This window comes from Rhipicephalus sanguineus, chromosome 7 (assembly GCF_013339695.2).
Source record: "Rhipicephalus sanguineus isolate Rsan-2018 chromosome 7, BIME_Rsan_1.4, whole genome shotgun sequence".
Lineage (NCBI taxonomy): Eukaryota > Metazoa > Arthropoda > Arachnida > Ixodida > Ixodidae > Rhipicephalus > Rhipicephalus sanguineus.
In genome coordinates, this window is record NC_051182.1 from 128,445,323 (window position 1) to 128,733,680 (window position 288,358).

The 288,358-nt window shown below is 46.7% G+C and overlaps 8 protein-coding genes across 15 annotated transcripts; 3 read left to right on the forward strand and 5 right to left on the reverse strand.

Annotated features, from left to right (window-relative positions):
- Positions 1–21,314: 21,314 nt before the first annotated feature.
- LOC119399890 (uncharacterized) lies at positions 21,315–55,650 on the reverse strand. Of its 2 annotated transcripts, XM_037666769.2 has the most exons (13): positions 55,524–55,650; positions 54,693–54,853; positions 52,208–52,290; positions 51,904–51,987; positions 36,601–36,647; positions 35,766–35,807; positions 35,103–35,141; positions 33,583–33,682; positions 32,736–32,848; positions 28,988–29,035; positions 24,290–24,325; positions 23,290–23,458; positions 21,315–21,459 (listed from the first exon to the last, which is right to left on the reverse strand). In XM_037666769.2, the coding sequence occupies exons 1-13, from the start codon at positions 55,620–55,622 to the stop codon at positions 21,443–21,445; spliced, it is 1,038 nt and encodes a 345-aa protein (XP_037522697.1). In that variant the 5' UTR covers positions 55,623–55,650; the 3' UTR covers positions 21,315–21,442. The 2 variants fall into 2 exon arrangements, with proteins under 2 accessions (XP_037522697.1, XP_049273834.1); XM_049417877.1 differs by lacking the exons at positions 51,904–51,987; positions 52,208–52,290; positions 54,693–54,853; positions 55,524–55,650 and adding an exon at positions 38,921–39,148.
- Positions 55,651–64,128: 8,478 nt separating this feature from the next.
- LOC119399891 (uncharacterized) lies at positions 64,129–114,980 on the reverse strand. Of its 3 annotated transcripts, XM_037666770.1 has the most exons (9): positions 114,900–114,962; positions 89,128–89,331; positions 86,540–86,624; positions 81,139–81,194; positions 76,006–76,146; positions 74,835–74,863; positions 72,087–72,148; positions 65,634–65,720; positions 64,129–64,414 (listed from the first exon to the last, which is right to left on the reverse strand). In XM_037666770.1, exons 3-9 carry the CDS (start codon positions 86,601–86,603, stop codon positions 64,233–64,235), a joined length of 621 nt encoding a protein of 206 aa, XP_037522698.1. In that variant the 5' UTR covers positions 86,604–86,624; positions 89,128–89,331; positions 114,900–114,962; the 3' UTR covers positions 64,129–64,232. The 3 variants fall into 3 exon arrangements, with proteins under 3 accessions (XP_037522698.1, XP_037522699.1, XP_049273841.1); XM_037666771.1 differs by lacking the exon at positions 89,128–89,331 and having other exon boundaries at positions 114,900–114,980; XM_049417884.1 differs by lacking the exon at positions 65,634–65,720.
- Positions 114,981–119,129: 4,149 nt separating this feature from the next.
- On the reverse strand, positions 119,130–141,263 carry LOC119399892 (uncharacterized). Of its 2 annotated transcripts, none has more exons than XM_037666774.2 (9): positions 141,080–141,263; positions 139,030–139,114; positions 136,843–136,898; positions 132,315–132,455; positions 128,901–128,932; positions 127,800–127,861; positions 126,194–126,280; positions 120,409–120,462; positions 119,130–119,362 (listed from the first exon to the last, which is right to left on the reverse strand). In XM_037666774.2, the coding sequence occupies exons 2-9, from the start codon at positions 139,091–139,093 to the stop codon at positions 119,193–119,195; spliced, it is 666 nt and encodes a 221-aa protein (XP_037522702.1). In that variant the 5' UTR covers positions 139,094–139,114; positions 141,080–141,263; the 3' UTR covers positions 119,130–119,192. The 2 variants fall into 2 exon arrangements, with proteins under 2 accessions (XP_037522702.1, XP_037522701.1); XM_037666773.2 differs by having other exon boundaries at positions 120,409–120,474.
- A 6,763-nt stretch (positions 141,264–148,026) lies between these two features.
- On the reverse strand, positions 148,027–162,076 carry LOC119399893 (uncharacterized). Of its 2 annotated transcripts, none has more exons than XM_037666775.2 (8): positions 161,886–162,076; positions 161,059–161,114; positions 158,410–158,550; positions 153,690–153,721; positions 152,378–152,439; positions 151,320–151,468; positions 150,416–150,460; positions 148,027–148,191 (listed from the first exon to the last, which is right to left on the reverse strand). In XM_037666775.2, the coding sequence occupies exons 1-8, from the start codon at positions 161,950–161,952 to the stop codon at positions 148,096–148,098; spliced, it is 648 nt and encodes a 215-aa protein (XP_037522703.1). In that variant the 5' UTR covers positions 161,953–162,076; the 3' UTR covers positions 148,027–148,095. The 2 variants fall into 2 exon arrangements, with proteins under 2 accessions (XP_037522703.1, XP_037522704.1); XM_037666776.2 differs by having other exon boundaries at positions 151,382–151,468; positions 161,886–162,073.
- An 8,341-nt stretch (positions 162,077–170,417) lies between these two features.
- On the forward strand, positions 170,418–215,537 carry LOC119399896 (uncharacterized). 2 transcript variants are annotated; one of them, XM_037667787.2, is made up of 3 exons: positions 170,418–170,551; positions 171,418–171,734; positions 172,600–172,806. In XM_037667787.2, the coding sequence occupies exons 1-3, from the start codon at positions 170,540–170,542 to the stop codon at positions 172,715–172,717; spliced, it is 447 nt and encodes a 148-aa protein (XP_037523715.1). In that variant the 5' UTR covers positions 170,418–170,539; the 3' UTR covers positions 172,718–172,806. The 2 variants fall into 2 exon arrangements, with proteins under 2 accessions (XP_037523715.1, XP_037522712.1); XM_037666784.2 differs by lacking the exons at positions 170,418–170,551; positions 171,418–171,734; positions 172,600–172,806 and adding exons at positions 213,320–213,397; positions 214,371–214,630; positions 215,371–215,537.
- On the forward strand, positions 204,357–207,373 carry LOC119399895 (uncharacterized). Its single transcript, XM_037666780.2, has 3 exons — positions 204,357–204,452; positions 204,777–205,237; positions 206,974–207,373. Exons 1-3 carry the CDS (start codon positions 204,441–204,443, stop codon positions 207,089–207,091), a joined length of 591 nt encoding a protein of 196 aa, XP_037522708.1. The 5' UTR covers positions 204,357–204,440; the 3' UTR covers positions 207,092–207,373.
- A 7,615-nt stretch (positions 215,538–223,152) lies between the features above and the next one.
- On the reverse strand, positions 223,153–271,236 carry LOC119399894 (ubiquitin domain-containing protein UBFD1-like). Its single transcript, XM_037666778.2, has 9 exons — positions 271,222–271,236; positions 269,393–269,732; positions 267,861–267,896; positions 265,786–265,935; positions 260,206–260,234; positions 258,505–258,570; positions 258,282–258,387; positions 257,165–257,247; positions 223,153–223,264 (listed from the first exon to the last, which is right to left on the reverse strand). Exons 1-9 carry the CDS (start codon positions 271,234–271,236, stop codon positions 223,253–223,255), a joined length of 837 nt encoding a protein of 278 aa, XP_037522706.2. The 3' UTR covers positions 223,153–223,252.
- Positions 241,371–251,898, forward strand: LOC125759352 (uncharacterized). Of its 2 annotated transcripts, none has more exons than XM_049417890.1 (3): positions 241,371–241,394; positions 250,998–251,243; positions 251,779–251,898. In XM_049417890.1, exons 1-3 carry the CDS (start codon positions 241,383–241,385, stop codon positions 251,833–251,835), a joined length of 315 nt encoding a protein of 104 aa, XP_049273847.1. In that variant the 5' UTR covers positions 241,371–241,382; the 3' UTR covers positions 251,836–251,898. The 2 variants fall into 2 exon arrangements, with proteins under 2 accessions (XP_049273847.1, XP_049273848.1); XM_049417891.1 differs by lacking the exon at positions 241,371–241,394 and adding an exon at positions 248,702–248,729.
- Positions 271,237–288,358: the final 17,122 nt, after the last annotated feature.

Here is a 288,358-nt window from a genome sequence, read left to right on the forward strand (position 1 = left end):
CTGCAGATGTGAGGGCCGCCGCCTGCGCCTTGTTCAGCTTGTCGCTGGGAGGAGGGAAGGTTCGACAGTCCTGGTAAAGGCCTTGGTAATTTCACTGTAGCTCGCCAAGCGGTCTTTGGGGTTGTCCCATGGACGACGGTCGCCGGTGGGGGTCGCGAGCTCGCGCGCCTTGGCGTGTGCCGTCTCGCTTAGGTTACGATGTGTCTTCGATACTTCTCTATGCGCGCCGAGAACTCTGGTTTGAAATTCTATCTTCCGCCAGATTTCGCCGGAGCCAATCGCGGAGGCCGCATTTACAACGACGAAATCCAAGCGCGAGACGCGCGGACTTGCCCATTTTGCCGACCGAACTTTTTGCATAGCTTCCGCAGCGTTGCACCTGATGTGTGAAACGGAGTACACTTCGATACGGTCTGCCGCACCGCATTTTTTTTAGATAAACTAAAATCCGCACAGTATTGTTGGAAACTCGCCCCGATTTTGTTTCCACTCACGCTGACAAATAGTTATAATCGATAAAATTTGTAAACGTGCCTTTTTGGGCTAGCTGGTCAAATGCATCAGAAGGTACCATATAGCGCTAGCAAACAGGGACGAGGAAGACGCAACGGGACAGGCGCTAACTTTCAATTGAATGTTGAATCCCAGAAGTAACAGTATATGTAGATCGGCACACAAAAGAAGGCCCGATCACCGCACATGGAAACCTGCCGCGTTCAGAAAGGCGAATTCACTTGCCGTCAGCGCCACCGAAGGGCCGCTGACACAGCTATTACCGGCCCTCGCTATCAGTGCGGCTTCAACAATCTCTCGCGTATTTTTATCGGAATTCCTGTACACTACGCTGAGGCAAAAACCAGTCAAAAAGACGCCGGACAAGGGGAAGAAGTGACACACACAAGGTCCAGTCCTTGTGTGTGTCACTTCTTCCCCTTGTCCGGCGTCTTTTTGACTGGTTTTTGCCTCAGCGTCATGTACCAACTGACCCAGACTTCGACCTTATTTCCTGTACACAACGGCGTACTTTTTTTAACAAAGCTTCGCATCCACAATCACTACAATGTACAGACACGTGGCAATCCCGATATCGGCCCAGCTTCTGCTTCTGTTCCCTTAGTCTATAGCGTTTAGGCATCGCCCCGACCGTCCAATGTAAGCTTTCCCACGAGAAAACGGGAAGCAGTACGCCACATTGTTTACACACGGGACAAAGGGGACTGATGTTTCTTCACACATCTTGCACTTTTCTCGGCTAACGGGTCTGTGACCTTGCGAATGCTAATTAGTTTCTGTGGAGCAGAAAATAGCACATCTACCTTTACCTTTCGGTCGATTTTCTTTAAAGCATGTGAAATATTTTGCATGTACGGCACGACAACGTTTTTCATTCCATGTGCGGTGATTGGGCCTTCTCCTGTGTACGGATCTCCATATACTGCTACTTAATTCTGGAAATAAACATTCACTTGAAAGTTAGCGCCTGTACCGTTGTGTCTTCCTCATCCCAGTCTGCTAGCGCTATCGTACCTTTCGATATACCGATAAATGGGAAGCGGAATTTGCCGAAATAAACCACGGTATAACACGAGGGTGCGCGCGAGGCTCAATTTTTCTTTTAAGCCTCTGTATCAGCGATTTTTCCCCAACCCTACCATTTATGAGTGTCATAGTATACGCAGAGCGAGGGAGTGGACCAAAGGCTGGTTCCTTAGTTTTCATTGTCTGATGGCTTCACTAGACAATGTACGCAAACTATACAGTACACTTGTATAAACTGGCGAATCACATTTTGAACTGCGGGGTACATGCAATAAATTATCACTTGCATAGCAGTATCCTATCATTTTTTTTCTCTTCGAAATGAATCTATGCGAAACAGTATAAAACAAAGTGCGTGACATTTCATTCTCAGAGGGAAAAACTTGACTCAGCGTCATTCATCCCAACTTTAGACGATCGTTTGCTGGAGAGAGCTGACACTTTTAAGTTTTAAGTATCTGAGGCCAAGTTTAGGATGTCGCCTATATTGGAAAGGGCAAGTCTGCAGTTCGTAAAAAAAGGACTTTCTGATAATTTCTACATCCATGGCCACGCCCACAGATATATTCCACGCGATTTAGGCTTCGAACTTTGTATTTTTTTTCTTCTTTTCACTATTACTTGACTATTAGGACTCTTGTGAAAACATGAGGACTACCAGTACACAACTTATATGACAGCGCCTTCAGAAATGAGCTCTAAGAATAACGTCTTTTCGAAGACGAAAGCCTTAGATGCCTCATCAAATGCTAAAATTGACCGTCGACATCCCTCTGTGTCGACGATTGCACGAGTGATGCAAAAGATCATCATCACGTGAAGACGTCACCAGATGACCTCATCATGACATCATCATGTGTGTCGTCGTCATGATGTCGTCGTGACGTCACACGATGACGTCATGCATGTGACATCGTCTCTTGGTCAAAGGTAGGCGGATCACGGAGGCAGTGCAAAACCAGATGAGGCACAGAAGGCTTTCGGAGGTGGGGCGGTGGAGAATCAATACACCGACTGAGAAGGAAAAGAATAAGGTGGCTTTCACGCTCGAGTCGTCTTAGGCTTATTCATACGGGACCCTTGTGAGTTTTTTAACACGAAAGTGTTTTATGCCGGGGTCCACCAAGACTTCAGTGATGTATTTCCGTCACGGAAATGACGCCGAAAAAATTTACACGATCATATGGCAAAGAAAAAAAAAAGTTCCGTCAACGGGCATCAAACCAATGACCGCTCGGTCTGCAACAACAGATGCTGGGCACGCTATCCACTGCGCCACGGTCACAGACTCTGCAGGCTTTACAAACGCGCCTTTTATATCTACCACTCTACCGGTCGGCGGGGTGGTGTTTCCCTCTGGGAGCGGTAAAGTAATTCGTGATTACTGTGGCCTCCACGATTAACACCAGCAACGCGTTACACGTCCGTCCCATTCGGCGCGTTTTCAATAGAATTTCAATTTAGTCAATGCCTTAACACACCGCGAGGTGGCGATCTTAGCCCAAGCGTCGTGAAAGTGTCGGCCTCGCTCATAGCATCACGCTAATCCAAACCAAAAATAGCTCTGCGACGCGCGCCTGCCTCACCTGGCTGTAACACCGCGTTCTCCGCTCAGGCGCTCACCCCGAGAAAAATCGCGGCCTGGCTACCGGGGCGGCACGACGCGCTTTGCGTTTCCCTCTAGTCCGGCCGTGGTGGTCAATCACATTCTAACATGTCGCAGGGATGGCGACCAAGTTCTGCGTCCAATATGCGACGCTCTTCTGGCTATCACACATCGTTCCTATGATTACGCTTTCACCGTTAACTACTACAGCTACCACAAGGTTTTGTGTAATCATTTAACATTGACGTTAGTCGTCGGGATGGAGATGTACCACCAATCATCAAAGTGGGTGCATCCACGCTAAACGGTGTTATAGCTGTCAGACATCAATATACATTGTGCAAACTCTCTTATATCAATGTACAATAAACATTCAGTTACTTCTGTAAGGGCACGCTTTACTTTCGTGTTATTCCGATTCCTATGACAGAGGGATCAACCATCTTTTCCTAGTTAGCATCCAAGTAACATTCTACACAATGGTTTTCTTTATAGTCCCCTTACACGTCGCTACATGCTGAAGGACGTTATCTGAGAAGAAAACCATGTCATTGCGAGGGGTGGGTTACTTGTCGGTGTTTTTGAAAAACTAGAAAATATGGCCAAAGACAAGCGTGGGATAGCCTTTAACGCGATAGCGTTAAAGAGCTCGTTCCGCAGAAATTCCGGTGTTGGTGTTGGCGTCGTTAGTTGTGAGTTTCTCGTCCTTGAATTGCGTAGTGATCGCAAGTACCCCAGTTTGACGGAAGCGGGAGGAGGGGGGCGTTGCCACGGTAAAGGCCTCCCCCCCCCCTTCTTACATATGGAGAACCCTGCGCACACCTATGGGCAGAGCTGCGCTTCCGATTTCGCACCAACCCCAAAAAATCACAGCATATCCACGTGGTGAATGATGATGAGTGGGGCGAAGCGAACTCGCGCTGCAGCACGGCGATGGCATTGGCGCGAGCGTGGTCCTTCTTGATGGAAGATATTGTAGCGCGCGTTCTGGTATGCAGTAGAAGAAGAAGACGACGTTGACGAGTGCCAACACGCACGAGAGCCTCACCCGTCAACGTCGTCTTCTTCTTCTACTGCATACCAGAACGCGCGCTTCTCACGAGCTAGAGGTGGCCCCAACTAGGTGGTTACAAACCGGTCACAGAGGAAGGACAGACCCACGGCTTTAGGAGCTTCGCCCCTAAAAGTCAATACAGAGGCAACAAATCGCCAAAGCTACGTTTAATTCGCTCGAAAAAGAAGTTAATTGAACAACACTAAATGAATTAACGTCGTATATAATCGAAGCGGCACCTTCCTCTGTCGCGGCTGCCCATCGACCTGTCGTACTGCCACATTCGTGCATGTGTGTTTCTTGCTCCTTCGTGGCACTGCGATTGTCCTTCACCACCGATGACTTCCGCGGCTCAGCGGCTTCCAGGCGTTAAGACGAACCTGCCGAGCACTGAAGGCCACGGCTCTCCAGAAGTGTTTCTGGCCTTGCTGGAGCTGCATTACTTCTGCGTCGACTGCCGCTCGGAGAAAACCAGCTGGCGGCGTCGCATCCTTGCAGGGCATGGCGCCTGTGACGACTGCTGGGAGAGTGAGTGGCAAGGAGATGGCGGTACCTGGCTCCAGGCGTCCTTCTTTCGGAGGTGTTGACGTCTTCTTCCTCCCCTCCAACCGCTAGTGACTCGCGAAGAACGGCTGCTCGTCGACCACGAGGAAACCAGACGTGGCCTGCCGTCACCGGGTATCTGCATCGGTCGCCGTTGGATGCAAAGCGGACGTGACCCGACGGTGACTTCGTCCAGAAGGAAAGGTAAGCAGCCGCATGCGCCTTCGTCATCGTCGTTGTGGCGGTTGTAGTAGACGAAGATGTACAGGTCCTGATGCGACGCTCGAAGTCCTGGCGACCGGTCCGTAAAGGGGCGCCTTCGAGGATCACCAGGACCTGCAGCGAAGCGCAGAGCGTGTACTCCGGCAGGACTCCTCGCATCTCGCTCACAAGCACGTCCGATTCGGTGAGAGCCCCCGGCTCTGGCTTTCCCCTCACGACGACTTCGTCTTCTCCCGTGAGAACTTTAGACGCGCTCGACGCTTGGCGTTCCTCGCTCTCCGAAGAACTGGCAATGTCCGACGACGGTGGAGCTTTGATGTAACTCGGCGTCGTCACCGGAGCCGCCGGAAGCTTATTACTTCTAGAAGAGCGCCGGCAAACGAGATGATCGCGTCGCGTTTCGGGGAAGGTCGCACCGACGCTCATGTTGATCAGCTTCCTGTTGCGTCGTGTTAAGAAGGGCGAAGAGTTCTGGAAGGTTTGCGTGCGTGTTGGACGACGGCAAGCTGCTGGGTCCGCTGCTCTTCGGAACGAAGAACAGAAGCGGCTTCGACTTGAAGTTGAACTCCATCCTTCTGCGACGCTTCGGAACAGCGACAACGGTTGACATACCTTGAAGCTGCAGGCCAGGGCTGCGTTAATTGGAGTACGGGCGAAACACGTTCCGCGAGCGTTGGTACTGACAGGCAGATTCCGATGGCAGACGTGGAATGACTTCAGCGCGAGCAGGACACGCACCCACTGCCTCACGGAGCTGAAGCACGACTGCGCATTACAAGAACGAGCCAACGAATGCTGACAGTGCCACATCGAAGCACCAAGGCACGTGGGCACGCACGCTCGTGGCACAGCTGCCGCTCCTCAACTTTCTCTTCTTCTGGAGACGCCAGCACTATCTTTGTTGCTATGTTCCGGGATTTTCAAGCGAAGCTTGTATCGACTGAGAACTACTGGTGCTGTTCCAAAAAACCCTCCCCACCCACAGCTGGCGCGCACGCACCAGATAAATAATTGAACAAAACAAAATTTCTTTCGGAGCTGGGGTTTGAACCTGTGCCCCCGAGGTATGATAGCGAGTTTCTTTATTACTGGGCCACGCGGACATGCTTGCCACTGTGAACTGAAGGATATGAATGTGTTCTACTGACCATGTTTGTACACTTGCTGTGGGCGCTTCATTGCAATATTTCGCGTTGACGGACTAAAAAGTCGCACTTTCACCGCAAGGGCGAAGCAATGTATGCGATAGCAACAAATTGTAGTGTTATACGAAGTGAGGCTGGCAGCTAACTGTTTTGTATCCGATCTCGCGTAACTACAAAACGCTGGTGTAAGAGAATACGGCCGCTACAGGTAGAGGTGCTCTCCGCATAGTCACTTCGCGTTGAGAGTGCAGCACGTAGAAGGGTATATGAGCCGCCCGCTGTGATGGCTGTCTAGATAACACTCGCGCCAGCGATCGAGACCGCGCCCTTAGGTTCAAAGTTAAAGTTGCTGCTCGCGCGACCCCCCCCCCCCCTGCGTCTTTTTATGGTCGTTAAAGACGGGCGGGGCGTTTCCTGTCTGCTTCGACGGCATGCCTCCCGAGCGGGTTGATGTTATCGCATGCATCCTCCGAGCGACGGAAATGGGCCGGCTCGTTTAAACTCTGCTTCGGCCGCGTTCGTCGCCCACGCTCGCGCGCTTTTACCCGCGGTAGAACATACGATGCGCGGGGAGATCTTATCAATTTGGACTTCATTCGGGAGGGACATGACGGCGACGGCGACGGCACAAACCCGTCGAGACTCTCCATATAATTGCTATCGCAATGAAAGCGATCTGTTGGACGCTTAAAGGGACACTAAAGAGCAAAACGATTTTTCTCGCATTAGTAAAGTAGTCTTCCACGATACCAAAAACACCACGCTTGCTGCGAGAAGACGCTTAATAAGCGAGAAAACGCGCAAAAAGAAAATACAGGTGGCGACGCAACCTTGGAATTCCCGCACCATTTGCCGTGACGTCACATATTTTTGACGGCGCCTGCTTGGGCATACGTAGTTCCTAATCGGTTAAATCGAAGTACATTGTCCTCTGAGGGGGCCAGAGACTTGACATAACGAGTTTGTGGAAATTTAGTCGGGCCAGTGGCGCTAAAATACGTTAAATGCTCTTTGAAATCTTTTACGTCATGAATTACAAAGTTCAGCTCGAAATATAAAAATGAAACTTTGAACTTGGTTTTCTCCTCTAATAATAAACCTATGGTGGTGAAATAAGCTACACAAGAGTTCTCCGAGCACACTTTATCAATCTAAACCAATTCATTGTTTCTCTTTAGTGTCCGTTTAGGGTCGATATCAGAAATTGCACATCTCAAGAAAATTCCGACTTCGAGGAAATTGAATTCATTAGCAGCATTTATATGATCGCACGATGGTCCATTCGTTGGAGCGTTCTACAGGTTGGCGAACGCTGGGCAGAACATGAAAGACGCCACGATGTTTCCGCCCGAAAATAGCGTGCTGGGGTCGGCCGCCGCCGATAAAGAAAGAAAGAAAGAAAGAAAGAAAGAAAGAAAGAAAGAAAGAAAGAAAGAAAGAAAGAAAGAAAGAAAGAAAGAAAGGAAGAAAGAAAACCAGTACGTCAAGCACGCCCACGCCAAGCTTCGCTTGCCCCCATTTTCCTGTTTGGAGAAGGGCTCCTGAATTTTTTTACAGCGGTACTTTATATTCCTGGGTTCCGACGGGTCGTTGAAAACACGCTTAGAAGAAGAATTTTTGGCGAACCGATTAACTGAGCACGACTAATCCAACGTTACTGCGTCAAAAAAAAAAAAAATGGACATGGTGTGCAAGCATACATAAATATGTATGACTTCGCCTACACGGCAGAATGACGTGAACAACTTTGCCTGAATGAGAAGACCGCTTGCATAACAGACGAATGTCATGCCATTTTTGTACTTTCGAAGCAGCTTTCTTAAGTACTACAGTATCTAATTTTGAGACCACCGTTGATGAGATGAGTATGCGTCATGCGCGAGAGAAACGCTAGGACCTTTCAATGTGTCTCCTTGTTCGCTCAATATATATATATATATATATATATATATATATATATATATATATATATATATATATATATAGAGAGAGAGAGAGAGAGAGAGAGAAAGAGCTCTTTATTGAAAGGTAGAGAATTTAGCCGGCGTGTGTAAATTCGCTGACTTGCTCCTCTGCGTGGGGATTGGGGACTGAAAGACACAAAGAGAGAGAGAGAGAGAGAGATAGAAAAAAATATAAAAAGTTAAAGTAGAATAAAAAAGAGGTAAAAACACAAAATGAGTTTTTTGTATCTTGGGCGGGGACGTGTGCTGACAGTGACTTAGCTCTCAAGGTGCCATTAAAGTTTGTCGAGCTGACCGATACTCTCTAAATATCTGAACAGTAGTTTCATCGCTTGCCTCTGTTGCGTGGCGCAGGGTAAAGGACCCAAGACACAGTCAATTGATAGAGTTCTTTTGATCAGCATATGCATGCAGTGTTCATAGAGCGCACGCTCTTCGGCATACGCTCGGCACTCAAACAAAATATGTTCGACAGTTTCTATGGAGCCACAGTTATTACAGTACGGACTTTCGGAATATATTAATTCACTATAGCAATACTCACTCTACCAGAGCCACCATAGTTACAGCTTCGCTGGCTTTCATCATCGCAGTTGTGGAAGGGCTCCGAATAGTTTTTTGGACAGAAAAAAGAAACCTTGCAGGAAAACCAAGATGTTTTTTTTTTGCAAATCGATCACTAGACGCTATATAATCAGCCTGCTCCAACCACTGCCGCATATATGTGTACACCAATTGACACTTCACGAAATAAAAAGGGCTCCCTAGAGCACGCTTTGCACACATCTGTGTGCAAAGTTGCCTTTCATGTAAGCATGTTTTCCTCACGAAACCTTCCGTTCCCAGAAAGAGCCACCATCTACAGCTGCGATTCGAACCCGGGCCTTTTGAGTGGGAAGCGAGCATTCTACCTCTGCGCCATTTTGGTGGAGCCGCGCGCAACTCTTAAACGACGACACATTGCAGACTACCGATCGCAGCGCCACAGGCGGCTTGACCCTGTTTGGGCCTCACTTTCTGTACATTGGTGCTGCGGCCGTTCCGAGCACTCCCCTGTTCTAGTACACTCTACCCGAAGTTCGCGGGATCGAATCCCGGCGGCGGCGGCCGCATTTCTGTGAATGTAAGATGCGATAGAGGCCCGTGTGCTTAGATTATGTGCACGTTAAAGAACCCCAGGCTGTCGCAATTTCCGGAACCCTCTTCTACAGCGTCTCTCATAATCATGTCGTCGTTCTAGGACGTGAAACCACGAGAATTATTTATTATATGCTGCTTCCGCTTCTCGATCCTTCACCGCCGCAGTTAAATTACATGATGCAGGTTCAAGTGGGCTTATCTTTTCTATTTGGCGGCGCTAAACTGAATTCGACGCATGAAATGAATATTCGCGAGGCAGGCGGCGAATGCTGGTTGCTCTGATAATATAATTTGTCGAGGAAAGTACACACAAAAAAAGCTTGACCCAGTTTTGCTTCATGCATAAAGTACTGCAGAGTTGCTGATAATTGGTCCCATAGAAGATTCCGCACTGCAAGGTCACTGTCCAAAAGCAACGGACTGATGGGACGCAAAATTAACGTTCGGTGATTGCTTGAGGGAGCGCCTGAATATCGACACTTTCACCTTCTTGAACACAAGCTGTTTCATACACTCACGACAGGTTGTAAAAAAATTATTGTAGTAGACGAACGTGAACATGGACGTCCAAATAAAACTATGGCTATATTTGGCGACAAATCCTTTTGCTCTATTTTGTTTTTATCTACATTTGGGTTACAGTTTATCTCGCTTTTGGCTACGCCACCTCGTCTGACCTGGCAACACTGCCTCTGCACGCCTTGGTTATCTTTAACGTGACTGGAATCGCAAGTGTGGTACGGATTATTTACGTGATTGTCCCACGGGAACTCAAAGCGCTACAAGAGTTGCAGCCGCTGCACGCCCTTCATCGAACACCGAGCACAGGTAAGCCATAAAAATTTTGTAATTTTTCGAATTTCGCGTTCGGCATCCTCCAAGAACCGTTTCCATTCCTTTAAGAGCTACTCCCCGGTCCGCTGTTTTGCATTCCATATGAATTGCACCAGGGCTTAAAGACCAACTCCGGCGATTTTCCGAGGTCGATGGATCTCAATGAAATTCGCTGGGTACGTTCCTTTGCACGTTTCCGTCATTTATGCCAAATTACAGGCTTGAGACATGCGCAGATTATTTGCAAATGAATTTTAAAGATTGTCTGCAAACGCCCTCCTGGCTTCCCACAATTAGTGGCAACATTACGTCCGTGACGTCAGTATTGGGAAGGCGGCGGAAGTGACGCAGCCGAGGGCACCGCTAACTTCGGCCGCTACAGCGAGCGTCTGCTGTGCTGGCCGAGACACTGTCAGTATCAGACGCGGCACTGTCAGTCGCAGACATTACAGCTGATGCGCGGCGTGCTCACCTCTACACTGTGCGCCTGCTCGTCCCGGCTGTCACAGTTTTCATACTCCGCGCCAGCGTGACCGGCATGCCTTGCACGACTTCCGGTTCGTTCGTAACAACGTCTACGTCATACGTAGACAGTACACTCGGTTGGGTTTCGGTTTTGGTGTCGCGCTTTTTAGGGGCGAAGCTCCTTAAAGCGGCACCCGTTCGTCCCCGTCGTAGTGCGTAACCAGTCTTAACGCTAGTATCAGATCTTGACCTCCAAGGTGGTGCCGGTGGGAGATTTCTCCTGTGCGTTGTTGAACAATAAAAAATTCGCAGCGTGCGCGTTAACTAAAAGCCGAATTCTTCTGTCTCTCATTCCCCATTAGCAGCCATTGGCATGTTCCAGTAGGAAACGTTAGTAGAAGTGTAAGTGTTAGCTAAAAGCCGACTTCTTCTGTCTCTCATTCCCATTAGCAGCCATTGTTTACGTCCAAGGTAGTGCCTGGTGAGATTTCTCCTGTGCGTGATTAAACAATAAAAATTTTGTTCAAAACGCCGTTGATTGATGAAATAAACCAACGAAAGACGCCAGATGTTTTCTAAAAGCAAAACGAAAAGACGCCAGATGTTTCTAAAGCTAAACGAAAAGACGCCAGCTGCTTAACGAAAGACGCCAGATGTTTTCTAAAGCAATGATTTTCTAAACAATGAAAATTCACAGCGTACATGTAAAATTAAAGTGAGCTGCAAGTCGTCATAACTCATCGAACCTTTAGTATAAACGCGCCCGATCTTACGTCGGTGATGATGTACTGGGCAGAATTCACGGAAGATTCACGGTTTACCGATGAACCTCCGCAGCTTCGCGCACTCATAAATCATGTCGTTATTTGGAACGTAAGACCGCGACAACTGTTACACAGTGATTGTAAAATCGACATTACGAGCTGTCGAGCAGAAAGAGGGCAATCGACGCCCAGGAAACAGTGTGTATGATAACAGACGCGAAGACACGTGCGGCGATACAATGCGGCGTAGTTGTTCATTTGTAGCCACTGGCATATGCTGGTTGCACTGTAAGCGGCTTTTGTTAGACGCCATCGATTGCGTATACGAGACCGTTTCTGTAGGTTTCGCGGAATGTGTGCTCCCACTTGCGTCAAACACTGCAGTTATTTGTGCTGTTTAAGTGCGGAGCACTTTATGGGGCCGGGCTGACGTAGTCTGTGATCGTAATCTGTCGTCGTAGCTTGGCGTAACGCAGGCAAAACCACATATAGCACAGCCATGTGAGCGCGAGAGTATTCTTCCTCTTGTTCTTCGAGCCCCTTGATGGTGATATTATTCCAGACAAAACCACATATAGCATAGCCAACTGTAGCATACTGAGCGCGCTCTCGCGCTAAATAGAAGTCTTCTTGCCATAGGCGTGCGCACAGGGGGGGCAGGGGGGGGGGCGGCGGCCCCCCTAATCATCTAAGAGGGGGGGCGCAAAATCCGACCCGTACATTGACCCTTCCAGTCACCTAAGAGGAGGGGGGGCGCAATATCTTCCCCATACATTCACTTAGTAGGGTGGGGGGGGCGCTGCGATGAACCTTTGCCCCCCCCCCCTGATGGGGAACGCTGCGCACGCCTATGCTTCTTGCCCTTGTCCTTCAATCTGCTGAGTCAGCAGGTCTGCAGTGTGCGAGGCCCTGCCATCAGACTGAATGTGGAGGCCTAATACACAGAGTCGAGGTACCTGAGGGTTAGAACGGCCTTCAAGAAACGGGTACCAGAACGCGCTCTCTCCCTCCTCTTAATCGTCTTCTTCGTTCTCAAACTACGTGCGCCGATTTGTACTGGCACGCCTTCTCTTCGTCCTCTTATCCTTCGGTGCCAGAATACGTGCGTCGATTTCTTCGGGATTGGATGCAACAACTCTGATGGACGAAAGAACGAGTATAGAGAGAGAAAGAAAGAGAAAGAGCGAAGTTCTTGGAGAGGCGGGATTCGAACCCGCGTACCAACGATCCGAAGGCGGGCGTCGTAACCACTCGGCTATCCAGGCACGCTAGGAGAGTGTATAGCATAGCATTGTATAGTATAATATAGCGAGGGGGTGGGAAATGGAAGTGAGGGTGAGCAGGAGGGAAAGGTGGAGGTTAAAGAGTAAAGCATAGCACAAAAAAGTCACAGTTTCGCCTCAAGGGTGAAGCGATTAATGCGATAGCAAGAAATTGGAATGTCTCAGGAAGAACGGCAAGCAGCTACAAACCTGCTGCGCGCTGCTCAAGCACAAAGGACGCAGGAAAAGAAAACGCACAAGGAGAGTGTGAACCAGCAAGCGTCGCTGCTCCGCACTTGCAACGCGCAGCTCAAACACAAAGAAGGAGGCAAGAAAAGAACGCACAGGTATACATAGGACGAGTGCGAACTGTTACACTTGTTACTTCAGCTAATCCCTACTTTGGCTCTTCTAGCTAGCAGATCACTCCTTTCGCAAACGCGGCCGCGGTAGCGAGCATTGTGACCTTTGTGTGGTCTATAGCTTCAACGAAAACTTTACGGTGAAACCACAAGACGTACAAGACTACCCCTCCAAGAGGTAATCGCGCGAGCACAGTCGATCACGCCATGTATGTCAAAATACAAGTGGAGGGCGGACGTCCCAACTTCGGCGAAACACTAGACTGTACTAGAATTGGGGACGCAAGAGATTTGCGAGTCCCCAGGACGCATACGCAGAACGCAAGCCACTCTCGGACTCTTGCGCTCACGTTGTCCCAAGAGCCTGCAGCGCCTTCCTTTGGGCTGCAATAAAAACCGGAGGGCGCACGACCTCAAGAGAAGAAAATAAAGACGGCGCTTTGCAGAGGCACTTGAAGGCACGCCTCGCGTTCCCTGCGGGCGTCGATTCTGGTCACTAAGATAAATCTTTATTTGACTCTGTAGTTGGTACATATTCCTGTGGCTAAGATTACAGCGCGAACGCACTTCTTTGTCCTTATTCCTTTGTACCTGCATCCATCTGACCATGATTTGATGTCTTCGCATGTCTAATACACTATATATCATCCTTGTTACACGTTTTGGTTTAAAGCTATTGTTGCGTGCGCATGTGCAGTAAGGTTGCCTTGGGCTTATATATGCATTGGCGTATGAAAGAATAAAGCAGTTGTTAGACAGCGCTTGTATCGTACGTTTCTTTTCTTCGTGTACGTGTCTCTTGTGCGTTTGCGCTTTAATTTTAGCCTCAGGACTCTGGTCGCGGTGTAACATATATACTGCTCGATTCTGGTTCAGCCGTCTGGTTTCTTCCCTCCTGTGGCATAAGTCTACAAGAGCCAAAGCGTTCTAACTAGCTCGCGCCATCACGAGCCACGGGACGCTTTTCTTTTATGTGCTCAAAGCATCTTATAGCGGAGTTCAATCCGGTGGTGGTGGTGTGCGGCGTGACCACCCTTACTACGCATGCGCACACCCACTCCACTTCTCCCCTCCCCTCCACTTTCCCCTTCCCTCTCCACTACCTCTCTCCCCTCCCGCTCTCCACATCCCCTCTCCCCTTCCCATTCTACCTCCCTCTCTCCTCTCCCCCTCTGAAACGCGGGCTCTACATGCCGAAACACACCTTCGCATCGCCTCATGGTCCCCTTTAGCGGGAGATGGTGCGATTTTTTTCCTGGTCGACTGGCCACGACTGACGTGGCGCTACAACCCCAGAGTGGAAAACTAGCACGGGTCGCCAGCATAGGCGTGCGCACAGGGGGGGCAGGGCCCCCCCTAATCACCTAAGAGGGGGGCGCAAAATCTGCCCCTTACATTGACCCTTCTAGTCACCTAAGAGGGGGGGCGCAAAATGTGCCCCATACATTGACTTACGGGGTGGGGGGGGCGCTGCGACGACCCTTTGCCCCCCCTAATGGGGAACCCTATGCACACCTATGGTCGCCAGCAATACAACGCAAACCCAGCGCGGGCAACGATGCGGCATGGCCCGCGTCTCACATAATCTTAATTTCGCCACGTGCGGCGTCCCGTGCGTTACACCCAACGCCTCGTGCGTTTGTATTCTGCCTTTAGTATCCTGGAGAACGAATGAGGCATGACATAATTGTCTAAGGCAGGGAGCTGCGAAGCGAGGGGTCGCACGTTCGAAAGCCCGGTCGAGCGCTTCGGAAATTTTTTTCTTCATTATATTTCTTTGTGGCTTTTTTTGATATATACGTAAATATACATATCCGGGACATGACGGCGACCGCAAAAATCCACCGAGTGCCCGTATAATTGCTATCGCAATAAAAGAATGAGAAAGAGAAATAGAGAGAATGATGGAGAATCTAAGAAAGAGAGAGATAGAAATGGAGAGAGTGGAAGCAAGGATATAAAGACCCAGAAAGAGAAATAGATAGATAGATAGATAGATAGATAGATAGATAGATAGATAGATAGATAGATAGATAGATAGATAGATAGATAGATAGATAGATAGATAGATAGATAGATAGATAGATAGAATTATTTGTAAATAAACGGAAAAGAGACAGAAAAAAAGAGAGCGAACAGAGAAAAAGAAGGAAAAAGAAAGAAAGAGAAAACTAGAGAAACAAAGCATGCCGCCCAGCTCCGCACTTCCTTCAGGCTTGGCACACCTAGTGCGAAGTTGCCTGATTCTTTTACAGCAAAGCTGTGTGTGGCTAGGCGAAATGAATGCGTCCCCCCTGTTTATGCAAGCACTCCTAGCGCGTATGTGGCACATAAATTGGGCAAACCCAGTACTCACCACTGTCCACTAAACATGAAGGTTTCGCCCGTGAGCAAAAACGTTTGTGCCACTAAAATTGGGCAAATCCCGCCACTCACCACCGGTCCACAAAAGATGAGGAAGGGAATACACGCGTGTCAAACGTCCTGAATTAAGAATTCTGGACAGACATGGCTAATAACTGAGAAAGGCTTTATTGAACCATCGAGATCGAGCCAGTGATGAACATAGCGTCCAAACGTTTCAGCTTCGGTGGTTACCCATCTGCGCGAGTGCCTCGGCTGGGATCTCTTAGTATTTCTACTTATACTCGTGGGGAAGTCTTCGTGTAGGGTTAACTTGTGGCGGTGATCCCGGTTAACAGCGAAAACTAGTAGCTTTTTGGACATCCAGTAGTTATCATTGATGCTAAAGCAATCTCTCATGGATGGAGTAATGAGAGGTGCTGGAGGAAGAGAGGGAACATCCAAGTGTTGCGTGAAGCCAGGGGCGTAGCCAGAAATTTTTTTCGGGGGGGGGGGGGGGGGGTTCAACCATACTTTATGTATGTTCGTGCGTGCGTTTGTATGTGCGCATGTATATATACACAAGCAAAACTGAAAAATTTCGGGGGGGGGGGGGTGTTTGAACCCCCCAGCCCCCCCCCCCCTGGCTACGCCCCTGCGTGAAGCGGGTGCCATCGTGAATCCCTTGATGTCTTGTCTTCATGTCTCTGAAATACACGCGTCTTGCAAGTGGAGTCGTCGCAGCCAACATAAGACGCACTGAAAGAAACTGGAGGACACTACTGCGTCTATTGTTAGCTGCAGCCAATATACGTACAAGTTAACCAACAAGCCCACTAATGTCAACTCTAGGGTTTCTGTTCACGTCAGGGTTGTCAGGTATTGCTATTTGGCTGCTTTTTTAGGCCGGTGTCGGTATAAAAAACGTTTTGGCTACTTGACTGCTTTTTGGCTTCTTTCTTGTAGCCTGCACTCGAGCAAAATATATCAATATCCGGTGACGTCACAGCCGCGGGCGTTTAAATATGTGGTGTGAAAACGTGGGAGCCAAAGAATTTTTCCAGCTTCAAAATTGAATTTCGAACTTTCATAGCACCTACAGTGAGCTGTAATGAAAATGTGGTCTGTGGCCTAAGCCAGAGTAGGGGTCAACGGTGGGGCTCCTAAAATAAATATTAAAGATCAAAGCCAGGTCCGCCCCAAGTGAGAGCTGTACGAACTGAGGAGCATTGATTCGCCTATGTTTCCCTAGTTTTTTTAGTTTATTTTCTCTTTTGTGTTCTTTTCGTGTCTTCATGTGATACTTTATATCCTCTTATGTTCTTTTCTTTCGATTATCTGATTTGTTTTGCGATGATGTATTTTTTGTTCTATGGTCTCATTTCTACTGTTTTCTGCTGCGAGCGCGGTGCGTCAAACCCCCGGAGCTGGCGATTCTCCTCCGCTTCTCTCTCCCATAAATATGTCTAACTCCCTACGCTGACGTTCTGCTGTCGCTTCGCTGGCTTGGACAGACAGATTAGCCGTTCAGCGACGCTGGCGTTCCAAACGTGGGACCTGCGTGGCGCCAACGCTATTCATGAGACTGGCGTGACAACAACGCTAGACATGAGATGATGACAGGGCGGTCCCTTAAACTGCTCCGCAAATAAAAACTGCACGTGTATAACCTGCCAGTCAAGCAGCCCTCTCGCACAAAAACGAAAGAAAAGCCCTTTGAATAAATCCATGGGTCTCAGGGAAAAGTGTCGCATGGTGCCTCATTTTACAGACCACCTATTGCTTGACGCGACTGTAAAGAGCAGTCGAAAGTGAACAGGAATCGAAAGCACTCCGCATGCGTGCAGGTCGTTCGGCACTCATCGACACTAGACATGGGATATCCGACCAACTGCTTGTGCCATTTATTTATTCAACAATACTGCCGATCCCATTCGAGATGATTGCAGGAAGAACACACATTAAAGTGTCACATACTAAAAGTCATAAAGGAGAGAACAAAACAAAAATTGAATAGTACAGAGAAAGTTGGTTAGTACAATACAACCTGTAGAGACTGCAGCAATGACTATACCATAGCGTCCGTAGAAAACAGCAGCAGCTCGAACAACAGTAAAAATGAAAGCATTTCGCGCGATCATGCGCATTTTCAGATTCATGCACATAAGCATGACGGAAAACAACGCATTCAGTCGCAGCTGATACATTTAAGTACAGTAAAATAAGTACAGTATTATAATGAACCCTCGCTTACGCGTTAAAAATGCGAGAGAAGAGAAGAAATAGTAGAGAAGGAAAGGCAGGGAGGTTAGCCAGTATAGGACAACCGGTTTGCTACCCTACACATGGGGAAAAATGCGAATTTGGTGCTAGTGTTATGCAGATGCGTTGGAGAAAAGAACAACAACCAAGAAAAGAAAAAAAAGGAGAAAAAAGGTACATATAATGACTCCGATTATGAACATTGCACAGTAAAGCAGAATTGCTAAGAGGAAGAAAAGAAACAGAAGAACTATTGCGACTGCGTGGTAATCGGCACTTTTTGTAATAACTTTACAAAAGTGGTGATGGTCTTAGTATTAGAGAGCGATTTATCTAATTCATTCCATATTCTCTAATAAGAAGAGGAAAATAAGAATATTTGAAGGAGTTTGTGTTCTTTGAGTATTAATCCGATGTTCGGGAGTGTTTGCGTCGTCTTGGTCTAGTAGTGTTAATTAAGATGAACTTAGTGGTATCAATAATAATGTCTCCATTCAGACATTGGAGTAGGAACTTTAGTCTCGCTATTTTTGCTGTGTTTTCTATGGTTAATAATCCGGCTTTTATTTGCAGTTCCGTTGGTGAATCAGTACGTTTATATTTATTAAAAAAAAGCGCATCGCTTTTCTTTGTGCGCCATCCAGTTGAGATGTAAGTTTCTTGGTATGTGGAAACCACGCGACTTTGTCATGTCTTAGCCCTTTCAGACGCGACCTGTGAAGAGCTCTCGGTAAATGCGTCAAACTTACAGATCATTATTGCAAGGTACTCCATATTCTATTACAACAAATTGTCATAATACGTTGATTTACGTGTCTTATACTAATTAATTCTAAGCAAAATGCAAATAAGCTTATCTTCATCCTGAAGTCACTCATGCTTTTTTTTTACATAAATAGAATCTCATATTAGGCTAGAAATATAGTGCAAATTCGTTGTCGGTTATGTTCGTTTAAAGTACAGAAAAACTGCGCTTTTTGTACGGCTTGCAGAAAGCGGCACGTCGAACGACACGTCAAACATGGTGGTGCCTTTAGCAAAGTGATCATATGAAACAGAATACTGCGAAATGAAGTTACATGAAGATACATTTATTACACAGGATGTCCATTTCATCCAAACATCAATGTATTTTGCGCTTTCTTAGTAAGCTGTCGACGCAACCGGCGAAAACAATTGATGTACACATTGTGCACAATGCGTGCCAAAGGGTTAGGATTATGTACTGACTGTGACTCAGGAGTATTAACTGCACGGACTTCGTCATCAAGGAAGAAATGATTGTGAATGTGACTACAGCTTATGCTTCAATCACAGCAACTGCGATTTTGGGCGCACTCCTGCCGTATACTGATTTTATTTGTCGTCAGTTATAGTGAATTTTAAAAAAGTTGTGCAAGACGTGCGAATAGAGTGTCGTTTTTTGCAGTACCGCAAAAACATCGTCATCCTGCACGAAAGGACCGCTAAAGTCCACAATTTATGCTTGAATTTCAGCAACTCTGGATCTGAAGTGTTCATGTTGTACGTATTCACATTTTCCCAGAAGGCTTTTGCAATTAGTCATTTCAGTAAAAACGTCGAAGTTGTTTTCACCCACGCCTGGCTACTTTTGCTACTTTTACCGCCCTTGGCTCAAGTTGGCTACTTTTTGGCTATAGTTCTTCCAATTTTCTGGCTATTTTCGTCGTTTTGACCTGGTAACACTGGTTCATGTTGTTCGAGGACATTACCTCAATTCATAAATGTACAGTGTCTTACATCACAGCCATTAAGTTCTGACAAACACATACCACGATCATATATTTTCATTTTCTTTTTTTTTTCTTCTGGTTTTTCTCCTGCCCTCCGCCTTGTAGGGCATTTCTGTCCTCAATTCCCTTCCCCTATACAGGGTAGCATGTCGACGCATTTATATACCCTGGCAGAATGCTCTGTTCTTCGGTAAGCAGCTTTCTCTCGCTCTATACACCAGAGCACGCCTGTCTCGCACCCAGGCTGCTGGCGAGCCGAGCGGATACTCTCGCACCCAGACGCCGGGCTGACCGGGCTGCCGAGGCGCGCGTGGGCTGCACCAAGTAAACAGGGCAAGCTGCAGTTCTGAGGCTTTAAAGTGCGAAAAAGTACCCGTTCACGCCGCTTCGGCGTGTAAGAGCTCGTCTGGGCACTACTGCGTTGTCTTTGGATGCCAAAACAAGCAGCGCAACAAGAGGATATTAGCGTTGTCTGCGACGATTACGACGCGCCACGGAAATAGTGCCGGTGTGGTGTTTTCAGCTTCGCCGCGAGTGGATAACTGTGATTCAAGCAAAAAAAACTAGGAGCCGAGTGAAAATGCGCGAGTAAGTACACTAATTGCGTGTATTCTGCAGTGTGATGCCCACCTATTTCATTTTGCGAACCTAATTTGCGTGACACGCAGCTGGGTTGAAGGCAGGCGTGAGCTTTGTGTGGGGGTGCACTTCATACCTTTGAGCGTTTCCTTTGACGAAAGTCTCGTGCAAGGTAGTGCTTTCAAGCCCAAGCAATTTGCATGCTTTGCCACTTTCAACGTAGTATTAAGCTTTAGTGATTTGATGGCATCCACGCCTTCGAGATTTCGTCTTCAAAAGGTAATAAATGGCACGGTGCTCCTCAACAGCTGGTCAGAATTTCGTGCTTTCATTGCAGTGTTTGATGTCCCCAAATTTATTTGGACACGAGGCATCCAGCTGCACATAATACATATATTGGCACGTAACAGTACTCGCGCCAGTGTCCTTTACGTCGCAGGCGTAGCTAACCGGCTTAACTAAGAGTAGCGCGGTTTCGCTTGTAAAGCATCATCGTTACAAGAATAAAATCGCGCAGGTAGCTTCCAAATGGGATCGCTGAACGATACTGCAGGTTATACTCTCTGATAGCACGCTTTTGTGAGCAAGACGCATTATTGTAAGAGCGCTCGTGAAACAAAAAATTACGTTCCGCGAAACTACCCGTAAAGCGTACTCTAATTATTACGCGATGCATGCTGAAATGATCACATTCCACGTAACTTTGTGCACAACTTGTAATATGGCGCAACAAAACATCGTTTCACTCTTTCGCGAGCTGCACTGCAATTACGATTCACGCGTACCACAGTGAGAACGTTTTTTTTACAAATGTAACAGCGTACGTATCTGACGAGGTTGCTTCCGCAGCCCACTCAGCACGTACTATATACATTGTGGACTTTCATGAGCAAGATGTTCTTGATGTTCCAATAAAATCAGCGAAAATGTCCAGGCTAGAAAAGACGAGAAACACGCTCTCCGACGGGCTGAATTTCGGGAGTTTCACATTTGCTCTGTGTAGCGTCTGCTGGCGTGGCAGCCCGCGCATGTTTTTCGTCGCGTGTGCGATAGATGGCGCGACGCGCGATGCAAATATGGCGATGCGCATGGAATTCTCTGTGTTCTGGTCTATAGCCCAGATGCAAAGCAAATATCTTTCGTTACTTCAGGAAATGAAGGCTGAGTTAACCGTTGGATTCGATTCGATTAACAATTCGATTTAAAACGCACTCGATTAATTGGACGTGTTCACGATTCCTCGATGTGCGATGAATACACGTACTTAAGAAAGATGGCCGCTTGTGCATTCGCCTAAGACGACCCGAAAGTGAAAGCCATATACTTTGTGTTCTTTTTCTGCTCAGTCTCTTGCATTCAGTTTTCCTTTCTTCCATGCTTGCGCTTCGCCGGCGTTCACGGTCTGAAACGTCACTTTGACGTCGCTGGCGTGGTGGCGTTACAACTAAATTGTATCCAAGCACAATCTGGTCAGACGTCATTTTAATGCTTCATTTATTGAGAACGGCCAATCCTTCATTACATAGATGTCAGCCATTAGTAGGCGCAGTTAGAATTCAATATTCACACCGCTTCTACGTTGGTGTCCGGGCAACGTTGCCTTTTCAGCCAGTGGTCGAACCTAGAAAGTCAAAGAAAAACAGTTGATTAGATTATTTGACAAATAATTCATTCCTATTTTTGTCTGTTTACAGTTGTACTGCTTACTTAACACAGACGCTGCCAGAGGAATATCTATCTATCTATCTATCTATCTATCTATCTATCTATCTATCTATCTATCTATCTATCTATCTATCTATCTATCTATCTATCTATCTATCTATCTATCTATCTATCTATCTATCTATCTATCTATCTATCTATCTATCTATCTATCTATCTATCTATCTATCTATCTATCTATCTATCTATCTATCTATCTATCTATCTATCTATCTATCTATCTATCTATCTATCTATCTATCTATCTATCTATCTATCTATCTATCTATCTATCTATCTATCTATCTATCTATCTATTCAAATGAACAAAGATACTCGCCATGATTGATGCGCTGATTATTATTGAGCTGTTGCATATTTATTAACATAATATTAATAGTGGCATAATTAACATGATAGTATAGTAAAGGGAATCAATTTTTGGTGCTGATGAAAGAGCCCTGATTAGGAGCATGGAATGCAGAGCAACAGCTGTAACCTACAGCGTGAAGCCACATAGTGCGCATTTTAAAATACGAATTTTCTTGCAGCGGGGTCTGAGTACAATAGTTTGTGATGCAATGAATAGTTTATGTGATGCAACCACCCGTTTGTAGCACGAAGCCACAAGGTAATCCATACATGATATCTCGGAAAGGAAATTTCTCCTAGTTGAACAAAGATTCTTCCTGGTTCGGGGATCGAACTCGGGACGAACGCCTTTCCGGGGCGGTCGTCCTGCCAATTAGGCCAACCAGGAGCCTAGCAAGTGGCAGCGCGAGGGTGAATTAGTCAAGCACTCGAACCATATGGACACAGAATATTCAAATGAGTGGTGCTGAGTCGCGCAACGTTTGTTGTGTTCTTTTCAATTCGCACGACATTACGTTTTTATTCAATGGCACGCTCTAAATATTATCACGTCCTCATAGATAGGAATAATCAAAAATAAGTGCTGCCGATAAATGCAAATTCTGGCTTTCAGTGCTTCAAATATATTTTTAATATGATTCCCAGCGACCAATAACATAACTTTTGTTGTTCTGCAAATATTATTCGCGAAGTTTTAGGCCTAAGCAGCTTAACAGTTAGGCCTAAGCAGCCACGCGCTGTGCGACGGCCGTTTTGTTTTCTATGCACACCAGCCGCTAATGTTGACTTCGGTTTTTCACTCTCGGAGTATGGGTAAAAGCATAGACGTGTGCATGAGGTGGGGGGGGGGGGGGAGGGGAGGAGGGCAGGTGGAGCTGTTGCCCCGCTTACTCACCTGAGAGGATGCGCAATGTCTTCCCCATAGAGTGTTAGTATGTGGGACCTGTCCAGTCATTATCTAAATAGCAGGGTTATGTCCACGGAGGTTTAACTCGATATTGGTGGCCAAAGACCCCTGATGTTGCATTCCAAGAACTCTTTACCTCCAATTTTCACTCCCGGAAAGCCAGGGATTAAAGGCAGGCCGTTGTGAGAAGCACGCCATTGCCTACTCTTTTTATTTTAATACAATGTGAAGCATGCTGTCTCGTGGACTCGACCAATGGAAAGGGAGAGCGGGGCGCTGCGATTAAATTTTGCACACCCCCCCCTCCCAAACGGCAAATCGTGCACACGCCCATGGGTAAAAGACACTCTGGCCGACAAAGCGCAAGCTTTGAATGACACCGAACGGTTTGCTCTTGTGTAATTTGTTTAACAAGTCTTGTCCAGGAACACGCGTAGCGAACATGCTAAGACCGGACAGCGTACTCACAGGTTGGTACAATGAGGCGGAGAGCTGTGCTGAATGATCCGAGGGCTGTCTGCAGAGTGAGGCCCAGTGAAGCATCCCTCGCAAGCGCGCTCAGTATCGTGATCAGCTGACAGCCGATGCCCATGATGACCTGCCTGAACTGGTCAAGCGGGATCTGGCTCAGGAGACACTGCAACGCGAGGACAGGGAACGTTAATGGCTCTGGAGTATTGAGCGGGTAGTCGCATCGCCCTCTGCGTGGAAATGTTCCAAAACCAAATCCTGAACAAGCATTGGCTTTACCGCAGCAGCCTTACAGGTGATGTTCACGTGCAACAGACGAAACAGGTGACATATGCGTGAACAGTTTAAAATAAATTATAGAGCGCGGAGGCCCCCTTTTCGTTTCCATTAACATTAGTGATGGACCAGTGCTATTATTGTTCACTACAAATCACCAAAAATAATAAGATTGTAAAGAAAGAGTGTAATCAAATACGCATGACTGGTGTGGTCCTACTAGTGAAAGGCTCTTACCAACTTAGTTAACAATACATATTAGTCAGCTACCTTTGGATGCAGCTCGATTATATTTTTCTTTTGTGCGTTTGTAAATGCGAAGCATGACAAGTTGACATCTAACAAGTGCTGCACGCATTTGTAGTTCGAAGTGCCATAACAACAAAATACACCTCACCAAGTTTTTTGCCATGCCGCGCACAACTTTGTCAGCAAGTTGCAGAGCAAGTCCTTTCTTAGATCTCGCGGCACTACAGTCAATTCAACAACTATATATGAAACTTTACCAGTTTTATTTTAAATAGCCTTAGTAGGGGACTTTAAATGTGAGGTAGGTCAGTCCACACATCTGGTAAGTCTCCGTTTTTTATGGCATTGAATAGAAGCATCCGCATGAGGACAGAAAAGGAATAGTTTTAGGAGTAGGTGTACGGTCGCGTTCCGCATCCTTTGTTTTCGTTCTATCGAAGGAAGAATAGATTTACAAAGAAGCCGTACTTACAGTCAAGGTTTGCACCAACTGCGTAACCTGAGCGGTCTGCAACAAAGAGAAGTCACAAATAAATTACACTCCGTCATGAGACATACGTTTGAACTGCAACAGTGTGTAAAATTGGGCTAGTTGGTTTAACTTCATTGTTTAGACAGCGCAAAAAGACGAAGACACGAGAAGGAGGACTACACAGGACAGGCGCTGGACTACACAGGACCAGCGCCTGTCCTGTGTAGTCCTCCTTCTCGTGTCTTCGTCTTTTTGCGCTGTTTAAACAATGGAGACATACGTTATTTGTAGTACTTCTGCACACACGGTCACTGCAATAATTAATGTTGCGATTTCAAGCGTAGAAATGAATAAATTTTATGTTTGTACACATGTCTTGTTGCATGCGTTTTATGTCCTAGGTTGGTGACATGTAGACTTTTTAAGTGCGAAGCGTTTCTTAGCGAACCTCAGGCACTTTGGCCGTTTCTATCTACGTATCTATCTATCTGTCTATCTATCTATCTAGCCGCCTACGTCTGGGCGCTCTCCTGGTCGTCTCCATAACATGTAATATACCAAAACTGGCATAGCAGGAGATCAGTGTATGACGATCACGATCTATTGTTCATGACAAGAATAACGCAAAATGCCTGTCGCGTACGTCATGAAACCCTTTCTCTCAGTCGCGTGTGGCACATACCCGTATACCAAAGTTAATGTTATGCTGGTATGTGCCACAGGTGATACAGAGTCTCAACCAACACAGTAACAGCGAACATATACATTGACATGCAAGGAAAGTGATAGTAATAACAATAATTGTTGGGGTTTTATGTCCCAAAATCACGATATGATGATGAGAGACGCCGTAGCGAAGGGTTCCGGAAGTTTTTACCATCGGGTATTCTTTAACGTGTACCGAGATCGCACAGTACGCGGGCATGTAGCAGTTTGCCCCCATCGAAATGCGACCGCCGTGACCGGGATCGAACCCGCGACCTGCGGGTCAGCAGCCGAGCACCGTAACCACTACACCACCGCGGCGGACGCTAGGAAAGTGAGGTAGCTGAAGACAACACCCCTGGAAGACGCCCAACTACCATCCACTCGTCGACGTGGTCCGCAACGTGGACCGCGTGGATTACGCGAAAACCGGGACAATGCTTTCCACGATAAAGCTGCTGAGAGAACCAGGCCTCTCATCATTACATTGATTACATTACATTGATTTATCAAGACCCAACAACGCTTGGTCCTTATACTGTGTGAAAGACGGCTTGGATGTGGACAGGGCATCAAAAGACCCCGCTTCCACGTCCACGACAGCAGGCATCATAGATCATTTCATCGTAAGAGGCATCCAGGATTTCCACCAGCTGCACTATATCTGGCACTTTCATTACACTTAGACTGCCCCTAGCCGCGATCACGAACGGATTCGATTAACAAGTCCGGTCCAGCTGCTGGTGCTCACTGATCACGGTGATGATCACTTTTTTCAGCAAGTGTCAAGAACCCCTTCTACACATACACTCGGGTTCGTAAAACGTGCGTGCGTTCTCCGTCATAACGGACAAGTATAAGCATAACAACTGTAACTGTGACTGTAACGTACGGTAGTGCGCCTGCGCGTGCCACTCGGCTGTGTATATATCTAGGACAACTTTCCTGAATGAAGCTTAGTTGCATGTAACGCCTGTCCTGTGGATCTGTGTTCCTTCTTTGTCCTGTTCAGGATTCGCGCTATCCAGTATTGAAGAATATAAACACTACGTATCAGCTTACCGCGCCTGGTGTTGGTAACACCCATGTCTGCTGTTGGCATCGTTACGCAACTGTAAAACAACTGGTTATATAATACATATGCGACTCTTCAACATATGAGTGTGAGTATACCACTTCCACATTTCTCTAGCGTCATTCCGTAACGTTTCGCTCAATGTGAAAAATTACGCCACAGACACCATCCCGCGCATGCTTCGCATAGAATCGATTCCCACGGTACGTGGGATCTGCCGAATTTAGAGGCACGAGGCCCTTTTCAGTGGCACGAGCAGCGAGTGGCACTTTTCATTCTCGCAACCACTTCCGGTCGAGCACGTACTTCCGGTTTCCTGAATGTTCCGAAAATTGTTAAAAAAAATAAAACTGGTATGAAATTGATGATTCTGGCTCAACTTAAGTGTTGTATTGGATACACATGATATCGTAGTAATAGTTTACTCAAGATAACGGCCAAGTAAGTGTCAGGATAATGAATGAAGATTATTTGAATGAGTTCGTTCAAGGAGCAGCCGGCTTTCTTGTGAGCAGCTCGTTGCGGCACCTGGAGGAGCAGATCTCTACCACACGCTTCTTGATACATGGCCTCTGAGATCCGCTTTGGCGGCTCGGCGAAACGCAATGTTAACCCAAGGAATACACCGGGGCAGACGAATGCCCAGGTGTGAGTGCGACTTCCAAACGCCTAAGTGAAGGATTATAGGGACGTCTCCAATATTAAAGCCTCGTTGCTTTGTTCTCCGTGTGTTTTCTTTGCCATTTGTGAATACGACGCTGTATCATCGGGGAAAGCTGTCTTGCTTATTTTGATATTTCTCCTGCATCGAATTTTCTGACTAGACTAATCTCAACTTCTGTTATGGCGTGGTAAACGTGTCACGACTCATTTAAGTGTGGGTGGGGCTCCATTGAAGTGTTCCTTAAATTCAGGCGAAGTGGAAACAGTAAATCCGCAGTGACCAATAAATCTGGAAGAACTGCGTTTTTTTCTGTAAATTTAGAGTTATACATTCATTATAAGAAGATGAAATAATGAGAAAAGTGCTACTTCTGGCTCTTCATCCCAGCGCTCGTGTATATGTTAAAGGGACACTAAAGCGAAAGAATGAATTGGTTTGTATTGATAAGTTGTAGTCTGACAACTTTAATGCCATTAAGTTCCCAATCATATGTTTATTATTGGAGGAGGAGATCGAGGCCAAAGTATCAATTCTAAATTTCGCGCTGAAATCGCCGCATCTGACCTCACGGATTTTAAAGTGTACTTGTCGTATTTTTGCGACATTGACGCAAAGAAATTTCCTCAAACTTCTTATGTTAAGTCAGTGGCCCCCTCAGAGAACAATGTACTTTACCTTTACTAATTAGGAACTACGTAGGACCTAGCAGATGTCGTTAAAATTTATGACGTCATGACGTGTGGTGCTCCATTTTCAAGGTGGCGTCGCCGCCCACATTTTGTTTTTGCGCGCTTTCCCGTTTATCGAGCGTATGCTCGCGACAAGCGTAGTGATCTTGCAATTGTGAAAGGGCAACTTCCTAAAACGAGTGGAATCGTTTTTCTCTTTATTGATCCCTTTAAAGGGGTACTGACACAAAACTTTTGGCCTCGCGTTTTTTTTTTTTTTTTTTGCCGTAATGTGTTGCTGGGGGCCTGTTAGTCATAACACGGCGCATCGTTTGCTGCAGCGCGCGACAGATAATTAATTACAGGCTCCTCATTACCGACCAGTGTCAGTTTCGGTTTAAAAAACTACAAGCCTCCGGGTGCGACTATCACCACCTAGCGGGTGCAGCGCTCGATCACGTCAGCACACAGAACGTGACGCACTTCCGCGCGGTTTGCGAGCAGCCGCCCAGAAGTAGCCTGCTGGAACGAACGCGGCAAAAAAATGGCGGCTATGACGTCATCATAACTTGTTGCAGCGTGGTCACGTGAAGGAAGTAGGGGGTCACCAAGGGTCACCTTTGAGGGTGTCAATAGCCCGAGGGTGTCGATCGCTCACGCAAATTTCAAAATTCATTTAAAATATCTCCAAGCTATATTCGCTGTTGATATTTTGCAGATGATATACGCATGTTCACGGGAATCGATCCGGCAGGCGATCTCCGGCACGGCAAACTTGAAACATATGTATTTAATTTCTTATCTCCTGGGTTCTTAGAGCTCACTGAGAGCTCGTAAGACTTCTAAGGCTCAAAACTGGACCAATTTCAGACACACAAAAAAATGGCGTAGCTTGCACTAAGTTGGGAAAGGCTTGAAATAGCTAAGCCGGACGATTCTGGAGTCTAATGGAGCTTCTAGGTTGTTGCTGCTTAAGCTAGGTGATGCTAGGTTGTTTATAGGTTGTTTCTCAGCTCAGAGAGGATTCGAGTTAAACCACAGAGAGTTACAGAGACGACAGGGATGTCTGATCTCTAAAGACAGTAACTCGCACTGAAACCGAGCGTACGCCCTTCCCACAGGTCTACGGACACGTCGTCGTTTGCGTGCGGCTTCCATCGTTTCGGGGTCTCCTTGCAGCCGCCATTGCCTTTCCCGTTCCCTCGTGTTCTCTAGTAGTACGTACCGCTGAAGCACTGCGTACGGTTGCTTCAGCGATGCTGAATGCGCGGAAACATTGTCTATCACTGGGTTAATCCCGACGGTTTATTAAAGCTTCTCTGAATTGCTGGTTACGTCAGTCTAGAAAACTTAACTGGTGTTTTGCCGCCCGTACGTGGAATAGCGGTGGGCAGTGAGATTTGCCTAATTTATATGGCACATACCCGTTTTAGATTTTTTTTTGTACACGCCCTTTTGTACACACCAAAGCTTTTACGGCCGGTTTAAACAGCGTCATTGTTAATATAAATATATCCTCTGCGAGCAACGCCTTAAATTATGTAGTCGCTCTCGGCGTTGGCTGTTCTATAATAGGTGAAACTCACGGTGGTCGTGGATCCGGCTGTGCAGATGTTTGCGGTGTTTCCAAGGCACTGCGCGAAAGAAATGAAAAACAACATCGATTATTTAGAATAAAAGAACGCTTGTTTCTACACCGTTACGCAAGAAAAGAACGTAACATTGAAAGAATTGTAAAACAAATAGAGCATATCCACGGGTGAATGATGAAGAGCTTGGGCGAAGCTCCTGAAGCAATCATGGTTACAGCGTGAAATGTTCAGTGGTTTCGCCCAGCAGTAATCAAAGCGATACGCCGCTTTGATCACTGCACGCCATCTAGCGTGCAGGGTGCCGCTGCTTCTTTTTCTGTTTTTCTTTTTTTTTTGCACACATATTGCACACATCTCTATGGGACAGCGCCATCTAGTATATCGTCACCCAACTGCAGTTTGCATGCATCTCTATGGGACAGCGCCATCTATTGAATGATATGGGAGACGTGACGGCGGGGGCACGCCGGATGGAGTGACGACCAACCAGGTGATGCTATAAGGAGCTTCGCCCCTAAAACGTAAAAGTACGCCTAGGAACAGACACAGTAAGGAAGTGGGCAGGACCAGCGCAGACTAACAACTGATTTACTGGAGCGACGCCTCTTTCTCACAACAGCAAAGCGCGTGCGTAACATTCATACATAGCCTGTTGTTGGCGATAGTCAAATGGTTTTCTGAGGATGTACGGCTATGTATGACTTTTGCGCGGGCACCTTGGTGTTGTGAGAAACAGGTGTCGCTCCAATAAATGAGTTAGTGTGCGCTGGTCCTGTCGACGTCTTTCTTACGTTCTGTTCCTAGGCGTAGTTTCATGTTTTTTACAATGTCTTACCAACTAGCCCCCCACAGCACGCTCCTCGACGTCACAGAAATGTGTCCTAAAAATTGTTCGTCAATGTACGGCAAATTAGCAGAGTTGCTCAAATTTGGATTGGTACATGCCGCTCTTTCCAGCTTTTCTCCTCTTCGCTAAAATAACTTCAGTTTTGTTTAAAAGGTAATCTATCATCATCTATCACGGGCAGGCTTTGGAATATCGTTTTTCTTCCCCAGTGAATTGCACACAATGGATGCAATCCGCAAAAGCTTTACCGAGATTCCCAAAATTTTACAACAGGCATTGTTTGATCCATGGAGTTACTCGCCGAGATGCCACCGTCCTGCACCGCATTAGCGCCAACTGTGCTTGTGCACAGCCACTAGGCCGTCGCAGTATCATCCACTGGCGCGGTGGGGGGGGGGGGGGGGCGGGGTTAATCCTCCTGCACCCGATGGTTGAGATTTAAAGAAATTATGCTTCGCAATGAACGCAAATATGAATGTGAAGCGGCGACGTGGTTCTCACAATGGCGTGCCTTTCGAATCTAATATCAGGTGCTCTCGGCCGTCATTATCTCCAAAAACATGCGTGGTCATAACCCTACACATTAAACAATGACGGGACAGGTCTCAATGAGTGAAAGTACGGGGCAGACTTGACGAGCCCCTTAGATGATTAGGGGGGGGGGGGCAGCACCCTGTCTCTTCGCAAATTCACCCTGCCGAATGGGATCACGGACATCAGAGTGAACACGCGTAAGAACGTCTTGGCTATCGACGTTTCAAATGCTGCCGCACTTAACCCACTGCGCAACGTCACCGAGCTGGATGGAATGAAGGTTCGTTCCTTTATTCCGATGGGCTCTAGCGTCGTCACTGGAGTGATCGACGACGTGGATACTGCCATTCCCAGCTCCGACTTCGATATTCTTGTCAAGCCGGCAAATGAAGGCAGCGTCGTCGCAAAGGTTGTCCGTTTGGGCAACTCACGCTGCTTAAAGATATAGTGTTCGAGGGCGACTCCCTTCCTTCGCACGTAAAGGTGGGCCATTTTCGACTTGATACCGAAGCCACTAGAGTGTCATAATTGCATGAAGATAGGCCACGTGAGAAGCGTATGCGAAAACAAGACAGTGTGTTCTTGCTGCGCCGAGGCACATTCCGCGGATGACTGCAAAGCAACTATCCTCAAGGAAGGAAAACGGGAGAGAGGAAAGACAGGGATGTTAACCAGTTTGGCATAACCGGTATGATATCCTGTACAGGGGGAAGGGATGGGGGAGATTGAAAGAAGAGTAAAGAAAGAGAGAAAGAGAGGTGAACACACACGCACACACATAACTTCACAGCACAGAGCGGCAGTCTTGTGCGGTATGCAGCATCATTAAAAAGTCTACTGCCGCTCGTGTAAGCCTGTTGTCCTTAGGAATTTGAGCAATGCTTTGGTTGCTTGAATTCTCGATGACTTATCAGGGATGACATTGTAGAATTGTTTCTAGTGTCAACGGTCTGTTGTGAAGACGAGCGAGAGCGAATATGAGGGATCGTCTCTGAGCATCGTAGCGAAGACAGTCGCAGAAGATATGCTGCAAGGTCTCCTCGGTGCCGCAGGCGTCGCAAAGAGCGTTGTCGGCCATCCCTATTCGGAACGAATTTGACTTCGTGAAAGCCACTCTTAGCCACAAGCGGCATAGCAGAGTGGCCTATCCTCAAATGTTCAAATTGCCATGGATCTCATGCAGCTTCGTCAAAAGGATGCCCAAAAATTCAAAGGGAAATAACAGTATTGAAACAAATGGCGAGAGACCATTCTTCGCATCGGGAGGCTGCAGAGACCGTCAGAAAGAGGAGACATCGTCGCCGCAGTTACTTAAAGAATGCCACAGACTCTGTCATCGGCCGCGCCCCTCCACCCCCCTTCTTCTCCACCGCCCTTGCCTCCCAGACCGAAGGCGGCCAGGGAACAGCATTGTTGCTGTTCTTTCTTTCTCTTAATCCCTTCATCCCTTTCCCCCAGTGTAGGGTAGCAAACCGGACGCGCGTCTGGTTAACCTCCCTGCCTTTCATTCATTTCCTTCCTCCTCCTCCTCCTCCTCCTCCTGACCCGGCCTTTGTTCTTTAATGCAAGAACAGTAGCAGTGATAGGAATTTTTTGTAAAAAAGGGTCAGGCTTCGCGACACGCACACGACATTTATGTTGTCTCTTCTCTCTTGTGTTCGCGTGCACTGCTCACTTTCTTTGATGATTATTATCTGAGTCTGGACGATGTCCCTCACTGCTCTGTGCCCTATGCTGGCGAGATCGAGGACATCGAAGATCAATTGGCCTATAGTTATTAACCCTATCGGACCTGACTGTGTCAATTGATACCATCCCACAACATTTCCCCTAGCACCGCGGAAACGAATCCAAACCTGCTGATTCTTGGGGGAATAGTTCCCCAATGATTCCCACTGCAATCGATACCAAAACTGTGGCATTTTTGTGGTGGTGGAAGCCGCAAAAGAGACGAAGCTTGACAGAAGTGATGGGTGACGCCGAGGTGGGTAAGCTGAGGCGGTAAACGCCGTTTTTGAAACGAAGTCCCGAAGTTGTTTCAAATACTTCCACACTGCCGAATAAGACGTTGGTCCAGATTTCGTGTACTCTAGAGAGTAGCAGGACTAAAGAAGCCATTTTTCTCATTTCACGTCCACTGAGCCCTGATGACTTAATTTTACATCATGTTTGCAAATCTAAAAAGCTTGCACCACTGGCCCAGCTTTTTGTTTGTGGTCTTCTGAGGTCATAGCTATTAGGAAAACATGCACAAAAAATTACGCGACCAAAACAAAAGTTCTAATACTGAAAAGGTCAAAGGCCGTATGGCTAGGCCTAGAAAAGTTGGCCAGACTTACGTAAAAATTTCTTAATACTTACACTGCTAACGTTTTGAAGGCCGGGAAGCTGGATGGTTAATGGACCTTGACAGGTGTCATTCCTGGTGAGGAAGTTGACGTTGCTGGTGTTGCCCAAGACAGGAAGGTTGACGGCTGAAATATTCGGGAAGAAAAAACAAAAAAGGAAAAGAAGTTGAGCCCAAAAGTTGTCTTTTCCATAATGGGATTATCACGTGGTTGGAGTGCTGGACAAGCTCTACACCGGAATTACACCGACGCGTTTTCGTTCGCACGAGCAGCGAGTGATGCTCTAGTTTCTCTTCCGAGCACTTCCGGTCGAGCCCTAACTTCCGTTTTTCCGAATATTGAGAAGCAAAGTCTTGTAAAAAATAAAACTGGTCCTCAATTGATGGTTCTGGTTAATTTGTTATATTGTATAACGGATACCGGTATGATAGCGGAGCATAAGTTTACTTAAGGTAAGGACCAATTAACCTCCACGATTATTACGAAAAATGATTGAGTTCATTGAAAGAAGAAACGATTTTCTTGGGAGCAGTTGGGATTGTGGCGGCACCTGCCGGAGCAGCTCTCAACCACGAGCCTGTTTCTACGTGGACTCTGAGATTCGTTTTGGCAGCGCGACGAAACACAAGGTTAAACCAACATATACACCGAAGCAGAATAACGCCTAGGTGCGATCGAGGGCCAATACCAGAAACCTATGTCAAGGATTAGGATCGCATCCAATTTTTTTTACTTTTGTTTCTATTATTTTTGTTCGTTCCGCATATAATGGAAATGCAACCTGCCCTTGCCGAGTATCTAACCCGCGTCTTCAAGGTTAGCAGTATAGGGCAAATTAAAGAATGTCACAATGAACTTACAGGGGAGTGAAAGGCGGCTGACTATGAGTGAGAGTAGAGGTCCAAGTGCGTTGACAACGCCCTGTGGGGATCCGTAGTTGTAGATTCCTTGTAGGACACACTGGAAAAGAAATTATGGCGGGAGATTTTGACATTGCGACCATGACAACTCGCAGTGTTCGTTCTTGTATAAAACGGACGACAGGCGAAGAAGGGACGAGACGTGAACATGCTCGATGATTAGGCCACTCCACCATGCCATTAGCGTTCACTTTAACTACTTACCGCCATATACTACTTCTATTGCGATAGCAATTACATGGACCCTCGCGATGCGTTGATGCCGTAGCCGTCATGTTCCGTATACAACGTCCAAATGCATAACATCGCCACACTTGTCTTATGTTTTATGTGTGAGCGATAGCATGCGGTTGTTGCTGACGGCTGCGGCTTAATCAGAGATGAAACGCGTCGACAGTATCGGTCGCGCGAAGGACCATGAAGGGGTGCTAGTGGGGGGGGGGGGCTGCGTCGCTCGGGCAGCAAATGCAAACTTTGTTCAAAAGGGCGTGGTCGCACACACTATCTCGACTGAGACCGTAGACGGCTCATACACTTGTACGTGTGGTGATCTCATCTCTTATTTCGCGATGTAAGCTACAGGACAGCACGAAAAACCGTTTCGCTCTCTGCTGCACCCGCACTCCCTTATGCCAGCGTTTAGTAGAGTTACGCCGGATCGGATCCTTATGAAGTTGGCTGCAAGCCGTACTTTGTATAACATCCCGATTTGTTGCTATCGCATTCATTGCTTCGTCCTTGCGGCGAAACTGGGTACAATTTTATTAAGCGTTTACTAAATGTGAACCCGAAGTCGACGTGCACCGGAAGCGCTATAGCCTCGTAGTTAATCTTTTCGTTGCATTGACTGGAAGAGGTGTATTATTAGCGGATTCAGTCCGCGTTATACACAGCTTTGTAAAAATATCGTATCGAAGCAGCATGGCCTGCAAGACCAATCAGCGCCGCCGGCTGATCGCGGAGGCCACGGCAAGAGGTTACAGATAAATGATGTCACCAAAAAAAGCTTCGTTCTCTACTGGCTGTTCACGTAAGAGGATAAGTTTGGAAACTTGCTAGTTTAATTGTATGCTCTTTAGGATGTGTTCTACTTACATTCCGGCAGTCGGTTACTTAGACCTCAGCAGAAGCTGTCAGTATCAATGACATCAAAGCGAGCTTTTCGGTGCATTGTCACTCATTCCTCTTTCGTCTTCGCATCGTACTCAGGCTTGCCAAGACAATATCGATGATTTTTGCGCAAACTTTACAAAAAGTGACTTGCCAAGACAAGTCTCGGCGTATAAGTGGTGGCCTTGATATTTACGGAACGTTTTTTTACGATTTCTGAACCCCTATGTATTCGATGCCACTGCGACCGAAACGACTGAATACGCCACCGCTCCTAATATCTCCGCGATCGTATATGTCCCTCAAGAAATTGAAGAAATGTAAACAAACATTTCAAGAACAATACTTACAGTGAGCACTCTGACGAGTCCTGTCACCAAGCCACTTGCCTGGCGAAGGAATGAAAAGTGATCGTTAGAGAAATCAACAGTCGTTAGTTCTATCAAAACGGGACAACTACAGATAGCAGTTTCACTTATGTGGGTAAACTGTACAGTGTGGAAGCAAGATTTTTTAAATTCCTGGCTCCGGGGCGTTTCATGCACTAAGAATTTCGGGTTGTTTGTAATGAAAATTTCGTTTGCCAGAAACCAAAGAACTTCACTCATGTGCGAAATTTTCATTGAAATTGGCCCCAAGGTTGTATTATAGAAACAACTTCAGCATTTCACGCGCGTTTCAATGTAGAAACCGTGGTTGCTCTCGAGCTAAAGTTTCTTCTTACCTGTTCAAGTGCTTTCCACGATATCGCAAAATTACATGTGATCAGAAAGCCGAATGGTGGTTAATAATGGGAATTAATCGGAATTAATAATTGGAACTGTAGAAGGGTCTTAGGGAGACACATAAATTAATATGAGCAGCATGTAACTTCTTTTTTAAAATTTTACACGACTCCTTAGCTAATGGATTGGAAAAAATATTTGGTTTGGTTGATTGAAAGCTATAGAGCAATCGAGAGCTTGTATGCTTCAAAAACCTCGTGATTGCTGACGAGAACAATGAAAACTCACTGATGTGCTGCCGGTGCAGTAATTCAGGTTGCTGCCCAGGCACTGCAAGACAAGAGACATCGCATAAAAATAAGTTAATATCAATTGTGAAAAAAAAAAACACTCCACGCAGAATCTCCTTCGTCAGTTGTCTAAGCGATGCGTAAGCGTAGATCTCTATTAAGGCGAAAGCCTTATATGTCTCATCAATCAAGAAGTTTTCGAGATTTGGCGAGACCTGACGATACGTCGCGAGACCGGTGTCGGAGTCAGCACGAATTATGCAGAAAACAAATAGGTAATAAAGTCGGTCGAAACAGACGTGATACTCGAGTGAATGTGTGTACGCAGTCGGCATATCAAAAGTCACATGACCTTTATGTAAAATTACGCTACCAGTGACGTCACAAATTGCCATAATTTGTGATGTCATTGTGACGTCATGATGGCTTCACTGCATGACGCCGCATGATGACGTCATCGAATGACTGTATCTGTATTTATTTAGTTTATATGGTAGCGTAGTACACATTGTCATTGCTGCAAGTGCTTCGCTCATCGGAGAAAACTGCGCCATTTCCTTCCATGAAAAACGTGCTCGATCAGCCGAAGTTAAGGCTAAAAACTAACACATCATGCTGGTTGCATCAAGTCAGCTCACTGTACTTCCTGTGGTATCGTGTGTCAATATTGCACACAAATACACATTCGGTATACATATATGTATATGTGCAGCTGATTTAACGCCGTACAGATATAACAGAAGTTTCCTCTTGCCGCCAAGAGTGACGCAGTTTTCATATTGCCAAGTTACAGGGTAAAAATATAAATCAGAGGAAACATATGTGTGACTTACGGTGCTGATGTTGAGGATATTGTTGATAGTGACGTTGACGCAAGAGGCTGAAAGAGCAGAACATTAAAGCAGATGATTCGCTCGTTTTCAGAAGCGCCGTCTCTCTTAATTTTTATTAAGCAAGCTTGCAAATGAGTTGTGAGAAATTCCGCGAGGTAGGGAAGGGTTGTGAAAGGGATAATTGACAACGCCCCGTTTGTAGCACGAATCCAAGAGTAAATGGACATGTATTTCTCAGAAAAAAGATGTCCGTGGTCCCTTCTGAAAAATCTATATGGATTTCCTGATGGCTTCGTGCTAAAAACGGCAGGTTTGTCAAGTATCCCTTTCATAACTATTTCGCCACCTTGCGAGCTTCCGCAGAACTCATTTGCAATGTTCTGTGTCTACGGGCTTCGATTTGTTGCCTAATCCACCCTGGCACTGCCATTTGCTAGCATACTGGTTAGCTCATTTGGTAGAGCGACCGCCCCAGAAGGACGGTGGTCGCGGTTTTGATACCCGGACCAGGGACGACTTTTTCAAACAGAAGATTTCCTTTCTGATAAATCCGTACGAATTGCCTCGTGGCTTCGTGCTACAAACAGGTATTGTCAATTATCCCTTTCATTAAGTATACTTCCAAGCAATATATGGCACAGTCGCATAATAAGTTAGGTTTTATATCACTCCTGGGTTATAAGTCTCCTATAGAAGGATTGGCCATGGTTCCTAGGTAATCTGACTTTTGGGAATCCCAGGTCATCGCACGTACGGGATCCACTGCAGGCCGTTCGCTAGTCACGTTTGCCGCGTCACTTCATAGCCAAGACAGCTGTCGTGCTTAGTAAATGTGTAGGGGTGGTAACTATAAAAACACATGAATGTTAGAGTGAGGGAGAGTTTATTAGACAGAGGCAGATAGGTGGATGTCAGTTATTGGGCTCCGGCCTGCTTTTCTGCGGAGAACGAAAATGGAAAGAGGAGTTGGTGTACATATCTATGAGATCTAAACATTATTAAGGCTATAATTTTCCAGCTTTTGTGCGCATTTATTGATAAGGACCTTCTCTTTTCTCACTTTACCCCCGCGTTGAAACTGTATAATACAGGAAGGCGTAGAAGCAGGAAAGCTTTATGGTCCAAATAATGACTCGCATGCGCCTCCAGAGCCATGATTGGCTCTGGTTAACATTCGCACAGCTAATCTTGCTAACAGTTGAAAATCCAGCAGTGAAACATAAGTAAAAGACATAGATGCCTATGGGACTGGTAAGTAGCGTCCAGTTTTGTACACATACTCATATAACCGAGAAAGCAGCGAGTAAAAGTGTGGTATCAGCTAAATTGCTCAAGAACCGCGCGTACAATGCGCAGAGACGTGCATTGGTTGGTTGTTTTGTGGGGTTTAAGGTGCCAAGGTGACTCAGCCTATGAGAAGCACCGTAGTTGAAGGCTCCGGATAACTTCGACCACCTGTGCTTCTTTAGCGTGCCCTGACATCGCACAGTACGCGGCCCTCTAGCATCGCGCCTTCATCGAAATGCGACCGTCGTGACTGGGGTCGAACCCGCGACCTCCGGGTCAGCAGCCCAGCACCGTAACTACAGAGCCACCGCGGCAACGGACGTGGGTTATAGTCACACGTGCAGCGAGGCAACTTTATTCTCATTCTGTCTCATTATATTTACATTTCACTGAAGCGTGAGAGTAATTTTCCCTTAACCTTTCCGTGGCTTCGCTATCCAATCGATCGCGTCGTTTGGTTAGCCATTCTTTCCTTAAGCGGATTTATGCTCTTTGGCGCTGAGGCGTGCGATCGCAGCGTTCGCGCTTGCAACCTAAGCGATTCTGAGACTCATTCTGTCACCCACGTATATCTATAAAACATTTTTGGAAACACATTTTCAGAAGCACCGCGTCCGCTTAGGTAGTGCAGACCATACGCTCCGGTGTTGCCCCTCGTTACGAGGTACGAACCGAATCAACCAGGACAAGTGGCTATCTGCTATCAAGAGCACCAATTCCGGGACTCAACTATGGGCTGTCCAGAGGGCGCACGATGTGGCAGTCGGACTTGTGCTGACCGTCCCATCGCGGAAGCAGCCCACTGTGTGCCGAGTCGCGCACCTCTTTCAGTGAATTTCAGCATCCATCCATCCATAAAGAAGATACCATTTTTTTAAGCACTGCTCACCATTACTGTACCTCTTCCCCAATTTAGGTTATTCAAGAAAGCCTCTACAATTAGTTTCGTAAGGGAAGCTCACTTATTCAAACAGACTTGTCGATAAAGAGCTGGAATATTTGGAACACAGCGCTATAACGAAACTATACTTACTGGACGTAGACGCTGTGACAACTGACGTCATCGCAGCAAGAACTAGCAGACCGGCGAATGCGTACGACAGAGCCATCTCGGACTTCTTTCCTCGGAGAGGGTTCAGGAGTGCGATACAAGCTTGACTTGCGCAGTCAGAGTTGATTTTTGAAGCGAAAGCTCGCGGGTTTTTATACCCGAACCAACGTCCGTATCCGGATAAAAATAATGAGGTTATTAAGGATGTGAATTACACTGTGAAGCCTAGGGGTCGCTTATTTGGTACAAAGTGGTGATACACGCACACATGTTTTTTTTCCCTTAGCATATCCGGGTATCTGCATTGTGGCGTATTTAGACTAGATTTTTTTCCCTTGGACCGGAAGTAGCTCTGTACCAGCCTTCATTGATTGTGCTCTAGAAACATACAGCGAACACAAAAACGAGAGCTTGTGATGGCGTCAACGAGTGACTAAAACGAGTAAAAAAAGAAAAATACGAAAAAGACAGACAAGGTCCGCGTCCGGAAGCAGTGATTGGGGAACGTATATTCTTTCTCTGGCATCATTCGTTTTACGAAAGCTTAGCGTTATTCACGGAAGTGGCTCAAAAAATATTTACTGCTACAGCTGCGCGAACATGCGGAGTTTGTAATGCGAACCGCGCGCTTCCGTTTGGAGTAGAAGTGTTCGACTGTTATGTTCGGTGTGAATGCTTTCGAACTTGCAATAAGAAGGACCTCGATGATTTCTTTTCCTAGTAGTACTGGAAAGCAAGGATGAAAGAGAAGTAAATGACATTTGCCTGAATGAAGAGCACAACCTCGTTTTTAAACTAAGCTCGCTAATAGCGAACTAACGCTTACAGTGAAGAGAGTAGTAGATGCTGGCCACATTTGCACAAAAGTCCGTGTACATCTCCGCGTCCTTCTGCAAGGGTGCCACTTGAATACGAAATGAGGCAGATGACAAACCATCTTCTCAACAAAGCACTAAAACATTACTACCTAGCTATAGTTAACTCGCCTGAACTGAAAAAAAATGCTAATTGTGAATAGTTCTTGGTAAGGGAATGGCAGCAGCACCAAAAGAAAGACGAAGAAATTGGCTGCCACTCCCTTACCATAAACTGTGTACCAACTTGGCCAACAAGCCAGCCTAATAATAGTGAACCGTCCAGCGAGTGGCAAATAGTCCAGCGAATCGGCCATCGGTGGACATATGTATATGCAGGCTCTGTTTCATAAGTACTGCATGAAAAGGAAAGGAAGGCCGGAACAGAATCATCCTCAGTAATAAATACAGTCCGGCGTCATCCTCACAAAAGCGCCTTTATTGAACCACTGTTAATGGTGAAGGACAATAGATAGATAGATAGATAGATAGATAGATAGATAGATAGATAGATAGATAGATAGATAGATAGATAGATAGATAGATAGATAGATAGATAGATAGATAGATAGATAGATAGATAGATAGATAGATAGATAGATAGATAGATAGGATGGCCTGAGATGTAGCTTTTGCTTCTCCATACTGGTGAATAGACACTGTGAAAAAAATAGTTATGAATAACGGTGATTAGTTAGGTATGCGAATATATACAGTCCCGTCACCTTGGGGCAAGTCTCAAGTCATGCCTCCAGTCCAGTGGCTAGAAGGAAGGCTACAGCTGCTCCTGTAAGCACAGCTGCACTGTTGGCGTCAGGGCAAGGACCTATAACTGAAGCTTATCTGTTTATCGTAGTTTATCGAATCGCGAAGCGAGGAAATCAGTTTCTGCGAAGCACAAAGCTCCCACATGTGTCTATGTACGTTTTAACGCCCTATTTCAAGAATGCTAAACCAAGAAAAAACAGAGTCCCTCATGTATTCGCCTAAGACGGATCGAAAGCGAAAGCCATCTTTTTCTCTTTAGTCGCTGTTTTGATCTTCCCCCACCACCCTCCGAAAGCTTTCTACACGTAACGTAGTATTTGCTAATAACACAATATTTGTTAAAAGTCATGCATACAATATTTGTTACGCGATACACGGAATTTCAGATGTTTCATGTTATAGATTTCAAAACAGGAGAAAGTGCCTCAGATCAGGCTGGCCGACGTTTCGATAGGGGACCTATCTTTGTCAAAGGCGCCTTGTCATCCCTGGCGTGTTAGTTTTATGGGGTTAGTGATGACGTCATGTCCAGCGGCGGCGCGTCTGTTGCTGTTGGTAATTGATGCCTGGAAAGAGAGAAACTCGAAAGCAGAGAAGTAAAGCCCTTGCCACATTTCAAGAGAGTTTGCAAACACGTTCGGGTCTGCCATGTCAGAGTTAAAGGTAGCTGCAAAGAAAGAAAAAAAAAAAAGAGAAAAAAAAAGGGGGGGGCGGGTACAACCAAGCGAGAGGGCGAGTGCAGCCATCACAAAGAGCTGCAGAAGGTGGTGAGGAAGGGAACTTCAGGCGGGGAGAAAAACCGGGCGGCTTAAGTTTAAATGTCCGCCAAGGAGCTGCAGAAGGTGGTGGGGAAGGCAGCTGCACCTCAAACAACCTGATCTACTGCATTGAGTGTGCCACCTGTACAAAACAGTACATAGGCGAAACTGGACAACCAATTCATGTAAGACTGAACGGCCACCGCGCAGACACAAAGCACAACTTACCAAAAGCAGTAGCCAGCCACTGCAATCAACAAGACCACAATTTCGATCAAGCCAAACTTTACATTCTACAAACAAACTTCCGGTCACCACGTGAGAGGAAATACATGGAATCGTATTTGATACACAAATTTCAATCCCTACACCCATCAGGAATAAATCTAGCTCGTGGTAATTTGGAATCGTTAAAAGCCATAGCATGATTCCTATAATATTAAGAGACATGAAGTACGCTCAGCTTTCAAAAACCTTAACCTATTCGCAAAATAAAATCCCGACCAGCTCCCATAATACACTATCAATATTCTTTTTTAATATCTCTTAACCTTGCATGTATAAATGTGCACATACGTGTAGATATTGTTCTCTTAAGATGTTTTCATTTTCTAGTGAATCCGTGCCACGGTTTCCTTCCCCCTTTCCGCGCTCCAAAGGCCGCTTCTGGCCAGCATTGTCACAGCCCTCGCTTTCTCAGGAAGTTCTACGAGTCTTATTCCGATTGTTCACCCCCGGCCGCCCCTCGTTCCTTTCAACTTTTTTTTTCCCCTCTTAGTTGACGGGCGCCCAATTTTTGGAAGCCACCGACGACACTGGATGCATATGCCAGCCAATTACTTCACCCATCAAGCAGGAGCTTGCTTTTCAGGCAACCCTTTCAATATCACTTAAAGTAGGCAGGCGGCATTTTAAACGTACGCCGCCCGAGTACCTTCCTTTTTTTTTTTTGTCGTCTGTAGCTGCCTTCCCCACCACCTTCTGCAGCTCCTTGGCGGACATTTAAACTTAAGCCGCCCGGTTTTTCTCCCCGCCTGAAGTTCCCTTCCTCACCACCTTCTGCAGCTCTTTGTGATGGCTGCACTCGCCCTCTCGCTTGGTTGTACCCGCCCCCCCCTTTTTTTTCTCTTTTTTTTTCTTTCTTTGCAGCTACCTTTAACTCTGACATGGCAGACCCGAACGTGTTTGCAAACTCTCTTGAAATGTGGCAAGGGCTTTACTTCTCTGCTTTCGAGTTTCCTCTCTTTCCAGGCATCAATTACCAACAGCAACAGACGCGCCGCCGCTGGACATGACGTCATCCTAACCCCTTAAAACTAACACGCCAGGGATGACAAGGCGCCTTTGACAAAGATAGGTCCCCTATCGAAACGTCGGCCAGCCTGATCTGAGGCACTTTCTCCTGTTTTGAAATCTATAACGTGTATCCATCCGTCGGCTCCCTTCTTGATCTTGGACTAGATGTTTCATGTATACTTCAGTAAGCAAGCTTTGGCTTCGACAGCACGCATTTCTCAGTCGAATGAGTACTCGGGAAATGCATTAGGTGACGAATGGCATTAAGGCGAATGGCATTTAAATTGCTTGTATGGCACCACGTAAATGACATTATATCCTAAGGCCTTAAGAAGTTAATGTCATTTCCGTGCCCTTGTAGCACGGGTATGACTTTGCATAACGTTCCAATTTGTCGCTATTGCATTCATTGCATCGCGCTTGCGACGAAGCTGTGACTACTCTTCCAGTAATCAAAGCTGTTTCGCCTTGCAAAAGTGTTCATATCTATGTATACTTTGCTGTCGAGTCTGTCTTTTCTGGAGTTGAGACCTTTGTCAGGCTTTATGCCTGTAGTCTCAGCCTATCCTCATTTGAATGAGCGAGAACAAGTAAACTCGGTGAATGAATGAGCTAAAGCAACATATGAGAATTGATTAAAGCAACACAAGGGCATAGGTTGGTGAACTGGCTCATGAGTTGACTGATTCAGACTCAGATCCAGCTCTAAGTCTAGTCTGAGTAAGTCCGGGTGAGTAATTCTTTCGCAAGATCGAGTCCGACTGAGGAAAATTTAGTGACTCGGTGTGAGTGAGTCAGGGTGAGTAATATTTTGGTGATATTGAACCCGAATGAGTCAGAGTGATGAATATTTTGGTGAGTTTAGTCCAAATGAGTCCGAATGGCTGAGTCTTGGTCCGAATGATGTCCGACTGAGGAAAATTTTTGGTGAGACTGAGTCTGAGAGAGTGTGGCTGAGAGAGTGGATGAAACAACTTTATTGGGTACCCAATAGACGCGAGTATAATAAACGTAACCTGGCTAGGCCCACTCGGAGACCATCAGGTTAAACCTGACGGCCCTCGCGCGGGCCCTCTGGACGACCAGGATTTCAAAGATCTGGTCATGGGCCTTAAGGATCTTCTTCATTTCCTCTTGAGTGTAAGGGGGACCGGCAGAGGCGCAGCCCACAGGACATGCTCGAAGTCCACACAACCACCACACAGGGGGCAGTCAGGGCTTGGGAACCGCTCAGAGCACATAGTGCCACAGGGCTTAGGTAAGTGCTTGTTTGTAGAAGTCTGAGAGTAATAGATTGGCGCCTGCATAGCGAGGAGTGCGACAGAGGCAGCAACCTTGTTGAGAGAGAATGGTGCTTGCATATCTCGTTGTACGAGCAGAGAGGCTCGGGTCACCCAGGAGATGACGCGTTACCCGGCACACGGTCAGTCAAGTCTCGAGCAGCCGAGTGCGCCTCCTCGTTGGGATTGAGCGAGACACCCTCAATGGCTCCAAGGTGCGCAGGAAACCAGATCAATGAGTGATTGCTGAGGTCTTTGGCCTTTTGAATGATCTCTAGGACCTCGGGAGCCACCACGCTCATCTGAAAGGCCTTGATAGCGGCCTTGGAGTCTGAATAAATTGTCATGTACACCGTCCGTCAGTGCAAGAGAAATGGCAACCTGCTCTGCAACGCTGAAACTCGAAGTGTGGATGGTAGCGCAGCTAATGACCTTGAAATCAGAGTCGACGACCACTGAGGCAGAGGCGTCTTCTTGAGGGTACGAAGCAGCGTCTACGAAGCATACTCGATCCTTGTCCAAGCGGGCACTGGCGAGCAGAGATTTACCACTGGCTCGTCTTCGTGCTTCGTTGTAGGTCGGAAGCATATTGCGCGGCATCCGGTGTATGGAAATCTTGGACCTTTCATCGTTGGGCAGCTTCATAGCGTCAGGACCGACGACCGTGGGGTTGCGTCCCAACATGCCGAGTTGATTCTACCCGCTGCGGTGTCGAACAGGCTGACAAATTGTGAAAACTCTTAGGCTTCTACAATTTCTTCAAACGTGTTGTTGATTCCTAACATGAGGAGGCCTTCCGTGTGCGATCGAACGGGAAGGCCAAGGGCCAGCTTGAAGACTCTTCTTATTAGGGCATTGAGCTTGTTGGGCCGTGACGAGCCACTTGTGCATAGCCGCCGAATAAGCCAGGTGGCATAGCACGAATGCGTGGATAATCCGGATCACATTGTCCTCCCGGATTACACGGTGCCTGTTAGTGATTCTTAGAATCATCCCGAGGGCGTTTCCGGTCTTGGAACAAATGCGTTTGACGGCTGCTCCATTGGATCAGTTAGACTCGATAAACATTCCTAGGACCCTGATAGTGTCCACCCGCGGAACTGGGGAACCTAATGTGGCTCTCCACTGCTGGCTTCCAGGACCGGTCTGGGCCTCTTCTTATAGAGTTCTACCGCAGAGCCACGCCCTTGCTTACCTTCTTATAGAGTAAGAGCTCGGACTAAGCGGGCGAACAGCTTAGCCCGGTGGGGATGAGATAGCGCTCCGTCACATCGATGGCCTCTTGCAAAAGAACTCTTGACCTGATCCTCACATCCACTGAGGCACCAAATGATGATCTCGTTGGCGTAGATCGTGTGGAATGTTAGGGATCTCGTTCAGGGCCCTCGACAGGTTGATCATGCAGATATCCAATAGCGTTGGGGAGATTAGCACCCCCTGAGATGTCCCCTTCGGCCTAAGGATAATTTCGTGGGTCAAAAACTCGTCAACCTTCAGTCTGGTGGACCTCGAGGAAAGGGAGGAGCGCACAAAGCTTTACGCCCGCTTGCCCACGTGAAACTCAGTCAAGCTGTTGAGAATAAAGGCGTGCGAAATGTAGTCAAAAGCCTTTTCCAATTCCAAGCCGAGAATCGCCTTGGTGTCGGCGGAGTCGGAGTCGGTGATCTGGTACTTCAGAAAAAATTTATTGAGTCTGAGTCCGAGCGAGCCCGATTGAGGAAAATTTTGTGAGACAGTCTGAGTGAGTCCGGTTGACAAAATTTTTGTGAGTGAGTCAGAGCGATTCCGACTCAGGAAAATTCTGGTGAGACTGAGTTTGAGTGAGTCTGGCTGAGAAAAATTTTATTGAGTCTGAGTCCGAGTGAGTCCGACTGAGGAAAATTTTTAGAGAGACTGAGTTTTAGGTGAGTGTGGTTGAGAAAAATTGTGGCCGACTGCAGTCGGCCATTGTGGCCGACTGCTTGATATTCAGTGAACTGGAGCCTGGTGCAACGGAGGTTACGCCTTGACCCCACGGGGAGCTCCAAGTGCCGGCCGCGCACTAAACAGGATTTGTGCTGGGCTCTCAGATTTTAACGCGAGAGCGTTAAAGAGCTCGTTTCACAGAACTTTCGGCGTCGACGTCGGTGTCGGGGTCGTCGGTTGTGAGCGAAAAATCAGCTTTTTCCGTGACCGAAAAAGCGAGAAATATGCAAATAAAATAAACACTAAAAGTTTTCGGTTTAAATGGCAACCAAACCCAGGCCTTCTGCGTGGCAAGCAGGTGTTCTACTACAAAGCCACGGGACTGCTTCAAACTGATTCGAAAAAGAAAAAAAAAAACACTATATGAATCTCATGCGGCGGGAGGAGTCTCCTTAATACATGTAAATTGCGTGGCAGATGCGTGGAATTGCGCCAGGCGTCAAAACATGTGAATTGCGCTAAGAGGGGTATTTTAAAGACCCATCTTTTCACTTCCCTTCTCTTTCCCCCGGCGTAGGGTAGCCAACCGTACTGCTGTCTAGTTAACGTCCCTGCCTTTCTCCCTTTTGTATTCTTTCCTTCCCATTACAAAACGCTCAGGCGTATTTAATCATCATCAGCAGCAAAAGTATCAACACAGTGAGCAGCTGCGTAGGTTCGTGTGTGGCCTTACGGACGCGTAGTGGGCCCTTCGCTGATTCGCAAAAGGAAAGATTATGGCGTAGTGGGCACTGCGCAAGTGTACTTGCAGTAGGCATTCTAGAATAGTTTGAAACGGCCAATGTTACGCGCACAGATGTTCGTTTCCTTGCAGCGCGGTTGAGGCATGCACCGAGGGACCGATGCTAGGCTATCAGTTGAGAAGGTCACGCGCACGGCTTCCAATTACGTGCCACGTTCTACTCTTGGAGACGAAACTCAAGCGTCCTCCAAGTTTCTTTTCGTATAATTTGCGAGTTATTTAGAGCACTGAACTGTATCATAGTGTGCTGGGCGGAGAAAAAAAGTCAATATTTTCACCGTATTTTGTCCCAGAAGCTTTCAGAGGCAGAAAAAAAATTTCGACGTTTGTTTTGACATTCATAACTAACGGACTCCCGACATTTGAATTCGATTTAGCTTGATTATCAGATAAGAAAGCAAGACCTTAAAAATTCACTCGCTTCCCCGTATTTCCTCTAAAAGAATTTCCCGAGATAAAAAAAGTGCGGCATTTCCTTTAAAGGGGTCATGAAGCACCCCTTGGGCTGATTGAAAAAACACATCCTGCGGAAAGCTGACACGGCTATGAACTGCTCTGCCAAATATTACAGTCGTGCGCGCCGCGTAATGGCCACAAGCGGAGCGCGAAGTTGCCGTTTCCCCAGGCACCCTCTTTTCAAACAGAAGCCGGTTCTCACTCTCGTCGGTGGGCGGGGCGTCTGTCCGCTGTACGTCGCAAGAGACATAGCATGCTTATTGGCCGATAGCCGACGTAAATCGAGAGCAGCGTTCGGATCAGATGCGCTTCTTGCCGCGGGGTGCCGCCACTTGCCGGCGCCGCACTCCTCAGTACACGGTAGCCGCACTCGCGCAAGCAAATCACAGCGGGAGAGCGATCGCGTTTCATGACGCGCGCTGGCGTAACTTCTTTCCCCCATGCCATCCCTCCCTGTCTAGCTTCCAGTGCGCTCGCCGGCACGAGAAAAGAGAGAAAGCGCTGGGAGCGTGCGCCAAACCCCCGTAACTCCGCTGATTCTTGACGGATTCGAGAAACTTTTGCGGCAATCGATTCGGGAGGCAGTACACTCCGATGCTGAGGCCATTAGATCATTACTAGGAAAAGTGGTTCATGACCCCTTTAACATTCGGAATTAACATATTGTGAAAATTCGAATTAGGTTAGTCTTTCAACCGCCACGGTGGTACTGCAGGTTACGGTGCTCGGCTGCTGACCCGAAGGTCGCGGATTCGGTGCCGGCCGCGGCAGTCGCATTTTCGATGGAGCCGAAAAGGCTAGAGGCCCGTGTACTTTGATTTAGGTCCACGTTAAAGAATCCCAGAGGAACGAAATTATTCCGGAGTCCACCTCTAAGGCATGCCTCATTATCCTGTCATGGTTTTGGCCCGTTAGACCCCTACAATTGTTATGAATTCGGTTAAGCTTGAATGTTAAATGTAAAAAAAAATAAGCCCGTAACGGAAACAGCTACTTGAACTGTCACCGCTCGCTCTTCGTCACCTGTTTTAGTTTCTTTATTTTTAAATGTTTTTGTTATAATTGCATGAACGCAGGTAGGAAATTATCTGCGGGGACGTGCAAATTTATATTTTGTTGTTTTTTTTCATCACTACGCAAGTACCACCTGGTTGCAGTCAGAATACAGATTACAAGCTTCCGGAAGCTACTATATATATGCATTCGTTAAAAAAAAAACGAAAAGTAAGTCAACAAAAAATGGAGGGGGGAGGCGAATTGGCGTCGCTACACGTGGTTCAATTTAATCGGCGATCACGTTGTTTTCGCACGGATGTCATACAACGCACGTGCAGATGGCTCTCACGGCACCCAGCCCTGGTCTTTGACTGTTTTTTCGCCCTAAATAATCTGTCTGTGACGGAAAACCAACTTTCCTCGTATGCCGGAAAAATTGAGGGGGGGGGGTATGTCGGTCTACATCCGCCACCTGCATCCTGGTTGTACTTGGTCGTACAAAAAAATATAAAAAAAGGAAAGCAAGTTTGGAGGTGCAACAGCGGTAGTAAAGACGTAGGTGGAAGCGCGGGAACTGCGACAACACTCTTAAAAAAAAGGTTGTAGTACTTACTAACTTCGGTTTACTAACTACTTGTCACATATGTTACTGCCCTGTTAGTAAGTGCGGTTAGTAACGGGGAGGTTAGTAACCGTTACTACCCTCGCCATTACAAACGCACTTAGTAGCGGTTACTACCCTTCTCATTGCTAACTGGTAAAATAGGTAGTAACGGTTACTACCAAAAAAAGTTAGTAACCGTGACCCTTTCGCCTCACGAGTCTCTTGTTCTTATAACGGCCAAATTCGCGAGCATCAACATTGCGATATATCATTAGGTAATTATGCACAGTATTTCATGAATCAGAACAGCACACATACACAACGACAAGGCTACGCGACACGTATAATTCAAAAGTGTTTCCAGGAGTATATATAGCCCTACCTCTGGGGTACGCAGCTGGTGCCGGTGGGCAGCTAGGCTTTAGGATAAATAGTTTAAGTTATGCGCCTCTATTTATATAGCGTACAATTTTATTAGGTGGGCGAGGTAATGTAGCGTAGAACTTTTAATCAAGCATATTAAAAAAGTCAATATGTTATGTCTATTTTGCGTAATATCGTCTCAACATGATCTAATATACAAGACCCAAAATGGGGTACTAAGCTTACTAATATCGCCTCAATGAACTTCAATGGATCCCCGTGCTAGTGAATAGGTTGTAAAAAGTTCGTAATAATAACTTCTCAGATTCTTAACAAGTTCGTTTAACAGGAGCATGGCAAAAAGTTAGTAACGGTACGCAAGAGGTAGTAACCGTTGCAACTTTTAAGTTTTTGCTAACGTAGGTAGTAAAAAGGTAGCGAAAACTTAGTAATGACCCAAGAAAGCTAGTAACAGCTGCTGTTACTATTTGCTCGTGGTTACAAGCTTTTTCCTAACTTTTTTTTAAGAGTGAACAATATACTGATGTCCGGGTTGTTGGGTATTCAGCTCCGCATGAGCAAAAATGAGGATCCTAGGTCGTGACGTATGTTGGCAACCCATACCCACACTGATAGCTTTATGAGTCACTGTAACTGCTCATTCTAGGGTATCTCTGGTTGTTATTTTGGTCTCACGTTGCCGTCAGATCCTTTGAAATGTGTTATTTGGGCGTCTTATTGTACTTACTCGCTTGGAAATTTTGCATGCATGGTCGATTTATGCTGGCGTCTAATATAGATCGTGAAAACCAAGTTTTTGGGCACGCAGCAGTTATCATTGATTATAAAGCGATCTGTGTTGAGGGGGAGGGCATGTTAATGTATGAGGCGAGGAAACATACAATTCTTGTGTGTAGTGAAGTCCATCGCAAAGCTCATCGTAACAAATGCAAATATCTTACAATGCTGCAAAACCTAATGTCTTAGTACGTGAGGGTTTAATGGTCAGCTGCCAGCTTCTAATAAGTTCACGTGGTACGTAGAGCCAGCTGGAAAGAAAGAAAGTGTTCCACAAGCACACATACACTCACACATGGCAAAATACACACGCATATAATCACACACGCCAAAACGTTTTCTCTGAAGTGGCCACAAACAGCGAACAAAGGAAACAAAGTTATATTTCGTGTGATTGCAAGTTTGCCACGTTTGTGACGGTCCACTTTCAGCAGCACCGCTTTTGGCAGGGGTCAATATGTCTTTGTCAAAAGTGATGCTGTAGCAAGGGGTTTCATCGTATCATCGCGTCGTCGTATCATCATCATCGTGTCGTGTGTGACGTCATCACGGTCCCTCCCATAGAGTTTCCTACAATACTTACTAGAGGGAACTCTGGCGCTAGTGTCTATGGGAGCTGCAATGCATCGCGCTTCAGCCAGCATGGGAATCATGGGTAGTACACGAATTTGTCTAAACTTCGTTTTTTCGGCTCCGTTTGGCTTCGCGTCGCCTGCATCCGCTTTGTCGCAAAACGAAGTTCAGCAAAAGTCAGCAGTTCCACTTCACCACTTTAACTTCTTTAGCCTCACCGATTCAAATCTGGTCACGAAGTTCACAACGATCCATTCTTTTATACGAAAGAAAACCAAAACATAGCAATAAACAAAGCCACAAGTGCGTTCGAAGCCCATAAGCACGAAGACTAGGCAAATCCGTGTACTACCCATCATTCCCATGGTGGCTGAACGATCGCAACGCCAGAGTTCCCTCTAGGTCATTTTAGGAAACTCTATGGTCCCTCCCATTGCTGCGTCTTCGTAGTCCTTGCCATCGTTAGACGTGATTCTCGTTGCTTTCTTTTCTTTCTTTCGAATGGCGCTATCTAACCTTTTGTTTCGTCACACTACCAGCCTCTTCCAGGTAATCGATTGGTAACGTCTGTAAATGTCACTCTCTTAGCCGAGTCGTCGAAAGTACGAGTTATTTATTGTTCCGCATTCAGCAATCTTTCGCAGAGAGGTACAATCCGTCGCCACCACATTTCGAATGAAAGGTGGTGTTGCAGGTGGTAGGCACATAACGCGGCATCTCAGGAGTCTTCGTCCTCAGCCACAAGAAACATTCTGAAAAGGAGAGCGAAACTCTAGATACTGCTGGGCCCGTATTCACAAAAACGTATTTCAGTAAAAGTGTTCATAAGAGGATATTTTAGCCAATCACGAGGCTGAACATATCATTAGTAAAGCCGACTAGCCAATTACAAAACGCACATAGGGAAGAGAACATATGTGAATTCGGCCCCAGGAGCTTGAGTGAGAAGAGATCGCAAGTGGGTTCTCGTATACTTTTCTTTATTCGTCGCTGAACCACGTTATGTAAAATTAACGGTCACGTCAGCGCACTTAATGCCTTTTGGCAATTCTGCCAAATTATATCAACTAGAAAAAAAAGAAGCTGTTGTCCGCGCGCAAGCAGAGTGCTCTTTTATTTTTCTCGATGCCAAAAGCATCGGCATGTTCATGCGCAATCTGCGCAGTGATAAGGTGCTTGTTGTACACCAGTCGCTGCCTAAATTTAAGATATAAATCAAGTGGTTTTGCTTAAAAGTAATGAAAAAGCTTGAGTAAAACAACTTGAACGAAAATCAAAACAAAAGCTACAAAAAGAAACAAACCAAAACTGCAAACGTTTTGGCTGTTCATGTCTGTTGATGTATCGACTCTAATAACTAAAAAAAAATTAAAAGAAACATGCCAAATCAGACGAGCCCTGCCTTAGTAGAAAAAGACCATAACTTTTAGCTTAGATCACGACTAAATACATATGTTCAGTCAATATTTAAAAATCGTTTAACCAAAATTGAGAAAAGCTTGTGCGGCTTACCTTTCGTTCTAGGTTTTCTTGAGATCAGAACGAAGCAGTTAGTATAATCAGTATCGACAAGTCTGTAAACTGGCGTCGTTGGAACTGCAGAAGGCACGGAGGCAAAAAGCGACCGTCGCTTTAGAAATACAATTTTTATTGATAATATATAGCTTTGTGATGCAATAAATGCATAAAGAGAAAGCATTTTATTAAAGTACATAGAATATATAGGCGCCTAAATGTACTACTGTGAGCAAGTGGTCGGTATATTATGCAATGTAGAAGTCGGAGAAATCCTCAAATGAACATTTAGCTTACTCACCGAATAGTGTTCCATTGTCAGCGTCTACTGATGTGAAGTTCATTTGGGAACGATTTGTACTTGCAGTAAGCAAATCTGTAAACCTTTAGAAAGATTAGCGAGACATTTGAGTTCTCGGTATAGCTGCGCTTCGCTTGTGCCCACGCATTATAGTTTTTTTGCAAATTACTTTTTAAAGAAGGGCAACGACAACTTCCAGACAAGAGCAGGCCTAGCTGCGTGCTCTGTGACGTCTTGTAAGTGCGTGCTCTGTGACGTCTTGTAAGGAAAGACCAACACATAACCACGCTTGATAGATTAATTGCAAGCTTTGTAAAGAAGAAAGACATGATCTCCTCTGAGGTCAACCATCATCCGACGCTGAAATAAATATGCACGGTCTGTTTGTTTTTCAAACTTGACGTCGTTTCCGAAAAACCTACACGAATCATGATATTAGAATGTACTGCTCAATCAGTGCCGGTAGTCATTGTTCTGCAAACGCCATCTCCAAATTTGTTGAACTCCGGTAATGTAGGACGAAAATGTCACAGCCATTGCAGAATACACATACCCTTATAGCAAATCAGGATGTTTCCGTGTGTTTCGCTGACGTTTGCATGAACAGTTCGAAATTTTCAATGATCTATAGGAGCACCACATGGTAGCGTGTGGCAGCTTCCATCAAAAACAAGGACGACACAGAAACATTGAAAATAGGCAGAAAGCCTACACGCTCAACTTTAACTGTAGTTTATTACTGATCCGCACTCGCACCAACCTTCCGGCCAAGTTTTCGAAGGCTGTGTGATAAGGTGCGGACGTAGGAAGTGACACCGCACCAACCGCGGTGGTCTCGTGGGTGTGGTGTGACTGCTGACCCGAAGGTCGCGGAGTCGAGTCCCGGCCACAGCGGCCGCATTTCAATGGAGGCGGTATGCTCGAGGCCCGTGTGCTGAATTTTGGTTCGCGTACAATCGATTTTTCCGGACCCTGTTTTTTACAACGCAACGAAAAGCTCCCTCTCAGTAGTGGTTAAACCTGCAGCAGTTCATTCCAAAACCACATGGATATTCTGTAAGCAGAATTTTTCGATCAGAGAAGCCACTAAAAAGGCACGAGTTCCTCCTCCAGCATTGCTGGGAAGTAAGAGCAATTCCGATAGCCCTCCTCGCAAACTGCTCATTACGCTAAATGTTCTACTTTCACAGGAGTGAGTGCAACTGTGGTTAAAGGAGACCTGACACAAAAATTTTCGCCCCGCGTTTTTTTGCTGCAATGTGTTGCTGGGGGCCTGTTAGTCATAACACGGCACATCGTTTGCTGCAGCGCGCGACAGATAATTAATTACAAGCTCCTCATTACCAACGACAAGCCGCCGGGTGCAACTATCACCACCTAGCGAGTGAAACGCTCGGTCACGTGAGCACACAGAACAGTGACACATTTCCGCGCGGTCTGTCGTCGTCGGGCTCATTGTCGTCTGATGGCGACGATTTTCTTTCGGCGGGGATGGAAGGAATTTTCGACGTGGCGAATCATTTCAGGTTTGACCCGCTGGCGAGGAGCGATTCGTCGGGAAGCGCGTCAAAACAGAAATGGCGACTACGACGTCATCATAACTTGTACCGGCTGAAACGTTTACGTAGGGGAAGTAGGGGGGTCACCTCGGGTCACCTCCGAGGGTGTCAATGCACCAGGTGCAGCCTATAATGCTGGATCGCGCTCGCGAACTTCAAAATTCATATAAAATACCTTCCAAGCTTTATTCACTGTCGATATTTTGCAGATGGAACACACACGTACACGGGAATCGATCCAGCAGGCTATCTCGGCCGCGAAATTTTGTGTCAGTACCCCTTTAACCACCTCCATTTTTTTTACATTTTCAACCGTTTTTGAATATAAAAATCCTATGGAAAAAAGTTTACCGAACGCTCGTCGTCACTAAAATCCGTTTACCGCATCGCGAGCGAGGCGCTCCTGGTACTTCTCCAACTCATCCACAGGTGCCGCCAGCATGATTTACATGATATGGTCTCGGGGCGCTCGCGGCCGTTTAATGAAATGGATATACACCAAAACTGGCTTGACGAAACATTTCTGTATGACGAACATAAATGACAGGTGGTAACACGAAAATCCTGACATGTATGTCATGTATGGCACGACTTAGATGACACTGTCTTGGTGCGCTTCCGGCCGTTTTGTTAACAGGATATATGGCAAAATTGGTATGGCATGGCAGGGGTGCGTGATGACGATTTATCATCGCTTCAAGCTTCCACCATCTCCTCAACATCTTTCGTGTCTAAACTGTAAGATGATTCTCATCGACGTGGTACAGGAAGAGCAACGTCCCCATAATGTCGGCAGTATCAATCGTCTGAACATGCATGTTAGATTATGTAAGATCATTTTTTTGTAACGTAGGAATTGTTGCTATACGGTAACGTCAGTAGAATCGTAATAATGAGGTTGATTAAATTCGGCAATGTTTTCATACCATGTCTCGTCAATGAGATAGTCCAGAAAAGCGGTATACACATCCGTCCCTCCGAGCAATTCTATGCTCAAGCACTTCGAGCTGGCCGTGTATCCTAGAAAATTTGCTCCTTTTGTTTTCTGTGTCAGGATAAACTTGGGCACTCCTGCCATCGAAAGGAGCTGAAATATATTGTTACACCCATCATACAGGGGAATTAGGCAAGTCTCTCGATAAAAAAGCTATGTTAGCAGCCGCATCTCCATCGAAAGGCAATTAAAGAAATCTCCTCGCTGTATTTATTTTAAATTAACCAAACGTTATCCTTACATCCGTGACTGCCTATTTATTTAGAATAAATTTTGGAAAGGGTATCTGATGAAGGTGATTTCCATACCACGAGAAAGCGGAGCTCCGCGTCACAAAGTATGCCTAATGTTTTTCGCATCATTTAAAAAGCTAATCAATCAGGAGCCAGTGCCGAAGTGCGGCGTTACTTAGATCTCATTTGAAGCTGTACAGTGCGGCCCAGAGTATGAAAAGATTAACACGAACACACACACACACACACACACACACACACACACACACACACACACACACACACACACACACACACACACACACACACACACACACACACACACACACACACACACACACACACACACGCACGCGCGCGCGCGCACGCACGCACGCACGCACGCACACACACACACACACACACACACACACACACACACACACACACACACACACACACACACACACACACACACACACACACACACACACACACACACACACACACCACGTTATACCCAATATGTCAATAGTAATAGACAAACCTACTTGCGTAGCATTGCGGCCTTTCCTCGGCTGTTTTCCGACGGCACAGTTGTTGACAAAGAGAATCGTTAGAATCGCAGCGAGAACATGATTGGACTGCATTCCTAACGAAGCTGGCCAACGCTGACCGGCAGAGTTCATTTGAAATACTCGGTTATATTTAGAAAGTGCGGAGGTTGCGTTGTCGTCACGTTTAGTTTCGCCATAATGTGAAAAGAGCTCAGACTGTCATTAAACATTGAGAGGAAATATCACGCCGAATGATAAATGTCGAGCACTTTCTGAGTGCTCGCTGCCTTGCCTCTTTGAAAAGTACAAGTCATTGAACCGTAGCATGTTCAGGGCGGAGTTTTTTTTTTTTAAGTTGCTTTCATCTATATTTCAAGTGCGTAGCCTTTAGGGGCCCGGCGTGTCGTCCGTCCACTGTTTCATGTCGCAAGGTCACGCAGTGGTCAAGGCAGGCATAAAACAAGGCTACAAATGCTCAACACCAGTGCAAAATAAGCCTACAAGGTCTAAGATCATATAAAGAACAGAAATAACCAATAATTAATCGCAATAGTTTACCTAAATTTGCGATAAACGCTTTTGAAACATCCGGCTGATACCCGCCCCACGCAAAAGAGGGAACCGCCGCCTCGGCAAACGCGCAATTGCCAAGGGAATCGCTGGGTTGCCCGCGCTGCGCACTTGCTCTGGTTGAACGGTAGTAGAGGTGCATTAGGCGCAGGGTTTAGAAATACACCAGGGCCTACACAAGAGCGACACTAGAGCACGATTTAGTGCGGGACTTCGTATTTTGAATTTCTTGCACCGTGCTACTGCTACGTCGTACTCCGGTCTTTGCTATTATCCTTTTTTTGGCGGTTATGAACATCATGGCCCCCATTGCCTGCAACATAATTGAATGGCTAGAATAGGTTGTGCTTGGGCAAGCCACTTCTCTTTCCTCCCCGTCGGCCCCACCCCCACCAACGCTTTGAAACGATTCGTAGTAAATGCCAGACCACATGGACCTGATAACTGGCCGGATCTCTAACGCCACTACAATAGTGTAATTGTAACCAAGACAACACCTCATTGCACGTGCTTCTCGGCCGCGTCGCCCACGGTGTCAGGATATTTCAAGGAATTACCCACCGTTGCTTCGAAAGTTTCTTCTGCCGGCTGCAATTGCTAAGACCAATAAGATTATTTATTACAGAGGGCGTGAAAACAGGCTACGGTCATCTACCTGGCGAATATGCCTTAGCTGTGAGGATAACCAAGACGTTTGCAAGACGTCACGAGGCTTCAGCAGCCCCAACTAACTGTCGCTGAGATTCATTGTACTGGCCCTGCACCGAAATATGAGCGCATTGCATCAGCACCGTCAGCCGAACAAGCCTTACGGCTTTCCTCTGATTAGGCCAGTCGTCACCGTGACATCGCCCTGGCCTTACTCTATCGCTCAACACGACCTTCCTCACTGCTCACTAACGGCACTGCATGCATTTGAAGCTGTGCGCAAGGGCAGACGCTTTCAGAAGACATGTCCTGAACCTCTCAAGCGCCTCAAGCAGTGGTCATGTACGCTGCGACGCGTCGCAGTTCAATTGCCGTCTGCAAGATGCGAGCCGGGAAGCGCAACGTCACGCGCTAATGCGTCCCTATTGGCTCCTACATTTCGTCACATCACCTGTCTTCCTCCTTTACACACCCTGCTACCACTGCTCCCTAATGTGTTCCGCCTCGTTGCCTCTGACATCGCAAACTGCCCTCCTTTTCATTTAGCAATACTTGTACTGGGGTTTTTGGTGCATATTCAGGAAGTGGAAGCAGCGCAGGCTGGAACACGGACGAAGAAAAAGTATGGGACGAGCACTATCCCATACCCTTTCCTTCCCGTGTCACAGACTGCGCTCCTTAACTGTTCACTATTACCACATGTTGCATGCCCGTCCCATGCCCGTCCCATGTGTCCTGAATCATCATCGTATGGCGCTGTTGTGCCATTCTGCACCGCTAGTCTTATCGGCAATAGGACCATACTATGTGTTCAGTGCTGCGGATACGCGTTTTTGTATTGCAATAGCAATTGTATGGACAATCTGGACAGGTTTTTTGCCGTCGCCGTCGGTGTCATGTTCGGCATAACGTCCAAACCGATAATATCGCCCGCCCATTGTATGCTCTACCCTCGGGAAAAAAGAGCGTGAGCGGGGGCGATGAACGATGTTGAAGCAGAGGTGAAACGAACCGGTCATTTCCGTCGCACGGAGGGCGCATGCGATGACAGTCACCGCGCGCGCGAGGCCTGCCGTCGATTGTCCCCTCCAGCAGAGAGGAAACGCCCCGCCCGTCTTTCCCCAGGTGAGGTAAGCATGGACGCCGGAGGAGAAGGAGAATGAGAGGTGGGGGGGGGGGCTGCGTGGCTCGAGCAGCAAGTGTGACCTTTGACCATAAGGGAGAGGCGCGGTTCCAAGCGCTGGCGCGCGCGCTTTCTCGGCAGAAATCACCACACGGCTCGTGTGCCCTTCTATGTGCTGCGCTCTCGCCACTTCGCGTCGAGACAACCCAATGCACGAACACCTCTTCTCTCCCCGGAGTGGCCGTAGTCCCTTATACCAGCGCTTTACAGCGGCGCATGTTAAAGCCGAGCTCAAACGTACGAAGTATCGTTAGCAGACAAGTTTAAACTGCGCGAAGACAACACTGTGAGAACATAGAAGCACGCACACACGCGAAGCGCAGAAGTATGGTATGTTGTTGGGCTAATTGGTTCATATGTTCAGCAGACAAACTTAAACTGCGTCAAGAAGACAACGCGTAAAAACAAAGAAACAAGCACTATGACATACATAGCATAGCCGTGCGTGGTATAGTATATCAAGGGGTGGATAGTATATCAAGGAGGTACCTTCAGTGCTAAACCGTGCCCACGTTCGCCCAGCTGTGCATCCCTTTGCATTTCACCGTTGAGGCTTCCCCTCAGCTCCGCTGTGCATTGGCCTTTATGACGTTGTCAGTTAAAGCCACGCATAAATTGTAGTTACGCGAGATCAACTCCCAAATAGTTAGCTTCTAGCCTTTCTTCATATAACAATATAATTTGTTGCTATGTCATCTATTGCTTCGCCCTTGCGGCAGAACTGTGATTTTTTTTTATTGTCCACCGGTCCCACGTTGCTCCCAAATGCGGAAGCCCGGCATCCCTGGAGAAATTACCAAACGAGAGTTCAAACTGAAACAGCGACAGGGCCACGTCAGCCGTCACTTCGCAGAATGCTCCCACGGCATGTACTATATGCGCGGAAAGAAACACCCTATTCTTCTTGATTTATGGGACATAATCTTAGATGTCTCCGGCGGCGTACCATTACCGCAGCACTGTAGAAATTGCCGGTACAATGAAGCTACGGGAGGCCAAAATGCTCCCGGCCCATGGGAGAAAATGCAGAAAGGGCGGCGCCATAGTATCTCTCTACAGGAGGATGCTTCCATGCGATACGCCGCTAAGAGGAAGAACATGTCCCATCGCCTACGTTGTCCACTAACACGATAACCAGTGTGACTGCACACGAACGCTACGGCAATCTCTGTGGGCCTAGCCGCCAGTTCTTTGATAAGTGCGGCAAGGTTTAATACAAGCGCGAGCATTCGGCACCGCTCTTGTGCTCGTGCTGCGTGCCTTTGCAGCGCCGGTTACCAAGCTGCACCTCGCACTAGGCGTGTAAATACCGTGCTAGAATGTTGAACATCTACAATTTTGAAACAGACACGGGACACAGGAAGAAACGCAGAAGAGTTCATAGGCGTACTCTGTGCCTCCAGCGCCGTCGCGTTTGTTTGGCGCTGTGAAGAACTATGCTCCGTAACCGTTTGGTGATAATGGAAGTAACAATAGATAGACCAGAAAAAAAAGCCCTTCGTATTGCATTTAATGTTCATTTATTGCTCTGCTGGTGGCACTTACATTTCCCGTAGCGTCTGGTCATCGAAACACGGCAGTATTTACCTAAACGGGCGTCAGAGTATGAGAAAACGATGCGTTTTATCAGTCCTTTATTTATATATATATATATATATATATATATATATATATATATATATATATATATAATATATATATATATATATATATATATATATATATATATATATATATATATATATATATATATATATATATATATATATATATAGAAATTTCCCTTCTCACATAATCGGTGCTCTACGTCGCGCCTTTTGATCTCGTACCTTCAAATACGAGTTATCAGTGGTTACAGTCCACTAAGAAAATTTTTGAGAGATGTGACTCGCATGAAACATTTTTATCAAGAAATTTCCGTGAAAGAGCTTGCTGAGAGATGTCAAGGCCCCTTTCCTTTCTTAAGCTTCTGATCAATAATCACTGAGGCGGCGTATGAGCGCTAGTGCGTTAATATATGTGTGAGTATAGACGTGAGTATAAACGTGAGCCGACATAAGGCTGATAGCAACGCTAGATAGGACCATGGGTCGGCAAAAAAAAGTGGATCTCACTCAGACTCGCTCAAGAAATACATTTAAAGGATGGCACCCTCGGCACAGCAAAAGACAGACCGTAAAATACGACGCGCCCGCCCTCTCCTGCAAGCGGCGGTTTCAAAAATTATCTAAAGGCATCACAGCGCTAGCAGACACAGACGAGAAAGCCACAACGGGATGAGCGTCCGCGTCTGCTAGCGTTATGATACCTTTTTATGCATTTAATCAGCTAGCCCCCGAAAATTATGGCCGCTTTGCACAAGTGGTACCAAGCGTGAAGGAAGAGCGGAGGTCGATGGCCTTTCTTGTTTCTGTTTATTTTTCTGTGTCGTTCTTGTCTATTTCTTTCTCTTTCTCTCTGTTTCTTGTATGGCAATTTTGTATCTGTTTCTTCATTATTCTTTCTTTCTCTCTCTATCTGTTTCTTTCTCTATCTTTCATTTCTTTCTTTCTTTCTAGCTCTCCCTCTTTATTTATCGCTTCCTCTTTCTTTCTATTTCTTTCTCTCTACTCCTTTAACTATCTTTCTTTGTTTTCCCCTACTTCTCTCTTTGTTTGTCTTTCTGTCTTGCTTTCCGTTTTTTCTATCTCTTTTTCGTGTGTTTCTTTCTATGTCTCTTCCTCTCTTTCTATGTGTTTCTTTGTCTTTCTATCTTTTTATGTCCGTGTTCCCTTTATTGCTCTCTATTTTCTCTTTCTTTCTCTCTCTCTCTTTCGCGTCTCTCGCGTGCTTCACTACGCCTTTATTCTCTCTCTATCTCTTTCTTTCTCTATCTCTTTCGCGTGTTTCCAGTGCTCCCCTTCGCCAAGCAGAGTGTTCGTTTAACGCTCGCAGCTACTGTTCTCAGTAGTGGAGGTGGTCCAATTCCTATGGCGCATACGCACCTGACCAGTTTTGCACGACGGAGCACCAGTTACGGATAGCTTAAACAGCTTAGCTGTTAAAAATCCACTTTGTCAAACTTTAAAGGTTAAACAAGCCTAGGGGGTTCGTAGCTTCGTATGACCATTTCTGCCAGCATCCCCGGACTTCCGTGCACCAAATATTGGAGCTCGAGTTATCTCAAAGAGGCAAGAAACAACTCAATACGTTTGCTTACTTTCCGTTTGTGGTCTTCGAGTGACCGAGTTGTCTTCGTGCAAGCCGGGGCGCGCGTTTATGCGAGGCTCGTTAATTTAATTAGTACGCAAACGTTTACTGTAATATGTCGGGCCTAAAAAATTACAATTCTTCAAGTGGCGCCGAGCGAAAGGCGCGAAGGACTAACGACGAATAAAACGGGGCAAGTAGTGCGCACTACTTGTCCTGTTATTTGTGTCATTAGTCCGTGTTTTCGCTCCCTGCCTTTCATTCATTTCCTTCCTTTCCTTTGCTCAGCGCAACTACATTAGAATGTCGCACCAACTAGCCCAAAGTGAAGTTTGCTGTAAAACTACCATCCTACGAACATTTTTATATGAGGACAACTAAAATGGAAACCGAAAACGAATGTTCACAAAAAAAAGCAAGACGTTTCGACTCCTGCACAGGAAGCTTGTTCACAATAAAAAATGAAAGCGCAGACTTTCCGGTTATGTATGTTTTAAAAGACATGACTTAGGCAACGTACGTGCAGGTGTGGGAAGTTGCCGTCATTACGATTAAGCGTTTGCGCCGCATCGGCGTATACATCGCACGTATTCGAAATCAATGATTCAGAATCGCAACACTGAGGTTTAACAAATTCGGCAATATTATCTTCGGCACCTCAAGGCGGTACCTTGGGTGGCTGCGCATTATCATTAAGACAAGTGCATTTTTTGAACGGCATGTTCGTCCCTCACTTTATCGCGCTTATAATAATATTCATTTACCATACTGTTTATTATCACGGGGTAACACACGCCATTCATCTTAAATCACTCCAACGTCTTCAAAACCAGGCGATAAAATTTATCTTTTAGCTGATTCCGTTGCCATTTCCTGCCATTAATTTCCTGCCTATCTATGAGCATCTTCGCATAGTGCCCATCCAACAGTTGTGTTATCATAGATTGTCGCTCATTACATTCCGTCTCATTCATCATGACATATCATTGAATTGTATTGCTTTCCATATCCTCGTCAATAAGAAAAATATTTGGTTTGCATAGTGCAACAAGCTTACTTTGCCTAAAATCGGGTCGAACTACGGCAGATTTACCGCTTGCTTCTACGGTGTTCGTTCCTGGAATTTCTTTCATTCAGTTTATTTAAACAAAAGGAAAATTTGCCTGAGTTGAAGGGACTAAAGGCAGATTACCTCTGCCTGACTAGGGTCCCTCCACCCATATATTTGCTGACATGCAGAATCACATGCAGAATCACATCACATCACACGCAGAATCACATCTCTTTTCATGTGAACTCGTCTCGTTCATTGCAGTCTTTTAAACGAGCCTTTTCTTCATTTGTAATAACTGTATTTTCATCACGACTTCATTCTTTTGCATTCCTACTTATGTACATTTTGTAGTAAACATATAACTTTTTCCATTTCACTACAAATTCTTCTGTATTGAATGTATATTTCTTTTTTTTTGTCCGCACTTTTAGCTCTTGTTGCTGTTACTCACCTTTCGTGCATCCCAGTAATGATAGGAGGTCCCCCTGGCAGTTCAATTCCACACTTTAGGACCTCCTGATGACGCATGTAATACGTAAGTCCGTATTTTACATGCAACTACAACGAATAAACTTGAACTTGAACTTCAACAAAGTTTTTCAATCCATCCATCCATCTCTCGCCATTGAAGTAGTCCAGAAATGCGATACTATCATTCGTCTTTCCGAACAATTGTGTGGTATCCACAGAATTGCTCCAAGCTCCATATAAACCATTCTATGGTTTCTCTCTCTCCCCCAGCACCGCCAAGAAAAATTATTTTATTTTATACATTTATTTATTTCTCGATTTGTCTTACGTGACAGATGGACTGACAAACAGTTTGGCTCGTTAAGTCGGCATAGCAATTCCTAGGCATTCAAAAACGTTCTTCACGTCCTCACAAGAGGTCAACAAGCGTACTCGTCCTTTTCCAATGCGACAGCGATTCAACGTCCAAAACTGTTACAGGACAGGGGCGTAGCCAGAAATTTTTTCCTGGTAGGTGGGGTTCATCTAACTTTATGTATGTTCGTGCGTGCGTTTATATATTCACATGCAAAATTGAAAAATTGCGGGGCGGAGGGAATTTGAACCCCTCCGCCCAACCACCCACTCTTCCTGGTTACGCCAGCTTAATGAAATATTTATGGCGCAACTGAGAACGAGGAAGAAAAACGAGAGAAATCAGGATAGAGCGTGTTACAAGTCTTACCGCTCGGCTCTAGCCCTGCCTGAATGCGTCAGAACATTCTCGAATGCTTTGTATCGTTCTAGTCGGATTGCTTAGTCGACGGGAACCCTGAGGTACACTCTCCAAAACGACTGCTGGAATACGTGTAAACAGCCGAGGAGTTAGGTCCGGAGATCAAATTTTCAACCACAGACCACAGAATTTTCAACCCCCTTTCTCTGTTCGTGCGTGTGTTTGTATGCGTGCGTGTATATGTACACATACAATAGGAAAACATTTCGGGGGAGGCTGGTCAAATTCTTCAACTACCTCCCCACCTTGCTACGCCAATGTTCGAGCTCAACACTTAGCCGCGGGAAGAAGGCATGACGGCGCAGAGCAACTGCCGCGGTACAATCTTCAGCTGTTATGGCGCTGTGTTCTTGTGTCTTTCGTCGGCGTGCGCCATTTCTGCTGGCTAAGCTTCCAAGATACCAAGGACGCTCGCAGTAAACACATATCGCTCCAAGTACTAAAGGGGGGCGTGGTTGTTTAGACGCCTTGCAGATGACACCTATATAGAATTGAGATGTAGTGTGTCAGTAAACTGCTTGAATGCTATCTGCACTATGCGTCGCGAAAATGTATGATGAAATGAGTTTTGATTTTTGGTGTCTAATTCGTCGGATAAAGGGGAACGTCTTGTTTCTTTTTGTGTGTGAGATTTTCACTGAACAATTTGGTCTGATGGTAGCAAAAGTAGCTGACAGATAAAAACAAAACAAACAAACACACAAAGATATTCGTTCATCAATATTCGTTTAATGTTGTACCGGCAACGATGAAATTGCGGACAGCATCTGGCACCAAGACTCGGCCGAATTTAATTAAATCAGCCTCAAGTGATTATAAAATGCTGACTTTTGGTGCTTCGTCGGTGTTTGTTAAATTGCACTGCCGACGTCCACGATGATACAGTGTATCATTTACACCACTACAGTTGAAGTTAAATGCTTCTTCGCAGTGCTTCTTTATAGTATGGTTATGACCCCTTTGCGCCCACAGTAAGCATGTTGAATTATAGTTATCTGTAAAGACAGGAGAATAACATAAATATACCCAAACTAATCTAGACCAGAGCTCACTTCGACTTCATCAATAGCACACTCTTTTCTTTTTCAAGATGCCTTTTGTAAATTTCAGCTCATTTCTGAATAAATACTTTCTGCGGCCACCGATACAATACCAATGTAATTGTACAGCCCTAAACTTTATGCTTATTAGGACTTATACTTCACAAGCGCTGTTCTCGTGCTGTTATTCGCACCTGTGTGCGCCATTCGCGATGTTCTTTCTTCATGTATCACTCCTCCAATTAATTTATTTTGCGTCTTGACCTGCTGGAGTGTTTTACTGTTAGGCGACTTCGACGTATAGTGGAATATGCCTCGGCAGCAGTATCACAAAACGGTACTGCGGCATAGGAATGCGTCCTTCAAAAATCTTATGCTATTCGGGGACATGTTACGTGGTATTTTTTCTGTATTTCGCTGACATTTGCAGTAAGTAGAAAAAAAAACTACTACTCAGTAGATACAAAGTTAGGGACTTTTTAATCGGATGTTTTACAAATCGATCTACAACCTCCTCAACGGAATTTTTTGCATAGCTTCGTTGTTTCGAAAATTGTTTAATAAATCTTGCCTAACTAAGCAATTATGGAGAACACCAATAACAGCGTGAATTACTCCATGCAACAGTGAGCATCATGCATTTAGTCGAGCAGCGACAGAGGGCGACAGAATATTTTTTTAACTCAGGCTAAAGTTAGTTGGTGCACCTGTGTAGGTCGGCAAAATATGCGGAGCTCACTCAAAGATCCCCTTTCCCCTTCCCACGTGCAGGGTAGCAAACCGGAGACTGCTTCTGGTTAACCTCCCTGTCTTTCCTTTCTCCCTCTTCTCTCTCTCTCTCTCTCACTCAAACTCACTCATGAAATATATTTTGCCCTTATGGCTCGCTCAGACTCAGACTCACCAAAACATTCTTCTGCCGACTACCTCGGCTTCATACTCGCTAAAATATTTTTCAAACGGACTCCATCGGACTCAAGCTCACCAAAACGTTACTCACCCGGACTCAGTCAGACTCAGACTCACGGCTAGATCTGAGTCTGCGTGAGTCGACTCATGGGTGAGATTGCTGTCCTATATGCGCCTGTATGCCATTAGTGGAAATTACCGGAGTTAGTGGCAAAAATGAAGTTATAAAATGCATCTCGAAAAAAAAAGCAGGTAGATATCTTACCTCCTAATATACCCATAACGAAGCAAAAAGGTGTCGCAAAGAGAAGTGTGTAAACACCGCTGGTTTCCGGGTCGGGTGTTGCTGAAACTGAGAAAAGAAAGTCGGTAGCAGTCAAATCGTGTGCATGCCGGCAAGGAAATTCTGTACATTAACACTGTAACTTGCGTTCAGTACTCAAGGCTGTGGACCGCACCGGCACTGTCTTTAAAGAGCGCGAGGGTACACTCTGACGTCATGAAGATCGCCATGTTGTAGTGCGCCCACCATGGTTAAAAGCAGCTCTCCTACCTTCAGTATCACAGTGAAAGCTGTCATACCGATGTCATACGGGCACTTTCGAGCGCAATCAGGACCGGTACAGATCGAATTTCTCGATCCCAATCAACAATGGTCGCTGCTGATCCGAACTGCGATCCAACAATGATTCGAACTGATCCGGATCGAGTTTGGTGCAGATGTCACTCAAGCCGTGATGTGGGAGACAGATCGCGATCGCCTCGATCCAGATCGGACCTAATTGCAAATAAAGGTGACCGTGTATCAGCACCTCATCTGTATCGAGCCTGATCCGGATCGGCCCTGAATCCGATCAAAAGTGCCCGTGTGACATCTTTATAAGATATCTAAAGGCTATGCAGATTAGCAGTGTTTAAGTAGTGTGGCTTGCATGACGCGTGACGTCTTTGATTTGTGAAATGTCTTTGTCATTCTTTATATTTATATATCCGAGCGCTTTCTGCAATAAATATCACTAGAAAAACGGTGGCGCTTTCGGCTCGTGTTTGTGTCCCCGCAAAAAAAAAAAAAAGAAAACCCACGCCGCTACCACATGGTATATTTCACTTTCCTGGCACCCGCTGCTGGTATGAAGGACCACGGTTACTCTTTCCTCAAGCACCCGCCACGGTGGTCTAGTGTTTATGGTGCTCGACTGTTGACCAAAAGGTCGCGGGATCTCCCTTACAAAAATTCGTTTCACCTGTCTGTCACCTATGAGTCACCACCCAGTCACCCCAGTCACCTCCCTGTAGACTTGACCTTTCTGCGGACCTGGTCTGCAGATTTTCTGCAGACCCCTAGGAGACGGCAAGCAGACTTTTCTGATAATGTGCACCCAGAGTGTGTGCGTGTGGATGTATATAATATATATGCATGTATCTATATATTCTGGACCATGACACATTTGATAATAATGATTAAATAGATTTCACCTTTCACTCACCCACCAGTCATCCCCATATAGACCTAGTCTGCAGATTTTCTGCGGACCCCTGCAAGCAGACTTTTCTGATAATGAGCGTCCAGAGTGCGTGCGTGTGTATGTATATAACATATATGTATCTATCTATATATTCTGGACCATGGCACATTTGAAAATAATGATTAAATGAATTTCACCCACCAGTCACCCCCATATAGACCTAGTCTGCAGATTTTCTGCAGACGGCAAGCAGACTTTTCTGATAATGAGCGCCCAGAGTGCGTGCGCGTGGATGCATATAATATATATGTATCTATCTATACATTCTGGACCATGACACATTTGATAATAATGATTAAATGGATTTCACCTTTCACTCACCCACCAGTCATCCCCATATAGACCTAGTCTGCAGATTTTCTGCAGACCCCTAGCAGACGGCAAGCAGACTTTTCTGATAATGAGCGCCCAGAGTGCGTGCGTGTGTATGTATATAATATGTATTTATCTATATATTCTGGACCGTGACACATTTGATACTAAAGATTAAATGGATTTCACCTTTCAGTCACACACTGACAGGGGGTGACAGAAAGTCTGTCACTTGTCTTCACGTGCTCTGCACTTGGGTTGTTCATGGTCTGCAGAATTTCTGCAGAAAGGCTGCAGCTTTTCTGGAGCACCATGCGACAGCCTGCCAGCTGGTAATTGGAATTCGCTAATTAAAGTAGCGTTGCGCATTTGGCGGATGTAGATTAACAGATCTGTGTGTTATATGGCTACCTAACATCCAGCATAAATTTACATGCATTCCGTGAATGTGTAAATTTAATATCTTGAAGCGTAAGAATTTTCCCACCGGCACTGAATGGCAGGTCAAGATACCACGGCTATATATACCGGGTAGTCGGTGTTAGGTTGTGAAGTACGAGTGTGCGGTATTTACTTTGCTGTTGTTGCGTGTACGCTGTGATCGTGTGTTGGTGGGTGTATGTACGGTATTCTACCCCTGGACGCTGCATGTTACCTGACTCGTGGTGCTAACGCAAAGGGTAGCTCTTATTATTTTTTTTCATCCGCGACAAAGCTCCGTACATATTCTGCAGAAGTGCTGCAGACGCTCTGCAGATGTTCTGCAGACATTCTGCCGACATGCTGCATCCTGGCGGCTACAAATGCTCTGCAGACTTTCTGCAGAAAGGGTGTTCCAATTGCCTACTGGGAGGTGACAAGGGGTGACAAAAAGTCTGTCACTTTTCTTTCCGCATTCCGAATCCGGGGTGACTCGTGGTCTGTAGAATTTCTGCAGATAGGCTGCAAGTTTTTTTGTAAGGGGAATTCCGACAGTTGCGGCCACATTTCGATGGAGGCGAGATGTTTGAGGCCCGTGTCCTTAGATTTAAGTGCACGTTAGAAACACTAGATGGTCAAAATTTCTGCAGCCTTCCTCTACGGCGTCTCTCATAAACATATCGTGGTTTCGGGACGTGAAACCCCAACAATTATTATTATACTCTTTCTTCAAACACTGAAGTGCTCTTTGCGCGTAGTCAAGATTTTGGTTCGTCTGTAGTGCTGAACATATAAAAGTGAAGCAGGCTGTGGGAGAAGCCGTAGGGGAGGGCTCTCGATAATTTTTGCCACCTGGGTCTCCTTAACGTGCATGGAGATCACACGTTGCACTGGCCTCTAGCATTTCGCTCCCATTGAAATGCGACCGCCGCGCCCGGGATCAAACTCGCGTTTTTCGGTTCAGCAGCCGAGCACCGTAACCGCCAAGCCACTGCGACAGCAACGTTCTTGTTCGACGGGGTGTATATCTGCAGTGTACGATATAAAGCATCGGAACGGTAAATTCGAAGATTCACAAGAAATAGGAATTAATTTGGTTCCAACAGTCTAGAAGTAGGGTTATGAAATGTATGGGCGCGTGTGTAGAAAGACTAAGGGTGTAAGCAAGAGCCACTTTACTGCTGATTCATACTTAATCGATTCGGTGCTGCTCAGGGTACCGTAAAAAATACTGCACTGGATGACTGCTGAATGATTTCGACAACGAAAAGTTCTGTGCAGTGAAAGAACGGAGTTTCACTTGCCTTCTTGAAATGTTTAAGCGTGCATGTTAATGTTTGCTCCTGTGAATGAAAAGGACAAGACTAATAACAATTATGATTGCTGGGATTAACGTCCCAGAACCACGATATGATTATGAGGGACGCTGTAATGGAGGGATCCGGAAATTTTGACCACCTGGGGTTCTTTAACGTGTGCCTAAATCTAAGCAAACGGGTCTCAAGCATTTTCGCCTCCATCGAAATGCGGCCACCGCAGCCGGGATTCGATCCCACGACCTACGGGTCGGCAGTCGAACACCATAATTACTAGACCACCGTGGCGGGTCACTAATAATGGCAGATGATTTTACACTTGCCTTGTATTAAACGTGAAGACCTTTCAATCGGTCATATCGAGAATGCTAGTACTAGTGTACAGATAACAGTTATTTTGTTTTTATTGACAGCGTTAATAAACATATGCATCCAAATTATCAAACGGTACGAGAAACAACTTTTCTACTCATAGAATTTCTCAACATCGAAAGACCGTTAGCTCTATCTACCGAATTTTGCACCTTGTCTAAGAGAAGATCTTTTTTTTTCTTTTAAAGCGAAGCTGTTTAAGCTAGCCGTAATTTGTGCAGCCTGCGGGTACGTGCCGTGCAGCCTACGCGAAAGCTATCATCATCTTAAACGGGTTTTTGCCACAGAAATTGGGTAAGACCCACTAGTCAACTAAAGATGAGGAAGAAAACTGTCGTCATAAAGCAGATATGTGCCACCATATGGCCTATCAAAAAACTATCATCACCATAAACCGGTATGTGCCACACAAATTAGCTAAATACCACTACTCACCACTCGTCCACTAAAAATGAACTAGGCAACAGTTAGCCCAAGAAATGGCTGCGAAGTGACTGCGGCGAGCCGAAAGATCTCGTGTACGTACAACGAGAGAATAATAGAGAGGGGGAGAGGTACTGGCGGCTGCGAGAAGACCGCGAAGCGACGGAAGGCCTACGCCATGGCCTACACCACGACGACGTGTCCCTAGATCTATGAGAGGTGCGAACGCTTGGTCTCAGCGCGAGTATCTGTCTCTGGAGTTTGGACATCCTTGTCGAGTCTGTGACTCTGTGGTTTAACTCGAACCTCTCCGTGCTGAGAATCAAAGCAGAAACAACCTAGCATCACCTAGCTAAAGCCTATCAACGACCTGGAAGCAACCTAGAAATAACCTGCATCACCTAGCTAAGGCCTAGGAACAACCTAAAAGCAACCATGCAGATTAGTCTTCAGAATTGTCCAGTTTCGCTGTTTCAAGCCTTACGCGGCTTAGTGCAAGTTTCGCGAATTTTTTTTTTTTTCACCAAGGCTATTTACCGTTTGACCATGTGCGCAGGGCAGCACACGCCGTGGCTCACTTTCAACGGTTCGTGCCCGGCATGACGATGATAAGGCACCGTTAACACTAAGGAGGTTAAAATAAACCTCCTTGGTTCACACAACAGCTTGAAGCAGGCGAAAGCGGCAAAGCTCGCTAGAAATCGGCTGGCTTCGCCGTCTAAGCAGGGGGAAAACCAGGCGGCGAGCTCGATCGGTCTCAGACCGATCTTTTTGCCACGGCAACAGCGGAACGCCTTTCCACTTCGCTAGAAGCAACCACGTGTATAAATATCCGGCTGCAAATTCAAGATGGCGGTTAATGAGTCGGCGGTGATTCACATCGACGCAGTGGCAAACTACCCGTCCTGCGCGACAGAATTCACGGCCTCTACAAGGACGCGTCCCTCGAGAAGCCGATTTGGATGAAGATGGCTGAGGAGACAAGAATTAGCGGAAGGTGCAGCAGCAGCGCGATGGCGTGCGTTAGCATGTCTTGATTTTGCATAGCCTAGCGAATCCACCACGGCCGTTACAGAGGTGCGCGCTTATGGAGCTTCTGCTGGTGCACATAGATCGGCAAAGTCCCTCATGAGTCGACTCACTTAGGCTTAGACTGAGTCGTGAGTATGAGTCTGAGTCTGACTGAGTAATCTATTGGTGAGTTGCAGTCCCAGCGACTCCGGCCGAGAAAAAGTTTTGTGAGTCTGAGTCCAAGCGAGTCGTGCTGAGGAAAATTTTAATGAGACTGATCCTGAGTCCGGTTGAGTAAATTTTTGGTGAGTCTGAGTCCGAGTGAGCCCTAAGCCCAAATATTGTTCTTATAATTAGGTGAGTCTGATTAGGCTCGACTTTCTTTTCCGACCTAGTGGTGCATCTTCTGAAAACAGCAGCTTGAAATGGTCGAAACTAGTCGTATTTATTCTCATTGTTCTGCATGTTTGACTAAAGTTCGGTATGAAAGAAGCTCAGAAAACAGGCAAAGCGGCATGCATTTACATAATTCGCTATCGAAGAGCAAGTAGAAGTGGGCTAAAGCGGCGGCTGCCGAAGAACAAATGTGAACCATCTCTAATAAGCGCGGAAAAGAATTTCCGCCCGCTTTGGCGTTTGTGCTGTCTTGCTGCTTCCGTAGTGTGTGAACGAGGTCTGAGGACTTCGATGGGCTCCGAGAACCGCTTCTGCAGTTTAAGCTGCAATTTTATGGCGTATCTTTGGTAGACTTGATGCATTTCTTGGTTCTGCGATTCACTGATCTCAATGTTATTTGCATATGGTACAGTTGTCTGTATTATAAAATATACAAAGATTTAGCGGAAAAAGCAACTCTTAGGTCTTATTTTTCGCTACCTCACTGCAGGACACTGGTTAACTACCCTGCTTTTCTTTTTCCCTTATTCTCCTACTCTCCTCCTCCTCACGGACCACTCGTTGTGACAGCGCACATGCACCATGCTTCTTGGTGTGAAGCAGGAAAATTATAATGCATACGTTTGCGACTGTGAAACCACGAAAACGTGCGGAATGACACTGTAACCGTGGCCGCCTCCGCTATTAGCTCCGGCAACGCGCTGTAGCAACGGGGCGTCACCGATGCTAATCGCGGAGGCCACGTTACAACTAATGGGGCGCTCCGAGCACGTGCGCGTGCTACGGCAGATCTTGCCGTTCACATATTCCAGGACGCCGATCCTCCAAGCAGTGAACGCTCGCGCCTTCCAGGAGGTTGCATATACAAATATCACTGATCATGTTCATATCTGTGATGGCCTGGAGCTTAGGCAGATAATACGGCTTTGAAGGGGATCTTACTGTGAGAGCTCACCACAACTTTCGGCGTATAGTTGTCTGCTCCCACGTAATAATACGTATCCCTGAAATGAGAGGTAGTAGCACACAGCTGTCACTTTTGTTGGTACTGCGATAGCACGCATCTCATAGTAAACAGTCGCTGGCTTTCAGTGTACCGTATCTTTTGAACAAATATTAGAAGCATGCAATTGATTTAAAAGCGTTTGTGAAAAAGATGTGCGCGAATAATTTATTTCAGAGCTGTACTGAGCATTCCCATCTACTTGTCACTCACGCCTTTTATCAGTGCACCTGATACATTTTGACTTGCTACTTTTGCCGTAACTATGTAATGACGAAACCACGTTGCAACCATACATGTTAAATTTATGTATTGGTTTTGTATATCACGATTTCATGTCATTGCGTTTATATGCTAGCATAAACATCCGTTTATGTATGCACATGCATGCAATGTATGTATGTATCGGTTATGTTTCAACCTTTTATCACATTATAGGTTTCTATATTACTCAAAAACAAAGGAAGCTGCTATAGCGCTAGCTATCGCCGAAACAATGTCACTTACATACTTAGAGATTCAAAAACAGCCATTCTTAACTTCACCTGCGGTCGCGTTGATCCTACCACGTGGCAAATATTCAGATTGTGTACTGTAAATTCCGATCGGCTTATTGAACTCGTGTGGGTGCCGGTTCATTCTGGCAATCCCGGAAATGAGACCGCCGATAACATAGCCCGAGCAAACATTTGCCCGGATGATACCATATCATCAGGGCAAATGGCGGCCCCAGCCGGGATTTCGCGAGAGCGGGCGTACACGTTCTCTGAACTGACATGAAAAGCACGTCTTGCCCGTCGCCTCTTATTTACCCTCACTTTGAAGAAGTGAGAGTAAATAAGAGAACTCAAACTGCACTTGGAACGAGACATCAGAGTAGAAATAGGCTGTACGAACGCAGCCTGTGAGCGTCCAGCGACGCTCACGTTCACGGGCAATCGCGCCGTGGCGTTGCAACCATGCATCCTGCTAGGCCTCCATGGCGGGAAACGAAACTTTCATTTGTGATGCAGTGGCGAACTCTCCCCTCCTCATTTCCCTCCTATTCTCTATCACATTACTTCTTCTCACCCTTATTTCACTTTTCCGTGCAATTGCTATACTATACACGACTATGCTATGATCTCCCCTCCTCCCCACCCTCACTCCCTTTCCCACCCCCTTGTTATAATTGGCTATGCTATACGTAGTTTTGCATGCGTGACGCCAAGCGACATAAGATGACAGCATACGATGAGAGCATACTCCATTCCTTCTTTCCTTCCTCCTCACACTCACTTTCCTTTCCAGCGCACTTCCAATACATGGCTATGCTGTAGGTAGCTGTGCTACACGTGGTTCTGCCTGCCTAACGCCGTACATGACTATGCCATGCCTCACCCTCTCCCATTCTCCTTTCCCTCCTCCTCACCCTCACGTGACTTTCCCACCCCCTTCCTTTACACAGATATGCCATGCATATTGTCTGCCTGGCTAACACCATGCATGACTTTATGCTATGTTTTACCTTCTCCCTTCCTCCTTTCTATTCCCCTCACCCTCACTTCCCTTCCCCACCCCTTGCTATACATGGCTGTGCTATACATGGTTTTGCCTGCGTGACGCCATACGTGACTATGCTATGCTTTCCCTCTCTTTTATTCTTGTCCATTTTCCTCACTCTATCATCACTATTCCTCCCTTTCACTTCAATTTCCCGCCCACTTTGTATACATGGCTATGCTTTACATGGTTTTGCTTGCCTAACGCCATACATGGCAATGCAGTCCTTACCCTCTCCCTTTCTTCTTTCCATCCTCCTCAACCTCATTTCCGCTTCCCGCCCACTTGCTATAGATGGCTGTGCTGTACGTTGTTTTGCATGTGTGACGCCAAGCGACATGAGACGACGGCAGCACACGACATCGCATCATGTTTCGCATCATGAACCGACCCGCCCAAACAGCACGCGACATCGCACAAATTCTCGCATCATGAACCGATTCGCCCAAACCTACAAGTTGTTGCTAACACACGACAGAATACGACAGCATACAATAGCATACCACAACCCGGGCCCCTAAAGTGCTGCGCACTTTAAAAAGAAGCAAAAATTAGGACAAACCACATTGCATAAAGTCTGTCTCTAAGACCGGTTGTCCGCAAGAAACGCATTGAAGGTTCTTTTCTCGGCTCGCTGAAGCGAGGACAGTCACAGAGAAGATGCGCGATTGTCTCCATGCAGCAACAGTTGTGTTCTGTTTTAACTGGCTTGCTGGGAAGAAGTTGAGGTTTGTATCACCTCGCCTACTCCATATCTATAAGTTCTGCAGCGAAATTTTTACCATTGTATAATTAAAGCAGGCCGAACGAGACGACCGGGTATTTTTCTGCATTCTCTGTCGTGCTTCAGGAATAGCTTAACTGCCCAATATTTACGAAATTTTCATCGGTCATATTTTTGTATCATAGCCTGGTTTTTGACTGCAGCATGCCTCATAATTATATCGCGGTCATGCCACGCATAACTACAGCATACTATTGAATTAATTTCGTAAATATGTGCTTGATCTGCGAATTTTTCGCTACATTATCCCGAGCGTCGGAAATGACTTTGGAAACAAGAGCGAAGTGTAGTAACTGTGGCTAGCGCACTTAGCAACAAGTGCCCTAAAATAATTAAGTTAAACCCTGGCTGTGAAACCTACCTTGTTTTCCAGTGATTTACGAGGTCGGTCTGGAACGAAACATTGAGCCTCATTAGAAATTATAGCGGTACACATGCGTTTAAGTGTCATCAGAACTAGCTTTGTTCGAATCGTAAACCAAGAAAAAGAAAAAGCTTGTCGCCTTCTTAACATAAGTAAGACTAATCTTACGATAACAGCCGAAGAAAATTTTCAGAGAAAAACGACGTAATATATAATGTAGAAGGACGTCTTTTTTCTGCGATCCACACGACGATGGCAGCTGTTCAAGAGAAATCCCGCGAAGAATTGAAACGGGAAAGAAATCAATGGTTGGACTTTTATGACTTCGAAATACGATAGCGCTACGATGTTAATTATAGTTATGATAATTCTGATCATGCTAATTAAGACCACGCTAATTTAGACCGTGCGAATCGACATCCTGCTAAGCAAGACCACGTTAATTAAGACCTTCTTAATTAGGGTTCTCCCTAAACGAAACCGTGCTAAGTAACATCATGCTAATTGGAACCATGCTATTTAAGAGCATGCTGATTAAGACCTTGCTAATAATCTAGGCCGGCCACAAGCTCCACTCTTAGTCCTGCCTTCAACTACTGGTGCAAGCTGTCCACATTTTTTTTTTTCGGTTTTCGCGTCTTTTGACTTGACAAACATTTACAGATTCATGTGTCGGTGCTGCGCGCTTTTCAGAAAAGCACTGCGTCATGAAAAGTCGCGCACACGAAGAGCCATTCTGCTGTAGGAGGCGCATTACTATCTTTTGTTCCTCTTCAAATGATCAGAGTAAGAAAATACGCCATTGATCTCTCCACCAGATACACCCACAGCACAAAGATGTGCCTACTAGGACTGGATGTTACTCTCAATTTTTATAAAGAGATGCGAGAGCTTATATTTTACGCGGTCAGTGGCACTTATAGCAGCAGACCGACACTGCACTGAACTGTGATACTCGTACAATGGTCGTACTGCTTAATTCTTCAGGAAGAGCATAATTCGCATGGGCAGCTCATGTACCGTTAAGACAAAATTTGGCAAACGCCTTTACCTCAATATAACTTCGATGAATCGTATTTCGTCCCCACCCATTTCGTCAATGTGCATTTATGTATATAAACGTCATGCTTTTTAGTGATATTTTATTGAAGCCTCAAGTGAGACTTACCTTGTTATAGAAACGAACGGTGCGACGATATCCAACATCATCATCTCCGTTCTTATTGGAGAACCAGCAGATTAATGTATTGTTATGCATCGGCCCACCTACGCCCCATTTCAAGAATAGTTCTGTGTCTCCGTTTAACATCTGGATTGGAAAAGAGGTGCAAGTGAAGGGCTGGAATATTTTTACCTTAGGTAGAATAATCGACAGCGGTACCTTTTTGAGTATTACCGACTAGCTGTTCAACGACTATGCCGTTGCTAGCATATGCTGCCCCTAGACTGAAGACAGTATTGTGCTTGGAAAAATTGTTTTCTGGTTTCTCTGACAGGAAGTCGCCCTTTGTATAGACGTGCCAAGACGTACATTCCGTGGTATTCGGGTGATATTGCAAGCAAGTGATCACAATACGCTTTAGCTCAGCAGCCATCAATTAGAACTGGCTAAGTAAAATGCCTACTGCACACGAGGGACAACACTGCTTTGGCTTTCCTTCAGCCGAAATAGATTGCTTTAAAGATAGCCATTTCAGATTACGAGCATCAAACCCTCTTTAACCAAGAAAGCGGCAGCCTCGCCGTAAGTAGATGGCAATGATAGGGATTTAACAAAGCAGTAGATAACTACACAAAGCAACGTTCATAGTTTTTAAAATTGCACTAACCATTCGCTTAATAACAGAACTGACTGGCGTGGAGCAGGCGAGCACAATGGAACTTGAACCGAAGTCACCTGATGACAGCGAACGCTCGCTATCACAACGATGGCGCCATGGGGAGCGACGCCATAAGGGAATGTACGGGTCGTGCTTCCTTCAAATTCAGCGCTTCTCTGCAACTTGTGATTACACGACCTTCAACACATCGCACGTAAGAACGGAACATGCATGGACACACAAAGCGTTTCGCCATGCATGCACCGACCAGCCCCAAGATACGTCACGTATGCACAGGTTATCACCAGCATGTGCCATACTTGCAAAGCGAATATTACCTTCACGATACGCCATGCGCGCGCGGATTACCTTCAGCATGCGGCACTCTAACACTGGACTGGAAAACCTTTATGTTCTGCAGGACGCACTTCGCGCGTAGCGGGCGTATCCCACGTAGGGACCGGCAGGGAATACGTGGTGCCCGCTTCGTGATAAAAAAATATTCGAATATAGGTCGACCCATATTTCTTGCGAAACGGAAGTATTTGAACATAACACCTTTATTTAGAATAACCACGGCTCGTTTACGATAAGCACGCACAAAGCCCATTAGGCGTCAGTTTTCAGCGAGTGAAGGCATGGCTTGGAGGTCTGCATTTCCCGAAGAGTTGGTGACAACGGAATCACACACGGTCATCATGGTTCTGTGTGCGACTTCCCGTTTGCACGTTTTTTTAATGAAAAAAAAAACATCTAGGCTTACTGTGCCGGCGTGTGCAGCTACGGTGGTTGACAGTGGCTGTAGTGGGCAGCATTCACGGTTGTCTTCGAACGTCTTTTTAACATGCCGGGGCACACCAAGGCTTTGCTGACGTATGTGCGTCACGGATATGACGCTGGTAAAATGCACAGTAACGGATAAGAAAAAAAGAAAAGTTGATCCCTCCGTCATAGGAATCGGTATAATACGAAAGTGCAACGCGTCTTTGCAAAAGTAATTCGATGTTCATTGTACATCGATAAATGAGAGCTTGCACAGTGTCAGCTGGAGTTTGGCGGCTATAGCACCGTTTGATGAGGACGCACCTACGTTGACGCCTGGTGGAACATCTCCATCGCGACGACTAACGCCAATGATGAAGATTAAACCTTTCTGGTAGCTGAAGTAGTTGAACGCGGACACAGCGCAGGCTAATACCAGGCAAAGATGGCACCAACAAGCACTCAATAAACACTAATACTCGATATGCGCTCACAGAAAGCATCCTCATTCGAGGATAGAAACGGCAAGGTGTGCGCTGTCCCGTAATTGAGTAACGTACACTTCTGGTCATGCATGCACTACCACACAGCGCTTCGGTAACGCCACAGGCAGTGCTCGTAGCTTGAGCCGTGAGCGCCTGAAGGCGTCCCGCTGCCCGCTGGCGTGTCTCATTGCAACAAAACATTAACTCAATCTTCATTGAAACAAAATGGAGTGTAAATCAGGGAGCCAGCCTCAGCGGTGAGGAAGAGTGCGTCTCACAGCCATTGTTGAAGGAAGGAGCACTGCCTTGGTGGAGCGAGACAGAAGTCAACGCCTTCACGCGTTCACGGCTCAAGCTACGAACCTCTACCCCCCGTGTTGATGAAGCGCAGTCTACTTGTTTATGCATGAGCACAGGCGTAGGTTAACCTATTGCTCGGGAGTGCACACCGTGCCGCTGGTCTCCTCAATTGACGACGCTTTGAAGAAGTGCATATAGAGTACCAGTGCTTATTATGCGCTTAATCTCGGCCGCGGCGGCCGCATTTTCGATCGAGGCGAAAATGCTTGAAACCGGTGTCCTTAGATTTAGGTGCACGTTAAAGAACCCCAGGGGGCCGAAATTTTCGGAGCACTCCACTGCGGCGTCCCTCATAACCATACCGTAGTTTTGGGACGTTAAACTCCAGCAATTGTTATTATATTATTGTGTGCTGGTTGATGCCATCTTTGCGCGGGATTCACGATATGCTGTGTCCAGGTATATGTAAAACTTCAGTTACCACAGCGGTTAAATAATGATCATGAGCGTCAGTCGTCGCGATGGAGATGGACCACTAGGCTGACGTCAACGTGGGTGCATCCACGCGAACGGTGCTATAGCTACCAAACACCAACAGGCATTCTACAAGCTCTCGTATATCAATATGCAATAAACAATCAACTTCTTCAGTGAAAACACGTTTCACTTGCGTGTTATGCCAATTCCTATGACGGAGAGCTTGTTCCGCAGAAATTCCGGTGTCGGCGTCGTTGGTTGTGAGCGAAAAATCATCATCTTGTGTAAAATAAATAACTAAAAAAATCTTCGAGTGAAAATCGAACCCAAGCGGTCTGCGGGGCAAGCAGGTGTGCTACCACAGAGCCATTCCATTTATTCGAACAGCACTTAAATTAACTTTAATGTTTCACAAACATGATCGTGCTGTGTATAGGTGTCACAGTACGAGATGTAATAAGACCACGCAACTGCGCTCATGCGCTACCGTGCCGTGGCGCTCTCAACCGTGCTTCGAAAGGTCCACAAGGTGCTCGAAAACACGGCAAAGCGAGTGAGCTTGTGACGCGCAAAGTAACCGTCGAAGAGTTCCTGTATCAGAACGCACACACAAATGCAAGCAGGTGGTGTTTCTTTGTGTTGCCCATTGTAGCGTTACTAACTTGTAAGCTGACGGCACTCGTTCTATAGCACCACGTACTGCGGAAACAGACGTATGGGCCAACACTGTGAAGGCCGGTTTCCACCGTGTGACGCCCCGTGCATTGCCCTCTTAGGAGCCACGAAAGCACACCAAGCCGACAAGGGGCGGCTACAGGGTCGGCATCAGGTCATTCCCTCTTGGGTCTTAGACCTATGTAAATTGCTATTAGCTTTTGCAATGCCAACCTGGACCGCACTCGAATCGGTAGCGAGACTCGCGCATGCTACCTACCAGTCCTGAGAAGCTGAGCATCTTGAAACACTCGCCCACAGGACTGGTTACATGTGAATCATTAGAGGCAACATATATCCGTGTCAAAATTGGGGGACGCTTAAGCTTCGCCTTTAAGAGTTGAACGCGATAGCGACATCCGGCCCCATCCTCATCGTGCTCTGTTTCGCTTGTAATTATGTTCGGTCGCCCGGTCACACACACACACACACACACACACACACACACACACACACACACACACACACACACACACACACACACACACACACACACACACACACACACACACACACACACACACACACACACACACACACACACACACACACACACACACACACACACACACACACACACACACACACACACACACACACACACACGCACACACACACACACACACACACACACACACACACACACACACACACACACTCACTCACTCACTCACTCACTCACTCACTCACTCACTGACTCACTCACTCTCTCTCTCTCTCTCTCTCTCGACATACCTATAGTAAAGATAAAGGTTTCCGCCCTCTTCAACAGCACTTTTATGACAACAGTGTACCCACTACATGTGCGTAAGAGAATGCGCGCACTAATGTGTATGCCCTTTGTAATGGGTGGAATGCTTTAAACCAACTGCAATTACGCGCGTGATACTTTTTCGAAGTTGCGATGCACCCACTACGTGTTCGTAAGGGAATACGCGCAGTAATGTGTGTGCCTTTTGTAATTGGTGGCCGGCTTTAAACCACCAACTCGTTATGTAGTTCACATGGTGTGACGCCCGATGACAATATTCGCTTGTGCCCCTTTTTACTGCGATATTACATCTCGTACTCTCACACCAGTACACAGCACGCGTATGTTTGTGAAGCATTAAAGTTAATTTCAGTGCAGTTCCAAGCAACGGAGTGGCTCTGTGCAATAAAGAAAAAAAAAAACGGAGTGGCTCTGTGGTAGAACACCTGCTTGCCACGCAGACAGCCTGGGTTTGATTCTCACTCGAACCTAAGATTTTTTTTTATTTTTTAAGTCGTAACATTAGTCTTTGTTTATATTCTTGTGGTGTATCAATTTACTACAAATGCACATGCCTAATGTACCAGCGTAGCTGGCGCTGATTGAAGAACGGAAGGCGTGCCTATGAAACTCGATGAGCTAGGTATTTTTGCTAGATTTGATCACGAATATTGATCGAGCTTCTTGAGTGACGAATATAGGTCGATAGCTAATTATAGGCGACATTCCCGGAAAAAAAGGTTGACCTGTATTCGAATAAGTACGCTACTCAGACAAGGCTCAAATCCATCTGCCTTGTTGCCGAAGCAGGAATCGAGCAATAGCCTATCTCCCGTGACCATTTCATGGCATATTTTGGGGACAGCTGTGGAGACATTCGTCTTTTTGCTGTCATAGTCTTTAATCACACCGCATGACATCGCACCTTCACCTGTGTAGTTGCATGAAAAACGCCTGAAGAGACCAAAAATATTCACTGGAATATAGCTTACCTCCTTTGTGTAGTTCATATATTGTTTTTTTTCCGGATCAATTTTTGAATAATCCGCTATAAATTCAAGGAGAGAAAAAAAGAACGTTCTAAACACGAATTGGCACACCGTTTTAATGGAATTACAGGACGAAAGGCACAATTTCGTTATACATCATCACGATGCCCCTTTTCATACCTTTACGCTTACTCTTCGAAATTTCCAGAGGACAATCTAGAGAACCTAGATATCAAACAGTGAATGCGATCAAATAAATCAGCAGATTTTGTAGATTTTTCCAAGAATCAAAGCAGCGAAAATAACAAAAGTAAACACTAATGTCTTCTCAAGAACAAACTTCATGAAATTTTGACGATGTCGTCACAGAGCGATGCAGTTTTGTAGAATCTGCATAACCAGAAGAATGTTCAGCGAAAATTCTTGGTCGCGGGACCTGGTACTCGAGATTGTTTTAAAATTTCGTTTTGGTCGGAACAACCCATTACTAGATATGATGGGCTAGTTGGTGAGCCATGATACTGACGAAGCAGCGTACTTAAACAAAAGATGTTAACTCCTGTATGTAAAAGGCACACGCAAGCGCTGCACTGTGTCAGCAAAGTGCCGGGCTGCAACTTCATTAATGTAAACCCTTTTTATTATTCAAAATGAGCGCAAAGAATTGGCTTGAAAGTGCACTGGTTGGTAAAAAATGGTTTTGATACCGCGGCAACCGACTGAAGAAGTTGTGTACGCTTGATTACAAAGTACTCGTAAATTTTTGGTCAAGTGCTTCAGAATGATTGATACCAGATTTATGCAGCACAAACGGACGCATCGTCTGAATAGCGACTTCGAATGCGCAAAAAAAATAAAATTTTAAAAATGTGCAGATCCCCCCACCAGTTCTGGAATATTGCTCTAGCTATTGATAGCATCTACTTAAGACAGAACTTTGCAGGTCTAACGCTTTCGATTGGGTCTCGTATACCTTATTACTTTTAGAGCGATAGTTTAGCTCCAGGGGCGTAGCCAGAAGTTATTTCGGCGTAGAGGGAGCGGGGTTCAACCTCTGTTTACGTACGCGTGTTTGCATGTATATGCCTATATACACATGCGAAATTCAAAAATTCTGGGGGGCGGATTTTCGCTAATTACCTTACTTCTGTAATAGAACAACGAGACACGCAGACAACACCCGTTTCTGGGCCAGCTGTTCTCTTCTTTGCCTTTTCTTCCTCCCCTTCGTGTCTCCCTCCGCGATCCTCCCGCAAACAGCCGAACCCCGGGGCCGTTCTTCCACACCACACTCCGTATAATATTCTAGTTTATTGCTGTCGCAATCACTGCTTTGCCCTTGCGGCGAAAGTGTGACTTCTTATTATTGCGATTGCAGTTACGTGGACACTCTCGACGGGTTTTTTGCCGTCGCCGTCAGCGTAACGTTCAGTATAAAGTCCAAATAAATAACACGTGAGCGGGGGCGACGAACGCGGCGAAAGCGCGTGAGCGGGGGCGACGAACGCGGCTGAGGCATAGATGAAATGAGCCGGCCGTTTCCGTCGCACGGAGGGCGCATGCGATAACATCGCCCTGCGTGCGAGGCCTGCTGTCGATTGCTCGTCAAGCAGATAGTAGACGCCCCGCCCGTCTTTCCTCGGGCGAAGGAGAATGGACGCCGCAGGAGGGTGGGCGGAGGAGCTGCATCTCGGCAGACATCACCACACGGCTCGTATGCCCTTCTTATGTTCTGTGCTCTCACCGCGCTTCACGTTGAGACAACAGCCTGCACGAAAACCGCTTCTCTCCCTGGAGTGGTCGCACTCCCTTAAACCAGCGTTTTACAGCAGAGCTGTTAAAGACGAGCTCAAACGGGTGAAGTATCGTCCAGCGGACAAGTTTAAACTGCACGAAGAAGGCAACACCTAAGAACATAAAAACACGCACTAAGCCATACATAGCATAGCCATGTATGGTTTAGTATAGCAAGGGTTGGAAAAGGGAAGGAAGGGTGAGGAGGAAGGTAAAGTATTTTCGCCAACGAAAACGTTAGCACAGAGTCCAGCCTGTGGAGTTCCTGTTCGTGTCGCTGTCTATGCGTGTCGTACTTCGGACAGTCGAGCAACAGATGATGCACATCCTCGTCGTCGTGGCCGCACGAACATGTTGACGATGATGCACGCTGAATCCGAAATAAGAAGTGCTTTGTGTAAGCCGTTCCGAGTCTGAGGCGATGAATGAATGTGTCGAGACGCCTTAGGAGCTGAGGGTTTAATTGGCACTCTGAGTTAGGGTCGACAGCGTACAAGATCGATTCCTTTGGGCTGTCTGAGAATCAGGAGTATAAGCATAATTCACGTTTTGCTGTTTGTAAAATTCGGTGTATGTCGCATTGAGATATAGGAATGAGGCGGGTTTGTGTATAACGATGAGCGGCTTTCACCAACTCGTCTGCCAATTCATTTCCCTTGAATCCGCAGCGACTGGGAACCCACTGAAATACCACGTGATCTGTCTACGTAGCTTCTGAACGCTCTTTTAAGATCGCATGTACTATACGTATATCTACTTTTCCTGAAGGACCATTTTCCACACAACAGCCGCCAGGGAATCGGTGATTACGACACACATTCTTGGCGTCGTTGAGTTTAATAAAGCTGATGGCTAACAAAATGGCTACAAGCACCGATGCTGTTGAAGAGGATAGATGACCCAGCCGACAACCATAATATTCATGTAACTCCGGAATGACAAATGCTGATGTCGCAGTCTCTTTGGTGACGGAGCCATCAATTCTCACGTGAGTGTAGCCTTGGTACCTGTCAAACAGGTGATGCGAGGCCAACTGCAGTGCGGTAACGGCTGCTACGTCATATTCACTTCGAAGTCCTCCTATTGACGTTTCAATAGTTGGTGGCTCTAACAGCCAAGGCGGGTAGTTTAAGTCAGGTGGCCAATGTGTCCACGCAGGAAGCTGCGAAATGTACTGTTGGTACACACGGTGCAGTTGCGTTCCGGGACTTTTCTCAATTTGTGATATCAGTGAATGTGAAGGGTCTTGCGTCACTAGGAGAAAGAGGTTCCGACAGGTCTCCACATTTGGAATCCCATTAAAGTTGGAATCTCGTGCCTCTGCTAATGTCAGGCAACTTGATGTTGCCTGTAGAACGCGCAGGCGTCGGGCTTGTAGCAGCTGAAGTCGGTGTAGAGACGTCTGAGATATGTTAGGGAGAACTGGCACGGAGTAGGCAATCTTCTGTCGGATAGGATCGCAATGCACGTGGAGTAGTGACGCCGATGTTCCGCCCCACTTTGTTCCCGCTTTGCGATGGAACGGACAAGTCTGTTCACTTGGTTTTCGAGATCGGCTATATGTTGACTCCATCTGAGTTGGCGGTCTAAAGTAACACCAAGGAAGCGATGCTTTCGTGCGATTTCGATTCTCTGGCCGTCCGCAAAAAAAGTTTCAAGATTTCACTTTCTTTCTCGTGAACGGTAGAACTACAGATCTGGCGTGAGAAATCTGCATGCCTCGCTCCTTGAGGTAATGGCTTATTGCATTTAGTCTTTGCTGAAGCCGATGCTTGATGATTTCAAGAGATTTGTGAGACGTCCATATGCATATGTCGTCTGCATACACAGATATGTTAAAGGCTTCTGGCAGCACTTCTGGAAGACCTGCTATTGCAGCGTTGAAAAGAAGCGGACTTAGAACGCTTCCTTGGGGTACACCTCTGTTCACGTTGAATAGATCGCTTTCGCCATCAATGGTAGAAATTTATATCTACCTGTATGTAGGAAGTTGGCGATCCATTTAAAAGTACGGCCATGTACCCCATGTGAGGCAAGCCCGTACAGCTCAGGTAGGTGGCTGACGGAATCAAATGCTTCTCTTGTCTCTATGAACACCGCAACAGCGATTTTCCCAGAATGCGAGGTGACAATGGCTTGTCGGGTAAGAACCAAAGAATGACACTGCCAAGTAAGCGTGGTTCTGCTGAACCATCTTGATGACGGAGACATTTAGTTTGTCTTTTGACTAAGATTACACCACTGTCTCTTAAATATTCAAGCAGTTTATATTCACAGTATTGTATAGGCACTTGTCTAAACCTTCAAAGGTTCTTCACATACGATTGCGGTATATACGGTGCCCCTTCAAGACCAGCAACATACGTTAACTAAAGGAGTCTGGAGACACTTACGGAGAAGTTGCCACCTCTGCTGAAGCGGAATGAATGAAATTTCTCTTTAGCAGCGGTCACCACTTCACTGGTCAGTTTGTTCGAATTGACTCTCCAGAATGAGGCACCAGTGTCCGTTAGCTTGAATATTATGGGTATCCCCGCTGAACGCGCTTTTTTGTACGTAGCTGTTGTGAAAGGCCAGTCATCTGCTTCCATGTCACACTGCATTTCTGCTGAGCCGCTAATCCTTCCCCATGAGTTCCTTCCAAGCACTGTAAACAAGCGTTAATCACTCTGGTAGCGTCAAGTCTCAAGCAAAGAATGAATTTCAACGCGCTAGCGTTACAGAGCCCGCGTACCAGAAAAAGCGGTGTCAGCACCAGTGGCGTTGTCCGTCAGTGGAAAATCCCGGTGCATGCAAAGAATGAAAATCCGAGTTTGAACGGGAATACAGCGCGAGAATTCTGCGTGGCAGTCAAGTATCCTACGACAAAGCGATGCCAGTGCTTGAAACTTCTTCGACAAAGACGCTATACAGGCGTCATGTCGGGTGAGAAGTCAATTTATCAGATGTAATATTGCGTGGCAGAGGCGAAGAATAACACCAGGTGTCAGACCATATGAATTGCGTAACGAGTTAGTGGTTTAAGGTGCCCACCCATTACAAAGAGCTCAGCAGTGATTTATCATCATCATCATCATTATCATTCACAGAATCAAGAAATTGTGCAGCTACGTAGGTGCGCTTATCGCCTTAGAGACACGTAGTGGGTACTTCACTGCTTCGCGAAATCGTCAAGAATGGCGTTATGGGGTTCTCGATACTGCGTTTGCAGTAGTAGTCCTACGATAATTTACAACAGCAAATGCCATAGCGCACAGACGCTTCTTTTCTAAGTTCATGGTTGAGGTACCCATGGGCAAGAGAAGCAGCGCAATCGAATGAGAAGGGGATGCGAACGGGGCCCGACACACCATAGCGCTCCACTCTTAAATGCGATGCTTAAGCGTCCTGCCTTTCTTTTTTTTTATTTTGCGACATAATCGGCAATTTTAGCAGTTTAGTTATAATTTCCATTTTGGTGACGGAATGACTGGCAGTATTGTTTGCTATGATATCTTTATATTTACTGCTATGAGTCTCTAGGAGAGAATGCTTGACAGTGCGGTAGCCTACGGATACATCACACTTGTTTTGGTTGGCTTTTGAAGAGTGCGTTACAAATGACACTTACTTTGGCCTTCGCAGAATGCCCAGTATGCGATTAGAAGCAGAGAAGAGTGCACGATAATGTTCATTGTCGTTGTTCACTAAAAAACCTGAAATAAATAAAATACGAAAATGCTTTTACAACGTTCTGTAAACTGTCATTTCGACTTGGTATGTTATTGTGGCAGGTTTTTCTTTCTAGTGCAACTAGCCCACAGACAGAGAAAAAGAGGGCATCTGAGACACACATAGCGCTTATCTTTAGCAATAATTTGGGTGTTGAAAAACAACACTATTTGTGTATCTGTTTCGTTATTTTGCGTCCTTTAGCTGTGCAAAAACACTTAGGGCCAAACAACGAAACGTTCCTTTCCTCAGTAAGGAAGCCTTCATTTTGGTGAGGCCGCCTTATGTCACTCTGAAAGCTTCCTCACTGAGGAGCCCTCGGTGAAGGCTTCCTTGGCGCTTCCTCAGCTTAAGGTTGCTTTGGGGCTACCTTCGTGCGCCCTTAGGTCCGCTCCTGGCCCTGAACGAGTGCTTCACCTCACAGCTAGCCCACGTGATGAGCTAGCCCACGTAATGCTTGTTTCCGAGGCAACCCTCCCACCCCACCTCTGCGGGGAGACGCGAGCGTACAAGCGTGCGTGCACGGTGAAGCGCGTTTAGACTGGCAGCGTTTAAAGAGGCGGGCGTTTCAGTGTTGCTAGAACGCACCACGTTTTGCGCTCGACTACGGTGACTTTTCACATTTAGTAATCGCAGTTGGAAGAAAGCGTACACGCGTCTCTATATTAACACTTCACTTTGGAAGTGATGTGGTGACCCAACTTTTTTTTTACAGAATAAACGCTTGTGAGCAAAGCTTATATTCGATAATCTCGAACACAGGAGCGCGGCAACCATTCCTCCCGCGAGGACGGGTGAAGGGAGCTTTCAGAGTACGCTTGCTTCCTCCGTCGGTACTTGGCTCTAAGGAGGCCTCACGTAAGGTGAGGACGCGGTCGAAGGAAAGGAACGTTTCGTTGTTTGGCCCTTACTCTAGTTCCACTAAGTGTGAAATCTGCAGAAACAGCGGTTCTGCGGTGTTTCCCTTGTGATTTCCGGCGTTCAGACGCAAACCGAGGACGCACGATGCCATTTCTATTGATTGACAGGCGGATCATTTATTATGCCTGAACCACAAATTTCTTGGTATAATCTCGGATAGAGGCCTTCGCTGGAGCCGCTGTTTAAGATTCTGGGTGGGAAAACCTGGGGGATGTCGGTAGACGCAATGCTGGAACTGTACAGATCACTGTTTCTCGGTTTTATTGCGATAGCAATTACATGGACAGCCTCGACGGGTTTTTGCTGTCGCCGTTGCCGTCGCCGTCACCGTCATGCCCGTCCGGTATGAAGTCCGAATTGATAAGATCCCCCGCGCATTGTTTTTCTACCTCGGGTAAAAGCACGCGAGCGTTGGCGACGAACGCGGCCAAAGCAGAGATCAAACGAGCCGGCCTGTTTCCGTCGCTCGGAGGGTGCATGCGATAACATCACCCGGCTCGGGAGTCCTGCCGTCGAAACAGACAGGAAACGCCCCACCTGTCTTTAACGACCATGAAAGAAGACTCCAGTTGGGGAGCGGGGGGGTTGTCGCGCGAGCAGCCACTACTTTGAACTTTGGATCTAAGGGCGCGGTCGCGATGGTGGCGCGCGCGCTATCTCGAAAGTCGTCACAGCGGGCGGCTCGTATAACCCTTGAACGTGCTGCGCTCTCAACGCGAAGTGACTATGCGCAGGGCATCTCTTCCTGGAGCAGCCGTATTCTCTTACACTAGCGTTTTGTAGTTACGCGAGATCGAATAGAATACAGTTACCTGCCAGCCTCACTTCGTGCTGCAATGCACGAAGTGAGGCTGGCAATGAAGGGCTAAGTGCCCGCTGTTCATTTGTCGAACGTGTGACTTTGCTGAGTACAAACTCCTATTCGAGAGGTGCCGAGTGGTGGGGCGATGTGCTTCTCAATTAACGCGTGAAATAACTGAGGCTGCAGAAATCGCGAAACTTGGCGATAAGTGCGTGAGTGTCCCGTCCATTGCCTTGATGGAAAAAGAAGTTCGGTACATCTCCCGTGCGCATGACCACCGCAAGTGATATGGGCTGATAACACTGTGTTGCTTTTTGCAAATAGTGCTTTGGAATCTTTTTTTGTTCACGTGCCGTTTCCTTATATTCTGTCTCGTTTCGGAAATAAAGTTCAGTTGTAAGTCAGCGCTCGTCTGTGCTTCTTCCTGGTACCCTGTCCTTTTTTGCGCTGTTAGTCACATAATGGATCACCAACTTGCCCAAAGAATTGCTCTCTTAATTTACTTTCTAGTTCGCAGTGACGTTAACGAAACCTAACTTTCTTAACCATGACACTGCGCACAGAATATGTCGACTCTGAAAAAAAAAAAACCCAAAGCTTTCGACTACTCGTTTTAATGTCTTGAGCACAGAGCGCACTTTAGCGTTAATAAAATTCGATAAGACATGCTTGACACGTTCCGTAAATGCGTCGGTCGGTCCTTTCGCTTTTGAACGCGCTGCACACGATTGATTGTGAAGGGTACAAGAAAATATGATACGAACCTCTCTTTCTTTCAAATCGTGATTACGATGGGACTAAATGACTCGTAATGAGTATTGCTCGACACCAGATATAACCGTCAGCAACGCTTCGAAAGCAGCAAGCAGCCGTCTCTGTCAGCACTCTTAAGTACTAATAGAGTATTAGCACTGTCGAAGTAAATAGCTGATGGGGCTCGTTGAGGAATATGTGTGCTGAGGCTGAACCTGCGAAAGAATGTACGGGACAAGCAAGAAGATGGGCGGACAGGTGTTAAAAGTGAAAACTCTCGTCAGCAGCCGTTAATTAAACCATATTCTCAAAATATCAGTCATTGGCAGGCTGCGCTCTTCGCGTCTTTTCCGTTCATTCCCATCTTCTGTTTTCAATGAACCTGGCGTTCAGTTTTCGGGGTGGGCAATCGAGTCCACGGGAAGAAATGTCGCTTTATGATAGATCAAGTGTGAAAAGCTGGCATTTTACTAATTGTCCCACGCGTGTGGATCCTCGTGCAGTAGGCGCTGCCCATTTCCATTGATAAACGAAGAGAATGCACGAAGAGGCAGCAGCCGTGAAAGGTTGATGGGGTGCGAGGAACGACGTGAAGGCAGCCGACGTGTCGTCGGGCCGTTGGCCTCGGACAGCGTAGCTACGAGTACTCTGGCCGGGAGACAGGAGAACATTGAGACATGGCTTGAATGACGCACACCTTTAGTGACTGATTATCCCCACAATGAGTACAACAAAATCCCCAGTTCACCTGAAAAATTCCCATGGTTCCTTGTATTTTGCTATACTTATGTCATGTTGTCAGTTTGCTCAAAATGTTCGCGCCTAAACAAAGCCAACAAATGCTATCAGGGCTGTTATGCTTTTTCTTAAGAGCACGGGACTGGGTATCAGACGCTAGCGAACCATCTATGGCATGTGGTTATTGTATATACGCATAACTTCTTCCTCTCCCCATCATCACCCTTCATCGCTTCTTTTTCTTTCATTTCGCTTTTCCCCTGTGCAGAGAGACAGGCAAGAGCGCACTAGCCCAGGCCGAACTCTCCGCATTCCAATAAATTTTCTCTAAGCCTAAACATGGTGGTCATGATCATCGTCGTCGTCGACGTACCTTATGTCGGCTGCAGGAGTAAAGCTTCCCTAAATCATTTCCAAAGTGCCCATGCTATCCTGCGCAAGCTGATTCCCTGATGTTGCATGCAGATTTCTCGATTTCGTCGCTCCAACTAACTCTTTGCGTCCTTGGCAACGCTTTCCATCTCTTGGCATCCATTACGACGCTCTAATTGGCCATTGGTATTCAGTCCTTCTCGGGACGTCTTCTTAGGTTATATTTGGGTAGTATGGTGCAAGAACAAGCACTGCAAGCGCTGCAAAACTACAAAATTCGTACGCGAAATTTTCTGGTATTGTGAAGGCTACTACGAATCGAATCAAACTTCTCTTTCTTCCTCCATGACGCTATATTGCTCAAGTGCTTCAGCTAGAGGTAGTTCATTAGTATTCCAAAGATTTTTATTGGTCAGCAGCGCTAGAACCAACCGTAAGAGCAGGGCTTTGACCTCCGATCCCAAGCGGCGCTCCCGAACCAAGCGTTGAAGACCTTGACCACAGCGTAATATAACAGTACATATCTTACACCGTGACTTCGACCCCCTAGCGTTCCCCTTCGCTACAGTAGCTTCAATTATCGAGATGTCATGTATTCCTCTGCAATCACTCCTTTAGGTGAGGTGAGAGCCGTTGACAAGGAGTTACATATATTGAGCTACAGCCGTGCTAAAGGTGGCGGTGTGCGTTCCTTCTTTCGCGTCACGTCTCCCGTCTAGCCCGGCCGTGATTGAGCATATGATTCTCAACCATAATCATCATCATCATCACCATCAACATCATCATCATCAATCTAAGCCTGTTTCAGACCAGTGCAAGGCAAAGGCCTCTCCCAGTGACCTCCACTTTACCCTATCCTGTGCGAGCCGATTCCATTTTATGCCTGAGAACGTCCTAATTTCGTCAATGCATCCATCTGCGTTCATCGACTGCGCTTCCCATCCCTTGGTGAGCATTCTGTTGCTCTTTCTAATGACTATATCCCTGACCTATATCCCTGTATCCCTGGCTATATCTTTGACCATCGAATGTCTGCCCTACGCAGTACGTGGCCGGCCCAGATGCGTGTCTTTCGCTTGATGTCAACTAGAACATCCGGTATACCCCTGCGTGTTCCCTGACCCATACTGCCGTCCTCCGATCTCTTAATGTTATTCCTATCACTTTACGTTCCACTGCACGCTGCATGGTCCTCAACTTTTTCTCTGGCTGTTTTGTTATCCTTCTCGTTTCAGCGCCATATTTTAGAACTGTCAGTATGCAGTAGTTGTATACTTTTCGCTTTATTGACAGTGGCTGATTTCCTGACATTATTTGGGAGTGCCTGCCGAACGCCCTCGAGCCCGTCATAATTCTTCGGTGATTTTTGTTCTTTTCGTGATTAGGCTCTCCTGTTAGTAGTTATCCTAGGTATGCATATTCTTATATACACTCCAACGTACGGTTTCCAATCTTGAACTCTTTCTTTCGCCGGGCTCTTCAGCATATTCATCATCATCATTTGTCTTCGTCATATTTATTTCTTGGCCTTCTTTAATAATTCGTCGGTTTAATACCTCAACCATTTTTTTGCCATTCGTTGCTATCATTACTGAAGAGCCCCATGTCATCTGCAAACCGTAGGTTGTTGGGCCATTCTCCGTTAACCTTGATTCCTATTTCTTCCTAATCTAGTTATTTAAATACTTCCTCCAAGCACGCAGTGAACACCATTGGGGATATTGTATCTCCTTGTCTGACTCCTTTTTTTATCGCAATTCTATCGCTTTTTTGTGGAGAAGTGAGGCAGCTGTGGAGTCTTTCTTGATGTCGGCTAAGTTATTGACATATGATTTAGGTACTCCTTGTCAGCTTAGTGTTTTTAAGACTGCAGATATTTCTACTGAGTCGAATGCCTTATTGTAGTCTAGGCAGGCCAAATAAAGGAGTTTGTTGCATTTAGTACCTTTCTGCATTACCTGACTTATCACATGAATGTGATCCATCGTGGAATAGCTTTTCCTGAACCCACCTTGTTCTTTAGGGTGGTTAAGTCATGTGTTTCTCTTATCCTTCTTTATGTTTCATATTTCGCAGATGAGAAAATTTTGATTATAAGTGTTCCTCGGCATTTTCTTCGCTACCATTCCGTGATTAGACACTCTGACCTGTAATGTTTCTATTGCGCTAAACACAGCAAGTAAATGTTGGTTACTGGTCCCCTTAACCATAGCATTATGTATTTTTGACCATGTGAACTAAAACAAATGCCAGCCCGGAATCACTAGTCTAAGGGTGAATGGGGAAGTATGAATTCGTTTTTTTTTCACCATCCTACCCACCACGGTGGTCTAGTGGTTACGGTGCTCGACTGCTGACCCGAAGGTCGCGGGATCGAATCCCGGCCGCGGCGGCCGCATTTTCGCTGAAGGTGAATATGCCTGAGGCCCGTGTGTTTAGATTTAGGTGCACGTTAAATGACCTCAGGTGGTCGAAATTTCCGGAGCCCTCCACTACGGCGTCCCTTATAAGCATATCGTGGTTTTGGGATGTCAAACCCCAGTAAATATTATTATTATTTTCACCATGCTACCGAACACAATTGTGACACAGTGGAATACAATTAAGTCAATTGACTTATCAGAGAACAGCAATGCTTTCTTACGAGCAAACTGCCGAACACAAGCATCCAGGCAGGTGTCATTTAAATCAGATGACGTATGAAAGAAAGGTGTTGTGGTTTATTGTCCAATAGGCTACCGAACACAAGAGTCAGGGCAGAACGTACTGAGGTCAAACGACGTATAGGATATGGAGACACTTGTTATTTACCAGCCTTCTGAACACGGAACACCAGTGCAATTCCAATACTCATTCAGGCCTAAGGGCGTATAAAGAAAGGTTATATGGCTGCTTTATTATTAACCGGTCTACTAACACACATAATAGCAGCCCATAACTCACTGATCTCATACGAAGACAGAAAAGAGCATATGAGGAAAGATCGCTGAGCAGGGAATGTCCCGCCAGCGTGCTCCCTGTTCAACGGTTTTTTACTACATAATAATAATAATAATAATAACAAGAAGGATACTGATAATAATATCTGCTTGGGTTGTTCAAGCCAAAACCAAAATATCACTATGAGGCGCACCGTAGTGTCAGAGTACGAATCAATTTCGACAACTTTTAACGGGTTTCTTTAACGTGCGCCTCAAGTCTAAGCACGCGGGTTTTGTTGCATCTAACCCTCTCAAAATGCGGCCACCATGGCCGGCACTCACTGCGGCTGTATAAAAGGACTATGGAAGATCAGCACATGTTGTGTTTATCGATGTGCTGCCGAACGCAATTGTGTCAGGCCAGAACTCATTACAGGGACACGAAAGCGAAAATCGATTGGTCTCGTACTAGTAAATTACAAATTCACAATACCGAAGCACCACTCTTACCGCGAGCAGACACGTGGTAAGCGAGAAAACGTGCGAAGAGAAAATACAAAAGGCGACACCACTTTGAGGTTCCGGCACCAGCTTGACGTGACGTCACATATTTTGACGGCGTCTACTAGTGCCTACGTAATCGTTTATCAGTAAAAAATTGCTTACACTGGGATCTAAGCGACCGGAAGTCGTAGCATATACGAAGCTTCAGAAAATTTCATTGAACCGATGTGGCCGAAATGTGCAGAAAGACTTTAAATTTCGTGACGTCACAGTGACGTTAATGCGCTGAAGTGTCGGCTGGAAATTCAAAAGTGAAACTCTGACCCTCATTTCTTCATCTAATAATTAACCTATCATCGGGAGATTAATGACAATAGAGTCCTGAAAGAATAGCTTATTAGTCTAAACTGATTCACTCTTTCATTTTATTTGTCACTTTAAGGTTAAAAGGCGCGTATGAAAAATAGGCTTGTTTATTTTTTCGTTAGGCTACTGAGCACTAATCCTAGAACGATCTGCTTATGTCAAAGGACACGTAGGGAAGGTACAGGTGTTTCTTTTCTTTTTTTTTCTGTAGAATTTCGCTCACAAGAACCAGATCTCATACGGGCACAAAAGGTGACGTATGTATCATTTAAAGGGGCCCTGCAACACCTTTCTTAGTTATATTGGAATAGTCTCATTATTGACGTATGACTCTTCACGAGTCATATGCCGCAAAAATTTTTCGAATCCGTCAAGTCTAAGTGGTGTTACCAAATTATAGAGATCACGTTCCCCAGCTTTCTCTCTCAACTCAACGCCGCGAGCGCGCGGAGAGCTAGGCAGCGACTCGAGGGAGGGAGCGCAGACGAGCGAGGCTCCGCCCAAGAGCGCCGGCGGAAATTTTTTCTTCATTTTTTTCTCTCTGACGTCTGGGCGCAACCACGTGGTCTGTGCCGCCACTTCCGGTCGGCTTGCGTCGTTCTCGTCGAGCGGAGCCGATGTGTATCGCGCGTGCTTGAAAACTGCGCGTCGGTTTGGTAATGTTGGGTGTGCACCTCGAACGCCGTAATGTTTTCATCGCTCTGCCAACCATGGAAGCAAACCTGCGCGCTCGTTTGGAACGAATGACAGCTGAGATCGGTTTCGGCCCATACTCCGATACACCGCCTCGTCAGACGGCACTGGCAGACGGCCCCGAAGCGCCGCCATTACCGGACGCCAGCATTGTTATCGGAGACATGCTGCACGGCTGCCTCGGTCAGTCGTGAGAACGTGCCGACGATGCAGTTCCCAGCTGACGAGGCAACACTCGAACGGCTGCCACTCTCAACGGCAACCAGCGATGGTCAAAAGCACAGAAATATTCACGTTTTCGGCACTGGGCATGGCGAAGAAAACGGAACCACGCAACTACGAGCAGACGAGCTGTCGGTGAGACCGGAAGTGCTAATATTAATGTTTGTTCGGTGTTTTTAACGCGATAACAGAATATAAACATACATATTATCTACTTATTGAACTCAAAATTAACAACGAAAGTAATAATGAGGGTGTTATCGTGATTATAACATCAGCCAATGGTGGAACTGCCGACAATCGCGTCATATTTTGCGGACTAATACATCATTTGTCGAGAGAAGAGGGAGCGATTTTCAGCTGACTTTGAGAATTTATTGTAAATTCCAGGCCGTGCGCATCGCTATAATATTTGGCTCGCGTGTTCTCGGGAGCCTCGACTACCGATCGGGAGCGCTTTTTGAGCATGCTCGAAAAGTGTTGCAGGGCCCCTTTAAGAAACGTTAGCTGACATAAGTGTATTCGACAGTTGCAGGCACACTGCGGCGCATTTAGACAGCTGGTGTTACAACAGTTACAACAGATAAGTCATTGGCACTGCTGAGTGACAGGTAATGGCTCCGGCCCACACGCACACACGCTCTCGTATGCAAGGAATGTAGGATACACGCGCATCTGCGCGCACACCTGCACGTGCGTGTGTGCGTTGGTAAGCACTGCAGCTGTCCTTTCATACTCCACAATCAATTGAGAATCCTCAGTGCTCGGGAAAATGGGAGATATGTGGACGTCATCGCCTAGAGCTGGGACTTGATATGGTTCAGTCATTCTATTTAGGATAAGAGTGGTTGTAAACACTGATTTATGAACCCCCAAATGCACCATACCCACAATCTGAAAAAGCGCCCCACATCCGCCCTTTCTTAGAGCGATAGCCCCCATCGAAATTGGGTATGTTGGCCGTGCTGTCTGGCTGCCATTTCACAGGGGCCTGTCTATTCTCGCTTCTTTTCCTTTCAGGCTTTTAAAATGTGAATCTTGGGCCAGTGGCAGGTCCAACAAAAGATGGAAAATGCCCGTCAAAGACGGGCATTTCCATCTTTTAGGGGCGAAGCTCCTTAGAGTGTGGGTCGTTCCCTCCTCTGTAGTAGTATGTATGTAGCCAGCTCTAGTTTAATAAATTGCTCACTAGATGGCGTTTCATGTATTTGCTCAGACATTGGAACACGCGTGGAGTTCGTCAGTGTCACAAAGGCTCTCCAGGATAAGATGAATGGAACTTCCTACAGTGAATACGTCGCCGAGCAACTAGGGCAACGATTGGGACGCAGGCTATGTGCTTTTTTAGGGCTTCGCCCGTCAGGCAACCACAAGCACAGGGCATGGAGTGTGAAACCAACAACCTCCATGATGACTGCCCTGGGACAGGCAATCCTACAAATGGCCAATCCACAAAGGCGGCAGAAGCGCTCCTGGCACAGGGCGTAAGGAAAAAGACGGCCCGCCGTCGCCGCAGCCGCAAAAAGAACAAAGACATACATGTAGGCTTCCTTAACCTACATGGTGCTCGAACGGCGAGCAAATGGGAAGAACTGTACCAGATGATGGGTGAAGAAGACATAGAGATATATGCCGTGGCTGAAACACACCTTCGAGGCATGGAAGAGCCACCAGTACATAAAAGTTGGCAGTGGGCTGGCTTGAACCGTTCAGGTGAATCGAGGAAAGGGGGAGGAATCGGTTTCCTGTGGAAAACTAGGTCAGCTTGGAAGAAGCTGCACAGTCCGTGTGTTGAGCACATGTGGGTCGAGGGCTACCTGCAGGGTCTGCCAGTCCTGGTAGGGGTGGTCTACTTTGCCGTATCTGCTGGAGCCGATGCTGGAAACTCAAATATGGTGCAGTGCATCAGGGAAGACGTGGCAAGATTGGCAAGCCAGCGAGAGGTTCTCATTATGGGCGATTTCAATGGGCACCTCCAAGCTCTGGATGGGTTCCAAGATACCAATGGGGAACTACTGCTGACACTGGCACGTACACTTGCCTTAGAGGTGCTAAATCTTCGTCCAGAATGTGAAGGACAGTACACCTGGAGCGCAAGGAACAGCCGCAGCTGTATTGATTACGTGCTTGCGACACCTGCTTTAGCACGGCGTCTCACCCACATGAACATCGATGAAAATGGTGAATTCAGCATAGGAAGTGACCACAACCGAATCAAGTTGAGCTTTTCTCGATCCTCCTGGCGAACCATTGCGAAGGAACATCGCAACCCTGCTGAGAGGCACCTCCCGCAGTCGGAGTATGCGGCAGTCGCGGAAGCATTCGAGCAGAACTTTCAACCGACGGAACCACCAACATATGATCAATTTGTGCTCGAACTGAGACGCATCATGAAGAAGCATGAAATTCGTGTAAATTCCCGCGGCGGTCTACGGCGCAAAGGCTGGTGGGACGAAGAGGTACAAAGGGCCCTTATTGCAAGGCGAACGGCGAATCGCCTACACAGAGCGGCTGTTAGGACATCACCCGGAGAGGAGTGCATGAGTACCTGGGAGGAATACCTCCGCCTCAAAAGAGAAATGCGGGTCCTCGTACAAAGCAAAATAGCTCAGCATAATAACGAACAATTGCGAGCTATCACAGAGGCAGGACGTAACGGTGCAAACAAATTTTGGAAATACGTGTCTTCGTTGGATCGCCAAACTCCGGCACCTGAAATTCGACACCACTCCAGCAACCTACCGGTCACCGACCTCGCAGCGCACCTCACGACCCACATGCAAGAGCTCTTCAATCCCACACATGACGAACCGACCTCAGCAGTAAACGGCGACCCAGATAAGCCTCACCAACCAAGTGAAGAGGACCATTGGCAGATAACGAGGATCGCTCTTGAGCGTGCACTCCCGCGTATCAGTGCAAGTACTGCTACCGGACTGGACGGCATACCGGCGGGCCTTGTGAAATGCGTGGGGAAGTCTGCTCGTGAACACCTCGCGGGAATCTTCAATACCATCCTCAAGAACGGCCCAATTCCATCCGACTGGCAATGCGGCAGAGTAAGCCTCGTGTGCAAGAGAGGAGGCGACGCTGGACTGCTGGGCGACTATAGACCAATCACGGTGACGAGCGTCCTATATAGACTCTTCGCTCAAGTCTTGAAGGGCTGGATGAGCGGCTGGGCGGAGAAGAGGGGCATACTGTCTGAACTCCAGAATGGCTTCCGACGGAACCGACGCTTGGAGGACAATCTTTTCGTGCTCACCCAGACCATCGAGGTGGCACGGAGAGAAACCAGGGGTCTGCTTGGATGCTTTCTGGATGTCGCCAAGGCTTATGATAGTGTGCCACACGAGAAGTTTTTCCACCAGTTAGACCAACGACAAATGCCGAGCGTGTGGACAGACTTTCTCCGGCGGCTCTATGCAGATAGCTCAGTGGTAGCATGCTTCAGAGGCACCAGAACACAGCCTGTGAAGGTGACAAGAGGACTCAGGCAGGGCTGCCCTTTGTCTCCGCTGCTATACATGCTATATGTGGCGGGACTCGAGCAGGCACTCGTGGAATCGGGAGTTGGCTTCGCGTTCCGACCCATGATTGGTGGGGTGGCGCAGACATGGACGCTGCCCGGCTTGGTGTTCGCTGATGATCTAGTACTACTGGCTGAGCGCAGCAGTGACCTTCAGAGGTTGGTAACACTGGCGGCCGACCACCTGAAGAGTCTGGGCCTTCACTTCAATGCCAAAAAATCGGCCATATTGCAGTTTTCAGGCGTGGAGACCATTGATGTGCAGCTCCCCGACGGAGGAAGCATTCCGGTATCAGATAAGTACCGGTATCTCGGTGTCAACCTTTGCACCTCCGCAGATCTCTATGACAAGCAAGAGGAGCACGTTCGACAGGCTTCGGTGAGGGCCGCCAACGTATTGCGACGGCGGAGTCTGTGGGGGTGCAACCGGTTTGTACTGGTGCGCGAACTGTGGAAGGCAGTACACGTGCCAGTGCTGACATTCGCCAACGCCGTCGTCTGCCTTTCCGCAGCAACACGCCAGTGGTTGGAAAGAGGTCAGCGGGAGGTTGGGCGACTGGCGCTGGCGTGTCATGGACGTGTAGCTGTCGAAGCTGTACAAGGTGACCTCGGATGGTCAAGTTACGAGGCACGAGAGGCAAGGAGCAAGGCGGCCTACGAAGGCCGTCTTCGCCTCATGAACGACCAGCGGTGGGCCCGTCGTGTATTTAGATACACAGCTATCAAGGGCATGAACACACCATGGCGCAGGCGTCTCCACAATCTGTGCCGCAAGTACTCCCTTTTTACTGACCCAGTCCAGGAGGACAGTGAGAGAAAATGGGCAGTAAGAGTACGGAATAGAGTGCAGGAAGCTGAGACGTCGATGTGGCAGGCGGCTATGGAAAGGAAACCTAGCCTGGCCCTATACAGAGCCCACAAGACCACCATCTCCGCCGAACGATTATACGACAATAGTGTCGGCAGTGCGCTTCTGTTTGAGGCCCGTGCTGGAGCGCTCCGCACTCTGGTGTATCGGCGTCACTTCGACCCGTCGTTGGCTGACGGCACTGTACAGTGCAGGACATGCGGGAAGGACGAGGAGAGCATTGAACACCTGGTGCTTCACTGCGAATGCCTGTGTCCTCGTCAGACAGATGGCGCCACACTACCGGAGGCACTCGGCTTTGTGAAAGACTGTGGCGCACCGGATGGAGGCTGCAGCCGCGATACCAACGTGCACCCCCTGGCAGCGACAGCAATAACAAAAGCAAGGCTTCTACAGTGGTGGTCAGGGAGACAGTGAACAATTGTGATGTTCATGGACCTGGTGTGATTTTTCTTTCTCTTTTTTTTTAAATTTATCTGTTTTTCGTTCCGGTCAGGACACTAAAAGGCGCCCCCCCGGTATAAAGGGGAAGACCACAGACATCATCATCATCATCATCAGAGCTCTAGTTTAATGAATTGCTTACTAGATGGCGTTTCATGTATTTCTTATAGTTGCTGTTTAAAGATGACAGATGGCGCTTGTATAATGCGAATGGCGCATGTCATTGGATGCCTGCGATTGTAAAAGGCGCTCGCTCTTGGCGCGCTTTCTCTCGCTCGTCGCCGGATGGAGGCAGACAAGGCGCTCGCTCTTGGCGCGCTTTCTCTTTCGCTCTGGAGCAGATACTTTCCCTGCATTTCACCGATCACAAAGCAGTGATAACGAAGGGACAACGTAAACCAACAGTACAATAAAAGTTTGATGTTTAATATATACACGGTGTTTCACACTCTTTGTATGATGTACTGGGCGAATTTCACGGAAGAGTTTCACGGTTTACCGATGATTTCCTCCGGAGCTTCGCCCCGCTCATCATCATTCACCCCGTGGATATGCTGTGATTTTATTGCGATAGCAATTATATGGACGGTCTCGGCTGAATTTTGCCGTCGCCGTCGCCGTCGCCGCCGTCATGCACAGTATATGTATAAGTATGTATATATATACAAAAGCCCCAAAGAAAAATAATTCAGAAAAATGTTTCCGAAGCGCGGAATCGAACCAGGGACCTCTTCCTCCGCAACGAGTGGCGCTAGCCACTACGCCACGACACGCAGATCCTCCAAGTAGGTAACGGCGAGCGTTATATACACACCGCTTAGCGCTGGACGGACTCAGAGACGGCTGCGCTTATAAGCGTTTCTTCATTACCAGCGAGATGGCGTTAGGAGCGCGACAGGCGCATTTAAAAGTCGTCGGCGAGCTCGCTCGCTTCTTCTTATACTTGCACAGGGAGAACCTTGCCCTTCCGCTGTCTGCTCGCGCGGTTTTCTTGTGCTGAGGGGAAGAGGGGTATTTCACGCTTTCACCGTGATGTCCGCGCTCATGTTACGGAGCGTACGAAAGCCACCCGAGCTCAAGGGACACCGCTAAACGAACAAACAGAAGATGAGCGCGAACTATCAAGTGTCACAGCTCGACACTTGAAGCACGCTAATTTCCTTCGCTGCTTCGGCCGCCTTTGCGACAGGAGCGCTGTTCAAACTGAGAGTATCCATTGGCGAGCCTCACTTCATATAGCATTAGTTTCTTGCTATCGCATTCATTGCTTCGGCCTTGCGGCGAAACTGTGACTTTTTTTTTTTGTTGAACCTGTCACTGGCCCAAGATCAGCGAACAGCGGCACGAACAGCGGCACGAACCCCGGCGTCAGCGAACAGCGGCACGCCTCGTTCCGTGAATCTGACCTTCAAGCTCAGCCAAGGTCGTGCGAGAGTCTCTGAGCTGCGTCAGAGTCACAGAAATATGCTTACACATTTCCTGCGAGATGGCGAAACGTTCTCACGTATAATAGAAATTACAAAAAAAAAAAATTTAGGGTATCGCAAAGATAGGGTGCATGCCGGGAACGTTGGGCCGCAGCGCTCATTTCTCTTCCGGCCTGTCCGGTGCGTTGCTAGCATGCGCTGAGATCGATCTTCTCACCTCGATACCGTATTACGGTTGCTGGAACTGGAATATGTGTGTTTGTGTTTCTTGAAGTGGACATTGGAAGTGATTTCTAGTCATCTATGGTTACGAGTGGATGGTGTGGTAAGTGGCGTGACTATGTATGAAATGGGCGGCGATTGTTGCCATGTGCTCGCGATCTCTCGTCATGGGTTCATTGGTCTCGTTTCACGTCACGGGTGCGTTCGCTGGGTCCGGAGCTGTAAACATAGTTCCATGCGCTCAGTGACTTCGTACAGGACGCCGTTTACTTGGACACTAGGTGAATCTCGAGTGTTTGCGCTAGCTTTGCCGTCTATTGAATGTGCAGTTGGTATTCAGGTTCATAGCGATCGATTGCTTCCTTAGAGTGATCCTCGAAGTATACCTTGCTTGCGCACCTTGCTCGCTGTTCAGCTGCTTGATATGTGTAAGCGGAGTGGCGTGGGTTCCGTGATTAAATATTGCGCGCCATGCATTTACTTCTCGCGTTGGAACGCCAGTGGCCGAACGTACGGGGAAATCTGCGTGCGGTAGCTACTGACGTATTTTACTTGCGAATTTGCTGGTGTTTTCTGATTCGTAGAAATATAGACCATTAAAGGAGTGGCTGGTATCACTTATTTCACGTGAGATGCGGCATGTTCTTGAAGAAAGAAAGGCGGACATAAGTAAATGCGTCTTTATTATAATGGTGTCGTTTGGTTTCTTTTTATTGTCTCCTTAATATTCACGACCTGGCAGTGTACGTGCACATGTTGTACTGTGTTCCGAGAAACTGTTTTATTGTTGATGTGGTGAGCGCGTAAACAGGAGTGCGGTTTCTGCTCTGCCTCTAATTTCAACGCTTTTTTTTCAACACCCACTGGTATTAAAGCTTCCTCGGTGCACTGCCTGATGTGGTCTTAGTCCCAAATTATATAGTCCGGATATTTCGAAAAAACATGTTAAAGGAGGGGAGGGAAGAAGAGAAAGACAGAATGACAGGGAGGTTAGCCAGCTCTCAGACCGGCTGGCTATCCTGTGCTGGGCAAGGGGTAAGGGGAATAAAATATGATACAAAAGAGACGTTACATGAAAAAGAAGAATGATAAAAGGAAAAAAAGGAGAACAGTATGATTAACGACACATGCTTAAAGTCTCTAAGACCAGTTGTTCGCAAGAGAAGCGACAAGGCTCTGAAAGCCTTCTGTGCCGACGACGGCCTCGGTTAGGGGCCTAAGACCCTTTCCTCCGACAATAGGCGACAGTCAAGTCTATCTAATACGTTTGAAAGTTCTTTTCGTGGTGCGCTGAAGCTCGGACATTCACGGAAAAGTTGCGCGATTTTCTCCTCGTCGCTATGGTTATCACTTGTCGGGCTGCCGGCCATTCCGATCCAAATTGAGTAAGCAGTCGTGAAGGCCACCCCAAGCCACAGGCGGCACAGGAGCGTCTGCTCAGCGCTAGTTATTCTCGAAGGAAGACAGAGCTGTATACTCGAGTCCGCATTGTTAAGACTAGAGTTGGTAAATTCCGTCGAGTTCCACTGTGCAAGTGTGAGTCCACGTGAGAGCGAACGAAACCTTAAGGCAGAGGTTAAATCACATCATTTACGTGGTGCTGGAGGTCTCAGTTAAACACATTATGCACAGGAACAGTCTCTATTTACTCGACATGCTTATCTGATCAGTTGGAGTAAGTCACAAGGCTAGAATATTTGCACGAAAAAAAAATGCCCGGGCCGTGAAACGCACGTATCGTTTTTCTTAATGTGATATATAACTGTGTCAACTCCAAGAACGGCGGTAATTGACAGCGAACGCACATAATATATTTTTTTTGCTGTGATCATTTCTCACCTAATTAATAGTATTATTAGGGTATGCTCTGCGCCATATAACGTGGCAGTATCATTTGTTCGCAGTACATATGCCTAATAACATTGTGTCATCACCAGAGTTTCATGCGGATTCTATAAGCCATGGTTCGGTTGCACACATTGGCAATTCGTCATGCCACAAATGCCGTCAAGGTCTTCCATTTCGCTCTCTTGCGTGACACGCTTGCTTGAAATATATGCACGATCTTTTCAACAGATACAGAGCCGAGCGATATTGAAATGTATGTAGTACGCCGTTTTCAACATCGCTGAGCAAAGCGAGCCGAAAGCCTGAAGTATCCTGTCGCATGAGAGCTTTCCGAGCAATCTTCGCGTATATTCAGGTTACTACAGAAACAAGTGTTCTTCGAAATGCTGTTTTCTTCGTGGCCGACTTATGCAGTCACGTACTTTTACGTTTTTCCAGCTCGGAATGAAAAAAAAAAGATAATAAAAGCGGTGAGGTACTCCTAGGGACCGTGATGCTGCTAAATGTCCGGCCACGCTGTGCGTTCGACGCGCGCACCCAGAGCGCTTAGAAGGAATATGGCGGTGAGAGGTCATGTGAAGCAAGTCGGCCAATCGCATAGGCGGCGGCGTGCGAAAAACATTTGCGATACTCTGAAATTTTTCCAGTGGTTCTAGGGGATGAGATTGCGCCATAGAGGAAGAAAAAAATCTGAGAGGGCCTGCCCCACAGAGTTATAACAGACTCTAAAGCTCCCCATAAGGCCCAATCATTAGAATCTCGCACCACAAGGACGCCGCCGTTGCCGCCATTACACTACCGTGCGAGCGTTACCAGCCCCTGAGACGCGTGCTGGGCTAGGGGCTGTGTTCAGTTTTCATCGTAGTTACTGAAAGTGAGCTCACGCGAAAAGGAGTTGAGTGTACGTGTCAACAGAAACCGCAGACATCGGCGCACTGCGACTCAACTCGGTCATAAGTCACGTTATCGGCTACGATCTCGAACTCAAGTGAACGCGGGGCGTCGTCAAGCAAAAGTGCCTTACAAGGCACCTTCCTGCGCCATGTTTCCTGTCCACAGTAAATTGCCTGAATAGCCTTGAATATTTCCTCAAAATATTCTAAATAAACACCATACACTGTCAACGCGTTTCTAATGCATAAAAATGCCCGTGTTTGATTTATATTACTAGTATTACAAGCGTTGAATAGCGCTAATTTTAGCGATTTGTGAATAATTACAGAGGCAACAATGGTATTGGTCGCTGCACAGACCAATAGCCTGAATCGTGCATTAATCTTCAGGTCAACTGTCTACAAGTTATACCACTCTTTCGTTTCCGGCTGTTATCTGTTCATATAGCTGTTCATATAGCTACTGCCAGCAATCCTAAAACTAGTCGGCAGGAAGGATACTTCGTGTTTCCTTATTATACAGCCTCTAGATAGAGCTCCGTGGAGTGAAAAAAAAATGTCGATATTCCAGCTTCCGTTTATTTCAGATGAAAGTCAATGTGCTATCAGTAGCAAGTGTTTACAGATATGGCAGGCAGTGTAAACTAATACAAACATTAGGCATGAGATGCGTTTAGCTCCAGTTGTCCGCGCCGCTCCGCGCCGCTCCGCGGCCTTCAAGTGGCCTTGAGCCAAATGCCACCGCCGTTATCCGGGCACTTCAAGCGAGACATCTGGGCACTCAAATGTACGGGCATTCACACGAGATCATCCGGGTATCGTGGCAACACTTCCATGAAACATCCGCATAATCAGTCCAAAAGGTTTTGAAAAGTGCGTTCTGTCGCATTCACACCCTCTTACAACACCGCATGGCATACCCTGGCAGCGGTCCAAACAAGTTAGAAAATATATTGTTTCACAGTGTCTGTTCACACAGTGTTTGTTAACACTGTCACTGAAGCTTTAACTTCTTGTACGCTGAAATCTTATTTGCCATATACCGTATTTAGTCGAATCTAAGCCGGCCCCGATTCTAAGCCGACCCCCGAAATTCGCAAGGCCAGAAAAGAAAAAAACCTATTCATTGTACTCGAATCTAAGCCAACCCCCCACTTTCGCACATCGTTTTTGCGATAAAAAAAAAAAAACATCCGCTTAGATTCGAATAAATACCGTACAATGGCGACGTTCCAAAGGCAGCTGGGGAACCATACACTTCCCCTTTTAAACGCCAGCGCCAAGCCTCTGTTCTTTTTAGCGCCAGCGGTGGGCGAGTGAACGGCGCGCTGCCAGAGGCAACCTTGGAGGCGCGGGTTGCTGCATTCATCGAGAGATGGCGCCATGAGGCGTGTGGCAGTAAAGTCCCTATAGGGGCTTTATGTGGCAGGGACTTTATGGCAGACGAGCTTGCCGTCGCGCCGTGGCCAGCCGTGACCGCTTCGGCCGCTTACGCTAGGCCAAACCAAAGATTTATCTCGCACAGTGACAGGAAACAATGACGTTCACGGCATATATATATATATATGGCATATATATATATATATATATATTATATATATATATATATATATAATATGAGTTGCGCTAAAGTGAGAGGGTTTGCCTCCCCACTCGAGAGCTCGTTCATACGCCGCTGCCGTATATATATATATATATATATATATCTATATATATATGTATATATATATATATATATATATATATATATATATATATATATATATATATATATCTACATATATATATATATATATATATATATAGTCATCGACAACTGGCCGAACTGAACTCTGTGCTCTGTACTTATATTTGATGGCACTAAACGCGCCACGCGTTTTTTAAATGCGAAGCATTTCTTAGCGAACTTCTGCGACTTTGAGCGTATCTATCTAGCCGCCTACGACTTTGTGCTCTCCTGGCCGTTTCGTTAATCGGATGTATATCAAAATTGGTGTGGCATAACATGACCTTATTACGAACATAAAGAAGAGGTCATAACATGAAAATCATAACATGCATGTCATGAACAGCATGATTTAGATTCCAGGGCATTGGGGCTCTTGCGACCGTTCCGTTAATTTCATATACAGGGTGTTTCAAGAAATGTGTCCAACCTTCTCAAAAAATCAGGAAAATGCGATATTTGAGTGCTGCCTTCAGAATTGGTTTTTCTGTAGTGGCAGGGATTTTAAGATGGTTAAAGAAATTATTTGGGACTGTAATTAAAAAAGTTAAATTAATTAAGTTTTTAATTATTGGAGTTAGGTGGTTTTGTCAAATGGGAGAATCGAAGTTCTTCATACCAGAAACCCAACCCAACTTTGAGATTTTGAAAAAGTGGCTTCTAGTAATAGTTACGAAGTAATGAATTTCAACCAAATTCAATGGCGAAACCTAAACAGAAACATGGAAGAAAGGAACTACCATATTCTTCTGAGACGTCCAAAATAAGGGAATGACAGAGAGAGAGAGAAGGAATGTAGGAAAGGCAGGGAGGTTAACTAGACAATGCGTCCAGTTTGCTACCCTACACATGGGGAGGGGGAATAGGGGAGTAAAAGAGAGAGAGAGAAGGATAGACACATGTCACATCACACACACAGTGCCGAGTTTCACAGGCGGTCGCTCAATAGGGTTCTTTTCAAGTGCCGCAGTAGGGCTCGTGTGGCTTTCTGGGCTGATATGCTGCGCGACCAGGCTCCTAAGATCTTTGCTTCATTAAAGGGACGGTCATCCAGTCTATCCAAGGCACACTGGAGAGTCCGGCGATCTTCATCAAATTGGGCGCAGTGGCACAAGAGATGTTCAGTAGTCTCTATACAATTGCAGCTTTCGCACATGGATGAATCGGCCATGCCAATGCGATGGCTGAATGAGTTAGTAAACGCTACACCGATCCACAACCGGCACAGCATACATTTTCTGTAGCGCTAGGCATCTCAAGATGGTTAGAGACATGACTTGATACAGTAATTAAAAAAGTTAAATTAATTAACTTTTTAATTAGTGGAGTTAGGTGACTGTGTCAAATTGGGGAATTGAAGTTCTTCGTGCCAGAAACCCATTCCAACATTGAGATTTCGAAAAAGCGGCCTCTAGTAATAATTACGAAGTAACGAAATTCAACCGAATTCGATGGCTTTCGCTATTGAAAGCCGTTGCATTTGGTTGAATTTCATTACGCCACAACACTTGTTTCCTTAGCATGGTATACGTACCACATTGTGCATGCACGCGTGCATGGCAAACATGCGATACATGGTGAACTAGAGGACGCTTTTTCGAAATCTCAAAGCTCGGATGGATTCCTCGCATGAAGAACTTCAATTTTCCCATTTGACACAATCACCTAACTCCACTAATTAAAAAGTTAGTTAATATAACTTTCTTAATTACTGTCCTAAATGATGTCCTTAACTACCTTAAGATTACTGCCGCTACAGAAAAAGCAATTCTGAAAGCCCCGAGCAAATATCGCATTTTCCTGATTTTTTGAGAAGGTTGGACACATTTCGTCAAACACCCTGTATACCAAAAAATTGGTATGGCGTGACAAGAGTTCATGATAAACATAATGACAGGTCCTAACATGCAAATCATGACACGCATGTCATGTGCAGCATGATTTACAAGACATGGTCTCGGGCACTCGTGGCCGTTTAAATGAATGGATATATACGAAAACTGGTATGACGAGACATTTCTGTATGACGAACATAACTGACACGTGGTAACATGAAAATCATGACATGCATGTCATGTATGACATCGTTTACATGCCACGCTGATGGCGCAGTCGTGCCCGTTTCGCTAAATTGATATACACCAAAACTGGTGTTGTGCGATGTGACTGTATGAAGAACATGAATAACAGGTGGTAACATGAAAACCATGACAAGCATGTCATGATTTACATGCCACGCTCATGGTGCATTCGCGGCCGTTTCATTAGCTTGACATACGCCAAAACTGGTATTGCGCGACGCGCCTCAATGACGAACCTAAATGAGAGGTGGTAACATGAAAATCGTGACAGGCAAGTCATGTATGACATGATTTACATGCCACGCTCATGGTGCGCTCACAGCCGTGTCGCTCGCTTGATATACACCAAAATTGGTATTGCGCAACGTGACTGTCCGAGAAACATATATGACAGGTGGTAAATTGAAAATTGTGATATGCATATCATTTACGGCATGATTTACATGCCACGCTCATTGTCCGATCGCGGCCGTTTTGCTAGCTTGATATACACCAAAATTGGTATTGCGTGACGCGAATGTATGACGAACATAAGTGACAGGTGGTAACATCAAAACCATGACATGCATGTCATGTATGGCATGATTTACATGCCACGCTCATGGTGGACTCGCAGCAATTTCGCTCGTTTGATATACACCAAAACTGGTATTGTGCGATGTGACTGTATGACGAACATAAATGACAGGTCCTAACATGCGAATTATGTTATGCATGTCATGTACAGTATGATTTACATGACACTTTTATGGTGCGCTTCCGGCCATTCAGATAGCTCGATATATACCAAAATTGGCATGGCATGACAGGAGTGCGTGATGAACATAAATGGCCGGTCATGCAATGTATATACCAGAATATACGTTTCCTTAGCATGGTATACGTACCACATTGTGCATGCACGCGTGCATGGCAAACATGCGATACATGGTGAACTAGATGCCACGGCATGAATGATTTCATTTGGCTCAAAGACAAACAAGGCGATGTATGCAGCTCTTTGCAGGCTGCTTGGCATTACATCGATTCCCACAGTGCGTGGGATCTGCCGGATTTTTTTTTCATTTTCGCTTTCGCACATGGTAAAGAAAGGCTGGAAAAAGATGGACTCTTAGCATACATGAATAAGTCCGATGTTTCTGAACAAGCCCTACAACTGTTGTATCGAAAACATTTCTCTAGTTTTACTATTTAATATGTTGATTAAGCAATCTTTGTTCATAACCCAGCTTCACAGGATGCAAGAAATATCGCGATGTGCTCTATATGCCTCTGATCGATAGTGTGCCAATCAGACGCACGTATGGGCTAGGTTTGTTTTAGGGGCGAAGCTCCTTATAGCATCACCTGGTCGGTCGTCGCTCCATCCGGCGTTCCCCCGCCGTCGCGTCTCCCGTATCATTCAATAGATGGCGCTGTCCCATAGAGATGCATGCAAACTGCAGTTGGGTGACGATATTACTAGATGGCGCTCTCCCATAGAGACAGGCACGTAGCCAGGATTTTTTTTCGGGGGGGGGGGGCCCAAGGCCTAATTATTCGAAAGAAAGTCTTTTCATGGCAAAAAGAAAAAAAAATGTTGTCCGGGAATATAAAAGGCTGGACAAATTTCGGGGGGGGGGGGGGGCCCGGGCCCCCCCCCCCCCCCCCCCCCCTTGCCTACGTGCCTGCATAGAGATGTGTGCAACATGGCGGTTGGGTGAATGCACGCTAGATGGCGTTATAGGTGCCGCTGCTCTATAACACTTATAACACTTGGCACCTTGGCACTTATAACACTTGGCACCTATAACGCCATCTAAAAGGTCCCCCAGGGGATTCCCCCGGTGAGTAAAAGTACGCAAAGGAGTGCAACCGACGAAGATGTAGTATTAGAGAATTTCAATTGGAAGAAGGCCGAAGGAAAAATTCCTAAGCGCACTACTCCGGGCTTAGATGGGGTTCCCGTCAGCCTCATTAACGAACTCGGACATAACACTAAAGAAGCACTGCTGAAAGCCGTAGAAAAGTGCTTACTGGAGAGGGAAATACCAGACAGTTGGAGAAAAAGTAGAATGAACTTAATCTATAAAGGCAAGGGAGAAAAAGATAACATTCGCTCGTATAGACCGCTAACAATTACATCGGTGCTATACAGGTTGGCGATGCAGGCAGTAAAATTAAAAATAGAAGCGTGGGTAGAACAAAATGATATTTTGGGAGAACTTCAGAATGGATTTCGAATCGACAGGCGGTTAGACGATAATCTGTTTGTTCTTACCCAGTGTATAGAAATATCTAAAATAGAAAACAGGCCCTTATACGTAGCTTATCTAGATATCACCGGGGCGTATGACAACGTTAATCAGGAAATTTTGTGGGATATATTGAAGGAAGTGGGCATAGGTGACGACTGTGTACAGCTTTTGAGGGAAATATACCGAGGAAATACAGTTTGTATAGAATGGGAAGGAATAAGTAGCAAGGACAGCGTTGAAATTAGCAAGGGGCTGAGACAGGGATGCCCTTTGTCCCCGCTGTTATTCATGCTGTACATGGCGAGGATGGAAAAAGCGCTAGAAGGTAGCAACATTGGATTTAATTTGTCACACAAACAGGTCGGAGCGATGGTTGAGCAGAAGCTTCCAGGTCTATTTTATGCTGATGATATTGTCTTATTTGCGGACAGTCAAGATGATATACAGCGACTGGCAGATATATGCGGAAGGGAATGTGAGGCTCTAGGACTAGGATTTAGTGCAACAAAATGTGGATTGATGGTATTCAATGATCACGGAGACCATACGGTATTAATACAGGGCCAAAAAATACCGAGGGTAAGCGAGTACAAGTACCTCGGAGTATGGGTAAATGAGGGGGATAGATATATGGAGGTACAAGAGAAAGCATCGGTAGCAAAGGGAAAGAGGAATGCTGCAATTATGAAGCACAGAGCTTTATGGGGATACAATAGGTACGAGGTGCTTCGAGGGCTGTGGAAGGGTGTGATGGTTCCGGGGCTTACATTTGGGAACTCAGTGGTGTGCATGAAGTCACAGGTGCAATCAGGAATGGATGTAAATCAAAGGACGGTGGGCCGCCTCGCGTTGGGCGCTCACGGGAAGACGACAAATGAGGCTGTAAAGGGTGATATGGGATGGACAAGCTTTGAAGTGAGGGAAGCTCAGAGCAAAATGAGATTCGAAGAGAGGCTGAGGAAAATGAAGGAGAGTAGATGGGCAGAGAAGGTTTTCAGGTATTTGTATAGAAAAAGCGTTGACACGCAGTGGAGAAAAAGAACTAGGAGGCTCACCAGTAAATATACGGCTGGCAGTGCGGGCGATATGGCAACAAGGAGCATTAAGCGGAAGGTCAGAGAGGCGGAGAGGACTTATTGGATGGCAGCGATGGAAAAGAAGCCGGCTCTGAGTAACTACCGAAAAGGAAAAAACGAAATAAGGAGGGAAAGGTTTTATGATAATTCAAGGGGAAGCGCTTTACTGTTTGAAGCAAGGTCGGGCTGCCTTAGAACGCGTAGTTATAAAGCGAGATTCAGTAACGAAGAAGAACAATGTACATGCTGCGGGGGAACTAAGGAAACGATGGAACATGTACTGATTGAATGTGGCGATATTCACCCAGATATACGTGTGGGCACGAGTCTACATGAAGCCTTGGGTTTTAGGGACAACAATGGAAAGCTGAACACGTCCGCGATAGAAATAAGTAAGAGACGGTTAGAGTATTGGTGGCAGAAAAGTAGAGATAAAGTACAAAAATAAATAATTGGGGAAAAGAAAAGGTCATTCTGCCTTAAGAGGCAGAGAGATGGACCGTGAATTTATATTTTTTGGTATAATAACATAGATTTAATCAATGTAGATAAGGCATTAGGACAACATGAAACAAGGAAGTTTTTTTTCTTCTTTCTTTTTTTTTCGCCTTCGAGCCTGGTGGCAGACATGTCACCGCCCCGTTTTAAAGGGGACGCTCATAGCATCCATCCTTCCATCCATCCTCTCAGATTGGCTGCTGCGCCCGTTATCTCTCATTCTCATTGATCGTCGCCGTACGTGGAGGAGTGCGCTTGCCGGATCGTGCTGCTTGGCGGACCATGGACGACGAGGAGCGCCGGGTGCGGAAAGCCGCTGCGTCTCGTGCTCGTCGGCAGGATCCCAAGGTACGAGCTCGAGAGGCTGTCGCCAAGCGAGCGCAGCAGTAATCAAAGCGGCGTATCGCTTTGATTACTGCTGGGCGAAACCACTGAACATTTCACGGTGTAACCATGATTGCTTCAGGAGCTTCGCCCAAGCTGTTCATCATTCACCCGTGGATATGCTGTGATTTTTTTAACAGTGCGTGCAAGTTAGGTGTATAACAGAAGCAGTTTGGGCGAGTTGGTATTTCATGACGTTCTCAGTGTTCAGCGCAACTCAAACAGAGTAAAAGGAAGCAATTGTAGGGGTAGAAGGGAGGGCAAAGCGACAGCGTAAGCGCTACGCTGTCATCTTGTCCTCCCTTCTACCCCTAGCTGCGTTCCCTTTTACTCTCAGCTTCGCTAAACATTGAGAATACCCTCCATAAACCGGCTTGTGGTAATAGTGTTCTTTCCAGCAGTACATTTCGTAAGCCATTTGATTCATTTGTTTATTATCATAAAGTTGTTTCGGGCATATTGTGTTTAGTAATGGAGGTAACGAAAACTGTAGGGTTTGTTTTCCACAAATAATAAATACGTTCTTTACTTGCCTGTATTCAGCTTTGCATAAATTTTGTCCTGTTACTTTCATGCGAGCTAGTGAATTTTGCACGTTGAAATTATTGCGTTATGGCGCCCAATTAGGCCGGGCTTGTATTTTCCGCACAAGTTGTATTTATAGATCAAATTAATTTGAATACTACGTTTATTATAAAACGATGTCTTGTGTGAAATTAAAATTACACTACATATTACGCGAACAACGCGCTTTTTGACGGCGTCAGCTTAATATGTTTATAAGTAGTTGGCCCTCAAACGAGGAAAGCGGAAATTATAGTTGGGGAAAAGAGTGCGTTGTAAAGAAGCGTTTTGACAATTGTAGAAAAAACGTACTTAAGAAATTTTGCGTGTAATACAATTCGTTTTAGAGAATTTACTGACCATATGAGGGACGTGTTCACATCCTGTCGTGTCTTCTCCAAGGTAGATTCAGCCTATTGCTCTGGTTGATGCTACTAGGTCTGCTACTTGACTGAGCTTAATTGACTCAGAAGTGTTGTTTCGTGATGAAAAGAATACAGTCTTCGTTTTTGGGATATAATTATTTAAATGTCTTCGTCTAACTCAACAATTTACACCAGTTAGGACTTGATTAACTGTTGTATGTACCGAACTTTCCCACAACAAATAAACCGGTGTCATCTGCATCGATCATAAATCTAGCTGTTTTATCATTCTTTGGGATCTGGTAATGTTAAGTACAAACCGCAAAGGTCACGAAATGCTACCCTAAGGAAAGCCGTTATAAAAAAGTTTTCATTGAGCATTCACCTGCAATCATTACAACCTGAGCTCAATGCTGCAAATATGAAGAGATTAAAGAAATCGATGTGTATCTAACACCGTAAAATTATAACTTTTATAGCCAAACATTGTGATTGGCAAGGTAAAAACTGCTTTGGAGAAGCTTAAAAATCAGCCGACTACGACATCCTGACTTTCAAGGTTTTTATTACCTCCTGAGCGAGAAGAGAAAGCTCGGTCGATATACTTTCACGGAAGCCATGGAACTGGTCACAGAAACCGTATGGAACGGGATTCTAGCGTAACACTGCAAAGTTCTACGAAAAGTACCTAGCACCCTCTGTGTAACGATTTGGCCGACTACTTTTAATAGCGAAAAAAAAAGGCAAGTGCTCCTTTGCCACGCCCACTTTCAGTATATATGCCTATGCAAGCGGCTGAAGCGCGGATTTGTTTTCACGAGACCTCGGCTGGCATAACAAAAAAGGTCTGACGTATATAAGGTGAAAGCCTTATATCCCTGATAAGACAAAAATTCCGGCGTGATCACGAAACTATACGTAAAATACCACGTGTACTCTCAAGCGCGAGCTGCGTCGTTGCATCGTTCGCGTGGCTAAAATTTTTTTAAAAGCTGTGTTTCCTTCAAGCGTGGTTCGAGGCTTGCGGGCTGTACATTCACTTCGACTTTGTGTCTTCCGCGTGATTAAAATATTTAAAAAGTGCCGTTCGCGTGATATAAAATGCATGTTAATCTAATAACACCTAATGACTTTCGCATTTTAGTCATCTTAGGCGGATTTGGAAGAGATCATGTTAGTTTTTCTTTCTATTCGGTATCGACCATGAGTTGTTTATGATTGGTCGAAATATTTCTACCCACAGCATCTGTTCGTAAGGCGACACTACGAAAGGCGCGCAAACGTCGCACCGCGTAATTACTGCCCATGCACTGTTAGGTAGAACTTATACGAAGCCAATAAATTATTTCCGATACTGCATCTTTCTCGTCATTAGTCATTTGCCCTTAGTTAGAAATTTTCGACCTGCGCTAAGGTCGCCGGCCTGTGCCCTTGCGAACATGCACAAGATTGTGGCTAGCGAACCCCAAGCGACCTGCTTTGCCGGTGGACATTTCATGCTTACATCTTCTCTCGATCGTGGGAGAGCCTGCCATTCTTTTGCACCTTTGTAATGAGCTGGTTCACCAAAGCAAAGCATAAGTCCAGAAATATAGTGAAAAAATGTCACATGTGATGAATAATCGGAATACTACTATTGTAAATGTTTCTTCGAAGTCGAGTGTTCAATGAAAGTTCGTCAAACGTGACGCTATTTTAATTTGACGAAAGCTCATCAAATGTTTCTCGATTAGTTAAAAACAAGATATAGTAATTTGCTTGAGCTACAAAAATGCTCTGTGATATGTAGTATAAGATGAACTTACTTAGCTTTTGTCCTCAGGTATCAGTACACTGAACCGCCTAGCAGCTGAGCGGCTGAAGTGTCGGGCAGCTAAGCTCCTCGATGAGGCGGCCGTTTTACAATAGCGTCGACGGACAAAAAACAAACAAAGACGAAGAAAATACGCTCGATTCTTTTTTTCATAAGAATCAGTATAGCGAAAAACTGACACAAGTTCTCACAGAAGCATGTGCATTGTACGTTGAGAACAATTGCAGTTGAAACTCGATTTAACGATATCATAACAATGCTCCAATTATATCGTTAAATCGAGACGTTCGTTGGATCGAGAATAAAATCTTTCGCTTCTTCTAAATCTGAAATTGGAACCTAGCGACACTTTAAAGATACTGCAGCATTGTATTTGCCGCTAACCCACACCTGCGCGTGAGAAAAGTCCGTGAAAGCGGCCTGGACATAGAGCCTCCCAGTCCGGCCAGGTCAGGCGGTCACGTGCAGACAAGGTAGTTGATCACGTGTAGTTATGACAGCCGGCTGATTGCAAAGACGGGGATAACGAATGCAGTGATTGTGCGATATGGCCGAGCAAGAAAGCAGCGGGTAGACGATCGGTGCATCTGTGGCATAAACCGTGACATAAGGAAAGCGACTGCCGTAGTGCTCCTGTGGGAGCATTTACAGAGACAATGAACCACCGCTGCGCCTAGTGCCATCTCGTAATTCGCTAGAGCGATACCGACTGTTGAGGCCGTTGTTCCGTGCATGGACGCGGCTTGCAGCCTCGTGAAAATAAAACTAGGAATGTAAATAAGGCGGCGAGATAGCGTTAGAGCGCACGCTCAGAGAAAAACGCGTCTGTGTCAAATTTAAAAATAAACTACCGCTTGTTTTACTCATTTAAGGAGAAACTTTGTTAATTAGAGGTTGGTACCGCGTTAGTTTTGTTATTTCGGCTTGATCACAACACTGGACAGTAGGGGTGTACCTGCCATGGAAGGAAAATTTCTTCGTTAGATTGGGAACTTCGTAAAATCGGGTTTCGTTAGATCAAGATTTAACTGTATAACAGGCCATGTTCGCACTATATGTTTATGGCTTTTTGGCCAGCTTGGAACCGTTTGACGTGGATGCACCCACGTTAATGTTTAGTGGCACATCTCCTCCATCCGAACTACTAACGTTGACGAGCGTGATCAACCACATGTGTTTGCTGAAGTAGGTAATTCACGTGATACCAGGCCCGCGGCCGGCTGTAGCGAAAGGCGCACACTTCGCGGTCTGTTGGCCGTCTTGTTGGTTTCCTTGGCACGTGGCATTCTCGGACGACCTATTTTGTAGAATTATATCGCTTTCAATACGCGCCGATCGGCCGGTTGAGGAAAGGCGGGTAACCATGTCTCTCCAGTCATTGAACAAGCGAGATTCTACGTCACGAAAATCAACACTGACGCCGAATTTGATCGCCTCAGAATACTATCCCTGGAGGCGAGTCCCTTCGGTGACAGTCTGAGCATTTTGGTCCGACTCCGTAGTGTCTTTGGCAGCCAGATTATTCACATCCGAGAGGCACAGTTCGTAGCGTGCGCCACAAATGCGCTAATGCATTCCGCCTCCTGCTGGCGCGTTCCTCGCTGGACCAGAGCGCCCACTTTTTAAAGACGATAGTCTTTCTTGGGATACTTGAATGCAGAAATTTTGGTCTGTCTGTCTGTCTTTCTTTCTTTCTCTCTGTCTGTCTGTCTGTCAGTCACACGATTCAGCCACCCGGCAAAAGTTTAAGCACTTGCTGAACGCCCAGCCATCTTGAACTGGTAGCTGCGTTCATACTTGTGAACATTGTCGATCAAAAAGCAAGTATTATGCATATCTGAGGCACAGCATCAATAGGCAAGTATTAGGTGGTGTGTTCCTTTACTAGAAAATACATAGACACGTAATTCTAAGGACCCTAGTGTTTCTTAGGCTGCGCTGAAAATGCTTGTGTTTTTTAGGCTGCGCTGAAACGGTGCTGAAACGGCCGGCAGAAAAGAAATGGCCGGCAGAAGACTATCGAGAAGCACACGTTGTTGGGCTAGTCGGTTCATGTTCTTTCAGAAGCCACGGATGTGGCTATTTCGCGCAAAGAAAACACAAGGGGAGGGTTAAGGGGAGCGCTCCCCTTAACCCTCCCCTTGTGTTTTCTTTGCGCGAAATAGCCACATCCGTGGCTTCTGAAAGAAGACTATCGTCTTTCAAAGACATCTGCAGTGAAGCACGCAGATACGCGGCCAACTTTTTATCTTGGCCCGCCGACGTCGTTACCATTGTGCGTCGCTTGGCGTAGCGGTATAGTCTTTCAAGGCAAAAGTCTTAGATTGCCCATCAAACGCGGAAAGTGACCGTAGGCGGCGGCGTCGGCATAAACACGAAGTGATGCAGAAAGTCATTATTTGATGATGTCATCATCTCTTCACAGATCGCCAAAATTTGTGACCTCATTACATTACATCATCGCTTGGTCAAAGGCGGGCCGATCCCGGAGGCACTGCAAAACCACGTGAGGTGCTGAAAGCTTGCCACGCATCCGATCCCGGAGGCAGTGCGAAACGGCGTTAGGTGCTCAAAGCTTTCGGGATGTGCATGGGATGATCAGTACAGTCAACTGAGTAGAAAAAAAGAGAACAGGAAGAAGATGGCTTTCGCCTTCGAGTCGTCTTAGACGAATGTATAAGGGACACTGTGACTTTTCTGGTGGCATCACACACACACACACACACACACACACACACACACACACACACACACACACACACACACACACACACACACACACACACACACACACACACACACACACACACACACACACACGCACACACGCGCGCACACACACACACACACACACACAGAGAAACGCACGCGCGCACGCACGCACGCACGAGCGCCACACCCCGGTGTGGCGTGTGTGTGTGCGCGGGTAGGCTTCACTTTTCCTCTATATATCACGTATCTTTCCAGCCCCAGTTACTATGCCTCCCTCGGTGATTAAATGTGGAAAGTGCACGGTTATTTCCACTGATCTCCACTAGGAGGAGCTGGAAGGCGCAGAGCCGTAGGGTGCCTTGATGCCCGCGCGCGCATCGAGGCACTCTAATACGGCTCTGGGAAGGCGCATCGAGCACGCGGACGTGAAGCCACCGGAAGCCGCCGTTTTTGTCCCGGAAGCCACCGCCATCACTAGTCAATTGCTGCCGGCGCGAGAGCTTTTCTCTTCTTTTTTAAAGAAATGCCTGCCTGCAGCGCAGTAAAGTGTGCGAATCGACCGGAAAAGTCGTCAGGGAAGACATTTCACGCGTAAGTACCTCAAAGTTGCATTACTTTTTACGCGTTTTGTACGTTGCAGCACTCCGCCGTATTCGGACGGTGTCGGCACGGCGTCTGTCATCTTTCGTGTAGCGTTCGTCGGCGTCTAAAGTGAGGCGTAATCGCAGAGTTTGAAAAAAAAAGAAAAACGATCATAACAACAGTTGCCACCCGAGAATATTTGAATTACGCGACTAAGACGTACGGAAGACGCCAACTTCCAGGACAAACAGGGGACCTTCCGGTGGCTTCACAAGCGCCCGCCTCGCAGAGCGGGGATGCGCCGTCCAGCCTTTTTAATGGAGGTCAGTGGTTATTTCAGCCGCCAACTCCCTGACACCTCCCCCTCCCCCGCAACCCTGCTGACGCGGCGCAGGGATCGTTTCAATATCGCGCGGCAAAACGGGAAGCTGCCTCTGGTTAGAGGTATACTGCGGAACGTTATTTTTAGTTTTTAACGGCGAGCGAACCATATACGCGGCATAACAATACACGGGAATGTTCCTGGTTATCTTCTGTGCATCGCTATCCAGTGTATGTTTCGCTGCGTAAAATCTACGTTCCGTAATTGTTTGGTGACGCTAGGTATCACAGTAACAACTGCTGTTGGACATTAATGTCCCAAAACCACTATATGATTACGAGGGACGCCGTAGTGAAGGGCTCCGGAAATTTTGACTACCTGGTGTTCTTTAACGTGCACCTAAATCTAAGTACGCGGGCCTCGAGCAATTTCGTCTCCGCTGAAAATGCGGCCGCCGGGGCCGGGATTCAATCCCACGACCTTCCGGTCAGTAATCGGGCACCATAACCACTAGACCACCGCGCCGGGTTTGATATCACAGTAGATGGATAAGAGAAAAGCGGTTCGCTTTGCAACATTCTTTTATTGCTATTCTCGCGGTGGCAATCGGTTATCAAAACACTGCTACAATTAGCTAAACGGGCTTTAAAAATACCAAAATGGCGCAATTTATAAGTTGTCTGTGTCGTCTGTGTAATTGCAGATCTTATGTCCACGTCTGTACCATTTGCCTTCTACGAGTATGCTACTGCAGTTTGAGGTGAATGCTTTCTCGCACTTCTCCCTGTCATCAGTTTGGTTATTGTGTCTTTGGGCCCAGAGGTGACATGTTGAATTATCTGGAAAGGCAAAAGAGCAACGTTAGTGGGACCGCACTGTGGTGTAGAGCTCAGTTTATCTATACTCAATCCATTCGATAAGATGCAAGATACCTTTGGTAAATTGCAAAGCCTTTGCAGAAAAAAAATGCTTCATGAAAAGACCATGTTGAACGACTGCGCTGTAGATGAAGCGTATGGTTGAGTCCGGGAGAATGATGGCTCGTCGCCAAGCGTTTGGTCGTCACTCTCTGCGCTCTTCGTGACGCCAGCGTCGCGACAGTGCTTTTTTCTCAAATCATTCAAGATAATAAAAATTCGTGAACCGCAGGGTGTCGCTGGAGCCGACGTTTCGACAACCGAACTTGTCTTCTACAAGGCTGCGACCGTCACCGTCAGTACATTGTTGCAGCCTTGAAAAGGACCAGTCCGCTTGTCGAAGCGTCGGCTCCAGCGGCACCTCGTGTTCACGAACTATTCATCTCTTCAAGCTTTCATCTCCTCCTGCACTTCTGTCTTTTTTGGATTTTCAAGTCATTGAGTGAGATCTGTTTATGTTCCGTTCTATAACATCGTGCTTGCTCATTAACAAGTAGGCGAGTGTTTACTGCAAAAACTATGGTCCGAACTACGGAATGTAGTAGTACAGCGCTGTAAGAAATTTCCATCGCTCCAGTGCTTCGCGGTTTGGGATAAACTGTCGCTATCTTTGTTTCTTTTTTTTTTGCTTATTGCTATGCAACCCTGCCCCAGCAGCCCTATACCGTGGTGGTCTATGAAGATCTGTGTACGAAAACAAATATGGCTCCTCTACGGTGACGATAGCTTTCTTTCAACATAGGGAAAATGAAGGTTTCGCTATTTTGATGCAGTTGGACGTATTCAAGAGGTTCCGCTCAAACATCTACGCAGAAAATATTGTTCAACATCTTTTACACAATTTCTCAGCAAATTGTTTTCGAAAGTATCTTAAACTAACAATATGGGCAATTGGGTGGATAAAGAATCAGAGTTGGGTCATTGCGAGCGTTGTGCATTTAGGACAAGTAGTTATGTAAGTAACACACCTGTTTCACCTGTAGGCGATTGTGTGGGTTTCACTGACTCCGTGGACGCCGCACCTGCAAGGTAAACTGAAATGAGCATGGTTAAGTAGCGGATTATATTTAGGCGAAAGCCTTAGACGCCTCATCAAACGCGAAATTTGACCGTCGGCATCCCGCGTCGTCGGGGACGAGGGATACAAAAAATTATCACGTGGTGAGAGAGAGAGAGAGTACAACTTTATTGAGAGTCCAGTGCAGACGCAGAGGTTGCCCCGCGCCACCCGGCTACTCCCACGTTGGGACCGGCAGGTCTAGCCTAACGGCCCTGTCGCGGGCGCACTGGACGGCCAGGATTTGATCCTGTAGGTTTGGGCTGCGCAAAAGCGCATCCCACTCGGCCTTGCTGTAAGTCGGGCCGAGCGACCCGCACTCCCAAAGCATGTGCGCTAATGTAGCGGCCTGCCCGCAAGCGGTGCGTGGTGACATCACCATATGGCGTGCAGATCGCCAAAATTTTCACGTGATGACGTCACGCCATGAAATATCACTTGATGACGTCATCACGTGACATTGTAGCTTTGTCAAAGGTGGTCCGATCACTGAGGCAATGCAATACCAAGTGAGGTCCCTCCGATATTAAAGGTAGTATAAAAGCACGTTCGGTGCAGAAAGCTTTCGGTGGATGGCTGGACAGGATCGATACATCGACTGAGAAGAAGAAGATGGCTTTCGCCTTCGAGTCGTCTTAAGTGAATGCATAAGGGACCCTGCGAGCTTTTATATTAAAAACATGCTAATTACGTTAATCATTGGCGCAATTTCAAGGGGAGTTCCCTAACCGAGTGCTAAGTTGTGATGGCGGAAAGTGACCGGGCTCTTGATCACGCGTACCAAGAAATCGGTGCCTTTGTAGGCGCGCTTCTTGAATTTCGAGGCCCAAAATTCGTCTGCTACACGTGAAGTGTTAGCGAGTTCTAGAAGTAATCATGCCCACCAAGCGCAGCGACAGCCCGTTCATTCTCAATGTTTACAGTTCCCCTCGTGCCCGTACACACAATTTTCATTATCACTTTACAGAATATAGCAAACTCGGGGACAAGTTACTGATGATGGATGATGGACGAAGTTGCGCACTCGGTTTGGAGCTTTCCCAAGAGCACAGGAAAACGAACAACGCTGTCGGACAACAAATGTAGTATGCGCTTCACATTACTTTCTGACTCTATACAACCCACCCGCGTCGGGAACAGCGTCTCGCGAGATACGTGTCCCAATCTCACGATGATTCGCGGTACTGGAGCGGTCATATCTAGTGGACCCTTAGACGAGACTCTTGGTAGTGACCACTACATCGTCGCAACCACCCTCTTGCCATCTAGCGCCATCCAGAGCGTAGAGTTCGTATAGTAAATTGGGCTAAATTTTGGACAACTTCGGACTACCAGTCCAGAAGTGAATGACTACGACTGGCTCGCGGCCCTTACGGCTGACCTCGAAGCCAACACGCGGTCGATCTCCACTACACCTATCAATTCCGACGTCGACCCGCACCTGCTTCACTTGTGGGACGCTAGAAGGGGATTGACGAAGCGTTGGAAGCGGCAGCGTCTGAATCGCAGATTGAAACTTCGGGTTGCGCATATCAGGCCAGAAGCTCGGGAATACGCCCAGACTGTCACGAGTAACAACTGGAGGGAATTTCGTAACAGTCTGTCCGGCACCCTCAGTACTGCTAAGACATGGAGCATTCTCCGAGCACTTATAGACCCGTCGGGTACCAAGACGCGGACGCAGAGGCGGTTGCACGTCCTTACCCACTCGTTTGGAGGCTCTCCCGACCGACTCCTGCTATATCGCTTCTGGAGCGAGTCCCCAGTACCACCCGTACCCGTACGTCACAGACACGCCCAACGCTCTAGACGCCGAAATCACGATTCAAGAATACGGAACTCGTGATTCAAGAATCACGATTCAAGAAACACGAGCTCCGTGTTTAGAGCATATCCACAAGAATTCAGCTCCGGCTATGGACAACGTCCGATACACGACACATTGAAACCTCAACGATGAGATCTTATGTGCCTGGTGAACGCGTTTAACGAACACGTTTAACGAGCACGCTGCCCCAGGCATGAAGAAATGCGGATATTTCCCTCATCCCAAAACTGGTGAAGCCCATCTCCATAAAAAATCTGAGACTGGTGTCACTTACATAGTGTAAAGGCAAGCTCATGAAACACGTTGTCCTGCGACGCTCGTAGCCGTTTCTGGAAGGCCAGTCTTTTTTTTTTTCTCGCATATGCAGTTCGGCTTTCGCCCACACTTATCAACGCAGGACGTGGTACTCCAGCACGCATTATCGGACTTTATGTTCAAGCAGATGGCAGGGCTGGACACACCATCTCTCTACTGTCACGCCAGACGGAACGGATTTCACTTCAATAGCTTCGTTAAACAGGTTTTCCAAAATGTGAGATAGGTCTTGCTTAAACCTAGGCTGATGTCGATCCTCGACGAGCTATAGAATACGTTCGAGAGACCATGTCTTCGTTTATAAAATTGCAAAAAAAATGCAGAAGGATGTACCCAATTGGGTACCTCGCATGGTATCTCTACTGCACGTGAGACAATTGTAAAAAGTCTGTACTTGCTTATTGCTGTTGAAAACTAAAACACACATAAAGACACATAAAGGAAAAGAAAAAAAGCAGCTTGGCTCTGTGGTAGAATACTCGATCGCAACGCCGAGGACCCGGGTGCAAATCCCATTCAGTCCTAGAAATTTTTTTCTTATTTCAATTTTTCTTATTTCGCGCGATAGCGGTTACGGACACCGGTGGCGACGGCGGCGGACAACTATGGCGCCGAAAACGGTTGTTGTGATTGTTTCCTTTCGTGTAGTAAAAAAAAGTGGGCGTGTCGCTTATAGTGTTCAAGGCACTCGCTTTTCTCGGGATCAAAACCCAACCCAGGAAAGGGAAGTTTTTTTTTACTTTTATTTATCATTTTCTTGCTGTGCGCCAGCAGTTGGTGAGGGTTTCTTTTTTTTTTTTTTTTTGAAACAACACCATCGCCAGCTTCACAGGTCACTCAACGCAAGCTTCGCTTGAAAATTTCGAACCCTTCCAACTATTTGTGAAGAGGGAAGGGCGGCGACGCTGGGGAAGCGTTCCGACTACGAGGCGTCGTGCGTGCGTTTGACTTCACATGCCCGATCGTCGTCGGTGGCGTTGGGTTGAACGGCGACATGCACACTCGCACTTCTGGGCGCCCTGACGTTCCTCGTACAGCCACTGCTCCTCTTCGTAACATACGACAGGCGTCCGATCCATGGCGAGTCCAAGGAGCATCTGGACACGTCGCTAGCGCGATCTTTTCGGTCACGCTACAACGGACAAACGCGATTGGTTGATGAGCAGGGTGTCGGAACGAAATGTTTTTCGTTTCGGTTTTAGTTTCATTCCACCGCAAAAAGTTCCTTTCCGTTTCTGTTCCGGAGCGGCAAAAAAATGTTCCGTAATTGTTTGTATGCAAAATTTTGAAGTTAAAGTAACGATAAAAAACAATAGATTTGTGGTATAGTTACTTGCCCTCATGTTAATTAAGAAAGTGGGACAGGGGTAAAACATGTTCTTCCCACGTTCTTCAGAGCAGAAGTAACAATACCACGAATTCCTACCAACTAGCACAAACCAGTACCCTTCAAAGTCATAGTAATTATTTTCACAAAAGTCAAATACGAATATTTTCTGAGCAGGTACAGTGCTTTGTGTCAAGAGAGTGAGCGCAATCTCAGAAGGAGCACGTAATGGAGTGTACTCTCTGATGTGCGAGGCCGCTGTTCTGATAAAACAAACTTCAACTCCGAGAGTGCCCTCTCCACGTTGGCCCGCGTGACAGGCACACGAAAGTCAACGTCTCTGGTTGCCACTGTTTTTTTCATTTTTCGCAGAATTTGAACACATCTTTACTTTGGAATTCCTGCCTAAGGTACGCGCTAATAATCTGCCCTGAGATATGCATTAGTGCTCAAGTTGCATGACCTCGGTTGTTCCGGATGGCCAAGTTCTCCCGTGAACCGAAAAACGATTGAAAAAGTTTCGTCGGTTTCACTCCGAAACGAAATAATAGATAAAGCATCGGTTACGTTTTCGTCGCGGTCAAAGATATGGTTTTTTTCGTTTTTCGTTTTTGGTGTTCGTTCCGTTCTGACACACTGTTGACGAGACTTATCGAAGAAAGACCATGACGTCTTATTAAAGATGACTACGCCAATCGCAGCGCGCGTACTAGCGCGGACGCGCTCAAGTGACTGCTAGTGTGAGCTACGTCATGTAATGAAGACTGAAAACCTAAGGACCTGCGAAAAGCGGGGTGTACTGCACGCTTTTTACAATCCCGTGTGAAAACGGCGCCAACCCGGCGTTTCATGCGACGCCACGAGATGGCGTGTCTGTCTGAATTAGTGCAGAATTAGTGTCTCTGCCATGTATATGCTCCCGCATTTGCTACCTGCGGTAGCATGTAGAGGGATGCTAGTCTGAGGGATGCTAGTCTGAATGTAGAGGGATGCTAGTTTGAATCATTTGCTCGAGCTGCACCGAACCACACGCTGCAGACTCCTGTGATACCACGGTCCTCAAGTACCGCAACTGCCTCGGGTCCCATGACGCTTCGTCAAATGAGTGCCCCAAGAAACAGAAGGAAAACAAGATCCTAAAGCAGATGGTACGAGATCGCTCGTCTCGTCGGGAAGCTGTTGCTATCGTCACAGTGCGACGCTCTCGACGCCGTAGAGGTTCAAGGAACTCGGTGAAGTGCAGTTCCCAGGTGACACCTCATCCTCTGCTGCCTAGACTAGACACGCCCGAGTCGATTTCTGAGAACAAGACCGCACCAGAGCACATAGACACTGAAGCATGGCCGGCATTGCCAAAGCTGCAGCCAGAGCCACAGCCAGAACCACAGCCACATCCAAAGCCACAGCACCATACACAGCGACTCCAATGGTCGCAGCAGACACAGACCGAGTCAACAACAGCGCTGGTTCCCAACGACTTGCCGGAGAAAGACAAGGACATTGCTGCGATGCTTCGCTCTCTTCTGAACACCATATTCATGCTTTTGAATAAGCTAAACACTCCGACAGCCCGAGCTGCCCTGCAACTGCTGGAGGTTCTCGATCCAGTGTTTTCAGCGCTGCAGTAATCACAACGGCTCGCCCACGGCCCTCTCAAAGGCCGCGATTCCCCAATGGAATGTCAGAGCGCTGATGTCATGTAGGTCAGAGAAGCTCCAGCCTCAGTGACTGATTGTACCCCTTTGCACGCGCAGTGCTCTCCTCCTCTCTCTCTTTTCCTCTTTCTATTCCCCGTTCCCTTCCCCCCAGTGCAGGGTAGCAAACCGGACGTTCGTCTGGTTAACCTCCCTGCCTTTCCTCTTCTCTTTCTCTCTCTCTCTGTCAGAGTTGTTGCCGTTCTGAATCTTGCCTACATGTACTCCTTTATGTACTCCTTAACAGCTTCGCTGTAAAATAAGAAGACGAAGAAGATGACTTTTGCCCCGTAGTCGTCTTAGGCAAATGCTTAAGGGACCGCGTGACTTTTTGACAAGTAAAACTGTGAGAAAGGAACGTATTCACGCAGCCATGAGACGTTATCAAGACCAGCAACGCTTTTTCTTATTAACTAATTTGCATTTTGTGCCATCGTCCAATGTACAAGAAATCGGAAAATGCTGCAGCTGATTGAAACAAATGTTTCTAGTATGCGTTTCAGAAAATAGAACGAAATCTGGTGGGTCTTACCTTCTAACAAGCCCATAACGAAGCACGTAGGGGTTGCAAAGAAAAGTGTGTAAAAAATGCTGGTTTCCGGGTCGTCCTTGCCTCTCACTGCGAAGACAGAGTAGGCGTACGTACTTATGTAACATTGTTCAGGCTTACTGGCAAGATTGGTGCACTGCGAATCACACTTTCTACAGTTTTCGAGTGGTAGGCTGCGCTACCATTTGCTATTAAAGGACCCTATGAACACGCGATCAAGGTATTGTTGCGCAACTAACACAGTGAAATGCTGCGCTTTTCTTTCAGTCTGATTTGTTTTCATCAGAACGGAGGGAGCTGTAAATCTCATGGATTTTAGTTCAAGGGTTACTGTATGTAACTGTGGTTTTGCAATTGCTAGGCTCCAACGGGAGTGATGGTTAGAACTCTGATTAGTTTAATCTGCACGCTCGTAAACTTGCATGACGCATCATATATTACGTGCTAATTCTGCTATTTTCAAGCTCTAGTAGTTTTATAAATATAGTATTGTTCAGAACTTGGAGACCCCGCTAGGGGGCCACGAAGTGCGGATGTACTTCGCGTCGGCTCAGCAACGTTCCTCTGTTTTTCGTGGATTGTCGATCTTCTCGTGGAAAACTCTTCTCACCATCGATCGGCGGAAGTTTCAAGGACTTCCCTGAAACTAAACTTCGTCAGGTGGGCCCACCTTTCTGGCCAATTATGGGCGCCTCTTATCCCGCCATGTAAGGAGCTGAGCTCGGTAAGTCCACCTAGTGGACTGTCCATTTCGGCTGGTGCTGATTGGCTGGAGCACGGCGATCAGCGCGTCCCGTTTCCGTCTGTTCTTCCGGAACGTCATTTTGAAGTCACGCAGCTTCCACAACTCTCGACACAAATGAGGGGGACGGAATGCGCTTCAGCTCAACGAACGTAGCATCCAGAGATCCGCTGTTGTCAGCGCGAATCTGGGCGGCCGGGCATTAACCCTTCTGCGATCGCGTTAGCCCCTCGAATTAGGCTTAATCCGGGCGCCCGTTTAACGCATCTGTGAAGCTCGGTACGCATTCCCGGCGTCGTTGTCAAGCATCTGGGACACCCTCATATGCAGGACAGACTTGTAAAGTTTGTTTAAGAGGTATGTGCCTCTACATTTCATACACTTTCTTCTACCGCTGCGAGTGTGCTATGTGAGTGCGGTGCATCACCGTGGTCAAGAGCGCGATGGCGTCATGACTTGCTGCTTTCTTGAGTAACTGAATGCGCTCCGCCGAAATAGACTTACCCATGAGATGGACACTTTGAGAAAAGCTCCCCAGATGTCTGCTTTTGTAAAATGTAAAGAATTCTGTCAGAAAACCAGCTCCCAATTATAATTTATTCGCTGAAGGACCGCTCGTTGTGTCCGTGCATAAGCGCGTCAAGCGACTATATTCATAAGTCGTGCGCTTATTGCGCTTGCGCCTGCTACTGGTGATCTCACCGTTGTCACATACTAAGGCTCTGGTATATCAATTGGCCGACGCAACAGCCGTCAGAGAAGCTGTACATATAAATACAATTGATCATAATCAGAAATGCAGTGAGATTTCGCTTAAACAGAGAATACGGCTTGAAAGGTCCTTACGTTTAGATATCACCCGAACTTTGGGAGTGTAGTTTACTGCTCCCGCGGCCCAATACGTATCCCTGAAACAAGACGTAGTAGCATGTAAGGTAGCATTGGTGATTCATCTTAACATCCACTTACTTTGGCCGAGTAGTCTATAGTCGGTTACAATATGAGAATAAGCATAAGCTCTGGCCCCAGAAAGGCGACGCACCTGTCATTCATTTGTGCAAGAGAGTCGTGCTAGGTGGTTTCCGTTGTAAACGTAAGTACTTTTTTTGTCCTAATGTAGACACTACGCTTCTGATATTTAAAATTTCGTCGTCTCTCCTTAAATTAGTACGTTTCCCCGAGCAGTGGTGTCGGAATCTTTGCTGCAGTTTGACCAAGGAAGTTCTACTTTTCGACTTTCACGTCATGATTAATAGTTGTGCTAAGTATATACAACACAAATCAAGAAACAGAAGACATGACGTTAAGCGCAAACTACCAGCTAGCCCACCTTGTAACTCTACTCTAGGACTTTCACATCCAGGGTTATTTAGTATTGTGACGCGTTTGAACCAGCTACAGATAATGAAAGCGACATCGTACGGGCCGGAGGATTGCTGAAAGAAGGGGAAGAAAGGACAAATTGGAGTTGACGCTATGGGGTGGCGTTGTGTGTTCTGCTGGTCGGACGTGGTGCTATTTCAAACGTTATGACAACACTAATAACTTATTTGAAGAAAAATCAGATTGAAAAACTTCAACATTTACCCAACAATGAAAATGGTCGCATCGAATAGTACGCAATGTTAAAATGGCTAAAAAACGCCCGGTACATGTGCCCAGAACTTGTCAACCGGCCGAAACCGCCCAAGAAGTATAGTGATAAAATAATCATGTTGATCACGGATTAAACGTAATCGATGATTTAAAAAAAAATCATCAAGTTGCAAGAAAACGGGGTATCGTACTACGTTGCGAGAAGCCTTAGTACTGTGTTAGGAGGATTCATTGAGCGTCGAGAATCATTTTCGTAATTAACAAAGAGCGAAGTGTATTAACTGCTAGGTGCACAGTTATAACAACACGTTCACTGAAAATCTGAGAGAGAAACACGTCTGTCAGACGTACCTTTGTTCCCAGTGGCCACTGTCTTTAATTGTCTGGAAGAAAACATTGGAATTCATGAGAAATTTTAAAGGTAAATATTAAAAAAATCATCGTCAGTACTGTCGATGTGAACACATTGTAAACGAAGATAACAAGGAGGTTGGTCGCTTGTTTAACAAAATTAGGGAAAACGTTAGGACAGAGGGGGGGGGGACATGTTCCATATATATATATATATATATATATATATATATATATATATATATATATATATATATATATATATATATATATATATATTGAGCACAATATTCACAGCATTCCCCCTTCATCTTCTTCACCTGTATATAATCATCATCACTGTGAGCGTCTTCTTCGTTCGAAAGGTTGGTCGGGCGACTCCGCCGAATAAACGTCGTCAAGACCGCAACTGTGCTGCCGTCTTACAGAGTGGTGGAGGTGCTTGTTGTTTGTATATATATATATATATATATATATATATATATATATATATATATATATATATATATATATATATATATATATATATATATTTATATATATATACACTGTGTGACAAAAGTAACATATACACATTCAACGAACAAAATGAAACAATTCGTTTACTAACGTTGCGGCCGGCACATGGGCCGCAACGTTAGTAAACGAATTGTTTTATTTTGTTAAGAGTGTGTATTTTCATTTCCTCAGATTTCTTCGGTTTCACCAAGTATTGTTTCTTTCTTTATATGGTTAGAACGACCGATATGAGTTATCGACCACGGGGAAGACTTCGATATTCACCTCGTTCCCACCCAAGAAAGAAACAAACAAACCAAAAATTGGGGGACCCTTAAGCTTCGCCTTTAAAGGGACCGACAACCAACTTTTGTGGTACCCGTTTTCTTGAGTGCAACGGGAAGCTTACCGGTCATAGCTTCTAATCACGGAGTGGTAACGCGGAGAACGCCGTAAGACATTTGTAATCAGAGTTTTTCGATCTGCAGCGATTATGCAGTCTTAATATCACATGCTGCAAACAGTGAGAGGTGAGCGCGATAGCGATTATACGCCAGCAGTGGTGACAAGTTATGCCCTAAGTATAAAAAGGCAATGTTACGTTTGCAAAGCCTGCGGTGCCGCGACTACTGCTTTCTAGCCTATTAAATTATTTTACAATAGTTATAGCGTTTTTCTGGGGCTTCTTATAGGAGTACTTTGGCCGTACACAGGTCGCGTTACCACATTTTAGTCAAGCCAAGCCAAGCTAAGCCTTCGAAAACGAAACGACGCTTTAACATGTGATTTAACATCTTGGTACGCTCGAAGATGGTCGGCACAGCTGTGCGTTTGAGTCGTGTTCTCTGCTGATTATCCGACGACGGCTGGTAGTCCGAGGGACGAAAATGCACTGAACAAATGCGAGCATGGGACGGCAACGGGTAACCGACGGCCTCTTCCCATTGCTTCTTTCTGTTCGCGTTGACGGGTAACAAGTGGTAGGATACACCAGCAGTGCTGTTCATGAAGTGGTAGCAATCCTCCACAGAACAGTAAGTCGATGGCATTTTGCGAGCAGCAGCGCAAACTCGCGTGCTACTCTTCAAAAGTCCGATACAACGAGAGCAGACGAGAGTCGTGCTACGCGGGAAACGCCGCCGGACGGCGCGCGCATGCGCCGCAGCCTCCGTTTCACTGGAAGCCACGAAAGCAGCGCCACATCTCATGCTTTACTTCTTTTACCTTAGAAACAAACGGGAATTGACAATAACATACATATTCAAATTTTCAGCCCTCGTTCTGGTGCGTGTAAAAGCATTAGACTACGTACAACAAAGTGCTTAAGACTGCATACGTCTGGTTCATGGCGCTCGCGCTAGGCTGCGCGACATACCGGGTTTTGTTAGTTTTAAACGCGATTTAAAAATATAAATCCTACTCAGATCGCGAAAACTATTCTGGAATCTGTCACTATAATTTACGGCCTTTTCAGTTCCAAAAGGATCTAATCACCCGTTCTGGCCAGTTGTCGGTCCCTTTAAGGGTTGAACGCGATAGCGAAATCAGGCCCCTAGTGCGCACTTCAACCACTATGTACATACTTATTAATGTGTGTTGTTACACACACACGCACGCGCGCACAGAAACACACACACGCGCGCGCGGAATATCTATAGTAATGGTACAGGTTTTCGATCTAAAGCACTTTCCTGTTCTAGAGTCGAGACATATTTCTCACAATGCCTCACAGATGGCAGCACATTATCTAGCGTCTGCTGTTTGCTTGATCAACGCCTCCTCTAGAAAGCAGGCGTTGGCTTGATATGTTTTCCGCTAGATGGACATAGTTGTCCATTTTTGGAGCTGTTTGAAAGCTCGTGTGTGTTTTTAGCGGCGATTGCTGCACTATCCTGGCTTTTTTTGAAGAATGGCGTCGCGCAAAAAATGTAGTTTGACGGCCTTGCCAACGCGCCTACAAATCGCCGAATGGGCTCATTTTCGTCGTGACACCTGCCGAATAAAATGTTTTAAGGAGACTCCTTCCACTACATGGCATTTGTGTGGTGTTTTTTTCCGCAGCCGTTGCAAGTACCGTCGTGGCTTTGCGGAAGGACACCTGCTTGCCACGCCAGCGGCTCGGGTTTGATCCTCAACGGGACCGAATATTTTTATTGGTTACATTATTTGTATCTTTCTCGATTTTTCTCTCACGGACGATCTTTGCTCACAAGCGACGCCGTCACCGACGCCGATGGCGGAATTTCTGCTAAAGGAGCTCTCTAACGCTATCGCTTTAAAAGAATTCTGGCTATGCCACTGCTAGGGACTGCAATTTCTTTTAGAGAGATGCGAAAGCTTAAATCTCGGACGGTTATACATGCACTTATAACAATAGTCAGATTCAAACACTTGAATGATAACGGCACAAGGGATGCCATTATGTCGAATCGTTTCAAGCGCATTTACCGTAATATATCTCCGATGCAGGGCCTCTAGCGACCACACATTGTGAATGCACAGTGATGTGCATCAATGTAATTTTATATTTTTGATTGTGAGGCGCGACAACAATAAGGGATAGAGGGAGAGTCACACACACACACACACACACACACACACACACACACACACACACACACACACACACACACACACACACACACACACACACACACACACACACACACACACACACACACACACACACACACACACACACACACACACACACACACACACACACACACACACACACGCGCGCGCACACACACACACACACAGAGGGAGTGTATGACCTCCCTTTTGTCCGTTGTCGTTGCGCTTTACGATTCAAAATATGCTGAACCAACACGCCCAGTCAACTACTCTGACATCGTAATTTTCAAGCGCTCGTATACTTCATGCTAGCTTCATAAAACCTCTGATGAGACTCACCTGGTTAAAGAAACGTAGGCTGCGATGATACATAGGGGTGGAAGGTCCGCTCGAGTTGGAGGTCCAGCAGATGCATCTATTGTTATGCAATAGCCCGCCAGTTCCCCACTTCAAAAAGAGCTGCGCTGTTTTGTTAAACATCTGCATTGAGAAGGAGGGGCAAAATGAAGGGTCGAATTATTTTTACGTTAGAACGTTATCCGGATATATATGAAACGGACAAGTGCAAGAAAATGTGAATATGGAGCCACTCTAGAGCATATGTTATGGGAACGCCGAGGGATTAGTCCCTCAACAGTTAGAATAACGAGAACGCGGCCTCTAGCCTTCGCGCACGCTGGGAAGCTCCGCTGCTCAGCCCCGCCCTCGGAGTATCAACTCTGAGCCGTCCAGCGGGCCGAGGAAGCCGCCAGCGTTCAAGGACTCCTGGCCGTCACCTAGGCAGAGCCATCGGCCCGCACCCACCAACTCCTAGGACTCACATTAAGGTATTTCCTTCCTTAGAATGTCTCCTTAGAACGTCTCCTTAAAAGACGATTCGAAGGCTTTCGGAAAGTCATCTTCTCAGTCGATGTTCTTACCCTCCCCCGCTCCCCTCCGAAAGCTTTCTGCACCTAACGAGGTTTTGCACCGCCTCCAGGATCAGAGGCACTGCAAGGTTTCTGCACCTCGCCTGAATTTGCAACGCCTCCGTGATCGCAATGCCTCCGATGTCATGCGATGACGTCATCATGGCGTCACTGACGCCATGATGACGTTCCACATTTTCGCGATCTGTGACATCATCACGTGATGGGGATTTTTAGCATCACTCATGTTGACGCCGACGGTCAATTTTCGCGTTTGATGAGGCCTCTAAAGTGCTCGCCATAATAATCAATAACAATTGACTAAGCGAAATGACTACTTCAGACGAAGGACATTTCTGTGCGCTTCATTAAGAAGTTCACGGGGATAAAACGGAATCAAATACGGTAATTTGGAGATCATTGGCAGATATGACTTCGTCCTGCAGTGGACCTGGTATATGTTGTCAATATATAAATAGATATGTGACGTCATGTGCGGGGCTTCGCATAATAGCTCGGGCTTCGAATTCCGAAGGAAGGAGAGCAGGTGAATAACCTTTCGCTTGTAAGTTCATTTGCGTCAGCAGAGTCTTGTCAACAGTGTTGGCGTGGACTGGTCTTTTTGCAACAGAGGTCAGCAGCTGAGCCATGCCTTTAATGGCATTCACATTCAGGTTATCAAGGAAGGAAGCTTGTACACGTTGGTAGAACATAATAAATACGACTAGCGAAGATCAGCGCTGTGTGTCTGTTCTTCGCTAGTCCTTGTCTCTAGCGCTATTCCTACATTGATTGTCCACCTGTAAAGGGCTTCCACGCCTCTTTACACATGGATGCCACAGAAACGTATCTGCCTGGTTAGCGAGGCCTAACTGAAGCATACACACGTAGCTCGTCTACTCTGTAAACCACTCGGTACGCTGTAAACTACATTGCACCCTTAAAGCGACTTCAAACAAGCAAAATGCCCTTTCCGGTAACCAGTGTTGGGCAGTATCGAAGATACATGTATCTTCGATACTATTTTAGATACTCTTTGGGTATCTTGTATCTGTATCACGATACGTCTCGCAAGACGTGTATCAGTAACTGTATTTCCGATACATTAAATAGTGTATCGTGAATCTTAAGATACAAGATACTGCTGTTGCAACACCACCGTGCGAAACAATAATCTCTGGCTGAACTCCGCTTCTCAAGCTGATTCTGCTGCAACTAAGCTACCAGTAAAACTAAAGCCAGCGATATTTTATCTTTCTGCCAGTGTCCTCCTGCGATGGCAGACGATATGGTCTGCGCGTCTCTATTCGTGGAGCACAGTCACAGGGTGGCGATCGCGCCGCCTCGAGAAAAACAAGTGCGCGAACGTCTACGCTCAGTCGAACTTTTGTTTTCTCGATTTTTTATCTTTTTACTTGTGACAATGCCATGACACCACCTCTTAGACGCTGTGCTCTGCCGTGTACTCCATCTCGCAAATTTTGATGCCGATATAGTGTCGTTATCGAAGTTTCTCTTGTGAGGTGCTTCGTTATGACATCTAAAGAATGCAAGACTGGGTTTGCTTTGCGCCTCGTGGCTTTCCGAAGACAGTTATTTGAAGGATCTCGTGGATTTAAGTGTGACTGGTATATAAGGAGACTAACCAATGTATAAATGACATTCTAACAACTATATATATCACCACCGGTACCGATGCCAGGTATAATAGAACAAACATTTCCCTAACAGAAGATATCGAGGCGCACCGTATATTTTCCTTCCTTCTATCTTTATTCAAATAGTTTTAAAAATATTTGGTTGTTAGCACAAGTGCTTTCTTGGGTGTGCTTCTTTTGCATACCATGCATTAATTACCCGAGACTCTGCACTGTTTTTGTTTCGGTGTGGTTATTCCAATGCGTCTTCTGCTAAAATAATATCTCTGATTTACTGTTAAATGTGTGCGTCAAAATTTCTACTACTGTTTAGTCGTTTACGCTTTTCTTTAGTCGCTGTTATGCCGAATCAATTTTGAGGACAAATATATAATAATCTGGGCGTACCTGTATTATACAGTACCATGCATTCTGTTGGCTACTTAGTAAAATAGCCAAGTTCAATTCGCACTATCATAAAGGAAATTATTACGAGCCGTATTTCAGGAAGGGGATTCGAGGAACATTGTTATACCGAATGTGCCGTTTTTATCATGAGCGTTCTAACAAGCCGTTTTAGGCTATTTGCCATAGGCACGAAAATTTCTATTGCCTTACCATAATAGGTAAGTTGACGATACTTCATGCTTAATTGTCGTAGTTATTGAGGGTGCCCTCTGTATCGGGCTTCTATACTTATTCGCTATGAATGTTTGATACTGAAACGCCTTTCTATTTTACTTAGATATACTTGTTTTCCTTCTTAGGTCTCCCTATACATATTCTACTGTTACTAAGTACCAGGTAATTAGAGCTATTACTGGCAATATTGCCGATAACGGTGGTGTCCTGCGACGCTGTGTGTAACTATGCAATAAGTCGTAGCCATTTCTGGGTTGCACGTGTTCTCTCGTAGAAGAAAAATTGTTAAAATATTGCATGTTAGTGGGTGTGTCGCTAACGACCGCTTTACGCCAGCTCATAGGTACAACATGAAAAGTCATAGCTGTTTTGTATCACCTATGTATACATGATGAGTCACAAAAAATGTCGCTACCAGCGTTCTTGCTGCTGTACATCTGTTCGGTGATCTGTTATTGCGTAAACGGCAATACGTTTACGGAGAAGGTAAAACTCCACCCCTGTATTTGCACCAGCTTGCGGAGGCTTCTTCTTGAAGTTCTTGTAATTACATGGCAAACTGCTGCTGGTCGGCATGTAGAGCAGCGACTCCCATCATTTACAAAAGCGAGAGGCGAAAGCCGCTGTCAGCGAAGTGTATAAAGAGCTGACATATTATTAAGCAGCTAAAACAACCCCAACTGGTTGTTTCGGAATGGAACTAATGTATTCTGAGCAAGAAGGGCAAAGCTTTTCAGATGCGAACAGACATTTCATTCAAATGAAACCCTTTGGGAGCTAAATGTGTTGTCTAAACACATGTGGTCCATACGGCAGAGTGCCCGCTGATAATTGCAACTCGCTAATTAAAAGAGCGCTCAATAGTAGGCTGGTCTAGATTAACACATGTCTGTTTTAAGGCTACCTGCTAGCACACCATATATTTACGCATATTCTGTGAAGGTTTATTGTTTAATTATGTACAACAAGGATACCCCCACGTACCTGAATGGCGCCTCAAGATACCATGGCTACACATATGTCAGACGGTCGGTGTATGGTTGTGTGGCGCAAGCGGTCTCTCCAGTTGGTGTTTTACACTGCTACGTAGGCTGCTAGGTTGGGCGTATATGCGTGCCTTCTATGCTGATGTAATTGAATGTTGCCTGACTGGTAGTCATTAAGAGTACCAATATGGGCTTGTTGGTTCATCGTAACCTGGCTAGTAGCATAGCGCGGGAAGACACAAGGACAAAGAAGAAGCACGAGGCGAACACAAGCGCTTCAGGGCAGTGGCCTAGCCAGGGGGTGGCACACCGGGCCGTGCCACCGCCCCCAATTCTTTTTTTTTTTTTTTTGCCGTGGCGTAAAGTGCACAAAATGACACTCGACCACATCTGCCTTCCCGGCCCCCACTTCAGATCAAGGAGGTGCCCCCCCCCCCCCCCATCCCGAAAAAATTTCTGCCTACGCCCCTGGGTTAAGGTGTTAGTAATAGACATGATATAACCCTCTTAATGGTTTAAGCTGGCTTACTTTAATAGGGGCCTTTTTGAGGGCGATTTTGGTGATAGTTGTAAAGGACTTGTCATTTTGTCATGAGAGCCGTTGAACACGGTGCCGGAGATAAGACCTTCAGCTGTGTAGTTGCATAAAGGCGAACGCCTTAAGAGACATTAACTATACTGCAGCATAGCTTACCTCATTCGTATAGTTAATATATAGCAGCTTTTCCGGATCCATTTTTGAATAGTCCGCTATAAACTCAGAGAGAAAAACAAAGAATGGTATCAATACAGATTGGCACGTCGGCTTCAGACAGTGTCAAGAAAACAAGATTAAAATACGTGTATGTTTATGCTATACACGACCACAACACACTTTTCGGATGCCTTATAGCTTATACCTCGAAATGGAAATTTCCGGTAGACAAGGTAGACAAAAAATGTGTGTGCAGTAAAATAAATCAGTAGATTTCGGAGTTTGTTTACCACTCAAATGATTTAGGTCAACAGCGCCATAAAATCACAAGGAACATTGCCATCTTCTTAGGAACAATTTTCCCGACATTTTCACATTGTTGCCATCGGAAGCTATACCGTCTTTATAGATTCCACTTGGTGATAATTCTGTAAATATTTATATTTGTGGAACTAAAGGGCGATGGAGCTTTTAAAAGCTTGTTTTTGTCGGCAAGATCATTTTTAAGTTATCCGAAAGACGTCACGAAGAGCTCGCTTCGAAGTGTATCGAGTGTTAAAAACTACTTTTAGTCCGTGGCTACCGACAAAATAAGTGAGCTACTCTTGAGTATATATATATATTTAATTTCCTGTCAATAAGCACATTAGAAATTGTAGTTCCGGATCCCTGTGGCACACCCGGACGCGTCGTTGGAATGACGGATCAAACGCGTACAAAAATAAAGTAATACATACAGATGGCCAGTACAGTTCTGAATTATTGCTCTGGCTATTCTGAACGTCCATCCATTTATGATTCAAGTTCACTTCAAGGTATGTCACCACTTTTTCAGATTAGGTATATTTTTTACATGGATTTTTATTTTTGACATTGTAAGAATGTACGGACGTTAAACATTGTGTTGCAGAAACAACTGCGCACCTATCAGATTCTGCTCGAAACTTATGGTCTTTTTTGTGACTGTGTTGAAACCGAAAATGACAAGTTTGAAAAACTTAATTCTTGTTCTTATCGAAACCTGATTTTGAGTTGTTCATCGAGCAAAAGCTCGTAACTATTGAACAAATCAATACTTTCGTATGAAATTTTCCATTCTCCTTGCTTAGACGTTAACCTATGCAATGAACGAGGATAGTTGAAACAACGAATTAGTTTTCATGTTATAGGGTTTTAAGTGAAATGCAACCTCCAGAAATGAAATTTTTGTTTCTAGGCTAAATTATACTTATTATTGAGGACAGCGAAAGATCCCAGTTCGTTGCACAGCCTACATAGACCTACAATGCTGCCAAGCCGGTTTCTTCTCGTGTGGTTAAAGTGGTAGTGAGGAGCGTTGGTGTGACTGGCGCATTTAGGGTATTTTTGGTAAATATAGTTCCTTTCATTTTTTTGCTCGAAATACTTGGAGTGTTTTTAAAGTGTCCCCTATAAGGCTGACACAAAGCAATGAATTTCGGGTAAAAATCCAAGAAGATTTCTAAAAAGGTGGCTTCCTAGCCTAAGACGAAGTATTTTTTGGCTCTTGGCCAAAAAAACTTCGTCTTGAAATAAAGACGCGTTTGCCCATGGCGCACCTCTTCGGGCCTGCCATGGGCAACGTGTAGGTGGAATGGGAAGACCATACGTCTAAGTGCGTGAAAGGGGCTGCTTGCCAGGCGAGGGGTTTTACTATCTGTAAACCTTGGCTGTGATGATTGGTGGAGCATCATTTTACGTCGGAAGCACATACTAATAACTGGAATTGAGATGCCTTAGAATTTGATTATGCCTTTTCCACAAGTTTTATCATTCCTCTCCTAGCACCTCGTTAATCTTGCTTGCTCATCGTCCCTCCTGCCAACCGAGCCGCACGAAAGCAGAGTACGCACCACCGGCACAGACCACTGAGTACCTACGCTCCTCCTTCGTGACGACTGCAAGGGACTAGAGCACACTACCCAGAGACGCTCTGCTCCGCTTCGATCCACATACCTTCAAATATTCCGTGGAATCATTGTCACTAAATGACAGCCCATTTCTCATGTAAACCACGCACTTGGATATTTCAGGTGTTAATAAATAAATAATGCATATAATATGTATCACGTAGAATCACTGAAATAGATGTTTCACGATACGGGAGCTAGCATATAAATTGTACTCTCCTGGTAGGCTTTCGATGAGTGCATTACGAAGTTCACTTACTCTGGCCCTCGCAGAACGCCCAGTACGCTATTAGAAGCACAGAAGAGCAAACAAGAATGTTCATTTTCGTTGTCCTCTTGAAAATCTAAAAATAAAAAATAGACCGAAATGCTTTAAGAATCGCCCGCAAACGAGTGTATAAATGTGGGCTTGTTCGTATTTGGCTGTTGCAGGTCTATCCGTGCAACGGAAGTGTCACAATGACGCTGAATCCTTCTCTGTGTGTGTGTTCATGCGTCTCTATCTACATGTGTGCGTGTATACACACAGATCCAAACTGAATAACTTCAGGGCTTGAAACTCCCAACCGCCACGCTGATGACCATGTATTATAATAGCAAAACTATTCATGTGAATATAGTGCTGAACACTAGAGATGTCCCTAATTGAATGACATCTGCTTCAGGAACGGAAGGACATATTTACAGTCCGTGGGAATCAATGTTATGGGAAGCATGCGCGGGATGGTGACTGTGGCGTAATTTTTCACATTGAGCGAAACGTTACGGAATGACGCTAGAGAAATGTGGAAGTGGTATACGCATACTTTTATGTTGAAGTTGTTTACAGTTGTTTACATAACCAGTTGTTTACAGGAGCGTAACGATGCCAACAGCAACGTGGGTGTTACGAACACCAGATGCAGTAAGCTGATATGCAGTGCGTGCTTATATTCTTCAGTACTGGATAGTACGAATACGAACAGGACAAAGACGGAATAGCGATGCAGAGGACAGGCGTTACTCGCAACTAAGCTTCATTTAGGAAAGTTTCCCTAGGTATATGGTACGCAGCCCAGTGGCACGCGCAGGCGCACTGCACGTACGTTAAAGTCACAGTTGCTGTTGTTGCAGTTGCGTTAGAGTTGTTATGCTTATACTTGTTCCGTTATGACGGCGAACGCGCGCACGTTTCACGAACCTGTGTGTATCTGTAGAAGGGGTTTTTGACAGTTCTTGAACAAGGTCATCATCACCGTGATCAGTGAGCACCAGCAGCTGGGCCGGACTTGTTATCGGACCCGTTCGTGATCGCGGCTACAAGGGGTCTGAGTGCGAGGTATAGTGCAGGTGGTGGAAACCCTGGATGCCTCTTACGATGAAATGAGCTATGATGCCTCCTGTCCAGGAGGTAGCAGTGAGGTCTTTTGATGCCCTGTCCACATCCAAGCCGTCTTTGGCGCAGTATAAGGACCAGGCGTTGTTGGGATCTTGATAAGTCAATGTTGAAGTCACCGGTAATGGTGAGAGGCCTGGTTCTCACGGCAGATTTAATGTAGGGAAGCATTCACCCTGGTTATTTAGTAATCCACGTCGTCCACGTTGCATACCACATGGACGAGGGGAATCAGTGGATGGTAGTTGAGCGTCTTCCAGGGGTGTTCTGTCTTCAGCTCCCTCACTTTCCTTGCGTCGGCCGCGGTGGTGTAGCGGTTACGGTGCTCGACTGCTGACCCGAAGGTCGCGGGTTCGATCCCGGCCACGGCGGTCGCATTTCGATGGAGGTAAAATGCTAGATGCCCGTGTACTGTGCGATCTCGGTGCACGTTAAAGAATACCAGATTGTCAAAATTTCCGGAGCCCTTCCCTATGGTGTCTCTCATATCGTGGTTGTGGGACATAAAACCCGAACTATTAGTATTATTATCACTTTCCTTGCTGGTCAATGTGTGTGTTCGCCGTTAGCGTGTTGGTTGAGACTCTGTATCGCCTGTGGCACATACCCGCATAACATGAACTCTGATATGCGGGTATGTGCCACACGTGACTGAGAGAAAGGGTTTCATGACGCACGCGACAGGTATTTTGCGTTATTCATGTCATGAGCAGTGAATCGTGTTCGTCGTACATGATCCCCTGCTATGCCAATTTCGGTATATTACAAGTTATGAAGACGACCAGGAGAGCGCCCAGACGTAGGCCGCTAGATAGATAGATAGATAGATAGATAGATAGATAGATAGACAGAAATGGCCAAAGTGCCCGAGGTTCGCCAAGAAATGCTTCGCATTTAATAAATGGGAAATAATTCTTGAAAACATGATACTCACCTCTTTTTTTTCCGAACGGCGATCACACTGGCGCTGAGTAATCCGCAGTGAGTACTACTCGTCACCAGATATAGCTGTAATCAACGCTTTCAATGCAGCGGGCGCCTGTCACTCTTAGTAGTGGTAAGTGGTGACAGAGTAGGAGTACTGCCGACGTAGAGAGTAGGCAAGGTGGGCTGGCGGATATATATATAAGTGCCGAGATCGAAACAGAGCGGAAGAATGTGCGCGACAAACAAGAAAAGGAACGACTAGGTGCTGAAAGGCAAGACTCTTGTCAGAAGCCGATTGCTAGGTCATGTTCCGAAAACATCACTCGCTCGCAAGTGTTGCTATTTACGTCGTCCCTATCGATTCTGAGATTCCTTTGTGTTGTTTGGCTGAATGAACGTATATTGTTCACGAGATTTCACTGCGTGCCTTCGAGTCCATAGGAACAAATAATGCTTCGCGATAGATCATGTGTGAAGCGATGGCATTTTACTTAACGATACGTCGTGAACCTGGTACTCTGACCGCTAGCCTTTTCCATTCACTGACGAAAAAAAAAAATACTCGAAGACGTGCGCCTTCGCTCAAGGTTGGTGGGTGTTAAGAACGACGTGAATGCAGCCGACGTGTCGTCGTGCCTTCAGCCTTGAAGAGCGGTGCGGCAAACGGCCTGGCCAAGTGGCAGAAGGGGCACTTTGACGTGGCTCTAGTGACGCACATCTCTAGCGATAAAATATTCCTGAAATAAGCGCTCGAAAAATTTTAGTTCGGCTGAAAGTTTTCCCATGACTTTTCGTGTTTCCAATTTGAATCAGTCGATAGTCAGCTTATGGTGCTCGCGCTTAAAGGGCGCCTAAACGACTCCGAGTTAAAAGACGAGAGTTTTGATTTTTTTCTCGCCTTCACTACATCTCCTACAGGCGCTATCGCCTCCTCGCCATTTATTTCTACACAAAAAATCTTGGAGGGTGCCTGAGCTTCGCTTTCAAGAGTAGGACGCGATAGCCCCGTGTTCGTATCGACTTCCCTCGCTATCCTGGCTTCGCTTTTCGGTCGACCTAACCATGTTATCTAAACCGTGCCTCAAAGAAAGCCAAGGTGCGGACGCCCTCCGGCTGCAATATCCATGCATGTTGCGCGACGAAACACGGCCACCCGGCGTGGCGATGCCGTTTAAAAGCGCGCCCCGTGGGCCCTTTGCGCCATCTCACGGGGGATAATTGAGCCGCTGAATAACCTCCGAGATGTGCATACCACCAACCCTAAATCGTGTATGTAAATAGCTCGCCGTTAAGAATGCTGGATGATGTATGTGTGGCGGCCGAGTGGCTGAACGAATCGCGCCATGGAGCGAGGGGTCGCAGGTTCGAATCCCCGGTCCCACTCGAGCCGAAGATATTTTGTTATTTCTTTATTTGCGTTTACCGCGAATTTTCGCTCAATGACAACGCTGGTTTTTCGCTCACAACTAAAGGCGCTGCCGCCGACAGCGGCACATTTGCAAAACGAGCTCTTTAACGCTGTCGCGTTAAAACACGTAGACAATGTCAGCACTGAGCCTCGAACCTATCAGGATATCCCGCTTTTCAGCTACACGCTGTTACCTCCCCTTGCGCAGTCGAAAACGCACAGAACATAGTGGAATCAGCTGATTGCACGCGATAATCGTGCGAGACAAGGCCGAACGGGTGTGTAACTGCGTGGCAAAGCAGGGTGGGAGACAATTCACGACAGATATGCCTCGTATATGGACCAATCGAGAGCTTATTTCCTCGTGACGTCGCATGAACAGACTGCTGGCGTCAAATTTTCTGCCGAAACGACAAGAAACGCCGGGAGAGAATAGCGCGCTCGTTCTTTGTATTTTCGGAGTTTGTTTCGGCTACCTTTAAAGGTTCGGGGCCCTTTAAGGCGCTGCAAAACATCAGAGCACACTCTAGCCTTTCATACGCGAACTCTTTTATCATGCTGTGAGAGCTACCACGAATCAAGTCAATATTCTCAGACCTTCCATTGACGTTGTGGAAAGTTTTCATTGAGTACAACAAACAAAGATTAAAGGGTGGAAGGCAAACACTCGTTTCTCCCCTTTAGTCTTTGTTATGCGCGCTGAAAACTTTCCCTAATGAATCCCTACCAACGTGCGCAGTTTCTGATACTGTTACGTTGCATGTATATTGACGCTTTATCGGTCGTATGCTTCGAGTGGCGGTAGCTTGTTGGTAGTTCCAATTAATCGAGATGTCACGTATTGTTCTACAGTCACTGCTTCGGGTCTCGGCCGTTGAAAAGCACTGACATACATTGAGCTTGATTGAAAGAGGGGCGATTGATCGACGGCTCATTTCTTTGTTACACACAGCCTAATGAAACCAACAGACAATGAAGCTAACGAAGGTATAGGAGATATTTGTAGCTTTTAGCTGTAGTCTAGTAATTATGACATAAGTGGAAAGTATTTAAAATGGATGAAAAATCAAATTGGCGCAAGTAGGGACCAAACCTAAAACGTGTGGCTAACGTGTCCAGTGCTCTATCAATTAAGCTACAACGGCGGTCCCTTTCCCATCCACCTTATTGGGTATTTATGTTTATGTAATCCTGGGAGCGTTAGCCAGCACCTCTCACCGCCATGACGGCGAGTGTGGAACGCTCTTTTATTGCCAGTTGGCGTCACTAGCACGTGATTTTATTATGAGCTGGATGCTGACCAATAAACCCACGTATATTACCTAAGAGCACTGATCATATGTCGTAAATATACTGATGTATCATCACCGGGATCATGCCCTCAAACATGACTTTTATTACTCTCTTTCAGAGCAGTTGATTATATGCCGAGAAGCGTCTATAAAAATCTGTTTTTTAACACGAAAGTGTTTTATGCCGAGGTATACCAAGATTTTCATGACGTATTTCTGTCACGGAAACACGTCAGCAAAATGAACGCCATCAAATGGCAAATAAGAAAAAAACTATAAGAAAAAGTTCCGTCGACAGGAGTCGAACCTATTACCTCTTGGTCGGCGACGATGGCTGGTGGGAGTTTAGCCCACTGAGCTACCGCCAAATATATAACGGAGGCTACATGAACGCGTCTTTTATCGTTCACACTTTCCTCTCGCAGTGCTCTTGCATAGATGGATGTATGAATGCTATGAGCGTCCCCTTTATTACGGGGCGGTGACATGTGTGCCACCAGGATCGAAAAAAAGAAACAAAAAAAAAACGCGCCGTTGCTGCGACCGCCCATTCGGTGCGTTTCCAATAGAAGTATAATTTTGTTTACACACCGCAAGGTGTTGGCTTCAGCCAAAGCCTCGCTCATAGCGTCCATCCATATCGATAAATAGCTCGCCGACGCTCGCCTGGCTGTCGCACCGCTCGCCTGGCTGTCGCACCGCGTTCCCCGCTCGCCCTGTAAGAATTAACTGCCAGGCTAGAGGGAAGACAACGCGTGTAGCGTTTCTCTTCGCGTTTCACGACGCTTTGGAGGAGTGCATACCGAGTGTCAGTGTTTATTATGTGCTTGTTAATGCCATATTTGCGTGGGATTCACCATATTTGCGTGGGATTCACCGTGGATTCACCGTGTCCACGTATATGTTAAGAACTTCAGCTACCGCAAGGGGTAAGTCATGATCATGGGCGTTAGTCGTCGGTACGGAGATGTGCCACGGCGTCAACGTGAGTGCGTCCACATCAGGCGGTGCTACTTCTACGAAAGAACAATATACATTATACAAGATCTCATATACCAGTGGACTAAAGCAATCAACTACTTGTGTGACGACTCGTTTCACTTTCGTGTTATACCGATTCCTATGACAGAGGAATCAACCATCTTTTTTTATATTGCAGTAGTCTCATGACGAAATACTATAATCGGCCAAACATCATGCATTTTTCTTAAATGCTGCAAGTTTTATTCCTGTTTTCTGACACGTCCTTGATTTGATTCTGTGAAGCGCTTAGGTGTAACAGTTAGTGTTGCTTCCCAACAAAACGTTTCACCAAGGGCAACTGACTTACTGAAAAGGATTAAATGGTCGGTTTTTCATTTAGAACCGAACACTAAACGCAAGGACATCGTAACTCGGTCACAGTTATACAATTACCAATGCAAATGCCAGCCCGCAATCACTGGCAAGAGGGTGAACAAGAATCCATCAGTTCATTTGTTTTTCACCATGGTACCAAACAAAACTGCCACAAGAGAACTCGGGAGAACTCAGTACTTATCAGATAATAAAGGAAAAATTTCTGTTTGTCGTCAGTTTACCGACTGCAAGTCCCGAACTCATTTAGGTGTATGGATAATGAGTATGTTATTTCATTGCTACTCACCGGGCTACTTAACAGACATATCCGTCCAGAAATCACCTATATCATGGTAAAAAAAAATTAAAAGGACCCCTTATGCATTCGCAAAAGGCGACCTCACCAGGTATGCACCAGGTATGCACTGCCTCCGTGATGGACCCACCTTTACAAGCACGATGTCTTTTGATGACGTCATCGTGCGACGTCACGTTACGCGACGTCATATTGACGTCACAAAATTAAGCGACCTGCGACCCTCATGACGACGTGAAGTGGTGACGTCGTCACGTACGATCCTTTGCATCACATTGTGTTGACGCCGACGCAGCGCGACGACGATCGACGCCGACGGTCACTTTTCTGCTGTGATGAGGCATCTAAGGCTTCCGTCTTAATAACTGCTGAGGTTTTGCGCGCCAACAACACGATATGATTATGAGGTACGCCGTAGTGGAGGACTCCGGAATAATTTCGACCACCTGCGACTTTTTTTTTTTTGCGTTGAACTAAACCTAAGTACGCGAACATCTTAGCGTTTCGACCCCATCGGAACGCAGTCGCCGTCGCCGGTGCTCACTTATATCAAAGGACCTGTAGAAAAACAAGGCATGCTTTGTTTATCAATATGCTACCGCACTCAAATGTCAGGCCAGAACTCATTAATGCTGAATAACGTATATAAGAAGATGAACTGATTTATTTTCATTATGCTAAGGAACACAAATCGTAGGACAATTTACTCAAGGTATGTCGCCACCTCTGAAAAAAAAAAACAGTTTTAATCCAAAGTATTGAGTTGCATTTTTCTTCTTGTAACGATTAGTTGTTTAGGACGAATAATAATAGAACAAATTACTCATACTGTAAAAAATATTTCTGTAATAATTAAAACTTATGAAAAAGTGGGTGTTACGCCATGTCATAACTAAAAACAGATGGCCTAAATTTAAAAAATTGGGGGACCCTTAAGCTTCGCCTTTAGGAGTTGAACGCGATAGCGAAATCCGGCCCCTAGTGCGCACTTCAACCACTAAGTGCATACTTATTAATGCGTGTTACACACGCACACGCACACAGACAAACACGCGCGCGCGTGCTACGTATCTATAGCAATGGTACAGGTTTTCGATCCAAAGCACTTCCCTGTGCTAGAGTCGAGACATATTTCTCACAATGCCTCACAGATGGCAGCACATTATCTAATGTTTGGTGGATGCTTGATCAACGCCTCCTCTAGGAGGGGTTGGCTTTATATGTTTTCCACTAGATGGACACAGTTGTCCATTTCTGGAACTGTTTGAAAGTTAGTGTGTGTTTTTAGCGGCGAACTATCGCGGCTTTTTTCGAAGCATGGCGTCGCGCAAGAAAACTAATTTGACGGCCTTGCCAATGCGCCTACAAATCACCGAATGGGTTCATTTTCGTCGTGACACCTGTCGAACAAAATGCGTTCAGGAGGCTCCTTCCACTACATGGCATTTATGTAGTGTTTTTTCCCAAAGCAGTTGCAAGTAACAATGTGGCTTTGTGGTAGGACACCTGCTTGCCACGCAAACGGCCCGTGTTCGATCCTCAATGGGACCGAAGATTTTTATTGGTTATTTTATTTGCATCTTTCTCGATTTTTCGGTCACGGACGATTTTTCGCTCACAAGCGACGTAGCGACGTCCACACCGACGGCGGCATTTCTGCGAAAGGAGCTCTCTACGCTATCGCGTTAAAAGTGAGTTAGCAGGAACGTCATGAGCACAGTCAGCTGTGTGATGGATTAGGATAATTGCAATATATGTAAGCTTCATTTAGCTCCTTTCGTCGGTGAGTCTACTACAACTTGTCTCATTGTTTAGGTACCATTGCTTACTACTAAGCTTTCTTTAACAGGCACTACTGATATGTTTTTGTAATATGCTATCATTTCATGATCAAAAATATTGAACTACTTTCTATATCTACTATTCAAACTGCTAGACATGCACATGCACGCTTAGCACATGAAATTAGATACACTAGAAGTCTAGAACCCCGCTCTTACGTTCCTCACTGCTGCGTTTTCCCGGCTGTACTTCGTTTTCCGCTGGTCCCGGCATAGCACCCATAGTATCCAATGTATCGGAAACGCCGCTGTTACGTCGCAACTGCGGGATCGTTCCCGTATGATACGTCGTGGAGTGCGCTCCGAGCCGGCCGAGTGGCCACGCAAGATAGCGGCCATGTTTACTCTTCACGCAGCTTGGCCTGGGAATGGTCGGGGTGCGTAGCATTCGTTTATTTATTCCATATCCATTGCTTGCTAGTCTTAAAACATGTTAGCGAGACGTCGAAGGTTAACGTCCTTCTGCTGGTCCCTCTCTTCCATTTAGCAGTCGTGGCATAGTTGCGTCTTATGACTCCTGTGTGCCACGAAAGCTAATGCGGATAATGTAGTGGATATCACATTGTGGACAACCGTGAATCCTGTTGAGGAGCTCGCCACTGCTCGTCATGTACGACCTGCAAGTAGTGCTAAATTGAACCGTACGAATCAATATGCGCGGAAGTAATTCAAGACAATGACAGCAGTTTCTTTTTTCTAGCAGGGAGCTCTAGTGACATGTGTGATACATGAGCGCAAAAAAAACAAAACAAATGAAGCAAACAATTTTGAGTTTTTATTTGTTATAAGAATTACACACACCCTTTCTGTATCTGTAATATGTACCGCTTATTTTACTGCATTCCCTGAAAAAGGCAGCCATGCATTCTTCCTGGTCTTCCCAATCGGCTCGTATTCGATACCACAGCTGGCATGTTGACCGATCTGTAGATAGAAAAGAGTAACCAAAATTAATGGGACTTGCGAGGGTCTCAGCTTGTATTATGTATGTAGATTTTTGCACTTTGCAGTTATCGGAGCGTTGGTCACATATCTGAACAAAGATTCGTTGACATTTGTAGAACGAATTGACACTCAAGAGAGAGTTCCAGCTTTTCCGCCTATGTAGGGCTGGACTTCTGACTTAAACCGCCTTTTCTTTCGTGCTCTAGAAGTATTGGAGCCGTTGCACAGCTACATAAAAGAGCGATTGCTAGCGGTATTTTTAAACATAGTTTGGAGGCTCTTGTTAACTAGGTGTGTAAGCACATCTAAGGGCTTGCTTGACAATAGGCGAATAACTAGTATATTGGAAGGCGCAAATCAACTACACCGCGTCCAATAAAAGCAGAGACTTAAAATATAGCAACAGGTGTAGTGAAGCCATGATCCAGTAAAATATGTTCAGTGAATTGAAAGTACTTCTTCCGAGCTGCTCTAATCCGTATTGTATTCTCCTGGAGGAACAACAATAACTCAGGACAGCAATCTGATAATTCAGCGGTCCAGAGGCGAATGTTTGAGTAGAACAGGGAGAAAAACGTACAATATCGCGCAATCGCGGAGGCCCAGTGTGCCCGGCAGCACGCCGTCTGGCAAAAAAGACGAAGCTTGCGGAGTGGTTGATATCTGCTCCGACAGGTGCCGCCACACTACCAGCCGATCTTATTTTATTCTCCTGTACGACGACAACCTGCAAAAGCATGCGCACAAACAAAAAGAATTCGAGAACGATCACCGATAAGCGTAAACTCGGGCAGTGTGGTTGTGTCTTCAGGGGTGAAGTTACAGCCGCAGACACGTGGATCGTGGCATTGAACGGATTGCGAGAGCCAGATGCCTCGCAAACATTGCATGATGTCGCAGCTTTACAAGTCACCAAATGATAGATATGTGGTACACAACACGGCTAGGGCAATTCATTCTGTCCAAGAAAAGAAACCTCGAGATAAACACTGTCGCTCAGCTCACGTACACACGGAGCACGTTGTAACACAGGCAGACGACGCTCGCTGCCCACAGGAGGTTCGGTGACGTGGACTGGACATATCCAATCAGATCAGCCGCCTGCGCGTGACGTCGCGCTTTCAAGACGACGTGCACTGGAAGTGAGCGGTTTGAAAAGGCGTTTGGCTGAGCCGCTGTGATCGGTGGCGATTCGCAGCTTTAAAGCCTTGTAATAAATTATACAGTTTACGCACAGAGCTTAGATCGGTCTGTAAATGATCGTTAGGACTTGCTCTACCGGCCCAATGTGTTCGTACAACATCGTCAAAGCCGTTTCGGGGTCCCTTTAAGTTACGCGTCTGGTAGAAATTTAGGCAGTGAGACGAAGACTTTGAATTATGTCAAATATTCCTCATTTTTGCACCTTGAGCTCTCTTATTCGGACTGCCTGCTTTTAACGAGTCACCACTACAAGGAAGTCAAGCAATTTAACACGCATGACTGCAGGTTGAGACACGAGGGTTACAGGCATATACAAATCAATTTGGACGTCATCCTGTTTTCTAGCATGAACTAGCTCGATAAATAATCAAGTCTGAAAAAATGAGTTATACATGAAAAAAATTAAGGCAACTTCGCAGTAGTGGTGCCAGGCCTGAAGGAGGTGCGGAGCTAGGCGGCCTTCTTTGCTTATCTTTAGCTTTCGCTTTCTTTCTTCCTCTTTATCTTTATTTTTCTCTCTTCTTTCTGTTTCTTCTATTTCTTTTCTGTCTCTGTGGCAGAAATACTCCCCAAATAGTTGACTTTTTCTGAGAGTGTGGGTTATCTTTGTGCTTCGTCTGACTGCCGAAGTGGATCTCAGAGGCCACGAAGAATGAAGCGCGCGGTTGAGATCTTCTCCACCAGGTCGCGCAATGATCCCTGATCCTCACAAGAAAAGTTTTATTTCAATGAATTTGTTCAGTTAGCTTCCATTCATTATCTTGACAGTTAATTGGATCTTATCGTAAGTAAACTCATGCCCCGATATCGTATGTATACAATATGTCTCTTAACTTCGACCGGAACCATCGACTTCGTATAAGTTATTATTTTCTTATACGCATTCTCTCAACATTTCGAAAACCGGAAGTAAGTACTCGATCGGAAGTGCTTCGAAGAGAAACAATATTGTCACTCGTTGCTCGGGCCAATAAAACACTGGAATTATTTATTCTCTCACCTGAATATACCTCCGAAGAATCATTTCGACTTGTTGGGGCTTGAGCTGGAAGAAACATGGATATTTCAATATATCTGGGCAGAAGCTTGCTCAAAGACATTGGGTAATTGTAGAGCTCACCCGAAACTGTTACAACGATTGCTTCATTTTCATGATGTGTAACCAAGTGCTCGTAGTTTATTGAGACGGGCATCTTTTTTAAACATTTACAGGCATTATAATGAAGAAATGTTATGGTTAGCTAACATAAAGATGGAGCAGAATCTCGACTGCTACCACATAAATGGGATAAATTCATCTTTGACAATCGATGAGAGTCTTATTGCTTGGTGTAATGAATGCATAGATAATTGGACATTCTCACACACTACTGATGCTAAACTGGGCGCGGTACTGAATTAAGAAAGCAAGATTTTGAAAACGTTAGAAGCGTCGCCTCGGTGGTCTAACTGTTTATGCTGCTTGAATGCTGACCCAAAGGTCGTGGGATTGAACCCCGGCCGCCGCGGCCGCATTACTAGACAAAATGCTAGAGGCCCGCGATCTTGAAATGCGTGTATAATATTTTTTAGAAAAAAAAACTAAGAAAAAATTATGGCCAGTTTTTACTGCTCAATAAAGAACTAACATGTCGTAATGATGAACTACTTTGTTTTAATGAGAAAGCTTGACTTGTTAGTAGGCGGTGCCAGTTCATTTTATTACGTACAAGCGATAAATATTTCGTAAGCGATGCATATTCCGAGATTTATGCGAATCCTGTATATAGGAACTTATGTAGTGGTTACAAAGGGCACATGAGTTGCTGACGAGCGAAGTAAAAAAGACGCGTTCGTTATAGTGTCTGGACTTTTCAATTAGCGCCGCTGCATTTAGAATTCGTAAAAGTCTCTGCTCTACTCACCAGAAATATTAAGACGTTTCGTATACGGCTACTCTTCGGTAACTTTGTCTTTGCTTTCTTACCTGTCTCGTTCCCCACGAGGAAGCATGTTGGACGAGCAAAATAGAGGATGTAATCGCCGCTGACTTCCGGATCAAGTTTTCTTTTATCTGAAAAATTTAGTTCGCAGATCTTATCACCCAACTGCATCGATGCATGATGCGCGCGAGATGCGCCCGCTTCTCGAAAAGGGACTACGCTAGTCCTTTGCTTATCTCAGATGATCATGTATCTTTTATAGCGTGAAAAGTGGGGAAGCCCACCGTTATAACGACTGGAGAGGTTTGCTTCCATCGAACTTCATCCATAAGTTTAGGACTTGCAATACCTAGAGTGACGCCCTAACAGGGAAAAGTAAAAACAAAACGAAGGAAAACAATCTGCCTTTGGCACTTCGACTCGGAAAACAGGCAAATGACAGTATACCTAGATATTATAAAAATAGTTGTAAAAATAGACGCTCCGTGGCGCAGCAAAGACGCAGTGCTAATTCTTCATTACAGATCTCGCTACTTCAGTACGTGTTTCATTACCAAGTTGTTAAAATCTTTTAGCTTTGCGATCACTGACAAATTGACCTGGCAATATTGAATTTCGATGGAATTATAAACTGATACAAAACTGCATTAGCATGACTTTAGTTGCCGCTTTACCTGTGACCCCATCAACTGGATTTATTAGCACAAGGCATTATAGAATAATTTACGGAGGGGTTTCGGTGCCGCGATGTTAACCTTGCCGTTTTGAATTTTGAGCTACTAACTAAATAAACAAAAACAAATTGACATATGCATATGAAAACGGTTGGGCTGGGGCATTCGACGTTTCCTGACCTATCAAGTCACGTCACGAGATACAAAAGTAAGAAAACATTCCATTAACATCCCAAGGTGGTGGCAACTGGCACCCACATGGCTTACGTAAAATCGTCTATTGACACAGGCGTTATAATATGCACTTAAATTGTCCCTGTTTACGGCACGTAATCCTATAAAAGAGCTGTTTTCACTGTCTCTTACCGTAAGCATTCACCAAAACTGACGGAATACTGTCCTTCAACCCCACGTACCAGTAGGTATCCCTAAAATATAAAGGTACGTTAATTAAAAATTATTTTTCGGTCACTGAAAAAAGTCACAGTTTCGTCACAAGGGAGAAGCAGTGAATGCAATAGGAAAAATTGGAATGTTATACCAAGTAAGGCTAGCAGCTCACGCCTTTAGCATGCGATATGGTGTAACTCAACAAAACGTTACAATTATATCTATAATTATAGAAATTACAATTCAGAATTTTATTACTATAGCAATTATATGGACCCAGTTGGCGCTTTTTTGCCGTCGCCGTAATGTTTCGTATAAAGTCCAAATCGATAAGATCACCCTGCGCGTCGTATGTTCAATGTGCGAGTGAAAGCGTGTGCGGGCTGCAGACGGTCGCGGATCAAGCAGAGATGAAACGGCGTTAGGAAACGCGGCCGCTGCAGCAAATGAAGCGAGCTTCGTTCTGCCTATGGCTTCAAGGCAAGGTTTGCAATGCAAGCACAACACGTACAAACGTATGAGCTCATCCCCTCTAAAGAGATACGGCGCGTGGGACCCCCGGCCGCTCAAAGTACCCTTTATTGCCAGAGCTACGCAGCCCTCTTTCTGGCACCCCTCCATGCGTCTTTCGAGCGACGGAGATGACCGGCGCGTTTCATCTCAGCTTGAGGCGCGACCGTCGGCAGCCCGCGCACGCTTTCACTCGCACATAGAAGATACTCTGCGCGGGGCGATGTTATCAATTTGTGCTTCATACGGAACATCGCGGGTCGGCAAAAAATGCGCTCGGCGTGTTCATATTATTGCTATAGCAATAAAATTTTGAATTGCAATTTAAACGTCGATTCCTGCCGTTCTGAGGAAGCAGAAATGCCGACGGCACATCAACACCATGGCCCCCAAGGATTGTTTACCGATATGACCGCGGTTCAGCGAATAAGTACGATGCCAGTAAGACCTCAGAACATTATATAATGCAAGGTGTCCGTACTACGTAGATGATGCGATCATCCTTGCTCCTTTCTTATCCTTATGAGCGAAAAAAACATATAGTCTTGAATACTGGATAGCACCGATTTGACATTGGACAAAGGAAGCGCTTATCCTTTGCATCAGTGTTCTTTCTTTGTCCTGTGTCGATTCCGTGTTATAAGATTTGAGACTATGAACCAACTCGCCCAGCAGCGAATTTCGTTAGAGCATAGCGTGCTGTATTTACAACTAGGCGTCCCCATAACAAGTAACTACCGTAAATAATAAATTTGAAAATGAAAATCCTAAGTCTCACCTTTTTTGCTTGCGCTCGCTTCCTTTTCCCCCCTAGAAGGAAATTTGGAGCCCAATTACAAGGAAACGTAACGAGCGCTATGTAAGTACAGTCATAAAAATGACGAGTGCTGCTGAGAACTTTCTAATAATGTGAAGACGAAAGCTATAGTTTGAGCTCACGCGGCGACGTATGGGCACTGTGCAATAGAATTTTCGAAATTTGACAGCAGCGCGAGAACCCACAGCCTAAGGAGCACAAAATGGGCTCTGCTCCGACCAGCAGCGAACTCGACTAGCGCGTCTCCTCCGTCTATACCATGCATGCTCGGAAGAGCCATCGCCGCGCAGGACCGGTGTGGAGTACGCGTCTCACCTTTCTTCACGGCCCTACTGCGCTGCTTATGTGAACGGCGCAATGACGAAGTAGACGCGCAGTTCGCACGCCCACGTGTTTTAGCAGCTCAGCTGTTCAAGCCGACCGTTAGTCCGTGCAGAGCGACCAGAAAACTATCATCATCATGAACCGGCACGCGCACTCTTTGTTCTCTTCTTCATCTTCTGCTTCGCTCCCAGAACACGTGAGCCGATTTATCCGGCGTGGGATGCAATAACTCTGATGGGCGAGAGAACGAGTACAGAGAGAGAGAAAGAAGGAGAAAGATATAAATTCTTCACGAGGCGGGATTCGAACCCTTATACCTACGATCCGAAGGCGAGCGTCGTAACCACTCGGCTATCCAGGCACGCTAGCGGAGCTTAGCATAGCTGGTATAGTGTATTATAGCAAGAGGGGGGGGGGAAGGGAAGTGAGGATGAGGAGGAGGGGAGAGAGCAAAGCACAGCATTGAAAGAAAGAGAAAGAGAGAAGTAGAGAGAAAGAAAGAGAGAAACACGAAGAATCAATGAAAGAGAAAGAAATAAACAGAAAGAAAGAGACAAAAAGAGGAAGTCATAGATAGAGAGAGAGAAAGAAATAGCGAGAAACAGAAAGAAATAGATAGAGAGGGAAATAAATAGGAATAAACACAGACAAAAAGGTAAGAGAAAAATAAAGGGACACAAGAAAAAGAGAGGAGAGAATTTGTTTATTTCATATTGTACTTACTGATAACAAACACTTATCGGACCTGTAGCCAAAGGCTAGTTGTCGGTCCGATACAAAAGAGTAGATAGGAAATCCTACCCTAAATAGGAAAGGCCGTCCAGCTCCACACTTCCTTCAGGCTTGGCACCACTAGTGCGAACCTGCCTTAATTTGAACAGTGAAGCTGTTAAAATTAAGGTAGCCGTAATAAAGGTAGCCGGAAAATTAAGCTAGCCCTTAATTTGTATGCCATATCACGATTCATAAAGGGGTATGTGCCACAGAAATAGGGTAACTCCCACTACTCACCATTGGTCCACTAAATAGGAAGAAGACAACGGTTAGCCCAACATAGGGAACGAAAAGATTTAAGTTATAACATCTACTTTTACGAATTTTTATTTCTAGTTTCTTTTCTTTTTTTCCCAAATTCTCGGTTTTATTGCTTCAATTCTATTCTATATTAATATTATTATTAGAACCTTAATTCTAATTCACTTATACTTTTTCCGTATTAAACAAAGTTTGAACTTCAATTTCAAATTTGACTTTAAAGCTAACCGGTTCTTGGCCAATCCCCCAGTGTGGGTATGAGCCACAGCTTCCAGGGTCTACTCTACTCTACTCTACTAGGGGACGGCAAAGGCAACGGCGGCTGCGAGGAGACCCCGAAGCGATAGAAGCCCTACGCCAACGACGATCTGCCCGTAGATCTATGAGAGGTGCGAACGCTTGGTTTCAGCGCGAGTTAATGTCTCTGAAGTTTGGACATCCGTGTCGTGTCTGTGACTGTGTATGGTTTAATTCGAACCTCTCTGCGCTGTGAATCAACGTAGAAACAACCTAGCATCACATAGCAAAAGCCTAGCAACGACTTAGAAGCAACCAAGAAGCAACCAGATTAGTCTTCAGAATCGTCCAGTTTGGCTGTTTCAAGGCTTACGCGGCTTAGTTCTTAGTGCAAGCTTCGTCTTTTTTTTTTCACTCACGCGAACGCCGCAAGCATGAATTGGACGCGACGCTTCCGAGCTCACTTTGGAGCGCATTTTCTGTACTTCCAGTGACCTTGAAACAGACATTTAGGCTTTAGCCTTAGAACTGCTATGAGCATCGGGTTACTCAAGAGCCTTTGCATGATGTTAGTGATAACGAATTATTTTTAGGGGCGAAGCTCCTTAAGGCGGCACCCGTTCGTCCCTCGTAGTCGTCGTCATCGTAGTAGTGCGTAACCAGTCTTACGCTTTGACCTCCAAGGTGGTGCCGGTGGGAGATTTCTCCTGTGCGTTGTTGAACAATAAAAAATTCGCAACGTGCGCGTTAACTAAAAGCCGAATTCTTCTGTCTCTCATTCCCCACTAGCAGCCATTGGCATGTTCCAGTAGGAAACGTTAGTAGAAGTAGAAGTGTAAGTGTTAGCTAAAAGCCGACTTCTTCTGTCTCTCATTCCCATTAGCAGCCATTGTTTACCTCCAAGGTAGTGCCTGGTGAGATTTCTCCTGTGCGTGATTAAACAATAAAAATTTTGTTCAAAACGCCGTTGATTGATGAAATAAACCAACGAAAGACGCCAGATGTTTTGTAAAAGCAGAACGAAAGAACGCCAGATGTTTTTCTTAAAGTGTAGTAGTAGTAGTTGTATGTAGCCACCTCGCCCGATCGTCAACGGGCGAGGTGGACCGGCAACGGCGCGAGGACCCTGCCGTACGAGAGTTAAATCACACTAAAAGACATACTTTGCGGGCGATACACTCTAGTGAGCTTTCAACTTTTCGTCTTAATGTACATGATAAAGAAATTATTTCTACGAAAAACGCAAGGCACACCTTGAGCAATATATTTGGTTTTGGGACGCTAAATGGAACCATGAGGCGATGCGAAGCCGGAGCACTTGCACGATCGCGTTCCGTTGGCTTTCGTTGCTTTCTGTTTTACCATATAATGTGCATAAATATACCTAGCTTTTTGTGACATATTATATGTGTGTGTGTGTAAATGTGCTAAAAATCAATTGTACGTGTTGCCTCCGCGTCATTCCATGTGTTTATTTATGTCCATGTTACTGAATTATGTTTTGTCTTTCTCGTGAACGTATTTCTAGCAAGAAAACGTCATGTTCAATTGTTATTGATGTTAACCGTTTGTGATACAATAAATTTTTCTAAACACGCATGCTACCGACCTCGCGTCGTGGAACGCGCGTCCTGTCTTCCCTCTAGCCTTGCCTTTAATTCGCACAGGGCGAGCGGGGAATGCGGTCGCTCTTGGCGCTCTTTCGCTCGGGAGCGGACTTATTCCTTGCATTTCACCGATCACAAGTGATAATGAAGGGACCACGTAAACCAACAGTACAATAAAAGTTTGATGTTTAATATATACACGATGTTTCACACTCTTTATATTATGTACTGGGCGCATTTCACGGAAGAGTTTCACGGTTTACAGATGATTCCCTCCGTAGCTTCGCCCCACTCATCATCATTCACCCCGTGGATATGCTGTGATTTTTCTTGCTAGCTGCGTGCTATGTCCATGTTGTTATGACATTTTTGCATGGAGTTTGCTTGAAAGCGTACACTTCAGGAGGGTGGTTAAAGTAGTACTAAGCACCCAGAAAAATATACTGAAAATTCCCCCAGTGCAGTCAGATAATTGGAACATAATGCATGGCTGCGCTAAAAAACACGGACAAGGAAGACATGTATACAGGACGGGCGCAAACCGCATGTCTCTTAGAATAGCAGCGGCAACTACGCAACGAAGAAATAAAAAGTAATATACTCGTAAACATGGGTCTACTTCTCATCAGAAAAAAAAGGAAGCAATGTACCGGTTATGATTATTATTTGGGCGGATCAAACTGCATAAGAGCCTCAGTTGACAGTGTATTCGGTTATTTGCATAAAAAAAACCAGCGCAGTTGATAATTTCATAATGTTCATTCTCATTATTGTTGGCATAGAGTTTCATATAGATACAACAGAGGGAACTCTGGCGCTAGTGTCTATGTGAGCTGCATCGCATGGCGCTTCAGCCAGCATGGGAATGATGTGTAGTACACGGATTTGTCTAAACTTCGTTCTTTCGGCTCTATTTGGCTCCGCGTCGCCTGCATCCGCTTTGTCGCAAAACGAAGTTCAGCAATAGTCAGCAGTTCCACTTCACCACTTTAACTTCTTTAGGCTCACCAATTCAAATTTGGTCACGAAGTTCACAAAGATTCACTCTTTTATCCGAAAGAAAACCAAAACACAGCAATAAACAAAGCCACAAGTGTGTTCCAAGCCCGCAAGTACGATGATTAGGCAAATCCGTGTACTACCCATCATTCCCATGGTGGCTGAACGACCGCAGCGCTAGAGTTGCCTCTAGTTAATTTTAGGAAACTATGATGGGGCGTTACGAACCATAACCACGATATGATTATGAGAGACGCCATAGCGGAAGGGTCCGGAAATTTCGACCCCCTGGGATTCTTAACTGTGAGCATAAACCCAAGTACAAAGGCCTCTAGCATTTCGCGTCGATCGAAATGAGGCGGCCGCGGCCGAGATTCGATCCCGCGACCTTCGGTTCACTGGTCTAGAACCATAACCACATGACCACCTAACCTGGTTGCGATTTCATAATGTTGTTGCATCAATTCCACCCGACTCACCCTGTCAAAGAACTGTAAAGTGTGATGATATCCAAGTGACGAAGGCACCATACGTTTGGAGGTCCAACAGATGCGTTTATTTTTGTCTATTATTCCATTCACACCTCTCTCTAGGAAGAGTTTTGCCCGCCCCTCGAGCAGCTGCACTCAAAAGAAAACAAGAACTAAATTAGTACGTTTCTGCTGTTCTGTCTTGCCTTCTAATAAAAGGGCCTCGATGTTTTCTTCGAAATCAAAATTTTAGTTTCAGTTTCAGTTTATTTATTTACCACAATAAGTACGGTGCCTGTATGAGGTGTGCTGGGGAAGTCGGGATAAAAGCTGCGTAAACAGCAGCTTGACTAATCCTCTCCCCACCAAACGCACAACATGGCAGCAAACATGACAGCTAGGAAGCAATACAGTAATACAGTACACAATACACAATACAGTACAGTAATAAACGGGAATAATAGAAGAAACAAATTTATATAGGAAAACATCTGCACGGTGTAAGCCAAGCAGTAATAACGCAAACAACAATTTTATATTGGAAAGCATCTGCAGGATGAGACAAGCTATATACAGTAAGCAATATTTCTATACAAATACACTGAGAATATACGGTATGTTAGAACATGATTTCAAGTAGTTTTCTCATCGCTACAACCCGCAACTGCTCTTCTGTCAGCTCATATTTGTTTGGTATTCTCGGTAGGATCTTTTTTAGCATCTGAAAACCGCAGTTGGTACGAGGTCGTGGAACGTAGTCGCGGAAGTTAGCACTGTAAGTGCCAGAATTTTCTTCATATGAAAGGAAAAATTAGAACTTTTTGTTCTTCTTTTATAGCCGTTCACGAATGTTTTCCAATTTGATGGCGCATTGCCTGCATGAAACAGGGCCTTTTAAAACAGGTCCTTTAAACATTTGAAAGTGCATGCATGAGGACTGTTCCGTCGAATTTCGAAAATGAAGTGCTATTTCACTAAACAACTAATTACTACAGCGCTCATTTAGCAAAACGGTTCGCCTGTCTTCCACTGGTTGGCAAACCCCGAATTACAACAAACCTCATCCTGCAAACATTACTGCAGGAGCGTTTTCTGCGTGGTACTCCGAGCACTACGTCGCCTCGTGCGTTAATTAAGGAGTTGTGTGCAACAACCACAACTCATAAATCAAACAAAATATGTCAGTAACGTCTTCTCGCTACAGAACAGTAATCACTGTAAATTACTATAGTCACTACAACTAGTCCGGGGCAGTTCCTCACAGTGATGTCTAACACGCCTAAACTGTACTTGTCTGGTTGGTGAAGAGGCTACTGTCCTCGTGTTTCCCTACAGTGCATGGGGTTCTGCAAAAGCACGTAGAGCATCAGCCTAACCAGATTTATAATATTGGGGACCTGTATTGGTCAGCAGACTAATTTAGAGGCTCAGCTAAAAGGTTAACGTGGTAGAGGAGTCAATCCTCGAGTACAGTTTTCTTAATGATGGATATACTGTCAGCAGGCGTGAAGCTTCTAAAGATAAATCCTTTGGTTTGAACTCCCGAACATCCATGGTGAATGCATAAAAAATCCTTTTCTACGCCTGTGAAATCTGAGTGAACTGCGGAGCTTGCCAGCAAGCGCCACCACTTGGCGAACGCAGATTCAGCTCTTTCTTTATCTCTGTTCATCTCCTTCTTTCTTTCAACTTTCTTTCTTAATTTATTTCTTTCTACATCATCGTCGTGTTCTTCTTCTTTCTCTCATCATTCTATCTTTCTTCATCTCTTACTATATTGCTCTCTCTCCCTCATTTCCCTCCACCTCACCCTTACATAGTACACATCACCCCCACTTCCCTTGCTATACTATATTATGCATGGATATGCTATGGTAGGAGCTACTTGGCACATATTCCTTGTCTCTGGCACATAAACTATACTATTCAAGGTTATGCCATGTTTTGCCCTCACTCGTTCTCTTTTCCTTCCTCCTCACCCTTATTTCTTTTCCCCACCCTGTTGGTATACTATACTATTCATGGCAATGCTAGGCTAGGAGCTGCTTGGCATATACCCGCTTTCTGTCGGCGCGAGTTGCGCTCCCCTTGACCTCTTCCCTCGTTATTTCCTTGCGCAAAAACAGCGATACTTTCGTGGCTTGTACGTGGGAATGGAGCTTAGCGAAGGACAGAGCGAAGCGAACGGGGGCCGTTTTTGGGTCATCAAATGTCTGTAACTGCGTTCTTACGGCAGCATTTCGAAATATCCTCGCGGCTACGTGTTTGTTGAAGACTCGTGCACACCTGCAACGCCACAACTAAATCTCGACCTCTGGGTGGTTTAGGGTACGTAAGCTTGCGTGCGTATGACTACTGCCTCGATGTACTCGTCCCGTGAAAAGGGAGGTGCGTGCCATCTGTTTAAAATTTCGATCTTTGTCGCTTCACGCAGGCGCTCCATAATTTTCAGGCACGATCGAAACCGAGTAGGCTACGCCCCACGCTTCTTTGCTCGCAATGCTCGATTTTAGTGAGGGTCCCCTTCCGCCATCACGGGAGGTGCGATTGCCGCAATTTTTACCCACGTTGAAGTATACGGCGATGATCGTATGTTAAATATAGCATAAGTAAATTAACGCCAAACCAAACAAGTTATTAATTTCGCGGGTAGCTTACCCGGCGGGCATCTTCCATATACTTTTGGTCTTTCGTAGGTATCCTGGAGTAATCACCTATCAAAAAAAGCAAGATACGCAAAAATTCAACCGAAAATGCCTTTTTTACTATCTATACGCACAGTGAGACCATAGTCGCACCTCGATTTTTTTTCCCCATCACCTTGAACGTTTACTCAACGCATTTAGAAAGCGAGGGGTACAGGCTACTATGAGTTGTGAACGAAATACCTTCGTGAAATTATTTATCCTGTCCGTGCTGTGCTCATAAAGCAGACCCTGAATGGGTTATAATAATATATTGGGTCTTACGTGCCAAAACAACGATGTCATTGTGAGGAACGATGTAGCGTAGAGCTTCGAAAATTAGAGGATAAAGTAGAGGATAAAACATTGCATAGCCATGTCTAGTACGTTATAACAAGGAGGTGGGAAGGGGAATGGATGGTGAGGAGGACTGATGTGAGGGTTAGGAGGAGGGTAAAAGGAAAGAAAACGTTATCGGCTACGCTGCTTCCTCAATCTCCTCACCACTAGTGGGCAGCTGTCCCAATATTTTTTTGCGATGTTAAATAAAATCGACGTTTTTGGTAATATGGACAATTTAAAAAGTGGCCGAATACGGAATGACGCCAGAGTGAATGTTCCCACGGTTTGCCAAAAAAGGGGCTTGTCTGCACTGATGTCGCTGCCCCTGACGACGACGACAATTGGGACACTTCCTCGAAACATTGGTTCCAGCTGCGAACCTTCTTCGATGACTAGTCATCTCATCAGCGTAGCGATAGAGCAGAGATTCCAAAGAAAGTTATAGCAATTGCTACTCACTTTGACCACTACAGTGTACCCAGCACACGTGGGCAAGCATGAGAGAAAGGGCAACGTTAGTCGTCATTGATCTCTCGTGAGCCTCAACAAAAGAGGACTGGAAATAATTGTACGAATGAACAAATCTGATCACAAGTTCCTTCCGAACCTCTATCTAGTGCTCATCAGACGCGCACTAGACTCCAGTGTACTACATAGAGAACTAACTGCAGTTATTTATACTTTATATGCGTCGTAGTTTATACGCTTATTAAAGAAAGAATGTGGCTAATGAACTAATGACGTAGCATGACGTGACCTCAGCGAAATCACCTGAGGCCTTTGTTCGTACGCGCCGGCTGCCCTTTCAGATTTTACAATATTTTTTAGTATAAAGGTTATGAGCGCAAAGGAATTCGTTTTGCGGGACAAGATCCGGCGCGAGGCGGGCATATCTTGCAGGCAATGACTCGACTCGCAGAATAATTAGCGATAAGTGCGTTCAGTAAATACGGAATAGCATTATGACAATCACACTGGCAAACAACGTTTTAAATGGAGCACTTTTGTTCAAGTAAAGTTCAATGTACCCCTAATGAAAGGAACTTTTCAATAGCGCAGATGAATCTAAATATCCATTAGTGAAGTTATATGTTCGATCTAGACACGTGAAATGCGCGTGTCTACCACATGCTACGTCAGAGGGCGATTCCCTGTGACGAAGTGTGTAACGAGGATTGACTGATAGCTTGTCGAAGGCGGGCAATGGTTATTCAATACGTCCTGACAGATGCTTTTCAAGCAAACCGTCGTGCACAATGACATCTAAATTGTCACGTGCATGACATGCATATTATGCTATTTATAGTACGAACTTTTCTTCCTGCCCTACATGCAATTGTATCATTCGATGTCAATTTTTTATTATTTCTTCTATATTCAAAGATTACCCCGCATTGCCCGATAGCGTTACAGCAGTGACATGAACAGTTCTTCCTTTTTTACAGCGCACTTGCATTTCAGACAACTTAATCCACTTTTTAATGGCTCTAACAAAAAAATGATTTTGAGAATAGGTTCGTCCTGGTACGCAATTCTCTTAATTTGAAAACATGGTCAGTACTAGATGAGTGGTAATGAGGTTCCTTAGGGTATTTTTCTTTGTTAATTCCTGTTCTATTGTTATATATCTGAAACAGGAACTTCAGGCGCAGTTTTTGCTGACGCGAGGAAAGCAGTTCCCACCCAAGTTCATTTTTCATTTGAGTGCAGCTCTCCGCTCTCTTGTACCGTCCCACGACGAATCTGGCCGACGAATCTGGAATTTTCTCAATATCATCAATCAATGTGACCTGCGAAGGATCCAATCCGGCACAAGCATAGTCTAGTATAGATCGAACACATGTTAAATATGCTGTCTTGTTTTAAGTTCAGTTCCGAAGTTTTTAAATTTCGTTGAATAAAGTTTAGCACCCTTCCAGCTTTTCAAACCACATCGCCTACATGCGCATTCCGTGAGCAGTCGGATGAAAAGACTCACCTAGGTATTTATATCGGACATGCTCTTTCAGATATATATTTCTTCGTAACATACACAGCTAAAGAAGCTACTATGAGCGCACCGTGGTGCTGGATGATAGATAGATAGATAGATAGATAGATAGATAGATAGATAGATAGATAGATAGATAGATAGATAGATAGATAGATAGATAGATAGATAGATAGATAGATAGATAGATAGATAGATAGATAGATAGATAGATAGATAGATAGATAGATAGATAGATAGATAGATAGATAGATAGATAGATAGATAGATAGATAGGCAGGCAGGCAGGCAGGCAGGTAGGCAGGTAGGCAGGTAGGTAGGTAGGTAGGTAGGTAGGTAGGTAGGTGGGTGGGTGGGTGGGTAGGTAGGTAGGTAGGTAGGTAGGTAGGTAGGTAGGTAGGTAGGTAGGTAGGTAGGTAGGTGGGTGGGTAGGTGGGTAGGTGGGTAGGTAGGTAGGTAGGTCGCGCACGGCAGTAATAAACGAAGAACTAGGTGAACCAAATTAAGTTCCAAAAATGAGAAACGCGATATGCTCGACGATGCATTGAAAGTAAAATATAGTTGGAAATACTCAGAATACTAATTCGCGAACGATTCAAGCATTGGTCGAGATATGGAAATCCGCTATCTTATTTTGATACTTCATATACATGTGGTTATAAATGAGCTCTTCGCGTTTGTTTTGAAGGCTTTAAAGTTCAATCTATCACCAAGGTATATGGGATTCTTGAACTGTTCACGCGATACCTCATATTTCATTTATTTATTTGCAAACACCTCGTAAATCCTCGTAGCGCATTGTGTAGTGGGGACAGTAATAATGAATGCGCTCGCAAAAATTTATATAGATAAATACACTTGAAACTCGATTTAACAAAGTGATGACCGCGCTGGAATTGTTTCGTTAAATCGGGAAGTTCGAAAAATCGAGAAAGGGATTAATCGGTCCTTTGAAATTTAAAATTGTAACTAAGCGACACCCTAAAGCTACTGCGGTATTTTATTTGCTAAATCAGGCTGCCAATACGCAAAGATGTATGCTGGGAATGTATGCTGGGATTATCCGAGCAGACAGAGCATGAAAGTTGCAAGGAGGCGATCAGTGCTATCGCTCGCATAAATCACTAAATAACTAAAGTAACCAGCGTTTTCCTTTGAAAGAAATCGCAGGAACAAGAAACCATCAGCGCCCCTAACGTCATTAGGTACGTAAAAGCGCTACCGACTGCTAAGTCCGTTGTTGCGTGCATGGGCGCGGCGTGCAGACTCGTAAAAATGAAACTAGTGTCAGGACTAGGGGGGGGGGGGGCGGGGGGCTAGATCTTTTAACGCGATTACGTTAGAGCTCACGCCCGAAGAAAAACTCGTCTGAGGGGAATTTTGAAAGAAATCCCCCCATCTCTTACTCCTTTATTTCCCGAGGAACTTCGTTGAATTGGAATTTGTGCCATGATAACTTCGCTAATTCGAGTTGATTAAACATTGAACCCTACTGGCACCTTCTGGGGAATGGAAATTTCTTCGTTTATTTGGAAATTCGTAAAATGGGGTTTCGTTAGATTGAGTTTTAACTGTAGCGCAGGAATGTCCTTCGACACGAACCATCGGGCACCGACCTGAGTGTAATACATCAAGTAATTGAAAGGGCACTATCTTAATTCAGCCATTGTTTTCACACTGAATAAACTATGCAGATAGTTCGACATCTGTACCCGCGTCAGTGAACCTAGGACCAGACGAGCTGAGGTAACAAAAATAAATAAAAATAAGCATAAATAAGTTGAACAATTGATCTCCAGAGATAAGCTTGTTACAAAAATCATTACCTAGAAATGTCACTAAGTACTCTTTGGAAGCATACTAGGGCAATAAACAATTCGAATGTGCGTCAGCTCATATCGAAAATACCTGCATATATGTATATATAATATATATATTTCATCGTTGCAACATTCATCTAAATAACCGCTGTCCGTATCTCAGCTGCTAAAGCTTTCAAATAAAACGATCAAGCGCTGCACCATAAGTTACGATGAGCCCTTACATGTGTTGAATTTATTGCTTCTAAATAACTCCACAATACATATTTTAGTATTTTAGATAATGCAGGTACCGCTCACCTCAGGGACATTGGAAACAAATTGGGGCAGCAACGCACTAGTGGTGTGAAGACTGAGGAAACAGTGGAGCTAGTGGCATTTCCCTCATTCTTTCTCTCCCTCAATTTTCAATTCAATTCAGCTTATTTTTCGCCATCAAACTAAACTTTCCTTTCCCACCCCTTGCTATATACTAAATACTATGCATGGATATGGCATGCTTTACCTTCTTCCCTCCACATTTCCTTTCTCCTCACTCTCACATAACTCCTCATCACTTTCAATTCGATTCAGTTTATTTTTTTCCATCGAAACGAAGCTTCCCTTTTACCACCCCTTGCTGTGCTATATACTATGTATGAATATGCTATACTTTACCCTCTTCCTCCTCCTTTCTATCCTCCTCAACCTAACATGAGTCCTCTTTCCCGCCTCTAGCTATACTACGCTATATAAGGCTATGATATGCCCTCTCCACTCCTCCTTTCCCTCCTCTATAGCCTCACGTCACTACTCGTAAACCTCACTTCCCTTTCCCCCCTTGCTGTACTATTCAATACAAGGCTGTGTTATGCTAAGCCCTCACCTCTCTCCCCTTCCCCTCCTCACCCTTACATCTGTCCTCCTCACCATCACTACCATTTCCCACCCCCTTGATACAGTATTTTATACATGGCTTTGCTAGCGTTGAAAGTTGGACACAGTTTGTTAGAAGATGGTTATTCTAGGTTTTTACTTCCCTTTGCACAGCTGCGCCGAGTTTTGAGCGGTCGCCGTCCACGGCTGGAACTCAAGTTTAAATAGCTCCGCTGTTAATAAGCAGTTATTCAGGTACTCTCAGTTTTGTTAGGAGAAAATGTCCATTAAAGGGACCGACAACCAATATCATGGTACCTGTTTTGTTTAGCACAGCGGAAAGCTTAACCATCGGAGTGTCTAATCACGGAATGGTAACCCCGGTAACGCGGCAAGCGCCACGATGCATTTATCCTCAAGATTTTTCTATCTACGGCGACTATGATGTGCGCAGACACCTTGTGCTGCAGACAGCGGCAGGTGCGCGCGAGAGTGGTTCGTGTATGTGCGCGGCGGTTTGCTGCTCATGCGCCGCCGCTCGACATGTTCCATTATAGTTTCCACGAAGACAGCGCCGCTTCTCAGCGTGCAACTCCTTTTACCTCGTAAGCAGCAGAGAATAGAGCGGGGATGAATGGCGAGTATACAGGCTCTAATTTTGAGCCCTCATTGTGGTGCGCCTGAAAGCGTCAGTCTACGTACAGCAAAGTGGACGACTCCATAATCTGCAGCTTCAAGGCTCTTCCGCTAACCTGCTCGATATACCGGGTTTTTTGTTATTTTTACACGTGATTTCAAGACATAAATGCTACTCAGATCGCGAAAAGTATTCTTGAATCGGTCACTATAACTCACGGTCTTTTCATTTCCACCAGGATCTAGTCATGCGTCCTGGCCAGTTGTCGGCCCCTTTAAAGGTAAACGCTGAAGTATATTAATGTGTATTTCCAGGATTTTAATATCAGTTTCCTAGGCTGAGTATTCCGGACAATGGTAAGCTCTTTGGGTGTACCACGCTGTGTCGGTGTATTTGCTGGCGAAAATAGCATCAAAGACAAGACAAAGAAGAGATCAAACAAGCCACAGCACGGTGGTTTGTCTCCTCTCTTCTTTGTACTGTTTCACGCTATTTTCCAAGCAAGTATGAAGCAACCAGCCGAAATACGCACGCTTTTACAATGTCCTTATCAATCCGGTATGTCAGGCCCCTTATATAATGAAAATCTTCATCGAGACCTAAGCCGCCAGGATGGTCTAGTGGTTGTGGTGCTCGAGTGGTGACCCGAAGTCACGGGATTGAATCCCGGGCGTCGCGGCCGCATTTTCGATGGAGGCGAAAATGCTTGTGACCCGTGTACTTAAATTTAGGTGCACGTTAATGAACCCCAGGTGCTCGAAATTTCCGGAGCCCTCCACTACGGCGTTCCTCATAAACAATTGAGACGTTAAACCCTAATAATTGTTAATCTTCTTGTCGTTTTAAAAATGTAAATACCATTCGCAATGGTTTTTCAGCGACTGGGTATACACGTCCTTGAGCTGTGCTACAGGTGTCACTTGGACAGCAGCATCACAGTGGACACGACTGAAATTCTAAACTGGCAGCTCATGCAGCGTTCGGCAACCTTTTGACGCTGAAGTAAAAAAAAAGAGAGACGTGTAGTGAAAAGAGTAGACCGTTACGTAGCAAAAATTATTTTCAAAACAACCCTTTCGAATCAAAACAAAACTTAAGTATATACCCCATGCAGTCCGGGCGCGATCAATTTCGTGTGTCGCGCCAAGCACCCTAGCTGTGCCAGCATCCACATTGCAGTGCAAGCCTCGTGACAAAACCCCGGCATACATGCCGCGCCTGCGCAATGGGAGTCAACCGAGGTTCCTGGAAAGTGTTAGGATTGCGGCGCTTCAAAAATGTGGAGCCGTGTGCACTAGCGTGTAAGTAAAACCTGAGAATTAAAGGCGACTTGCATGGAATACTGTCCATAGGTCGGCGAACTCACTCATGAGTCGACTCACTCCGTCTTACTCAGACTCGAATGGGGCCGTGAGTCTGAATCTGAGTGAGTCCGGTTGACAAATATGAAAAATAACACGTGGCTACGCGACCAACCGCAATAGGTGGGAGCACTGGGGGCGTAGTCTTGACTTGCTACCTCACAGTAATCCTGTTTGAGGGCGCTGCTTCCTGATTGAGGGCTCCTGTTTGAGTGATCCTGTTTGAGGGTGCTGCTTCTATAGAGCGCGCTGCACTCTAGTCAAGAATCATTTTTCAAATTTAGCGGGCTTTTTTTATTAGCAAGAAAGCGAGCACGAAATTAGTACGTTGTTGAAAATAGCGCAGTTACATATCATTTGAACATGCCTACATATGTTTCATTGCCATTTGACATTGACAGGCATATCCACGCGCTATGGTAACCATAAAGCGTGCGCTAGCTGAACGGCTACATTTGAAGCATCCGTAGGCACCATTGTCACGTTTGTAGCCAGTGATTTTGCTGGGAAACTATATCACTACATGATATCATGAACGAAAGAAAGGCAATGCATCAAGGCCTAGTTTCCTTTGTTAGGAGCAACCTATAGACTATTTTACGCATGGGTTTCGGTGCCGCCATATTTGGCTGTTAACCTTGCCATTTTGTATCATTAATTAAACGAACAGCGCTACGGCGGTGGACGTGTCGCGTGAAAACGGTTGGTTCGGTGCGCTCGGCGTTTCACGACCTTATCAATTCAAGTCGCGATATACAAAATTAAGAAAACATTCGTTTAGCAGCCCAAGGTGGCTGCGCCCATACGTCTTGCGTAAAATCGTCTATTGAAACCAACATACAATGAAGGCCAGAAAGGCATAGGGCACATTATATGTAGACTTTCATGTGTAGCTTAGTAAATATGATATAAATGCAAAGGAGTTAAAGTGGACGAAACGACAACTTACCGCCGGTAGGGACCGAACCTACAACCTTCGGGTAACGTGTCCGATGCTCTACCGCATGATTGAATGCGGTATATTTCACAGGGATCGAACTTTCTTTACGTATAGGCCTACATACGCAGTAGAAAATGTACAACCCTGCGTGGCTACGAAACAAACGAGACAAAAAAAGATGAAGTGTGCGTGCTACTTAGTGAAAATCTTTTTTAAGAATATGTATAAACGTAGACACAATCCTGCTCCCATGCTGAGCACGAAAGAATCACTGCCTCGACGACAGAAAGCGGCAGCCGGCAGATTCCGTGATAACCGGCTTGCCGCGGCGTCCCACTGAGTCTCGCGTGAAACCCCTTCGTGCAGTGCCGGCGGCTTTCTTCTGTATACCCTCCGGTCCCGATGTCTTTTTCCGGCGAATCACTCCTGCAGATCGTAATCGCTCGCGGCACGCGGACCAGCGATTCTGCCACCGTATAGAGCGCACGTGTAGATTTGAAGTCTTCGATCATTCTCCTGCAGTCGGGGCACCGCCAATCAGCCAGGTAGGGGGACCACTGACCCCGGCTCTGCGTATCCAGCTGCTTCTGGACGCAGTCGCTCTCTTTTTGGTCCGGGGTTCGACTCAAGGTCGAGCGATGCTGCAGCATAACCACCGCCAGCCACGCTGCATACCGAAAGCCAAGCGAGTGCAATGATCCAAAAATGAGGCAACTGGGTTGGGGGTTCGATTCCTACGCGAATGCATCAGCGTACGCATCTTTGCGCAAAAAGCAAGCAATGTGTGGTCAATGTTTCCTGATCTATTTCGGTATCTGATCGTGAAAGGTTGGGTCGTTTCTTCTTAAAAGCTCTATCCTCTTAATTGGATTTGTGAGTCGGTGCCTTTTTCGCAAAACGCAACGTGAGGAGAGTATTTTCGCGTTTATTTCGGGACGTCGATCGCTTGTTCGTCGAGAAAGCTTGTGTATTTTTGTTTTTTTTTCGATGCAGTCAACATATATGTGCTCTTTTCATAGTCAAGTGCGCTTCTTACTGCCTCATAGCCCTTCGTGTCATCGATATCCTCCTCTCTCTCCTTCTCAGAGCATGGAATCGGCGCAATGCAACCAAGTACTGTCCACCCGGGGCTACACTGGCTGCAGAGGGTCTTTCGGCGGTCAGGGCAGCTCCAGACTGTGAATTAGATAAGCCTGAGCGTTTGACGTTGCGCGATGACCCGGACCAAAGGGGTGCCAAGGTCAAAACCAGATTGAGATCTTCATACCGCCTCCCCCACCCCCTTCCGTCGTTGCACTTAACCCCACCCCACTGGTCAGACACAGCACCCCCGGCCTCCCCTTTTTTTTGACGATCGGAAATTCAAAGTGAAAGCGGATACAATCCTCGACTTGGTAGGGGTATAAAAGAAGGCAGTTCGGAGTCTGCAAAGCACACATCGCTCCTACACCGGACCATCTCCTCAAGCCCTCGATCTTCTCCGTGAAAGACGCCGTTCAAACCAACCACCATGAACGCTATCGTGAGTAACATCCTATGGCGTTAGCGCACATTTTGGGCCTAGCTGCTCCTGGTCTCCTTCGCTCGATCAGTTCTCGAGAAAGCTATTTGTGCAGCGTGTTTCAAAGGGTTGATGTGTTTTAGGTTCCTTAGACTATAAACTGTCGCAGTTTCTGTGGCTGCATTATCAGGAGTAGCATGTATGTACCGCGTAACTACGCTTAACACACAGGTACTGTTCTTTTGTCAGGCCCTCACGCACAGCGCTGTAGCTTCACTAACAAAAGATAGACTGCTGCTCTGCAATGGTTTCACCCCGAGCAACTTGATCAACCACGTTAGAACCTTTCCTTCGATTCGTGTTCAGCGCGGATTGTCTTTATATACATATCTCCTCGACACATATCCGTCATAGAAACTGTAGGTGCATCTATGCTTTCTACTTGAAACTTGAGTCAGAAATGACTCTAGTAAACCATTGGGACGCTGGCTTTTTTACCTAACGTCTACCTTACCCTGTAACAGGTACCTCCTGGCCTTTCCTCTTTCGTCGAGCTGTTCGCTGATCAACTTCTTCCTTCTTCTTTCGAGTGCCATTCTCAATTCTACCAAAGCAAATGTCGCACATTCGACCTTTACCGAAGCATGCGAAGAGCATGCGCATTGGTAGAATGGCGTGTACAACTACTTGTGCATTGCACCCTTTGTGCCTATCCATCCCCAAGTGTGCGATAGGACTTTCTGTTCCGGCTGACTCGTACGATTTATCTGTCTCTCTGCCTAATTACCTATATATGTATCAAACTGTCTATTTGCTTATCTGCCTCTCTATCTACCTCTGTATGTATTTCATGGCGTATCCGCCTCACACCTCCTCTTCCAACCCAGACCCTAGCCCTCGCCTGCTCTCTTCTGGTGGCCGGAGCCCACTGCGCCAACGTTTACACCTACGGCGTGCCCGTGGTCCATAACACTGTAGTCCATCAACCATTGGTCCACGCCCCAGTGGTCCACACCGCCCCAGTGGTCCACACCGCCTCGGTGGTCCACACACCAGTGGTCCACCAGACCGTGGTGCGCAGGCCTTCGGTGACCCAGCACCACGAGGTTGTGCACGTTCCCCATCACGAGTTCGGCTACAGCGTGGAGCATACCAAGGTCGTCCAGCCAAAGTCCACCGTCGTCCACCACCACCCACTCACCGGGTATGAATCGTCGCTGCATCGACTCTTTTGCATTTCTCCTTGCCGATGGACACCACCGTATTCGCAAAGTACAGTTCTTTTTCGTGCACATAGTTGCGGCTGATGTGCTTGAAGCTCAGCGCAGAAGTTGCCTACGAAAAGATCAATTTGAATCGGTAACCATTATGCCCATTACGTTGTCGCTTCTTGCTAGTGGAGGCTATATCTATGAGCCTAGTACTAGACGTCATGCGAACCAGGATTCGACGCATTACACTTGGACACAGTGGGCTATATTATATGCCTCAATGAAGTGTAATTTGAGGGATGGTATAGCGTGATGCTTTCCTTCGGCGCATGTGCCATACGTATGCACAACGTAGTCTTAAGTGCTGCATCCAGAACCGCAGGAGCATAGGATTTCGGTGCACATGTTCAAGTAAACCTTCCACGTTTGAAAAGTAAGTGGTCGCCGGTTGCAGTTAAGCAGCGGCCGTGTGAGCAGTCCGAAGGACAACACAGCAGCGATCCTGGTGTGATACTGAATTTAGAAGATCTATGAGTTCTTTACAGAGCATTCGTTTGACAGTTTTGACTCCTTATGGTCTAGATATTCTGACAGATCTCTTGGTATATACGTGAAGCCTATAGAGAATCTGAAGGCAAGATTCTTGAGGTCTTTCTGGAGTCTTTAAGCTAGAGAAAAAATATCTTCTTCAAGCAAACCGCACACAGTACAACAAAGACTGTGCTCTTGAACTTTTATTGTTTGCTTATTGAATTTTTGTAGTCAGCCTGTGATATTTCTAGGAAGGGCTAGGTGCTGTTCTTGCTAAAAAATGTGTGAGTCACTTCATATTTTTCTTTGCTCGTATTCCGGCTGCAGACTGCCCTACCAGCAGACCGACATCCACCACGCTCCATTGGTGACCGGTTCCCGCAGCTCGGTGCACCAGAGCCGACCTGGATACCTTCTTCACCGCACCAAGACCGTTGTCGTGTAGATACCGGCACCCGTTACTTGAAACATCCTTCGAAGTTGCGCCACAGTGGTCGTTTTGTTGTTGTTCTGACAATAAACAGGAAAGCTGTTGAGTCAGATGCAAGGCTTGGTTCTCGTTTCTTTGGTGCCGTCGAGGTCCGGACACGGTGCGCTGCGAATCGCCGAATAATTCTTCATCACCTGTGGTATCAGAACGTCTTGAAGTGTGAAGTTCATTGTAGCCGTTGGTAAGATACACTGCATTTTACACGTTTAGGGACCCAACAAATAATATTAAAGGATCCCTAAAGACATTAGTACATCAAAAATACTTAACGGCAACTACGTCGAATGCAGATACCTCAGAATTATTAACCCTTTCCCTCCCGTTGACAAGTGTAGTCGTCATGAGATTTTGTACCAAAATGACCGACCACGACTGCACTCGTCATCAACAAAAACTGGTCCCACATGGAGCCACTGACAACTATACTCGTCATAACTGTGTTTCTTGACGCCAGCGCCACACTTGTCCTTGTTGTGCCATTCGTGTCTCGGCTTCCATAGTGTTGCCATCTTTGATTGTATTTCCATGCGGTGAAGCAATCTTCGAGCTGTCTTTTTTTACGCTATTAGTGAAATAAAGGAACCCCATCGAATTGAAGTAATGGTAGTTTTATTCAGAAAAAGAAAATCTCTACAAATTGAGCCAAAAAAAGATTTTCGGTATATTTTTGAGGGATACGACGTCCCTCATAATCATAATTGGGAGGTTAAACCCCAACAATATTATTACTGAAAACAGACAAAGTATAGCAAGTTAATTCACTAAACGAAACATTACTTGTCCATAGCCAACGATGTAAATACAGAAAAGACCACTTAAATGGGCTTTTAGACCCTTTATATAATGTCCGAAAATGTTAAAGACGTGCTAAACATTTGTGGTTGGCGTAAGTATTTTGTGAATGATTTATAGATTACATGCGTTTACCTAAGTACGCTTAGCTCACATATCATTTTGTTATGTTTACGCGTTGTGTTACGCAAATATGTGCAGAAGTCACGTACTCATTTCACAATTTTCTTGGCACTTCACTCGTTCACCAAGCTGTGTAAATATCGTCACATGGTAGGGACGGCGAAGAAGACGGCACTCGCACTGGTAGAGAGAAAACTCTTTACTGGGCTCACCTGTGGCCAGGAACCTAAGTAACTCAAAGTAGAAGCAATACGCGCTGTACACTGATAACGGCGATCACAGTCGTCCGCCATCGGTAATCCGATCGTCGGCGGAACGCGTCCTGTTTTATGCATGAATTGCCGAAAATCCCAGCGTTATCGCCGGGGCTCGCGTTAGCTCCAAAATAAACTAGGTTATTCGTGTCGTGCGCGCAATCTCATCAGAAAGGTCTGAACAATCGACGTTTCCGAAACGTCATTGTGGCGCGGCTTGCGTCGAGCGGTGGTTGTAGTTTTTGTCGGTGAAACCGCTTCCCAAAAATACGCGTCCTGTATACAGGTGTCACAGTACGAGATGTAATATGGCAGTAATATTGCGTGGTACAAGCGTACATTGCCATCATCGGGAGTCACACCATGTCAATGTCATAACGACTTGGTGGTTTAAAGACAGCCACCCATCACAAAAGGCACACACATTACTGCGCGTATTCCCTTAAGACCACGTAGTGGGTGCATCGCAGCTTCGAAAAAGGTTCTCGCGCATAATTGCTCCTGGTTTAAAGCATGCTACCCATTATATAAGGCACACACCTTATTGCGCGCATTCTGTTAAACACTCGTAGTGTTCGAAGTGCGCACTAGGGGCAGGATATTGCTATCGCGTTCAACTCTTAAAGGCGAAGCTTAAGCGGCCCCCAATTTTTGTTTGTGAAACTCGATCACATCAAAATAATGCAATAAGCGCGCGTGGCAGTATTTTTGTGTCAGAATCTGCCTTTTCTTCGGTGCGTTCCCTTACTGGCGCTCCGCACGGAGGAAATGTTTTGATACTCGAATGTCTTCCTTACTTTTCAATCTCTGATGTGGCTTTACTAACTTCTTGTTTAACATCCGAAGGGGTCTTACAGACGCGAACGAAGACGCCAACCTTTCCTATAAAACATGTCAATCCAAGACAGAAGTCTATCGCCGTACTAACACCGCACTGGCGAGGCACATATCATGCGGCCGTGTCACACTTAGGAGCGCGTAAGCCGTAAATAGCGGGGGTCGAAAAAGCGGTGACCTTGCCGTAATCCGAGTCTTCGAACGCCCACCGCCATCCTCACCTTTCTTTTAATTCATGAGAGCGGCGTGGGGCCGGGACAAATTGAATTGGCACACGACGGAGGAAGCGGCGCAGCCTTCGCGTGTGTGTATGTACCGTGTAGCTGCGCGGATGCGATAGTAAACACGAGTTTAATGTAAGCTGAAAACGGAAATAGGAATCCTAGAGGAATGCGAGAAGGATTAAGACGCATCTGAACGGCCAAGGTCACGAGAGTCGTGTGAAGTCAGTACGCGAGCACGCGATCCTTAGAGCGTGCTGAAGCAGATTAGGGCTCGCTACCACTGGCGTAGCCGGGGGCGGGGGGGGGGTGGGGTCATTAGCGTAGCCAGGAAGTAGCATACCGGCCCTTCCCGAATTTTTTTTTTTTTTTGCCATGGCAACAAGCACAAGATGACTCTCGACCACATCTGCCTGCACAGCCCCCACTTCAAATCAAGCAGGTGACCCCCTTCCCGAAAAATATTTCTGCCTACGCAGGGTTCAAACCACCCCACCCCCCGAAAAGTTTCGATTTTGTACGCGTATATATGCACGCACACATACAAACGCACGACGCACGAACATACATAAAGTATGATTGAACCATCCCCTGCTCCCCCACCTCGAAAAAAAATTCTGGCTATGCTGCTGCTCGCGGCGTCTATTGTCTGTTTTGCTTTGCTCGTTTGTCTCTGATTACTGACGTCAACGAACATTTACGGGACGGGAACATCCACCAATGTGCGATGCCTTTCTTCAGGCTGGCTTTCCTTAAAAGCTAGCACGTGAAGGTCACTGATTAAGAAACGTACTTTCCTTCGAAAATTTATTGTTATTGCGAAAGCATAAAATTTTTCATTGAGTGCAAAAACCGGCGTCAGTGCCAGCGAAACTGCACCTTAATTCCCTTTGGCTGCGACGCCACGTCACGTGCGCACCAATACGGAGCATAGTTGTGGAAAGGCAACACTTGCTACCACGCAACAGCATCAGGTGACGCGTAAGGGGAGAGGGCGTCGTCGCTACACCAAGTAACACGCGTACTCACTCTCGGAAGCCGGTGTCAATGGCACGTTCTAATTCCGAACCTACGGCCCCGCGCTGACAAGACGAATGCGTTACCCACTGGGCTTAACCAAGGGTTGGTATTCCGTAAGTGTCCACAACGTGTAGTGTCCAAATCAGCGCGCTCTGTTCCGCTAAACCTAGTTGAGAGCGAGTGGGCGCCTCGTCACCGATAGTGAACACCGGCTTCGATCTATATCCAATCACTGCATGCCGAAATGGACAGTCCATTTAGTGGACATGTATAGAATAGCACCCCAGCGCCCCTTAAGCATGCTTGTGCACTCCGTGTTATGAGATCATGCTCTTTGGTCCGCAAAGAAAAGCATCGCTTAGCAGAGAACCCGCACGGCGAAACCCCCAAAAAAGTACAACAAACGCAAGACGTGATGGTCATGTTCACTGTTAGGAGTGTACGAGGCGGATACAGGAACGAACAGCGCTGGAAGAACATTACACATAAAGATTGTCAAAGCTAATCATTCAGGTATGCTTGAAAAAACGGTAATTACTGTAACATATATAAACTAGAAGTACAGGTACGAACAACGCATACTAACTCAATGGATTACATAATTATTTACATGAAGTGAAACGCCGAAGCCGCCAAGTTATCACAACGGGTGTAGCACAATATATAGGAACGATGACGTATATATGTGACCAGGTGTAACAACGATGCATTTCAAGAACAATGCTCCCAGATCCACGTGCCGTTCGTCTTAAGGCCGCTCTCTCCTTTCCAGATACAGAAACAGCATCACAGAGTGTACTACTATAGCCACAGCACAAGAAGACCCGTCGCGTCAGACTGACCCCAGACTGTTTTACGGCGATATGCTCGGCGTTGTATATCACGTCACCGTGTCGCATTACGCGATTCCGATGGTGTCAGTCTCCTCCAGTTTAAAAATCTGTCTCACCCCGCGTGATGTACGAGACAGCAAAACATTTTAAGAACATCCTTCCAAATGAAATGTGACGTTTACGAACCACGATAAAAATCCGCCGCTGTGGTGGTCTCAGATGAAATCGACCCATAAAGCGCGTGGGGGTAGCGGCTCCGCGCGGTATAGTTTAGTGCAGAGGGGGGTCAACCCATTCGCTGCACCTCGAGCCATGTTGTCCCGGCGGCAATTTTTATGACTGCAGCCGTAAAATAAAGCAAGCCACGCGATCGCTTCCTTCCAGTAATTGCCGGAAAAGGGTGAATTACGGTAGTATTACACGTAATGGAGTATAGTAATTGGCAGCCATTGAGATCTTACGTATAGTCCGGCGCATACGAACGTACAGCTGATGAAGATTCATTTCTTGTGGCACACACCATTCTAAGGCGAATGCGTCGAGAATCGCGCGGCAGAACGTTTTGCGATAAGGATGTATTAAGTTAAGGGATATTGAAATTTAAATTTCGTCTTTAGCGAAATTAAGCTTAATCCTTCTAATATATTGAACTGCAATCTGGTAGCAGGCGTTATTGTCTGTTAGTTCTCATTAATATTGTGTCTAACAAAGAAAACGAGCCCTTAAGAGCCATCTTCTTTCCTTCATTCATAGCAAGGGTCTCGTTCTGGCAGACTTGATGCCTTCAGGTAGTATGCGATGGATTATTGATGAGCTGCCAGCTCGGAAAATGTTCACGTGCTACGTGACGCCAAAAAGGCAGAAAAAGAGTGTTCCACACTCGCCGCCATGGCTGCGATCGGCGCTGACTAGCACTCCTAGGTTTAAACGCACATATATACCCTATAAAGCGGACGGGGGTTGACCGCCGCCGTAGCTCAGTGGTAGAGCATCGGACGCGTTATTCGAAAATCGCAGGTTCGGTCCCTGCCGGCGGCAAGTTATGTTTTCGTTCACTTTACTTTCTTCACATTTATATTTCAATTATTACACGTAACACCCCCTATACTATCCTTGGCGTTATTGTCTGTTATTTATCATTATATTGTGTCTAACAAGGAAAAGCGAGCCCTTAAAAGCCATCTTCTTTTCTTCAATCTGGTAGCAATGTGCCTTATAAATTAGGCACGACCATTGCAGGATTCCACTTTTGCGAACCAACGATGGAACCCTAATACTTACATACTTAATTCCCAGTCTTCTCAACAAACACACAGAGACCATAGGAATTATACAGAAATGTGTGTCCCAGAACTCTTTCAAAAAATAATATTAAAGCCTACCTTCTTTCCTGTCCTAAAGATTATTAAGTTGTGAATGCAGAAACTATATGTTCATGAGTTATCGTTATCTGTAATTTTATGACTCCTTCTTTATGATTGTAAAACTATGCACCTTGTTCACTTGGTATATAACTGCGTTCTGTAAGTATTAATAGTGTATAATGTCGCTTCTGTTGGTACAGTCTCAAGGAAAAAAGATCGGCACAAGTGACCGGTTGCCGGAGCGGCAAGATTGCGACAAGCGGCGCTGTTTTTCCCGAGCACGCCGATACCGAGAGTGCCAAGCACATTCCATTTTCCAAAGCAGGGGAGGCCGGCGGAAAGCACTCCAACAAAACATTTTCGGGGCAAGTGCGATAAACGTACGGTTTCTCTCAACTCCGACGAAAAAAGAAAAAAAAAGGAAATCATGCGCGTAACCACATCTGCCGATAAGCAATGAACAAGCGTTTCCTTAAGATATGGGCTTTCGGATGGCCCAACAGCAAGATGGGCGGCTTTCAGCCCGTCCGCCGGCCACCCCTGCTTTCACAAACAGTATGACTAAAAAGCAAAGCGCACAGAAAAATAAGATCCACAACATACAGCTGAAAGCACGAAACGATTACATGGCACTCAAAAAAGAAAAAAATTCTTCGTGAGTACTCACTTCGGTCATTTCTCATGTCGGTTCATTTCTGTGAGAAATAAGGTCTTTGTTTGTCAAAGAGCACACCTCAATAAACTTATTTGACTCAGCGCTTGTTTGTGTTCCCTTAAGTTTTCTTTTAGTGTGTCCGCTGAAAAACTCTCCATAATGAATTCCTACCAACTCTACCACTTTTCTATGCTTTTACTTTTACGAGAATAGCGCGCAAGAATTCAAGTGCAACAATTGAAGTCTAGGCAGTGCACAGACTTCTGTTTCCAGAAGTTTGTGTCATATTGCTGTGGTTTCGATGTGAGCGCTTGCATCAGTCAGCACCTGTAGTGGCCGTATTTGTAGCGACAGAATGCGGTTATCTCCAGCAATTACACACACCAGTAACTATACTAGACATTTCAGTGTCATTTCAATCCAGGAGCACTGTACATTGACCTGTCAACATGAAGGCGGCTCACTTTTCCTTCCAGCTTGCAAACCTTCACACCTGGCACACGCAAGGCAAAATCCTGCTAGTCCTTGTACGTCGTCCACTCCTTGCTTCCCAGAAAATGAAGTCCCCGCTAGACCGTACTTCAGCAGGGACGGTCTAGCGGGGATGTTTGAAGATACGCCAAAACTAGTTTAGGGCCCATTTTTCGCATAAATGGTAAGCCTATAGCCTTTGGAAATTCAATATTTTTCGATTTTTGAAGATTCGCCGAAGCTAGTTTAGGGCGCATTTTTCGCATAAAAAGTAAGTCTATAGCCTTTGCAAATTCCGTATTTTTCGATTATTGACGGTTCACCGAAACTAGTTTAGGACGCATTTTATTTCAAAAAGGTAAGCCAATAGCCTTCGGAAATTCCATATTTTTCGATTTTTGAAGATTCCTCGAAACTAGTTTAGGGCGCATTTTTCTCAAAAAAGGTACGCCTATAGCCTTTGGAAATTCTATATTTTTCCGTTTTTGAAGATTCGGCGAAAATTGTTTAGGGCGCATTTTTCTAAAAAACCGTAAGGCCTTCGGAAATTCCATATTTTTCGATTTTTGAAGATTCACCTAAACTAGTTTAGGGCGCATTGTTCTCAAAAACGTAAGCCTATAGTCTTTAGAAATTCCATACTTTTCGACTTTTGAATATTCGCCGCCCTAGTTAGGGCGTATTTTTTTCAAAAAAATGTAAGCCTCGCAAAGGTAAGCCTCGCAAAAAAGGAAAGCCTAAATGGTTCAGATGCATACTGATCAAGAAAGCGTCAGTGCTTAGCTCAATGGTTAAGGCGCTCGCCTTCGAATCGTGAGGGACTAGGTTCAAATCCCTTTGCTGCGACGAAAGTTTATTTTTGTTGGCAGGACGCATCCTTGTGGTTCAAATGCACACGGGCCAAGGACGCATCGGTGCTTAGCTCAATGGTTAAGGCGCTCGCCTTCGAAGCGTGACGGTTTAGGTTCAAATCCCTTTGCTGCGATGAAAGTTTTTATTATTTTTTTTTTGTTGTTGGCAGGACGCATCCTTGTGGTTCAAATGCACACGGGCTAAGGACGCATCGGTGCTTAGCTCAATGGTTAAGGCGCTCGCCTTCGAAGCGTGATGGTTTAGGTTCAAATCCCTTTGCTGCGATGAAAGTTCTTATTTTTTTTTGTTGGCAGGACGCATTCTTGTGGTTCAAATGCACACGGGCCAAGGACGCATCGGTGCTTAGCTCAATGGTTAAGGCGCTCGCCTTCGAAGCGTGACGGTTTAGGTTCAAATCCCTTTGCTGCGATGAAAGTTTTTATTTATTTATTTTTTTTTTTGGCAGGACGCATTCTTGTGGTTCAAATGCACACGGGCCAAGGACGCATCGGTGCTTAGCTCAATGGTTAAGGCGCTCGCCTTCGAAGCGTGATGGTTTAGGTTCAAATCCCTTTGCTGCGTTGAAAGTTTTTATTTTTTTTTTTTTTGTTGGCAGGACGCATTCTTGTGGTTCAAATGCACACGGGCCAAGGACGCATCGGTGCTTAGCTCAATGGTTAAGGCGCTCGCCTTCGAAGCGTGATGGTTTAGGTTCAAAACCCTTTGCTGCGATGAAAGTTTTTATTTATTTATTTTTTTTTTTTGGCAGGACGCATTCTTGTGGTTCAAATGCACACGGGCCAAGGACGCATCGGTGCTTAGCTCAATGGTTAAGGCGCTCGCCTTCGAAGCGTGATGGTTTAGGTTCAAATCCCTTTGCTGCGTTGAAAGTTTTTATTTTTTTTTTTTGTTGGCAGGACGCATTCTTGTGGTTCAAATGCACACGGGCCAAGGACGCATCGGTGCTTAGCTCAATGGTTAAGGCGCTCGCCTTCGAAGCGTGATGGTTTAGGTTCAAAACCCTTTGCTGCGATGAAAGTTTTTATTTATTTATTTTTTTTTTTTTTGTTGGCAGGACGCATTCTTGTGGTTCAAATGCACACGGGCCAAGGACGTATCGGTGCTTAGCTCAATGGTTAAGGCGCTCGCCTTCGAAGCGTGACGGTTTATGTTCAAATCCCTTTGCTGCGATGAAAGTTTTTATATTTTTTTTTGTTGGCAGGACGCATCCTTGTGGTTAAAATGCACACGGGCCAAGGACGCATCGGTGCTTACCTCAATGGTTAAGGCGCTCGCCTTCGAAGCGTGAGGGACTAGGTTCAAATCCCATTGTTGCCATGATTTTTTTTTCTTCCGTGAAACGAAATATGCAATAATGAGTTCAGTTCATTTAATCAAGCGGACATACCACCCTACCCCACTGCGTGGATTTTCTGGTCAATGATATATTTCAAAGAGAGAAATCTGAGCTAAAGCTTCTCCTTGTGCGTTGGCTTCTCCGCAATAGATGGCCAAATGCAGTCGAAAAAGTTGAGGCCCTTATCACCCACGATAAGGCTCAACTTTTGTCTGACGTCACACCTTGCAGCGTTGGCCGACTATGCGTTTCTTCCGAGCTCAATGTTCTACTTATGTGCCGCATTCCCCGCAATAGATGGCCAAAAGCAGTCGAAAAAGTTGAGGCCCTTATCGCCCACGATAAGGGTGAACTTTTGTCTGACGTCACACCTTGCAGCGTTGGCCGACTATGCGTTTCTTCCGAGCTCAATGTTCTACTTATGTGCCGCATTCCCCGCAATAGATGGCCAAAAGCAGTCGAAAAAGTTGAGGCCCTTATCGCCCACGATAAGGGTGAACTTTTGTCTGACGTCACACCTTGCAGCGTTGGCCGACTATGCGTTTCTTTCGAGCTCAATGTTCTACTTATGTGCCGCATTCCCCGCAATAGATGGCCAAAAGCAGTCGAAAAAGTTGAGGCCCTTATCGCCCACGATAAGGGTGAACTTTTGTCTGACGTCACACCTTGCAGCGTTGGCCGACTATGCGTTTCTTCCGAGCTCAATGTTCCCCTTATGCGCTGGGTTCCCCGCAATAGATGGCCAAAAGCAGTCGAAAAAGTTGAGGCCCTTATCACCCACGATAAGGCTGAACTTTTGTCTGACGTCACACCTTGCAGCGTTGGCCGACTATGCGTTTCTTCCGAGCTCAATGTTCTACTTATGTGCCGCATTCCCCGCAATAGATGGCCAAAAGCAGTCGAAAAAGTTGAGGCCCTTATCGCCCACGATAAGGGTGAACTTTTGTCTGACGTCACACCTTGCAGCGTTGGCCGACTATGCGTTTCTTCCGAGCTCAATGTTCCCCTTATGCGCTGGGTTCCCCGCAATAGATGGCCAAAAGCAGTCGAAAAAGTTGAGGCCCTTATCGCCCACGATAAGGGTGAACTTTTGTCTGACGTCACACCTTGCAGCGTTGGCCGACTATGCGTTTCTTCCGAGCTCAATGTTCCCCTTATGCGCTGGGTTCCCCGCAATAGATGGCCAAAAGCAGTCGAAAAAGTTGAGGCCCTTATCACCCACGATAAGGCTCAACTTTTGTCTGACGTCACACCTTGCAGCGTTGGCCGACTATGCGTTTCTTCCGAGCTCAATGTTCTACTTATGTGCCGCATTCCCCGCAATAGATGGCCAAAAGCAGTCGAAAAAGTTGAGGCCCTTATCGCCCACGATAAGGGTGAACTTTTGTCTGACGTCACACCTTGCAGCGTTGGCCGACTATGCGTTTCTTCCGAGCTCAATGTTCCCCTTATGCGCTGGGTTCCCCGCAATAGATGGCCAAAAGCAGTCGAAAAAGTTGAGGCCCTTATCACCCCGATAAGGCTGAACTTTTGTCTGACGTCACACCTTGCAGCGTTGGCCTACTATGCGTTTCTTCCGAGCTCAATGTTCCCCTTATGCGCTGGGTTCCCCGCAATAGATGGCCAAAAGCAGTCGAAAAAGTTGAGGCCCTTATCGCCCACGATAAGGGTGAACTTTTGTCTGACGTCACACCTTGCAGCGTTGGCCGACTATGCGTTTCTTCCGAGCTCAATGTTCCCCTTATGCGCTGGGTTCCCCGCAATAGATGGCCAAAAGCAGTCGAAAAAGTTGAGGCCCTTATCGCCCACGATAAGGGTGAACTTTTGTCTGACGTCACACCTTGCAGCGTTGGCCGACTATGCGTTTCTTCCGAGCTCAATGTTCTACTTATGTGCCGCATTCCCCGCAATAGATGGCCAAAAGCAGTCGAAAAAGTTGAGGCCCTTATCGCCCACGATAAGGGTGAACTTTTGTCTGACGTCACACCTTGCAGCGTTGGCCGACTATGCGTTTCTTCCGAGCTCAATGTTCCCCTTATGCGCTGGGTTCCCCGCAATAGATGGCCAAAAGCAGTCGAAAAAGTTGAGGCCCTTATCACCCCCGATAAGGCTGAACTTTTGTCTGACGTCACACCTTGCAGCGTTGGCCGACTATGCGTTTCTTCCGAGCTCAATGTTCCCCTTATGCGCTGGGTTCCCCGCAATAGATGGCCAAAAGCAGTCGAAAAAGTTGAGGCCCTTATCGCCCACGATAAGGGTGAACTTTTGTCTGACGTCACACCTTGCAGCGTTGACCGACTATGCGTTTCTTCCGAGCTCAATGTTCCCCTTATGCGCTGGGTTCCCCGCAATAGATGGCCAAAAGCAGTCGAAAAAGTTGAGGCCCTTATCGCCCACGATAAGGGTGAACTTTTGTCTGACGTCACACCTTGCAGCGTTGGCCGACTATGCGTTTCTTCCGAGCTCAATGTTCTACTTATGTGCCGCATTCCCCGCAATAGATGGCCAAAAGCAGTCGAAAAAGTTGAGGCCCTTATCGCCCACGATAAGGGTGAACTTTTGTCTGACGTCACACCTTGCAGCGTTGGCCGACTATGCGTTTCTTCCGAGCTCAATGTTCTACTTATGTGCCGCATTCCCCGCAATAGATGGCCAAAAGCAGTCGAAAAAGTTGAGGCCCTTATCGCCCACGATAAGGGTGAACTTTTGTCTGACGTCACACCTTGCAGCGTTGGCCGACTATGCGTTTCTTCCGAGCTCAATGTTCCCCTTATGCGCTGGGTTCCCCGCAATAGATGGCCAAAAGCAGTCGAAAAAGTTGAGGCCCTTATCACCCCCGATAAGGCTGAACTTTTGTCTGACGTCACACCTTGCAGCGTTGGCCGACTATGCGTTTCTTCCGAGCTCAAGGTTCCCCTTATGCGCTGACTTTACCGCAATAAAGCCCTAAGAGATCGAAAAAGCTCAGGCCCTTACAGAACCGCAACGGCGAGGGGGGTTCTGACTCCCCCCCCCCCCCCCATCCTTAAATGTTTTCGTGCTTTAACTTTTCGGGTGCACGCCTTTGCAGCGCCCATCAGTTACAAAATTAGCCTTTATACACACAACGCCGCCCCACCCCCACCCCCGGAAAAATTTACTGGTACGTCATTGGGCCCTTATTACCCATGATAAGGTTCAAGCAAGAAAAAAAAAAACTCAGCGCATCAACGGAATTCGATCCTAGCCTCTCACGCTCCGAAGGCAAGCGCCTTGACCATTGAGCTAAACACCAAAGCTTTCATGGCTCGAATGCATCTGAACCATATGAATGCGTCCTACCGACGAAAGAAAAAAAAAGCTTTCATCGCAGCACTAGGATTCGAACCTAGTCCCTACCACTCCGAAGGCAAGCGCCTTCACCATTGAGCTAAACACCCACGCTTTCATGGCCCGAATGCATCTGAACCATATCAATGCGTCCTACCGACGAAAGAAAAAAAACTTTCATCGCAGCCCTAGAATTCGAACCTAGTCCCTACTACTCCGAAGGCAAGCGCCTTCACCATTGAGCTAAACACCCGCGCTTTCATGGCTCGAATGCATCTGAACCATATGAATGCGTCCTACCGACGAAAGAAAAAAAAACTTTCATCGCAGCCCTAGGATTCGAACCTAGTCCCTACTACTCCGAAGGCAAGCGCCTTCACCATTGAGCTAAACAACCGCGCTTTCATGACTCGAATGCATCTGAACCATATGAATGCGTCCTACCGACGAAAGAAAAAAAAAGCTTTCATCGCAGCACTGGAATTCGAACCTAGTCCCTACCACTCCGAAGGCAAGCACCTTGACCACTGAGCTAAACAACCGCGCTTTCATGGCTCGAATGCATCTGAACCATATGAATGCGTCCTACCGACGAAAGAAAAAAAACTTTCATCGCAGCCCTAGAATTCGAACCTAGTCCCTACTACTCCGAAGGCAAGCGCCTTCACCATTGAGCTAAACACCCGCGCTTTCATGGCTCGAATGCATCTGAACCATATGAATGCGTCCTACCGACGAAAGAAAAAAAAACTTTCATCGCAGCCCTAGGATTCGAACCTAGTCCCTACTACTCCGAAGGCAAGCGCCTTCACCATTGAGCTAAACAACCGCGCTTTCATGGCTCGAATGCATCTGAACCATATGAATGCGTCCTACCGGCGAAAGAAAAAAAAAGCTTTCATCGCAGCACTGGAATTCGAACCTAGTCCCTACCACTCCGAAGGCAAGCACCTTGACCACTGAGCTAAACACCAACGCTTTCATAGCTTGAATGCATCTGAACGATATGAATGCGTCCTACTGACGAAAGAAAAAAAAAGGTTTCATCGCAGCGCTAGGATTCGAACCTAGTCCCTACCACTCCGAAGGTTAACGCCTTAACCATTGAGCTAAGCACCTCTCCTTTTCTTTATTGCCTGCTTAGACATACGCATCGGAACACAGTCATTGGTCAAACGTAAGAGTACATGGTACATAAGTACATAAACTGGGCATGGATAAAAGGACCAGCCAGAGCTTGGATGACGCGAGGTTAATAAAATCGTTTCATGTATACATGAGCGGCTCGATCCTCGATACCCATTCAGGTACTGGATCCAAAGATTTGTGTGGTTCCAGTATGCTGCCCACTTATTCGCAGAAGTACTCCTGTACCGGTCTTGCATCTATATCGACATGCCGTGCGGCCATGCAGGCCTTCCATATGCAGTGTAACCGCATGAGCATGACGGCGTCAAACGGGGCCCTTTCTTCATTTTCCACAGATACGAAGAGAATACCTCGCGGGTCTAGGCGAAGGTCTTTCTTCAGCGTTCTTTGCAATATGTCCCAATAGAACATGCCTTCCCAGCATTCTAAAAAGACATGCTCAATGGTCTCGCGCTTTCTACATGTAAAGCAGTGCACACTCCAGGGGACACATATCCATTTTCCCTCGATCCATGTTTTTACATCTAGTGTCCCGGTGTGCAACCTCTGTGTGCGTTCTTTTTCGTGCACCATTTGTGCTTGAGCAGCGCACTGGACTTTTCCAGCTGCTTGCCGTTCTTCGCGTGACATTCCAAATTGTTGCTATCGCATTCATTGCTTCGCCCTTGCGGCGAAACTGCGACTTTTCTTTATTAGTGACGTCAGTGAACATTTACGTGACAGAAACGTCCACCAATGGGCGATGCTTTTTTTTTCTTAAGGCTGGTTACTGTCCTTGTCAGTTACTGTCCTTGTCAACACTTAAGCGAAGCAATTGTAACTCACATATTTCGGCGTCGTGCACGAAAAACACGGCGCCATCAAGCGAATAGTCCGCTGCGGTTGTGCAGCGGTTACGGTGCTCGGCTGCTGACCCGAAGGTCGCGGCTTCGATCCCGGCCGCGGCGGTCGCATTTCGATGGAGGCGAAATCCTAGGTGGCCCGTGTGCTGCGCGATGTCAGTGCACGTTAATGAACACCAGGTGGTCGAAACTATTCGGAGTCCTCCACTACGGCGTGCCTCATAATCATATCGTGGTTCTGGAACGTAAAACCACAGATATTAGTATCATTTTATCGAGCGAACAGAAATGCGGCCCGCGAAGGTGCGCCGGTCACGTGTGTATTTGCATGCGCCGTTTTCCAATCATTGATGCTCTCTGGATCGAGCACATCTCGGCGATCAGCCGTTTCTGATATGGCAATCCGACCTTTTATCCAGGTCACTTGCCATTCCATGTTGCCACATTTCATTGTTGCATCGATGTGAACGCGTGACCGTCATTGTTGCCGGCAGCAATTAAACAATATAATAATTGTTGGGGTTTAACGTCCCAAAACCATATGATATGATTTTGGGAGACGCCGTAGTGGAGGGCTTTGGAAATTTCGACAACCTGGTGTTTTTTAACGTGCACCTAAATCTAAGCACACGGGCCTCAATCATTTTCGCCTCCATCGAAAATGCGGCCGCCGCGGCCGGGATTCGATCCCGCGACCTTCGTAGCAATTAAAGCGTTGCGCTGCTAAGCACATGCGTGCAGGTCCGATTCCTGGCATGGAGGGAGGAATTAATTAAGAGGGAGCATTGCACAATGAGAAAGAAAGAAAGAAAGAGAAATAGTAGGTCAGGCACGTGCACGCCCAGTTCCACTTGCCTCCATTTTCCTGATAGGACGAGGACACCTGATTTTTTTAAACCTGCACCTAAATGTAAGTACGCGGGGGTTGTTGCATTGAGCCCCTGTTGAAATGCACGCGGCCACCACGGCTAGCAGTTGAACACGTGCCCTGGAACTTAGCAGAACATTGCTATAGCTGATGTGCTGTGGCGATGCGCTGCACTGCGATGTGTGCTGTACAGTACATTGTTAACGATCAAACACGTGAGAGAGAGAGAGAGAGAGTACAACTTTATTAAGAGTCCAGTGCAGACGCAGAGGTTGCCACGCGCCACCCGGCTACTCGCACGTTAGGACCGGCAGGTCTAGCCTAACGGCCCTGTCGTGGGCGCACTGGACGGCCAGGATTTGGTCCTGTAGCTTTGGGCTGCGCAAAAGCGGACCTGTGACAACGAGGCATCATTTCACGACCAACGTTCCCCGAGTCAACGTGTTTCTCTGTCTCAACGCCATAAACCCTCTCGACTCTCCTGTATAGACCAGTTTTTTTCACATAGCATGACAGAGTACACATAGGCGCAGCGCAAGAAGACGCGTCTTCTCGGACTGACCCCGCGCGTTTTTATCGCGTCGTAATTCACGTCACCGCGTCGCATTATGCGATTCCGATGGTGTCGCTCTTTTCGAGTTTAAAATCTCTCTCACCCCACGTGATGTACGAGCCAGAAAAACATTTGAAGAGCTTCCTTCCAAATGAAGCCTGACGTTTACGAACAAGGATTAAAATCTGCCGCGGTGGTGGTCTCCGATGACATCGAGCCATAAAGCGCGCGCGTGTGTGTATGCGGGGGAGGGGAGGGGGCGAGGGTTGGCTCCGTGCGGTATAGTTTAGGGCCGAGGGAGTCAAGCCACTTCGAGTCATGTTGTCCCGGCGGCAATTTTACGACTCAAGCCGTAACATAAAACAACCCCGCGCGATAGCTTCCCACCAAAACTTGCAGGAAAAGGGTGAATTACGATAGTATTATACGTACAGGCGTATACTGATTGGCAGCGATTGAGATCTGACGTATAATCCGGAAGATAAAGACACAGGTCGTGATGATGATGATGATGATGATTAATTTCTTACGGCGCAAACACAGGACAATGCGCTACAGGGGGGTTGACCAATAATCGTAGTAAAAAGCTGGAGGACGCTTGAGCTTCGCTTTTAAGAGTAGAACGCGATAGAGTAATGGGACCGTGTTCGTATCGCCTTCCCAATCGCTAGCCTGCCTTCGCTTCTCGGTCGACTTCTACACTGTCCCGCAAGAAAAGCCAAAGTGCGGACGCGCTCCGGCTTCAATGCCTGCGCATGCGGCGCTACGAAAGACGGCCACACGGCGGGGCGATGCCGCAAAAAAGCACGCCTTGAGTCCTTTGCACCATCTCGCGGGTGACAAGTCAAACCGCTGAAGAACCTCCGAGATGTGTGTATCACCAACGCTGAATGGTCTATATAAGTACCTCGCCGTTGGTATGCTTGCGGACGTACGCGTGGTGGCCGAGCGGCTAAACGCATCGCGCCACGGGGTCGCAGGCTCTAATGCCCAGTCCCACTCGAACCGAAGATTTTTTATTATTTGTTTATTTGAATCTACCTCGAATTTTCGCTCACGGACAATGCTGATTTTCCGCTCACAACCAAAGACGCCGACGCCGCCAAAACCGACACCGCAATTTCTGCGAAGGGAGCTCTTTAACGCTATCGCGTTAAAATAATAATTGTTGAGGTTCAGTCAAAGTACTTTATTACGAACCTGAGGGGCCAATTCCACACATAGGGGAGGGCCGGCTGCAGGCCGCACTCATGTGGGGACGGGCAGGCGAGCCCCGCCTGCCAATTTGTGGGCCCTCTGGACAGACCGAAGTTGGACGTCGTATAGTTCGAGCTGGTGAGCGCCGATCGCCAGGCCTCTGAGTTAAGTGAGGCGTCGTGCAGAGCCGAACATTACCAGATAATGTGTGGGAGTGTACACCATCGTTTCGTGCAGTTACACACTAAACAATTTCTCACCCATAAGAGTGCAAATCAGCTTGTCCCCAGACGAACACCCTTTACCACCTATTGGGTGCTTGAAGAAGGGTGCTCGTAATAGGTGCAGAGGTCAGCACCTATAAAGAAGGGTGTAGAACGTAACATTTTAAAGGGTGTAGTGGTTGCGCCCTTACTCAAGGGTGCTATTTTGTCGTAACACTCCATGGAAAGGGTGCGGGAAGGGTGCTCTACATTATTTTCATCGCTGGTCTTGTTTGGTCTTTCTTGTCGTTTTATTACGCTGTTTTGTTTTACTGTGATCGCGTACCAACAAGCTCGGTTTCATACAGTTTTATTGATTCAGCCGAGAAGCAAAAGCCTTTGGCTGATGCACGACAGCTAATTTGTCCAAAAACGAAGGGTGTTCAACCCCGCAGACAATGCCGATTGACAGGCCGCATGCTAGTAAATGACATTAACAGCGAATCTGTTACAAACGGCCGTAAAATGCCCATGGTCAACAAAAAACTATCATCATCGTGAACGTGTATGTGCGACAGAAATTCGGCAAGTCCCACCACTCATCACCGGTCCATTGAAAATGAAGAAGGCAACAGTTAGCCCGAGAAATGGCTGTCATCACAGGTATGTGCCACAGAAATTGGGCAAATACCACTACTTACCACTGGTCCACTAAAATGAAGAATGCAACGATTAGCCCAAGAAACGGCTGCGAAGCGACGACGGCGAGCCGAAGACATCGAGTACATAATACGCAAGAAATAAAGATACAGAAAGAGATAAATTCAACGGGAAAAAAATTTCTTCGCGAGGCGAGATCACAGAGCACAGCATAACCTTGTATAGTACAGTACAACAAGGGGTTGGGGAAGGGAGGTGAGGGAGAAGAGGACAGATGTTACGCTGAGGAGGAGGGAAAGGAGGAGAGGAGAGACTAATGGCAAATTCCACATGGTCGAGCTGGAGCAAGTTTTCTTGCTCCACGGCCGAGAATATGCGTTCCACTCGTCGATTCGGAGCAAGTTCGCTTTTTCCGTTGGCAGATTAGGAGGAACCCACTCCGCGACGGAGCGTTCCGCGTATCTACATCTTGCAGAGGCGGATTTCGCCGGAACTCCGGCAACGCGGTGCCGTCATTTCCGGTACAGTCGGACAACTCGGTTGTCTTCAGCGTATTTTCAGGCGGTGTCTGATCACCCTGTGCACTTGTTTACATTCTTAAAATGGCGTCGTTTGACTCTGCTGGACGAGATGCATGCTGGTTTGCTTCTTGCTCTAAGCGATAGCGAGAACCGCGGCGAATACGACGAACCGTGCGTGCTCTAGGAAATGATGTCCAAAGAAACGTTCCCTGACCCGCTGTGCGCACGCCCGAAGGTCATCGGCTGCGTCGAAGAATAGATTTCTATGTGCTCGTCCATATTTGTCAGCGCAACACAATAAAACGGCACGCGCCTGCTTTACGCCCCAGCGCGGTCGAAATGCGCGCTTTGCAGCGGCGACTCATGGGAACGCATAAGGCGGAAGCAGAAATGGTTTTTGGAGCCGGTTTACGTGACGTCGCATAAACAACTTCCGGAGCGACCTAACGCGGACCATTCACGGGTTCCAGTGGCAGCTTTGACCTGGTGCGATCCGAGTGCTCGCTCCAGGATTTCTGCGGACGCTGCGGATCTCCCGGTGGAATTCGCCATAAAACATACCATAGAAAGAAAGAGAAAGGGAGAAACAGTGAGAACGAAAGACAAAAAGGAGAAGATGGAGGAAGAAAGAGAGAGTATCAAAGAAAGACAGAGAAAGATGTAGAGAGCGAGAGAAAGAGATAGAAAAAGGAAGCGAGAAATACAGAGATAGCGAGAAAGAAGTGGTAGACAGAGAAAGAAAGATACAACGACCGAGGAAAAGAAAGAAATGGAGAGAGAGAGAGAAATAGGGAGGTGACGCTGAGGAGGAGGGGGACGCCACCAGCTCCGCTGCTACCTCAGTCTTCGCAACACTATTGCGGAGCTGCATTACTTTTTTTATTGATGCAACTATGAAACAAGCTACATTGTGAAAATTATACACCTTTCTACATCCATGGCACTCGTCAGGCATTTCTGGCTACCAGTTTTTGGACCACGATGTACTGAATCAATTTAAGGCCCTTCCCGGCATCCATGCATGCCAGGGGATGGATACTTGGTCAATGTATACAGACATGCGTGCCTGCAAAATCGAAGTTCACTGCGGCAAACAATTGTGAGTTGTTCAACAGTTATACATTTGCTTCATAACTAAGGCACACAATATACACTGTATAGAACCTGTCCACATTTTACTCATTTGAGTCATGCTTGGCAGATGCAAGTATTTGTGCATGAGAGTGTGTGATGGTTATGGCATCAAAATAAATTTGTCAAAAATATGAACAACTAATTATCACATTAAAAAATACATTTCAACCTCACCCATTTTAATGTAGTATGCAAATTTAAAAAGAAAAAAGAAAAACGTATGGCAGCTCCACTACTGTGAAACCTGAGGAAGTACGTAGCACGAACACCCAGCGATTCCCGTTCGTAGAGCTTTCGGGACACGAGGGCACTTGTTCAAACCGATGCACTGGAGCGAAAACTTCTTTTATTTTATTTCTTCGTAGGAGCTATCGTCTTATGTTACAGACGGAAGGACGGACGAAAAGTTTACTCGTTGAGTCGTCATAGGAGTTTTAGGCGTCTAATAAAATGCCTGCACGGGACAGCTACACGTGCACTTCGCCATCTTCACTGCTCGGTTTCGCTGACTCGGTGGCTTTCAGCAACGGATTGGTCGACTGGCGCCGATGGCGCAGACGTCAGTTGCAGCTGCTCCCGCCACCGCCAACATGGCGCCGTTCATCCTCACGATGAGCAGCGCGGCAGCATCGGGATGTTAGGGGCCGCCACGCTTTCAGTGACCCCACGACGAGAACGTTCCGGGCCGCCTGCAGTCGCTACATATCACCTGGGGGGAAGAAGCCTATGGGTTAGTCAGTGACGTCATCCAGTTCGCCGTACTGTAGTATGCAGCCATCATGGTGAAAAATGCGCGTTATCGGTTGTTCCCTTATCTATAGCGGCACAGTGGAAGCTGTGCAGACCGTAGAGCAAAATGGGCGCGTATGATGGAAGGTGATGTTACTCCCTATGCAACTCACGATGCCTTCATGTTCCATCGTCCTCCGCCGGCAGCTCTTTTTGACCCATCCTTCATTGGCGACTCTTTTGACCCACCCACCCTTGGCAACACCGCATGGTTAAATCATTGCATGAATGAAATTATCGCGCAACAGAGGAGGGACAAGAGGTCAGTTATTTCTTTCCTATATACGCGCAGTTTCTTTCAACGAGCGGCGCGCCAAACCACGTGACTGACAATTCCGTGACTAAGCAGCTCGCAGGGACCACAACTCGTCCTCATAGTCGACTGGAAGACGAGCAAGATTGAATCCGCGATTGCCTGATGACATTGAACAGGAGCCCCCTAGCGCAACGTCACGTTGCCGGCTGAAACACCGGAGCAAAAGGTGACCAGGTTAGCACGTATACTTCTCGGACCATAACACCGTCTTCGTCAGCATTGGAGAAACATAAGGAACCACACCATCAGATTTGCTATGTTAAACTCGGGAAACACGTGCAAGTCGACGGAGCACCTGTGACAAAGTCATTTGAAGACGTCGAAACTGTAGGATGCGTACATTGTACGCCCTTGAAGAAAGCCAAGTTGACTTGCTATTACACAGAGTGGTAGACTTTCCGGTGGATGACAGATGCGAAACAACATTGTGCTAACGCCGCCTTGACAGCAGATAGAGGCTCCCCACGAGCAGCATCAAATTTCCTTGTCTTTATCTTAAATAGTGCGCAAGAAATACCGTCAATTATTTCATTAAAAGACTACGATAGTAAAGTGCGATTTTTCTGCGAAACTTGAGCAGAAGCAGTGTAGTGGAAAATGCAAAATCTGTTTTTTATAAGATGTTAAGCGACATGTGCGCGACATTGTACTAGCGTTCACAAACTACTGAACGAATCATTTTGGAGCTTGTGGGCTTTTAGTATTGCGTACCCTCTGGAGTCGACAAGGTGAACCTGCCTTCCGGAGTAGGGGTCCTTTGGTAACTAGTCTGGTGGCAACGATGTCTCTATAGAAATCAACATGACACAACTTCAAAGCGCTAAAAAACAGGGACAGAAGAAAAAGAGTGGACACGACGAGCGCTAACTTGAAACTGAAATTTATTACAAGAAAGATTGGAAAAAGGTAAACCCTATTAAATGGCGCACATGCGCACACTTGCGTAGAAATCAAATTGGCCTGCGAACAAGATAGCGCCGCATTCCGAATCGAATTTAGTGCAACGTTTTGCGTACGTGTATTCAAAGACACTAATTTCAGAGGGAAAGATGGGTTTCGAATACCCTCTCGAAGTTCTTTAGAGAGACTCGGCTCCATTGTCACGTGTTGCTACGTTAATCGAACATTGATTCACACGTGCACACACGTGCGCTTAATCTCATCGTCTTTATTTCGCCATTAAATTGTTTTCCAAACGTAGATTACCCAATCAGCTATACCACCTTGGCCAGCTTTCTCGCCTCTCGTTCCCTCTCTTGCCTCAGGTTTTCACTATAACACCATTATCGCCTACCGATGTCCTTTCAATGACAGCGCAACACCCAGGATTCCAAGTTGTGACCTTTATCTTAGCTGCGAAACACGAATCATAGGCCGTCGCGGCCGCAAGGTCATGGGTTCAATTCCCAGCGGCGGATCTTTTCCTTTGTTTTTTTTCTTTCTCACCCGCTGGCGTCCATTTTATCAACGTCATATCCGTAACGGAAGCACTTGGTGGACCCCGGCACAAAACACTTTTGTGTTAAAACAGTCAAAGAGGTAATGCTGGCTAGTTGGTTGCTGGAGCTGAAAATCATTTCAGCATCGTAAATTAGAATCATACACCCACTAGAGAAGGCACGAAGACAGGACAGCTAGCACTGTCTTCGGGTCTTCTCTTGTGCATGTGTTTCTAAGTTGCGCTGCTAAAATGATTACGACATTTCAAAAGTGTTTACGCCACGCGCGCATTGTAATCCTCGTACCTCTGCAAGTTTCACCGTTTCGGGTTTCCTGCGCCGTATGCTCGCGATCCGCGTGACACCCACAACAAGCGAAAACACGAGTTCAAAACAGCTTAGAAGGGTGGCAGATCGGGCTAGTTGGTGCTGCTATCAGTGCTGTTATCAGCGCTTGCCTGCGTCCCTTCTTGTCCTTTGTGTTTCTTCCTTGCTACTACGATTCTGTTCAAAACAGCCCGAATTATTGACAACAGAGGAGGACAGGAAAGGACAGTGAAATGACTCGCTGTCCTGCCAACGTAGGCATGCGCGCAGGGTGTGACAGGGGGGGCACCCATTTCCTCCAGTCATCTAAGGGGGGCCCCATGCCTGCCTCATAGGTTTAACCAGTCCTGCCTTTTACGTCAGTGTTTAAATTACAGGCTTACGGTCCTGCACGTTGTTGAAGATAAGGACTGCCGAGATCCCCTGTGTTGTATCCTAAGAACTGTTTACTTCCCACGTTACCACCGGGAAGCCGGGGATTAAAGGCAGGTCCTTTCGAGAAGCACGTAATCGGTTAATGTTAATTATCTTTTTGCATCCATTTCCAAGCTGGTTTTCTTTCGGACTCGCCCAAGCGGAGGTTGGGGATAGGAGGGGAGAGCGCTGAATTTTCGTCCCCCCCCCCCCCCTATTGGAAACATGCTGGGCCCTGCCTATGCCTGCACGCGAGATGATATCACCTTGACCAGCTTCTCCGATTTCCCTACTCTCTGGTGCTGCCGATTCCAAAATACCAGCGTTCACGCTTTCCAGCTCGTCTCGTCTGAATGCAAGCCCGGTGTCCGGGATTCGAACCTTCGACCACGCTCTGAGGTCAGGAACCTTTGAGCCGCTGTCATCCAGCCAAAACTGCCACCGCGCAGAACAACCGCCTCTAGCGCTATTGTGTGTCTGCTTCGCGAAGTATAAAGGTATCGAATAACCTTACACACACTACCAACACGAAGTCGAAGCATCAAGAATGCGGAAGCTCTCGTGTTGGTAGGCAGCGATATAGAGCGTCGTTGTCGCTGGAGTCGTGACCCAGGTTCGCGGGGCGTTTTGACGGCGTCGGCGAGGGCACGGAGTGGTCGAAAGCCGAAGGAATCGGCGGGAACACGCCGACCATTGGTGAATACACGGCTCTCCACACGACCCCAGTGCTATTACCGATAGGGGCACCCATCTCTTGAGTACCGAGTTTAGTGGGACACTGTCTGGCGGACTGGGCTGGCGCCCAATCCGATAGGTCATGATATGGCCAAAGGCAGGCATAACGCTACGCTAGGACTAAGGAGAGCTTCTAAAAGTGAATAGTCTGCTCTTTGATAAAGTAAGCGGTGGCTAATCGTATACACCGCTGAATAACAGGTGATAATCGAGGACGGGGAAGAGTTGTTGGGACGCACTGTCTTCCAACCAGGTCTACATTGACCAGCTTCTCCGAATGTCATCCTCTCTGGCGCTTCAGGTTCCACTGCCCGGAAACCGGGATTCGAACGTCTGCCCTTGCTCATAGGCAAGAAAACGTAGTCAGTGCAGCTAACGTCACCGCCGATAGCTTCTGCTCTATAGCGCCAGTCACTCGCCGGGTGAGGTTTCGAATAAGGAAGTGCACATGCTAGCTAAGGGATGACGCGTCAGAAGTGTCGAGCCCATGTGCGGGGAGACAGCAACGCTGAACTTCGCTGGGCGTTGCGACCTAGAATCGCCGGGCGCGCACATGGCGCCGGCGAGGGCACGGTGTAGTGAGAAGGCATCGACGCGTGGCTCGTCGACCCTCCCCCCCCCCTCCACGCGACCCCAGTTGGCTACTACCGACAGTTGCGTCTCTTCAGTACCGATCTCAGTGAGGAGCCTGTCTGGCGCATTTTCAGCGTACAATTCGATAGGAATCGGAAGGACTTCTAGAGGTAAGTAGATCGCTCGTTAGAAAAGTTTTGGACTGCATCAGCGCTTTCTTTTTTCTATTATGGAACATGTGCTTAAGTTTATAGATGGACTCGCATGATATACGCAACTTGAATGGACACACCTGTTGGAAGTCCACAGGGTCGCAGTATGACGCACGCAAATAAGACGGAATATATGGCGATGTGATACAGGGAGTACCGGACACGAGGATGTAATACTTACATTCGCTCACTCGTCGCACAGCGGCAGCCAGTGCTCCGCCAATCAAGTATATATACAATTTCAAGAAATCTCGCACCACTTAATTCTGTCGCCGTCCAACGATTAATTAAGCTGGCGTCGACGACCATCGATGATATTGCGAAATGCTTTTCATCGATTGATTGATTATCGTTTTAATAACATAGCGGTCGCCCGTGAAACGTGTCATAACCACCGTGCCAACGGCCGAAGCCGATGCGGTGTTGTAATCGCGTCCACGAGGAAAGCTTCCGTCGCACTTCTAAAATTTTTCTCAAATAAAAGAAGGTTTCAAAAAAGCTAGAAGAAGAAGAAGCGTCTGATAGATATGTTTCTGTTGTTATTGAAAATTTGAAATCTCACAGCTCTGAAGGCGGAGTACCAGGAAATATCAGACACGGAAAAATACGTGCCGATAAAATGTATCGCAGATAGACAAGAGTGTGTGTGTGTGTGTGTGTGTGTGTGTGTGTGTGTGTGTGTGTGTGTGTGTGTGTGTGTGTGTGTGTGTGTGTGTGTGTGTGTGTGTGTGTGTGTGTGTGTGTGTGTGTGGGCGTCTCGATATCTGGCAAAGCTGTAAACGGATTACGTTGAACGCTGCAACTCAAATAAAAAAAAACTGAACAGAAGGGTCTCGTATAACGCACAGATATACAGCAGGCGACTAAAGCTCTTGCGCAACGTTCGCACCGTGCCTCTGTTTTAAACATCGGGGTGCTTCACCTACATGCAAGCCATACACCAAACCACGTCGACGCTGATGCAGCGACTGCCGGCGTAATACTATGCCATTCTCTGAGAAGCGTAAGTGTATACAGAAACTAAAAGCGGCAAAGTCTAAAGCACGAAGGAAAAATAACTCTCGGGTAGGCGGGTAGGCGTGTTGCGTGAGAAGCGTCGATAAAGAAGTGCTTTCTTTTTTAGAGAAATACGGTTATAAACTTCTGGCATTCGTCGTGAAAAACTTTAAAAATGAGCTCGAAGGTTGACCGTGGACACGTGTAAGAGTTTCCCGTTCACGTGTCGGGAATGCGTGTGGAGATCGTCGATGTCCCCGCGTGTCCTCTGCGGACGTTAAGTGTCCAGACCACACTTAAATGTAAAGAAGAATTGGCGCGGGAGCGCGTCACATCTTCTATCAACTACCGCAGCTTGGTGTTGTAACCTTTTAGTACGTTACAAGCAGCACATGTGGGCACTCTGACATCTCAGCTAAGATGACGACAGACAGCCGTGAACACGTTAACTTGTGTAAAACTCTATCAGAGGTCAGTTATATACTCCTGTATGCCTGATATCTAATGCACAGGAACTAAAGCGGTTTGATTTAGTTCCCATGTAAAGCGTTGCAACTCAGCTACAATGTGTTAGTTTAAATATGTGCTTCACTGAAAATGCATGATGCAGTTTGCAACGGGCTACAAAGGTAGCGAGGCACAGTACTGTAATGGCACTGTAGTGTAATGAAGGACCCTGCGGACGCGCCTATGCGCAGGAACACATGTCGTGTTGTGTTGCATAAATAGATACATAGATACGTACGGCAGAGGCAGCCAGAAATTTCTTTTTTTTTTTTGGGAGGGGGTGGGTGGGAGGGGGGGTGGAGCGGGGGAGTATGTATGCTCGTGCGCGCGTATATAAATACACATACAAAATGTAAAAATTTCAAGGGGGTGGGGGGCGTTGAACCTCCAGAACCACCCCCTTGGCTACGCCACTAACGCACTGGAGCACACAGTAAGGATCCGTCCCAACAGAGAATGCGCTATTGACAAAGATATGCCCACTTATCGAAACGTCGGCCAACCTGTCTGAGGCACCTCCTTCCAGATAAAAGACTATAGGCGTGCTAATACGGACACGAGAGAGACGTTAGGACGACACAAACGTCGACTAACAACTGAAAAGGCGCACAGCGGCGGAAAAGAAGTTATACGCAAATACTTACCTGCGCATGCTCAGGCAAGGAGCGACACCTATCAGTCCGGAATACGGGGGTTCTACGTGAGAGATATCTCTTCAGGCACTTGATCTGTTCTTTATGCAAGTTAATCGACGGCTAGCTCACGCATGCGCTAACAATACTATCGATGGCCTCAACCATTAGATATGTTTCTTCATTCCTGTCACTGTATAACTGCACATTAATAGAATTTTGGCATGCATTTGCACTATTGACAATGGATTAGACAGATAGGTATTGCCGGACTGATAGATATTGCATCTTGCCTGGGCATGCGCAGATGAGCATTTGTGTCGGATTCCTTTCCCGCGGCCGAGCGCTTTTCAGTTGTCAGTCGTCGTTTGTGTCACTCTAAACCTTATTCCTGTTTATGTATGCATCTTTACCGCAATGTGTTTTTATCCAATGGATATCGCCTTTACTTTAAACAACAGAGAACGGAAGCAGAGACGAGCGAAAAGCGAGCGGTGGAAGGGGGGGGGGGAGGGTTGCGACTCAAGTCCTGACAAGTTGTCCGCCCTGTGCACCTTGACCGAAGACCCTCCGGCGGTGTCGGGAACGGCCGGCGTCGCATGGTGGCACGCATAGCTAACCCTGACGGACGAGTTTTGCGACTCGCGCGCAGCGCTTGCTCGGGCATCGTCGATTCAGGGCACGTGTCTCCATAAACCTCGGTACAAATGGAATCGACGACAGCGGCTTCACGCACAGCTCGCCCGCGTGTGTACGCCGATGTGTAGGAGCGATACGGCCATCCATGCCTGCGTACAAACGCCGCGCGGAGTGGAGCTTATTTATTTTTGAACCCAATATAGACGCACCGCGGTGCGGAGAGTGATGACGGTGTTACTGACACGGCTCGGCACAGCGGCACTTGCAAGGTGGTCCCACGGTAGTGAAAAGGGAGTCAAAATTCGCGACGCCGAAAGCCAAGGACGAAGGAGATACGCGGCTTACGGTGCTGACCTTTCGTCGATGCTTTTGAAGGCTTGGAAGACAGCATGAAAATGAGCCGAGTTTGTACAGAAGGCGTAACTAAACCGCTGACATGTTTCTGACTGGGGTGTTCTTCTTCAGTAATGTACACTTTGACGATTGCACCGGCCTATTCGGAACGTGCAAATGCAGTACGGGATCGTTGTCGAATGCACTGTAACAAAACCACAAGTAACGAAGCCATCAAGGCGGCCATTTCTATTTCCCCCGTTCCTTCTCCTTCTTCTCGAGATCCTTTCTCGCTCCTTCTTATTCGGCTAGGCTACAAGTGAGACATCAACAAAACTTGGGGGATACGAAACCGCGCCTCTAGACCTTATAAAACTCAGCAGTAAACAAGTGTAGCGGGTGTGAAGGGCGGTATTTTAATTTAAGCACTACATGTAAGAGTTATGCACGTACACTCAATTCATAACAACACAGATTGCCCTGAAAATATTAGAATGCCTGAAAATTCCGCATCATTCTTCATAATGCATTTCAGTTTCCGTTAGCATGCGTTAGCAAGTGTTACGTTAACCGCCGGTGGTCCAAATTATTCCAGTCACGGAATGAATTTTTCCCATTTGGCGTAACATGAAAAACAAATGTGAAGTACAAAATTTCACGTCGGTATTAACTCCTTTAATATTGCAGAATGCCCGGCCCCTCTCCCCCTAGCGCAGTGTAGGAAACCGGATCTTACGATGTGATTGACTCCACTGCTCTCTCTCTCTCTTTCTCTCTCTCTCTCTCTCTCTATCTCTCTCACACACACACAAGCAAGCACCCACATACATACACACAATTATGTAGCGAAGTGCCCATGTTATGCGCCGAAACCTCAAAGCCTTGACAACTCGTATAAGGGCTAGGCGGAAGTCCGCTGCTCAGCTTCCCTCACTGACCTGTCCTCTCTGCACAATCCAAGCCACAGAGGCAACAGAAGACCTTCACGAGGTCTGCCTTACACCAGCGACCTGCAGGGCCTGGGGTATCAGCCGGGCGACCACCTTACCTCAGATAATAATAATTGTTGGGGTTTTACGTCCCAAAACCACGATATGATTATGAGAGACGCCGTAGTGGAGGGCTCCGGAAATTTCGACCAACCGGGGTTCTTTAACGTGCCCCTAAATCTAAGCACACGGGCCTGGAGCATTTCGCCTCCGTAGAAAATGCGGCCGCCGTGGCCGGGATTCGATCCTGCGACCTTCGGATCGCAAGATCGGATCGGCGGGTGGACCTTGCATGAGAGGCACTAGACACATAGCCCTCTGCACCGGCCGTTCCTGCATATTTTCCAGGAGACAGACGGACTTCTTTTTTTTTACTTTAGCTTATGCATCGCGCAAATACGAAAGAGTGCGTTAGAAATGCCGTTGTCAAACGGTGCATGTTCTGCAGGTATTTTCCAGAGGGGAACTGCCTTTAAGGGTATGAAACCGGGTGGCAATAAATATTGTTTGGTGAATGTTTGCAAGATTCACTGGGTGATTTGCATGCCAGTGCTTCTCAGAACGCTCCAGCGGCCGATTGCAAATCGGTGTGGAATACGTACAAGTTCGCGACGCCGCTCGTAGGGGGAGGGGGAGGCCGAAGGGGGTATCAGTTTCACAGCTGCAGCTCACTGTCGCCAAAGCGTGGGATTCCCTGGAACTCCAGCGGCGAGAATTACGGCGTTTTTATACGATTCCGAGACAAATTGCTTCAAGTGGTGCTAGCAGCCACTTTACACGAAGAATAATGAGGACACTTTATTATCGAGCCCAAATCGCGGAAAGTGCGGGGGGGGGGGGGGTGGAAGCAAAACGGCAATAGTGCCGCGACAGCCTCTTGCGTAACACGTAAACTACTGCCACGCTAGGCACTCTTAAATCAAGACTTAAGTGGCCAAGAACAAAAGAAAGAAAAAGTGGCTCCGCCAACGCAGTGCCCTTGGATTGCGGTACAGGACTTCATGTTAAAGTACACGAACTAGGGAGGGATTCTCCCGGATACTGAAGGATGCCTGGAACGTTTCTCTTTTTTTTTTACGTGATACAAACGCGCTAAGAAATTTGTGTAAATCTAGTTTATCGAGAACCATTTCGCTTGTGCAAGCTAACGACAGCAATTAAGAAGCGGCCACTACAACATCACAGCAGGATAATACGACAGCGCGTTGACCGCTAATGTCGCGCAAACAGGAAGGATAGAAGAAACCTATAAAAAAGTTATTCTGTGCACAAATCTCACGACGTTTCATACTTAAAATGGTGCAGTACCTGAAAGGGTATTTTTCATGCGACAGATGGGATCTTTATGTTATATCGTCAGGTCCTACCAGAGGTGCCATTCGTATGGTCAGTGCACATATTGTCGCAGTGCTATATTAAATGTGAATGCATCGACTAAATGAGGCATTCCTACATCTTTATCACTATCAAATCGTCATATCGTTATCACTGCCATATCCTCCCTCGTATCATCATTATCCTATACACCATGGAAGAGAGTTCGACCACTCCAATGGAAGTAGTGCACACTGCACTATGGCTAAGTACTGCTAGTACATGCACATCAACCACGTCAACAACTCCGCACAAATGCATCCATCACCAAGACACGGGACTCAGCTGGACTCCGACATGAACAACTCGTGTATCAAAATTTGCTACAAAAAATCGTCTCTCTCACCTTCTGAAGACAACTTTGCATGATGCCCCCTGTACCGCGGCGTAGCCAGAAATTTCTTTCGGTGGAGACACGTCCTTAATCCTAAGTGGGGGCCGTGCAGGCAAGTGTGGTCGAGCGCCATATTGTGCTCTGTATCCCATGGCAGAAGAAAGAAATTTCGGGAGGTGCACGCGTCCGGGGTGCCACGTACCCCTAGGCTACGGCCCTGCCCCTGCACTCCCTCCAATATTTTAACGGTGCGGTGTAAGCGGTTTCCTCAGGCCCTTCGCACGTTACAAATAAACTAAGCCAGAACTTCGCAACGCTACGCGGTGTTAAGTTAGCTTACGGGGTGTTTCAGTTCGGGCCAGCTACGGAGACAGTCCATGTGGCCGGCACAGAAGGCAGCTGCGGCCCAGGTTAATGGAACGCATCTAGAACCTCCTGGAGGACATCTCTGCAATATGGCACCACCTCGAGCATACAAGTAAAAGCTGTAAGAAAAGACAAGTTAGCGCTGTAGTTTAAAACATTTTGACTGTACGAATATACACCAAAGACAAAACGTCGTAGCTTAGACAAAGCTCGTAAGCAAAACCCGCCCACGCTTTCGTGTGAGCATATACGCAATCTTACCGTAACGTTTCCAAAGCCTCCTGAACTGCGGCCATCTTTTCTAGGCAGCAAATAAAGCAAAATAGTTTTTTTTTACTTCGATTCCGTCTTCTCTAAGCTTCCTCTCTTGCCGGTTTCACTAGAACTTTGTGTTACGAAACTTGAAAGGGTCTTTGTCAGCTTAGCTGTCCACTTATCGCCCAACTCTATGGTCTACAGCAAGCTTTGGATCACAGCAAGCCTAATTAAGTCAGCTGTCGATGGCAGAGCGGTTAGTTAGTAGTGGTGGCACCACATCTTCGTGACGTCAAAGTTTGTATCTTGTCCGCACTCCTGAAAAATTTCGCGCTCTTTGAGCCTGATCTTGACCTCCCCCAAAACCCTTCATCCATTCCTCATGCATCTCCATTAACACTATGCGTTATTAACTTCGATGTCAGGGAAGCAATGTCACGCTGACTCGCTCAAGCCCTTTCGTGACCCAAACGGTATGCACCGAGAGTGCAGCGTTCGAGCAAGGCTACGTAGTACGTGAGATATATTGCAGCGATTATCTCCGGGTAGCGGTACGTGTACGCAGGTGGACGAGATAAGCCCTTGCGAATGTGTGCAAATTTCTCGTAGTGCATGCCCACAGGAGATGCTGCACATTGCATCTCGATGCCTTGTGGCTACGTAGGTAATGTGCAAATAAATAAAAAATGTATTGCACCGGATCTAAACCTGCTTCTCTTCGCATGAGGGCATCTGACGGTGTGAATAGGAAGGAACGAGAGGTTGTTAATGAATGGCTCCGATAAGCAGCGCGACAGGAAAAGCGCGGACGGGAAAGGTCGCGAAGCGAAAGTCACACCGAGTCGGTTTCTTCCACGGAAGAGATGTTATCTGAGACGGGAGCAAGACGGCGCGCCATATTTCGCATTGCCTTCGCTCGTGTTCGCACTTACGTCCACTCACGCTATACTCAATGGCACCTCACATTGGGCGCCAAAAGCGATACAAGAAATAAAGCAAAAAAAGCCTAAATGAAATCCGAGAGGGCGACGATGGAGGCAGAATTGTTTGTCGACACTCGTTACAAGGCGAACGTGTTCATTTATCGCGTGCTACATGGGCTGAGAGAGAGGTATATATATAAAGGAACGGTGTCATCCTTTTGGCAACGTACACGCGCGCACGCGACCGCATCGGTTTCGCCGAGGACTTCGTATCGTTCACTCCACCTACGGAAACTGTAAAGGAAAAGCCATGAGAGTTTTCGTGAGTGTTTATCCTATATTTTTGAAACTTCAAACTGGAACCTCAGGGGCAAACATTTTCTTGTTTAACGCACGTGCTTATGCGGGCGAGTTCATTGGATTTCGGCCTATTAAATAAACAGCGCCCGTGATACTAAAGAGCGCTGGTAGATTAGGCGCCCGTTAAAGAACACCAGATGGTCAAAGTCAATCCAGAGTTTCTAGCTACTGCGGCTGCCAACCGAGCCGCCGACCTCGAATCCAACGCCCAAACACAATGACTAATGAACAACGTTGGCACGCCTACATTGTAATGACTAACTATACCATTGATTTGCGACCGCAGGCTCTGGTCTTGTGCTGCCTGCTGGCGGCTGGCGTCCGCGCCGTGCCCATCTACACCTACAGCGTTCCCGTGGTGCAACAGGCGCTGCAGCACACCGTTATCCAGCCCGCCGTGCGCACCGCCGAGCACCACAGCACCGTGATCGAGCAACACCCGGGGACCTCCGTGGTGCAGCACCATCCGGGAGTGGTGCACAGCGACGTGGTGCACCACCATCAGCCCGTCGCCGTGGTCCACCACCATGCGGTGCCGTCGACCGTGGTCCACCACACCGCACCGGTTGTGGAGAACGCCATCGTTCACCACGCCACGCCCGTGGTGCACCAAGTGCTGCGGCCGGCAGTCGTTGCCCAGCAGAGGGAGCTGGTGTACACGCCTCACCACGAGCACGGCTACTCCATCTCGCAGACCAAGGTGACCCAGCCAAGGTCCAGCGTGGTCGAACACCATCCGCTTACCGGGTACGTCATTCTGATCTCAAGTCGTGCGCACTACAGCATAGGCGTGCACATAGGGGGATTGCAGGGGGACGTTCCCTTAGACTTGGCGCCCACCTAGTCATCCAAGGGTGGCGCCAAGTCTGCCCCTTATCTCAGTTGGACCTGCCTCGTCATTGTTTAAAGTGTAGGGTTATGGACGCGCCGGTTTTGACGACAATGGCGACCGAGCGCCCCTGATGGTGCATTCCACACCTGGAAATGTGGGGACCAAAGGCAGGCCGTTGTGAATATGATGCCATCGTTTGTGTTCATGTATGCATGCATTGCGAAGCTTGTTTCCTTTCGGGCTCGGCCAATGAGGGGCGGGAGGAGGGAGCTCCTGCGATACTTCCCCACCCCCCTAATGGAGGGCCCTGCGCACGCCTGTGCACTGCAGGACGAAGGGTTTTCCCAATGATCTTTGGAAAATTTTACAATTGCCGTAATTGAAATAACTCCGGATAGGGAGGCTCTACCTAAATTTACAATGGGCTTTCTTGCTCTGCTCTGCTATACGTCCTACTTCACAATCTTCAATTGGGCCTAAATCTCATCACTGATGAAGTGTCACTTGCTTTCTTGAATTCGAGTTGAGAATCTCCCTCTAGGGGCCTTTAACCTTCGCCTTTATCAGACCATCTTCCATGGTACCTGCCATAAGCAGTAACTGGAACGCGAGCATAAAAACACGAAAGTAACAAAAAAAGACTCGAAGTTATCAGAAGAGACTACAACATGTGAAATCGTGTTGTATTGCTTCTTCAAACGGGCAGGATAGCAAACCAGAGGCTTGCATCTAGTTAGAGTCCCCAGTTTTTAAACTCTCTTTCCCTCTCTTTCTTCCTGATTAAACGTGGCCTGGACTCCACCGCTTGTCGCGGAGCCCGCACTATACCACTGTTAGAAATGCTTTCGCGAATTAAGAAACGCAATAACGAAGCCGAGTCCCTTTCATTTTTCTCGCATATGAATGTGCGCTGATGGTGCGAAAGCTACAGGACGGTAAACTTTTAACAAGTGTTGTTTAAACGAATTTTTGAAGCAGTTTCCCTGACTTAGCGTCACGAAGACTGGTTAAAGAGCGGAGCTGCTGGCGTCATATCGCTGTTTCAGCCCTTGACTTCGCTCTATAGTAGTTTTGCCACCATCTGCACTGTTTAGCCAGTCTTCGCGACGTTAAGTCAGTGAAGCTTCTTCAAGTTCCACATCCACACCGTTTAGTGGAACGGAGGTGAGTAGAGGGGCTTGCCTAATTTCTGTGGCGCATACGATGAAAAGTTTGTGAACAGGGGGTGTGCTGGAGCTGACGTTTCGACCAAGCGGACTTGTCTTCTTCAAGGCTGCAACTTTTGACTGCAGCAATTGCCTGCCCCTGTCTACGAATTTTTCATCACAAACTTCCATCTTCCCTTGACTCCTGCCTTGTTTTTTGTACCCTCTAGGATGGGCAGCTTCTTTATTTTTTAGTGCACCAGAGGTGAGTTGTGCGGCTTGTCCAATATCTGTGGCACATAACCGCTAGGAGCTGCTTGGCTCATACTCGCTAGGCTTGTAATGGACAACCTCATTTTTATTGGACCAGAGGTGAGTAGTGGAGCTTGCCCAACTTCTGTGGCATATACCCGCTAGTGGCTGTGTTACGCTCCGCAGGGATTAATCTCGACCTTAAAGAGCTCCGCTATTAAAATTCCTCAACTCAGACTGCATGTGCCTCGCAGACTTCCGTACCGGCAGACCGACTACCACCACGCTCCGGTTGTGACCGGTTCCCGGAGCTCGGTGCATCACAGCAGACCTGCCACCGTTGTGCAGAGGACGAGAACCTTCCTCATCTAACCACTGCCTCTACAACCTTGGCCCTGGGTTCGATTCTGCCATCACGCAAAGTGGAGTCCAACGCGTAACAGGCTGAAAGAGCGGCGACTGAAGATGGAGAGGCGGAGAACAGGACCCCCACATCGCTTCGTCTGTGGTGTCCGTTTGTTCGTACTCAGTCACGCCGTTTCTGTTTAGTTTTAAAAATGAAATGACAAGCCCTCACCGAGATGTCAATAAAATTTTACGTCGTGCTGTCCCCTCACGCATTCTTCGACATTTTTATTCAATAAATCTGTTCATCGACTCTCTAATGATGAGTTCTGACTTCTCTAACAGTGATCCAAGTCGTCCGAAAGGTTAGTGAGAAGGAAAAACAACTTCGGTAACAGAATAACTTGTAGAGCGCTTGAGCTTCGCCTTCAAGAGTAGAACGCGATAGCGTAATCGGGCCCCGTGCGCATCGCCTTCTCAATTGCTAGCCTAGCTTCGGTTCTCAGTGGATGCTTCAACCGTGCCGCGAGCAAACGAACGTTTGTGTGCGTGATACTGACCGTTTCAAACTATCCTAGAATGCCTAATACGAGTACGGTTGCGATGTGCTCACTACGCCATAATTCTTCCTTTAGCGAATCAGCGAAGGGCCAATGCACGTCCGTGTGACAACACGTGAACCTACTTAGCTGCTCACTTTGTTGCTGCATTTGCTGCTGATGATGATTAAATATGTCTGAGCGCTTTGTAACGGGCGGGCTTTTAAAACACCCGCTCGTTGCGCAATTCACATGTTCTGACGCCTGGCACGATTCTACGCTTCTGCCACGCAATATTATGTACGTTAACCCTTTATATCCCAGGTGCCACATTTGTGGCAGTTTTGTTAATTTTTTTTGCCTCAAGGTTTCACTATGGGACCGCTGATTCCTTGCTGCCACAAACGTGGATATCCAAGCTTTCGCTTACGCTTGATAGATGGCACTACAGATACCGCACTTGAATGCTCCATTTATTAGCAATAAAGTTTATTCCTCCTCCTTCTTTCATTGCAAACACGGACGCCACGTGCGGCCGGCAAAGACGGCGAGCTCCAGGCTTGTCAATGCTCCTCTTTGCTTATTACTTGTAATATTTAGTTATAAATGACGGATGCATGAAAGAACTTTATTGAGGTCCAATAGGTCGTCTAGTTTCCTAGCCCGAAGCGGGCCGCTCCCACGTTGGGACCGAAAGACCTGGCCTTTCGGCCGCTTCGTGGGCCCGTTGGACTGCCCATAATTGTCCCTCTAATGTCGGACTGCGCAGAGCTGCGTCCCACCGCTCTTCAGTGTTTTCCTTGTCGCTGCGTAACGCGGAGCAACGCCAGAGCATATGAGTGAGATCTATGGTTTCGTGGCATTTGTGGCATGTCGTAGAAGTAGAGAATCCGGATAAATCTTGTTAATTAACAGCGGGTTCGGATAGGTTCTTGTTTGTAAGAGCCTTAGCGTAATGGCCTGTGCTCTGCCTACGTTCTTCTTCGCGAAGCCTACGGAATGAGCCTAGTTTTTTGTATTTTGGTATCATTGGTTATTGTCAACTGTATGTGCAGTTTAGGCTTGCATACACGTTTGTGGCACTCAGGAATACGAAGTCCAGCTTCCGGATAGGCAAAAAAAAGTGTACTGCAGTTTGCAGTGCGTCGCAGTTCTGTTTATTTTTTAATTTACCGCAAATGAAGTTTTAGAGCATATCAATTCCTTAAAAAAAATTTTATTTATGGAGGCAACAGTTCACAGCCGAGCAAATACAATAAATTCTATTTCAAAATGAATATCCAAGCGGAAGCGAAGATGAAAACTTGGAAGGCTGAGATTGCAAAGGAGAGTATATTTCGTCGGAGAGACTGCCACGCGCGGATGGCGAAACCTCCACAGACAGTGAGGATGAAGAAGTTGAACTTACATCGACTCAGATGAACAAAACAAAATATGGCACTGGGTGAAGAAGGATCTCAAGATACACTGTGGAGAAGAACACATATTACCTGTGTGTTCATATATACAGAAAAAAATCAACTGCTTTCAAATGTTTCATGCTTCTTGAAAGCCCTTGAGACTTCAATGGATGCCCCCCTATTTTCAACTTCACATTCCTGACTGCAACAAACATGGCAGTAATAAAATTCTTAGAAAATGTATATGTTATTGTTGTTAAGTTTGTTCCAGGAATTACTTTGAACGAAAACTGTCTGAAAATATCATTTTCGGTTGCGGGCACTGCGCACGCTGTATGTGGGAAACAAAGTGTCAAATAATATTCTTCCCTTTACGTGACAATCATACAGTGATTTTTTTTTCGAACCAGTTTCAAGCAATGGCATGGCTCTCTGGTAGGAAACATGCTTGCCACGCAAATGGCCTGGCTTTGATTCGCACTCGAACCGAAGATTTTCATTATATTTGCATCTTTTTCGATCTTTCGCTCACGTACAACGCAGATTCTTCGCGCACTACCAACGACGCCGACACCGGATTTTCTGCGAAGCAAGCTCTTTAACGCTGTCACGTTAGTACATGTGTGTGTTTATGAGAGTATGTGTTGCAGAGGGAAATCCCCAAGGCATGACTCTCAGAAAAACCGATAGTCAGGTCGATGCTCGGCGTGTGCATCGCAGGTATAGGGCTCATTGTTCTAAGAATTCGTTCCAAAAAGTGTTTTTATGAGTTTTACGGTGCTGTAAATATACATTGGAACAGAGGCAACAACGTGAGATGATCTGCTGTTAGCATGCACACACATCTGCGCTGTGCAGAAACGGTTGTCGGCCGCTAAGTTCGGCAGCTGTACATTTGTGAAGACTCCTATATACTGCACACACATCACTGTTGTAAGAGCATGTATTGTCAGAGATTTAGTAGGGGGCTGTCAGTGCAGTGACGGAGAAAGGGTGTAAAAGCGACGGATAAAGTTGCACTTAGCATTCCAATGACTCCGCGAGGTATTAAGAAAGAGCAGGTGACGCTCGCTTACAGATTCCACTCTTGATGAGTGTTTAAGAAGTGCCAGTGCTCCATAGTCTGGACATCTGGCGGTATCATCGGTGAGGTGGTCATCAATGGTGCTCCACCGTCAAGGCTGAATTTGCATGCGTAATGTGACCATGGTATTCTCCTAGATTGCTGACAGCGCTGCAATACAGCTCAACTGTGATATCGACCTTCCTTATATGACAAACTATGCAGGCCGGCCGCCACTTAACTACACGTGTAATTGGAAGTTTCGAATCTACCTAGGTTACATTAGCAAAGTTTTTGGATAGTAAGTTCTCTTCGCGATTTGCCAGACGGCTTCGCTAATGATACGTCCAGGGTCACCTATATGGTTGAAATTTCTTATGAGCAATTCTAGTGCAAGACACTTTCGTCAATTATTCAGTACACCATATGTGAACAGAGACCCCGCAACTTGAAGATTACCCTACCAGGTCGAAACAAGCCGTCAACATTCTGGACTTCATGTAGCAGGCCCACACCATACCACGAGAGCTCCAAGGGCGTAGTTGATGGAGGCATCAACCTCTGGACCTCCCTAGAGCAAAGACCTCTAGAAGGGCAACCTAACGGTGCCTCCTCCAAAAAGTACAAAAAAACAGCCATCTTCCAAATGGTCCTATAACTCTTTCAAAATCGTCGCGATCAGCGAGTTTGAATCTGCAATCTAACGGTCTTTTCTTTTCTAAACGAAAGGGACGCTCGCCTCTACGGACAACCATATGTCTCTGCGGCTTTTTTTACGTTTGATAAAATTGGCCTTGACAGCGTTGAAAGAGAGTCACTGTCCTCCTGAGAAAGATAAGGCTTCGAATGTATGTACGTGCGACAAGACTACTGCAGCGCGCACCGTGCACGGTCGCAGCAGTAAATATTAGCTCTTCGCATCACACACTCTGCTGAGATACCACGGTGTCACCAGATGGGGCGAACGATGAACGTCGCGTCTATTAATTAGCTTCGCGCTGCATAGCCGTGACGTTTATGGTGGCGTAAATGTCACGACCGGCGCCGCGGACCGCGAATCTCGAGCGAGCCCGCGGGAATCGCTCCGCGGCATCGCTATCGCGGCAGGACACCAAGGTCGCAGACTGGCGAGGTATCGACGTAAACCATCTTCATTACACGGCGACCGGCGTTTGTTTTTCTCCTTTAAAAATACATAAAGGTATTGCCCTTCTGCCTTTTCTTGTTCATATTGACTTTTCGTATTGAGATTGCTGGCTTTTATGGCGTAGATCATTCACTACAACACTGTTGCTTATCTGGTCTGTCAACAAAAAAAGAAAGTTCCAGTGTGGCCAGATGTGCGAAGCATTGACAGCGAGAGCGAAGTAGTGGACAAGCACACGAGCTAAGCTTCGTAGCTTTATCGGTTGTAGAAGGTGCCGCGAACCTAGAGGCCCGTGCACCTAGATTTAGGTGCACGTTAAAGAACACCAAATTGTCAAAATCTTCGAAGCCCTCCACTACGGCGTCCCTCGTAATCATATCTCGGTTTTGGGATGTAATACTCCAGCAATTATTATTAAGTTGCCGTAAACGTTCCCGTATTGTGTGGACATGGTATTTTAGTACTAAGAACATATTGACTTTCCGTTTGATAGACCGAACCCACTGTTTGTTAAGTGCTCGACTGTGTCGAAATGTCCCGATGAAGCCGCACGTTTGATTTTATAGGCTTTTCACATCCACAAATTAGGTTATTCGCGCGTGAGACAGTCAGCTGTGTCACTGCTTCACGACGAGATATTATTCTTAGCTGAATAAAAAGACGCGTTTACCGCGCATGTATCACCTCCCCCTCCCAGTTTCGGGGCATAAGGTGCACTTAAAGTGCTTGAAGGAAATATTACACTTTCCTGTCATCCATTGCTGTTATTTGCCCCCTCTTATGTCCAGTTTAGCGCGCTGTTTCCCTAGCCCCTTTCACCTTCCCAAGTAGAGGGTAGCAAACCGGTATTTCCTCTGATTAACCTCCCTGTCTTTCCTTTATCTTTTTTTTATCTCTCTCTCCCTAGGCAGTATGAACGAACCAGCCTAAATACGCACGCTTTTCCATCAGCTTACTCCGACAGACAACACGTTTGAAGCGTCATGAAACAAAATGTCTTCAGCCCACAGCAAGTCCGCAATCTCATATCCTTTTATTTACTCCCAGGGCATAACGGGTTTTTTTTTTTCGAAACTGTTTTTACTCCCCCATACAAATCTCCTGTGCACATAGACGGCTCTGAGCAAGTGCGAAGCTCCGTAAATGTTGATATTTTAGTTTTGACATTAAAGTCAATCTTCGCATGGGGCATGTACTGACATCGACACTAGCGTGACGTCAGGCTACAGTATTATCAATTACGCTGACTCCACGCACCAGTAAGGTTAGTTGTGATGACGTCAGGTACCAAAACATGTCCGCTTGTACGTCACCAACGGAGCCACGGAGCGGAGCGGTCTTGGAGACGCGAACAAGCTCCGATACAAAGACAAATACTCTCTGTGCATCCTGGTTGTTTCGCAGTCGTTCGATGATTGCAAAATACCCGCGCATTTTAACGTAACCTCGGACGCACAGCTCCGGGAAATTCATCCTCGTAGGTCGACAAGTCGCCTCCGCGAACGCGAGGAGCCTCGCATACGTCTTGTCGCCGACGATTTCTATATACAAATTAAAACACGTGGAAAGATGAGCAGACAGATACGGCCTGCGTGCGTTCCTCGGCTGTCGATCTCTTCGTTCCCCTCCGGAATGACCAATATTCGGAGATACCACGCCCCGTTGCTCTGTATAGGCCTGCACCGGCAAAACCTACCTCGTTAAACTTGTTTTTGTCGCATTCTCTTCGACCTACGCAATCTTTCTGTCTCGAAAACACACTACGCTGCATGTCTCGCCCTGGACAGCGACACGGAATGAGGATGAGGGAAACACTGGAGCGAGAGAGAGGCGACGACGACGCTCCCGAAAGCTGCAAAAAAAAAAGCACGAAGTATTCGCGGCTAATCTTAAATCAAAACAAGGCATCAGCGGCAAAACGTACGCGAGCCCTCGTCGGAACGTAAATGGAAAAAACGAGGTGAAATGCTGCCTTGTTGACGAACCAGGTGCCTTGCCCTCCCGCTGATAGCTCGTTTGCTTATTCTCGAAATAGATCAGCGAATCGAGAAGACAGACTCTTAGGTGGAGTATAAAAAGCACACCGCCTCGTTGCAGAACACACACTCGTATCCAAAGAAGCCACCGGCACTCAAAGCAGCTACCTTCGGCTTACTTCACAAAGCAAGCATCATGAAAACTTTCGTGAGTACACGTCACCCTCTTAAGCTTCTCCAACCTAACATAACTTTACGTAGCCTAGCCTGACCTGTAGCTCCTCAGGGACCATTGCAATGTGCTAATGTGCTCAGAGAATGAACGATGACGTTGCTACCGTTGCACAGTATATTTCATTGCTAAAATTGTCGAGTTTTAATGGTCGTGTAGCAGTGAACGTTATATTGAAGACAGTACAGCTCGCACATGTAGAGGTGCACAAATTCATCGAGCAAACTAAACGGGACTTTAGTAAGCGTGTATGAATACTAACATTCCGAGCGTCAGTCATCTTGTCGTTACGTATAGACATTGTTGAAGGAACGGAATGAGCTCTAAAGCTCAGCACGTTCAGAATTTTTGTTACAGCGTACACCCGTAATAAATACAAAAATATGCAGAGAATTTATCAACTTCCAAGCGATAATCACACGTGACGCATACATGAAAACATGACTTGCCAGTATTCACTCGCAAGCCTAGCTGTCCATTTAGTACCATAACGTTTGAGAGTAATGTTCTTCCGCTATAGCCTTACGAATGCGGATTTAAATCATCCGCTCAACATTGCCCAAACAAGTGACTATAGTAGGGTACAACTTTAGAAGGCAGCGACGTTTCCTCCTCAAAAGTGTATGCACACAAAGCTGCACCAATGAAAGCGTACTCTAGGTTGACGTCATGAGCCGGACGGCTGCCGGTGATCCTGCCGTCAGACAATGAGGCTGAGTGCGTGAGCGGAACTCTTTGTTAGTCGTGGAGGCGATCGGCTGCCGTGCTTCGGTCATCTCCTGCCTTGCCTTCTTAAGTTGTGCCCGACTATAGCTTACTGCCATCTACGACCTTGCTCATAGCTGAAGCGCCAGCTGCTAAGCCTGTCATTGTTCCCGGTTTCTTTTACAGCTTTATCGCGTTAGGCGAATAAATAAGATATCTCTAAACGATTCTTGTCCTTCGCCAGACCTTGGTCGTCGCTTGCCTCCTGGTGGCCGGAGCCCACTGCGGCGCCGTGCTCACCTACGGCGTTCCAGCCGCCTATTCTGTGGTGCACCAGCCCGTGATTCACCAGCCCGTGGTGTACCAGACCGCGGTCAGGGCCCCTGTTGTGGCGCACCACAAGGAGCTGGTGCACGTGCCTCACCACGAGTACGGCTACGCGGTCGAGCAGAGCAAGGTGGTCCAGCCAAAGTCCACCGTCGTCCACCACGATCCACTCACCGGGTGAGTAGACGTTCCTTCTTTAGCGTTGTTTCATGTTGTTTCATTGTTGTTTCATGCCGAAACATACAGTATACCAATGTTTTTTTTTTTTGAGGGCAAAAAGAAAGACAAACTGCTTTTATCAAATCTGTCACGAATAAAAGTACAATAAGATAACGAGAGCACCGCGTACGCTGTTAAGCTGATACCACTGAGTTCTTATTCGCAATAATCTCGCCAGGGTCTATGAAGGCGTCCTTAAAAATACTGGGAAGGATCGTAATAGCGGTGTAATATAATCCTAAAGTACCCTACGAACTGTACAATGTCTTGTGATCATGTCGGGCCGTTGGATCTGGAGATAGTCGCGCATCACCCGATTCCTTCCATTATTCTACTTGAGAATATAACTTCGTAATTATATGGCTGAGAAACGCTACTGCTAGAATAACGACACTTATAAGCTTATAACAATGGCAATTCAAATGCAATAAGAGTGCTACACTACTAATTACTGCATTACAGTTAAAGGCTACAACACTGTCCCCTGTACCTTCATTGGCTTAATTTGTCTGTTGTTTTAATTAGGGCGTGTAACAAAGAAACGAGCCCTTGATCCATTTCCCTTGTTTCGTTCAGGCGCGGAACATGACTCTCGTGAGCTTAGCGACTGCGCGAGAACTTTCGTTCTAATCGTGGCGATGTTGGATGCTCAGCGATGCAACCATCTTTCTTTTGTTTTTTGTTTTCTTTCCGAACAGCCTTCCCTACCAGCAGACCGACTACCACCACGCCCCAGTGTTGACCGGAGCCCGCACCTACGTCCACCACAGCCGCCCGGGTTACGTTGCCGAGCGCACCAAGACATACGTCCTCTGAAGATATGCCACTCCCAAGTGATCCTGCACCCGAACCCCACGTGACCAGCTGTTTGGACAGCCATACTGAATCCTTATAGATGTATCGTTGCTGCTAATAAATACAGATTTATATTTAGTCCTGAACGTGTCCGTTACTTAAATATGTGACGCGGACTCTAATTGTTCGCCGATGTAGCTACGCAACAAAAACTCACAGGGTCCCTCATGGATTCGCCTAAGTCGACCCGAAAGCGAAGACCATCTTCTTCTTTTTCTTCTCAGTCAATATACTGATCCTCGGCCGCACCCTCCGAAAGCTTCGTGCACCTAACGTGGTTTTACACTGCCTCCAGGATTTGAGACATTGCAAACTTTCTGCCCCTCATCTAGTTTTGCACTGTCTCCGTGATCGGCCCACCTTTGACCAAGCGACGACGTGTGTGATGACGTCATCGTGTGACGTCGCGTTATGTGGCGTCATAGTGACGTTATGACGTCACAATTTTTGCTATTTGTGACGTTATATGGTGACGTTATCACGTGATGATTTTTTGCATGATTGGTGTGGACGCCGACTGTTTTTTTCGCATTTGATGAGGCATCTAAGGCTTTCGCCTTAAAACCACACCCTCGAAAGGACCGGCGTCTCGATATCCTTTTTAGACTAAGATGTGTTTTCAGGTCTTCATAGAGTCACGTTGCACTGATGCGCTCTTTGTTCACCGCACCATTACCTACACATTGTCACCATCTACTGGCGCTATTTGACTTACTCAAAACACCACATATCGTCATCATCACCACTTACTAATGTTAAATCACCTCTCGCAACTCATACTGTTACATGATACTGCCACACGTCGACTGAACGACCAACTTCTACCCATATTCCGCAACTGTCTGAGTGACATTTCTGACCGGACCTAAATGATTTTTTGTGAGCAAATGTTTTGTCGAATCAGAGTGACCACATCTGTTCTTAGCAAAGAGTGACTAGCTCTTTAAAGGCGAGCGGAACAAAATGAAAATCCAGAATTTGTTCGAAAGCACTACAAGCGAACAATTTAATCGAAAAAAGTTCACAGACCTTATTAGCATAAAATATTTGTTAGCTAACATGTAAAAAAAGGGAAATTGCTGAATGGGGAATGTCGGTGGAGCCATCAACATTACCTGCTCAACTATTGACCGCAACAGTGCTTTTGGATTAACAGTTGTGGTGAAAGTTCAGTTTAGTCCCACAATTTTTGGGCGATCTTTATCGAACTAAAATATACGCTTCAGTCAGGGTCGCTATAGGCATTTGGCGAAGGTCTGTTCTCACGTATGAGAGAAGTTTAAATATGGGGTGATTGAAAGCTTTCAAGCGTCAGCAAGCCAAAGAAATACTTACTTTTTGCATACTGGGTGATAATTTTAAACAGAAACATAATTTTTTCCTAACAGTACGTCTAGAATTCTGTAATTATGAACTCCCTCAGCATGGTGGACACAAGATGGTGATGTAACCGCCGCAGTCCGATGCCAAATCGCCAATGGAGAGCGATCGACCACCCCTGAAAGGCGTTGATACCGGGTTTGAATCGAGGACCATGACAAATTTCTCGTACACTAGAAAGTTTTCTTTCAGAGAAAGCTGACCGAGTTTCCTTCGTGGTGCCATGCTACAAAATAAGTGAACGGCAATTCTTTTTCCAATATCGGAACAAACAGGTCGTGTCTCTTTCCAACGGCTGGATAGGGGCCTACCTAGTAGGCACCCCTGCCTATCTTCTCAGGACCTCAATAAAGTTGTTTACTACTACTACTGCTACTACAATTCTTTTTGTTTTTTTTTGTTTTATGTCATCAGGCCTGGGCAGCACATCGCGACAAGACATCTTCGCCACGAAACGAAGACTCACTTGCCTGCGAAGTGACATTATCCGGAGTCGTCGGCTTGTATCACAGCCCGGTACGACAAAAGGCGACAAAAGAGCACTTCCACAACTTTGTGCGACTTCACGGTGATTTATGAAACAGCGCTAAAAAAGAGAAGGACTAAGATAGAGGCGGACATGACAGCCGTGGATCTGTTAACCAATATTCCTTCAGAAGCAATGTTAGGGATGAGAGTGGCGCAATTTGTCTACAAATTACAGAACACTCAACGGGTTTAGCCACACCTAACTCGCCCAAATGCCAGTTCTACAAATTACTGCCTTGAGACATATCTAATAAGCGCAAAAAAGGAATCTGGACAGGGCAGTGGAAGAGACATAACCCAGGGCTGAATGTTGGTACGTTTCGCCAGGTTTCTGCGCACCATGTGGCATATGCGATGTTCCAAAAGTAAATTTTCCATTGGGGTCAACGCTGGGTCCTGGTTGTTTCTTTGACTTGACCGTCGGCCTTTTTCTTTTTTTTGTGCGCGACTTAGATATGTCTCGAGTCAGGATTCAGAAGCACACGTGTAATATATACTATTTCAATCCCACTTATCTCACACACTACGTATCTAATAGACTAAAAAAAATCATAAAACACTGTCGTTCTGTCACACGTTCGGTAGCGCAGACGCACGTGTGAAGAACGTTAACAATCAGCAAAAAAAGAGAACAGAACTCGTGAAATCAGCTACCATGACAATATTTTCAAGTAGAAAGGAAGACCATTTTGTTTTCCAAAAGGTGCATCGAAGGTTGGTTCATGCATGGGACGTCCTGCTTCTGGATATGGAAAGCTTAGACTGTCTGTCAGCGCCCACGATCTCGACGTGTGCATCCAGTTGATAAAGACAATGTCTATCACCAGAAAGCGTGCTGTAATATGAAGCCGAAGTTGCTTGTTTTCTGCGATGTTGCAGTACGTACGGTAATATGTAACGTGTGAATAAATACCTACGATGTTTCCTCTGTACATCGATCTCTCTACATTTGCGTTTCTCTTCGCTTTAATAGGAGAAGGTTTTTTCCATCTTCAGTACTTCGACAGCAACATTTTGCTTAACAGCCGCATCTTAACGGTACTTAATTATGGGGCAGAAAACTGAAGAGGGTTCACCTTAAATTGAGGACGACGCAGTGAATCATGGAAAACAAATCATTAGGTGTAACATTAAGGAACAAGAAGAGAGCAGAATGGGTAAGGGAACAAACGGGTGTTAAGGACATTTTCTTCGTTCAGTGAACTGGGAGCGCAGAAAAAGACACAAAGGACGAAGCGAGGAACCACATAAGACGCTTCGAGGCTCCTCGCTTCGTCCTTTGTGTCTTTTTCTGCGCTCCCAGTTCACTGAACGAAGAAAATGAATTACCAAATGGCCCGCCTTTCGATCCTCCTGCAATGTTAAGGACATCTTAGTCGAAATTGAGAAAAATAAATGGGCATGGGCACGGCATGTAGCGCGTAGGCAAGATAACCGCTGGTCATTAAGAGTAACAGACTAGATTCCATGAGAAGGGAAGCGGGCCAGGGAGAGGCAGAAAGTTACGTGGACAGGTGAGATTAAGTTTGCGGAGACAACGCGGCTGCAGGAAACACAGGACCGGGTTAATCGGAGGAACATGGAAGAGGCCTTCGCCCTGCCGTGGACGGAGTCAGGCTTACGATGACAATGATGAATATTACAATTGAGGTTGACAGTGAGCTTTCACCAAATAGAAATTGCAGCTTCGCCCGAAGGCAAAGCATAGATTGAACTTGACGTCGTGGACATAGCTTCTCGTAACGCTGAAATCAAAGCATGGTGGTCCCAGTGAAGTTAGCGTTTCATATCATTATGCTCATATATCCATTTGGCCTTGAGAGAGTTTTCACCGGATAATCCCTCTTATCGGTTTTTTTATGCGTGCAAGACGCGCCTGTCGTGTTTCTCGCTTACGCAGACTCTCGACGCACCAGTAACCTAACATGGCGGCCATTATGACGTCAGTGCAAATTATGCATTGATATGGCGTTGCGCTGAAGGCGTCTTAGAACGATCGCGAGGTGAGGAGCGCCGCCAGCGGCGTTGCGGTCTTCGGTAGGTTGATAAACCAACACTAAGACCCAGACAAGATATCTCTCAAACACCTTACTTGTAGCAAAACTAACAACGCATCTCTAGAGCACCAACCCTATGCACGTGGGTTTCGCCTGTGCCGTCGATAGCTGAACGGCCTGGCGGCACCGCCGCCATGCCAACGCCGGCAGCAGTAACGCGATTTGAGCGTCGATGTATGATTACCATCGCTATAAATGGATGCACATTCCAAGCGTAAAGCTCTTACAAGTGCGCGGGTACATTGCACCACACGATGCAAATCAGCAGTCGTAGATGCAAACGGCCAAACCTCCTCGCAACAAACAGATGCCCACATTCTTACACGTATACGATGACTCACACGCATACACACACGTGCGACCAAATACCCGCTCATTCATACAGCACAGCTTTTCATGCTAGTGCCCTAGAGGGAAATCTGGCGCTAGTGTATATGGGAGCAGCAACGCACGGCGCTTCAGCCAGCATGCGAATAGTGGGTAGTACATGGGTTTGCCTGAACTTCGTTCTTTCGGCTTCGTGTGGAACCGCGATAGCTCAGCAGTCCAATTTAACCACCTTGACCCTTTTAGACTGAAAAATTCCAATTAGCTCACAAGGTTCAGAACGAGCCATTCTTTTATCCGAAACAAAAGCCGAAACGCAACAATAAAAACGGAGCCACAGGTGTGTTCGAAGCCACAAGAACAAAGGCTCGGCAAATCCATGTACTTCCCATAATGTGGCTGAACGATCCTTCAAGTAAATATTGTAAGAAACCCTACGATTCAAACGCGTACACGCACATACACATGTTCTTCTCGCGCATGCACACGCACACATAAACGAACATACACGCGCGCAAGCTCGCACCCACTCAAACACATCAACCAGCACTCATCTTCCAGTGTAAGCTCACACACCCGCTCCTACACTCAGGTAGACAACAGAAATACTTGTAGCGTTTCTTTTTTCTCAAAGAGCCAAACGCTATTTCACTGAAACTGAGAAAAACGTACTTTTTTGCTACTGCCAATATGGTCGGGCCTGCTCCAAAAATGTTTTGCCAGTATGTTCCTGTCCCCCAAATAAGTCAAATCTGTTGTCTTGCGGCTAAAATCTATATAGCCCACGATCGTCGGTATTCAGGAGTAAAGTTTGTACTTGGCTCTTATAGATTGGAACATTTCATTTGGGCTTGAAGTAGCCCTTAAAAGAAGTCTAAAACGATTCGAATGTACGGTATAGCAATATTTTTCGATAAAATTAACATCATCCTTGTGCTTCTGTCGGTGCCGTCCACCGTCGCATGCACGTAATGGCCACGACTAGACTTGAAGAGCAAGCGGTCCTTCCTGGCAAAAGGCGCACTATTCTGGATTGTCGGCAGCGTTTTCTTGTTCTTGGCATCTATTGAAGGCATTGAAAAGCGCTCCAGCTCTTCTTATTCGGAGCTCGTTTTATGCCGTGCCGCTTCGGATAACTTCTTCATCTTCAAGGAATAGATCGGTGCCCAATATCTTCATTTCATGTATCTTTTATTTCAAATATATCGTGTTCGAGCGAAAGAAGGACATGATACTGCAGCGCTTAACTTGAAAAGAAACGCTAAGAGGCAAAAAGAAGCAAGAAAGTTGGCCTCTTGCTCTTTATATTCCAGTTTTGCCCTACAACATCATGTCCATCAGTAAGTGCCAAATCGCCCTGGAAAAACTAATTGTGTAACGTAAACACGATAGCAAAGCAACGAGGACACAAATAAAACAGATTGTATGAGACCATGTTGGTGGTTTTGGTCACGATTGTTTACGCAGCGCTGGTTTGATGAATGTGGCTCAGTTTGATTGAAACAGGTGCAGCTTTTGGCTCATTTTTGATGCGAAACTGCATATTTCAGTTCACGTTACAATCAGGAATGACCCCATTTTGGTTCCAACTGTTTTAGAAGTTGAAGATACTTAGGCGCGCTTTACGCTCCCATGAAATTTAGCCCAGTTTCTGTTTCTGCATTTGGCTCTTTTTGAAAAAAAAAGTAACGCCAGACTTGTTTTGGTGACTTCTTTCTCAGTGCATTACAGCATGAGATTCAGAGGCGCGTGTCACGTTCGTAGGCAGATACCGGAATAGTTAATGACCCAAAGTCAACAGACCTTACTCAATGCTAATGCAGCAAAAGGCGTTAGTCGTTAAACTTTTTCACTTGTTTCCCGCATTACAAGATTTCACTATCGGATTCGCATCTCTGAATCTTTCCAGGATTCTCGTTGAGGAGAACGGGGCGAGTGAAGTGTTTAGCAAGAGCTGGTAAAATAAGCAGCCCTACTGTACGCTAGGGGAAGCAAAATGAGCCGTTAAAATATCTTTTAATCATTCGAAACCAAGCTCGGGTGCAGAAAGCGTGACTTATCTCGCGTTTGCCGCAACTCGCGCACATGGATCACGTTCGGCGGGCGGCGAAGATGGACTTCAGGAGCCACCCATGTTAACTCTTGAATGCCCTTTCTCCCCCCTTCCTCGAAATAAAGTTTTGTAGTTCTTCGTTCGAGTGCAGAGTGCAGGTGCAATACAGTCCTGTTTACGACCGCCGCTTATCGGTATTTTTTCTCGCGCCTTATTTGCAACTGCACCACGTGGACCCGCTGTAAAATGTAAATATGACAGTAAAATAGCGGAATGCGGTTTGTGCCGTCTTCGGGTATAAAAGGAGTCTGTCTCGACGACAGGAGACACGCTACTCTCCAAATCCCTTCAGCAGCGCCTCTCTTGGGTCTACAACTCAGTCGTGATACCGTCATGAACACATTTGTAAGTATACAGCGATGTTCTTCCTTTAGTGCAGTGTCCGTAGCTCGACTATTTCATGCCTTGGGCGTACTGTTCTCTTCTTTTTATATTGAAATTAATAAATGACGATACCTCGTACTCTCGACCTGTTTCGGGCCCCACTTCGTTATAGAGCTTGGGCAGGTACGAAGTAAAGAGACAGTCCCTTGTACATCGCACGTCCTAGTTCAAATGAAGAACTTGAGTTCAGTATAGTTCTTACAATCCGTAGGGGCAGCCACCGTCCCATTAGCCCAATGGCTGTCAAGGCAAGTGGAGCGGAGACTAGTCATGTATGGTGTGAGGTGGTTCCCGCACGCATTCCTAGCAGCATTACTGCTGCCAAAGACTTGTATGGTGACTCTGTTGTGCGCAGAAGGGCTTATAATCTCACTATTATGCATCCTGCTTTTGCTAACAGTAATTTTAAGAGCAGGCACTTAGATGCGGTGTTCTTATTATCATGCCTCAACGTCTGTTTGCCAGCTGCAAACGACAAAGCTCTGATGACATAATTATTTGATCTCTTCAAATTTGCAAAAGTATGACCTCGACAGCGGAAGCAAGACAGGGTATCTGAAGATCTCTATGGGATCCTTACTAATATTATCATGATTATCGCAAAAAAAAGTCATTCAAGGATGTTTTTAAACGAACTTCCCAGGCACCATTAACCTATAACTTATCACACCTCAGACCCTGATCGTCGCTTGCCTCCTGGTGGCCGGAGCCCACTGCGGCGCCGTCTTCACCTACGGCGTTCCAGCTGCCGTTCCCGTGGTCCACCAGCCCGTGGTGTACCAGGCCGCGGTCAGGGCTCCCGTGGTGGCCCAGCACAAGGAGCTGGTGCACGTGCCTCACCACGAGTACGGATACGCCGTCGAGCAGAGCAAGGTGGTCCAGCCAAAGTCCACCGTCGTCCACCACGACCCACTCACCGGGTGAGCTTACGCTTCTTCAGCCTTCCTGCTGAAACATATACACCGTACCAAGAAGTGTTTTCGACAATGAAAGGAAGCAAAAGCTGTGTTTGTTTTAGATTTATGATTCGTGAAAATAACGAATACCAATATCCAACGCACTGTTGAGCAAGTGGAATTGAGTCCGCATTCCCACCGAAGTCGCTAGAGCTGCGAAAGCTGCTTAAAAGAGAACCAGAGGGCCGATAAATTTCATGTAGAATAAGATCACGAGACCATACAAAATACACAGACGTGTATTTCGTATGCTATGCGGGAACAGCAGAACGCGTACATAAGCGCTACACAATTTCTTGGTCTTTTTGGGAATTCCATCGCCATTGTGCTGCTTGAAGAACGATTTCGAAAATAATGACACTTATAAACTCATAATGACGACAATTACAATGTAACGAGAGTGCTACGTCCAACGATAATGTCGCAAGTGAGCTTAGCTGCTGAGACAGTATTTTCGTTCTTGTCATGGCGATGTTTTATGCGGCGTGATACATATGTCATTCTCTTCCTCTCGAGTAGCCTTCCCTACCAGCAGACCGACTACCACCACGCCCCAGTGTTGACCGGAGCGCGCACCTACGTCCACCACAGCCGCCTCGGATACGTTGCCGAGCGTACCAAGACCTACGTCCTCTGAACATGACGCGCTCTTCGTAATGCCACAGCTGTATTCCATATGGCCAGTTGGTTTACCAACCAAGCTGGATCCCATATCGTTACGTTGTTGTCCTTGTTAATAAATCGAGAATGTTTTGTTTTCAACGTGTCGAGTACATGTCGTGAAGGCGAAAGCCTCACATGGCTTACCGGTCAAAAATCCTGCGTCTTCGTGAACATGACCAGGATTTGGAGACATATGCACGTACCGCCATCTTTCGTCGGTGACTGCGGTGGCCTGCCGTAACTGAATGGGAAGTAGGCGAAAAAAATTCTATCTGACAAAAAAAGTTAGTTGTCAAAAACAACTCTCGGTTCTATACAGTAGAGACTTATTTGAAAATTCTGTTAAAATTACAGTGTCGCACCACAAACCGCGTGACTTCCGGGAGTGTTTAAAATTTTACAATGGGGCCCCATGCGTTTCTAATGGGTGGTGTTCAATTCTCCTGGGAAGCCACACGCTTTGTAGTGCAAAACTGCAGTTTTACCAAAACGTTCCAGTAGGTCTCTACTGTATAGCACCCCGAGTCGTTTCTGATAGCTTGCTTTTTTCAACAGATATGATTTTTTTTTCGCCCATTTCCCATTCAGTTATGGCAGGATGCCGTTGCTACCACCAAGAGATGGCGCCACGCACAAATGTCCCCAAATCCTGGGAATGCGCGAATGGCACCAAAGGTCTTGAGACGTTAAATGCTGTTATACGCACGAAACAGAGCCACAAGATGGAGCGAAATGAAAGAACACAGACCACTGCTCTGGTTGTTTCGTCCCGTCTTACAGCGCTGTTTCCTGCATATAATCATGAACCAAACAGCCCAAATGCGTACCCTTCTGCAGTTAAATAGTGTTATAATGAGTCCATTTGACTAGATGTACAAATTAAGGTCAATTAAGGTTTTTTATATATTAATCAACGTACATCGAAGCAAATCAAGTGAGTTAAGTGTGAATGTAACAATGAATAAATGAAAAAAAAAAAACAAGTGAGCAGGTTGTGTCGCTGGAGGCAACGTTTTGGCAAGTGGTCTTGTTCCGTCGTCAGCAACTGTTGTTGCTCTCATGGCGAAGACAAGACCATTGTCGAAACGATGGCTCCAGCAACACCACCTGCTCAGTTGTTTTTTTTTTCATCCCTTCGAGCATCCATCATCCCCTGAACTTCTGTTTTTTTATGAATCAAATAACTTAAGCGTGAACGAATAGCGAATCAAGTGACTTGGGCGTGAATCGAGAATGCATCAAGAGATTTAAGTGTGAATCGACGGAAATTTAAGTGAATCAAGAGTGAAACGACATACGCGAAAGTGAATCAAGAGGGATTCAAGTGAATTATGAACACTTCGCAAAACATTTCCTTTCGCTCGTGATCTCTTCACGGTTTGCTTTAGGGACCCGGTGACTGTCTCGGCACCAAGGTTTTGACGACTCGCAGAAGCCACTAAAGCTTTGCTAGATGCACGACTGCCACGTGACTATAGCTTCGACTGTAGTGAAGTACTGCAGATAAAATTCTCGTTGGTCACTCGTGAGGCATACAATACACGGCCAAGCATCGATTGACGGCTCCCTCACCGATATCCCGTTTTATAATGTGCTCTTCATAATGAAAGACCAGAACGCAAGACACGCGTTGGGCGCATTTGTTGATATGCACCGCGGTTGCAACATCATAGTCCCGGCGAAATATTGGATATGGATCTCTCCTTCAAGGTCTGCGGTATGGGGCCTGCTACACTCAAACACAAGCTCTCGGAATGTGAAGCGAGTACTAAAGGCATTCATTCGGAGGTTCTCTCAACCAGGTGGGCCGATGCTCCGCACAGCTCAGAGCTCGGCGACCAAATCTGGGCCGTCCAGCAGGCTCGCGAAGCGGAGGTTAGCAAGGCCTGGACGTCACAATGTGTGAGACCTAAGTCCGCGTCATCAAACTGCAAGACACTCAATAGGTTTTTACCAACCAAGCAATCTCTCAAAGAAACGCGCCCGAATGACAGTTAAGGATACTCAAATATAACCCTGAAAAAAAAAAAAAGCTGAAACCTTTCGTGCCAATGAGACTTCAGAAATCTGCTTCTTTGTAAGCAAAACCATAAAATGTCGACGCGGAAAACATCCACAAGAAATGCAGAAAACCCTGACAGAAGAAATTGGCCACACGCCAAGCGCCTCTGTGTGCGCGTTCTGGTAATTTATTCTTTTTAATGAGAGTTTCTCACCGCATCTCACAAACAATACTAAAACGATTCGCTCGTAAAATATTTTCCGTAACATTTCTCGAAATCAGTCTCGATATGGCTCAATCTCTTAGGGGCGAAGCACATCAGTGTCTGGGCTTGTCGGCGGTGCGTCATCGTCTGCTGTCGACGCGTGCATCGTCGTGACATATTTGCTTGCATGCATCGTCGTATCCTGTCAATTTGCTTGAGCCCAAGAGAGGGCGCCACCGCCTCAGCACTCGCCATGTGGCGAGAGAGAGCGAACGGCGCGCGTTGACTATGGAAACGCTCTTTCGGCGATGAACAGTGAACTACCAGCTAGCAAGGAACGAGAACCCGCCCTCGCCCGCGAGAGACAACGCCGACGCAGGCAGCGTCTGCTAGCGAGTTTCTTTGAAAAACCGACTTCTCGGGCTTCTAAGCTAAGCTAAGCTACACACAACCTTACAAGAGTTAGTCGTTACCTTTAAGCGCCTTCCATTTACCTGAAAGCGGTAAAAGAATCTTTCTTTACTCTGAGACAACTTAAAAAAACACGCTTTCTGTTTCGGTGTTAGAGAGTGATAATCGAAGTGATCGGAGATTTCTTGGGGTACAACGCTTGCTGCTGCTATCGCAATGTTAAAACCAACCGAGAAGGCGAATATATAGGGACTGGATCTTGACCTGCAATGTAGTGCCGCTGGGAGATTTCTCTTCCGCGTAGTTGAACAATAAAGATTCGCAGCGTGCACGTTAACTAAAAGCGGACTGCGGGCCTCTGTGTCTAATCTTTCTGCTGTCTTTCATTGCCCATTGGCAGTGATTTTGCTGTGGGAAACACCGGCGCACACTAAATGATTCGCCCCTCCACAGGTTTCACGTTAGTGGTGCTGAAACAACCTTCCCTACATGCTTCGCCCCTCTGCGTTTTTTATTCTTTTTTCAGAAGCGTGGAACAACACTGGGCGTTTTTGTTGACAGCAGCTTTGCCTTTCAATGAGCAGAAACAGAATCGGAATACTTGTGATGATTAAAAAGGTTACAGGATGTTGATATGCAGAATGAAGACTTCTGTTCTTCGTCTTGTTTTTTTTTTTTCTTCCGAGTCTAGACAATTTCAGCGAGACTTACAGCACCCCAACTGTACAGACATCTGGCTCGCGGAATACTAAAATACACATCATATCGTTTCACGGTTTCGAAAATGACAGAAAAGCTCGAACGGCACTAAATTCAAGACACGTTTTTACATTTCTGTTGATGAAAGTCATCTCAAAAAGCTGTGGTGTCGTTTTACCTCATGTAAACCCGTATATAAACAACATTCCTTGCGTGTCAAACATGCCGCCCACGAGAGGTACGCTTCCTTCAGTACTACAACAGATACAACGCCTTATTCAACAGAGCAAAACACGGCCGTCTCTGAGAACTATCGACGCCTTTTTTTCCGGGAAACCAGTTCAAAGGAGCCGAGTGGTAGCGATATGTCGGAAAACGATTGATCTCATATTGCAAAACCAGCTTGCTTTCCGTGAAAATCCTGCCCGTACGCCGCGCCCAACAACTGCAACAAAGTAACTTGCGAAACTGCATCGCTGACTTCAAATAAGCCGGGGATTAACCGGATCACCGAGATCGAAGATTGGGCGAGTTCGTATGGCTGCTTCTGTGACGGACCGGGTACTTCTATGGCAGGTCGTATCAGAAACCGTACATGAAGCTTTATATATGGACCGTATATACAGGGTGTCCCAGCTATCACGCAGCACGATTTAAAAAAAGAATAACGGCGTTACGCGAAGCAACGTACTGCATATTGTTTCTAGTACACTGGAGTAGCCACTGCTATTTTTTTTCGTTAATGAGGTTTAATTAATTAGTCATAATTATATTTGTAACTCGACAAGTACTCACCTAATTGTTAAAATGTCAATGAGGTGTACGTAGGCATGTTCAAAGGACACCTAACTGCGCAATTTTTAACAGCGTACTAATTACATGCTCATTTTTTCCGGGCTGATAAAGAGAGCCCGCGAAATATAAAAAAATAACACGTGACTACGCTCCCACCCGCAATGAAAACCAGCACCCTCAAATAAGCTTACTGCAAACAACCGCTTTGCCTGTTATCCGTGGCCAGAGACAGCGTTCCGCATTTTGGCAAGGGTACAGGTCGGGCGCCAACGATATGCGTGCAATTTCGCTGGGATTCGTTCCGTTCGATAGTACGCCACAATCATCATCCATATCTCACGGCCGACTGTTCTCACTGACAACGCGGCAGGTGTCCTGATCACGGCCTTACTCTGTAAAACCAAGCGGTGCGTTTCTTAGGCCGGGGAGTGGCAGATAGGGCGATGCTTTTTTTTTTCTTTCTGCATTTTTCTATTGATACTGTCTACCTCATAAGGAGCCTGTTTCAGGGCGCTGGTTCCCGACGCGCGCAACAGTCTAGTCACGTGTCACTTTTCATATTTCGCGGGCTTTCCTGAACAACCGGAAAAAATGAGGGCGCAATTAGCACGTTGTTGAAAGTAGCGCAGTTAGATGCCATTTGAACATGCCTACATACGCCTCATTGACATTTTGACAATTAGCTGAATACTTGTCGAGTTACAAATATAATTATGACTAATTAACTAAACCTCATTCACGAAAAAATAGCAGCGGCTACTCCAGTGTGCTAGGAACAATATGCAGCACGTTTGCTTCGCGTAACGCCGTTCCTTCTTTTTAAATCGTGCTGCGTGATAGCTGGGACACCCTGTATAAGACGGGCCGTACGCCGATGCTGCTGTCCTTTATTTCGTGAATTATTTGAGGCTTCCTTTCTAGCTGCACAGAAGAAATGACTATTGCGTTCGTGCGCACTGGTGTGCCACGAGTCAAACAATCTTGTGCTTTGAATTCTATTCGTTAATTTAATAGGCAACTACGTGGTTCACGTGATCACGTGGTTCATTCTAGTTTTAACGATGAAGTACATTCTTTTATGTATACAGGGGCGTTGTTTCTAAATAAAACTTTCACTTGCCAGTAGCGTTTTGTCCTGTTCTCTTCAAAAATATCCGTTCCTTCTAGCGCTTCACCATCATAAAGGCAAAAAAGCCTGATATGTCTCAGGGGTCCAAATATCCCCGAGTTTTCATTGCGGAGAAGTTTAAGAAACTGCCTTGTCGTCGTCTCATGTCTCGCGTTGGCGTCACGCAGGTCCCACGTTTGATAGACACAAGCGCGCGCTTGCCAGTGAACGCCAGAGTCGCCGAAGGGCTAATTCGTCTGTCCGAGTCAGCGAAGCGACAGCGAAACGCCAGCGCCGGGAGTTCGACGCACTGTGCTCGGAGCAGCGAACAGTAGAAAAGCTGTAGAAAGGGGACCATAGAACAAAAAATACATAATCACAAAACAAATCTGATAATCGCAAGGAAAGATCAAAAAAGGAGATAAAATACCATATAATCACACGAAAAGCACAGAAAGAAACTGAAAAGAGCAGGAAAGGGCAGATAAACACAAAAAAGAACACAAAGTAACAGAAAACGGCAGATAAACACGACATAGACACCGGGGAAACACAAAAAGGCGAATCAGCGCTCTGCTGTTCGTACAGCTTTCACTTGGGGTGGAAATGGCTCAGAATTTTTTTATTGCGGAGTTCTCCGGCGTCGGCGTGAACACGAATGGTATCACAAGTCACGTGAACAAACGGTAGCGTCACGGGATGAGCCACACATATTCGACCGAGAACGCCCAAGTAATTTCCCAAGTGCCTCGTGAAAGCATAGGCTGTCGCATATTGCAAATCAGTTCTGCGGAATAACGATAGCACAGGCTGTCGCCTGTGCTATCGTTAGCCAAAGGGGTTGTCAATATTTTGTCTTTCCTGTCGAAGTCGTAACTGCGTCATTTTGACTAATACAAGAAGACCTTCTCAACTGCCACGCGCCTGCAGAGCTTCCGTCCTCTTAACGCGTACGAGAACCCTTGCATCTGCTCCTCCTAGCCAAATCATATTCCCGAAAGTATTTCAGACCCAGCTTTAAAGGGCCCCGAAACAACATGTGCAAATATTCTCTCATTGAGTTTCCTGTCTTTTAGGCACAATTCGTGAAGCCAGCAGTCTGTTGACGTGACGTCATGAGGGAATACGTTCTTTATTTGTCAATATACGAGGGTTATCAGTCGTAAATTGCCATCTAACCAGCTTTGCCATGCAGTCCCACACCCGTTCTGCATTGTCCCTTACGCCTATCCTGCGCGATCAACTGATTTCTCTTCGTTTTGCGAGCTTTCGGCTGCGCAAGCATATATAACAGCGTATAGCCGAAAACCACGAAATCCTGATAGGCTCAACGCTTAGTGTTCACATTGTCCACGCGTTCTGTGAAGAAATAAGCGGCGAAGAGGAGATGGAGCCATTAGAAAAGATAGGGAAGACGAGAAAGAAACCACTCTCTCGTCTTTTAACTCGGAGTGGTTTAGGGGCCCTTTGAAAAATAATTTCGCCATAGCACCTGCTACCATCAAGAGCTCTTAGTGTCGACGTTGAAAGACGAAAACGTAGGCACAGACTTGTCTTACGGGGACTATACCAGACGGGCATAAGACAAAGATGTTTCGGGATCTCACCGGATCAAAATGTAATTTTCGTGTAAGCAACGCGGCTTGCATATGAATGCGGACGTACTGAAACGCGAGGGCGTCATGGAGGACTAACAAGCTGTGTATACATTAAACTGGCACGTTCCTCGCTTCACGTTTATGTGGGCGAGATTTGTGCGCTCTGAGCACGTGCTACAAATAGGGCAGAACGAATGAAGAAAAAAAACGAAGAGTGAAATATACATCATTATGCCCCAGAAGCCGCGATGTTCTTCACATGAAGGCATTTTCGACGTTTCAGATTTAATTCCGGAATGCCGACAGGACGAATTAACATAGATCCACCACTGAATATTCACCATACTTGCAATTTGTGATTTAAAAAGCAGCATCCAGATAGGGTGAACTAAATATCGTTGTTAGAGGCCCTTGTCCTGCAGTGGACACTGTTAGAATATGCTCAGAATGATGACGGTGGTGATGATAATAAAGAGGATGAGGATGTGATGGTGATCCTAATAGCATACCCCGAAGTCAAAAGAGATCTCATCAAAACGCAAGGAGCCGGATGCGTAAAAACTGACCCATCTCCCTACAAACGTTCTATCGGGAAAGATGCTTCTATACTAAATTGGATGCCACCTGAAAGACCTCATACACTTCTGAAACTCTTATAAGTTTATTTCCTGCGCTGCTCAACGATCTTATCTCGCCTAACGATATTCAATGTGGGGGTTCTGCTGAAACATCCTGCCGCGTTAACTGAATTCACCGTGTAACTCCTTAATTGCATTCTCAACGATATTTGTAAGTAATTCGTGCGGACTCGTTCTGAGAGACAGATGAAACTAGACAATGTGTCAAGTGCAAAGCTCAAGAACCTGATACCGGGACAGACAACAGACAGAGCAATTACGAAACGACATATTTTATTCGGTGTATAATTGCTTTCGCATGATATATTGATATATCGCTGATATAGTGATATATCACTATATTTATAATTGCAACAGCACGGATCAATAAGGCTCACTGCTTAGTTCCTTTTATCGAGATATGAATGTGAATATGAAATCCCATCCTTCGCTGGCCCTCTGATTATGCTTGTCCTGTGTGATAATCTCGGAGTGCATAAACCCATAGTCCAGATTCCAATATATCACTATTGAAAATTTGCGTGTCTGCGCCTCCTCTTTTGTCTTTCTCAGTGAAACGTTTATTGCACTAAACAGTTTGAAAGAATGTGACACCAAAACGTTTGAAAAAGTAACCCTTTCAGAAGCACACTAGTTGTGCTCGTCCGAACTTTGTCATGAAAGCATCCTGCTTGATATGTGGACTCTATTTTTGTCACCCTCCCAGCCCCAATCGCGACTTCGGGCTCTGTCAAATGTTTTCTTGTCTTCAGAACTTCAAAACTGTAACCAGTGCGAAGCACACCGGTTTCTCCAAAACGTTGCCATCGATTGAAGCTTCTTGGTAACTGTCGTTCTTTTTCTCACTTAGCCTGGAAGCCTGTCTTGCCTTCTGTCTGCCAAATGTTCTCACGCTAAATGCTAGGTAAGATGTACCAAGAGTATCGAAAGTGTAATCCTTGGAAAGCCCACTACTTATGTTCACCGATATATGCTTGCCATCGAAGCATCTAGCTCGGCAACTGTACTTTTCTGTTACCCTCTGCGACAATATTTTTTTTTATGATTACTCCGGAGATGTGAGTCTGGTTTATGGCGCGGCTTGCTACTCTGCATCTAGCGCGTCAACTGGACTTTTTATTTCTGTTACCCTCAGAGCCTAAACACACAGATTACCGAATATCAAAAGGTATCGTTGAGCTCGTGTAACTGACTTCAGAAAAAAACGACAGAGTTAAGCCGATTATGGCGTCATTAAGACATCCAGCGCAGATGATCCGAGAAAAAACGACCGCATTCAAGCGGCTTATGAGAAGCCCTCCCGCGATCGCGGGGGCCTCCGGTCTGTGAGCGACGGTACAACACGAGCACGCAGAAAGGTAAGACACACAAGCGAGCACGTCCAAGTTGTACATACTCGATCGTCGTTCGCCGCCTGAATCGCCAATAACCGCGCAGAACACGCCTTCGCTCCGTTTCACCATAGCCGCGGTGGACCGTTTCCCTCGCTTATCTTTGTTTATTCTCTCCTGAACTTTACGATATTTCACTGTCGAGACCTTCTTGCAGGCACTATCGGCTGGACTGGATAAGGAAAAAGAAATTAAACTCGACCAGAGGTCAATGAAAGCTCGTGCGTACACTAAGGTAAAGCGGAGAAAAAAATGTGCGAGGCATCTGGGAAGCAAAAGAAACGTTGAAACACGCATTCCCTAATGGCAAGGGCACGCGAGCATACCTCTGGTCACTCTATAGATGGTGAAGCGATGGCAAAAAATAACCTCTGTTTACGAAACGAGGTGTTGGTCGGGGCCCACCCGATGATATAGATTATTTGTTCGTGCGCAAAAAGGACCTGTTGAAGAGGAGAGTGAGCGACATCTTCGGGGTATATAAAAACGGCCAGCCTCACTGGCAGGACACACACACGCGCGCTTCTTGAAAGCCATCAGCAGGCCACTTCACCTTGGGTTATTTCAACTCACCAAGCATCATGAGGACCTTCGTGAGTACACTTGGCTTTATTGTCAGTGGGATTCGTTTAAGCCAGCCCTGTTATGCTGAGCTCATGAGTCCTTTTCATGTATAAGGCGTGAATATGCCTAAACCTTTTGCCTAAGGTATCGCTTTCAGTACTCAAACACTCTATAAACATACAAGTCTGCAAAAGAGGCCTCGTTACCAAGTTATCGTAGTGCGAACCGTGTTGCCTAGTTTAGTTCAAGGCGAGCTTGTGCATAGAATAACATGGAAGTTGCAATATAACTGCATCTTTACTTTAAACTACATCTGTCCACCCCATTAGACTTTGAGTCGGATCTTCTGCTGCAAGCTTAGCGAGCACAGCTCCCTGGAGAGTTTGCATCAAACCATGATTGCGCTTGGTCTAAAAGTGCAGTTCCCCTGCGAACATCGCCAGCGATTGTCCCCATATCTTACACTGACGTCATAGTATGGACGTTTCGGCTATTTTACAAATATTAATTCACCATCGAAGGTGTTTAAGCAGGCGGTCACTTCATGGTTCCGGACCACGAGGGCGTAATCTTACACAAATTTAATATAGAAAGACTGCAACGTTTGACAATTCTTCCGTACTCCTGAATAGTTTTCTCGAACTTAAAGCTTCTTCCGGATGAAATTTAACACCATATCCCACAGTTGCAATAGGCTTAGCACACTTAGTTTACAATGACATGTCATTTGCCGTGCCGACTGCTTGGGACACCCGTCTTGTGGCTACTGCTTCGATAAGTTTCCCAAACATAGCTTTACAAAACCATGGGTACCACTGTCGTAGTTCTTAACTGCGCAATTTCAGTCTGGTTCATACGTGTTATCGTTAAATACTATGCAAACATTATATGCATAACCTCTTGGTCATGCAAGCCCGTGTGGACAAAACATGTCCTTCGCAAGCCTTAGCAGCACTATTCCAGATACTTACTGCTCCAACAATAACTTTTCTCAGTGCCAGTTTCATTTCTACATCACAAATTTTTTTTTCAGCAGATAAAACCAATCGAAGAACAGTATAACGAATGCACCGTGTCTTTCAAAAGAATAACAGCGCAGCATAGCATAACATCGCAAAGTAACATCTTAACTAGAGTTTCTCTTTTACATCCTCACCGAATCACTAACTATTCCTACCCAAACTATCCTCCCACGCAGACCTTAGTCGTCGCTTCTCTCTTGGTCGCCGGAGCCCACTGCGGTGCCGTCTTCACCTACGGCATTCCATCCACGGTGTCTGTCATTCGTCAGCCTCTGGTCCAGCCCGTGCTGCAGCAGCACGTGGTCCAGCCCGTGGTGCACCAGACCGTAGTGAGAACCCCCGTTGTGCAGCAGACCGTGGTGAGAACCCCCGTTGTGCACGAGACCGTCGTCAGAAGCCCCGTGGTACACCAGACAGTCGTGAGAGCCCCCGTCGTTGCCCAGCACAAGGAGCTTGTCCACGTTCCACATCACGAGCACGGTTACACCATCGAGCAGAGCAAGCTGGTCCAGCCAAAGTCCACCGTCGTCCACCACGACCCACTGACCGGGTGAGGAGACTATGAATACCGCCTACCTGGCAGTGATCACTCAAGCGCGAGTAACAGAGATGTCTCTGAAGACTGAACCACAAGCAGTTCCCCCTGTAATGTGAGCAGTTGGGAGCTATGTGCGTTATGCGCGCTAACTCGTACAAGGATTACGAAAACTTATTTGAAAATTTACTTGAGTCGCGCTTGTTATAGTCGAGTGGAAGCAATTTCGTGCCAGTAACACAGAGTGTACAGTTGTTACGTTTCTCTATGTTGGTATTGGACTGTTACAACAAACGAAAGTTACGGTGAACTCACTTAGAACATGAGTTCCGACCTACTGTCACATTGTAAGGCGTGCTGCACATCTTTCGTTCATAATGATTAGCTAATTATCACAGAGAGAAATTTGTGTCAACTCATCGTCTCTACGGGTTCTCGTAGTATAAAGCTATTTCCGAACTGCCAAGTGAAATGACTAGCTAGACCTAACTTAGGGCGACAATTGAGCCACCTTTTTGTCGCTCTTTTTTTTTTTTGTGTGTGTGTGTGTGTGCTCGTGTGCGTTGCAGGCTACGTTCGATCCAAGTTTAACGCCAAGTCAAGACAATAATTACATTATCAAAAATGTGATAAAACGTCAGCCCACTTTTTTTTTCTACTCGGCAGCTGAGAGCGCGACAGCCACCCTGTAATGTATGAAGACCACAAAACGACGTGACGTTGCTTACAGCTTGTTTTTTTCTCTCTCTTTCCGAGCAGTCTGGCCTACCAGCAGACCGACTACCACCACGCCCCAGTGGTGACTGGTTCCCGTAGCTCCGTGTACCACAGCCGCCCGGGCTACATCGCCGAGCGTACCAAGACCTACGTCCTCTAAACATTTCATCACCGACTGCACCCCGCCCCGCTCCCCCCGCTCCCCTCTCCCTCTGACACCCTCCCTCACTGAGCCACCTATCCCCCATCGACCATCTTACCACCAAGCAACGACTACATGTTTTATGCGTGCGAATAAATGATAACGTTTGTTGCCAACGATGGCCTGCTGCGATACTTGTTACGCGCCAAGCTCTTGGTGCTTCACCATGGAAACAACATACTGAGGACGAACCCTTCGTTCAAGTCGCACTGGCAGCACGTCTGGGGAGAAATATACGTGAACATATCAATCTATATGCGCACGAATTTTTTATGTGCTTCGGGAACGCGCTGACACCTCACACATGGGCACTGCGAAAGCCATATGATTACGTAATTCGAAGGTTGCAGGTTAGGACCTACACCGACGGAAAGGCTGATGTTTTGTCGGCTTTAGCTCATTTCAATTTCACTTCACTAATTACTATGCCAACTTAAGGACCACAATTATGTCCCCAACGCCTTCGTTGGCGTAACTGTCCCGTTGAATTCTATTGGCTATGCCTAACAAAGAAACGAGCGCATCGAAAAATTGCATTGTATAAGCAACTCCTGCTCTCAGTTCACCTTTCGCAATTTCTGTTCGTCCCGATAGCTGCTTCATGTGTCAGCCTTTTTCCCTTAATGTGGCGAGTGTTGCCTGAATTTTTTTCCACATTTCGAGGGTCAAGTCCGAAAGGGAAGGACATGACGGAACAAGGACATGGACCTGAACGTGGAGGTGCCAGAATCGTCTGGTTTCGTGAATAGGTCTCCTATAGGAAGATCTTAAAATTTAACACATTAAAACATTAACATTAAAAAACCTCATACAAATAGTCTCCAGTTTAAACACTATTCCCCGTGTTCCTGGTTATGTCTGTCTGAGACTCCATCATTTGTGTATTTCCCGTCTTCTTTCCCTTCTCCTATCTTCCTTTCCTTAATCTCTTCCCTTCTCCCGAAAGAGTAGGCAGGCGCTGTGCCCCCCTCAGTGGCAGCTGTGAGCAGCTGCTCCCTCCCTGTTTCATTTGTGTCCTTTTATGCTTGTTTATACATATCAAATGAAAAAATTGCATGGTCGCTTATGCATTCTTCTAAGGCAACCCGAATACAAAAGTCATCGTCATCTTCTTCTTCTTCCCAGTCGATTGTGTAGATCCATATCCCTCCCCGAACGCTTTCTGCACCAAACGCGGTTCTGCACTGCCTCCAAGATCGGAGGCATCACAGCTTTCTCCACCTCACGTGGTATTGCAGTATTGCTTCCGAAATCGGCCCACCTTTGAACAAGAGACGATGTCCTGCGATGACATCATCATGTGACGTCACATTGTGCGACGGCATGATGACGTCACAGAACGCTGCGCAGCACAGCACGGTGAAAACGAAGCTTTCGGACCAGTCGCGTCGTTCCCAAGAGGACGTCAAGAAGTTCATTTTTTCTCACGAATCAAACTGAAATCCACAAGCTGCATTTCATTCCGTCTTCTGACGCACTACAATGCTCTTTTTTTTATCGTGGGTAGTTCGAATAGTAATGATTAACTCGTACTTCAGCCTTACTGCGTCATCCAGCTGTAGTACCAGAATGTAGTGCTGGTGCATGGCGCAAATCGTGTCCTACGATTACCTTAATTTCTCGATTACCTAAAGCACTGCAGCGCATAATATTGACGTTTTAGACGTTCTCAACCATTGGCCCCTCACTGTGACATAAATTTCTATTTGCATTTAGTGTTAAATGTAGCTAGTTTAGCGATACAGAAAGTGATTTGACAAAACTTGAAATTCCGCGAGATTGTGCATAGCTTATGGGAAACTTGGTGCGCAAAAAACAAGACAAATCACCAGAACGAGATAGACAGGACGGGCGCTACTTTCATCTAACTTTATTTGCGGCTTCGCCAGCAAATATATGCAGAAAACACACATGCGCAGAAATCAAATACATTGTCACAAACACGTATTCACTTCAGCAAAAATAATCAAGATATTCAGTTTCTGCCTTCCAAAGCTTCACCGATGTGTCACTGACACACCAACCCCCTATCTTCCTGATATGAAACGCTTACAGTAACTCCCGTGTCATCTTATCACTACCTCTGCCCGTTCTGGTGATTTGTCTTGTTTTGTGCGCGCAAAGTTTCCCAACAGAAAGTGAATGCAACCAATTTCAGTCTGATCACATCAGCGCTTTCCCGAGTTGAGTCATATGCATGCCGTGCGCGTCTGTCGATTCAAGCAGGAAAGTCGAAGCCGGTCTCAAGATAAAGCTTTGCTGCAAATAACCTCGACAATAATAGCTTTATTAAAAGGTCATTAGACGTCGTAAAGTTATCACGGTCGATGTTTTTATCTTTTTTTAACAGCGCGACACGGGACCGCGAGAGGAGGCGCAGGACAGGGCGCTCACTAACAACTCTGTTATTTCTGAAAATCCTGAAATTTGAAAATATGAACCAGCCATGCTAAAATAAACACTCTGTTAACAGCAATATAATTGCGAAGGAGACCAGCCCACAATCATGACAAGACAAAGAAAGAAGGACACCAACACAGCACTGAGCCTGCAACACTTGGTTTTTTGTTTTTGTTTTAGTTTTTTTTTTTTACAGCGAAAGCTCTTTTGATATTACAACAGCCGATTTTGGTGGTGTAGTTGTCCGCCGCCGTCACCGGTGCCCGTAACCGCCATAGCCCACAAAGAGAAAAAAATATCCAGGATCGGGTGGGATTTGAACCCGGGTCCACTGGCAGTCGAGCATTCTATCACAGAGATATGTCGGTGCTTGGAACTCCTTCGCAAAAAGACCCTATGCAGGCGTCATTCCGGGCAAGGAATACCGTTAGCAGATGTTACATAGCATGGTAGAAGAGCAAAATAACGAGCAGGCGTCACGCAGTGCGAAGTGCATAACGTGTGGGCGGTTTAAAGCTTCCCACTACAGGGGTGTGCGAATAGTGCAATTTAGAACCGAATCGAATACGAATCTAAAAGCGATGACACCGAATCAAAAACGCATACGAATCGAATACTATTCGAATAGTTTTCGAGTAGTGAGGCAACCATTTTCAAAGCAGCCCTAGAATGGCAATGTATCCCTTTTCGAAACAGCACAACATTTTATTTGAAAAAAAAAAGAATGCTCACAAGCTTTAAGAGAGGAACATTACGATTACTTTTAAACCACAAAAAATAATACCACGATTATGTGAGCTGAAGCAAGCTCGTATGCAACAGCAACTGGAGTCTCAGCAATGTTTTTTTTTTTTTTAACTGCAGGCAGAAATAAAGCATTGAATGCAGTATTCAAAGTGACACTTTGTCCATAGCGTTTAAATAAAAGTGACGTATAAGTATTAAACAATATCCATGAGTCAACATAATCATGAATTTCATGATGACATGACTGAAGATTATGGATTGATGACTCTGTCGCCTCGGCGACATTGGAGTTTTAAGCAAAAACGCCTTCATCCTGTGGTTAATATAGTGTCGATAGGCCCGTAAAGCCTTGGGCAGCATGCATATTGGCAATTGGCTGATTAAAACAAGAAACGTTACGCCTCCCTTTTCCAAAGTTTTGTTCCTTTGAGGATTTTTCATCAGCGCTCATTATTCGAGAAATATTCGAAAATATTCGATATTTCTAATATGCCCGATTCTATTCGATATTCCAAATTTTCTAATGTTCACACACCCCTACTTCCCACCCATTGCAAATGGCTCCGCCATAATCCTTCATTGTCATCAGCCAAAGCACCCACAAAGTACATATAATGCCCTTACAGACGTGTAATGGGTAGCTCGCTTCTACGCAGGGTGTTGAATAATGACATGGTTATGTTGAGTGATTTCGAGAACCATCGAGCAAGCCAGCTTCTTGACCGTAAGGGAGCTTAAACCCGAAATTTTTTTCGAAGTAAAAGTCCCTAAAGTACAGCTCACTTTATCTCGGCCAAGTCACGCAAGCGACCGCCTCAACGGAGCATAGAGTGACGTTAGCTAGAGTGGAAGGTGAGGAAAAAAGAGATCATTTGTGCGCGAGATGGTGAGATGTTGTTCATCAGGGCACAGCGAAACACACAGGATAGCTTCAACAGGTTGTATCAAGTAGGCCTCGCTAGTGTTCATATGCTCGTGCTGCCACCAGGGGGCGGTAGAGAACTACTCGACAGTAGTTAACACCAACTATACCTGTTTATAACCGATTTAGTCAAGTTCTGATCTCTTACAGTTCGCCTGGTAATAATGTACGGTGTAGCTTGGGCACAAGTCTGTTTAAAACATATTTGCACGTGTACCAAAGGTCATAAGCGTGCGCAGTGTTCCCCTTCAGCGGGGGGGGGGGGGCGAAGGTGCATCGCAGCGCCCCCCCTCCCTGTTAGGTCAATGTATGGGGCAGACACTGCACCCCCCCCCCTGCGCACGCCTATGCCAAAGGTAACGAAGATGGCGACCGTCTAGCAATCGGAACCACGTCATCTTCCTCCTCTTCTTCAGTGCAGCTACACTACGCCCGATGTTCTGTATCAACATAGATAATACTAATAATAATGATACTAATAATAATAACAATTCTTCGGGTTTTACGTCCCAAAACCCCTATGTGATTATGAGGGACGCCGTAGTGGAGGGCTCCGGAAATTTCGACCACCTGGGGTTCTTTACGTGCACCTAAACCTAAGTACACAGGCCTCGATATACCATTTCGCCTGAATCGAAATGCGGCCGCCGCGGCCGGGATTCGATCCCGCGACCTTCGGGTCCGCAATCGAGCAGCGTAACCGCTAGACCACCACAGCGGGTTTATCAGCAAAGAGGCGCACGTCACGGGCGCGAGAGTTGCGGTGCCACAGACATTGCGATGCCGCAGACACCTTGGCGCCCTCTTGATCACGTGAACGCCGCTGAAAGGAATTCAGTAGAATTCGCTCATCGGCAACCCCGCCTGCTGAACGAATAAACTCCGTTTCACAACAGTCAAGCTACAACTCGACGTTGGCCCGGCACACGCGCGCAGAATCATTTTCCCTTGAACTTTCCCGACTGGAATGATCAACTAAATACAACACGTGTCAGTGCGCTGAACAGCATCGATTCAAGAAGCATTCTTTCGAAGGTATCGCTTTTCCCTTCCTTGTAATTCAAGAGCTATCACTGTCCAGGTTATTCCGCGGTATCTGGCCGATAATGTAATGCGAACACTGCGCTGAGGAAGCGCCGAAAGCATCGTGAAGCAGGAAAGGGCAACAGAACGTGCGAAGAATCTGCGGCAATAAAAGAAATTGCAAAGCGCGTACTCAATGAAACAAGCGTATGCGGGCGACGTTTCGGACTGTTCTAAGCTCCTGAAGAAACGTGAAAAATGTCTTCTTGTTTACAAAAGCATGTTGCGTCAGTACCTCTTTCACGTCTCCCCTCTCTATAATTTATTTTTCTGCTCGTAAAGCTGGTCGGTCGAATGAGAAGTAGTGGACCGCTTTCAGGTATAAAAGCCGCAGTTATCAGCTGCAGACGTCAACAAGCACATCCTGAGAAGTCACCAGTAGCATCTTCGTTCAGCCTACCAAGCATCATGAACACCTTCGTGAGTACACATCTCTGTACAGGCCGCGGCTGGTCTAGCACCCACAGAAGGCATACTTTACGTTTGGGACTTCGCAACGCCGGTTTATAAAACTACAACTCGAAAAGGTCTTCTGGTAACACTTATTTAGCTCCTCGCGAGCCGACAGTGCTGAAAACGTAAACCACATAGAAGTCTGCATGCACTGTATATGCCAGCGCTAACGCCAAGACAACGTCTTCAGAGGGTGTCTCGAGATGAACCCATATTCAAGGGGCGTGTATTAAGGCCCCGAATGATTGCAGAATTAGAGGGACTAAATATTTCAACACAGCACTTTTTAACCCTGAGGGCCGTTCACACTTGTCGCCCACGCGAAAATGAGAATCACTCTCGTCGCTGCCGCCTGCATGACTACCAACTTTGACAGCCTGTGAACAGAAAGCGCCTGCCAGCCCAGAAATTTATATCGAGGGAGGTGGAGGGGTCCCGACACCTTTTTATGAATTTTTGGACGTACTTGTGGGAGTGCGTGGATGTATATATATACACAAGAAAGCTAAAAATTTCACCAGCACCTAATGGTCTCTTATTCATTCAACCTTTTGCAATGAATTAAAACAGCGAGACTGAACGAGGACCCACAGTTCTGAAGGGTCTCGTCTGTGATGTATGTTTTTCCTTTATGTCCTTCTTCTGTCACGTTGCTTCAGTTCGGTAATTCTCTCTCTATCTCTAACCAACACGGCAGTCAACTCCTCACAGCGTATCTTTTTCTACCAGTTGATATACGTCACGCACATGCATTCTGCGTCCTTGTTAACCTCTCTGCGAGTCGTGTCAGCGACGTTACCCGTACTCTTTCCTCGCCCGTAGTCTTTGGCCGTCGCCTGCCTTCTTGTGGCCGGAGCCCACTGCGGCGCCGTCTTCACCTACGGCGTCCCATCCACCGTGTCAGTCGTCCACCAGACCGTGGCCAAGCCCGTGGTCCAGCAGCACGTTGTCCAGCACGTCGTCGCTCAGCCAGTCGTTCAGCGCGTCGTCCACCAGCCCGTGGTTCACCAGCAGGTCGTGCACACGCCCGTGGTGCACCAGTAAGTGGTTCACCAGCCCGTGGTGTACCAGTCCGCGGTCAGGGCACCCGTGGTGGCCCAGCACAAGGAGCTGGTGCACGTACCGCACCACGAGCACGGCTACACCATCGAGCACAGCAGGCTCGTCCAGCCAAAGTCCACCGTAGTCCACCACGACCCACTCACCGGGTAAGACGCGAGCTTCACAATCCACTTATGGGACCTATGGCCAATGACAAACCTCCCAGTCGTTCACACACCCCTTTTGCACAGGGTCCTTTATTAGGTGTGTGGTGGGGGGGAACAAAGTTCTTGCGCAGCACCCCTCTTTCCCATCGGATGAGTCCGAAAGAAAATCAGCTTCGTAATGAATGCAAAAATGAAAATGAAGCAATGACGTGCTCATCAAAACAGCCTACCTTTGGTACTCGGCTTTCCGGGGGTAAAAGGAAGTAAACAGCTCTTGGAACGCGACATTATCGTTAGAAACCTCTAGGGCCATAACGCTGCACATTCAACAGTGACTGCGGAGGTCCGACTGAGTGAAGACATGAGGCTGACTTGGCGCCCACCCTAGGCAATTGGGATGGGGGAGTGCTTTCAGTCAAACATAAATTCCTGGACCGCAGCGTAAGTAAGCATCTCTGTGGCTATACCCAAGGGTTTGGGAGAGAGTGAGCGGAGGAAATGGAAAGGCAGGGAAGTCAACCAGACACACCTCCGGTTTGCTACCCTGCACTGGGGGGAAGGGGGTTGGGCATAAGAAGGAAAGGAGAAATAGAACGAAGAGTCACGCTTCACACGAGGGCACATATTGACGCCACAATGTGACACAGGCTTGCAGAGTCCGGTTGAAGCTCTCTATGAAAGGAGAACGTGAATCACCAGAAACCCACGCCAATATCGCGAAAAAGATATTCAATGTTACTTTTTTCTCAATGTAGAAAAGTGGTAGCACGATGAGAAGTGGTCCACAGTTTGCTCCCATATTGCGAATGCCCCATATTAATCCACTTTTCATGTTTGGCCACCTTTGAAACTTCGTGCAGCTTCACGCTACATTTCGTGTTCTTTCTTTTTTTTTCCTTTACGAACAGCCTGCCGTACCAGCAGACCGACTACCACCACGCTCCAGTGGTGACCGGTTCCCGCAGCTCCGTGTACCACAGCCGCCCTGGCTACATCGCCGAGCGTACCAAGACCTACGTCCTGTAACGTTTCATCACTGACTGCCCCCCTTGGCCCCCTTCACGGCCCCCCTCACCCCCTCATCGATGTCAACTATTCCCCATCGACCATCCTACCACCCCGTATCCACGTTAAGTTGTTTGAACGTGAATAAACGCTAATGTTAGTTTCCCAGTGACGTCTGAGGATTTCATTATCATAGACGTGCAGCCCGTTGTAGTCTCTCATGGGGCAACTAATACAAGTACCCACTATGTCATAAACCATAATTTTTGTGAATTGGGGAAGCACCCACTCCGCCGTTATTCATCATTCTGCGGAGAAGCGTGATACCCGCTACGCATGTGTAAGGCATTATGTGCACTTTGTTGATGCTGTGGCTGATGACGTTGAAGAACTATGGCTGAGCCCTTCGTAATGGTTTGGAAGCATTAAACTACCCGCTCGTTACGCAATTCGCATTGTGTGACGCCTGGTTGTTACTTTACTCTTCGACCACGCTATGAAACACGTGTTAACGCGAGTTCTTGCCCAACATGGCGCCTGTATAGTGTATTTCTGCGACAGAGTTTCAAGCACTGCTGTGACTCTGTGGTTCGAAAAAAAATACTTCGAAAAAAAAAATATGAATGCCATATAGGGGAAGGAGTCTCGTTAACGCATGTAATTTTGCATGGCAGAAGCATAGAAGTGCGCCAGGCGTCAAAACATGTGAATTGCGCAACGAGTGGGTGTTTTAAAGGCCCGTTCATTACAAAGCACTCAGACATATATAATCATCATCATCCGCAAGAGCATCAACAAAGTGAGCAGCTGCGTTGGTTCGCGTGTTGCATTACGGACGCGTAGTGGGCCCTTCGCTGATTCGCAAAAAGAAGAATTATGACGTAGTGGGCACCTTGCAACTGTACTTGCAGTAAGCATTCTAAGATAGTTTGAAACGGCCAATGTTACGCGCACAGACGTTAGCTGCCTTACGGCAGGGTTGGGGCATGCGCCGAAAACGGAAGTCAGGCTAGCAGTTGAAAAGGCGATGCACACAGGGCCCGATTACGCTATCGCGTTCTACTCTCGAAGGCGAAGCTCTAGCGTCCCTTAAGTGTTCGCACTGCCTCCAGGTTCGGACGCATCGCAACATTCCTGCACGCCACGTTTGACCTAGCGACTATGTCATGTGATGACGTCGTATGACGTCACGACATGATGACGTTACAAGTACTTGGCCTACTGTGACGTCATTATGACCTCATATGGTGCCGTCATCAAGTGACGATTTTTCGCATCACTCGTGTTGACGCCGATGCTTAATTTTTGTCTATCTGGGCTTTCTCCTTGAATATCCCCGACAGGGATCATAGGCACGGACGTGTAAATGGCAATAGGTTTTCGGAGGCAAGTACATAAAGACCTGTGTAAAAAAACATGGTTGATCCCTCCATCATAGGAAACGGAATAACACGAAAGTAAAGCGTGCCCTTACAGAAGTAACTGAATGCTTACTGTACATTGATATAAGACAGTTTGCACAACGTATATTGATGTCTGGCACCGTTTAACGTGTATGCACCCACTCTGATGATTGGTGGTACATCTCCATCCCAACGACTAACGTCCATGTTAAATGATTAAACAAACCCTAGTTAGTAGCTGTAGTAGTTAACGGTGAAAGCGTAATCAGAGAACGAGGTGTGATAGCCAGAAGAGCGTCGCATATTGGACGCAGAACTTGGTCGCCATCCCGCGGCATGTTAAAATGTGATTGAACACCACGGCCGGACTAGAGGGAAACGCAAAGCGCGTCGTGCCGCCTCGGTAGCCCGGCCTCGATTTTTCTCGGGGCGAGCACGTGAGCGTGAAACGCGGTGTTACAACCAGGTGAGGCAGGCGTGCGTCGCAGAGCTATTTTTGGTTTTTATTAGCATGATGCTATGAGCGAGGCCGACGCTTTTACTATGCTTGGGCAAAGGTCACCACCACGCGGTGTGTTAAGGCATTGACAAAATTCAACTTCTATCGAAAACGCACCGAACGGGACGGACGCGTAACGCGTTGCAGGTGCTAGTCGTGGAGGCCACAGCAATGACGAATTACTTTACCTTACCACTCCCAGAGGTCAACACCACCCAGCCAACCGGGAGAGCGGTAGATATAAAAGGCGCGTTTGTAAAGCCTCCAGAGTCTGTTACCGTGGCGCAGTGGATAGCGTGCCCGGCATCTGTTGTTGCGGACCTAGCGGTCGTGGGTTCGGTGCCCGTTGACGGTACCTTTTTTTCTTTGCCATCTGATCGTGTATATTTTTTCGACGTCATTTCCGTGACGGAAATGCGTCACTGAAGTCCTGGTGGACCCCGGCATAAAACACTTTCGTGTTAAAACTAAATCGGTATTTGATGAGGAAACTGAGGAACACAGCCACCGTGTTTCACGGTGAATCCTCTCTGCGAGCTCGCAAGCGATATTCACAACGGCAAATGACAAAGGCCGAGAGACCAAACTGGTCGCAACAGCGACGGTGGCAGTCGTTCGCTTCAATTTCGAAAAGTGGTCAAATTAGTCAGGTGACTTACGGCAGTTTTCTTGAAATCGAAGTGCTGGGACATAGTACTTCAACCAAAAGAGTTCTGTTGACGCCTTGAATGTGGATAGGACTCATTTAAGTAATTGAGAAATTTTCTTCGCATGAAGCCTACATCGTGCATGAGGTTGTCTCTACAGCACATCCTATCGACTCTTTTTGAACATTCTAACAGATTCCTGAGGTTCCTTGAACAATGGCTTAAGAATTGCCGTTTTCCTTTCTTTTCTGTCTTTTTTTTTTGTTTTTCTCTTTCATTTTTTTTTGGGGGGGGGGGGGGGGGTGATACTCTTAAAGACAAGTAGAAGCGCAGTGGGCGAGTGTTGCCGAAGTGAATGAACGTTAAAACAAAATAGCTACAGATCGCTATCGAAGCCAGCGAAAAGATTGAGCGCGCTGATCGACTTGAAGGCCGACCAGCGAGAAAACACAGGCAGGTGATGACAGGTCGACAGAGCGGTGAATCTTCGACTCGTGTGCATCCGCTCGCGGCAAGTCGAAAGGCTGAAAGTGAACTGCGTGTCGTAGACGGCGAAAAAAAACAAACAAAAAAAAAGATCGGCTCAGATTACGGAACGAGCTTTTTATATCTTTCGGGGGCGTCGTATACGAAGATCTAGACACCAAGAAACGCGAAAGGAAAGAAAATCGACAAGACGGTGGCGATGCACTCGGAGTCAGGTACTATACCATGGCCGCTACCGAATGGCGTATACGGCAAAGCTATTCGTCGATGTATAAACGATAGCGACGGTGTGCTGACATCAAGCACTACTCGTGTTGAGCCAAACCTTTCATGTCATACATACATACATACATACATACATACATACATCATACATACATACATACATACATACATACATACATACATACATGGTCTGATGCTCAGCGCTACTCACCATGCTAGCTTTCGGTGCCGCCCAAAAGCTTTGCGTCTCCTAATTCTCCAACCCAGACGCTACACAGCGATGCGAAATTTGCTTGCACAGCCCGAGCGCACCACGGCGGAATTTAGCTTCTTAATAATAAATATTATTGTTGGAGTTCTTACGTCCCAAAACGACGGTATGATTATGAGGGACCCCTAATGCGGAATTCCGGAAATTTCGACCATCTAGTGTTATTTAATGTGCACCTACATCTCCTAAGTACACGGGGCTTTGGCATTTTGCCTCCATCCAAATGCGGCCGCCGCGGTCGGGATTCGATCCCGCAACCTTCGGGTCAGCAGTCGAGCACTGTAACCACTAGACCACCGTGGCGGGGAATTTAGCTTCTTATACGTATTCGTACTCTTTTTTACTCTCAAGGACACAGCGTGGAGAGACAAATTAGTTTTTCAAGCAAAGCAACCAAACGTATAGGCCAGCACTGGTCTATCTGTCCGCATCTACAGGGGCCATTCCAATGCGGTAATGATATTATTACCACATTGGGCTACAAGAATATGGTAATAAAAGCTGCCACATAGAAATTACACATATACGTGTTTTGAGCATCCGGTTCAACAGCCGGCACAAAGAGTTTTCAGAAAGTAACGACCACTGCACGAAAAGATGGAATACACGAGCCCTTCACGCCGACAAAAAAAAAAGAAAAAAAGAAACCTTTTTGCTGCAACTTCGCTTCTGAATGCACTGACAGAATTTTTTTTCTTCTTTTTTTTTGCACTAATGACTAGAATTATACAGCCTTCGCTTCACCGACACCATGAACGCACCGCGTTGACTATTACAGCTGAATATTATAGCTGTTACGGCTGGATTTACTAACACCGCGATTTATGCGGTTACGTCCCTTCATCCGCGTACTTAAAATGACAACGTCTTAGTACAAGATAAGCGTAAGCATGTAGGTGCCCTCCGTATAGGCGAGCGTACGCAAGCGCATAAGCTAGTATTACCTAACATTCACATAGTACATGGACAAGAGATACAGGTGCTCCGCGCCAGCATTTTTTTTTCTTTCTCGCAAACCAGACTGGGCAACGACCAGAGAAGCACTGTACGAACGCGCTCTTCGTCGAACTTTTTTTTATTTTTCTCTTGCGTCGACCATTACGAAGCTGTCGCTACTCAGATCATACCGCCGTATCTTTCGAGTCATCGGATTGAACAAGAAAAAAAAAAAGAATGAGTGAGCAAACAGGCAACGAAGGCCTGGCGTGGAATGAAAAATCAAAAGAAGGCCGCAAAGAGAGTTGAACTGGCACCCAGCTTTCTTCGGAAAGGGAGATTTCTGTCACGTCTCCTGTATTCTCGCTTTTTGAAGAGGTTAACTATACTTGGTTGTTTACGAATCCGCTATCGTCTATACCCTCCCCTTCCCCCCTCCCCCTCCGTCCCTCCACCTCGCTGATACCTGATTTGCCTAAGAGGAGAGGGGTTACACGAATAGGTATAAAAGCTGGCCGCCTGGCCAGGGCTAGAACACTTTCAGCTCTGAAGTCGTCAGCTCCAACAGCTTCGTTCTTTGTTGAGACCATACCTTGTCCTGCCAGGCATCATGAACACCTTCGTGAGTACATGCATGTGACAATACTCATTTTGACCTGAAAGTTGTGCTCGTTTATGCATCGTTACGTAAGAAACGTAAGGGCATTAATGTTAACCAGACTTGTACAGTGTACTACCCTAGAAGTGAAGAGTATAGTGAAGATACGACTGAAAGAGAGATGGGAGGTGGGTGTTTCGACCAATCATACGCACAGGACAAGGCGTGTCCGCCTCGGTGGTACAGTGGTTACGGTGCTCGGCTGCTAACCCTAAAGTCGCGGGTTCGATCCCGGCCGCGGCGGCCGCATTTCGATGGAGGCGAAATGCCAAAGGCCAGTGTACTGTGCGATGTCGGTGCATGTTAAACACCAGATGGTCGAAAATTTCCGCAGCCCTGCACTACGGCGTGCCTCATAATTGTATACCCTAGTTTTGGCACGTAAGACCCCAGATATGGACAAGTCTTGGTGTAGACACAGTAGTGCAATATCATGTGTTTCATTCCTATGCTGTAGAGAGAGAGAGAGAAATGCTGGAAAGGCAAGGAGGTTAAACAAAAGATAAACGTCTGATGCTGTAGAAGTGCTCGTTTGGCTTTCGAGGCTGATGAGATGCGAGGCCAGGGTCCCAGGACATTTGATGATTCCACAAAAGGCCAAAGGTTCAGTCTATTCAAAGCCCACTAGAGATTCTGGTGTTGTTTGTCGAAGCGTAAGCGGTTATAAAAGGCAGTTAAAGCCTCGTGTACAGGCGCTGCGACTTCTACTTGTCCCGTACGAATATTTGCGATTTCTACGAGTTTTTTCGCTAACCTTCACAGGGCTAAGGCTCTACGATACATTTAGTATGAACGTATATAGAAAAAACATGGCTGGTCCCTCTGTCATAGGAATCGGTATAACACGAATGTGAAACGTGTCTTCACAGACGTAGTTGAGCGTTTCTTGGGCATTCTTTCGCCCCAAGAGCGAAGGAATGAATGCTACAGCAACAAATTGTAATGTCATGCGAAGAACGGCAAGCAGCTCGAAACTTGTAACGCGCTGCTCAAGCAGAAAGGACGCGCGGAATAAACATACACAGGATGAGAGCGAACTGTCACATTTGTAACTTATTTCTGCGTGAGCACCGCGCTCCTTTCGCTAAAGCGGCCGCTGCAGTGGGCCAAGTGACCTTCGTGCTCTCAACGAAAGACGTATGTACAAACCGCCGCGATCACAAGATAAGCGCACGCACGAGCCACCATGCCCTGTAGAGGCGGGCACTCGTCGCAGCGGCGGCGACATTTAAAGCGCGCTCTTCGAGCGCTTCGCGCCATCTCGCTACTGATAACGAAAACACGCTGCAACACGGATTTCTGAGTATCGCCACCGGCAAATGGTGTATATAAATAGCTCGCCGTTAGCATTGCGAAGGGCGTGCCGTCCGTGGCCGAATCGTTTCGCGCTGCACGCTGCGGAGCGAGGGGTCGTGAGTTCGATTCCCGGTGACGAAACCCTTTCTTCTAGTTTTCTTTGTCCACTGATAGTCTTTATATTTTACAACGTCACATCCGTGACGGAAATACGTCAGTGGAGCCGTGGTGGACCCCGGCATAAAACACTTTCGTGTTAACAACCATCGCCGTGGCTCAACTCGTGTAGATTATCGTGAAGGCACCATGCGGAGGTTGTATGTTCGGCTTCCACAGAGGGCAAGTTGCCACTGACTTAGCATTAATCTTTTTTTCTCATTTTGTCTCTGCAAGTCAACAATATTTTTCTCAGAATTTCGCGAAATGCTACTTGTTGCTGGAATAAATGCTTAATACCTGTTACGATGTAAAAAGACACGAAACAAATACAAACCTAAAAAGGGTAAAGCATCGCGCACAATAATACTTATTCGTAGCATGGAAGTCCAGTCTTGTGTGTAGAAGGTTCCAACGTGCGAGAATTTATTTGCGCACGGCAATCCGATCAGCCCGATGAACTGAAAGAAAGCCCGCCTGTTCTAGCGCAAAATAAATGAATTCATGTTGAGTGCTTGAAAGACATAGAGACGTATCACAGATACAAATGTCTTACTTGTAAGTGACGCTCTTCGGCGAGGTACGGGTCTTTCCTGTCATATTACTACATATTACTTGCTTGTTTCGCAACAGACTAAGAACGAACGAGAATGTTTATGTTTAATTAGGGCTATGCTGGTGCAAATTATACGTACTGTCCTATCCTGTCTTGATATCTTGCACGCTGCCGCCGAATCGGACACTCAGCACAGTTACTCCCGATTCTGGTTTACCTTACAGACGCTTGTCGTCGCTAGCCTCCTGGTGGCCGGAGCCCACTGCGGCGCCGTCTACACCTACGGCGTTCCAGCCGCCTATTCGGTGTTGCACCAGCCCGTGGTGTACCAGACCGCGGTCAGGGCTCCCGTGGTGGCGCACCACAAGGAGCTGGTGCACGTGCCGCACCACGAGTACGGTTACACCGTCGAGCAGAGCAAGCTCTGTCCAGCCAAAGTCCACCGTCGTCCACCACGACCCACTCACCGGGTGAGCAGACTAAGCGATATTTCACCCTCTGCTTTGGTTGAGACTTATGCCACGTATCGTCGGCAGTTTATTGTGTAGAAAGAAAAACCTTCGGAGAATACATGATGCGTAGAAGTCCCGAGGTGTGCTGAGTCGAGGTAGGCGTCAAAGCACATGTGGGTTTTGTGAACTCATCAAAACCCTCAACGCAAAACAAGACTACAGTCAGCATCTAGACCACGAGGCTAGGGGAACAGTAGGTACACCAGAATTCAAACTTTGGCGACATTACCTCGGTAAGCAGCGCTGTACTCAAAGTTCCAAATGTCCGAAAATTCTGGCAATGTTTTTCACCTACGTGAAAAGCGAAAAACTGGTATCCACTGGACTGTGGCATAATAATTAAGACTTTAAAGAACGGTCGAGTCTAAGCCAGTGATAAAGAACCGGGGCCACACGTTTCAGTTTCGCGTGCTTAAGCGGTCATTTTTTTTTTTCGTGCTTTCGGGTATAAGCTAAAAAAACTGCCATTTCATCCTTTATATTCCTCCAACAGCTTGCCCTACCAGCAGACCGACTACCACCACGCCCCGGTCGTCACTGGTTCCCGTAGCTCCGTCCACCACAGCCGACCGGGCTACCTCGCCGAGCGCACCAAGACCTACGTCTACTGAACCAGATGCCACCTCCTCCTGCACGGATCTACTGCACAACTCGGACCCCCGTTTCGGCCATCTTCCGCGTGTGAATAAAGAGCGTTATTTGCCCATCAAAAGACATTTTTATTGTAGCAGAAATTGTTTCCAAAGCACACATGCATGCACGAACTCTATCATCTCTATGTCCCAGTAGAGGCAGCGACAACTTGTAGATAAAGCACGTTCTTGGGCCAGTTCGTACGTTACTCTGAATAAACGAGACGTCGAAACCACCACCGCAAGAAGGGAGAGACAGAAGAAACAGAGCACCGAGCTCTTCTGTTTCTTCTCTCTATTCTCTTGTCTGGAGGTGGTGGTTCGAGGTCTAGTGCATTTTAACTTGGAGCTACACGGACGAACACTGAAGAAGAGCAGCATGAACGTCGAGCTGCTATTCATGGATTCGTAGCTATATGGAAAGCAAATCAGAAGCAGTGCAGGTACTGGCAAAGTACGATTAGCCGAGACATGTACTACGCATCCCTGTATCTGTTTCTCTTATCAGTTCATTTGTGCATCTACGTTGTAGTCGTTTTTTTTTTAATGAATTACCAATTAGCCTCTACCTTATGCTTCGTTGGGGAATCGTTTACGTTCAGGCAAGAACACATCGCCCGCACGCAAATTAAATTGATTGAACCGGTCATACGGGCCCTTGCGAGGGATGTCACTTCAAAACCGCAACGGGAATCCGAAGAAACCAGGAGAATAACTTAACATCATGCCCGCGCCCATAGTAGTAGCGGTAGCAGTGAGTGGTTGTTTACTTGAGGAAATATATATATATTGTAATGACGAAGAACGACACCGGGGCTCTGGCGCGAGAGCAGGATGCGCAAAGAAGAGAAGAACGAGGTTCAGAATAGAACAGCCGGCCTAGTCAACAGGCGTTGTGTCTATTTCTCTGTGTCTTTCCTTTACAATGGCGCAGTCGACAGGGGTGCTGTCCCAGCTCCCTCGGACAGGGGTCCCTCCTCTGTGAGTACACCGATTGTGTCCAACTGCTCGGACCTCACCACTGGTTCCACGCGCGGATCGCCCGAGAGCGCCGCCGAGCTTACCGCCACCATCGCGCGACTCCGAGTCACGGTGAACGCCATGGCAGCGTCAATCTCCGTGCTGTCTCCTACCGCCTTGCCAGCACTGCACTCGCTCAATGCCGCGTTGGCCGCCGCCGCCTCGCAAGACCTTGAAGAGAGCTCACCCGAGAGCCGCAGAGAGCTGCGGTATACTCTCACGCAGCTCTCTTACCAACTGGCCTGCTTAGCGTCGGCTCACTCTGGATTTTCACCTGGCATGTTACCATCGCCGGCTGCCTGCGAAATACCGGAGTTCCGCGGCTTTCAGGACCACGTCGGAAATTGGGTGGCTACCATCAACGCTGTGGGAGCACGCGAAGCCTGGACAGACCAGCAGAAATGGTGGGTGGCCATCGATCACCTTCGCGATGCCGCCAAGGCATGGCATGCCTACGAAGGCGTCCGGCAAGGATCTTGGCCGGAATGGTCAGCCAAGCTGTTGAGTCTTTTTCGCCCGCTATCTCATGCCTGCGACCACCTAGCTCAAGATCCACTGTCAGCCCCGGATGGGAGCTGTCAGACCCACAGCCTAGACAGTGCAGCTCAAGCCTTTACCACCCTGCCCTCCCTCAATGACCGAGATCCTGAAGGGCATCATCCCGACGGTGCAGGTGCGCCCTGCACCGACGTGCTCACTCTCATGTACCGAGTTCCTGAAGAGAACTGCGGCGATGGTACAGCTGTGTCCTGTACCTCATTCACAGCAAGCTTTGCGGAACGCACCACCACAGACACTGACGCAATCCGCAAGGCGGGCATCGCAGTCCAGACCTCAGACTCCGCGCCTGGACACACCTTACGACATACCTTGCTCCAGACCAAGACCACCTGCGGGCCACCGAAGCCGATGACGGGGACCCCAAGCTCATCATCACTTGGAAACGTGGAGACTCCGGCTCCTCTAATGCCTGACACGCGTGCAGTGCACAAGCCGAACGAGCCCATGACAGCAGATGGTCACCTTGCGCCGAGTGGGAACCTGGGAGACCCCCCGGAGGCCGGGAGGCCCATGGAGGCCAGGCAGACCAACACAGCTGCAGACATTGAAGACATGCCTCTGCTATCTAAGTGTTACGCTCCCGCGACGCCAGCGCAAGACGTTTCCTTGCATACACATCTGTCACCACTGTGCGACGCTAAAGTTATGGACACTGATGACTCGGCAGCGCTGAACCTTCTCCCAAGGTCGCGCAACAAGGGTCATCCACTAGCGTCATTTCCTGCCGCTCAGCCTGTTAAGTCACAGCGTGACCAAGGCCTTCAACGACCACCCCGACACAGCCAATGTCGCCCTCCGGAATGCTCGGCAGCTCGGCAGGACAAGTCGCGGCGTATACAACACCGACCACCACGACACAGTCAATGCCGCCCGCCTGAACTAAGTTTCACACCTCATCAAACCACGTCACTGCGTGGCCGAGATCGGCCACCTAGATGCAGCCAGTGCCGCCCACCAGAGACACTGTCGGCAGCTGCGGCCGCTCGCAGTCGTGGCCGAGTGTAATGACGAAGAACGACACCGGGGCTCTGGCGCGAGAGCAGGATGCGCAAAGAAGAGAAGAACGAGGTTCAGAATAGAACAGCCGGCCTAGTCAACAGGCGTTGTGTCTATTTCTCTGTGTCTTTCCTTTACAATATATATATATATATATATATGCGAAAGGAGGGAAGAAAAAGAAAATTTTGTACTGATGCCCGCATTCACAAGAATCTATTGCTCTTGAGATTGTTCCTAGGAACAGATTCCGTCCAGTCCTGAAGCTTCATATGTTATTAGCGACGACGGCGTCTGGCCATTGATATTGATCCCTTAAGATACAAACTAGAATTAAAATGGCAAGCTGTTCGAGTTGATTATTGAACTTGAGTGGTGCGAGTCACGCTGCCCACTTCGCAAACACACTAGAAGCTGTGCGAATATTTCCGCCCCCCTTGCACTTCGAATTCTTTCTCTTTGCCGCAAGAAAACTTTAAACACAGTATGTTATTATACATTTCTTTACGTGCGAACCATAAGATTCGGGCCCCTTACCGATCCAATGAGCATTTTCTTTTGGGACGTCCTGCGAATACCTGAGCTTGTTCACTCGTCATAACTAGGGCCTTTAAGCAGCGATGGCTCGGCAGTACTACACCACCATGGTCATTACGCAGCTATCTTAGTGTGCAAGGCCTTTATTGGCCACTCATAATCACATTCCATTTACGTACGCACTGAGCAATTAGCGCGGCTAAAAGCATTTCGTATCGTGGTACGTGCGTACGCTAATGCGAAACGGTAATACCGTAACATAAAGGATACCGTACCATTTAGCAGTGCCGGTAATACGTATTACCGGTACTGCTAAATCGCACCATAAAAGCGCTGCTCGGCAACTCTGAAGTGGACAGGGCTGATGACATGGGCGTCGACACAGGGGGACGCAGGGGCACTTGCCTCGCCCCCCCCCCACCCTGTAGCCACAACAGGGGCACTTGCCCCCTCTCCCACCAAGATGCCACACGAGTTTGCACCCCCAAGACAAAATCCTGCCGATACACTATGTGTCTGAGCAAAACCTTGTGAATAACTGCTCTTCTTTGCGCTTGTCTGTGACTGTACGCGAATACGACAGCTTGTCTCGAATACTCAAAAGTAAATAAACGAATAACGCGTTGTCAATCCACCGTTTCTTCGGTCTTATCCCGTCTCGTTCGACAACTGCCACGCCTTCTCCGCAGTTCTCGCTCACAGAGTTCGCGAGATACTGGAACAAAAAATGCGTGGGCCTCCTCCGTCGTTCTCCTTCGGACACGGCTGTGCTTCGGTTCTTCGGACGACTTGGCACACGTGAAGGGAGACGCGGTGACTAGCGTCCCAGCATGGCTTTCTTGATGGCTCTCACGTACTGAGCCGGCACCCAGTATAACCACACGGGCTCCTGGAGCAGTCCGGGCATGATGCACTGCGCAGGTCGTAGTGCACGCAGCTTATCTTTCAGTGCGCGTGTCTAATGTAATGTATAGTCGGGTGCGGCAATGGAAAAAAAGGAAGAAAGCTAGGAAGGAGCGTCACGTGATTCATCTATAGCCTCGGCGAGCCATCGTCCTCTCACGCCGCCCCTCCTGACCAGAGCGCGGTGCCTCGTGGGTAGGATTAGGCCCTCGCAGCACCCTGAGCAGATGCACCTAAAGCGAGCCGACAAATAGTAGCTCTTGCCTATCGCGTGACCAGGACTTATTTCTCCCTTGAGTTTTTTATGACCATGCTTCGAGGTTGTCACGTGACGCTCCCACCTAGTTGTTTCTTTACTCCATGGGCACGGACGTTCGGTGACCCAACCGTCCAATAACATCGGCGAGTACGTGATAGGGAATGTTTCTTTAGTAGCGGAGGCAATCGGCTGCCGCGCTTCGGTCATCTGGGTGGAACCTCTCCTGTTTTCTTAACTTGTATCCCACTATACAAGCTAATTTAACCACCAATAACAAGTGATCTTCGTTTACTTTTATTTCTTAAATAATGGTAATGATTAGGTTTTACGTGCCAAAACCACGATATGATTACGGGGCACGCCGTCGCGGGGTACACTCCGGAATGATTTCGACCACCTGGGATTCTTTAACGTGCAGCTGAAATTTAAGCACGCGGGTGTTCTCGCATTTCGCCCACATTTAAATGCGGAATCCGTGGACGGGAATCGAAATCACGTCCTCGACCTTAGCATCGTAACACCCTATACTTGCTAAGCTAGGCCGGCGGTAAGGGTTATCCCAACGATTTCCAAATTGGCCCGTCTTGCGCCAGCAGTTCCCATTTTTATTGTCTGAGGTTTAACTCTTGTAAACCTAGTTATCACGAGAGAAAGGTATGTTTGCCTTGGTTTCGCATATACTATACGAAATACGAAAGGTATTGTTTTGCTTGATTTTGCAAAAGCATTTCATTACACCTTCGCCAGGTCACGTGGTACCGCGGCGACGAGGCTGCGAGCGAGCGCAGCTGCGACGCCTCTCCGCGGCGGACCCCGTGGCGTGACGACACGCCTGCCTCACTCGCGCTCCGGCGGCTCGTGCTCAGGCTACTCAAGGTCATTGCGACGCGATGAATAACCTTGGGAAACGTGGCGTAGTAGAGCTTTCGCTCTAATATTTAAAGACGAGAAAGAAAGAATTGGAAACTCACCATAATGTGATACTCCTCGTGCCCTTCGATGGGTTGGCTGGCGACGGCCATGACTTTACCAATGGGAATCCTCTGGGTCGCCTCTGTAACGGAGTCGTCGGGCGGAGGTCAAGTGTATTCAAGCCAGAAACACGTAATGAACATTGGCGAAGCAGAGAAAAGCGACGCGAATTTCGTGCCTGTTCAGAACGGTGAAAGCAAATACCTCATAGACACTTTCGTCGCTAGCAAAACTTACGGTTTTGGTCCGAGCTAATTGGTTAATGTGAAGTATCGAAAATGGTGAGCGCACTAACACAGAGACAACGCAAATTACCGCGCGGAGCGCTGCTTCAAACTGACATTTATTGCGAAAAAAGCACCCTATTATGCTGTTCTCCGTTCATCACGTGATAAAAGCTCGTGCTTCTAATGGCTCTGCCTTTGATATCGTGTCGATAACCTTTTATATTCGAAGCATGCGGCGCCACGCTGATTTTCGCGCCCCAGATGCAAGATTAAGTTGACCCATTCAAGCGCGTGGGCCTCATCAGGTCATGTGACACAGTCCGGTGACCACACAAGAACCTCAAGTTGCAAGGTCACATATGACAGACTGATGATGACACGTGACGATGTCACGTAAGGTCCGAAAATTGAGTTGACCAGGCCGACTCGAGCACATGACCAAGTGAACCCGTCAAGTGACAGTCACGTGACTACGTAAGAACCTCAAGCTACAAAGGATACATATATCCAAACTGGTGACGTCATGTCAAGTCACGAGGCACATTGTCGAATAGTATGGACTTCGGTACAGTTTACGTACCCTAACACGACACGCTTTTGCGTTCAACGAACGCATGGAGACTTATAGTCGGGTACAACTTTAGAAGTCCGCGGCACTTCCTCCTCAAAGCTCGATGCACACGCGCCCGCACCAATAGGTGCGCACCACATACTGACGTCATGAGCCGGACGGCCGGTGACCCCACCTTCGGAGAACATTGCCGAGTGCATGAGCGGGGCTATTTTTTTAATAGCGGAGGCGATCGGCTGCCGCGCTTCGGTCGTCTGGGTGGGGCCCGTCCTGACTTCTTAAGTTGTATGCGACTATAAGTGCTCCTTTTTAACCCACCTTTCGTGCTGATCCAGAACTCATCCTCTTCCAACTTGAACGAGAGCCGGACCTTTTGCTTTTTACTGTTCAGCATCCCCGTTATCGGTTCGTTTGGAAGGTCATCCTGATAGAGAGTACAAAAAAGAATGCGGGTCAGTGGGGGCCAACGAGACGCGTTATTCGGGTTGTAAACACCCCATCAAACTTCGATAACTCTTATGAATCAAGTCCCTCGACTCACGTGAGCGTTGGAGATACCGGGAAAGGCGTCATCCGGGACGCCGTCGTCGATTATTGCCTTGTGTCTCTGCGAGAAACCGAGAACGGGCCACGTGTATACTGCAGCCAAGCGTCTCCATTCGGCGCACGCGCAACTAAAGTTTATCCACGTATTATCCGTAAAATGATTACAGTTTACGGATCAACCAGGATACCGAGCTGTGGACGGCAGCAACAACGCCAGTACGTGTTGGCATCTTGTTGGACAACTACAAGGTCTTACTCAGGGACGCGTAGGATAATAACAACGAAAGAAAGAGCGCGGGACTAGAGCTGGTCCTACAACTAAAATTTTGCGCTCGGAATGAACGGGCTACGTTAAACAGGTATAGGCGCGTGGATCACACCTATAACGAACGTCGCACGCTCATGAATAGTCAACAAAAGCAATCTCTCCTTTCGATAACAGAAATGAAATTTCGATAGCATGCCTCTGCTTATTCTTGATGTTGTAAGCTCGGCATTGTGGCGCGCGCGCTTATCATGACGCTTGGAAATGGCGAAGGTGTCCTCGAAAGAAGGCATACAGACTACTTTAATGTGGTGCCGCCATATTGGGCTGTAACCCTGCCTTTTGTTTGTTTAACAACTAAACGAAAAGTGCCACGGTAGACGCGCACGCATGAAAACGGTTGGGTTGGTGCGCTCAACGCTTCATGGCTTTGTTAATTGACGTCGCGGCGTACAAAAATAGGAGAGCGTTCGTATAACAGCCCAAGATGGCGGCGCCCATGTGACTTACGTAAAATCTCCTATACATAATTGCGAAGAAACGGTTCCTTTTAAATTAAATACCTCGCGTGCTCACGTAGCCAAACCTTGACACAGCGATGACCGGTCTGCCCATACCGCGTGCTATAAGAACCCTTTAGGTGTAGTGCCACAGACCACAGTCGTCTCTCTTTAATAGTTATTACTCGGTGTGCTGCGTCGTGGTGGATTCCGAGTTTCCCGCTATTCTATTCTTTTACAACCATTGAAGGCGTTCGAAACGTCTTTTCTGTCGCATGTGTGCTCTCCCAGAAAAAGTGCCATAACGGAACGCGAGTTAACCATTATGCCCATATGCGTTTGCACAATCGAGGGGGGTGGGGTGGGGGGCTCCCCCTCCTCTATTCATCTGAGGCAGGCGCCAATTTCAGTCGACCCTGCCAGTCATTTAATGTACAGGGTCGCGCCCATGAAGTTTTTCACGATAATGGCAGCCAAAAACTTCTGATCTTGCAATCCAAGAGCTGTTTACTTCCCACCTTTATGTGACGTAGTCGCTATACCTTTTCATTTTTGCATCCATATCGGAACTCGTTTTCGTTTGGACCCAACCAGCCCAAGGGGGGTGTAGGGGGGGGGGGGGGCTGCCGTGAGGCTTCACCCCCCCCCCCCCCCCACCTAATGGAGAGCCCTGCGCAGGTCTATGATTATGCCGTCACCAAAGTTCTGCATCACCAGTTAAACAGAATGAGGCAGGTCATGCAGCTTTATGAGCAGTCTGGAATAAACACACGTGCGTCAGAAGATGTCGCTGCCATTGCTATGCTAATGCCGTCAACGTATCAAGTTGCCCGACATTCCGGTATTCAACAGCGTCGCGTAACGATTGATCTAGAGAAGGCTATGACGCGTCTTTCCCACTCGCACCGATTGCCCGAGTTTCCACACTCACCTCCTGTTTGCAGAACGGCTCCCTCTTGACTGAAAAAAAGGGAGAGGAGGAAGAGAGAATAGTAAAGCACAATGTTCGATAATTAGAACTTTTTTTATCAACGTCGTCCATCCCATCTAGGAGCGTGACGAGAAGGGCAACTCCGAAGGAGCAGCTAACCATATTCACAAGTTAGGTGCCTTACAAAATGTTAGGAAATATACAGCTTTGAATTAAGTTACTGGATTCCAAACTGTATGAAAGGACTGTAAAGAGTACTCCTTTTTTGCTTGGCTCATTTAGAATTAGTGTGTGTCCCTGCTCATTTAGGCATTACTGGGAATGAGGCAGCGCGCGGAAGCGCCCGTGAAACAGCCCTTGTGCCTGGTAAAAAAAGCCATCCTGCGGAAAGCAGAGACTGCTGCGAACAGCTCACCCAAATCTTGCAGTTCATTGTGCGCGGCAAGGGGAGTTTACAAGTGGAGCGCGAAGTTGTAATTTTCTGATGTGCCCTCTTTTCATACAGAGGTCTGTGCTCACTCTCTTCGGAGCAGCCGGCACCTGCTGTTTGACGTCAAACAACAGATATTATGCTATTGGCCAACAGCCGTTATCAATCAAGAGCGAATTCGGATCACATGCGCTTCTTGCCGGGTGCCGCCATGTGCAGGCGCCGCGCTCGATAGTCGGCTAACGTTACTATATAGTAGCCGCACTAGTGCCCACAGGATTCACAACCTGGAAAGAGCGATCGCGTTTCATCATGCGCGCTAAAGGTCATGACGCGCGCTGACGTTTCTTTCCCCCGTGCCGTCCCTTCTCGTGTAGCTTGCAGCACACTCGTCGGGACGAGAGGAGAGTGAAAGCGATTAAGGCGTGCGACAAATCCCAGTAACAACGCACGTTCTCAAGAGGTTCGAGAAATTTTTGCGGCAATCAATTCGCGAGGCAATTAACTCCGATACTGAGGTCATTCTATGATTACTTGAAAAAATGGTCAAGGACCCGTTTGAAGGAAATGTGTGCGACGGCGGCGCTTGCCTCGGCGTCAGGGTGTGGCGGCGCTAGTGCAGTATGACATACCGCGAGAAACCGGAGATGGCGAGACGGAGCAGCGCGCTCACTCCGGAGAAACAAGCGGAGTGGTAACAGCAGCAGCGCCAACATAGACAACGAAAGCGGGATCCGTCAAAAGCGGAGAATGCGGCGAAATACCATCAGTCCTAAGAAGAACGTCTCCGTCTGCAGTCGCTCACGCCGGGAGGAACGAGAAGAGAGGTGCCTATATAGCAGAAACGCGAATACAGTTTCGCTGGTAATCCGTCCCCATTCGAATGTCGTGGTATCATGACTTTTATTGCGATAGAACACTCGAGGCTCGATTCTGCCGTCGCCGTCATGTTTCGCATAAAGTCCAAATCGATAAGATCGCCCCACGCATCGTATGATCCATGCGCGAATGAAAGCTTGCGAAGGCTGCAGAAGGGCACGGCCTAAGCAGAGAAGAAACGCGCTGGTCGGGCGAAGGAGCATGAATGGGTACCGGTGGGGAGGGGGAGGGGCTGCGTCGCTCAGGCAGCAACTGTGAACTTTGATCAAAAGGCCGCGGTAGCGCGCTATCTCGACAGACATCAGTAGACGGCTCGTATACTACGTTCTCTGCTCTCGCCGCTCACTTGGCGTTGAGGCGACGGACGGGACGTAAACCACTTCGCTCCCTGGAGCGGCCGCATTCGTTACGCCGACGTTTTGTGTGGTTACTCCCGATCTGATCCTTAAGAAGTGAGCTGCTAGCCTTACTTCGTATAACATTCCAGTTTGCTGCTATCGTATTCATTGCTTCGCCCTTGAGGCGAAACTGCGACTTTTTTGGCGAACAAGCGTTAATCGTATGTCTGTCGAAACTTGAGCCGCCGCCGGCACTGCGCTGCAGTATACCTCGCGTGCCCGTAGCTATTTGTTTACAACAGGCTGCTGGTTAAAAGACATGTGCTAGAAGGAAAATGCATTGTACAATTTCTTCCGCTTTAACGTAACCTTGAACTTTGAAAACACTGTCAGGTCTAAAATATCCCGGATAGTTTGAGAGATGACGAAGGGTTGCGAGATATATGCCAAGCGCAGTGTTTCTACTGCAGCTGAGTATATAGGTAAATATATATATTGGTCAGTTTTGCAGTCAAATTAATAAGATTCTAGTCCGGCATCTTTTTAGTGGGCCTGGGCACCCATTATGAACGCGGTTCCGAGACCTTGTCTCGAAGCGACTTGCTCGGCACGTTGGACGGCCCAGAGTTGTGCTGTTAGGTTCGAGCTGAGCAGAGCGGTCTTCCAGCGCGAGCGGAGGCTGGCGCTGGAAGACACACCCGCAACATGCGGCTAAGCGTGGAAACCTATAGCCACATGAGCTGCATCTGTTTGTAGTGTAAATATCTGGATACATGGCGTGCATGAGTCTGGGGTTTCTGCACGAATCTGTTTGTAATTGTCTGTAGTGTACCGCTTGCGTCCTGTTTAGCCTAGCGTGAGGGGATGGGTATACGCGTCTCTGTAACTGGTGTCGCGTCGTGATGTCGTGGAACCTGGTCATACGATCCTCCCGCGCCCAGACGTTTGCTGTATCACGCGGGGGCTCTGCTTCCACCGACGACGCTCGGTGATTGAGGCCTCGAGCAACGCGGTGAGCCGCTTCGTTTGGGGTGCTCAGTCCGGAGTGTGCCGGGATCTATAGCACGTGCCTTCGGTTATCGAAGTCGACCTCTCCTGAATGTGTGGGATGCCGCCAGAGTCCGGAGTATGTGGCACGCCTCTCGTGAGGTGCGCCCGTTCGCAAAATTGCCAATCGCCGTTTGCGAATCGCTGATCACGTACGTGGCCTTGGTCTGTGTGAGGGCCAGCGCTATAGTTCCTTTAGATTCTTGGCATTTTCGGGACGGCGTGCTGCTCTCCCACAGTAGAGTAGACATATATTACTCAAAATCGTCACTCATTTTTTTTTCAGGACACCCTATTCTCGGTACACCTCTGCTCGACAAGTATAGTCGCTATGAGATTTTGTACCGAAACGACAGATGACGACTACACTCGTCGTGAACAAAAATTGGTCTCACGTGGAACCAATGGTGGCTATGCTCGTCATAGTTGTGTTTATTGACGCCAGATGGCCACACTTGTCCTTGTCGGTCCATTTGTGTCTCGGCTTTCGCTTTATTGTGATCTTTCATTGTATTACCATGCGGTGAAGCCACCTGCGAGTTATCTTGTCTATGCAAATGGTGTCATAAATTAACCCATTCAATCGTAATACCGGTACCGTTTTATTCAGAACGTACGGTCAATTTGGTACAATTTTCTTTTTTCGCGGGAGCGAAAGGGTTAAAATAGTCAACTATTTCTTTTTTTTTTTCATACACACCAACGTGTTTACGCTAGTCCGTGGTGGTATTGCGCACACTGCGAAATACCGTAATGGCGGCATTTTAAGCCAATCAGAAAGGCCGTAGCAGCCCTCTGCGCCAATCAGTGTCCACAAGATGGCGAATTTGACAACACGACGCAATTCCACAGTGTCCAGAGTATAACCCCAGGACAGCTGCATGCGCCTGTTCCACACCAGAGTACACTGTACGAAGAATTGTTCACGTCTTCAAGTGAAGCCTGTTAAGAGTTACAGATTTCTTTGGCGGCGTTGTACGCGAAAAACCCGGCGCCGGCGAATGCACAGAAATGCGGGCCCCGAAGTTGCGCCGGCCACGTGTGTACTTGCATGTACCGCCTCCCAATAACTGATGCTCTCTCGATCATGCCCTTGTTGGGGATCAGCCGCTTCTGATACAGCAATCTGATCTTTTACAAGGTGGCTTGTCATTTCACATTACCACGCTTCACTGTTGCCTGTAGCAATTGAAGTGTTGCGCTGCTAAGCACGTGAATGAAGATGTAATTCCCGGCATGGAGGAAGGAAACAGTTAGGAGGGAGCATAGCGTAATGTGAAAGAAAGAAGGAAAGAAACAAAGAAACAAAAAAGAGAGAAAGAAAGAAACAAAAGACCAAAGAATGAAAAAAAGAGAAAGAAAGAAAGAAAGAAAGAAAGAAAGAAAGAAAGAAAGAAGGAAAGAAAGAAAGAAAGAAAGAAAGAAAGAAAGAAAGAAAGAAAGAAAGAAAGAAAGAAAGAAAGAAAGAAAGAAAGAAAGAAAGAAAGAAAGAAAGAAACACCCTCCGCTTGCCCTCATTTTCCCGGAATAGCAACTGTTCTTCATCGCACTCCGTGGACCTATTTTTGCTGGTAAATAAACGTCAGCGTGCTCTCCGCCATCGAGCTGTCAAACACCTATGTCGCGTCACCACACCTCGAGGGCTGCGCTGATGATATACATGTCTCCGAAGAAGATTCTTTGCTGCAGGTTCTATAGCTGGTTCATAATGGTGAACTGCAGAGAGCAAATCGGGTACGGTACAGAGAACACACACAGCGCTTGTCCCGTGCTGCGTGGTTTCTTCTGTGCCCCGTGCTTAATCTGCACTCTGCAATTTAGCTATATATGCATGTCCATGCATCCAATACACGCAGGAAACCATGACCGTTGAGCTCAAGTATAATGCGTTGGGTGGCTAGTTGGCGGGGCATTGAGAGTGAAATAAAACTGTGCAGGGGACGGAACACAAGTAGAAATAGTAGACAGCACGAGCGCCGGCTAACAACTGCGCTCCAATTGTCAGTCGGCGCTCGTACTGTCTACTTCTACTTCTGTTCCCTCGAGCAGCCACGGTGATCTGGTGGTTCTGGCGCTCGACTGCTAACCCGAAAGTCACGGGATCGAATCCCGGCCACGGCGGCCGCATTTTTGGTGGAGGCGAAAATCCTTGAGGCCCGTGATTTAGGTTCGTGGTTTTAGGACATTAAACCCCAATAATCATTATTAATAATAATCTACATCTGTTCCGTGCACATGCGCAGTTTTATTTCAGTTTCATAGCCACTGAGGACGAGAAAATTTCGAGCGCTGGCTTAAAGGGACCGTGACACGGTCACCCAACAACCTGCGGTTTTAAGCGAAAAATAGAAGTAGAGGATCTATTGTGCCTTTACACATATGTGAAAAATGCACTGTAAAAGAATGTTTCAGTGCAAAATGAGCCCTATAGACGTCGCCACGCTATAAACCCAGCCACCGGTGGCGACTGCCATTTTGCCATGGTGTGTGTGACGTCATGTGCGGCGTGGAGCGAAGCCGTCGTCTCCCACCAAAGTTTCAGCCGCCGTAAATCGTTCAGTTTCAATGTCAAACTGAATAAGGCTGAAATAGCCCGATTGCACAAGCAGCTCGTCATGGAACAAAATCGTTCGCCGGAACGCAGACGCTCACAAAGCGAGCAGCTTGTTACGTCACGGCCCGCGAGTGCGTCAGTGATCCCCGACTCTCAGGCCGCTCGCGTGTTTATAAAAAAAACTCAATTATAAATCAAGTGTTCGACCAAATGAGCTAAAATTTCGCCAGCTTGTTCGTGAACGCACAAGGATTAACCAACATAACACTTATGACCGAAAATTGGGTGCCATGGCCCCTTTAAACTCTATACGGCGACGAGCAGGCACTCACTTAACGGAGCCTTTAGAGGACTCTTGGTGGGCTTGGGTGGTTCCTTCACGGCGTCGACGTCCTGCGCTGTCGAGCCCACCATCAGTATCTTCGCGTTCGCCGAGAGCCCACAGTCTCGGAGGCTCTTACTGTCGTCCGGTTGGGTCGCGCCTGCAAACAGCGCGTCCAATTAACAGTCTTCACAACTCGACGCATTATTCGATTCAACAATGAACTCGCTACTTTCGAAGTTTCCGAGTATTCGTTTACGCGCTCCAACACAAGGAAGAACAGAAATCTGGAGGCGACCCTATAGGCACTCGCACTTCGACATTCGTGCGCCCTAGTGCATTTCTTTGGTTAACTTTGTGTTTCATGCACTGCAGAAGCGAATCCCAGAGGCCACGTAGGAAAAGGCGTGTGGTTGAGATCTGCTCCAGCAGGTGCCGCAACAATCCCAGCTGGTCACAAGAAAACCGTGTGGTCTTTCAATGAACTCATTAAATTAATTTTCATCAATTATACTGGCACTTAATTGACCCATACCTTAAGCAAACTTATCCTCCCATATCATATGCATCCAATATAACTCAACATGAACCAGAACAATCGATTTCGTACCAGATTAGTCATTTTAAAACGCGTTTTCTGAATATTCGGGAAACCGGAAGCAAGCGCTCTACCGGAAGCGCCTGGAAGAGAAACAAGACTCGCTTGTTGCTCGTGCAGCTAATAACACTTCGTGTTGCCTAGTTGTCAGGGCAGCGACTGACACAAATTGTGACTCTTTTAAACGCTCTCGGTACATGAGGACCCCTGCTGTAACTGAGACGGTCGGGTTTATAAACGAACAGATGCAGGTTGCCATTTGATTTAACGGTCCGAACAAAGCCTCAAAGTGGCCCTTTCTGGCGTGTCTCGAAAGCGCCGTTAACGCGGTTAGAACTCAAATAATTAACAAAGAATGCGTCTGTTCAGTCGATTTTCTCGCGTCACAACAAAAAATTCGTTACTGCATTCTTCCTCTTTCTTTTTTTCTAAGAGTGGTGTCTCGCGACCAGCTAAAGAACCGATCACATGAATGCACTCCTGTCAATGTGCAAGATGTCTTGTTATGTTGTGTAATTGCAGATATCTGGACTTCACGTGCCGAAGTCATCGTGACGGTCACTGCGAAAGCCAGGCTGTTAAAGCAATTACTTATGGGTCTGCAAGCTCAATTGCGCATCGTGCAGGAATCCAACATGGACGTCAAAACAGACCTCGGGTGCAGGCTCGTTGGCCTCTTATTTGGTCTCCTAACGTGGGGTGAGACTTTGAAAGTCAGTTTCGAAATTTCGCTTAATTGAAATGGTAATAAAAGCTGTGGCTATAAAATTTTCAAGGTATTTTAAAGGTAGATGAAGCTTGCATTGAAGTTCAACATTAGGTTAAAATTGTTTACGGTTTTTTTTTATTTCTGCTTTTCTTCTAGTTTTGTCCACATATGTGCTTTTTTGTTAAGATCTATTTGCAGAGCATTACAATTTTGCACAAAGGTACCTACGCATTACAGAAGTGGAACTAAAACTGTGAGCGTACGACAAAAACTAGATTTGTTAAATTTTTTACGCTTGTCGATGCATGAAAATTGCCGCTCATTAATGGTATTTTTATACAAAAAAAATACAAATTCCCCTAGGCTACTTTTTAGTGCTAGTTGTGCAAGTGCCACCCATCAGCGCATGTCATAATTTTTGTTTGCTTGCGTAGTTCCTGAGAAAAAGGTACACAAACTCCAAAAATGTTGTTTTGAGAAAAACGCAAGAAATTATGTAGGGGTACACGCGCATTTCTGGTCAACGCATCAAAGAAAAAGGACCAAAAACTGTTTTTGAAACCGCGAGCGCAAAATGTAATATATTTTCTGAAAGATCAAGGAATTCTCTATCAGGCGGTTGCAAAATACCAAAACTACATTTCTGGACCAAAGAAAGTCTCACCCCACCTTAAAGCTCACTGCGGCATCTCTGGTGAGCGATTAATGCAGTTAAATAAGACGTTTACACACACACAGATATATATATATATATTCATGAGCACGCGGGGTAACGTACCTTTGTAGCATAACTTCTGCATTGATGGCTTGATTCCTGCGATTGAAAGAGAAGTAAGTGTGAAAAGACATCGTCCCTGGGCAAGCTAAGCCTCGCATTTGTTAACTTTAGCTTCCACCTTTACCAAGTAATACGAAACCCCAATTTAACGAAACTCGGTTTTACAGAAAGTTTCGATGTAACGAAGTGCTTACGATTCACTGGTGTTAATGATGTGGAAAGGCGCGATTACCTCACCCAACTTTTTATAGTGCACTCGTGTTTATATTCAGTCCAGAGTGCAACCATAATTAGAGTTGTGTTAATTTCAGCTCTCGGACACTTATGGCTAGAACACAAGACTAACTAGACTAACCAACTTCTTGGTTTGACTGGAAACATTTATTATGGTTTTTAAATGTGTTACCATTCCTTGATCCCAATGGCACGCTTTAGCAGTTCCCATTGGCATAACAGCTGCGCGAGACGGACCTACCGACGTACGACGTAGTCCCCAAAATATGACAAGCCTGGCGTCCAGGTAATAATAATATCAATAATAAATGTATAACACCCCTCGCTCCACTCCTTAACCACCCCGAGGCTTGTAAGCACAGCCGACCCTCGTTATAGCGAAGTAGCATGCGGACCACAAAATAGTTCGTCATATCCGACATTCGTTGTAACAATACAGATAGAAATCGGTTTTAAGAAATGGACAGTCTGGCTCGCGCAACTATACTTAATACAATACTCAATATTCTATGCTTCAAACCACCGCAGACGAGGTAACCCTTATCAGTCTCTTAGTAGCATTTCAAACTTCGGTTCATACGGTGACGCAACCAGCCAAATGCACTTCTTACTGTCGCTGAATGACCGAAATTTCTGCAACTTTGTCAAGTTATTAAAGATAACGTGGTTGTGAATCTTCTTTTGGTGTTTATTTCCTCTTCTTATTCTACCTTTCAGGTTTTAAGCCTCGCGCGAACCAAGTGTTTCTTCGTTGCAGCCGATATCGCGGCGGCTTTCGCGTTTTCGGTTTCGTTATAGGAAAATTAAATGACAACGAATCGAAGCGTGACCATCGAAAGTACCTATTTAGTTCGCCATGCAGAAGGCTTAATAGACGGGCCAGTTGCCATAGATTAATTATGGAAACTAGGCAGCGCAAACAAACGGGACACAGAAGGAGCGGGGAAAAAAAGCGCAAACAGGTGGTACACAAACCGCGCTTGTTTGTGACCCGCTGCTTCTGTGTCCCGTTTGTTTGCGCTGTCAAGTTTCCGTAATTAGTTCGCTATAACCGATAATTCGCTGTATGTGTCCCGTTTGTTTGTGCTGCCAAGTTTCCGTAATTAGTTCGCTATAACCGATAATTCTCTATATGTGTCCCGTTTGCTCGCGCTGCCAAGTTTCCGTAATTAGTTCGCTATAACCGATAATTCGCTATATGTGTCCCGCTTGCTGGCGCTGCCAAGTTTCCGTAACTAGTTCGCTATAACCGATAATTCGCTATATATGTGTTTGTAGTAGCGAGGTTATACCCTCACCTGTTTCCTTCGCTATCGCCTTCTTCAGCCGGGACATCCTGGCCGACAGCGGCAGCTCGATGTCGTAGCACTGCTTGTTGTACGTCACGTGGAGCGTCACGGGATCTTCCATCCCATCGTCCTCTTCCTCGTCTTCCTCCTCTTTCATTTCTACGTCTTCCTCCTCTCTCTCGCTCTTCGTCGTCGCCGCCGCCGCCTCGTCGCGCTGCTCCTCCTCACCCGTCTCCTCCCCCGCCGTCTTCGTCGCTCCGCCCCCATCCTCGTCTTCAGCGCCCGCCTCCTCTCCCAAGTCCCGCTCATCTTCTTCCGACGTCCGAGAATCCACTTGGGATTCCTCTTCCTGTTAAAAAGAATGGGCGTGCAAACGCGGACACAAGAGAGAAGTCAAGACACCACAAGCAACGACTAACAACTGCAAAAGGCGCACAGAGGTTGAAGAGAAGGTAGACACAAAAACTTATCTGCGCATGCCCAGGCAAGCGGCGACACCTATCAGTCTGGCACGCGCGAGAGAACCGTTCAGGTACTTGACTTCTTCCTGATGCAAGTTAAACGACGGTTGGCTCGCGCATGCGCTACCACTATTATCGATATACCAGGCCTCAACTATTAGACTCGTTTCTTCGTTCCTGTGCCTGAACAAAACTGCGTATTCGTCGAATTTCGGCGTGCGCTTACCCTCTCGACAATGTAAAGCTAGATTAGATGGTGAGCCTCCGGTTAGCGGTCTCTTACGATCCATTAATTAATCTCTGGTCGACACAGCGATCCCGTCTGTCCTACGTAGAAGCGGACGCAGCTAAACGTAATATTGCCACACCCGTTAGGCAATCAGAAAATTTGTTGGTATGTTTTACGAAACAAATGTCAGTCCGCTTCTTTGCTATTACCATCTCATTCTTTCTTTGCACGGCGGCGCATATCATACCTAGCTTGTTGGCAGCCGTAAAAACGACATTAAAGGGACGCTAAAGTGAAACAATAAATCAGTTTAGACTGATAAATTATACTGTGAAAACACTAGTGTTGTTAATTACACCACAGTAGGTCTACTAATAGATGAGAAAATCAATGTCAAAGGTTTCGCTTTAAGTTTCCCGCCGAAATCTCCGATTGTGACGTCATGGATTTGTCCTTTTTTTTTTTTTTGGCCGTATTGGCTCAACAAAACTTCCTGAAACTCGGTATGTTAGTTATCTGGCTCCCTCAGAGGACAATGTACTTCATCTTTACCGATTAGGAACTGCATAGGCCCTAGCAGGCGCCGTCAAGATCTGTGACGTCACAGCGACTGGCGTGGGAACTGCAAGGTGACGTCGCCACCCGCATTTTCATTTTTGCGCGTTTTCTCGCTTACCAAGCGTCTTCTCGCCGCAAGGGTGGCGTCCTTGGTATCGTGACAGAGTAATTTATTATCACGAGAAAAATCGTTTTTCTCTTTAGTCTTCCTTAAACGCCGTATCTACTTCCCCCTTTCTTTATCCTGTGAGATACGAAACGAATCAGGGCCGGCGCCACCGGGGGGCGTGGCGGGGGGGCAGCTGCTCCCCGAAGATTTCCGCCTACCGCCTCTTTGCCGCCCCCCCCCCCTCACCATCAAACATATTCAAAGCTGTCTTCCCTCCCCCTATTTCCTTACCCGCATTTCCCCGGGAACATACACCCTGTCCTGTGCTCAATGCACTCACCCCCACGCTACCCTTACCAACATTCTCCTGGAATGCCCGGCGGACCCTCCCCAGCGGGGCACGGAGCCACTGACCACATGGTTGGAATGGGAGACCCTGCTGCGCTCGACAGACCCGGCCAAGCAGAAGACCGCCACTGACCGGGCCGCCTGTCATGGTACTGCATGAACTCGTGAACGCATAGCGCAGTGGGGTCGTGCGGGGACCCTGGGACCTACGTGCCCGAATCCCTTGGTCAAATAAAGTTTTACCACTTCCTCCATGACACCCCCCCCCCCACCCTCCCGAAGAAACTCAGTTTTCGTGCCCCCCCCCCCGCCCCCCCCCCTTCCCTGGTAAAAAAAATCCTGGCGCCGCCCCTGCAATGAATGTAAGGAACGCCTACGACACGTACGCTTGTTGCTATTCCTTTCTGGAATAGAAACTTTTTCTGACCTGTTCCTGCTCCTCTTCCGCGTCTGCGTTACCAAACAACGCTGCGAGGACGTTCATCAGCTCGTCGTCGTCTTCGCCCGTCGACTCGCCCTCGGTGTCCTCACTTTTTTCGCTTCCCTCCTCCTCCTCCTGCCCCGCCTGCTCCTGCTCGCGGGTGATCAACACGTCCTTTATGCGCCACTCGCCGTCCGCGTCTTGCTCCAGGATGAAAACGAATTTGATGCCGCTGTTCTCTTCGTCACCATCGTCATCATCGTTTCCGTCACCGTCCTTCTCCTCACCGCCCTCTTTTTTCTTTTCCTTCTCCTCCTCTCCCTCGCCTTCCTCCTCCTTCTCGTCGCCTTCCTTCGCGTCACCTTTTGTGTCTGCCGCTTTCTCGTCGTTGGTGCCTGCATCTGCAATAGAAATAACATTCAGGAGCGCTTGCCCTACCGGGATAATGGGGGAGCAAGCGAAACTTGGTACGTGCGTGCCTGGGCAGCTGTTTTTGTCTCTTTCTTTCTATCGCGTCGCGCAAAGTACCCTCCTAACCTTTTTTTTTTTTTTTTTTCCTCCCTCCGTGCCAGGAATCAGACCTTCGTCCCCATGCTCAGCAGCGATACACTTCAGTTGCTACTGGCAACACCGACGGTCACGGGTGAAACAATGAAATGCATCAACGAAATACCGAGTGGCCTCGATAAAAGATCAGATGCCCTCATCAGAAAGTACTGGCCGCCGACAAAGGCACGATCGAGAGAGCATCAATTACAGTAGACTCTGGTTAGATGGAACCCGAAGGGACCAGGTCAATATGTTCCGTTTAACAGGAGCTCCATTTACTGAGAGATTAACTGGGGTGCAAAGTTCAAGTGCCAAACCAAACATACTAGAGGAAGCTGTTCCATTTCAGCAGCATTGCCGTTTAAAAGGTTGCCGTTCACTTAAGAGTCTATTGTATTGGAAAACGGCGCATACAAATATACGCATGTGGCCGGCGCACTTTCGACAGCCGCATTTTTGGTACACTCGCCGGCGTCGCGTTTTTCGCGTACTATGCCGCCACTACCGAGATCTGTAACACATAACAAGCTTCGCTTGAATATTTGATTGAGGGAAATTCTAACGACTGTCACGCTCTGGTGTGCACACTGCATTTCCCGCGAGCACGGCTCCGCTTACCCTGCGCGGTCTTGTCTTCGTCCTCGTCGGCGACCTTCTGTTTCTTCGGCTCCTTCTCCCCGTCCCTCTTGTCCTCAGCGTCCGCCCCTTTGTCGCCGCTATCTGCGTCCTTCTTGTCGGTCTCCTTCTTGTCATTGTCGTTGTCGGTGTCCTTCTTGTCATTGTCTTTGTCGGCGGTGTCCTTCTTGTCATTGTCTTTGTCGGTGTCCTTCTTGTCATTGTCTTTGTGGGTGTCCTTCTTGTCATTGTCGTTGCCGGTGTCCTCCTTGTCGTGGTCCTTGTCGCTGTCCTTCTTGTCGTTGTCCTTGTCGGTATCGTCATTGTCACGGTCGGCTTCGCGGGCTGCGAGGAAGTTTCAATGAGCAGTGATAGCATTCATTCAAGCTCTAGCAGACTGCAACTAAGTTTCATTGATTGATTGATTGATTGATTGATTGATTGATTGATTGATTGATTGATTGATTGATTGATTGATTGATTGATTGATCAACTGACAAGTTTCCTTCTGAATGAACCAATCGATTGATTCAGTGGCTCAGTGTAGTTGATCGATTAAACAAGTTTGCCGTCAGTCCATTGACTGACTGCACGTCAGTATTTCTGAGTAAACGCTCGAGCGTTTCGCTAGAGCGTTCCGAACGCTCGAATGTTGATCCGAGTGATTTATCGTTTTCCTAAATAACTACCCCTATTAAATTAAACGATACACTTTCGGCACGGTGTCATATAGTATTTTATTGCTTACCGTTGGCGTCGTCCTTATCCTCTTCGTCCTCGCCGGCGACCCTTCGCTTCTTCGGCTCCTTCTCCTCGCCCGACGCCTCCGTCCCAACTGGGCGTTTGTCGCTGCTGTCGGTGTCGTCTGTCGGCTTGTCTGCGAGGCAGAAATCGACGCGTTATCGACGTCGTGTCATTCTCGCACGGAAGCGTGACCCTGATCGACAGGCTGATTAAATAAATTTATCTGACTGCTTGATCGACTATTCGACCGACCGAGGGAGGGACCAGACGTTCCAGACACTGTCGAATCTCGCCGTACTCGTTTTATGCTATGATTGACTCGCACTAATAAAGAAAGCCTATATTTCAAAAAAACTATCTCTCGAGATCCCCTTAGATAGATAGATAGATAGATAGATAGATAGATAGATAGATAGATAGATAGATAGATAGATAGATAGATAGATAGATAGATAGATAGATAGATAGATAGATAGATAGATAGATAGATAGATAGATAGATAGATAGATAGATAGATAGATAGATAGATAGATAGATAGATAGATAGATAGATAGATAGATAGATAGATAGATAGATAGATAAGCATGCCAATGATGATCGATCGTGTCATGTGCGATCATTCTTTTAAATGAAAGAGTGGGTGGCCGACCGAAAGCCATTAATCCTAAAGCCAGCAATTTAGAACGCTAGTCGCAACGTTACTGATCCCGTCATCACCTGTCGCTTGCAATATGCTGTTTTTTTTTCCTTGCTGCATTCTTGATGAAGGGTCGGTCCCCTACCTTTTTGGTGCGCTTGAATTGTCCCGGAGCTTCGGTCGCCTTTCTCGTCTTTCCTGAGCAGCCTGGGCACCTTAGCCTCCATGTGGTCACTCGTGTCGTCCTCTGCCGGCCGCTTTCGCTGTTCTCGCTCGCCGTCGTCATCGCTGGTGCGCTTGGCGGCCATGACAGCCGCTGGTTAGGGACGAAGTAAGAAACAAAGGTCATCATAATCTGCAGATGCCTACGGTGTGTCCCCTGCATGACGAAGACCTCTCCCAATGGCCTCTTAACTAACGCAACCTTGCGCAAGCGGATTCCATTTCATGCCCTGCCAACTTGTCTATTTCATATCCTCACCTATGACCCTCCGTAGCCCTCGGATGCTGCGCTTCGCATCCCTTGATATCCATTCCCTCTTTCTTGCTCATCATCGGTTGTCTGCCCGGTCAATGGATTCGCGAAGAAAATGGTAAGCAACGCAATCATATGCGTTGCCTATACAATTCACAATCATTACTACGCGCACCAATACCAACAGAATTCAAAGTCAGCCAACGTTCGTCATAATCATCAGTCTGACTATACTCCCACTGCAGGGCAAATGCCTCCCCCATGTTTCGCCAGTTAACCCGGTCCACGTGCTTGGCAACGTCAGCCATCGACATGACCACATGCCAACGAGCGCTGCTAGTACTCAAAGTAAATACGGTATAGTTGATCGAAGACGTGACCTAGCCAGCTTCTCCGTCACGATGCACGGCCTTCGTGATTGGCCCATATACCTGGTGTCCCAGCTATCTTTAGCCAAGGGTTAAAGAATACAATATTAGAGGCAGGCGAGTGAAATTAGTTGCAAGTTGCTGACAGTCGCCTTGCGCACTGCAGACATTTTTTTGTTTTGCGATTAATTCATTTGTTAATCAGGATTATTTAACTAAATTGATAAATATTGACTTTAGGCAAGAAATGCGGCTTGCAAAGCTCGAGAGCGTCTACAGAAGGCCCCATTGCATTATTTGCGATAAAGAATGTCTCACGTATACCATTTTTTTTCCAAGCTGCAAAGAAAGCCCGCGAAATACAAAAAGAACCACGTCACTAGCGCGTTCGCGCGGCAGCGAACGTGCTGCTCTCAGCCGAGGTTTGAGCGAACGAAATCTGCTGCGGCCGCGATTCTCCGGCTCCGTTTCAGCGGTAGGCCGATAAGGGCGGCGGTTTCTTGGCCCGCGTCAGCCAGTTGGCGCGCGTGACGGTGCAAGTCGTAGCGAGCGCTCATTGCGTAGTTGCTCATTGCGTAGGCTGTGATGAAATGGAGGTTAATAGAGGTCTGGCATGTTGAAGCAGCGTGCCGACCACGATGGTACGCTAGAACCGTACTTACCGTAACGTAAGCCGGCGCTTACAAAACACCCTGAAAACTGCTGTGTCACACAGGTAGCCGCACGCTGTTAGCGAGCGAGCTCGCGGTAATAACGCAAGCAACGCTCGCGAGATAGATGACGATTATCGCTGTGTGGCAGAAATACGCCCGAAGTACTCCTCTTTTGTCTTACAGATTGCAATTAGCGCAGGGACTCGCGATCGCAGTTGTTCTCGAGGGCAGCAAGGCGAAATGTCTCGCGACGGGCGAGTGATCATTACCACACAATATTTGCCTTGAGGAGGCTCACACCACGTCCGGCGCCGTCCAGCAGCCCTGGATGCGTCCTGGGTCGCCTGGAGGATGCAGCCGAAACGGTGGCCCTCAGTTGCTCACGCAGACGGTGACGATGATAGTGATGACCTCAAGAAATAGACAATGGCTCGTGACGTGCAGATATTGCTGGTGTTTAACAGGACACGTTGCAGCGACGTGTGGAACAGAACACATATCACGACAGCCTCGCGACGCACATCACATACAATCGCTAAAATAACTTGTTCTACACTCGGCTTTAGAAAACGAAACGTTCCAAGCGAGTAGAGTAGAGTAGACCCTAGAAGCTGTGGCTCATACCCACACTGGGGGACTGGCCAAGTGGTTGCTGCTGTTGATTTGGTCACGCTACCTGGCTTATACCCACGACGGGAATAGGCCGCACTGGCAGTAACCAAAATTGCGCACAACAAAAGGTCTAAAGGGGAAGAACACAATAAAAAAATTGTCGTGGCTTAGCTGGGCTATGCCAGGATATACGTAGCGTGAGCCAAAGTTCAGCCGATTATTCTTAGCTCTCCTGGTTGCCTAGGATTAGCTTGATTATCGTGCTTACTGCTGCTTCAATGACACACACGTGGTGTACGCATTATGTGACCACATGTATATTCATTTTTTGCTCAACGCCATTTCTCTATTGCCACAAAGACGGCTCGGTGGTTAGTGTAGTAACACGCTGCCGTCTCTATGGCAGCGTCTCGTGCCCGGTCAACACCACCAAGAGAAGGCCTGCGCACTCCCTCCGTGACGTTACAGACCTTGCCCGACGGAGAGTGGCGCTATCACCGTGGCCATGGAGAAAGAAAGACAGGAGGGGAAACTCCGGGCCGGCGCCAGCGCGAGCGTGTGTCGCGATAACGTCACCCTGGGAGAGGAGGTTGGCGAACGTGCGCGCAGCGTGCCTTGCGGTGACGCAAGGAACTACGTATTTTCTCCCATGGCCTCCGAGATGGCGGCCGCCGCGCGCCCGCCATCTCGGAGGCCATGCGACAATCCTAACAGTGCGCCGCTAGCCCGATAGAGGACGAGAGCAGTAGCGCCACCATACCAGCTCACGAGGTCTATACTGACCGCGATGGAAAATAAACTAAGTTTAAAGTTCGCGCTCGTCCGTGTCGTCTGCCTCCTTGTCTAATTATACAGAAACTGGCGAAAGTACAGGAGAGCACCCCAAGCTTACACCAATCCACATAAAGACGGCTTCCCTTTTAAACATAAATGGACTTCTGGAAAGATGCTTTTACAGGGGCAATATAAGCCGTCATTTAATAAGATATCATGGCCCTAGGAACCTCCCTTAGTATTTTAATAATTGTTTGCTGCTGTCCCGAGGCGTGCGCGTGTCCTGGCATGCGAGAATGCCGCCGCTGCTGGTTTCATTTCAGTGTGCTTCAGCGTGGACGACTAACTGCTCACGTAGCGGAAATATTTGACACAGGACAAGAAATGGGACGGAGACGTGAGCAGTTACGCTAAGTGAACAGTTATGCAACAAGTCCAACTTCACAGTCTTGCTGAATACTGCCGTCTCGGAAAGCCTGCGAAACTAGCCACTTGTTGACAGACTGGGCTTCTTGCATGCGGACGACGCCACGAAACCCCGGATCATAGCCATACACATTATCGTTGTAAGAAGAAAAGGCAATAAATGTTTCTGTGTGTTGAGTATTCGTCTTTTTCAGCTTCCTGCAGATGCCCACGAAATGCAAGAAAATTCCGCACGACATGTCCGCTTGCGCGCCGTAATACCAGTTCTCCCTAACGTTCCGCCTGCAAACGACCACGGCATTCGGCAACGTGTCCTGCCGCTTAGAAATCGGCAGGACAGGAACGCTTGTGGTGGATGTGCGATGACGCACCTATTGCTTGTGGCACCGCAAGCGATAATCACTGCGTCTGCTTATCGCTGTCACGAACCGCCACGAGGGAACCATATCGTTGTACACGGAGCGCTGCAGTCATGGTGCGCATGCGGACGTGTCACGTGTTATGCTTTTGTACTTCGCAGGCATCTGTAGTAAGCAGAAATACACTAATACCTAATAGAGAAGGTTAGGAACTGTGTAATCAGTCGTTTTGAAAACCGATCTACAACATTCTAAGCGGAATCGTTGCCCTGCATCATTGCTTTGGAACTAAGATGCCTCATTAAGCAACTAAGCAGAACACAAAAAAAAGCCGGCAGATCCCACGCATTGTGGGAATCGATGTAATGCGAAGCAGCCAGCAAAGAGCTGCATACATCGTCTTGTATGTCATTGAGGAAAATGCGTGTCATGGTTTTCATTTTAACTCCTATTATTTATGTTCGTCACACAGTAAAGTCGCGGAATACCAATTTCGGGGTAGATCAAGCAAGCGAAACGGCCGCCAGCGCACCATGAGCGTGGCACGTAAGTCATGCTGTACATGACATGCGTGTCATGATTTTCATGTTAACTGGTGTGTTATTTATGTTCGTCACACAGTCACGTCACGCAATACCAATTTCGGGGTAGATCAAGTTAGCGAAACGGGTGCCAGCGCACGATGAGCGTGGCACGTAAGTCATGCTATACATGACACGCGTGTCATGATTTTCATGTTAACTCGTGTGTTATTTATGTTCGTCACACAGTGACGTCACGCAATACCAATTTCGGGGTAGATCAAGTTAGCGAAACGGGCGCCAGCGCACCATGAGCGTGGCACGTAAGTCATGCTGTACATGACATGCGTGTCATGATTTTCGTGTTAACTCGCGTCATTTATATTCGTCACACAGTCACGTCGCAAGATACCAATTTTGGTGTATATCAAGCTAGCGAAACGGCCGCCAGCGCACCATGAGCGTGGCATGTGAATCATGCTGTACATGACATGCGTGTCATGATTTTCATGTTATGACTTGTCATTTATGTTCGTCATACAGTCATGTTACGCCATACCAATTTTGGTGTACAGTCGATTAACCAAGCGACCAGGAGAGCACAAAATCGTAGGCGGCTAGATAGATAGATAGATAGATAGATAGATAGATAGATAGATAGATAGATAGATAGATAGATAGATAGATAGATAGATAGATAGATAGATAGATAGATAGATAGATAGATAGATAGATAGATAGATAGATAGATACGCTCAAAGTCGCAGAAGTTCGCTAAGAAATGCTTCGCATTTAAAAAGAGAATTATCACCGACGGTTGCAGTTCTCCTTAATGCGAATTCTGAACGCGAATTCACTACTTTGGGCTGCATGCATTTTGATAATTTTATTATTAAAACAAGCAACTTTACCGTTCTCACTTCTAACGTTTAGATTCCTTAGATTCCTTTGCGTCGGTGCTTGATTGTTGTTCGAAAAATATTCGGGGTGTCATATATAGACGTCAGACTCTGGAGTTTCCAAGATGTGTGGCGCCACCTGTCGGAGAAGTATTGAGTAGTGCATAGACCGACTCTCTCGCACAGTTTGCTATGGGACCAGGTGCAACTAGCGAGTGCGAAACAACGATTGAGCTTAATATCGCGTGTGTTTGCGCATTTAGCACTCAGAACGAGAGCTGTGAACTGCTCTCCGCTAGTCGGACGCGCCACCGAGCCGTCGTGAAGTGCTTGCTGGATCACTCGCGTGAACGACGGCGAAAACAGCAGCAGACGAGAGCCCTCCGCACGCTACGAAGAAACTCCGCAAAAGACGCACTGTTGCGTAGTGAATTGCCACGGACGTAAAAGACTGAATAACAACGTTCAGTTTTACCGATTTCCATAGTTGTCGTGCGAAGAAGAAAGGCGAGAGCGCTGGATACGGGCCGTTGCGAGCGTGTTGGGTAAGCGAAGTACCCGCGTTCTCCACAGCCGGTGGCATGAATGTGTGGCTCTGCTGTTGTTTTGCGTAGCCCTGATGCAAAACCGTGGTAGCCTTGACTATGAAGCTCAGCAGAGGCTCTCACCGCGGTGCTTGTCGTGTAACACGAAGTGTGCAGCTAGAGGCAGACTGGAGACGCGTGATACGCACACCGCGACGAGTTGGTCGTCACAACACAGCATCGCGGACGTATGTACGTTTTGAAGGCTCAGAGTTCTGGTTCTAACTAGCTGACACCACGTGCGTCATACAAGTAAATCGCAGAATGTTGGTCGTGACCCCCTTCAGGTTTGTTTCGCCCGTGTCCTCCGCGGTTGCCGTAGCTATCTCGGAGGCCACGGTTTTGCCTTTGGTTGTACCCCGCGAAAGTGGACACGCACGTATCCCCATTTGCAGTACATACAAACGGAAGACGACCATCAAGAGACCATTTGAGGATGCGTAATAAAACACTCCAATGCACAGGAAGCGAGAGATTAAGGGAGAATGCAACTGAAAAGGCGAAAATCGCCGGAGCCATTCGCCCCTGATGAACCGAGTTTTGTACTACTGATCGTAAGATGCATAGCTAAGTAAATTGATGGTGTGTGTAGGTACTTTATCGCTGTGACATACGTATATACCCGATTTTAACGCATTTAGGCTCTAGAGAACGGATGTCGGAGGGCTTGCCTCGAACTCGGTGTCGTGTGATGCTCGCTTGTACTTGCGAGTTGCAGCGCGCGGGAATAACTAAAACTTATTTTGCATTGTACTCGCAGTTCGCTTTGATCAGCTTCCTTTGTTTCTGAAGCGTGGATTGGCGGAAGAAGCTTTCCAGGTCCTTGATTTTCAGGAAACCGCGCCTCGACACCAACGAAAGAGGAGGGTTATGTTGCGGCCTATGCACATTCGCTTGCGGGCGGCTCTCTTTGCACTACCCAGTTAGTGCCAGGGCTACGATGAGGGCGCTGGTGGCGGTGTTTTTCGCAGCGCCGCCTGGGCAGAGTCTGACGTCCATACACAATTAGATTCGGTTGCAAGAGAAAATGGCTGCGCTAAAACTAGACAAGGACGCAGAAGAGACGGAGAAGCGTAAGCTTTCAAAGAACTTTATTTTTCGTCGCTGTCAGTGTATATGTAGTACATGACGGAAATCACATTGTCACACTCTGCAGGTTACAAGAGGTTGCGCAGGATCTCGTTAAGAAGGGATGCCGTTAAGAAGGGAAGTCAAACGTCAATTTCTTTATTAGTTTCTCAAATGAGGATCCTGGGCGGCCTGCTGTAATCTGCAGGGCGTGACAATGTGATTTCCGTCAACGCCTATATACTGACAGCGACGAAAAATAAACTAAGTTGAAAGTTCCCACTCGTCCGTGTCGTCTACCTCCTTGTCTAGTTTGGACGCAACCATTTTCCCTTGGAAGTATGAAACAACTCAACCAGCAGAAAGTTTTATTGAACTGTTCCATTCGTGTGCTCAATCGAATAGAACGCTATTCATTTCGTTATTCAAATTTTCGAATATTTGCACACACCTTGTTGCTACCGCATTGTTTGCGTCGCACTTCATGATAAATTCGTTTTTTTTTTACAAGCACTATTCTTGATTGTTTCTTATTTTCTATATTTGCTAAACACACAATAATGCGCTGTGGTGGCTTATCAGCTATGGCTATGTGGTGTTATGCGCGACGCCGCGCTTTCTGTTCCCAGCAGTGGTGGCCACGCTGCGATGGCTGTGAAATGCAAAAAGTACGCCCACGCGTTTAGATTTACATTTGCATCCGCGAACAACAGCAAACAAAAATAAAATGTGCGTCAAGGTCGCGAACGAAACACAGGGACTAAGCAGAGATACACACAGGACAAGTGCTGTGTATCTCTTCTTAGTCCCTCTATCACAAGGACGAACCGTTCTCAATTAGGCCAAATAGCTGTGCTACGTCAAGGTTGGACACGACAAGGGTTACATACTGACTAAAAGATATCGTTGAAAGAAAAACGTTACAAAAGTACGCAGATAATTGCCCATACACATGTCAAAAGCAAGCTTCGTCATTGCACAGTGGAATACATCCACAATGAAAGTCACAAGGCAAACTTTACTTGTGTCGGAGGGGGTGCTGTGAACTATACCATTATATAGGCAGCCAAGTTCCTGCATCACGCCACTGTGAAATATTGACAGAACGACATTCGTACTCGCCGATTTCTGCGGTACCATATCACGCGATGGCGGCGCTGGCTCAAAGCCCTGCACCAACATCGCTTCATGCGAGATGGTTGTGCTTACGGTATAAGCTACGAAGAGGTCGACCGCCCGAGCGGACCAACCTGGAAGCCCCTGCTGGCACCGGCGGTGATTTTAACGATGACGATCGATCGCTGTGGCTTGAAGAGCTCAACAAACGCCTCGTCAGGGTTTTTTTCTCACTGCCTTCCATGCATTGCCAAGTATACTACGTCCTTGACAATGTTACTGGTGAGAGAGTAAGGAATAATAGCCCAATATATGTTCACTGCGCACACATTCCGTTCCAGCTGGTAGTTTGTGAATGAAATGTAACTTAGAAAACTGTGGTTGTAGGCCATTTGATGACTCATGATTAGGAAAAGGGAGTGCGAAAAACAAACAAGAGAAAAAAAGGGACAACACGAAACTGTACTGACAACTATTCATTTAATCGAGGAAACGTCGACCTCATACAGATCGTGTACACGCGTGCACCGGAAAGAAACAAAAAAAAAAAATTCAGGAGCCCTTCGCTGTCGGGAAAATGGCCGCAAGCGAAGCTTGGCGTGTCCGTGGCCGACTTGCTACTTTTCTTTCTTTCTTTCTTTCTTTGTTTGTTTCTTTCTTTTTCCTCTTTCGTTCGCATTGCGCAATGCTCCCTCCTAAGTTTTCCCTTCCTCCATGCTGGGAATGGGACCTTTCTCCACATGCTTATCAGCTCAGCACTTCAGTTGCTACGGGCAACCACGACGGTCGTGTGTTCATATCCAGGCAACAATAAAATGAGGCAGCGTGAATTGGCAAGTGACCACGTAAGAACATCAGACTGCCATATCAGAAGCGGCTTATTCCCGAAAAGACCACGATCGAGAGAGCATCGATTACATGGACAACGGCGCACACAAACACGCGTGTTACCGTCGCACCCTCGAAGGCCGCATTTCTGTACGCTGGCCGGCGCTGGGTTTTCCGCGCTGATCAACGCCGGCACGAATATCTGAAACTCGTAGCAAGCTTCCCTTGAAAAGCGATAAAGACCAAGTGCAACCTTTGACAATTGTGTGCCATGCAAATGCCAAGATAAACGGCGGATAGACAATAGAGGCCCGCGCACGTGTGACGTGTGAGAAGAAACGGAAGTTATTTCTGAGTAACTGTGACTGGCGGCGAGCTATCGCAGTCACCATCCTTGAGGCGTCGCATGGTTACTGCCTCTAAAATTTCTCTATGCAGTTGGCCATTCTTGTGCCGATAATCTGAGTCTCAGACCAATAAGGATGGCAGTATCTGCCAACGGCGTCTATTTTTACAAATCGCGAACCATACGCGCTCGAGGCTGTGGTAGCGTATAGCCGGACGCTCCGCATATTATTTCAGCACTGACTCTCTCGCATGTTGCGTGATGCGTGGCGTGTAGTGTTATATATATAGTTTTTTGCTCCTATCACTTTTCTCTCTTCTCTAGCGTGCAACATAAAGCTTCTTTTTTTCGCCTAAGTGGTTCGTGTGAATCCTTTCTTGTCCGTTTACAACAAACATAGTGAGGAACGTTCTTAGCCATCACATAGGGTATATATGTACACTTAAACCTATGAGTGTTAGCGCCGATCGCAGCCGTATCGGCGAGTGTTTTTGGTGTCACGTAGCACGTGATCTTTTTACGAGATGGCAGCTCACCAATAATCCCTCGTATACCACCTGAAGGCATGAAGTCTGCCAGTACGGGAACATTGCTATGAATGAACGAAAGAAGATGGCTTTTGAGGGCTCGTTTTTCTTTCTTAAACACAATAACAATGAGAACTAACAGACAATAAAATGACGTAAAAAAATCACGTGCCACGTGACGCCAAAAGGCAGAAAAAAATATGGCTGATCCCTCCGTCATAGGAATCGGTATAGCACGAAAGTAAAACGTTGTCACAAAATTAGTTGATTGTTTATAGTGAATTGGTATATGAGAGTTTGTGCAATGTCTACTGTTGTTTGCCAGATATACCACCGCTTTATGTGGACGCACTCACGTTGACGCCTAGTGGCACATCTCCGTACCGACCACTAACGCCCATGAATATGATTTAACCTTCGCGGTAGCTGAAATTCTTGACACACACACACACACACACACACACACACATATATATATATATATATATATATATATATATATATATATATATATATATATATATATATATATATATATATATATATATACGTGGACACCGCATATGGTGTATCCCGCGCAAAAACGGCATCCACAAGCACACAACAAACACTGATACTCCATATGCACTCCTTCAAAGCGTCGTGAAACGCGAAGAGAAACGCTACGCGTGTCGTGTCTTCCCTCTAGCCTGGCCGTTAATTTTCACAGGGCGAGCGGGGAACACGGTGTGACAGGCAGACGAACGTCGGAGAGCTATTTTTCGATATGGATGGATGTTATGAGCGAGGCTTGGGCAAAAGCCACCACCTCATGGTGTGTTAAAGCGTTGACGAAAATACACTTCTACTGGAAACGCGCCGAATGAGACGGTCGTAGCCAACGTTACTAGAACAAACTCAGTTTCAAAGCTCCGTATCTCCGCCAGCGGAGGAGGGTGGTCCGAACGGCGGTCGCGAGAACTAGCGGCGCTGCAGTTCCGTCTTGCGCCACTATCGGCGCGTCGTCTGCTGCCACGGCATAACGCTGCGGTCCGCCGCGCAGTTGCTCGCGGCAACTGCGCGGCAACTTTATTATTGTACTAGTTAGGTGGTTACTTAGGTGGATATGCATTAGGTCGTCTGTATGCATTGGCCCGCGTGCGTTTTTCATTGATTGGCTAATAATCGATGTTCGGTCTATATTGCCACGCCCACTTCTTGTTTTATTCTGCTGTATTCGGGTTTGACCAGCAAGGACGCTTATCAACGCTCGAGGCTGTCCGCGAAGCAGTGTTCGAGAAGCTTCGCGATTGTAGTAGATCGTTTTGGTAAGATTGCGTGCTGCACGCGAATGTTCCAGCTTTGTGGAGAGATAACGCCGCCACCAGCGATATCGCTGGAAAGTTCGATAGCGCCTGTATAAAAGCCGATGCGCTTGACCGCTTGTCAGTTGATCGACGGTCGACGCTCTGTTCGCCGCTATCAGTGTATTGCTGTAGTTTGACTTTCAGTTTCCCGGCCACAAGTTCTGCCAAATAAAGAGTTTCATCTCGGACCTGCTGACTGCTGCCTTCGTCGACGTCACGACCCTGTGACAATATTTGAGCTGTCTACATTGCGCTTAACTTCCAAGCATAGGTGTTTCTAAGCGAATGAGGGTTTTCAGCGTAATTTGTATAACTACCACCACAATTTTAGCCGCTGCCGTCTTATCTAGACCAAGAAAAACCCAACACGTTCGTAGAAGCCTGTACAAAGAAGCGTACTTACTCGAGATACAAAAACGTTCTAGAAAAAACAGTACTCATGTTTCTACAAGTTATTGAAAAAAAAAAAAACTTCCTCGAAAAACATCACCAATGCTTTGCAATGTTTACAAGACACGTTTTCGCGACGGTTAAAGGGATACTGACCCAAAATCGGAAAATTTTACGAGAACTCGGTAAATGAAATCTCAGTGTGCGATTACATCGAATAGATGTCGTCTCTGAGCAATTTTTTCAGCGGACGGTTGTATTTTCGGTGTCTCATCTTTCTGCGTCGCATCCTACTACGGTACCTTAAACAATTCGAACAGATCGGCCGTGATGTGAGCACCGAGCAGTTATTCGCGCCTACTCTGTCGCTAGAAGAGTCTTCAGCATTCAACTTCAGTTTTTCAACTTCACCCAGCAGATGTTCCATGCCCGCAGCACTTCTTACACTGTACGACAGCCGTTTGCGTTTCGTGCTGTAGCCGTTCACTACGCAGTTAAACTGCTCGTCAACTACAATTATTTTTTGCACAAGTAAGTCTCCGTTCCCGAAGCAAAGTGTGGGATTGGGCTAGTTGGTATTCTATTATTAAATTGCTCATCGCAAAACATTTGACACGGTACACATAGAAAAGACGAGGACCAGCGCTGGTTCTCGTCTTTTCTATGTGTACCGTGTCAAATTTTTGCGCTGAGCAGCCCGTTCCCAAGACGGCGAGTGTAAAATGTTCCGCACATCTTGTTCAATACCTCGTCGTAAAATCTCTCGAAAATCCACTGCTTTGAAGGCATAGCGACAGCTGACAACTGATCGAATGTCAGTGTGATGCAACTCTCAGTCTCGGTAGCGCATATAAGTAATCGCCTGCATTTCGTTTTCTGTTCTATTTCTGGCGGCTCCTCCAAATTGGGCACTGGGCTTTCGCGGGACGCCGTGCGTTTTGGGGGGGATTTGCGCCTAAACCCCCAACATTTTGGCTTTGAAATGTGGGGTGGAAGTGCTGGGAACAAGCGCGGCACGGCACCGGGCGCGAGTTCCCACTTTCCACACGGGATAAAAACTTCTTGTCCCGCAACGACACGACGACAGTGCTTTACAATGTCGTCACTCTCAAACTGAACGTCACAGATCTTGCATTTCGCAGTAAGCTTTCTATCTTTGCGATGCAAAGCTTGAATGGCGTAGGGTCTTTTGGAGGTCCGAAGAAGTGTCGTGAAGCGGAGTCGTTGTTGCGGTAGCCGCTCTTGCAGCCCGGCGCAAAGCAAGTCGGCATACCGTGAATCTGTTCGCCCTCTACACGCTTCGTACATCAGGCACGTGTCTTCGTACAAGACGCTAAGCCTGGACAAGAACAGTCGCAAAAATGACGAGCTAACAAAGTGCAGACGACGCTGTAAACCACGTGCGCTCGTACATCGCGATCGGCGGCGCCGATCACAACAAGCGCCAGCCGCGGGGCGGGAGCTAGACGTGACTGCAGCGCCACTAGTTCTCACGACCGCCACGCGGACCGCCTCTCCGGCGGAGCTTTTAAACTGAGTTTGTTCTAGTAACGTTGGTCGTAGCAACGGTGCGTTTTGTTTTTTGTTTGTCTGTTTTCGAGCCTATAGTGGCACACATGTCCCCACCCCGTTATCAAGGGAATGCTCATAGAATCCATCCGTCCATCCAAGAACAAACACTGTGAGAGGAAAATGAAAAATAAAAGGCGCGTTCATGTAGCCTTCGTAATGTGTCTGGCGGAAGCGCAGTGGGCTAAACGCCCGCCAGCCATCGTCGCGGACCGAGAGGTCGTGGGTTCGACTCCTGTTAACGGAATATTTTTCTAGTTTTTTTCTTTGCCATCTGATGGCGTTCATTTTGCTGACGTATTTCCGTGAAATACGTCGTGAAAGTCTTGGTGGACCCAGGCATAAAACACTTTAGTGTTAAAGAGTGTTCCACACTCGCCGCCATGGCTCCGATTGGCGCTGACTAACACTCCTAGGTATAAATGCACGTATATACCCTATAAAATGAACGGGGGGATGACCGCCACCGTAGCTCAGTGGTAGAGCATCGGACGTGTTTTATTGCGATAGCAATTATATGGACAGTCTCGGCTGATTTTTGCCGTCGCCGCCGCCGCCGTCATGCACCGTATATGTATATGTGTATTTATATATAGAAAAGCCACAAAGAAAAATAATTCAGAAATACTTTCCGGCACGCGGAAACGCACGGCGTTAGACGGCTAAGCCACGGAGACTAGCGCCATTCAGCATGCTAACGGCGAGCTATTTATATACACCATTTACTTCAGCCTGCTTTCTTACTCACCAGCGAGATAGCGCGATGTGCGCGCTGGGCGCTGGGCGCGCTTTAAAGGTCGTCGCCCCGCTCCTGCGAACGCCGAGGCTCTTCGCCCTACAGGGCGTGGTCGCCTTCATGCACTTATCTCAAGGAAAGAAGGGGGCGGGCGGGGACGGGGTGGAGCGGGGAGTTGTATGTCTTGTGCTTTCCACGCGATGTCCGCGCTGAAGTCACAGAGCCTACGAAGGTCGCTTCGCTCGCTGCAGCGGCCGCGTTTGCAAAAGGAGCGCGCTGTTCAAACAGAAATAAGTAACAACTGCGACATTTACTTCGCGCTCGTCCTGTGTGTACCTGTTCGTTCGTTTCGTGCATCCTGCTTTGTGTTTCAGCAGTGCGCTTCAAGTACCGAGCTGTGACGCATGATAGTTCGCGCTCGTCCTGTGTGCGTTCTTTTCGTGCGTCCTTTGGGCTCGAGCGACGCGCTAGCAATTTCGAGCTGATTTTCGTTGTTCGCGTTACATTACAATTTGTTGCTATCGCATTCATTGCTTCGCCGTTGCGGCGAAACTGTGACTTTTTATTAAAAGGGCGCAGGTTCGGTCCCTGCCGGCGGCAAGTTATCTTTGCGTCCACTGTACACACTTCACATTAATATCCCAATTATTACGAATGACATATCCTATACTTTCCTTGGCATTATTGTCTCTTAGTTCTCATTAA

What these genes read in the sequence shown, in the direction of transcription:
- LOC119399891 (XM_037666771.1), bottom strand. Translation starts at nt 86,603, where the DNA reads ATGAACATTATCGTGCACTCTTCTCTGCTTCTAATCGCATACTGGGCA. An exon ending in ATATGAACTACACAAAGGAG is followed by an intron (nt 76,147 to 81,138) that starts GTAAGCTATATT and finishes TTTCCAATCCAG; the next exon opens with ATGTTAAACGGAGACACAGA. An exon ending in CCGTTCGTTTCTATAACAAG is followed by an intron (nt 74,864 to 76,005) that starts GTAAGTCTCACT and finishes GTTTCGTTCCAG; the next exon opens with ACCGACCTCGTAAATCACTG.
- LOC119399895 (XM_037666780.2), top strand. An exon ending in GAACACCATCCGCTTACCGG is followed by an intron (nt 205,238 to 206,973) that starts GTACGTCATTCT and finishes TGTGCCTCGCAG; the next exon opens with ACTTCCGTACCGGCAGACCG.
- LOC119399894 (XM_037666778.2), bottom strand. An exon ending in AGCCGTTCTGCAAACAGGAG is followed by an intron (nt 258,571 to 260,205) that starts GTGAGTGTGGAA and finishes GGTTTCTCGCAG; the next exon opens with AGACACAAGGCAATAATCGA. An exon ending in CCGGTATCTCCAACGCTCAC is followed by an intron (nt 258,388 to 258,504) that starts GTGAGTCGAGGG and finishes ACTCTCTATCAG; the next exon opens with GATGACCTTCCAAACGAACC.
- LOC119399896 (XM_037667787.2), top strand. An exon ending in CACCACCACCCACTCACCGG is followed by an intron (nt 171,735 to 172,599) that starts GTATGAATCGTC and finishes TTCCGGCTGCAG; the next exon opens with ACTGCCCTACCAGCAGACCG.
- LOC125759352 (XM_049417890.1), top strand. An exon ending in CACCACGACCCACTCACCGG is followed by an intron (nt 251,244 to 251,778) that starts GTGAGCAGACTA and finishes TTCCTCCAACAG; the next exon opens with CTTGCCCTACCAGCAGACCG.
- LOC119399892 (XM_037666773.2), bottom strand. Translation starts at nt 139,093, where the DNA reads ATGAACATTCTTGTTTGCTCTTCTGTGCTTCTAATAGCGTACTGGGCG. An exon ending in GCCTACGTTTCTTTAACCAG is followed by an intron (nt 128,933 to 132,314) that starts GTGAGTCTCATC and finishes GTTTTCTTCCAG; the next exon opens with ACAATTAAAGACAGTGGCCA. An exon ending in AGTTCGGGTGATATCTAAAC is followed by an intron (nt 126,281 to 127,799) that starts GTAAGGACCTTT and finishes CTGTCTTCGCAG; the next exon opens with TGAGAGGCAAGGACGACCCG.
- LOC119399893 (XM_037666775.2), bottom strand. Translation starts at nt 161,952, where the DNA reads ATGACGACTAACGTTGCCCTTTCTCTCATGCTTGCCCACGTGTGCTGG. An exon ending in ATATGGAAGATGCCCGCCGG is followed by an intron (nt 158,551 to 161,058) that starts GTAAGCTACCCG and finishes TTTTGAGTGCAG; the next exon opens with CTGCTCGAGGGGCGGGCAAA. An exon ending in TTCTTCGGAGGTATATTCAG is followed by an intron (nt 148,192 to 150,415) that starts GTGAGAGAATAA and finishes TTCTATCTACAG; the next exon opens with ATCGGTCAACATGCCAGCTG.
- LOC119399890 (XM_037666769.2), bottom strand. Translation starts at nt 55,622, where the DNA reads ATGCAGTCCAATCATGTTCTCGCTGCGATTCTAACGATTCTCTTTGTC. An exon ending in TGACAATGGAACACTATTCG is followed by an intron (nt 51,988 to 52,207) that starts GTGAGTAAGCTA and finishes TGCCTTCTGCAG; the next exon opens with TTCCAACGACGCCAGTTTAC. An exon ending in GCCTTCAAAACGTTAGCAGT is followed by an intron (nt 29,036 to 32,735) that starts GTAAGTATTAAG and finishes TCTTTCGCGCAG; the next exon opens with TGCCTTGGAAACACCGCAAA.